This window comes from Euleptes europaea, chromosome 6 (genome assembly GCF_029931775.1).
Source record: "Euleptes europaea isolate rEulEur1 chromosome 6, rEulEur1.hap1, whole genome shotgun sequence".
Taxonomy (NCBI): domain Eukaryota; kingdom Metazoa; phylum Chordata; class Lepidosauria; order Squamata; family Sphaerodactylidae; genus Euleptes; species Euleptes europaea.
In genome coordinates, this window is record NC_079317.1 from 4,062,041 (window position 1) to 4,348,958 (window position 286,918).

At 49.4% G+C, this 286,918-nt stretch overlaps 3 protein-coding genes, 2 non-coding genes and 1 pseudogene across 10 annotated transcripts; 1 reads left to right on the plus strand and 5 right to left on the minus strand.

Moving 5' to 3' along the window:
* Nucleotides 1-4,268: 4,268 nt before the first annotated feature.
* Nucleotides 4,269-47,130, minus strand: LOC130478876 (zinc finger protein 665-like; annotated as a pseudogene).
* Nucleotides 47,131-58,860: 11,730 nt separating this feature from the next.
* On the plus strand, nucleotides 58,861-94,785 carry ABHD12B (abhydrolase domain containing 12B). Its single transcript, XM_056851119.1, has 14 exons — nucleotides 58,861-58,918; nucleotides 60,972-61,518; nucleotides 74,079-74,212; nucleotides 76,842-76,944; nucleotides 77,523-77,642; nucleotides 80,116-80,146; nucleotides 83,673-83,718; nucleotides 85,353-85,482; nucleotides 87,610-87,647; nucleotides 89,074-89,156; nucleotides 90,180-90,262; nucleotides 92,486-92,564; nucleotides 93,665-93,789; nucleotides 94,761-94,785. Exons 1-14 carry the CDS (start codon nucleotides 58,861-58,863, stop codon nucleotides 94,783-94,785), a joined length of 1,602 nt encoding a protein of 533 aa, XP_056707097.1.
* TRNAT-AGU (transfer RNA threonine (anticodon AGU)) lies at nucleotides 70,429-70,499 on the minus strand. The gene has a single exon. It is a non-coding gene; the product is annotated as a tRNA-Thr (tRNA).
* A 1,122-nt stretch (nucleotides 94,786-95,907) lies between the features above and the next one.
* Nucleotides 95,908-139,455, minus strand: PYGL (glycogen phosphorylase L). The gene is made up of 20 exons (XM_056852238.1): nucleotides 139,213-139,455; nucleotides 130,543-130,644; nucleotides 128,807-128,885; nucleotides 127,556-127,659; nucleotides 122,963-123,094; nucleotides 122,327-122,438; nucleotides 120,621-120,703; nucleotides 115,106-115,249; nucleotides 113,099-113,191; nucleotides 110,358-110,504; nucleotides 108,734-108,897; nucleotides 107,584-107,698; nucleotides 106,134-106,235; nucleotides 104,006-104,153; nucleotides 103,118-103,176; nucleotides 100,945-101,086; nucleotides 100,554-100,761; nucleotides 99,061-99,195; nucleotides 97,146-97,212; nucleotides 95,908-96,182 (listed from the first exon to the last, which is right to left on the minus strand). Exons 1-20 carry the CDS (start codon nucleotides 139,453-139,455, stop codon nucleotides 95,982-95,984), a joined length of 2,580 nt encoding a protein of 859 aa, XP_056708216.1. The 3' UTR covers nucleotides 95,908-95,981.
* Nucleotides 136,374-136,445, minus strand: TRNAT-UGU (transfer RNA threonine (anticodon UGU)). The gene has a single exon. It is a non-coding gene; the product is annotated as a tRNA-Thr (tRNA).
* Nucleotides 139,456-158,190: 18,735 nt separating the features above from the next.
* On the minus strand, nucleotides 158,191-252,568 carry TRIM9 (tripartite motif containing 9). 6 transcript variants are annotated; one of them, XM_056852225.1, is made up of 13 exons: nucleotides 251,744-252,568; nucleotides 210,325-210,420; nucleotides 208,859-208,981; nucleotides 189,562-189,672; nucleotides 183,288-183,441; nucleotides 178,782-178,927; nucleotides 176,456-176,594; nucleotides 173,179-173,367; nucleotides 169,951-169,986; nucleotides 168,066-168,089; nucleotides 163,801-164,104; nucleotides 158,780-158,942; nucleotides 158,191-158,259 (listed from the first exon to the last, which is right to left on the minus strand). In XM_056852225.1, exons 1-13 carry the CDS (start codon nucleotides 252,566-252,568, stop codon nucleotides 158,197-158,199), a joined length of 2,373 nt encoding a protein of 790 aa, XP_056708203.1. In that variant the 3' UTR covers nucleotides 158,191-158,196. The 6 variants fall into 6 exon arrangements, with proteins under 6 accessions (XP_056708203.1, XP_056708202.1, XP_056708204.1 ...); XM_056852224.1 differs by having other exon boundaries at nucleotides 178,782-178,939; XM_056852226.1 differs by lacking the exon at nucleotides 169,951-169,986 and having other exon boundaries at nucleotides 178,782-178,939.
* Between the last annotated feature and the right edge of the window lie 34,350 nt (nucleotides 252,569-286,918).

Sequence of the window (286,918 nt, forward strand, 5' to 3'; positions counted from 1 at the left end):
CTTCTCCAGAAAGGTCCGGATGGCCTTCTTCACCCCTGCGCTTACTTTTCGAAGAAGTTTGCGCACGCACAATTGAACTGGCCCATTTGGGAAAAAGAGGCACCGGCCGTTCACCATGCCCTAACTCTGTGGAGGCAATTCTTAGAGGGGTCCAATATCCCCTTCGAGGTTTGGACCGATCACAAGAATCTAGCTGCCCTCACAGGGTCCCATAAACTATCAGCGAAACAACAACGTTGGGCTGAATTCTTTGCTCAGTTTCGTTTCGTCCTAAAGCATGTTCCTGGGAAGCAAAACGTTCTCGCAGATGCCCTCTCCCGGTTGCCACAATACCCGGTAAAACTCGAGAGACCGACTGACTCTCTGTTCACCCCTACGCAAAGGGGAGCCCTTCCTGTACTGGCCGTGCAAACTCGATCTCAGCGACAGCATCCCAGCTCCAGTTCTCCAGCGCCTCCAACCCGAGCGGCTACCCAACCGCCCTCGCATCAGCAACGAACCGACGATCCCGATCCTCCATCCCCACCGGCTGCCCTACCGCCTACGACCTGCGCACCACCGCACGTAAGCTCTACCCCCATCACTACTCCTAAAACTACTATAGCCGGGGGGGGGGGTCCCGCCAAGATTCCCATCTCCGAATCCTTTTTAAATACCCTTCGGGACCACTGCCTTTCTGAACGCTCCACTCACACCCTACCCCCTGGGGTAATGGAACAAGGGGGCTCATGGTACAAAGACTCTAAATTGTACGTACCCAAGGCACTTCGCAAAGACGTTTTACACTTAGCTCATGGAGTCAAAACAGCTGGACACTTTGGATTCCTAAAAACTCTCCACTTGTTGCGCCGACAATTTTGGTGGGGGGGAATGCGTTCCGATGTTGACTCTTTTATTCGTAGCTGCCCTGTTTGCGCTACAATGAAACGCTCACAAGGCAAACCCCCGGGGCTACTGCAACCTCTAGAAACACCCAACAGACCGTGGGAAGTGATTGCTATGGACTTTATGACTGATCTCCCTCTCAGCGGGGGAAAAACTGTATTATGGGTTGTTACCGACTTGTTTTCCAAACAAATCCATTTGGTTCCATGCGCAGGAATCCCCTCTGCTCAAAAACTGGCCCGCCTCTTCGTGACACATATCTTCAAATTACATTCGTTTCCGCGCAAAATAATCTGTGACCGCGGCAGTGGCTTTGTTTCCAAGTTTTGGAAAGCATTTCTCAAGTTGGTGGGGGTAGAACAAGGATTGTCTACTGCATACCATCCCCAAACCGATGGTCAAACTGAACGTGTAAATGCTGTCCTTGAATGTTATTTACGCTGTTATGTTAACTACCACCAAGATAACTGGGTAGAAATGTTGCCTTTTGCAGAATATGCCTACAATAATGCTGTACATCAATCTACAGGTTTTAGCCCATTTTATGCAGTGTATGGGCAAGATTTCGGTCCTGTTACTCCCACAAGCACTGTGGAGGGGGAGGGAGATCCTGACATTGCTTCCTGGACACACACCCTCCGTACCACTTGGCCTTGGCTCATTAACAATCTCGACCGAGCCAAGCGCAAATACAAAGCACAAGCTGATTGTGAAGGAAAAGCACCCTGCTTTCCTTCTCTGAAACACTGGTTCAGGCTTCAGGCCTGGTATTTTCTGATATTAACCTTTGGAGCATTAAACATTGAGGGGCCTGGAATAACAAGCAGGCTTCTCACAAATCACAGTGGAATGTACTTTCGTTTTTAGAAGTACTCCTTAAAGGTCTCAAGGTTGGAGATAAACAGCTGCCCTGATTTTACAGCCATCGGGGGCAGCACCAACGATTTATCTCCTTGACAACGAATGGGCCCATTAAGCGTTATCTCTCAGTTGAGTCTTCCCAGGTGTCCCGCATAACTGCAGAATGCGGGTCAGCGGTAACACTCGTGACTGAGAGATGACCTGACAAATTAATTCAGGGCTGATTGAGATTCTCGCCATTTTATTGGCTAAGATGGCCATAGGCCGCTAAGATGGAGGGAATAAAATGAGCCCTGTTTGGACTTAGAAGCATGGAGGCTTTTGGGATGCGCGGGCGCATCCTGGAGTCTTTCATCACCTCTTGCTTTGTCCCATAGAACGAATCTATGCTTGACTGAGGAGACCAGCATGCTGACACCCAGATGCTAACTCGTGGACTGTGGTAACTCTTTTGCATCTCCAAAAGCTTTGCCAATTTGCCTGATTGCCTAAACCTAAGCCAATTGCCTTTCTGATGAAATGTGTAGTTAGATTATTGAAGCTTTCTTGTTTTATATGCTAACCTGCCTCACGTTTATCTTTCTGTAACGAGCACAAACTTTTGAATAAACTTCTAGTTTATTATATTTGCTGTGTCTAGTGGTTTCTGTGGTTTTCCCAAGCCTGAATCCTAGTGCCTAGACTGGCTTTGTCCATGCTATCTTTTGTGTGAACCTTTTGGACAGTGTGAACCACTCTGACCAAGTCTCAGCTTGGCAGAGAGACTCACCCTGTATTTGGAGCTTGGTAAGGGTTGCTCTGAGCCCTTTGCCTGGAGGCTCAACCTTTTGATTCAGAGCTGGTGGCAGCGACCCGTTCAGCTCAAGGCGGAAGCCTGGAGTTGAACGTTTTGTTTTGTAGAGTACCCCAAACCTAAACAAAGCGAGCCCAGCTGGTGGAGACTGGTTGGCGCTCTATTTTGACACTGATAAACACCGTTCCCCCGGGGGGGAACTGCGAGTAGGTAAACTAGTCTATCTTTCCACCAAAAACCTACGTTCCACCCGTCCGTGCCTTAAACTCAATGCTAAATTCATTGGCCCATTCCCGATCACACGGGTCATAAATCCTGTCACGGTGGAATTAGCTCTCCCGAAAACCCTGAGGCGTGTGCATCCCGTTTTCCACATTAGCCTCCTGAAGCCCCATACGGCCTCTCCGCGATGGCATCCCGATCCGCCCCCCGAACAGCCCATTATGGTGGGGGGGGAAGAACACTTCGAAGTCTCCAAAATTCTTGACTCCCGTGTTCACCATGGAAACCTACAGTATTTGGTCCGGTGGAAGCACTTCCCCCCTGCCTACGACGAATGGGTTCGTGCACGAGATGTCTCCGCCCCCAAACTAATCGATGCCTTTCACACTGCCTACCCGGACAGGCCATCCCCCTTACCGACTGGGAGGGGGCCTTAAGGGGAGCAGGATGTCAGGCTGCTATCTCGGTTTCAGTATTGTTTCTGTGTTAGTACTGTACTGTCTAGCCTCAAGGCCGACCACACATACCAAGGCCTGGGAACACTGCTCCTGGGAAAGTGGACTCTGTTTGTGTATGCTGATGGTGTATAATCTCCCGCCATTTACTGCCTTATATTATCGTTCGCTTAGTGAGACTCCCATAGCTGCCATAGTTCCCTGTATGCACTGTATTGCCTTTTTGACCAGTAAAAGCCATCTGATTGGATTCTGTACGACTCTGTGGTGATTTCTGGTTCGAAGGGTCAGGAGCTTACAACAACAAAGAACCAGGAGAAGGAAGGTAGGAAGGTTCCTGTCCGGGGCAGGGGGACAAAGGAGGACAAAGTTCACCTCCCCGTTCTTCCAAGCTTCCAGAGAGATATTCCCTGACATGCAGAACAGCATTCAAATATTTAGTGCTTTCCTTTTCTGGCCCTGTAACATCCCCAGGGGCAGGAGTTCCATTTCTTCCTCTGAGGCAAAGGGAGTGGTCTCCTGAAATTCAAGAGTGCCAGAGGAAGATGCCATCCCCTTACTTCTCTTTTGTGCTCATAATAAAAGGGAAAAGATTCTTACCCAGAGAGGCGACAGTCTCATCATTTTCCTCCATAACCTCCCAGAAGAGTTTTCTTTGACCTGGATCAAGCAGAGCCCATTCCTCCTCTGTGAAGAACACGGCCACCTCCTCAAAGGACACTACAGATCTCTGAAAGAGGAAAATATGGCCCAGTTCATCATCCGTTCCTAACCTTCAGCATCCAACAAAGGAAAAATGCCATCAGCCACTGAATAAATAAAAAGAATGCAATGCATCAAATCTACAGCAAGGAAAATTGCATTAGTTTTTTTTTCCAGCCTCTGACAGTTATAATGTACTGGAAGTATCCAAGAAATATAAACGCAGACAATTGCAAAGAACTGGGCTTCTCTCGGTCAAGTCAAATTAAAAGTTAAAAACAATTATACTATCTTGAATGTTTCACCCCAGAAACACATGGAAACTATGTCTCCATGAGAAGGTTTCTGCTTTAAGCCTTTTTGTCTGCAGAGGCGTTCTGTGTTACACTAAAGCCTGTGTCCAGCTCTGTAAACATAAACGGGCCCAATTAAGGTCAACATGTCTTTTGTTCCATTTTTTTCCTAACACACCCAAAGCCTATCCACCCCTGGGCATACGATCAATGGGGCCTCACAGGTGAGGGATGCAGGTCACAGAACATGCAGCACCCACCTGCCACCTCGGGGTCCTTCCCAGAGATTTGTGCCTTGTGCAATGACTGCAGTTTGTCCAGCGTGGGCTTGAATTGCAAATAAGCTACTGTATGATCTCAAAACAGATTCTGGATTTCAAACAAAAGGCAAAGAGAAACATATTGCAGAAAAATCACTACATTGGAGGGTGGGGGAATTATTCTTATGTAGAATAATAAAACAAAAGCTCGTTGTATTATTCCTGGCCCCCACAAGCTCCAGAAAATCTCTCTGATATTTTGCAGTGGAAGTGACGGTTTACTCCCGAGAAGCCAGGAAGGTGGCGGCAGCACAGATTAGTTCCTCTCCTTCTCACACACAAACATCTTCAGATCAGCTGGACTGGAGGTTTACAAAAAAAGCTTTGTACTCTTCAGCATGGTGGAGTGGTTAAGAGCAGTGGACTCTGATCTTCAGAACCGGGTTGATTTCCCCACTCCTCCACATGAAGTGTGCTGGGTGACCTTGGGCCAGTCACAGTTCTCTCAGAACTCTCTCAGCCCCACCTAATACAGAAGGGGCCACGTGCACAAAGTGAAGTGGTTTGGGGAGGGGGAGAAGGGAGGGATGAACAAGGCGCCCTGAAAGCAATGCCGTGACCCTGAGAAAATGGTCCCCTTCCACCGTGTCTTTTGGCAGCTGGAAAAAACCAGCTTCCTGAGAAAGCAGCACACCCCCCGACCGCTGCACAGACCTTTTTTTTTGTCAAGGAAGCGTTTCTCTCTCTGCTCTCTCCGGCCGCCTCTTCTACTTTTCATCCTGTTCACATGTAATTTCTCTCCCTCCCCTATTCTTGCCCAAGAGCTGTTGAGGAAACCTGAAACTCACCTTTCCTGCAGATGTGCAAGAGCCAAATTCTCCCTCCAGCTGGGGGAAACAAGAAAGAAGAGAGGCCCCGGGGAATTCCACATCCCGTCTTTTTCCTCCTCCTCCTCCAGGAAAAACCACCCCCTGGGTGGATCTCTCTGGTGCTCCCAGGGTCTTCTGGGAAATGTAGTTCCCTGCAACAGCAAAGCACAGACAGAATGAAAAACGCCCCAATAGTTTTGGGAATGCAGAAGAGAAAGTTTCATTGTGTGTTTGTTGTTATGCGACTTCATGTGTACATCAAGAAATAAATCTCTGTGGTTTTCTTAACCCCCCCGCCACTTCTCTGACCTGACAGCACTTGTGTGTGTCAGTCATTGGCATGGCAGACTAGGATCATGGAGATCTGGGTTCGAATCTCCAATCTGCTACTGAAGGTACTGAGCTAACAGAACCAGTGTGATGTAGTGGTTAGAGTGTCTGATGAGGGCCTCAGAGACTCAGCTTCAAATACCCAAGACACTTCTTGGGTGACCCTGGGCCAGGCATACCTTCTCAACCAGAACTACCTCACAGGGTTGTTGTGAGGATAAAACAGGGGAGAGGAGAACGATATAAGATGCTTTGGGTTCCCACTGGAAAGGATTACCAGTTACAAATGATCCAGTTGCCTATTTGTGGCAGGCAAAACTGATCATATAATAATATAAGAATAATTTTTAAAAATTGACTTCTTTTTTAAGGTTTGCGTATTGCTACACAGGGCAGCCCCGGCTCTTGATCTAGTAAATATTTCTTGTATCCCAGTAATGTTTTATTGCGGTATATTATTTATATTTGATGATCACTGAAGCAGACATGGTCTAATCGCATCTGGTCATGCATTTCTGATTTTTCTTATACAGAAATATTTTGTATCCATATATATTGTTTGGTTATGCATTTCTGATTTGCGTTGGAATTTTACGCATACAGATATATTTTGTATCCATTTTTGATGAAATATTTATACATATTGTTTCACTGCAACTTCTTATTCTTGATTTGGATTCTTGTTGCAGTTCTTCCTTTCTCGTTCAATTCACTGCCCACTTGGAACCAAGGTGAATGTGGCCTCCGCACCCTGCGTGAGAGGAGGCCCGGCTAAAACGCTCCGCCTGCAGAGGCTGGTGAATCCTACTAGATTCCAAAACGCTCTGGGGTTCTGTTGAGGCCGCAGTGGAAACGGGAATGTGAAGCTCCTTGAAACTATCGGCGAGGTTGCCCCTTGCTGGTAATATATCAAGAATAAGCTAAGAGCTGGATGTCAGTTATAACATAGGGACCCCAGAAGGAAGGCCTAATACTCTGCCTGGGCAATTCATGGATCCTTTTGACCCAATTTCTGCGATGGGTGTTGATCCTGGGATCTGCGAAGGCCACTACTTGTACCCAGGATCCGTGCCCATCCTGTCTGATAAAACCACGTAAGGATCACGTCAACAAACCCTTATAGCATCTGTTATAAATCAGTCACTAACTCAGTGCTCCTTCCCTCGGCCACTCAGAGGTGGCAATTCATCCCTACAAAAAAATAAATCCCTACATTATCGCCCGGTCTCTACAGAGACTGTACAACGAGACTAGACTACTGTAATGCACTGTACATTGGTCTCCCCTCAAAATCAACTCGGAAACTCCAGTTGGTGCAGAATCCTGCAGCTCGACTATTAGCGAGAGCTAGGTGGAGCATACCTATTATGCCCATTCTGCAGATGCTCCATGGGCTGCCCATCTGTTATCGGGCTCAGTGGAAGATATTAGCTATCGCCTTGGCCCCTCTTATTTGCGGGACTGCCTCTCTCCCTCTGCTCCAAGGAGGTCAGGAAGACTCATATTCTCCTGCCTTTCAGCAAACTATGCAAAACTGAACTATTCAAGAGGGCTTTTCTATACAGTCATTAAGGTTGCACTGCACAAAATGGCTTTACAGTCTTGCTTCAATAAATGATTGGGGACTGTACACTGCCATATTTTGCTTATTGTGAGTAGGGTCCCATTTAAGTAATTTCTGTCCCGCTCAATATGTCATATGAATAGCTTTGTTATGCTTCAGTTCTTTCTGGTGGTTCCAGACTTTTAAAATCCTAATGCACGGGCTACAGAGTGTTCCGTTTTTGTAACTGTACCAGCTCACTATGTGTAATCCACCTTGAGACCCTGTGAGAAAGGCGGACTATAAATAATGCAAACAAACAAACAAACAATAGATATATCCCATGACACTGGGCCCCATCTCTTTGAAAATTTTGTAATCTGGTCTAGGAGTGTATCATCCAAGTCCTCTGCCTGGCTATTAGTTCTTATTCCTTTTATTTTTACCCAGGGAATCTCAACTAAGCTTCCATACTGCCGTGATTTTGCCTGCAACCTTCCATCAAGCCCATCTGATTCCATTCCAAAGGGTGGGGACTCGGGGGGGCCTCAGGCAGGGCCCTTTCCCAGCCCTGCCAGGGAAAAAAAGTGAATGTCCCTTTCTAAACCCTTTGTCAAGTGCCACGGATTGAACCACGGACTTTCCAGACACAGAACAGGGGCTCTGCCACTCAGCAAAGGCCCCTCCTCTGGCCTAGTCAAATCAACAAGGCCATTCCTCTCCTCGTCCCATCAGCCTCAAACAACAGACTGTGGGAGAGCCACTCCACGTCAAAGTGGAAAGGCCAAAGAAGAAATCAAGGGCTGCAAGGATTTGCTAGCAGGAACCTAACAGGATATCGTCCCTCTCTCTCAATCAGAGCCCTCCTCATCGACACATTCACAGCATCAGTGTATTAGCATCAATGCCCTTTATGCTCTCTTTCTCAGGCACTGTAGGATCCCCAATTCTTTCTTCTACGGCAACCAAAAGTATGTTCTGAAATTCTAGAGGGCCAAAGGAAGAGGCCAGCCCCTCCGTTCTCCTCCATGTTCCTGGTAAATGGGAAAGATCCTTACCCACAGAGCCCACGGTCTCGTAATTTTCCTCCATAACTTCCCGGTAGAGTTTTCTCTGGCCTGGATCCAGCAGAGCCAATTCCTCCACCGTGAAGAACACGGCCACCTCCTCAAAGGACACCGGCGATCCCTGAAAGAGGAAAATATGACCCAGTTGATCTTCTATATCTGTCTCTGAGCATTCAAGAGGGGAAGAAAAACCCCATTGGCCAGTCAGTTGAGTGATATAAAGTAATACATCAAACTGATGGCAAAAAAAAATTGCATTCTTTTTTTTCCAGACTCTGATAGGTATAATATGCTTTATGTATTTATTTTTTAAAAGAAGTAAAATAACAGACGAGGGGAAAACTCAAAATCTAGCAACTAAAAAAAGTATACACAGAGGCATATAACAACAGTGGTGGCAGATCTACCATTAAGTCTCTAGAAAACATTTTCAAACACCTAAAACAGGGGTGGGGAACCTCAGGCCCGGGGGCCGTATGTGGCCCCCGAGGACATTTTTTGTGGCCCTCGGGAGCTCCGGGGCCCTGCTGCAGAGGCGGGGTGCAGGCCGGCCCTCCCAGAGGGTGTTCCTGGCGCCACGGCTTACAGCAGCACTGTGGCGCCCTTTGGACCTCCTCTTGCCGACTGTCGAGCAGCGAGAGGGAGGGGGAAAGAGGCTGGCGGCTCCCGGCGGCAGAGCATGCATGCAGGAGCCCATTGGGCTTCGGGGGGGCCCTTTTGTGGACTCTGGAAAGGAGAGGGCATGGAGACTGGGGCCCGGTCACGCGGGGCTCTGTGCGCCGCCGGGTGTGTGTGTAGGCAGGGGAGGCTGGGGCCAGCGTGCGCGGGTGTGTGTGTGTGTGTGTGGGGAAGGCTTTTCTCTCTTTTCTTCCTCTTTTTCTGTCACTTTCTCCTTTCTCTCCCTCTTTTTCTGTCTCTGTCTTTGTCTCCCTCCGTCCTTTTCTTTCTTTCTCCCTCTCTCTCCATTTATTTCTCCCTTTCTCCCTCCCTCCCTTTTCCTCTTTGTTTTCCTTCCTCCCTGGCACCTCCTTTGCTCGGGCCCACTGATGGCTACCCTTCCGCCTGGGAGGGGGGAGTGGGGGCACCCTGCAGGCCTTCTCTGTGTGGCCTCCCCTGGGGTTGCCAACCTCCAGGTGGTGGCTGGAGACCTGGCCACCCTCACCTCTTCCCCCCCCCACCGGGAGATTTACACCTGGTATGGCCTCTGAATGATGTGATAAATGTGCAAATGGCCCTTGGCAGGAAAAAGGTTCCCCACCCCTGACCTAAAAGAAGAATTGGTTTCTATATGCTGACTTTCTCCCTCACTTAAGAGAGAATCAAACCGGCTTACAATCACCTCCCCTTCCCCTCCCCACAAGAGATATCCTGTGAGGTGGGTGGCGATGAGAGAGCTGTGACCAGCCCAAGGTCACCCAGCTGGCTTTGTGTGTAGGAGTGGGGAAACAAATCCAGTTCACCAGAGTAGCCTCCACCGCTCATGTGGAGGAGTGGGGGAATCAAACCCGGTTCTCCAGATCAGAGTCCACTGCTCAAAACTACTGCTCTTAACCACTACACCACGTCTATATGCCGTGCATTCAAATACTGATAAAGTTCTAAGGTGCTCAATCCATTGATTTACCAGAGGGGGGCATTTATGTATTCCTCCAATGTTGTTATAATACAAGTCCATTAGCTGCAGTCAGGGCACAGAGTCTAATACAAACTTGATGCAAGTATCAACTTCCTTGCACAAAAAACCGATGACTGACTGGACACACCAAAAGCACACTTCTGCTACAGGGGCAGAACATGGTCAAATGCCTTGATGAGGGTTACCGCACTTTGTATTCCCAGCGATGTATTAAGAGTTTGAAAATGTTGCAAAAAACATCGCTTTAAAAGGGTTTTTGAATACCACAGCTTATAAATGGTTGGAAGACGTCTTCACAGCTAAAGGGGCCAAACAAAGTGCGAACAGTATTTTTTATAACGTTTTCAAACTCTTAATACATCGCTGGGAATACAAGTGCGGTAACCCTTTGTGGGTCAGCCTGCGGAGGGTGGGGAAAAGGACACAGCGGGTGCAGCCCGCGAAGGGGGGCTGGGGGGGGTCCAGTAAGGACAGACAAGGAAGGCAGCCCGATCAGACCAGGGGTCCGCCTAGGTCGGGGGTCCCCAACGCTGACACCTTTTCTGGCACCCACCAAATGCTTTTGGGGAAGTGGAGGGAGAGAGGTGGGTTTTTTCTTTCTCCTGCCGGGTCTTCTCCCTGATTGGCTGGGCAGATTTTTTAAAAAGGCTGCTTTGGAGGCAGCTGCCCCCCCCCTGCTGAAAAGGATCTGCCCGGTGGGGCTGAAGCTCAGCCTTGGAAGACATTTGGGGGGGTCTGGCGCCGCCTCCTGCGGCTGCCATTTCGCTGTTGCTGCTGCTGCGCCCACCCTGCAGTGTCTGAACCCCCAACGGTGTCCGCAGGCTCAAAAGGGTCGGGGGCCCCCGGGGGCTCAGCAGGGAAGAGAGGCAGGGCTGGGGGATGGGGGACACACGTGAGAGGGGGGGGCACGACCACCACCCCTGCCCAGATCTTGCCCGGGGAAGCCCACACCCATCTCTCCACGCCCGCTCCGGCCACCTCCCCCTCTTGCACCCCCCCATTGCAGGAATGTCTCCTCCCCCCTGCAACCCCCACTCACCTCCCCCGCAGCAGACCTGCAAGAGCCGGATTCCCCCTCCCGCCGGAGGGAAGGAGCAGGGAGAGGAGGAGGAGGAGGAGGAGACCCCCGCAGGGACTCCATGGCCCCCCAGACCCCTTTGTCCCCCTCCCCTCCTGCACCCAGGACACGCGGCGTTTGCAGCTCTGCTCCTCGCAGCCAGCCCGTCCTGCAGCAACCGGACTCCGGCCGCGGAAGGATGGAGGAGGAGCCCAGGGGGGCCCAATGCGGGGGGGGGGAGAGTCCAGAGATTGGGGGGTGGAGCCTGAGTGCGGAACAGGGTTTCAGGAGGGGGGGGGGTCCGCGGTGGGGTGCCAGGCCCTAGAGCCCGCCCACCCCCGCTGCAAAGCAGCCTTTTCCTCCAGGGGACCTGAGCTCTGCAGTCTGGAGACCATAAGTCCGTACGCAAGAGTCGTCTATACGCCACGCGTTCAAATACCAATACAGTTCTAAGGGGCTCAACCCATTGATTTACCAGAAGGGGGCATTTACGTATTCCTCCAGTGTTGAGCTGCAGCCAGGGCACAGAGCCGAATGCAAAACTGATGCAAGTCACAACTTCCTCGCACAAAATCCCGATGACTGACCGCACACACCCAAAGCCCCCTTCCTTCACAGGGGCAGAACATGGCCAAACGCCTCTTTGGGGGCCGGACTGCGGAGGGTGGGGAAAAGGACAGGGCGGGTGCAGCCAGCTGGGGGGGGGGGCAGTAAGGGCAGGCAATGATCGCAGCTGGATCAGACCAAGGGTCCGTCTAGGTCGGGGGTCTCCAAAGTGATGCCCGCAGACACCCTTTGTGGTGCCCACCAAATGTTTTTGGGGAGTGGAGGGAGAGAGGTGGGGGGGGGGTTCTCTTCCTGCCAGGGCTTTTCACTGATTGGCTGGGCAGATTTTTTAAAAAGGCTGCTTTGGCGGCAGCTGCCCCCCCCCCCACTGCAGAAATGGATCGCCACTGTGGGGCTGAAGCTCAGCCCTGGCCATCATCTGGGGGGTCTGGCTCCGCCTCCGGCTGGGGGCTCAGCAGGGAAGAAACGCAGGGCTGGTGGGTTGGGGCACACGTGAAAGTGGGGGGAGCACGACCACCCCAGGCTCAGATTTTGCCAGGGAAAGCCCCCCTATCCCCTCCGGCCCCCTCCCCCTCTTGCCCCCCATTGCAGGAAGGCCCACTGCAACCCCCCATTCACCTCCCCCGCAGCAGCCCTGCAAGACCCGGATTCCCCCTCCCGCCGGGGGGGAGGAGCAGGGAGAGGAGGAGGAGGAGAAGACCCCCGGAGGGACTCCATGGCCCCCCCAGACCCCTTTCTCCCCGTCCCCTCCTGCACCCAGGACACGCGGGGATTGCCCCTCGCATGGCCTTCTGGGAAATGTAGTCCCCTGCAACAACGGGACCCAGGCGGACTCATGGAGGAGGAACTGAGGGGTGCCCAATCCGGGTTGGTAGAGTTGGGGGGGGGGAGCTTGGGGGGCAGGGTTTCGGGAGGGGGGTCCGCGGTGGGATGCAATGCCTAAAGTCCCCCCCTTCCAAAGCAGCCTTTCCCCCCAGGGCAACTGAGCTCTGCAGTCTGGAGATCAGCTGCAATTCCCAGAGAGCTCCAGGCCTGCCCTGGAGGTTGGCAACCGTAAAGCCAAAGTGTTTTGGGATCCTGGAAGGGAGGTTTCTTCCTTCCTCTGGGGCTGGGTGGGGCAGCTCCCTATGAGGGCCCCCCTGCAGGAGGGACCAGCTGGAGAGATGCTGGAAAGAGGAAAGAAAACCTTTCCTGCCCGAGGAGTCGTCAGGGCTTGTGAATGGCCGGCCCTCTGTCCTGCAGCTGCGAACCACACTTTTCCAGGCATCCGCATGCAGAGAATAAGCGCGACCTGCGACTTTGTACCCGGAAGCCTATTGTTGAAAATAAGAAGCCACAAAGAACAGCGCGCACTACCAGGATGCTGATCTTGTGCTCCTACACAAGTAACTGCTCAGACACAATGTTGCGGGGGAGGAAATGCATCCTATGTAGATAAAGCAAACGCTTAAGAGTAGCAGTCACGCTTTTGCTAAACAAGGGGGAGTGAAGGGGCCACGTAGCGAGATTTTGGCCAGAGCCACGTAGCCAGTAACAAGCTTAAGATTTCTCTTTCTTTCTCTCCATTATAAGCAAAGAACAGAGCGGCTTAGTTCTGTGAAACCCAGTTGTCTTTGGATACTACCGAGCAAGAAGCTGGTGCAGCCAAAAGGTTAACAGGAAGCCTAGCTTTGTAGAGTCTAACCACAGAGCAACAGACAGGTGCAGCAGATAGCTCCTTAAGGTTACAATATTCATAAGTGTATATCATTGTAAGCTCATTATGAAGAACACCTCCACCAATGGGAGGTGAAGGAGGGACGGGGGAAGGCGCTAGGGAGAGGATAAAATAGAGGACTGCCCTCTCAACAGATTGCTTTGATGTGGCTCCCACTTGCCGCAGCAACTGTAATAAAGCTTCTTTGAACCAATTCCTCTTGCCTCGTTGGAGTCTATGTCTGTAAGGTGATTTCCCCTACAGACACATGTTAAAGGGACTGAAAGTTTTCCCAAGAGAGGGCAAGAAGGATTCCATATTTCTCTCCCCTTGGTGTAAGTGGGGAGACCTTCAGGGAAGAGGGATTTGGGTAAAAGTCGCATCTCAAAGATTTTTAATATAAATTCATTTGATCTTTATCCTCAAATAAAATAAAACCACCATCAGATTGTGGATCATGTCTTAGTCTGTGGGCAGCACCACAAAGAACACCCATCCACTGCTTCACGGTGCTGGGATGGTCTGAAAACAGTTCCAAAGCATGGATCATCGTGATTCTCACATGGGTCACCCCAAATTCAAGATTAAATCACGTATCATGCCCATAGCCACAGGCTGCACCATAAAAGTCACAGATCCACCGCTTTGTGGTGTTGCCACAGCACAAACACTTGGTTCCAAAGCACCTCATGAATCTTCAGGACTTTTTTGTTGGATCACCCCCAGACTCACCATCAAATCATATTTCATATCCATGGCCACAGATTGCACCACCGCAGTCATGCATCCACCGCTTTGCGGCATTGCCACAGCTCAACAACATGTATTCCACATGTGATCTCACCATAGATTTGTACAAGGGCAATATGATAGCAGTTTTATTCTCTATTCCTTGTCTAATTAAGGCCAGTATAAAATTTACCTTTTTCTCAGCAGGCACACACTACTACCCCAAGATCCCTTTCTTGGTCTGTTGCTGCCAGCACAGATCCCATCAGTGTATACGTGAAGTTGGGATTTTTGCCCCAATATGCATCACTTTACACTTGCTCACATTGAATCTCATTTGCCATTTTAATGCTCATTCCTCCAGAGATCTTTTTGGAGATCTTCACAGTCCATTTTTGTTTTAACCACCCTAAATAATTTGGTATTATCTGCAAACTTGGTGGAAGGTTGTCTTGGGCAGGAGAGGGAGGGGAGACCAGAGTGTGCAGCAGAGGGGCATGGACTCTTGATAGTACAATTTTATTTCTAGGACTGCAGGTCCTGTTTCGCTAATCAGGTAACCAGCAAATGGATCGACACCTGTATGAATCTTTCTATCCTTTATTGAAACAGGGAAAGGTTCTTTTTATTAAACAAGACAGTATACAATAGACAACTAAAATTATTGAACTTACACAGAGTGTACATATACAGGCAAGTACTATTAAAGTACTATTAGAGGAAGGCAAACCACCTCTGTTAGTCTCTTGCCATGAAAACCCCAAAAAGGGGTCGCCATAAGTCGGCTACGACTTGAAGGCACTTTACAACACACACACACTATTAAAGAGCCTAACATTATTCTAATGCATATCTAAAACTAGTCATCTGTTAGAACAAATCAGTATTCAGTCTCTTGTTTATTAGTTTTAAGGAATCTCAAATAAGCCAAAAGGGTCCCTATATCTTACCAAGAAGGGTCCTTCAATCTCTGACTGCTGAGCTTCAGTCCAAGAAAATCTGATTTGGTCTTCACAAGCATGCATAGTTATAGAGAAAGCTTATCTTTCTGATCAATCTCTAAAGTAACTTATCACAATCATGTGACTCCTTCTGGGTATCTGGTTGGCTATTGTGATAAGCAAAATCAGCACAAACACATCTGTTCACTTTAACAAATGATGAGCACATTTATGAAAAAGCTAAGTAAGCCACAAGCCATCTCACCAAAATACTTTCTCAGGCCTAGAAACTACAAGCAAAGGATGACATAACTAACAGGTGTCTCCTTGTACTGGGGATGAGATCATTGCTACTGCGACATAGGTTTGGACCAGTAACTCACACCCTTAAAGCTGAAAAGGCTTTATTGAACAGGAAAAAAAAAGAAAAAGGTTTAGAAATACAAGTTGCATATCTATAGCAATAAAGCAGCACAAAAACAAGAAAGCTAACTATCTAAATCAGGGGTAGGGAACGTCAGGCCCGGAGCCGTTGGTCTGGCCCTTCGTGGGTCCTGGCAGATCTCTAGCTCAGAAGGATCTAAGACTGGCGATCCGCCCCCTCCCACAGACAAGAATAGCCTCTATTCTAGGCGGATGGGAGTTTGTTTTGCTGAGAAAAGGAACCGTTTCTCCCCCTTGCAGAAGAATCATTAGCTATGGAGTTGCTAGGACCGCCCAAGAAACTGTGTTAACCCTTTCCCCCCCCAGGCCATGGAGAAACGTATTCCCTCTGTACTACAAGAGGGCTGGGGGCGGAAGTGATGACAATGGAAGGGTTACAGGAGGCAGGGACAGAATGCGCCTGGGGTGTGTGTGTCTTAGCCAGTGTGTCCTCATTTCACCCCTGCAGATGGAGGTAGCAGGAGCCGACTGCAGAGCAGGAGCAACTCCGGCACGTAGCTGGACGGCTACGCCCGGCTGGTGCAACAGACCATCCTGTACCACCAGGTGGGCAAGTGCACCACCAGTTGGATGCCTGCCTGCTTGCCATGCATAGGGGGGTGTCATCTGGGGCAGCTCCCTGCTTGGGGCTTGGTCGGCTAATTTTTAAGTTGATCATTTTGTATGGCTGGCGAATGATGTTATAAATATCCAAATGGCCCTTGGCGGAAAAAAGGTTCCCCACTCTTGATCTAAATACTTACTTAGCAGATCTTACATAGCCAAATGTTACTCAAGGCATGAGGTATTCAGAGTATCATACGATTTTTTTCTGGCAGCATCTCGGCAAGGAGGGGGATGGAGAGGATAAAGAATTGGGAATGGCTAACTTCTGAATAGGCCGTTTTTATGGAAAAGCTGACCGCACACAGCTGACTCCGAACTACCTCTCACTGGGCTGCGTCTTCCGAACCTTCTGCCTGCTGGGAGCCTTCCGACCCCCATTCCCCGCCCCAACCGACATTTCAAGGTGGACCACCTCCTCCCAGATAGAAGGTTCCAGATGAACGGAGTCAACTTGAGAATTGTCCTTGGGAAGAAGTTTATGGATAAGATACCTGTAAGAGAAAACCATTTAGGCCTCTGGTGGGTTAAGTACAGGCAAAAATGGTTTCTGGTCTTGACTGTCAGTCAAGGATAGGACTTGCAATAATGGGTTTAAATTTCAGGCGGAAAGGTACCATCTGGATATTGGGAAAACGTTTTTACAGTAAGAGTGGTTCAACAGTGGAAGCAGCTACCTAGGGAGTTGCTGAACTCCTCCTCACTGGGAAACTTTAAACAGCGGCAGAACAATCACTTGGCAGGGATGCTCTAGGCTCGTGTTGGCGAACCTATGGCACTCGTGCCAAGTACGGCACGCCGAGCCCTCTCTGTGGGCACGCGCGGGGGCGGCTGGGACTTTGAAGGGAGCTCGGAGCCTTCCCTGGACTCCCCACCGCCTGGCTTTGAAGGGCAGGCAATGCGGAGCCCTTCAAAGCCGCTGCCCCCCTTCCCTGGACTCCCCGCGCCCCCCCTTGCTGAGCTGGGAGGAAACCTCAGTATTCAGGTTAAATTGCCGTGGTGGCACTTTGCGATAAATAAGTGGGTTTGGGGTTGCAGTTTGGGCACTCGGTCGCTAAAAGGTTCGCCATCACTGCTCTAGGCTGCTCCTGCATTGAGTAAGGGGCTGGACTAGATGGTCTGTATGGCCCCTCCCTACTCTTAAGATTCTATAATTCTGTGCATTTATTTAAAAAACCCACTTGTTCTTCAGCAGCCTTTTATCAAACTTTAGCGGTTTCTGGTGAATCCTACACACAACATTTTTGCAGCTCCAATGAGATGAGTTAAGTTGGCTAGACATTTTGGGGTGTAAGGCTATGGCTGTTAATAAACCTCTTTCCACACTCAATTTTATGTGGTTTCTCCCCTGTGAACCCTCTAATGTCTAGTTAGGATGTCATTCTGAGAGAAGCACTTTCCAAAATCAAGATATTTATATGGATCCTCCCCCCTCCCCATCTGAACCCTTTTATGTGCAGTTAATTGGTCATTTGGACAGAAACACTTTCCACACCCCAGGCATTTATATGGCTACTCCCCTTGGTGAACCCTTTGATGCCTAGTTAGATGGCCATTCCAAGAGAAGCACTTTCCACACTCCAGGCATTTATATGGCTTCTCCTTTGTGTGAAGCCTTTGGTGTACAGTTAGGAAGCCATTGGAAGAGAAACACTTTCCACACTCCAGGCATTTATATGGCTTCTCCCATGTGTGAGCCCTTTGATGCAGAGTTAGGCTGCTACTGCAAGAAAAGCATTTTCAACACTCCAGACATTTATATGGCTTCTCCCTGTGTGAAGCCTTTGATGTTGAGTTAGATCACCATTTGAAGAGAAACACTTTCCACACTCCAGGCATTTATATGGCTTCTCCCCTGTGTGAAGCCTTTGATGTTGAGATAGGGCGGAGTTCCAAAAGAAGCACTTTCCACACTCCAGGCATTTATATGGCTTCTCCTCTGTGTGAGCGCTTTGATGAACAGTTAGTTGGCTATTCTGAGAGAAGCACTTTCCACACTCAAGGCAATTATATGGCATCTCCCGTGTGAACCCTTTGATGCCTAGTTAGATGGCCATTGCAAGAGAAGCACTTTCCACACTCCAGGCATTTATATGGTTTTTCCCCTGTGTGAACCCTTTGATGTTGAGTTAGGCTGCCAATGTGAGAGAAGCACTTTCCACACTCCAGGCATTTATATGGCTTCTCCCCTGTGTGGACCCTTTGATGTTGAGTTAGGCCTATCTTGCGAGAGAAACACTTTTCACACTCCAGGCATTTATATGGCTTCTCCCCTGTGTGGACCCTTTGATGTTTAGTTAGGTCGCTACTCCATAAGTAGCACTTTCCACACTCCAGGCATTTATAGGGCTTCTCCCCTGTGTGAGCCCTTTGATGTTTAGTTAGGTCACTACTCCATAAGTAGCACTTTCCACACTCCAGACATTTATAGGGCTTCACCCCTCTGTGAACACTTTGATGTTGAGTTAGGACCCAATTGTAAGAGAAACATTTTCCACATTCCAGGCATTTACATGGCTTCTCCCTTGTGTGAACCCTTTGATGTTTAGTTAGTGAGTCATTCAAAGAGAAGCACTTTCCACACTCCAGGCATTTATATGGCTTCTCCCCTGTGTGAAACCTTTGATGTACAGTTAGATGGCAATTCTTAGAGAAGCACTTTCCACACGCCAGGCATTTATATGGCTTCTCCCCTGTGTGAACCCTTTGATGTTTAGTTAGTGAGCCATTCAGAGAGAAGCACTTTCCACACTCCAGGCATTTATATGGCTTCTCCCCTGTGTGGACCCTTTGATGTTGAATTAGGCCTATATTGCGAGAGAAGCACTTTCCACACTCCAGGCATTTATAAGGCTTCTTCCCTGTGTGAGCTCTTTGATGTTGAATTAGGCCTGTATTGCAAGAGAAGCACTTTTCACACTCCAGGCATTTATATGGCTTCTCCCCTGTGTGGATCCTTTGATGATGAGTTAGGCCTGTATTGCAAGAGAAGCACTTTTCACACTCCAGGCATTTATATGGCTTCTCCCCTGTGTGGATCCTTTGATGTTGAGTTAGGCCTTCATTGCGAGAGAAGCACTTTCCACACTCCAGGCATTTATATGGCTTCTCCCCTGTGTGAGACCTTTGATGTAGAGTTAGAGTGCAATTCTTAGAGAAGCACTTTCCACACTCTAGGCATTTATATGGCTTCTCCCCTGTGTGAATCCTTTGATGTACAGTTAGATGGCAATTCTTAGAGAAGCACTTTCCACACTCCAGGCATTTATATGGTTTCTCCCCTGTGTGAACCCTTTGATGTTCAGTTAGGTTGCCATTTTGAGAGAAGCACTTTCCACTCTCCAGGCACTTATCTGGCTTCTTCCTTGTATATATCCTTTCATCTCTTGTTAGTGCACTACTGTAACGGAAGCTCTTTCCACATTCCAAGAATTCATGTGTTTTCCGGCGTGTTGGACCGTTCTGACATCCTTTAACACTACATTTGCAGCTGAACCTTGTCTCTTTCATGGCACCCTTATGCCTTGTCTTCCTCTTCTTCGTTTCTTGTCGGCCTGAGACCTCTGGTTGTTTTCTGCTCTGAAAGCCAGCCAATTTCTTCCTCTGCTTCTCTTTTGCTTTCCTTTTCCTTCTGCACTCTCGCCTTGGTATGGATTGATCCTCAGTTTTCGCCTCCTCATGCAGATCTCCGTCTTTCCCCACGTCTACCCTTGCAGATTCCTTCTCCCTCACCATCTCCCTCCCTTCTGGAACTGCAAAAGAGAGACAGAAATATAAAAAGAATAAAATGTAGAAATATCAGTTAGCAGGTACAGTTCTTTTGTCTTCATGTAGGATTGGCTGCTTGCTCTTGCTCAACTGCAAAATGCAGTGTGTGGAGTGGTCACAGTTTCAGACTAGGATCTGGGAGACCCAGGTTCAAATCCCCACTCTGCCGTGGAAGCTTAGTGGATGACTTTGGGTCAGTCACATCCAGTGCCTGGCATCAGTCCTCATAGCCTCCCCGGGCCTTCCTAACACCTCCCCCGCACTCACTGAACGGCCATGGCGGGGAGCAGGCAGTTGGACTAGGGGCTTCCAGGTGGGGAGGAATACTGGGTTACCCCAGCAAGGCCTGAGGCTCTTTTCAGACTGTGAAAAGTAGGTCCCTTGGGGCCAAGATCCGATCCTTGGGAGAGGCAGGGCTCATGTGGGGACACAGCCCTGGCAATGCAGCCAGGGGGAGCTGTAGAGCAGGCATCTTCGCCTGGATGTTCTTATGTTCTTATGGATGTTCTTATGAGTTGCCGTGAAGATGGTCAGCCTCCCAGGCGGAGGAAATGCAGGAAGAGCAAGGGAGTGTGCACGCACCATTTAGAAGGAAAGGACTAGGGGTATAAAGAGGGCAGTTGCTGGACAGACTAAGAGGAAGATGGCTGAAAGGGTCTGAGGTTTTTGTCTGGACTCTGCAGCCTGGGGGAAAACAAGAGGAGTCTTGCCCCATTCTGAGGCCTGGCAACTGCTCCTGACCACAGCAGAAGGAAATCTGAACACACTGGAAAAAACACACAGTGGGGTGCCACACGGCTCTGTTCTGGGCCTGGTACATTGCATTGTTTCTATAAATGATCTGGATGAGGGTGTGGAGGGACTACTCATTAAATCTGCAGATGACACCAAATGGGGAGGAGCAACATCCCGAAAGATAGAGATGGAATTCAGCAAGATCTGAACACACTGGGAAAGTGGGCAGATATGAACAAGATGCAATTCATCGAGGGTAAGTCAGGCGATGCAGCGGCAAAAGAGGCTAATGCAATCTTGGGGTGCTTCAACATAGGCACAACATCCAAATCGCAAGAAGTCATAGTTCTGTTGTACGTAGCATTGGCAATCGTAAACCCCTTCTGACTATCCATCACCTCGAAAACCCTATGAGATGAAACCATCCAAAATGAAAAAAGATATAGTGCTGGAAGATGGTACCCCCAGGTCTCAATCAGCTAAGGGGGGAAGAGTGGAGGACAAGTCCAAGTAGCATTATTCCTAACAACACAACTGGACTATAGCTGAAACGACATTCAGTTTTTCACATGAATGGACGCAAAAGCAAAGTACAAAGCTGTAAAAGCAGATAATAGGAACATGGAAGGTGAGAAGCCTGAATCAAGATAAGCTTGAAATCGTAAAACGAGAAATGGAACGTTTAAACATTTCAATCCTGAGAGTGAGTGAACTAAAGGGGACTGGATTAGGACATTTTCCGTCAGAAAATTACAAAGTGTTTCACTTGTGAAATGACAGAAACAGAAGAAAAGCAGAAGATGGAGAAGCTCTTTTCTCTCTGCTAGAAAAAGATCAGGAGCCAACTGTGGTACAGACCACGAACTGTTAATTTCAAAAATTAGAATAAACCTGAAGAAAAACACCAAAACATTCATAATGCCAAAATACAAGGTCGACAACATTCCTGAAGAGTTTAAAGGCCAGGTAAAGAACAGATTTGTATTACTAAGTTCAAGCGAATGAGAACCGCAAGAACTATGGGTTGCAACAAGAGATATTACCAAGGAAGAATGCACCAACACTATTCCTATCGCACAAAAAAAATGAAAAGCCTTGATGGATGACTGAGAAAGCTCTTAACATTGCTAAAGATACAAGAGAAGCAAAAGGAGACAGAAACAGAATCAAAAGTCTAAATGCAGTGTTCCTTCCTTTTTCCTTTTATCCCTTAGAAGCTCCTTGATCAATTGATCTTGAGCAGCATATAGCTAGTGTTGGAGGGATATAAGGACTGAAACAAATCTTGCCACTGACAATGTAGCCTTGGGGTCCCTGTCGCTTAGTAAAAAAGGCATTATGTCAGTCACAGAGGCATTGGATTTGTATATTAAAAGGGGGAAAATATAGTGCGATCGAAGTTCCTCGTAAAAGCGGCATTCCAAAAGGGCATGGGCTAATGTGTCAATAGAGCCAGAAGAGCAAGGGCAGATCCTGTCTGAGTATGGTATATTCAGAATTCTGCCCTGCATTATCATAGAAGGGTTAGCATTCAATCTAGCCAAGCAAAAAGCTCTACAGAGACGAGGAGTTGTCAGATAATATGTATAGGCAGGCAGACCACGTGGAGGGGGTATCCCGAAGAACTGGGATGAACAGACACGACGAGCACGAAAAGTAGTGCTGTTATAATCGAGCTCTTTAATGCGCTTTTTAATTTTGGCAAAAGCTTCAGTTTAATGCAGTGTTCCAGCGACACGCACGTAGAGACAAAGAAAACTATTACAATAACCAGTGTAAAGAAAGAGAAGAGAAAACCCTAAAAGGAAGAACAGGAGATCTGTTCCACAAAATCCAAGAAATCAAAGGGAAATCTAAAGCTGAAAGATCAACATGGAAATATATTAACTGAACAGGACAAAATAAAGAAAAAGTGGGAACAATACACTGAAGAACTATACAGAAGAAATGAAAGGATGACAGATTCTTTCCAAGAAGAATCTTCAGAAGAAGAATCTGCAGTTTTAGAAAGTGAAGTGAAAGCTGCACTGTGAGAGAGCTTGGGAGAAACAAATCACCAGGAGCAGATGGGAAATCAATAGAGCTATTCCAAGCCACAGAAATTGAGTCCATCAAAATCTTGTCAAGAATATGCCAACAAATATGGAAAACAAAAGAATAGCCTACATACTGGAAACGGTCAATTTACGTAACAGTTCCAAAAAAAAGGAAACGTCAAAGAGTGCAGCAACTCTCGGACCATCACATTAATTTTTCACGTGAGGAAAGTGATGCTCAAAATCTTACAACAAAGACTGTTACCATACATGGAATGAGAAATGCCTAATGTTCAGGCTGGATTCTAAAAAGGAAGAGGCACCAGAGATCATACTGCAAATTTTCGTTCGTTACTGGAGGATATGAGAATTTCAGAAGAAAATCAGCTTGTGTTTCATAGATTACAGCAAAGTTTTTGACTGTGTGGATGGCTGGCTTTAAAGGAAATGGGTGTGCCACAGCATCTGATTGTTTCAATGCGCAACCTGTACTCTGGACAAGAGGCTACTGTTAGGACAGAATATGGAGAAAAAGAATGGTTTCCAATTGGCTACGGTGTAAGACAAGGATGTATTTTATCTCCCTATATAATAAGGAACGCTGGATTAGGTTTAGATGAAGGTGGACTAAAAATTGGGGGGAGGGACATTAGCAACTTGACATATGCTGGCAGAAAATAGACTTGAAACAACTACTGGTGAAAGTTAAAGCAGAAAGTGCCAAAGCAGGAGTACAGACCATCAAGAACTTCCAGGGGAAGGAAGGTAGGAGGATTCCTGTCCGGGGCAGGGGGGGCAAAGGAGGCCAAAGTTCCCCTCCACGTTCTTCCAGGCTTCCAGAGAGATATTCCCTGACATGCAGAACAGCATTCAAATACTTAGTGCTTTCCTTTTCTGGTGTTGTAACATCCCCAGGGGCAGGAGTTCCATTCCTTCCTCTGTGGCAAAGAGAGTGGTCTCCTGAAATTCAAGATTGCCAGAGGAAGATGCCATCTCCTTCCTTCTCTCCCGTGCTCATAATAAAAGGGAAACAATCCTTACCCAGAGAGGCGACGGTTTCATAATTTTCCTCTGTAACTTCCCAGAAGAGTTTTCTTTGGCCTGGATCCAGCACAGCCCATTCCTCCTCCGTGAAGAGCACGGCCACCTCCTCAAAGGACACTGCCCATCTCTGCAAGAGGAAAATATGGCCCAGTGCATCATCAGTTCCTGACCTTGAGCATCCAACGAAGGAAGAAGAACCCCATCAGCCATTGAGTAAATAAAGAGAATGCAATATATCAAACCTACAGCAAGGGAAATTGCATTAGTTTTTTTTCCCCAGCCTCTGACAGTTCGAATATACTGGAAGTCTCTAAGCAATACAAACTCAGACAATTGCAAAGAACTGGGCTTCTCTCGGTCAAGTCAAGTTAAAAGTTAAAAACAATTCTAATTGTACTATCTTGACCGTTTCACCCCAGATATACATGGAAACTGTGTCTCCAAGAGAAGGTTTCTGCTTTGAGCATTTTTGTTTGCAGAGGCGTTCTGTGTTACTCTGGAGCTTATAATATTGTCGAAGGCTTTCACGGTCAGAGTTCATTGGTTCTTTAACTTTTCTACTGCGATGCAGAGACACTGGAACCATTCCATCTTTTCTCACAAGTAAAAGAATCTTTATACAATGGTTCCATATTAACATACCATACCCTCATTAGCACATTATCTTGATACTTACAGGACAATACTTTTGCAGGACAATACTCAGCTCAAACCCAACCCCTTTCTGACTATATATTACTCTTCCTACACCCTTGACACTGAGAGACACTGTCCTTCAGTGTTACTACTCTGAAGATGCCTGCCAGTTGCTGGCGAAACGTCAGGAAAGAAAATTCCAAGACCACGGTTACACAGCCCGGATAACCTACAAGAACCTCTGGAGCTTATCTTCAGCTCTATAAACATAAACGGGCCTAATGAAGGTCAACATGTCTTTTGTTCCATTTTTTCCCCTAACAGTCCCAAAGCATGTCCACCCCAGGGCAGGTGATCCTTGGGGCTTGGCAGGTGAGGGATACAGGGCACAGAACATCCAGCATCCACCTGCCGCCTGGGGGTCCTTCCCAGAGATTTGTGCCTTGTGCAATGACTGCAGTTTGTACAACATGTGCTTGAGTTGCAAGTAAGCTATTGTGTGATCTCAAAACAGATTCTGGATTCCAAACAAAAGGAGTGGTTTAAGGCAAAGAGAAATGTATTACAGAAAAATCACTAAATTGGGGGTGGGGGAATCATTCTTATGTAGAATAATAAAACAAAAGCTCATTTTATTATTCCTGGTCCCCACGAGCTCCAGAAAATCCTTCTAATATTTTGCAGTGGAAGTGATTGTTTACTCCTGAGAAGTCAGGAAGGTGGCGGCAGCACAGATTGGGAGAATAGAATAATAGAATCATAAAGTTGGAAGGGACCACCAGGATCATCTAGTCCAACCCCCTGCACAATGCAGGAAACTAACAACTACCTCCCCCCACATTCCCAGTGACCCCAACCCTTCTCCCGCCATGCAGGATCCCACAATCAAAGCACTCCCGAAAGATGGCCAGCTAGCTTCTGCTTAAAGACCTCCAAACACGGGGACTCCACCACCCTCTGAGGCAGCACATTCCACCATTGAACAGCCCTCACCATCAGAAAGTTCTTCCTAACGTTTAGGTGGAATCGCTTTTCTATTAGTTTAAATCCATTACTCCGTGTCCTAGTCTCTGGAGCAACCGAGAACAAGCTAGTTCCCTCATCAACATGACATCCTTTCAGATATTTAAACATGGCTATCATGTCTCCCCTCAACCTTCTCTTCTCCAAACTAAACAAACCCAACTCCTTAAGTCTCTCCTCATAAGGCACGGATTCCAGACCTGTGATCATTCTGGTTGCCCTTTTCTGGACACGCTCCAACTTGTCAACGTCCTTCTTAAATTGTGGAGCCCAAAACTGGACACAGTATTCCAAGTGAGGTCTGACCAATGCAGATTACAGTGGTAGTATTACTTCCCTTGATCTAGACATAATACTCCTACTGATGCAGCCCAGAATTGCATTGGCCTTCTTAGCTGCCATATCACGCTGTTGACTCATATTCAGTTTGTGGTCCACTAAGACTCCCAGATTTCTTTCACATGTACTGTTGTCAAGACAACTCTCTCCCATCTTGTACCTGTGCCTTATGTTGTTTCTGCCTAGGTGACGTGCTTTATACTTCTCCCTATTGAAATCCATTTTATTGCTTATGGCCCAGCTCTCCAGTTTATCGAGGTCATTCTGAACTCTGACCCTACCCTCCGGGGTATTAACTACCCCTCCTAACTTGGTGTCATCTGCAAATTTGATTAGCATGCTCTCTATTCAGAACATAAGAACATAAGAAAAGCCCTGCTGGATCAGACCAAGGCCCATCAAGTCCAGCAGTCTGTTCACACGGTGGCCAACCAGGTGCCTCTAGGAAGCCACTAACAGGACGAGTGCAGCAGCATCATCCTGCCTGTGTTCCACTGCACCCAAAATAATAGGCATGCTCCTCTGATACTAGAGAGAATAGGTATGCAGCATGACTAGTATCCATTCTAACTAACAGCCATGAATACCCTTTGTCATGGTCTCTGACATAAATATGGTATTTTGTGAACATGTGCAGAATTAATTCCACATGTAAAACTTGAATATAACATGCAAACTGACCACAAGCTTCATATAATAATGAAAAGCCTGTGTAATGCAAATGTCCTTAGAACAGACTGACTGAATTCTCTCAAGGTCAGCTCTATCAAGAGCTAACTAATTATGTTACCCTGGTCTTGTCCTTGAAGGGGAAGAGCAGAGCACCTTTCCTTATCTATCAGTAAGATGTAACTAAAACCACCTTTTCTGACTCAGCGGTCAGCTGAATCTCACAAGCAGAACAGTTTTATCCTTCTCAAGGTCTAACTCAGGGGTGGGGAACCATTTTCCTGCCGAGGGCCATTTTCACATTTATAACATTGTTCGGGGGCCGTACCAGTCATAGATCTCCCAGTGTGGGGGAGGGGAAGAAAGAGACTAGGGTTGCAAGATCTCCAGCCACCACCTGGAGGTTTGCAAGAAAGAGAGAAAGAGAGAGAGAAAGAGAGAGAGAGAAAGAGGGGGGGAAGGAAGGAAGGAAGGAAGGAAGGAAGGAAGGAAGGAAGGAAGGAAGGAAGGAAGGAAGGAAGGAAGGAAGGAAGGGGGAAGGGGAGGGGAGGAAGGAAAGAAAGAAAAGAAGGGAAGAGAAAGAAAGAAAGAAAGAAAGAAAGAAAGAAAGAAAGAAAGAAAGAAAGAAAGAAAGAAAGAAAGAAAGAAAGAAAGAAAGAAAGAAAGGGGGAGGGGAGGGAAGGAAGGAAAGAAAACAAGGGAAGGAAGGAAAGTAAGAAGGGAAGGGAAGGGAAGAAAAGAAGGAGGGAAGGGAAGGGAGGAAAGTAAGAAGGGAAGGAAGGAAAGAAAGAAAAAAAGAAAGGAAGGAAAGAGAGGGTGGGAGGCTTCTCCCCCCCACACACACACACAAGCACTCATCAGCAGCCCGGGGATCTCAGCACACACACACATACACGGGGAGGGCTTGGGGGGGGGACCCTCCGACGGCAGCACGGCAAGCGTGCAGGCCGGGGAAATGGAGCACAGGGAGAGCTGGGGGGGGACCCTCCCGGGGCAGCGCAGCAAGCGCGCAGGCCGGGGGAATGGAGCACAGGGAGGGCTGGGCCCTTTGGGGGCGGTAGCGCGGGAAGGAAAAGAAAGGAAGGAAGAAAGAAAGAAAGAAAGAAAGAAAGAAAGAAAGAAAGAAAGAAAGAAAGAACGAACGAACAGAGGGAGGGGAGGGAAGGAAGGAAAGAAAAGAAAAGAAGGGAAAGAAAGAAAGAAGGGAAAGAAAGAAAGAAGGGAAAGAAGGGAAAGAAAGAAAGAAAGAAAGAAAGAAAGAAAGAAAGACGGGAGGGGGGAGGGGAGGGAAGGAAGGAAGGAAGGAAGGAAGGAGGGAAGGGAAGGGAGGAAAGTAAGAAGGGAAGGAAGGAAAGAAAGAAAAAAGGAAGGAAAGAGAGGGTGGGAGGCTTCCCCCCCACACACACACACAAGCACTCACCAGCAGCCCGGGGATATCCGCACACACGCACATACACAGGTAAAGCTGGGGGGGGGGTGGGACCCTCCCGGGGCAGCGCAGCAAGCACGCAGGCCGGGGAAATGGAACACAGGGAGGGCTGGGCCCTTTGGCAGTGGCGCGGGAAGGGAAGGGAAGGGAAGGGAAGGGAAAGGAAGGGAAGAAAGAAAGAAAGAAAGAAAGAAAGAAAGAAAGAAAGAAAGAAAGAAAGAAAGAAAGAAAGAAAGAAAGAAAGAAAGAAAGAAAGAGGGGGGAGGGGAAGGAAGGAAGGAAAGAAAAGAAGGGAAGGAAGGAAAGTAAGAAGGGAAGGGAAGAAAGAAGGGAAGAAGGAAGGAAGGAAGGAGGGAAGGGAGGAAAGTAAGAAGGGAAGGGAGGAAAGAAAGAAAAAAAGGAAGGAAGGAAAGAGAGGGAGGGAGGCTTCTCCCACACACACACACACAAGCACTCACCAGCAGCCCGGGGATCTCCGCACACACGCACATACACGGGTAAAGCTGAGGGGGGTGGGACCCTCCCGGGGCAGTGCAGCAAGCACGCAGGCCGGGGAAATGGAACACAGGGAGGGCTGGGCCCTTTGATGGCGGCGCGGGAAGGGAAGGGAAGAAAGGAAGAAAGAAAGAAAGAAAGAAAGAAAGACTAGAGATGTTCCTGAAGGGAAAGGAGACTCTCTGTACTCTGTGAGACATGAACAATGCTGATACATTGTACAGCACATACACAGACTGGCACAGCCAAAGCGACTTTAAACAGCTTTAAGCTAACACATAGTATTTATATATTCAGCATTGCTGTCTAAAACTAAAAAGAATATGCATAGCATGTACATAGACAATGCCTGATCTTAATGATGATCAGAGGTCTTCATAAGTTAAGAATATTAATAGAAGTCTTTAAAGGATTCAAGACTTAGAAAATACAGATACTCTGGGATAACTTCATATGTTCTCATAGAGCTTAGATTCTTAGAGGACTACAGATGACACAGCACTGTATAGTGTGTCTTCTGTACTGAAATATTATGATGTTTTGAATGATTTAAGTTAGGATGCTTCTAACCAAATCTTTTTCCAAAGAATTAACCATATTTTAACAGGATTTCTGTAACTTTATATTCTGAAAGTGCATTGCACTAAGGATACTTAATGAGTATATTCTGACTAAGATACTCCTTTATGGAGGCATAGAGATTGTGAATGATTACTTGCTACATTTTATTACATAAACATGTTTAAGACTAATGTTGTCTAGCCTTATATGATATTTTAAGGCTCTGCAACTAAAAAGCATATATTATATAATGTAAATAAATGTGTTTTTATTATACTTCTACCCTTGTCCAGTATTATAATTTATTGGCACGTTCAAGAGATGTTCTAGGAACCATAACAAGTTTCTAGGAACCGTTGATTCCGGTCTAGTGGTGTCTCACTGAATAAGATAACATATTCCTTCTCAGGAAGGGGTCCTTTCTAAGAGTATAGGCACTTAACGGCCCGAACCGCAACACCCTCTCCTCCATGAATACTGAATAAGATAACATATTCCTTCTCAGGAAGGGGTCCTTTCTAAGAGTATAGGCACTTAACGGCCCGAACCGCAACACCCTCTCCTCCATGAATATGTCCACTCCCCTCTTAAAGCCCTCCAAGCTGGCAGCCATCATTACATCCTGGGGCAGGGAGTTCCACAATTTAACTATGCGTTGTGTGAAAAAATACTTCCTTTTATCTGGTTTGAATCTCTCACCCTCCAGCTTTAGCAGATGACCCCGTGTTCTAGTATTAAGGGAGAGGGAGAAAAACCTCTCCCTGTCCACTCTCTCCAAACAATGCATAATTTATAACCTCAGCCGCCTTCTTTCCAAGCTAAACAGCCCTAAGTGTCTTAACCGCTCCCCATAGGACAGTTTCCTAGTCCCCTAATCATTTTGGTTGCTCTTTTCTGCACCTTCTCAAGCTCTGTAATATCCTTTTTTAGGTGTGGTGACTAGAACTGTACACAGTATTCCAAGTGTGGTCTCACCATAGATTTGTACAAGCGCAGTATGATATCAGCAGTTTTATTCTCTATTCCTCGTCTAATTATGGCCAGCATGGAATTTGCCTTTTTTACAGCAGCCGCACACTGGGTTGACATCTTCATTAAGCTATCCACTACCACCCCAAGATCCCTTTCTTGGTCTGTTGCTGCCAGCACAGATCCCATCAGTGTATATGTGAAGTTGGGATTTTTTTGTCCCAATATGCATCACTTTACACTTACTCACATTGAATCCCATTTGCCATTTTAATGCCCATTCTTCCAGTATGCAGAGATCCTTCTGGAGCTCTTCACAGTCCGATTTTGTTTTAACCACTCTAAATAATTTGGTGTCATCTGCAAACTTGGCTACTTCACTGTTTAACCCCAACTCCAGGTCATTGATGAACAGGTTGAAAAGCTCCGGTCCCAACACAGATCCCTGAGGCACCCCACTGCTCACATCCCGCCATTGTGAGAACTGACCATTGATTCCTACTCTCTGCATCCTATTTTTCAGCCAGCTCTCAATCCATAAGAGGACTTGTCCTCTTATCCCGTGACTATGAAGTTTGCTTAGCAGTCTTTGGTGGGGGACATTGTCAAAAGCTTTTTGGAAATCCAAATACACAATATCCACAGGCTCATTCCTGTCCACATGCTTATTGACACTTTCAAAAAACTCTAATAGGTTAGTGAGACAGGACCTACCCTTACAGAAGCCATGTTGGGTTTTGCCCAGCAGACCTTGCCCTTCTATATGCTTGACAATTCTATCTTTAATAATGCTTTCCACTAATTTACCCGGAACAGATGTTAAGCTAACTGGCCTGTAATTTCCTGGGTCCCCCCTGGATTCCAAGACCTCCGGACTACATTTCCCCACGTCGTTTGTGCCAACATGCACCACAACCACTGGCTCCTCCCCAGCACTACCTACCAGACTACCTATATGACGGGTAATGTCCGCAACCTTCGCACCAGGCAGGCAAGTCACCATGCGGTCCATGCACCCACCAGAAACCCAGCTATCTACATTCCTAAGGATTGAATCCCCCACTACAAGAAGCCCCCCTCCCCTCTGAGGCATATCCTCGGTAAGAGAGGATATCTGTTCATCCACCAAGGAAGAGGTCCCTTCTAAGGTACCACATCCCCCTGCCTCAGTGAGATGGCCTCCTTCCCCAAGGGCTCCATCATCCATGACTGGCAGGTTGCCGTCACCTTGGGACTGGGATGTGACTATTTCATCCCTAGAGTCCTTAGTCACCTCTCTCTCTGCCTGCCTCAGCTCCTCCAGTTGAGCTACCTTGGCCTCGAGGAAGTGAACTCGCTTCCTGAGAGCCAGGAACTCCGTGCACCGAGCACACACCCACGACTTCTGCCCAGCAGACAGATAATCATATATGTGACACTCCATGCAGCACACTAGATAGCCCCCCGACCCCTGCTGGCTTTCTACCTTCATAACTGGTATTTTATTAATTAATTTATTATTATATTATTCTTTGGTGTTGTCGTTTTCCAAATATATTTTTATTATTTTTCAACAATTATAACATGTTCAATTGACATTACCTTCCATATAATGTAAGAAAAAAGGACTTTAACAAATTCTTAGGCATTTGTCTTCAACATTAAATCAAATATAATATAGTGAACTTCCCCACCGACCACCTCTCTCCCATCATTAAACTGGTATCTCCTTTGTACTAATATTTTCTAATCCTGATACTTTTTTTAATTTTAATATTATAATTCCCCCTTATATTATTCCTTTTCATAAATGATAACAACACAGTAATATTAATAAGCAGGGGGGAAAGCTGAAAAAACCATTAAAAAAATTCACATAGTATATTTAATACAGTATCTTCCAAGCCTTCATCTCTATCAGTTATAGTGGATTAGATCTTAAAAAACATTATAATCTAAAAAAACCCCTAATTTAATATTGTAATGGTTCTACTCCCCCCCTTCCCTTTATAAAAAGAACAAGTTAGTATTCTTCCGGCTTTCTAACCCTTCTTTTTAAACTTTTTCTTCTGACTGGAAGTCTTGGTGTTGTTTGCTTTTCTCAAGTTAGTGTCTTGTCTTTGGCTATCTTCACCCCTTGGTCCTTGGGCTGTCTGTTCTTCTTTTTGTAATCCTGTAGTAAGTTCCATCAGTTCATTGTTTCTTGCCAAGAAATTTTTAGCATCTTCAATTGCGTTGATAGAGTGTTTAATCTGTTTATAGGTGAAGGTGAGTCCTTGTGGCAGCAACCAGGAGTATTTTATTCCTCTTTTCCTCAGAGTCTCAGTAAAATCTTTGTAGATACTTCTCTTTTCAATCAAATGGCATGGAATGTCTTTAAGAATTATCAGCGGTATACCATCTACAGAGAACTGATTTTCCATATGGAGTTTCATGATGTTATTTTTCAACCTGAAAATAAAAGGAGATGAAGATCTCTCTGGCTTTTGCATTCGGTACTTGAGTTGACAGGGGGATTCTGTATATTTTATTTATTGCATACTCCAATTCTGATTCATTTAGTTGAAATATATTAGCAAGTGACTTGACGATAGTGTGTCTTGTACCCCCCAGTCTTTCAGGTAAATTTCGAATGCGTAGATTAGATTCTCTGTGTTGCAGGTCCAAAACTGCCAATTGGTCCTTCAGTCGCTTTTCCTGGGATTGCAAATCTTCAATTTGTTGAGCCTGAAGTCTCATATCTGTTTTAACTTCTTTCAAATCTTCAGTGATATTTTTGACTGTTAATTCCATCTTATTCATGCCATTTTTTATTGCTGTGATTTGGTCCTTTGTTTCCTTAATTTCATTTATCAAGCCATCTAGTTTTTAAGTAATAAACAAGGTCATTTGTTTGGCTGATTGCTCCTGTTGCTTTAAAATCTTTTCAAAATGCTCCTTAATTAATTGAGTCTGCATAGCAAACATTTCTTGTGTCCCTTGTCAATTAGAATCCATAGTTGTCATATTCAGATATTTTTCAGACTAATAAGTCACTTACAAGCAGGCAATACAGTGTAGAATAGTTACTGGGTAGTTGGAAGTCTCTGGTTTGGCTTTAAATCTTTTTTCAGGAAGCTTACAAGGAACTATAGTGCAATGGACTTTCTATCGCTCTGACTCTATGATCCAAGTATGTAGGATTTATTTTGAAGCTACACCAAGTAAGGTATTTCCGGTCCATCTACCCACTGCAATTTCCTGTATTCCTAGAGGGGTATCTTCCTGGTTAAAAACGCAACTGGAGGGCTATCTTAAGACAAAGGAACAGAGAAATGAAAGTGAAGGGCTCCTCCTCCTCCCCTCAACGCCACAGCCTCCAGTTGGTAACTTTTCCTGTCAATCAATTTTTTAAGATTGTTTTGTTTGCCTGCTAATTCGCTTTAAAAGTTAATTAAGTAATTTTTTCAGTCGGAAGATCAATTACAGTCCTGGGTGGAGTGGTATAGAATCCTGTCTTTCAAATTGCAATAGTTGAGAATAGATTTGTAAACAAAGAGAGTTCTTGTAACTTACACAGGTTTCGGAGGTCGGGTTCTTTGTAGTTATCTTGTTCAATATTCGGCATTAGATAGAAGAGATCAGAGCCTGGTTCCGTGAGGCATTCATGGCGATGGAGTCCTCCTCAGCCGGCGGGGCTGCAACCAGCCCTCCCCCATGCAAGCAGCTCTTGTGGGGGGAGGAGTGGGAGTCAACCGCTCTTCTTCGGCAGCAGGGCGTTGCCTGCTTCCCGATCCACTGTTTAGGATCGGTATTGGGGGTACCTGACGGGCACCCCAGGTCAAAACGCCTCTTGGTTCCCCCGAGCAAGCTCGGGGGACATCTTACTCGGATCAGCTTCTAGCAGAAGTTCCCCTATTATTCTTTGGTGTTGTAACCCTGCCCTTTACTCTCTTGCACTCTTCCTGTATCAAATAAGAACTGAGTGCCGAAGTTCCTTGCCCAGCAGCTATCTGCTACGAATTCACATAGATATTCAAGTTGCTCGGTACTCCATCAGGATGGAGATAGTTACTACAGATCCCCAGTCATGGTCCCCAGGGCAAGAGCCCTTTGGCTCGCGCCTCTGGTGAGCAGGAGCCTTGGAATTTAAATGGTCACAGCCACCACCTCTCACGCACACAAGCTCCAATCACAACAACCCCACTTAACAAGGGAACAATCAAGGCTTTCAGGCAGCAATCAATCTTAATCACCCACTGGTACAACAATCACAACCCTCTCCCAGCAAACCTCAATTAAATCCTCAGTTTAGTTAGGCTACCCAGCGTTTTAAAAAAGGCAAAGTTTAAACTCACCCCTGCCTGTAGTCCCCAGCTCAGCTGAATCAAAATGCAGCCCATATTCCATCATCCAAGTCATTTCTAAAAAATATTAAATAGTACTGGTCCCAAGACAGACCCCTGTGGTACCCCACTGGTCATTCCTCTCCAGGATGAAGTTGTGCCATTAATGAGCACCCTTTGGGTTCGGTTGGTCAACCAAGTACCAATCCACCTAACAGTAGCAGTGTCCAGCCCACATTTTACTAGCTTTGTTTCAAGAAGATCATGGGGGACTTTATAAAAGGCTTTACTGAAATCAAGGTACACAACATCTACAGCATTCCCTTCATCTACCATACCTGGTATTGATGTCAGGCTGACTGGGTGATAATTGTTTGGGATTTCTTTCCCCCCCATTTTAAAGATGGGGACCACATTTGCTCTTCTCCAGTCTGCTGAACTTCTCCTGTTCTCCATGAATTCTCAAAGATTATTGCCAATGGTTCTGAAGTCACTTCAGCCAGTTCTTTTAACACCCTTGGATGCAGTTTGTCTGGCCCCGGAGACTTGAATTCATTAAGAGTAGCCAGGTATTCCTGTACTATCTCAGTGTCTATACTATGCTGTAATTAGATCCCTTCCTTCACACACAGAAATCTTCAGATCAGCTCGACTGGAGGTTTACAAAAAAAAGCTTTGTACTCTTCAGCATAGTGGTCAAGAGCAGCGGACTCTAATCTGGGAAACTGGGTTGGTTTCCCCACCCCTCCACATGAAGCCTGCTGGGAGACCTTGGGCCAGTCACAGTTCTCTCAGAACTCTCTCATCCCCACCTACCACAGAAGGGGCCATGTACACAGAGTGGAGTGCTGTGAGCAGGGGGTGAGGGAAGGGAGGGATGAACAAGACGCCTTGAAAGCAACGCCTTGACCCAGAGAAAATGTTGCGTTTCCACCATGCCTTTTGGCAATAGGGAAAAATCAGCTACCTGAGAAAGCAGCACACACCCCAACCTCCGCACAGACCTTGCCAGGGAAGCGTCTCACTCTGTGCTCCCTCCGGCCGCCTCTTGTATTTCCACTCCCATTCACAGGTAATTTCTCCTCCCCCCCTATTCTTGCCCAAGAGCTGTTGAGGAGACCCTAAACTCACCTTTTCTGCAGATATGCAAGAGCCAAATTCTCCCACCAGCCGGGGAAAACAAGAAAGAAGAGAGGCCCCGTGGAATCCCATAGCCCATGTTTTTCCTTCTCCTTCTCCAGGAAAAATCACCCCCTGGGTTGACCTCTCTGGTGCTCGCAAGGCCTTCTGGGAAATGCAGTTCCCTGCAACAGCAAAAAAACCCGGAATGAACCCCCCCTTTCAGTGATCTCCATCCTCATCAAGTTCAATACAAAACTTACCTCTCAGCAGCGACCCACCCAAAGCCTCCCCACTTACTACCCCAGGAACATCTTGTCACTGAGGGGAAGGCTTACACCACACACAAACTGTAACCGGCAAGTATAAAAATATAGAAAGCTTGTAGAATTTTTCTATTTAAAGTCCAAAAGCATCGTCTCATTTAGAGGCTTGACTTTCATTTAAAAGTAAAACAAGCCTAGACATTCTTTGCCAAGGACTAATGTTTCAGAATTACTCTGTCAAGGACTTCAGAGTCACGAAGAAGTGCTTTTTGCACTCTTTGCCCTTTCAATGACTCCACTTGTAGAAGTGCTTTTTGCTCTGACCTTTCTTTGTCCTCTGATAGTATTTGTGCTGACTGTCAGCTAGTGATGTTATGTAGTAATACAATGTGATTTTATATTGAATCTTCAGTCTTAGAAAGGAAAGATTCATATTAAAACGTATTATTCAGGAGATGAGAATACTGGTAAAATTAGTTACATAGAAACATCACAAGACTGTTTAAGAAATAGCATACTTAGCCAAATGACCTACTGTGGAAAGGAACTCCTTATATGGTAAGTGCAGGAGAACTGCTGCCCCAGGGAACATACAGTTCATGTGCAGGTTTGCACACAATCTCTCTCAAGATCAGATAGACACTGATCTTGAAGGATATAAAAGGAGGAGCTTCCTAGCCAAGAGTTAGAGTTCCTAACAGGTTGGTACCCTCTGACCTGAATGGATCTCTCCCTCCCTTGCATGGGATGTAGGCTCTCAGACCTTGATTCTTGCATGGATTGAGGCTCTTAGACCTTCCGTATGGGTTAAGACTTTCTTGCCTAAAAAGTCTCTCTAAGTGTTTAGCCCTTGCGTGTTCTGAATACTTACAGATTTCTCCAACATTTACAAGTCTTCCTATAAGACTGGAGAACTCCCTAAACTGAGGATTCTCTCTGGATATCCAGCCCTTACGAGGACTGGGTGTCTGGACTGAATACCTACAGATTCCACAACTTTCATATGAGATGGGAGCTCTTGGAGTCCATCAACCCTTGTGTGGATTCTTGGAGCTTACCAGTCCTCATGGACTGAAGGAGCTTAGATTTCTCCAAGTCTTTGCGTAGATATGGAGGTTCTAAAAACTCCCTGTAGATCTCTCCATCCTTTGTATGGAGGCACTGAAAACTCCTTAATACTTGCATGTATTGGGAAGTGTTCACTAAGATCTCTCCAGCCTTTATAGTCATGGAAGTTCTTAAAGACTTCTCTCAGACTAAGGTCTTACACATCTTTTCATGGCTTTAAGCTTTGCAGAGCTTTCTAGTTCTGGCAAAGCTAAAGATGGCATGCACACATAGATCAGAGGCCTTTCATAGGCTGACAACACTCAGAGATTTCTCTATGGTTTCATAAATCTGGTCCTGGCATGGAATGAAAATATGCTCTAAAGACTTCAGTTCTTACACGAACTCATGGAATCAGAGATTTCTCTAACCTTTGCATACACCAAAGATATTTAAAGACTAAAATAACACATAGAGGACCTTAAAGGTCTATTTATCCTTAACATGGATTGGGAACTTTCAGATGTCTCTAGTTCTGGTGTACTGGGGAGGTTCACAAATGACATGATTGGGCAAAGTATGCCTATATATTTTATGATATTCTAGATACTTTGAATTAAGATACTTTTAACTAAATTAGATCTTATTCATTGAACTAACCATTTTTACAAGATTTCTGAAACTGCTATATTTTCTGAATGAAATATTATTACTGTTTTAAGGTTTGAAACTCATATAGAAGTAAAGAGATTGTTTAAGATTGCTTGAATACATGAATATGTTTAAGACTCATAATGTCTGAACTTTGTAACATTTTAAAGACTTTGTAACCATCTATATGCATACATAATATATTAAATATACTGTACATACATTTACATCTTTTTCATATTTTGAAGGGGATGATTCTAAGAGCATAGGCACTGAAACGCACTGACCCGCTTCAAAACCAAAAGCAAACAGTGTGGAACCGGAGACACAGTGGGAAATGAGGTGCCCCCCACAAAAGCCATGCCAAACATGGAAGGAATTGCAGCTTGGAAGGAATCATAATCCCCACTCCCCCACCCCGCTAAGCGCTTCTTGCCTTGGAAATTACGGTTGATAGTGGAAGACAGAACTCGGGTATCTCAAAACTGGCCACCCACTTCAGGAGGATGTGACTTGCAGTGACAAAAAGGAACTGAATCAGACCCTCCTGCCACAGATTAGCTCTACTCCATCCCTCCATTCTTGGAAATATAAGCAAAGGTTTACTCATGAGAAGCTAGGGAAGAGACAAGTGGGTGGAAAAGATCCACTGTATAAAAAAACCACAGGGGGTTTAACCACTTTTCTGTCCTGGCAGAGCTTGCATGTGGCAGTCGTTGGAGTGTCGGACTAGGCCCATGGAGATCTGGGTTCAAATCTCCAATCTGCCACTGAAGGTTGCTGCCTGACTTTGGACCATTGGGTCTCAGCCAGACCTGCCTCACAGGGTTGTTGCTGTTGGCAGAGTGCTAAACATGCAGAGAAGCGGCAGACTCACTGATTAAAGTTAAATGTTTATTAGGGAACTCAGATAGGAAAGCTGAGAGACAGAGGTTGCCTCAGGCTGTCTAACTGGTTAAGGAGGGAGAGAGAAGCGACTTCCAAAAAGGAGGAGGAAACAGACCGGAAATTATCAGTCTGAGGACAGTCAAGAGGTGACACAAAGGGATGGAAGGGTCTCTGACCACAAAGCCCTATTGAGCTGACCACTTGCCCACCCCCTGCTGGGTCCTCTTCTCAGTTCCTTTGCACACTAGACGTGGTTACTTCCAACAATTGTAAGGTGTTATGGAGGAGAGCAACATAAGCTGCTTTGTATCCCCATAGAGGAGAATGGCAGCACAGGCTGGGAGGGTGGAAAATATCCCCCCCCCCTCCACAAAACAAAGGGAGCTTCCCTGAGTTAACAGAGCCAGTGTGGTGTAGTGGTTAGAGTGTCTGACGAGGGCCTATGAGCCTCAGCTTCAAATACCCTTGGGCCAGGCATACCCTCTCAGCCAGAACTACCTCACAGGGTTGCTGTGAGGATAAAATGGAGGACAGGAGAATGATGTAAGCTGTTTTGGGTTCCCACTGGAGAGGAATATGGGGTACAAATGATCCAGTGGCTTAATTGTGGCAGGCAAAACTGATCATATAATAATATAAGAATAATTTTAATAGTTTTTTTGTCTTCTTTTTACATGGTTGCATACTGCTATACAGAGCAGCCCTGGCTCTTGTAGTTCTTGTATCCTAGTAATGTTTTATTGGGGTATACTGTTTATATTTGATGACCACTAAGGAAGACATGGTCAAGATGCGTCTGGTCATGCATTTCTGATTTGTCTTACACAGAAATATTTTGTATCCATACATATAGTTTGGTTATGCATTTCTGATTTGTTTTGGAATTTTATGCATACAGAGATATCTTGTATCCATTGATGATGAAAAATTTATACATATTGTTTCTTTGAAACTTCTTACTCCATGGTTTTGATTTGTGTTGCAGTTCTTCCTTTATTGTTCAATTCACTGCCCACTTAGAACCAAGGTGAATGTGGCCACCTCGCAAGAGGGCAGGACCGGGTAAAACGCTCCACCCACAGAGGCTCATGAATCCTACTGGATTCCAAAACCCTCTGGGGGATTTTAGGATTCCAAACATGTGCTCTGTTGAGGCCCCAGTGGAAACACGGAATGTGAAGTTCCTTCAAGCTACCGACAAGGTTGCCCCTCGCCGATCTCTCCTACCTGTGGGTCAAAACCCTGATTTACCTCAGGGCTGGGTGATCTGAAAAGGGCTGGGAGATGTCTAGAACGGCGCTGGCAGAGAACTCTTACTGAATCGGACAGATCTTGCTATCGAGCTCATGGCAAGAACCATGAAGCGGTGGTGACGGCAGCAAAGAAAGCTTCCTCCTCTGCTATTACAGCATCAGCTAGTTCACGTTCCTCCCAACTGCTCCAGGTAGCTCAGCAACGGCTGGTGCCTAAATCTGAGCCTCTCATGTCCCAGGAACAGACGATTAGCTGTGCCACTTTTGCCAAGGTTTTTGCTCGTCAGATCTGGATGTCTGGTATAACACAGGTACACCAGAAAAAATGGCCAAATACTCTGCCTAGGCCAGGTATTTATGGATCATTTTCACCCAATTTCTGTGAGGGGGTGTTGATCCCGGAATCTGTGAAGGCCACGACTTGTACCCGGGATCCTTGCCGAAAGGATTTGCTAGCAGGAACCTAACAGGATGTCGCCCCTCTCTCTCAATCAGAGCCCTCCTCATCGACACATTCACAACATTAATGTATTCACATCAATGCCCTTTATGCTCTCTTTCTCAGGCACTGTAAGATCTCCAGGTATGGGAGCTCTGTTCTTTCTTCTGTGGCCAACAAAAAAAAGTATGTTCTGAAATTCAAGAGGGCCAAATGAAGAAGCCACCCCCTCCATATTCATGGTAAAAGGGGAAAGATCCTTACCCACGGTCTCGTAATTTTCCTCCATAACTTCCCGGTAGAGTTTTCTTTGGCCTGGATCCAGCAGAGCCCATTCTTCCACCGTGAAGAACACAGCCACCTCCTGAAAGGACACCAGCGATCCCTGAAAGAGGAAAATATAACCCAGTTGATCTTCTATTCCTGTCTCTGAGCATTCAAGAGTGAAAGAAGAACCCCATTGGCCAGTCAGTTGAGTGAAACAACGTAATGCATCAAACTGATGACAAGAAAAATTGCATTATTTTTGTTCCAGACTCTGTCATAGTCGGGGGGGGGGGGGAGAATAATGCAATTTTTCTTTATGTATTTACCTTTCACGTTTAGAAAAATAACAGACGAGGGGAAAACTCAAAATCCAGCAACTATACACAGAGACATATAACAACAGTGGTGGCAGATCTACCATTAAGTCTCTATAAAACATTTTCAAATATCTAAAAGAAGAAGCAGCAGCATTGGTTTCTATATGCCGACTTTCTCCGCCACTTAAGGAAGAATCAAACCGACTTACAATCACCTCCCCTTCCCCTCCCAAAAACAGACACCCTGTGAAGTAGGTGGGGCTGAGAGAGTGTGACTAGCCCAAGGTCACCCAGCTGGCTTCATGTGGACGAGTGGGGAATCAAACCCAGTTCTCCAGATCAGTCCACTGCTCCAAACCATCGCTCCTAACCACTACACCACACTGGCTCCCTAAAAATAAAAATAAGTTCATACGCAATAGTCGTCTATATGCCGTGCGTTCAAATACAGATAAAGTTCTAAGGGCCTCCATCCACTGATTTACCAGTGGTGGGCATTTATTCCTCCAATGTTGTAATAATACCACTGCTTTAGCGCTGCAGTCAGGGCACAGAGTCTAATGCAAAACTGATGCAAGTCACAGCTTCCTCGCACAAAAACCCAATGACTGACCGCACGCACCCAAAGCCCCCTTCCATCACAGGGGCAGACCATGGCCAAAGGCCTCTTGGGGGGTTTATAGCCTGCGGAGGGTGGGGAAAAGGACAGGGCGGGTGCAGCCAGCTAAGGGGGGCTGGGGGGTCCAGTAAGGACAGACAAGGATCGCAGCCCGATCAGACCAGGGGTCCGCCTAGGTCGGGGGTCCCCAACGCGACACCTTTTCTGGTCCTCACCAAATGTTTTTGGGAAGTGGACGGAGAGAGGAGGGGCTTTTTTTCTCTCCTGCCGGGTCTTCTCCCTGATTGGCTGGGCAGATTTTTAAAAAATGCTGCTTTGGCGGCAGCTCCCCCCCCCCCCCCGCAGAAAATGATCTTCACAGTGGGGCTGAAGCTCAGCCCTGGCCCCCATTTGGGGGGTCTGGCTCCGCCTCCTGCCGCTGCCGTTTCGCTGCTGCCCACCCTGCAGTGCCTGAACCCCCAACGGTGTCCGCAGGCTCAAAAGGGCCGGGGACCCCCCGGGGGCTCCGCACGGGAAAGGGGCAGGGCGGGTGGGTTGGGACACCGTGAGAGTGGGGGGAGCACGACCACCACCCCCCAGGCCCAGATCTTGCCCGGGGAAGCCCCCTCCCCTCTCTGCACGCCCGCTCCGGCCACGTGCTCCTCTTGCACCCCCCATTGCAGGAAGGCCCCCTCCCCGCTGCAACCCCCCACTCACCTTCCCCGCAGCAGACCTGCAAGATCTGGATTCTCCCTCCCGCCGGGGGGAAGGAGCGGGGAGAGGAGGAGACCCCCGGAGGGACTCCATGGCCCCCCCACACCCCTTTATCCCCCTCCCCTCCTGCACCCAGGACAGGCGGCGTTTGCAGCTCCGCTCCTCGCAGCCAGGCCGTCCAGCAACAACCAGACTTCGGCGGCGAAAGGATGGAGGAGGAGCCGAGGGGTGGCCAATGGGGGTGGGGAAATCCCAGAGATTTGGGGGTGGAGCCTGGAGGGGGGGCAGGGTTTCAGGAGGGGGGGTCTGCGGTGGGGTGCCATGCCCTAGAGCCCCCCCCCCTCCAAAGCAGCCTTTCCCCCCAGAGGAACTGAGCTCTGCAGTCTGGAGACCAGCTGCAATTCCCAGAGAGCTCCAAGCCTCCCCTGGAGGTTGGCAACCCTAAACCCAAAGTATTTGGGACCGTGGGAGAAGAGAGGCTGCCTCCTTCCTTCCTCTGGGGCTGGGTGGGGCAGCTCCCTATGGGGGCCACCCCTGCAGGAGAGACCAGCTGGAGAGATGCTGGAAAGGGGAAGGAGAACCTTCTCTGCCCAGATGGCCAGGGGTTGTTCTGGCAGGCGCTTTGACCCCCAGCTGCTGCCAACCACACTTTCCCAGACATCGACACATGTTAAAGGGACTGAAAGTTTTCCCAAGAAAGACCCCATATTTCTCTCCCCTCCCTGTAAATTATGAGACTTTCAAGGAAGAGGGGGCTGGGTAAAAGTCACATCTGGAAGATTTTCAATGGATCCTCCTGAATTCATGTGACCTTCAAAGAAAATAAAGCCACCATCAGACTGTGGATCATGTCTTAGTCTATGGGCAGCACCACAAATATCATGCATCCACCACTTCACAGTGCTGCAATGGCACAAAAACCTAGTTCCAAAACATGGATCCTCACATATCCTAGGCTGCAACTCCCTTCCCTCATCATCTGTTCTGTTTATGCCATGTTGAGCACTGTTTCCCTTGCAGGAGAAGACTGAGGAAAAGTAGGGATCCAGCAGTTCTGCCTTCTCTTCAGCACCTATTTTCACTTTCCTCTCCCCACAACGGGCCTACCATGTCCTTCTTTTTTTCTTTCACTTTGGACATATCAAAAGATCTTTTTTTTGTGGTGTTTGGCATCTCTCGCTAGCCTAAGCTCATACTGAGCTTTTCTAACACTCTTCCTACAAGCACTAGTTAGTTGTTTATATTCATTCTTGGTTATAAGGCCCTCCTTCCATTTCCTAAACAAGTCTTATTTCTCAAATCTTTAGAAAGCTGTTTATGGAGCCACCCTGGCTTCTTTAGGCTCCTCCAGTTTTTCCTTCTCATTGGAATTGTTTGAGATTGTGCCTTCAGTATTTCACTTTTAAGAAATTCCCACCCCTCTTGAACTCCCTTCTCCTTAAGTATTTCTGCTCATGGGATTCTGCCCAGCATATAAGTTTGTTAAAGTTTGCTTTCTTAAAGTCCAACCTATATGTCTCACTACATACAGCTTTTCCCTTCTCCATGACTGTAATTGACCACCCACCTCCAGTAGCTTTCCTCCTTCTTTGCAAAGCCCAGAGAGATTTCAGTATAACCTGTCAATTTCCTTCAGCCACTTGTATGTTTATCACCTCTGAATCCCTTAGTGGAAAAGAGCTATTTGCCTCTTGGCAATAGAGTAGTACCCTATAAGATAGAGGGTAAAAGGTTGCTAGGACAAAGCCCTGGGTCATCTGGAGATGGGAAACCACTTCTGGTCGGAACTCCATGCTTGGGCTAAGGACCACCTTGTCCGGATGGAATCTGGTAAAGGGGGTCTCACACTGTGGGGGTGCTGAACTCCCCCACCCTCCTTGCCAATGTCCTGGCAACCAGAAATGCAGTCTTCTATGACGAGAAAGACAGACTACAGGTTGCTAATGGTTCGAATGCTTCCTACATAAGCTGTGCCCAAACTAGAGACAAACTCCATTGAGAAATAGGGGATTAGGCGCGATGACCCTAGAAAGCCAGCGTGGTGTAATGGTTAAGAGCGCTGGTTAGAGCAGTGGTGATCTGCAGAGCCGGGTTTGATTCCCCGCTCCTCCACATGAGCGGTGGGCACTAATCTGGTGAACTGGATTTGTTTCCCCATTCCTACACATGAAGCCAGCTGGGTGACCTTGGGCTAGTCACTCTCTCAGCCCCACCTACCTCACAAGGTGTCTGTTGTGGGTGGGGAAGGGAAGGTGATTGTAAGCGGGTTTGACTCTCCCTTAAGTGGTAGAGAAAGTCAGCATATAAAAACCAACTCTTCTTCTTCGTCCCTTCCAGCTCTAGGAGTCTATGGGTCCATGTAGCAAGTTTAAGGGCTTTTGGTGACTGCTGTAATTTTTAGCATATTGAGCATAAAGATGACAGGGGAAGGCACTGGCAAACCACCCCTTAGACAAAGTCTGCCTAGTAAACGTTGGGATGTGACGTCACCCCATGGGTCAGGAATGACCCAGTGCTTGCACAAGGGATCTTTACCTTTTTTTACCTTATAAAGAGGACAGAAATAACTGAACCACAAAGCTGAATAAAACAGCAAACAAGATTAATTTATAGATTATGTGGTGAATTCTCTTTCAAGCTTGTAGTAAGCAGGTCTGCTCATTCCCCATCCATCTTGTTCTTTGTGAATGGTCTCAGCATCCTACTTCAACACTTGCTAGGTTTCCTCCTACCTTCCTGCCCCTGGAAAAAAGACAGGACTTGCCCCTTAGTCATTGGAAAGCTCTGAAAAATCTACTGTGCAACCCTGCAATTTCTCCTTTTCCCCACTACTGTGTGTGTGTGTTAAGTGCCCTCCTCTCAGTAGGCAACTATGTTCTATTGGTTGTTGAATCCAAGACAGCCCTTTAAATTCTATGCACTGCCTTGACTGCCATTACGATTTTTCTGGGTTAATAACCAACCCCAAAGATTCTGAAGTCTTCCTGGTCTAGGTGGTGCACTAGGGAGTCATAAGAGTTCCCTACAAAGAGCCAATCATCAAGGGATGGGTATATAGAGCAGCCCTTTAACCTCAGGTGTGCCACCATGGCTGACAGACATTTAGCAAAGGTCCGTGGGGCTGTGGCCAACCCGAATGGTGGCACAGTGTTTTCATAAGTGTCTCCGCATTCAGATGCTAAACACCTTCTATGTGACTCATGAATATATAAATATATGCATCCTTTACACCGAAGACTGCAAACCATAGATCCTCCCCTAGTAACAGATAGCAGAGGGCAATGTATTGGAGGGGGAGGCAAGAAACAGGCTTTGATTTGAATTGTAAACAACTGACAAACTTTATTATGGACAATACCAATTGTTACACGTAAAGGAGAACCATTGCGGGGCGAAATATGCCAGCCTATTCAAGAATTGGAAACCGATGGTTGATCCCTGGGGGATTGTGCACCTTGTCTACCGCTTGGTTTGTGGTACCACCGTTTCCCCTGCTGTTGAGGGGCGTGAGGCCAGCGGAAGCTGCACTGGTGGTATTTATAGGCTCTGCCATATGCAAACTGTCGTGAAAGCCTAGGAAAATACCTTTGCTTAAAAGAGCCGGTGGCATTGGACCTTCTCCCTAGGGACTTAGCCCTTAACTTATTTTTCCTTATACTCTCCAGAACTGCATCGGTCTGGTCACTAAATAAATTCTTCCCCTCAAAAGGGAGGCCCTCCACCCTAGCTCTGGTGTCTGGTGGTAAGGACGATTCCCTCAGCCACGCGCGCCTTCTGAGAACCACCGCTGAGGCCATTGCTCTGCTGCTACAATCGGCCATGTGCAGTGAGGCATTGTACTGTTGCTCCCCAACCCTCAAGCCTTCTTCGCATAAAGCCTTGACTTCCTTGGGCAATGATTCACATAACTGGGACACGCATTCCCACAGAAACATTTGGTATCTTCCCATCATTGCGCTGTGGTTGGATATCCTCAGGCCCAGTGCCCCTGATGAATACATTTTCTTCCCCAGTGCATCCAGTTTCCGACCTTCTTTCTCCATCGGGGTGGAGCGTGTGCCCGACCTGTACCTGGAGGGTAGTACCTCTGTCACTACAGAGTTTGCCATTGGGTGCTGACAGAGGAACTCACATCCCTCTCCCCTGATTTTGTACAAATTCTCTATCTCTTCGTTGGAAGCTTCAGCCTCAGCCGGTTTGGCCCATATGTTTTCGGCTATATCTTTTATGTCCTTGATCAATGGGAGAGTGATTGGACCCGGGTCCGAGCCTTCCAAAGGCAATGGATCCAACGGGGAATAGTCCAGTTCCAAGGCTTTTGCCATACGGATCAGCATCTCCGAGTACAGCTTGAAGTCCTCAGCTGGTGAGAGGGGCGAAGGGTCTCCAACAGGGTCCTCGGGAAAAGGCACAGATGTGCATTCCAACCCCTCTTTGGAATCCTGCTGGGTGGCTTGTTCCAGCTCTGATGGATACTGACCGGCCATCATCACAGCTGTTGAGGAGGTGTGTCTGTCAGGGCCCTCTGAGGATGATGAAGGGGTGGGGGCTGAAGCCTTAAAAGGGAAGGGAAAGAGAGAGTCTGTCCATGGGAACCACCAAGCATCAGGGAAGGCCTGCACATACAGCTAGACTTCTAAGGTGGAGAATCACATGATGTGCAGACTCTTTAAACGGAAAGCGTGAATTAGGCTCCTAACCCTACCTGCCAGAGTGGGAACAACAAGACGCCCTCCGCAGCCATCTCACCCACATGCCAATAATTAAGAAGAAAAAGAGTTGGTTTTATATGCCGACTTTCTCTACCACTTGAGCCTCAAACCAGCTTACAATCACCTTCCCCTCCCCACAACAGACAGGTTAGATGGCCATATGTCAGCAATGCTGATTCTATGACCATAGGCAGATAATGAGAGGGAGGGCATCTCGGTCATCTTCTGGTCACTGGGTGTGTGTGGGTGTGTGTGGGGGGGGAGGTAGTTGTGAATTTCCTGCATTGTGCAGGGGGTTGGACTTGATGACCCTGGTGGTCCCTTCCAGCTCTATGATTCTATGAGGTAGGTGAGGCTGAGAGCGCTCTAACAGAGCTGTGACTTACCCAAGGTCACCCAGCTGGCTTCATGAGGAGGAGCGGGGAAACCAACCCAGTTCACCAGATTAGCCTCCGCCACTCATGTGGAGGAGTGGGGAATCAAACCCGGTTCTCCAGATCAGAATCCACCACTCCAAACCACCACTCTTAACCACTACACCATGCTGGCTCTCTAACAACCTCACGGCTGTCCCAGAAAAGCCAACCCTGCAGCCTTGTGCCAGGGAAGGGGGAGGAGGGTGCTTAAGGAAGAGACGCTTCTTGGCTTTTATACCAATTCAGAGGGTCACTGCAGCTTCCCAAGGATTCCAAGGAGGAGGATTTGGTAGGTTTCCCTCCCTAAAGGCTTGTGTGCAGATTAAAAAGAAAGTTTCTGTGGAAAGGGTTGCTTGTGGGAGAGACAGAAAGTCCCAGCATGCACAGCCTTTCTTTTCTGATGTCTCTGTCAGCTTTGGGTGGGGGCAGCACTGAGCATCTGCTTGCAAGGTACCACACAATAAGGTGCTCACCTGCGACATCCTGTCGGGCTGCAAGAAGAATGTCAACACCTGTTCTTTCTGTCCTTGGGAATGACCAAGTTTCTGACGAAGGGGGCTTTGGCTCTGGAAAGTGCGAAACCCTCTAAAATCTTGATCTCTGAAGTGCAACTGGACTGAAATCTGAGCAACTGGGAAGGATTTTATTACACCCTCCCCCCACTTGAGAAAGCTGGTGCAGATGACTGGCCCAGCTGGCCATGAAAGACCTAGCAGAAGCATGCATGCGGCTGCCCTCCTAGCAAGCCCCCCCCCTCCCTGTAAGCAACAGCTGAGTCCAGCCCTGCTGCAGATGAGCTTCAGGCTGCCTCTGGCTGCAGGGGAAGAGGAAGCATCTTTCTGAATATTCTCGTGTTGCCAACTCCAGACTGGAAAATTCCTGGAGGTTTAGGGTGGAGTCTGGAGAGGGGAGGGAAGTCAGTGTGGAGGCAATTCCCTAAAGCCCCCCTTCCGAAGCTGCCCTTTTCTCCAGGGGAACAAGGGCTGCCAGGTCCTCCTTGGCCACAGCAGGTGGATGGATTGGGGTTGCCAGCTCCCGGTTGGGGAACGCCTGGAGATTTGGGATGGAGCCTGGGGAGGAACAGGGACCTCAGAGGGGGAACAAATGCCACCGAGTCCACCCTCCAAAGCTGCCCTTTTCTCCAGGGGAGCCGATCTCTGTCGTCTGGAGAGCAGCTGTAATTATAGGAGGCCTCCAGGCCCCACCTGGAGAGGTGGCAACCCCAGCAATGCTCCCTTGGGGGTGTTTGGGGAAGGGCACGACCTCCCTGCAAGCAGAAATCTAGCAATCAAGCCCCCCCCTTTCCCTTGGTAGTTGAGAATACCGGGAAACGTTTGAAAAGGGCCGCCTTCTCAACCGCCCCCCCCCCCTTCATCTGCAGATGCCCACAACACGGGGAGGGGAGAAGGAAGAGGGCAACGACCCTCCCCCCGGAAGGAGGCCGAGGAGGGTCGCCCAGCCCCATGGCCGGGGGGGAGGTTTCAACGGGAACCCCCTCCCCACACACACCTGGGCAGGGAAAGAGGCCAGGGCTCTCCTCCCACTCACCTGAACGGAGCCTTTCAGACCGCCAACGTCCGCCGCCCATCGGATATCCGGTTCGCACCGCCCGTCCCCGTCAGGGCGGAAGTTCCGCCTCCTCGGAAGGCCATAGAGGGGGGCTGCGCGGAGGAGAGAAGGGCCGCCTGGCGCTGCCGGGTCCTTGAGGGCGGGGGCGGGGCTGGAGGGGCCGTGGGTCCCCCCCCTCTCGCTTTGGGGGCCGGCGGAGGTGTCTGTGGCAGCTCCATTAATGGCGCAGCCAGAGCAGACATATTATAGTACGAGGCTAAGCATTTTCTCTGCCAAAGACCGGTGTGCTCTCCTGTGACAGAGGAGCAGGCTTCTGGGATCAGGGGCTGTGGGGCACAGGCAGGGTCAATAATGCTGCTGCAGCCGCCTTGTTAGTGGGGCTTCCCAGAGGCCCCTGGTTGGCCACTGTGGGAATGGACTGCTGGACCTGGGTCTGATCCAGCAGGGCTTTTCTGCTGTGAAGACATCAAGAGGGGAATGGCCCTGTTCATGGAGAAGGCAGCTATCCACGGCCATTAGTCCAAAGAGACACTAGTCACGATGCAAACCTATTCTCTCTCCAGGACCAGAGGAGCAGGCCTATTATACTGGGTGTGTGTGTGTGTGAAGTGCCGTCAAGTCGCTTCCGACTCATGGCGACCCCATGAATGAAAGTCCTCCAAATGTCCTGTCTTTGACAGCCTTGCTCAGGTCTTGCAATTTGAAGGCCGTGGCTTCCTTTATTGAGTCCATCCATCTCCTGTTGGGTCTTCCTCTTTTCCTGCTGCCCTCAACTTTTCCTAGCATGACTGTCTTTTCCAGTGACTCTTGTCGTCTCATGACGTGACCAAAATACGACAGCCTCAGTTTAGTCATTTTAGCTTCTAGGGTCATGTTATTCTAGTGTCATATTATACGAGGTGCTGTGGAACACAGGCAGGACGATGCTGCTGCAGTTGTCTTACTTGTGGGCTTCCTAAAGGCGCCTGGTTGGCCACTGTGTGAACGGACTGCTGGACCTGATGGGCCTTGGTCTGATCCAGCAGGGCTTTTCTTATGTTTCTGATGTTAAGACATCAAGAGGGGAGTGGCCATGTTCATGGAGAAGACAGCTATCCATGGCCATTAGTCCAAAGAGACACTAGTCATGATGCATACCTATTCTCTCTCCAGTACCAGAGGAGCATGCCTATTATACTAGGTGCTGTGGAACACAGGCAGGACGACGCTGCTGTTGCAGTTGTCTTGTTTGTGGGCTTCCTAGAGGCACCTGGTTGGCCACTGTGTGGAAAGACTGCTGGGCTTAATGGGCCTCGGTCTGATCCAGCAGGGCCTTTCTTATGTTCTTAATTAAGTCTCACTTTGAGAGCCAGTGTGGTGTAGTGGTTAAGAGTGGTGGTTTGGAGCAGTTGACTTGAACCTAGAGAACTAGGTTGGATTCCCCCACTCCGCCACATGAGCAGTGGAGACTAATCTGATGAACTGGGTTGGTTTCCCCACTCCTTCACATGAAACCAGCTGGGTGACCTTGGGCCAGTTACACTTATTTTAGAGCTTTCTCAGCCCCACCTACCTCACAGGGTGTCTGTTGTGGGGAGGGGAAGGTGATTATAAGCCAGTTTGATTCTTAAGTGGTAGAGAAAGTAGGCGTATAAAAACCTACTCTTCTACTCTTCTAAATCCATTTAACTCGATGGGCTTAGAAGAAAAGTTGTTTTTTATACCTCACTTTTCTCTAAGGAGTCTCAAAATGGTTTACAGTTGCCTTCCCCTCAAAACAACAGACACCTTGTTAGGTAGGTGGAGCTGAGAGAGTTCGGACAGAACTGTGACTGGCCCAAGGTCATCCAGCAGGCTTCATGTGGAGGAGTGGGGGAATCTAACCTGGTTCTCCAGATTAGAGTCCACCGCTCCTAGCCACTACACCACACAGCTTGATGCTGGCTTCAGGGGCCCTCCAAAATTCCTGGGCCCCAGTAATTTTGTTCCCCCATCCCCCCCTTGGCGGCTCTGTTTATTACAGTACCTCAGACCCTGCACAATTTGCCACTACCCAAAATTCAGTTGCAACTCATGGTTCAATTGACACGCATAGGGCATTTCCAGAAGATGCCCATGGGCTGAGCATCCCTGCCTTGGGTTTTGACACATCTTCCTGGCTAAACCCCACCTCTCCTCTGAGTGGTGGGTTGGCCTGGATATAACTCCTTTCACCCCGGCCTCTGCCTTGCTGTTCCCATAGAATTGCACCATATTTATTTGCAATAGAGCATATCTATTTCCACACCCCCACTTTTGAGTTCAGCCCGCATATTGTGAGCATAATTACTGTTCTCTCATTGCTTAAAGGCCCCGACTTGTATTATGTTCAAATGCATCATTCACCCAAAGCACTGTCACATTTCTTGTTGCAAAATAATAATCTTATTTCTTGTTGCGAAATAATAATCTTAGCTTTCAATGCTGAAGCACTGTGCATTATTCTGTTTTGAAAGCTTTTTAAACAAAATTCAAAATTCAATCTGATGATTTTTAAAACACCCACTTGTTTGCACAGAAAACCGTAATGAGCAATGGAACGTTTTCCGGGGTTAGGAAAGCTGAATCCAGAGGCAGTCTGGCCACACAACAATTTGGGTCTTGGATGCAAAGGCCCACCATCAATGGGCCTTTGCGTCCAACAAAGGAGGGCAACAAAGATGGTGAGGGCCCCGGAAACCAAGTCCTATGAGGAAAGGTTGGAGGAGCTGGGTATGGTTAGCCTGGAGAGGAGGACTAAGAAGGGATAAGACAACCATCTTCAAGTACTTGAAGAGCTGTCACATAGAGGAGGGTGCTGAGTTGTTTTCTGTTGTCCAAGAAGATCCAACGGGTTGAAATTAAATCAAAGTTTCCATCTAGACATTAGGAAGAATTTTTTAACAGAGTGGTTCCTCAGTGGAACAGGCTTCCTCGGGAGGTGGTGAGCTCTCCTTCCCTGGAGGTTTTTAAGAAGAGGTTAGATGGCCATCTGTCAGCGATGCTGATTCTATGACCTTAAGCAGATGATGAGAGGGAGGGCATCTGAGCCATCTTCTGGGCATGGAGTAGGGGTCACTGGGGATGTGGGGGAGGGAAGTAGTTTGGAATTTCCTGCAATGTGCAGGGGGTTGATGACCCTGGTGGTCCCTTCCAACTTTGTGATCCTATGATTCTATAATCTTGCAATGCGCATGTGCCCCAATGCATATTTATATCAGCCATGCTCTCATGGGACTATGCTGGCATGGTGTAGTGGTTAGAGCGTCAGACTAGAATTTGGGAGACCCAGGTTCAAATACCCTCTTTGCTATGGAAGCTCGATGGGTGACCTTGAGCCTGTCACACACTCTCAGCCTAATCTACCTCACAGGGTTGTTGTGTGTATAAAATAGCACAGACAACAATGTAAGCCATGGATAAAGGCAATGGTATAAATGAAGTAAGTAAATAAACAAATAATTTGTAGGGGTCTCTCTTGCTGGAACGGGATGAGGAATAGAGAATAAAACTGCTGATATCATACTGCCCATGTACAAATCTATGGAGAGACCACACTTGGAATACTGTGTACAGTTCTGGTCAACACACCTAAAAAAGGATATTGCAGAGAGCTTGAGAAGGTGCAGAAAAGAGCAACCAAAATGATTAGGGGACTAGAGCAACTGTCCTATGGGGAGCGATTAAGACGCTTAGGGCTGTTTCGCTTGGAAAGAAGGCGGCTGAGGGGAGACATGATAGAGGTCTATAAAATTATGCATGGTTTGGAGAGAGTGGACAGGGAAAAGGTTTTCTCCCTCTCCCATAATACTAGAACACGGGGTCATCTGCTAAAGCTGGAGGGTGAGAGATTCAAAACAGATAAAAGGAAGTATTTCTTCACACAACGCATAGTTAAATTGTGGAACTCCCTGCCCCAGGATGTGGTGATGGCTGCCAGCTTGGAGGGCTTTAAGAAAGGAGTGGAGATATTCATGGAGGAAAGGGGTATTCATGGCTATTAGTTAGAATGGATACTAGTTGTGCTGCATACCTGTTCTCTCTAGTATCAGAGGAGCATGCCTATTATTTTGGGTGCGGTGGAACACAGGCAGGATGGTGCTGCTGCACTCGTCTTGTTTGGGGGCTTCCTAGAGGCCCCTGGTTGGCCACTGTGTGAACAGACTGCTGGACTTGATGGACTTTGGTCTGATCTAGCAGGGCCTTTATTATGTTCTTAAAATGTTTTTGACACTAACAGCCTCTGTCCTGCATGTGTGCAGGTCTCAAAAGGAGATTTCTGGAGGAGATTTCAAGACAGCTTTAGGTTAATGTCTGAGATCCAGAAGGTGAGATGAGGAAAGAAGTGGGCTGGATGTCATGATTTCCTGTTAAAAGTGTGTAACTGTACATGTTGTGTAACCAGAGTGTTGCTCTACCTGCTTTACACAGAACACACCTTATGTGTTCTGATGATATCTGGAACGTTCCCCCTGAAAACGCACTATGGGCCAGATTGCGTTGCCAGGTCCCTTTTCGCAACTGGTGGGAGGTTTGTGGGGCGGAGCCTGAGGAGGGCAGGGTTTGGGGAGGGGAGGGACTTCAGTGCCATAGTATACAATGGCCAAAGGTGGCCATTTTCTCCAGGTGAACTGACCTCTATCGACTGGAGATCAGTTGTAATAGCAGGAGATCTCCAGCTACTACCTGGAGGTTGGCAACCCTAGGGCCAGATGTTTTTGGAGAAGCAGTCGGCTGGTAATAGAAACCTTTCCCCGTTTCCATTCAAATTGTTACCCAAACCGGCATAAACGTGAAGGGCCTGTAGTGTGCAAAGACATCCCTTTTCCAGCATGGAGCAAGAGTATGCATTTGGGGGACTTCAATACTTGGGCTCTGGCCAGTGTATACCATCTATCTATTGGCTGGAGATCAGTTGTAACAGCAGGACATCTCCAGCCACCACCTGGAGCTTGGCAACAGTAGGGTGGTGCCTGGAGAAAGCAGGATATATGTAGGACCTCAGCAGGATATAATGCCGTAGACGCCACCCCTCAAAGTGATCGTTTTCCAGGCTGCCTTCAACCATTCAAATTGGAAGCTGAGAGAAAGAGAGAGAGTCCTTTTATGCAGGGACGTTTCCCCGCCGATTGCTTTGGGGCTTCTTTTTGATTATGCGTGCCTTTTCCTCCCGTCCTCTTGTCTCTGTTTCTCCAGCCACCATCTGGAGGTTAACAAAATATAAAATAGTGCCCAACTATTGGTGTGAACTTATATCCAAGACTCACAATGTATTTGTATATAAATATGAATTCAATAGTAGCCAAGGTACATATTACATTTGTAATGAAAGTCTTACAAAATGACACCTTATAATGCAGACTGAATATAAAATAATTCTTTTCCGCAGTGCTCCTTCATATATTATATGCTGCACCTGAAGGCTGGCAGCCATATCTGCGCATCTAAATGACACATTAGGGAATCCGCTCAAGACTGTTGTGTGCAGGGAGGCATGCAGAGCAGGATGACCGGTGGGAGAGAAGACACAAGGAATGCTTTTGTACAGAGCATGGCCTTATTTCTCACAGTGATGCACCTGTTAGAATGGGCGTTATTTCTACATCACCAGACTTCAAATGTTCATTGGATGCCAAATATGTTGTTGCTCCAGCAGCCTACATGGCCTTGATAGAGATTAACAACTCTAGAGGAGCATTTCCTCTTGCAAGCTGTGCGGCACTTCCCTCCGTGGTGCTTGAAGGCAAATTCAAGAAGATTCTGTAGCTTGAAAGATTGTGTTTATGGACGTTGCATGAGGCAGAAACAATAGAACATATGCTCTTGAGATGTCCTTACTATAAGAAGAGTTAGTTTTTATATGCCAACTTTCTCCACCTTTTTAAGGAGAATCAAACCGGCTTGCAATCACCTTCCCTTCCCCTCCCCACAACAGGCACCCTGTGAAGTAGGTGGGGCTGGGAGAGCTGTGACTAGCACAAGGTCACCCAGCTGGCTTCATGTGGAGGAGTGGGAAAACCAACCCAGTTCACCAGGTTAGTGTCCGCCGCTCATGTGGAGGAGTGGGGAATCAAACCCGGTTCTCCAGATTAGCCTCTGCCGCTCATGTGGAGGAGTGGGGAATCAAACCCGGTTATCCAGATCAGCATCTAGCACAATACCATATTCTGCACACACATATATAATGGCAATACCCCATGTATAAGGGGTCAAGTGTTATTCTTTGGTTCCTATTCACTCCTGTGTGATCACTGAGTTAGCATAAACTAGCAGCCATTATGAACCAAGTGCCAGTGAGATCATCCTTGCAGGCCTGGTACAGCTAGCCACCCTAATGAAGCCCAAAGCAGTGATTTAGGGGTGTCAAATAAAAATGTTAAGTTTCGTTTCTCCATTACAGATCATGTAGCCACCTAGATCCACACCTCAAAACCACACTGATAGGTTATGCTAATCCAAATGTGTCCATTATTGGGACTTTGTGTATCTACGCACTATATTACGTATGTGTAACACCCCTGACCAGAAGTTATAAACGTTGTTGCAATCCTTTGTTCTGGTATGTGAATTGTCCTGCGCGTTTGGGGCAGTTCTCACCCGGTGTGTATATTGGGCCTAATAAACTGCTTTAAACTCTCAACCTCCTACTGTGTTATTGTCATTGGGAATTAATACAATAATACAAGCATATCAAAAGAACAAAGAATAACACTGAAAAATCCTAGAACATTGTAATCATAGCTTCTGTTTGACAAGTGATTCTCCTTGCTTCCATTTGGCAATTAATTGTCTGGATATGAACTGTTTGCCTAGACGTCTGATAATGGGACTGATATCTACCATTACTTCATTTCTACTTCACTGGTTGTAACTCTACCTGACAACGACCTGATTTACGCAGACAAAGAACATGTTGAGTTTTTCTTCATCTTCGTGCCAGCAGTCCAATCGCTAATTGGGACTACTATCTACACTCTCTTTGGGTTTATGATCTGTCCACTTAAGAGCTTTTTGATCTTATATGAAGGGTAATATGCGGTACTGCGTAATTTCTATTTGCTTAAAGACATCATTATAAATTGTGTCTGAGGGTCTATTTATGTTCATAGAATCATAGTGTTAGAAGGGACCACCAGGGTCATCTAGTCCCACCCCCTGCACAATGCAGGACATTCACAATGACCTCCCCCCCACACCCCCAGTGACCCCTACTCCATGCCCAGAAGATGGCCAAGGTGCCCTCCCTCTCATCATCTGCTTAAGGTCATAGAATCAGCATTGCTGACAGATGGCCATCGAGCCTCTTCTTAAAAACCTCCAGGGAAGGAGCGCCCACCACCTCCCAAGGAAGCCTGTTCCACCGAGGAACCGCTCTAACGGTTAGAACATTCTTCCTGATGCCTAGATGGAGCCTCTTTTGATTTAATTTCAACCCGTTGGTTCTGGTCCGACCTTCTGGGGCAACAGAAAACAACTCGGCACCCTCCTCTATATGACAGCCCTTCAAGTACTTGAAGATGGTTATCATATCCCCTCTCAGTCTTCTCCTCTCCAGGCTAAACATACCCAGCTCCTTCAACCTTTCCTCATAGGACTTGGTCTCCAGTCCCCTCACCATCATTGTTGCCCTCCTCTGGACACGTTCCAGCTTGTCTACCTCTTTCTTAAATTGCTGTCTTTCTTAAATTGGGCCATTTATGCTTTTGCTGATTGCTTCCTTTTGTGCAAGTCATTGGCCATGTGGGGGTGGGGGTGGGGTTAGCTTTGCTTCTCGGCTCCTGCTAATTCTTGCCACAGTACACCACCTACTCAGGCGTAGGAACATTTCTCAAAGGGATTGCAGGTGTGACTGGATGTCACTGCTGAGCCTGGGAATCCTCCACGCTGCCACACGTGCCTTTTCTAAATTGGCAGGCCTTAGATTCCAGCTGGGGGAATTAAGGATCAGGACAACTGGGATCAGGACAGTAGATGGTACAGCAGATAAATGTGGGGTGCCGTCAGCACTGGAGGGAGACGCCAGAACACACACAGGATGAAAAGATGTGGAGGTGTCAGTGTTGCAAAAAGCAGCCTAACATCTCTCTTATTTCAACTGTTGCTAACTTCAGTTCATTCATGTGTGATGATAATCAGCATAGTAGGCCGCTGTTTTAATGAACTTGGCAGGAAAGGGAGGAAAATTAAGTATGGATGTGCCAAGGAGTTACAGACAGCGGGAGAGGAGATGAAGTCATCAGCCGCCCCATACCACGCCCCAAGCGAAAGGTTTTATTTTTTATTTATTTTATTTTATTTATTTGAAGAAGAGTTGGCTTACAATCACCTTCCCTTCCCCTCCTCACAACAGACATCCTGTGAGGTAGGTGGGGCTGAGAGAGCTCTTAAGAGAACTGTGACTAGCGCAAGATCACCCAGCTGGCTTCATGTGGAGGAGCGGGGAAACCAACCTGGTTCACCAGATTAGAGTCCACCGGTCCTAACCACCACTCTTAACCACTACACCATGCTGGCTCTCATAGAATCATGGAAGGGATCACCTGGGTCATTTAGTCCAACCCCCTGAAAATGCAAGAAATTCACAACTTCTTCCTCCCCACACCCCCAGTGACCCCTACTCCATGCCCAAAAGATGGCCACTCCCCCCCTCTCCAGGATCCCTGGCCAATCTGACCTGGAGAAAAATTGCTTCCTGACCACCAAGTGGCAATCGTCACTACCCTGGGCATGTAAAAAAGGGCCATGAGAGCCACACACTGACACAACCCTTCCTGCCCTCCCTCTCATGATCTGCCTAAGTTCACAGAATCAGCATTGCTGTCAGATGGCCATCTAGCCTCTGGTTAAAAACCTCCAAAGAAGGAGAGTCCACCACCTCCCGAGGAAGCCTGTTCCACTGAGGAACTGCTCTGACTGTCAGAAAGTTCTTCCTAATGTCTAGGCAGAAACTCTTTTGATTTCATTTCAACCCTTTGGTTCTGGTCCAACCTTCTGAGGCAACAGAAAACAACTCTGCACCATCTTCTATACTGCAGCTCTTCAAGTACTTGAAGATGGCTATCATATAACCTCTCAGCTGTCTCCCCTCCAAGCTAAACATACCCAGCTCCTTCAACCTTTCCTCATAGGACTTGGTCTCCAGACCCCTCACCATCTTTGTTGCCCTCCTCTGGACACGTTCCAGCTTGTCTATATCCTTCTTAAATTGTGGTGACCAAAACTGAACACAGTACTCTAGGTGAGGTCTAACCAGTGCAGAATAAAGCGATACCATCACTTCGCATGATCTGGACACTATACTTGTGTTGATACAGCTCAAGATTGCATTTGCCTTTTTAGCTACTGCATCACACTGCTGACTCATATTCAGTGTTTGGGCTACTAAGACCACAAGATCCTTTTTGCACTACTGCCAAGACAAGTCTCCTCCATCCTGTAATTATGCATTAGATTATTCCTACCTAAATGCAGAACTTTACATTTGTCTCTGTTGAAGTGCATTTTATTAGTTCTAGCCCACTTCTCCAGCCTGTCAAGACCATCCTGCATCTTGGCTCTGTCTTCTACCATATTTGCTACCCCTCCCAATTTAGTATCATCTGCAAATTTAATAAGCATCCCCTCTATTCCTTCATCCAAATAATTTATAAAGATGTTGAACAACACAGGGCCCAGGACAGATCCCTGAGGCATACCACTTGTCACTTCTCTCCAAGAGCATGAGGAACCCATTAACAAGAACTCTTGGGTGTGGTCTGTCAACCAGTTACAGATCCACCTAGCAGTAATAGGATCTAAACTACATGCTACCAACTTGTCAACAAGAATATGATGTGGAACCTTATCGAAAGCCTTACTGCAATCAAGATAAACTATGTCCACAACATTCTCAGCAAGGTAGAAACTTTCTCAAAAGAGGAGATAAGATTAGTCTGACATGACTTGTTCTTGAGAAACCCATGCTGGCTCTTAGTAATCAGATCCATCCTTTCTAAATGCTCAAGGACTGGCTGATGATTTGTTCTACAACTTTTCTAGGTATAGATGTGGGTCAGTAGTCACCTGGATCCTCCTTTTCCCCCTTCTTGAAGATGGGCACTGCATTTTCCAATCCCCAATCTTCTGGCACCTCACCTGTTCTCCAAGAATTCTTTAAAATAATTGTCAGAGGCTCAGAAATTACATTTACGAGTTCTTTCAATATGCTTGGATGCAATCCATCTGGCCCTGAGGACTTTGTTTCATTTAAAGAAACTAGAAGAAGAGTTGGTTTTTATATGCCGACTTTCTCTACCACTTAAGGGAGAATCAAACCAGTTTACAATCACTTTCCCTTCCCCTCCCCACAACAGACACCTTGTGAGGTAGGTGGGGCAGAGAGAGCTCTTAATAGAACTGTAACTTGTCCAAGGTCACCCAGCTGGCTTTGTGTGTAGGAGTGGGGGAACAAATCCAGTTCACCAGATGAGCATCCCTCACTCATGTGGAGGAGTGGGGAATCAAACCCAGTTCTCCAGATCAGAGTCCACCGCTCCAAACCACCGCTCTTAACCACTACACCACACTGGCTCTAGGTGTTTATGTACCACCCCAATGTCAATGCTAGGCTGCAACTCCCTTTCTTCATGATGTGTTCTGTTTTTGCCATGTTGAGCACCGTCAACAAGAGAAGACTTCTCCCTGGCAAGAGAAGACTGAGGAAACGTAGGAACTGAGCAGTTCTGCCCTCTGTTCATCACCTTTTACAATTTCACTTTCTTGTTCCCGCAATGGGCTTACCATGTCCTTATACTTTTTCTCACTTTGAACATTGCAAAAGAACCCTTTTTTGTTGTTTTTAGCATCTCTCACTAGCCTAAGCTCATACTGAGGTTTAGCTTTTCTAACGCTCTCCCTGTGTAGTAGAACATCTAGATTTGTGTCCAGTAGAAGAGCTAGACTTGTCTAGAGATCTGCACGTCCTGCTGCTGGTATGAGTTCTAAAAATCTGTTCACCCATGGGAAGAGGATTCCCCCTCTTAGATGGGTGATAGTAATATAAGGGGGGATTTTATTGCTAAGGCGCCACTTTCAGGTAATTTTAGGTGGATTAGTTTTTAATTCACCTGGTGAACTGGATTTGTTTCCCCACTCCTACACACAAAACCAGCTGGGTGACCTTTGGCTAGTCACACTCTATCATCTCCATCTACCTTGAAGGGTGTCTGTTGCGGGGAGGGGAAAGGAAGGTGATTGAAAGCTGGTTTGATTTTTCCTTAAGTGGTAGAGAAAGTTGGCAAATAAAAACCAACTCTTCTTCCTCTTCCTTCTCCTCTTCCTCCTCCTTCTCTTCTTCCTCTTCCAACTTTTACTATGGATATATGCAGATTTTATTGTTATATTATTCATAATATATGAACGTATATTATTACTGTTACTTATGTATCACCTCGTTCCCCAATGAGCAACCTGTCTGTCCTGGTAGAGGTAATTTCAGGCGTGGTGCTATAGACACCAGATTGATTGCCCTGGGTGATTTCAACATTCACGTTGCCGTCTCCTTGTCTGGGCCAGCTCCGGATTTTGTGGCCTCTTTGACTGCTATGGGCGTCTCTCGGTCATGATGTGCCCCACTTATACCACAGGACATACCTTAGGTTTAAATTATTACACTGAATCCTTGGGGGAAGTGCTGGTTTGGAGACAGGAGGTTCAGCCTCTGCCATGTGGTCCAACCACAACCTCATCGAGATGTGGGTGAATGAGGCACCAATACTCCACAGGTGTTGAAGCTCTGTTAAAATGGTCAGGCTGCGGAGATGCATGGATACGACCGCTCTCAGGAATGCCATTGGGGATTTTAAGATCCTAGTTGACAGCCCTGATGAGCAAGCGGTGGAAGCCTGGAATGGGAAACTCCTGGAAGCTGTCAACATGGTTGCTCCCCTTGGGCCTCTTCTACACCCAAGGCACAATCCAACCCCTTGGTTTATTACAGAGCTGGATGACCTGAAAAGTTTGGGCTGACGACTGAAGCCCTATTAGTGGAAAACGCATACTGAATCTGATAGAATGTGCTATTGAGCTCAGTGGAAACCTGAAAGGGTGGCGGTGACAGCAGTAAAGCGTGGTGTAGTGGTTAAGAGCGGCGGACTCTAATCTGGAGAACCAGGTTCAGTTCTCCAATCCTCCACTTGAGTGGTGGACTCTAATCTGGTGAACCGGGCTGGTTTTGCCAATCCTACACATGAAGCCTGCTGGCTAGTCACGGTTCTCTCTGAACTCTCTCAGCCCCACCTACCTCTTTTCCTCTTTTCCTGCTGCCCTCAACTTTTCCTATCATGACGGTCTTTTCCAGTGACTCTTGTCGTCTCATGACGTGACCAAAATACGACAGCCTCAGTTTAGTCATTTTAGCTTCTAGGGTCAGTTCAGGCTTGATTTGATCTATAACCCACTGATTTGATTTTTTTGGCCGTCCACGGAATCCGTAACTCTCTCCTCCAACACCCCATTTCAAAGGAATCTACTTTCTTCCTATCAGCTTTCCTCACTGTCCAGCTTTCACACCCATACATAGTAATAGGAAAAACGATGGCATGAATTAATCTAGTCTTGGTGGCCAGAGTCACATCCTTACACTTCAAAATCTTTTCTCGCTCCTTCATGGCCGCCCTTCCCAGTCTCCATCTCCTTCTAATTTCTTGGCTGCAGTCTCAGTAGCTTATATCAGTTGCCCCTTGTTTGTGACCGTCCTTCGCTCCCAACCCCCTGGAAGTTGGCCCGCCCAGCAGGAGCCACGAGGACGAGCGGGGGCCGGCGGGCCAGGTGGGCGCCGGCTCCACCTGCGCGCTGGGCGTGGCTCCCCGGGGCCGGCCCCGCCTCGGGGCGGGGCCCCCCTGCTCGGGCCGCGCCATTGGCCCCCCTGCCCGGGCGGGCGTGGCCGGCGGGTCTGGGCCGGCGCGCGCGCTCCCCGCCGCCGCTTTCGGGCAGCTGCGTTGCACCGGGCCGGAGCGGAAAGAGCATGAAGCGGCGGGGCGAGCGGGCGGCGGAGGCGGGCGGCTCCCCGGGCAGGGGCAGCGCCGCCCCCGCCGGACAGGCCGCGGCGGCGGCCGCCAGGGCCCTGCAGCCGGCGGCCGGGTAAGTCGCCCCCCCGTGCAAGCCAGCGCGCTCCCCTCGCCCCCCGTGCGCTTTGGAGACGCCTCCGCGGCCGGGCGGCGGGAGCTGTCGCTGCTGGGCAGGGGCGCGCAGTGGGTAGAGCCGGGTCTGGCAGAGGGGGGTTCGGGGCGCTCCCGCAGCGCCCGCGGGCCGGCCTACCTCGCAGGGTCCTTGGGAGGGGGAGAGCCCGGCGTTTGAGTTTCTGGGATTAAGGGTGGGGTGGAAGGTGGCGGTGCAAAGCGCCCTCGAGTTGCATCCTACTGATGGTGATCCTACTGATTGCATCCCACTGTTGGTGATCCTACTGATTGCATCCCACTGTTGGTGATCCTACTGATTGCATCCCACTGATGGTGATCCTACTGATTGCATCCCACTGATGGTGATCCTACTGATTGCATCCCACTGTTGGTGATCCTACTGATTGCATCCCACTGTTGGTGATCCTACTGATTGCATCCCACTGATGGTGATCCTACTGATTGCATCCCACTGTTGGTGATCCTACTGATTGCATCCCACTGTTGGTGATCCTACTGATTGCATCCCACTGTTGGTGATCCTACTGATTGCATCCCACTGTTGGTGATCCTACTGTTGGTGATCCGACTTCATTTCTTTCATTCTGCCGCGAGCCTTCGAAGGTCTCTTAGTGGCTGGCTGAGAAGCGTCGTGGCTGGTGGCTCCCAACTCTCAGCTGGGAATGACTCAAGGGGGACCTGGAGATATCAGCAGCGGTAGCCCCCCATACAGCAAGAAGAGCCAGTGTGGGGGGGACTAAGGCAAGGGAACCCTGGTTTTGGTTCCCCGCTCAGCCCTACCAGGTCATGGAGAGCCATCTTGAGCAAATCTCCATCTCTTGCCTTCACCAATCTCAGGGGTTGGAGGATAGCACGGCAGGGAGAGAACATTACGTACTACTGATGGTGACCAGGTGGTCAAGGCAAGAGGATCCAGCGGGTGCTGAGGAGAGTGACCAGGATGCTCGGGGGGCCTGGAGGCCAAGCCCTAGGAGGAAAGGCTGGGGGACTTGGAAATGTTCAGTATGGAGGAGAGAAGGTTGAGGGGGGGGGACAGGATCACTCTCTTTAAGTATCTGAAGGGCTGTCACTTAGAGCAGGGCAGGGAGCTGTTCCTATTGGCAGCAGACCACAGCACTGGCAAGAATGGGTTTAAATTGCGGGCGGAGAGGTACTGGCTGGTTATTAGGATTCCCCCCTCCCAGTAAGAGTTGATCAGCAGTGGAATCAGCTACCTAGGGAGGTCGTGAGCTCCTCCTCACTGGCATGCGGCCATTTATGCCTGGGAGGTTTGCCTTGGATTTGCCGCTCTCTAGATGCACATTTTCCCCATCCAAATTCTCAAAACTCTGTGTGGGGGCTTATTGTTTTGAGAATTTGGATGGGGAAAATGTGCATCTAAAGAGTGGCAAATCCAAGGCAAAACCTCCCAGGCATAAATGGCCACGGTCTGTAAGCAGAGGCTGGACAAGCACTTGTCAGGGATGCTCTAGGTTGATCCTGCATTCAGCAGGGTGTTGGACTAGATGGCCTGTAGGGACCCTTCCAACTCTATGCTTCTATGATTCTCTATGTTCTGAGGGGGTTTGCCATTGACTGCCAATGTCTAGCAAAGCTGGGCGGTCTCCCATCCAAGTACTAACCGGGGCTGACCCTGCTTAGTTTCCAAGCTCTGATGAGATTGGGCTTGCCTGGGACATACAGGTGAGGTCAAACAAACCGAGGGGATTTGCCATAGCCTGCCTCTACGGAGCAACCCTAGACTTCCTAGGTGGTCTCCCATCCAAGTACTAATCCAAGCTGACCCTGCTTATCTTCTGAGATCTGATGAGATTGGTCTAGGCCAGGCTATCCAGGCCAGTGCAGAGACAAACAGGTAGATTACCATTCCCTGTCTTCATAGCAATGCATAGCACCAAGGAGTTGCCTTCCTTGGCAGTCTCCCATCCAAGTGAATGCATGGTCAACTTACCGCAACTCTGTAGGGCTTTCAAGGCAAGAGATGTTTGGAGGTGGCTTTGCCATTTCCTGCGTCTGCTCAGCAACCCTGGACTTTCTTGGTGGTCTCCCATGCAAGGACTAACCAGGGCCAAGATCTGGCAAGGCTGAGCCATCCAGGTCAGGGATACAAGGTACCCAATGAATATTTGCTGATGGCAGTTATAGCCCACCTTTCTTGCTGTGATTCAAGGTGGATTCCAGCTAAAACCCCATGCCTGCAACCAACGAAATGAGAGAACGCTGCACTAAAAAACATCGGACAGGACAGACTGCAAAGCCGGCATTATAGGGTTAAAGAATAATGAAACGACACAACATATCGTATTCAACAAGGGCAGCCTGACTAGATTACAAAATTACCAGTGCCGTCAACATGGCATAATAGATGCGCGAAGGCTGCCTTAAATTCCGCAGGTGTTAATGACAGCCTTCTTCCCTTTATTAAAATAGTCTCCTGGCGTTCTATGGGGTGGGAGAGTCACGTGGGACCCTTTCTCACCTCCCCAGGCCAGCTGCTGCACCAGGCGGGGGCCACAACAGAGAAGGCGCGGTTACGGATGACTGTCTGCCTTACCCCTTTGTCAGGCGGCACCTTCTGAAGACATTTGTAAAAGGAGACAAGCGGCTGCTCCCGATGCGGCCGGCTCCCACTGAGAGGCTGGTGCAGCATGGACCATTTCTCTTGGACTCTGTGTCTCCTTGAGGCTGTGCCGTGACTGGTGCACAGTGGCTACCTGTGGTTACTTTGTGTACCGGAGAGCTGTTGTTCTGCAGTGTACGCTAAGCTTGTTTTGCTCGCCTTTACATTGGACCTGAGTTGCCTTTCTGAGCGCTCGAGGCAACGATCCATTAGCTGGGAACATTGTAAAAAGTAACGTATATACACACACACACACACATATACATACGTACACACACACAAAGGTTCCCAAACAGACAGGGAGCGACAGAACTGAGCTCCCGGTGTTGGGCATGGGTTGGTCTCGGTGCTTAGATGGTTTGCCAGCATGTTCTTCTGTTGGTGGAGGATGAGGAAAGAATCTTGTGTGGTGGTTTGGAGTGGTGGAGTCTGATCTGGATAACTGGGTTTGATTCCCCACTCCTCCACATGAGTGGCGGAGCCTAATGTGGTGAACTGGATTTGTTTCCCCCACTCCTACTCACGAAGCCACAGCTCTCTCAACCCCACCCACCTCACAGGGTGTCTGTTGTGGGGAGGGGAAGGGAAGGTGATTGTAAGCCGGTTTGATTCTCCCTTAAGTGACAGAGGAAGTCGACATATAAAAACCAACTCTTCTTCTTGTTCTTTTCCCTCCTCCTCCAGCACTGGTTTTTTAGTACAGTTACCCAAGCGGCTTCTTAGGGCACCACGGGGGCTCAATTTGCTGCCAGTCATCAGGGGTACAGGTGGTGCCTTGGCATTGCCTTCTGGGCCCACTCAGTGGCTGCCTGTGTCGGACCTGGGCTTGGATCCAGTTGGAGCGGGCCCAGTAGGTGACAGGTGTATCTTACTTGACATGACACAATACCTTGAACCTGGTGCGTCGCAGAGATCTGGGAAATACACATGAAGCTGCCTTGGTCCATCAAAGTCAGTGTTGTCTACTCGGACTGGCAGCGGCTCTCCAGGGTCTCGGGCAGAGGTCTTTCACATTGCCTACTGCCTGGTCCCTTTAACTGGAGATGCTGGGGATTGAACCGGGGACCTTCTGCATGCCAAGCAGATGCTCTACCACTGAGCCTCGGGTCCTCTCCAAATACACATGAAGCTGCCTTATACCTTATGTGGAAGGCTGTGAGTTTCATCTGTAAGTCAGAAGGGATACAGTCCCACATTAGGTTAGAGAGAGCCAGCGTGGTGTAGTGGTTAAGAGTGGTGGATTGTAATCTGGAAAACTGGGTTTGATTCCCTGCTCCTCCACATGAGCAGTGGACTCTAATCTGGTGAACCGGGTTGGTTTCCCCACTCCTAAACATGAAGCCTGCTGGGTGACCTTGGGCCAGTCAGAGTTCTCTCCAAACGCTCTCAGCCCCACCCACCTACCTCACAGGGTGTCGGTTGTGGGGAGGGGAAGGGAAGGTGACTGTAAGCCAGTTTGATTCTCCTTAAAAGGTAGAGAAAGTCGGCATATAAAAACCAACTCTTCTTCTTAGAGAAAACTAGGTCACAGAAACAGCTGCTTGCAATACCCAGTATGGTGTCGGTGTTGAAACCAGTTTATAAACCAGGGCATCATAAAGTAGTTGTGCCTTTCTATCCTTAATTTCCGTTGCCAGAATAATCACTGTCTTGCAAAAGGTAAGCTGGAAATTTGGAGGTGCAGGAGACGAGGCGGCTCTGACGATACCTTTTCTAGCCCAGCCCCACGGCGCTTTAGAATCCCTGAACTACCTGCATTGTGAGTGTAAAGTGTAGTCAAGTAACAATGCAGGCTGATTTATGGCAATCCCAGCAAGGGGCTTTAAGAACATAAGAAAAGACCTGCTGGATCAGACCCAGGCCCATCAAGTCCAGCAGTCTGTTCACACAGTGCCCGACCAGGTGCCTCTAGGAAGCCCACCAACAAGATGACTGCAGCAGCATTATCCTGCCTGTGTTTCACAGCTCCTAATATAATAGGCATGCTTCTCTGATCCTGGAGATAATAGGTATGCATCATGACTAGTATTCAGTTTTTTTATTAGCCATGAATAGTCCTCCTCCATGAACGTGTCCACTCCCCTCTTAAAGACTTGCAAGTTGGCAGCTTGCTTTCAAGACAAAGCAAGAGCAGAGGTGGTTTGCCATTGCCTTCCTCTGTAGAGCCTTCCTTGGAGGTCTCCCAAGTACCAACCCTGCTTAGCTTCCAAGATCTGATGAGATTGAGCTATACCGTGCCCCTTTCCCTCCAATTGCCTGCATTACATCTCCAAATAAAAGATGATGAAGAAGAAGAGTTGGTTTTTATATGCCGACTTTCTCTACCACTTAAGGGAGACTCAAACTGGCTTACAATCACCTGCTGTTCCCCTCCCCACAACAGACACCCTGTGAGGTAGTAGTCAAAAAAGGGCAAGAGTCCAGTAGCACCTTAAAGACTAACAAAAATATTTTCTGGTAGGGTATGAGCTTTCGTGAGCCACAGCTCACTTCGTGGCTCACGAAAGCTCATACCCTACCAGAAAATATATTTGTTAGTCTTTAAGGTGCTACTGGACTCTTGCCCTTTTTGACTACTGCAAACAGACTAACACGGCTACCCACTGTGAATTACCTGTGAGGTAGGTGGGGCTGAGAGAGCTGTGACTAGCCTGAGCCCACCCAGCTGGCTTCATATGTAGGAGTTCACCAAATTATCATCCGCCACTCATGTGGAGGAGTGGAGAATCAAACCTGGTTCTCCAGATCAGAGTCCACTGCTCCAAACCACTGCCCATAACCGCATCGCCACGCTGGCTTTCTTTAAAATAACTTTAAAAATGAATCTTGTCTCGCTTTTTTATTGCCACTGTTAGAATTAGAAGCATTTGATGTCCCTTTCCCTAAAGTTGTGTTTAGATGACCAAAATTGTGATTGAAAGTGTCTCTGTGTGATCTTAAGAACGAGACACCAGGAATTACCCAATTCTTGCCAAGGAGCCAGTCTGGCTGTGAAAAGCAAAGTCTGTGCCCTTTTCCTCCTCTTGGCCTGGCCTGGCTCTCCCTGTTATTCATTGGGAAAGGCCTCTTTTGCATTGTGTCTGCAGGGCTTCTTCGTCTGCATCCAGGCATCCCCTTGGCGAACGGCCCAGACAAATTTCTGCCGCTGGTTTCTTTTGTCTGCCCTGACGGGGAAGGCTCGCCTGGGGGGCATCAGAGGGTTTTAATAGGTCCTGGCAAAGTGCTGACCCTTTTAGCCTATATCGGGAAGGGTGCCCCAGATGCTGCCGGGCGGCCCTGCTGGAACGGCTCCCCCCTCCCGCATCCGTCACTGCCTCTTGTTCCTCCTCCTTTGAGCGAGGGAATTGAGGGCAGATGTGCCAATGTCCTATTTTCAGGCTTGGTGGTAGTGGTGGGGGTAGGGTTTGCCAGCTCTGGGTTGGAAAATACTTGGAGATTTTGGGGGTGAATGCTGAGGAAGGTGGGGTCTGGGGAGGGGAGAGACCTCAGGGGTTACAGTTCCATAGAGTCCACCTTCCAAAGTAGCCATTTTCTCTCTTTTTCAAAAAGTTTTTTTTCTTAAATTTGCCAAAAAAAATGTATAAACATACACATCAAATTCTTACGTTATACTAGAACTTACTCTATAGCTTCTTTATAGCCAGCGTGGTGTAGTGGTTAAGAGCGGTGGTTTGGAGTGGTGGGGTCTGATCTGGAGAACCGGGTTCGATTCCCCTCTCCTCCACATGAGCGGCGGAGGCTAATCTGGTGAACTGGGTTTTTTTTTAAAACATCTGTGCCTCTTTCTGGGTGGCCTCTGGCCCTTCTCCCTTTTAATCCTCTTTCTCAACCATGGAAAGTAGTGTTTGCTCTCATCGGCTCCTCTCTTCAGTGTCCCAATTTTCTTTTAGACCAGAAACTTGTTGGGGGGCTGGGATGTGTCGTCTTGTTCCTATGAATCCAATAGGAAGGCCTGGGTGCTGATAGCAATGAATTAAGTTGAAGTGAGTTCAACAAGGTGGTTTGGTGACCACTCCTCTTGGGTTACACAGGCCTTTGCTCCGATGGAACAGCTCGATTTGAGCCCAGGAGCGCCCTTGAGACCAAAAAAGATTTTTTTGGGGGGGATATGAGCTTTTGAGAGCCGAAGCTCCCTTCATCAGATATGTGAGAGCTTTGACTCTCGAAAGCTGATACCCTGAAAATCTTGTCGGTCACTAAGGTGCTACCAGACTCCAGTCTAGCTCTTCTACTGCAAACCACCATGGCTACTCTCTTAAATTTTGCTCCAGCTGTTACTTACCTGGTGCCCTGAGGACTAGTTGCTTTAGAGAAGGCGCTTGCTTTACTATCTGCAGGTCAAGAAGCGGGTGGCTTTCTTGGTGCCACCATAGATATTTTTTTCCTCTTTTGAGGTTTGCGCTGGTTGGTCAGAACTGTCTGATCCATATCACAAGCTGCGCACGATGAGCATGAAAGCCTATTGCCACGGGGCAAAGTGCATCTTTTGAGGATTATTGGGGGGAGGCTCTACTGTTGATAAGATGTCTCGCCAGGGTTATGGTTGAGGACAGCAATGGCTTACTCGGCTGTGAATTGAAGAAGAAGAGTTGTTTTTTTAAAGGCCAACTTTCTCTACCACTTGAAGGAGAATCAAACACCTTCCCTCCCCACAACAGAGCTCTAAGAGAGCTGTGACCAGCCCAAGGTCACCCAGCTGGCTTCATGTGGAGGAGTGAGGAAACAAATCCAGTTCACCAGATTAGCGTCCGCCGCTCCTGTGGAAGGGTGGGGAATCAAACCCGGTTCTCCAGATGAGAGTCCACCGCTCCAAACCGCCGCTCTTAACCACTACACCATGCTGGTGGATTAAAAAATAATAATGGATTGAGGGTGGGTTCAAAATCTAAATAATAATAACAACAACAACAATAATAATAATATAATAATAATACATTGGCTGGTCTCCCCTTCTCCCCCCTCCTTTCTCATTCCTTTCCCCTTCCCTTCCTTTTTTTTCTTATTCCTGCTTTCCTTTTTGGTCTCCCCTTCTTTCTTTGCTGAACCCCACCCCACCGTATGGTGTTGTGTTCCCTATTTTGTGCTGTGGGGGGTCTCCTTGTTTCCTTTTCGTTTTCCCTGGGACTGATCTTCACCGGTGTTGATGATGATTCCCCTCCTATAGATTAACCAAACTGCATATAGGAGGGAAATCATCATCATTTGGTTGTATGATTTGGGCGCCGTTTTAAAGCGGTTGGTTTTAAGATGTCAGATTTACATTGATATTTATATAATTGTGCTTTATGTTTTTCTTGTATTGATAAATTGCAAATTTTATACTGCTGCTAGCCATCCTGAGCCAATGACAACTCTTTTAAATGACAATGAATTGTGTTGACCTCTATGAATTGTTAATGAATAATTATACTTTTACATTATCTTATCCATCTATTATCTATGAATAATTACACTGTTGACAGTAGTCAAAAGTGTAAGCTGACAGGGCTCATAGAGGAGGTTCAGAGCATGGAGGATTGGACTGCTACCCTTCATGAGAACAAGGGTGGAGAGGAGGAGAAGGAGGAGAAGAGAAGAACAAAAAGAAGAGAAGAAGATGATGGGGGGGGGGTGAACCCTCCAGGATCCCTGACCAGTCTAGACCATCAGCGGCTCTCCAGGGTCTCAGGCAGAGGTCTTTCACATCACCTACTTGCCCGGTCCCTTTAACTGGAGATGATGGGGATTGAATCTGGGACTTTCTCCATACCAAGCAAATGCTCTACCGCTGAGCCACAGTTTCTGTGCGGAACTGCCATGGCCGACTGCAAAAGTATTTACCATGGCAATGAGAGCAACCAGGGAATTACCTTGTGTGAAAGCAATAAGAATTTCCACTAACGTACGGGTTCAGTAACCAGCTAGACATCAAGTAGTTGGGCTTTTGAATCCCCCCTCATCAAGTCCCTCCCCAAGAGCTCCTGACTAAACGTGAAAGTGATAGCATGAGAGAACAGGTGTGGCTACGTTTGGAGTATGGTGTTCAGTTCTGGCTCCCAAATCTCAAAAGATACAAAGGTGGAAAAGATGCAGAAAAGAGCTGCCCAAATGATCAAGGGGTTGGAGCATCTCCCCAAGGAAGGGAGGCTAAAACATACAGGGCTCTTAAACTTAGCAGGGTAGATGGCTAAGGGGGGATGGATAACTGAAGCCACCTTATTCTGAGTAATATCCTTGGTCCATCTAGGTCAGGCTGAGCAGAAGCTCTGCCACTGAGCCATAACCCCTCGCCTGACAGTCTTGAGCACATGAAGCTGCTTTACACTGGGTCAGACCATGGGTCCATCAGGGGCAGTATTGTCTACTCCGACTGGCAGCATCTCTCCAGGGTCTCAAGCTGAAGTCTTTTTCATCACCTGCTGCCTGGTCCTTTCAACTGGAGATGCCAGGGATTGAACCTGGGACCTTCTGCATACTAAGCAGATGCTCTACCACTGAGCTATGGTCCCTCCCAATGATTGGGATACTAACAGAGAGGCAGACCTTGAAGGGTGTAACTTTGCTGAGGATGGTGCTGTGAAGTTACCTAATACAAACTTGGAAGGTTTTAAGATGGGAGTGGACATGTTCATGGAGGATAGGGCTATCTGTGGCTACTAGTCATGCCTGTTACATTAGGTGTTGAGGAACACAGGTAGGATTGTGCTGTGAAGTTACCTAATACAAACTTGGAAGGTTTTAAGATGGGAGTGGACATGTTCATGGAGGATAGGGCTATCTGGCTACTAGTCATGCCTGTTATATTAGGTGTTGAGGAACACAGGTAGGATAAATGCTGCTGCAGTCGTCTTGCTTGTGGGCTTCCTAGAGGCACCTGGTTGGCCGCAGTGTGAACAGACTGCTGGACTTGATGGGCCTTGGTCTGATCCAGCAGGGCCTTTCTTACGTTATAATCGATGGGCAACTGAAATGGGGCAGGCAAGATTCGCCACTACGAATGTGTGGCAAGAGCCTCTATTTTAGATGACTTTGAAAGGGCACTAGGCAAATTCATGAAGGATCAGTCTATCAACAGCTGGTGGCTGTGATTGTGAGGTGAAGCCTCCATGTTGAGGAGCAGTGTACCTCGATATCACTAGCTAGTGGGCAATCGTTCTCTGGAGTGGCTATCTTCATGCCCTGCCTTGTTGGCTTCCTGGTGACCTCTGCTTGGCTGCTTTTGAGAAACTGGATGTTGGACTAGGTGGATCTTGCCTCCGATCCAGAAGGGTTTTTATTATGATTTATGGGGTGCTGGTGACTGTGGAGCAGCAGCAGGAACGTAATGAGCTTGCTTAGATTTTTATTTTTATTTTTTGCCACTGTACCGGAACATGTTGAAACACCGTCTCTTCAGATTAGACATTGCTTCCCAGAGCAGGCTCTCGAAAAGTCCTCGGGGGAGCCGAGCTGCTTGCTGTGCGGGGTTTGCGTAGGCAGCTTTCTCACCCGAGCCTACTCTTGCATCATAATTCAGGATCGTTGCTTGCTTTGTGCTTTGGCTCCCCCCGCCCAGCTTTTCCCTTGTGTGAACTACCGCTGGAAACTGAAGAAGAAGAAAGGCTGTTTTGTTCATTCACTCCCTTGTTGCTTTGGGCCAAGATTAGCCTTATGCGGCAGATCAACCTCCTCACATGCCCTTGCTCCCATCTCCTTTCGATCCTAGGTTTTTAGCAAACGTGGTTAACCATTCCACACACGGCCAGGGCAATGGAGGTACAATCCAGCCTACGCTAGACCTGACGTTTTCAGTTCCGTTCCCCCAAACGGGTCTGGTTGCTGTAGGTCCAATTCCAGCTCAGAAAGCTGGATAACCAGACCAAACTAATGGAAGCAGCCAGAAGGCATTCTTGGGGTGGTGCAGATGGGTAGGCTGGCTGCATTTAAAATGTCTGTCTCTCCTGCCTTCTCCCGACCCAGCTTGGTGTAGTGGTTAAGAGCGGCAGACTCTGATCTGGAGAAGCGGGTTTGATTCCCCCCTCCTCATGAGCGGCGGACTCTAATTTAGAGAACCGGGTTCGAAATCCTGCTCCTTCACATGAGTGGCAGACTCTAATCTGGTGAACCAGGTTGGTTTCCCTGCTCCTCCACATGAAGCCAGCTCTTAACCCCTACACCACGCCGGCTCTCCCTTCCCCCTGAAGTCCACACCACTTTCACATCATCTATCAACCCTAGTCTGCTGTTGGTTAATACTAAGTCACCCATTCTCATTAGGGAAGTCATCCACTCGATTGACCCTCTGATTCTCGGCTGCTTTTAATGAGCCAGCGAGATGTAGTGGATAAGAGCGGTGGTTTGGAGCGGAGGAGTCTGATCTGGAGAACCAGGTTTGAGTCCCTGCTCCTCCACATGAGCGGCGGAGGCTAATCTGGAGAACCGGGTTGGTTTCCCCAGTCCTCCACATGAAGCCAGCTGGGAGACCTTGGGCTAGTCACACTCTCTCAGCCTCACCTCTCTCACAGGGTGTCTATGGTGGGGAGGGGAAGGGAAGGTGATTGTAAGCTGGTTTGATTCTTCCTTAAGTGGTAGAGAAAGTCGGCATATAAAAACCAACGTATCCTTCTTTTCTTCTCCTTTTCTTCTCCTTTTCTTCTTCTTCTTCTTCTCCTCTTCTTCTCTTTTTGTTCTTCTCTTCTTCTCCTTCTCCTCCTCTCCACTCTTGTTCTCATGAAGGGTAGCAGTCCAATCCTCCATGCTCTGAACCTCCTCTATGAGCCCTGTCAGCTTACACTTTTGACTACTGTCAACAGTGTAATTATTCATAGATAATAGATGGATAAGATAATGTAAAAGTATAATTATTCATTAACAATTCATAGAGGTCAACACAATTCATTGTCATTTAAAAGAGTTGTCAATGATACATGTATATTATATACATTGACTATATACTTATATATAAAGACAAAATATTTATATCATATATGAGGGGCGTAATTTTGTTCTCCACCCCCTTAAAAAAACAGAGGATGGCAGGGACCTGTTCCAGTTGACAGTAGTGGATAGGATTCACAATAATGGGTTTAAATTGCGGGAGGAAAAGTTCTGGCTAGATATTAGGATTTTTTTTTTTACAGTAAGAGCCATTCGACAGTGGAATGGGCTACCTAGGGAGTTGGTGAGCTCCCCCTCACTGGCAGTCTTCAAGCAGTGGCTGGACAAGCACTTGTCAGGGATGCTCTAGGCTGATCCTGCACTAAGCAGGGTCCTGGACTGGATGGCCTCTATGGCCCCTTCCAACTCTTTGATCCTATATGTAGATCCGGCCCTGCGCAGAGGTAGGCAATGGCAATCCGCCTTTGTATGTTTTTTAGCCCTGATCTGGATGGCCCAGGCTAGCCTGATCTCATCAGATCTGTAAAGCTAAGCAGGGTTGGCCCTGGTTAGAACTCGGATAGGAAACCACCAAGGAAGTCCGGGGTCGCTACACAGAGGCAGGCGATGGAAAACCACTTCTGAACGTCTCTTGCCTTGAAAACCCTACAGGGTCATTATAAGTCGGCTGCAACTTGACGGCTCTTTTCGCCGCCGAGAAAGAATTTCACCTTTTCCAGCGCTGGTGCTTCAGGGAGAAGAAAATCTTATCAGTCGTGCGTAGGTCCTGTTTGAGAATTGTTGTGCTAGTTTGTGGAAGTAAGAAAAAAAGTTTTCTGTGTGCTTACGTCGTGTGTGTGTGTGCAGATCTTTACGAGGCCGTTGAAGACCATTTTGGGGTTAAGTTTGGTAGCAGTCCTGAACAGTAATTTTAAATTTTGATTTTCTCTTTTTAATGTGTTTTATTCTGTGTGTTTGAGGCTAGCAGTCCCCCCTCATCCAACGCAGGGGTTCCTACAACTGCTGAACTGATCAAGGATCTCCAGCATCTCAACTAATTGATCCCTAAAGAGATCCGCTGCAAATTAATTTGGCGTTCACCTTTGCTAGCAGCAAACTGGGCGTTGGTGCTCCTGTCTGCAATACAGGAACACTGGTCTTCCTTACAGGGTCGTTGTAAGAATATATGAATAACCTGGAGTGCTTAAGCTTTTGTTTTTGTTTCTTTCAGGGGACTTCTGGGCTATCTCCCAAACCTTAAAATCAAGAGGCTACTGGTGAATTTGTTTATTTTGTACGCTTCTTTCCCCTTCATGGTTCGACTCTTTCCTTCACTCCTACGGAAGTTTGTCTATCTCAATTTTTGTAAGTATTTGCTTGTCGGTATTGACTTTTTTTACAATGGAAAAGTTGACTGAGCAAAGATTTTCTCCCCTTGGGCTGCTGCGCTTCTGAAGCTAACTGCTGAGCCAGGATATGGATTGCATCCAGTGTGATGTAGTGGTTAAGAGCAGTGGTTTGGAGCGGTGGAGTCTGATCTGGAGAACCGGGTTTGATTCCACACTCCTCCACATGAGCGGCGGAGGCTAATCTGGTGAACTGGATTTGTTTCCCCACTCCTCCACACGAAGCCAGCTGGGTGACCTTGGGCAAGTCACAGCTCTCTCAGCCCCACCTACCTCGCAGGGTGTCTGTTGTGGGGAGGGGCAGGGAAGGTGATTGTAAGCCGCTTTGATTCTTCCTTAAGTGGTAGAGAAAGTTGGCCTATAAAAACCAACTCTCCTCCTCCTCCGGTGTCAAGTTGTAGCTGACTTGGCAACCTCTCATGGGCCGTTCAAGACATGAGAGGAGCAGAAGTGGTCTGCCATTGCCTGCTTCTGCATAGTGACCCTGGTATTCCTTGGTGGTCTCCCGTCCAAATACTGACCAGAGTCGACCCTGCTTAAGCTTCCAAGATCTTGCCTGGGCCCTGTAGGTTAGGGCACTGCTAACGTTTGTCAAGTCACAGACCAACTTATGGCAAGGGAAGAGACGAACACGGGTGGTTTGCCATTGTCTGCCTTTCTGTAGCAACCTGGATTTCCTTGGTGGTCTCCCATCCAAGTATTAAACCGATTCAACCTTGCTTAACTTCTGAGATTGAGCTATCCCAAACAATCCAGACTCAGTCAGGCAAATAGAGGTCGTTTGGTGCTGCCTGCCTCTGTATAGTGACCCCAGTATTCCTTGGTGGTCTCCCATCCAGGTACTAACCAAGCGCTGACCCTGCTTAGCTTCCAAGATACGACGAGATCAGGCAAGCCTGGCCATCCAAACCAGGCCAGATGAATAGAGGTTGTTTGCTGCTGCCTGCATAGTGACCCCCGTATTCCTTGGTGGTCTCCCATCCAAGTACTAACCAGGGCTGGCCCTGCTTAGCTTCCCAGGTATGACGAGATTGGGTTAGCCTGGGCAGGTCAGAGAGACAGAAGTGGCTTGCCATTGCCTGCCTCTGTGCAGTGACCCTGTACTTCCTTGGTGGTCCCCAGTGCTGACCCTGCTTAGCTCCTGAGATCTGATGAGATAAGGATAGATCAGGCTATCCAGGTCGAGGCAAATGCATTTGCACCTCCTTTATTCCAAATTAAGGTGACAACCTCTTGTGATAGGGGAGGTATGGTTGGATCATGTGTTGTGTGGTAAGTGCCGTCAAGTCGCTTCTGACTCATGGTGACCCTATGAATGAAAGTCCTCCAAAACATCCTATCTTTGACAGCCTTGCTCAGATCTTGCAATTTGAAGGCTGTGGCTTCCTTTATTGAGTCAATCCATCTCTTGTTGGGTCTTCCTCTTTTCCTGCTGCCCTTAACTTTTCCTAGCATGACTGACTTTTCCAGTGACTCTTGTTGTCTCATGACGTGACCAAAATACGATAGCCTCAGTTTAGTCATTTTAGCTTCTAGGGTCAGATCAGGCTTGATTTGATCTATAACCCACTGATTTGTTTTTTGGCAGTCCACGGAATCCGTTGGATCATACATACATACAGCTTAATAGGGAAGGAGGCTTTCTAAAAGGGCATTGGTGGTATTCTTTAAATAGTCACTGTTGGATGCTGTGTGGCAACCACACCCACCCAACCCCACCCCTTGTATCTAGACCAAGGGTGTCAAACATAAGGCCCACGGGCCAGATCTGGCCCCTTGAGAGCTCTTACCCGGCCCATGAGCCAGCCCTCGATCTGGGCTGGTGTGGCATGGCCCCGCCCGACCAAGTGACATTTATGTCATATCCGGCCTTCGTAACAATTGAGTTCGACACCCCTGATCTAGACTCTGGCCACTGAAGAAGGCAGTTGTAGCAGGATAGCCGCAGGGAGTCACGCAAAGAGTCAGTACCAAGGTTGTGGAACTAATGGGGCTTCTAAAAACCCCTCTTTGTTTGCCTGGGTGCTTACTTATCCCTTCCCCACTGAATTGGTATATTTGGAAACAAGCAAATATACTCAAAGGGATCTGCTCATCTCCAAGATTCTCTCGTCACTCGGAAATCCTGTGAAAAAGCAACTTCCTGTCGTGTTAAATGACTGTGGAAGATTATCTGATCTCTTTGTATTCGGTGCCTTATATTTGAAAAAACCACAGCAACTCATGAGGCTTTTCTCTCTTGGCTGTGACGCAATCAAGGCGGAAGTTGTATTTGTGAGAAAGAACAACAGGATTCTCTTTGGGCATGTCTACACTGCAGAGTTGTATCTGTTTTAGGCCATTTTAAACCTGACAGCTTCCCACTTAGGATCCTAGGGGGAAATACAGTTTTGCGGGTGCTGAGAATCCATAGAGATTCTGAGCCCCCTGTCCCAAGAAAACCCGGGAACTTCAGTTTTGTGAACTCTTAAGCTGGTGTCAACCAGGTGTCAGCCGTGGCCAGAGTTGCCCTGATGTGCCATTGATACCTGGCAAAAAGACGTCAGGCTTCACGTGAAGGCTGGCTTCAAAGCAGAATTCTTTTCCAGTGTCTTACCCCTTCGGAGTCGACTTCCAGAAGCCCGAACTGTACGTCAACCACACAACCAACTTCTATCTCACTTCCGAACCAGGGATCACCTTTGGCATTTGGTGAGTGACTTCATTGCAACACTGTAAAAATGAGCATTAGTATAATATATACTAAGACAGGATTGTAGCCCGCACAAGGGAGAAAATATTTGGCCTCACACTGCGCTCTTGTTCCTTCTGTTATGGAATGCAATTTTGCATGCAGATAAGGATGTATTAAGCTCTGATATTGTGCATTTCCAATTGTAAGAAAAAGATTTGTACAGTATATTGACGTACTCCATTTTATTTTAACAAGCTGATGTAATTGCACACTGAAGAAGGTCTACCATTGAAACGGTGTATTATCTCTAGATTGACCATATGTACTTTGCTTAATGGAGAATTCATCACTACTTTTCTGTGAAGGATTTTTTTTGGAGCTTATGTCATTTGGTGAAACGATCCAGATTTGGACTTTCCATTACAATTGTTTGTAATGGTTCCCCCCGGTCTGTGCTTGGGCCTGCCCTCGGAAGAGGCGGTTGTACTGGCGTCAGCTTGTTTGCTGCCTCCGAGGTCTGAGCTGGACGGGAGCAGCCTGCCTCCTTTTGTTCCCCCCAGGGAAGCCCCATGTCATCCCATGCTGTTTCTCTTAGGCACGCCCTGCCTGACACCAGGTGGAAGGAGGCAGAAGGGAAGGACCGCAGCTGGCATGAAGAGGCCCTGGCGGATGATAATCCCATCATCATCTATCTCCATGGCAACGGGGGTAACAGGTGATTTTCAGGTTTCACAGGCACAAAAGTGGCATTAGCTCTTTCTCCATAAGATCATAAGAAAAGCCCTGCTGGATCAGGCTAAGGCCCATCAAGTCCAGCTGTCTGTTCACACAGTGGCCAACCAGGTGCCTCTGGGAAGCCCCAAAAACAAGACGACTGCAGCAGCATTGTCCTGCCTGTGTTCCACAGCACCTAATATATTAGGCATGCTCCTCTTATCCTGGAGATAATAGGTATGCATCATGACTAGTATCCATTTTGACTAGTAGCCATGGATGCCCCTCTTCTCCATGAACATGTCCACTAGCCTCTTAAAGCCTTCCAAGTTGGCAGCCATCACCACATCCTGGGGCAGGGAGGTCCACAATTTAATTATGTGTTTTGTGAAGAAATACTACCTTTTATCTGTTCTGAATCTCTCACCCTCCAGCTTCAGCAGATGACCCCCTGTTCTGGTATTATGCAAGATGGAGAAAAGCTTCTCTCTGCCCACTCTCTCCATACCATGCATAATTTTATAGACCTCTATCATGTCTCCCCTCAATCGCCTTCTTTCCAAGCTAAACCGCCCTAAGCTTGGTTTATGACGTGACTGAAATAGGAAGCACCAGCCACCACCATGCATCTCTGTCTTTGACATGAAAAATGGTGTGGGAATTATCCCTCCGCTCTTGCATTGCCCTCAATTGAGATTTCAGCACAAAGAGTGTGTTACTGGCTGGACAGAAATATAGTGTCCAGATCATGTGAAGTGATGGTGTCATTTGACTTTGCTCTTGTTAGATCTCAGTTGGAGGGTTGTGTTCAGTTTTGGACACCACAGTTTAAGAAGGATGTAGCCAAGCTGGAACGTGTCCAGAGGTGGGCAATGGAGATGGTGAGGGGTCTGGAGACCAAGTCCTTTGAGGAAAGGTTGAAGGAGCTGGGTATGTTTAGCCTGGAGAGGAGAAGACTGAGAGGGGATATGGTAGCCATCTTCAAGTACGTGAAGGGCTGTCATATAGAGAGGATAGTGCCGAGTTGTTTTCTGTTGCCCAAGAAGGTTGGACCAGAACCAACGGGTTGAAATTACATCAAAAGAGTTTCCGAAAAAACCAGAGGAAGAACTTTCTGACAGTCGGAGCGGTTCCTCAGTGGAACAGGCTTCCTCTGGAGGTGGTGGACTCTCCTTCTTTGGAGATTTTTAAGCAGAGGCTAGATGGCCATCTGACAGCAAGGCTGATTCTGTGAACTTAGGCAGATCATGAGAATCGTAGTTGTGAATTTCCTGTGTTGTGGAGGGGGTTTGACTAGATGTCCCTTTGGGTCCCTTCTAGTTCTATGTTTCTGTGTTTTCAGGTTTTCCCAGGGTACAAAACTCTGTGTGTGGCTGGTTTGAACCCAGCTGCTCTGTTTAATTTCCCTTTGAAAAGACTTCAAGTATCTTTGTCACAGAGAGCTTTAATTCCCCCCCCTTTTGACCTCTTTGTGCAAGAGCTGCTCATTTAAAGACAGATGCTTTGTTTACTAATCATAGAATCATAGAGTTGGAAGGGATCACCAGGGTCATCTAGTCCACCCCTCTGCACAATGCAGGAAATTCACAACTACCTCCCCCCCACACACACACACCCAGTGAACAGAAGATGCCCAAGATGCCCTCTCTCTCATCATCTGCCTAAGGTCACAGAATCAGCATTGCTGACAGACGGCCATCTAACCTCTTCTTAAAAACCTCCATGGAAGGAGAGCTCACTACCTCCCGAGGAAGCCTGTTCCACTGAGGAACTGCTCTAACTGTTAGAAAATTCTTCCTAATGTCTAGACAGAAACTCTTTTGATTTAATTTCAACCCGTTGGTTCTGGTCCGACCTTCTTGGGCAACAGAAAACAACTTGGCACCATCCTGTATATGACAGCCCCTCAGATACTTGAACATGGTTATCATATCCCCTCTCAGTCTTCTCCTCTTCAGGCTAAACATACCCAGCTCCTTCAACATTTCCTCATAGGACTTGATCCCCAGACCCCTCACCATCTTTGTTGTCCTCCTCTGGACACGTTCCAGCTTGTCTACATCTTTCTTAAATTGTGGTGTCCAAAACTGAACACAGTACTCTAGGTGAGGTCTAACCAGAGCAGAGTAAAGTGATAAAATCACTTTGCCCGATCTGGATGCTATACTTCTGTTGATGCAGCCCAAGACCACATTTGCCTTTTTAGCTACCGCATCACACTGCTGACTCATGTTCAGTGTTTGGTCTACTAAGACCCCAAGATCCTTTTCACACACACTACTGCTCAGACAAGTTTCCCCCATCCTATAATTATGCATTTGATTTTTCCTACCTAAATGCAGAACTTTACATTTGTCTTTGTTGAAGTGCATTTTATTAGTTCTAGCCCAATTCTCCAGCCTGTCAAGATCATCCTGTAATCCAATAATGAATGGGCTTAATGCTCATCACATCTTTTTAAAACTCTTTTCCAGGGCAACAGGGCACAGAGTTCGTTTCACACAGGTAAGTGATGTCTGGTATCCTCGAGAGATTCTTTGGTTCCACCCAAGATTGATTCTCATGAAGCTCAGCCTTTTCTGCAGCCGAGTCTCGGCTTCTTGCATTCCCTAAGCGGATATTGGCTCATTGACCAAAAAACAGCCCGGGTGTGGCTGAGCACCCTGGAGAAGGTGCCTCCTAACAGTTAAAGCCCATGGGTGTAGCGATGGCCACAGGCATAAATGGCTTCCAGAGAGGATTAGGCAGATTCATGGAGGATGGGTCCATGAGCCATGGGGAGTGAAAGAAACTCCCACAGTTTAGAAGCAGTGACCTCTGAATACCAGTGCTAGGAGACAGCATCAGAGGAAGGCCTTGACCTCTGTGCCCTGTCGTTGGCCCTCCAGGGCAGTTGGTTGGACCATTGTGTGAAGCAGGATGCTGGACTAAATGGACCCTGGTCTGATCCAGCAGGGCTCTTCTTATGAAGGCCTCGGCCTCTGTGCCCTGTTGTTGGCCCTCCAGAGGAACTGGCTGGCCACTGTGTGAGATGAGATGCTGGACTAGATGGACCCTCACTGGTCTGATCCAGCAAGAGTTGCTTGGCCACTGTATGAGACAGGATGCTGGACTAGATGGAACCCCGTTCTGATCCAGCAGGGCTCTTTTTAAGAGTTTTCTGTCGTAGGTATTGAAATCTCAGCCTTGGCAGAGCATGGGGGATTCTCAAAGAAGAGCTTATCAGCTTGGCTCAGAGGTCCTTCAACTCCAGTGGCCTTTCCATATCCATATGCCTCTGAAGTGCTTGCAAGCCAGGCGTGAGGGCAACAACTGTCCCCTGTTCTTTAATCACCAGCATCTGCCTCTGAACATAGAGGTTCCATTTAGCTCTGATGACAGTTATTCGACACATCAATAGAGGATTGCCCCAATACTGTTTTAGTTTTGTTCTTTGGAATCACGGGGGACTGTAGAGATCGACTCTGGGGCGCACTGCCTCAATAGGCCACAAAGAGGGTGTGGATTGTCTGCTCTGGGTGGAAGGTGAGAAGTGCCTGAGGGACAGTGGATTGTCCAAATGACTGCCCAGCCAAGAGGGGCAACGTTGACTGACTCACCTCATTGGCAGGCTCTTTGGGCTGAACTCCTGCCAAAGCCTCCTTCTGCTGTCCCCCTCAGCCAGTCCCATTGCTTGGCGCCAAGGGTGGGCAGCCCTCTTTTGTGCCATCTCTGTGCCTTGGCACCAGCGGCATGAACATAAGAATATAAGAAAGGCCATGCTGGATCAGACCGAGGCCCATCTAGTCCAACAGTCTGTTCACACAGCGGCCAACCAGGTGCCTCTAGGAAGCCACAAACAAGACAACTGCAGCAGCATTGTCCTGCCTGTTTTCCTAATGTAACAGGCCTGCTCCTCTGATCCTGGAGAGAATAGGTATGCATCATGACTAGTATCCATTTTTACTAGTGGCCGTGGAGAGCCTTCTCCTCCATGAACATGTCCACTCCCCTCTTAAAGCCCTCCAAGTTGGCAGCCGTCACCACACCCTGGGGCAGGGAGTTCCACCATTTAACTTTGCAGTATAAAGAGTACACACAGTACTGGCACAGCTGAGTGTTGAACCCAGGCTTTCCACTCACCACCCCTGATGCCATTCAGGTTTGCCTGCCAAGCAGGAAAGGCAGGAAACTTGCTGGATAGATACCGCCCCCGAGGCCGCATGTCCTGTGTCGGGGCTTGTCGGACTCATTTGTCAGCTTTAACAGGAATGGGCACCCTGATGAGGTGAAAGGGCCCCTCATTCAGGAGGCGCTGCCCCGACTGCCTGTATGCCAGGACCTTGGAGCGGGTTTGAATGGGAGGCATCATTTAAGGGGGGGGGAGGGCGAGATTTGGGGTTTGTAATTTAATTCTGGCTTTAACAAGAAATGTTCTCATTATTGTAAGCCACCTTGAACCACAAGGAAAGGTGGGGGGATAGATGTTTAAAAATAAATAAATATAATTAAATTCTGATAACAACCGGGAGCAGGTCAGCACCACCCAAACCATGGGAAACCTCCGTGTCAAAAGACCAAATCTGTATTTAGGTGTAATTTCACTTCGATTATGGATGCTGCCCTCTGGGTGGGGTGTGTGTGTTTAAACAGCCTGGCTTGTACATAATTCCAAACACTGAAAGCTGTCAGAAGGTCAGACCAGAACCAACGGGTTGAAATTAAATCAAAAGAGTTTCCGTCTAGACCAGGGGTGGGGAACCTTTTTCCTGCCAAGGGCCATTTGCACATTTATAACATCATTCGGAGGCCATATCAGGTGTAGATCTCCCGGCGGGGGGCGGAGCTAGGGTTGCCAGGTTTCCAGCCACCACCTGGAGGTTGGCAACCCCAGGGGAGGCCACACAGAGACGGCCTGCAGGGCGCCCCCGTTCCCCCCTCCCAGGCGGGAGGGCAGCCAGCGGTGGACCCAAGCAAACGAGGCGCCAGGGGGGCGCAAGGGAGGAAGGAAATAGAGAAAGAGGAAAAGGGAGGGAGGGAGAAAGAGAGAGAAAGGGAGAAAGAAATGGAAAGAGGGGGAGAAAGAAAAGGACGGAGGGAAAGAAAGAAAAGGATGGGGGGAGACAAAGAAAGAGACAGAAAAAGAGGGAGAAAGATAGGGAGAGAAAGGAGAAAGAGTGACAGAAAAAGAGGAAGAGACAAAAGTCTCCCCCCCCCACACACATGCACACCGGCCCCAGCCTACCCTGCCCACACACACCCGGCAGCGCACGGAGCCCTGTGCAACCGGGCCCCAGTCTCCATGCCCTCCTCCCCCAGAGTCCACAAAAGGCCCCCCCTGAAGCCCGATCGGCTCCCGCACGCATGCTGTGCCGCCGGGAGCCGCCGGGCTCTTCCCCTCCCCTTGCCGCTCAACAGCTGACAAGCAGCGAGAGGGGCTTACAATGTGCTGTGGCGATCCTGCATGCCGCAGCTGTAGGGGGCAGCCTTGGGAGAATCGTCTCTCCCCCTCCCCTCTCGCCGACCAACAGCCAACAGTCGTCGAGAGGAGGTCCAAAGGGCACCACAGCTCCCCTGTAAGCCGCGGCTCTAGGAACACCCTCGGGGAGGGCCGCCCTGCGCCCTGCCTTTGCGGCAGGGCCCCGGAGCTCCTGAGGGCCACAAAATATGTCCTCGGGGGCCGCATACGCCCCCCGGACCGGAGGTTCCCCATCCCTGGTCTAGACATTAGGAAGAATTTTCTAATAGTTAGAGCGGTTCCTCAGTACAACAGGCTTCCTCGGGAGGTGGTGAGCTCTCCTTCCCTGGAGGTTTTTAAGCAGAGGCTAGATGGCCGTCTGTCAGCAATGCTAATTCTATGAGCTTAGGCAGAAGATGAGAGGGAGGGCATCTTGGCCATGTTCTGGGCGTGGAGTAGGGGTCACTGGGGGGTTGTGGGGGGGAGAGGTAGTTGTGAATTTCCTGCATTGTGCAGGGGGTTGGACTAGATGACCCTGTTGGTCCCTCCCAACTCTATGATTGTATGATTCTATTCTATGGTCTTTTTGAACAGTCAATGAGCGATGGCGGCTTCCACGTCCTGGCTGTTGACTACAGAGGTAACTTCCTGTCGAAAAATAACTCTGAATTTCTGCATTTTCTTTATTTTTAATTTTTAATGAAGTTTCATTTTTAAGCCCGAGAACATATAAACACAAACAGTCAAGTTATTACATTATGTATAAAGTTTATTTTGAAATTACATTTCAATTATTAACTTCTTGAATTACACTTCTCTATGTTCTCGGTGTATTTTCATATCTGATAATATATTCTTAAGCATGTGTTACCTAGATTTTTTTATTATATTTTTATTTCATTTTATTCTTAATTTTTAGCTATGTAATTTTTAAAAAATGCATTTCCCTCTTGCCACCGTCACCGTGTACTTTGTTATGTATTTTTGAAACGTTGCTTGGCAAGATATTTAATAACATTTTTTTAGGATCCAACGCAAACATAAGTTTCAGTATCTTTTGCATTTCATCATGTATCATTATCCAATATTTTCTTGCTTTCTTACTTGTCCACCACACATGATAAAATGTTGCATCTGAAAAACATTTTATACCAGTTCTCTTAATACGTGACATTCTGTGAACATAATTTCTTTAGTCTGTAGATTCTCCCTCTGACTCATATGCTTTCTCCAAAGCTTTGCATCCATTTTCTCTTGCTGCCTTTTACTTGGTCTGTTTATGTGCCATATTGCAGTAATTATTTATAACCATTTCCCTAATACATGTCTGCAGTTTCCAGTAATTAGTTGTTCGTAAGTCGTCTTCTCTCTTAAATATCCACCTTCTTTTGCCATTTCTTCTCTGAGTTTTGAAACCATTCAATGGTATAATAACCATGGAATCTTCTTTCCTTCCTCTTGTATGCCAAAGTTTCATTTTCCCTTGTTTATCCATCATATTCTCATAAGTGATATAGTCCGTTTTCATCTGTGCGGTGATAGAGCAAGATGGGTAGCCGTGTTAGTCTGTCTGTAGCAGTAGAAAAGACCAAGAGTCCAGTAGCACCTTAAAGACGTAACAAAATTTCTGGTATCTGAAGAAGTGAGCTGTGACTCACAAAAGCTCATACCCTGCCAGAAATTTTGTCTTTAAGGTGCTACTGGTCTCTTGCTCTTTTCTTCTGTATGGTGATGTCACAATAGGCATCCACTGGGGACATCAGTGGTAAAGTTGGGGGAGAGCCAGTGTGGTGTAGGGGTTAAGAGCAGCGGGCTATAATCTGGAGAACCAGGTTGGTTTCCCCACTCCTCCACATGAAGCCAGCTGGGTGACCTTGGGCCAGTCACAGTTCTCTCCGAACTCTCTGTCCCACCTACCTCACAAGGCGTCTGTCGTGGGGAGAGGAAGGGAGGGTGATTGTAAGCCGGTTTCATTTTCCTTAAACAAGGGACAGAAAGTCAGCATATAAAAACCAACTCTTCTTTTTCTGTTGCTGCTGCTGCTGCATTGGAACCATATTCTGAGCAAACCGTTTCTCAAAATATGTCTTCCGTCTTGAGTTTGAATTGTTCATAATGACTTCTTGCTTCACAGATAATTATGAATTCCTTCTTTAATATCAATTATCTCCAGTTTTACATTCCTCCATTTCGGGTCAATAATCCAAATGTCTGCATTTTGAACCACGAGGCTGTTGTGTTTCCCCTCCTGACCTTCGATCTGATGCTTCCCAGGCTATGCGGACTCCACCGGCCAGCCTAGCGAGACAGGCTTCACCACAGACATCCTGTATCTCTATCACTGGGTGAAGGCCCGGAGCGGAAACAGCACTGTGATCTTCTGGGGCCACTCCCTTGGCACAGGGTACGTCTCGGGGTTTAGTCCTGATGAAATGCAAACTGTTCCCTGATTATTGGTGGTCTCTTGCAAGGCGAAGAAGGAGATGCTTCTGTTTGCTCTTGTTGCTTTAGAAAATGGATTATTTATTTGCGGTGCATTAGATTTGTTTTCTATATATGTGCATATTAAGTGCAGTCAAGTCGCTTCTGACTCATGGCGACCGTATGAATCAGTGTCCTCCCAAACATCCTATCACTGACAGCCTTGCTCAGGTCTTTCAAATGGAGGGCCGCGGCTTCCTTTATAGAGTCAATGACTCTTGTTGGGTCTTCCTCTTTTCCTGCTGCCTTCAACTTTTCCTAGCATGATTGTCTTTTCCAGCGACTCCTGTCTTCTCATAATGTGACCAAAGTACGATAGCTTAGTCATTTTAGCTTCTAGGGACAGTTCAGGTTTGATATGATCTAGAAACCACTGATTTGGGTTTTTTTTTTTTTTTGGCACTCCACGATATCCGTAACACTCTCCTCCAACACCCCATTTCAAAGGAATCTACTTCCTTCCTGTAAGCTTTCTTCATAGTCCAATTTTCACATCCATACGTAGTAATGGGGAATATCATGACATGAATTATCTTGACACATCCTTAGACTTAATGTTTTCTATACGCAATGATTTTTTTAAAAAATTATCTAGAATACTTTTGTGCCTCCTCTTCAGAATCCTGCTTAAGGCTGCCTACAATTTAAGACGAAAGCAGTATAAAAACGAACCATAAAACAGAAAACAGATGATTAAAAAACCGTTAAGATAAAAAACATTTACTTAAAAGCCTGGTTTTTTAAAAAAGGTGTCTTTTAACCTTGGTGCCTAAGAGAAAGTAACGTAGGTGCCTCCGTAGACCAGGGGCCACCATGGAAAAGGCCCCTTTTCTATAATTTTATTGTAAACTGGCTAATTTTAATTATTTTAAATGGTTGTGAGCCATTCTGAGCCTGACCCAGTCAGGAAAGGGAGGCCAAAAAATCCAATAAAATAAATAGTTACTACCCGCCTCACCTCTGAAGGCACAGAGAGCAGCGCTTGAGAGGCAAACCTTTTTTCTGTCTGTAGGATCATTCAAAGAGCCCCGTGGCGCAGAGTGGTAAGCTGCAGTACTGCAGTCAAAAGCTCTGCTCACAACCTGAATTCGATCCCAATGGAAGTTGGTTTCAGGTAACCGGCTCAAGGGTGACACAGCCTTCCATCCTTCCGAGGTCGGTAAAATGAGTACCCAGCTTGCTGGGGGTAAAGGGAAGATGATGGGGAAGGCACTGGCAAACCACCCCGCAAGCAAAGTCTGCCTAGAAAACGTCGGGATGTGACGTCACCCCATGGGTCAGGAATGACCCAGTGCTTGCACAGGGGACCTTTACCTTAGGATCATTCAGCCAAGGGTGCCCCCAAAAATGAAAGAAGCAAATAATTGTCTGGTAAAGCAGGTCAAGTTCTCACTACACTGATCACCTGTGTTTGCACCATGTGTTTGTTTAAGCTGCAGGTAGGGATTCCCCTTAGCCGAATGCTGCTCCATACATATTCCCTGTACACAAAGAACTGGCAAGTTAGAGAGAAGGAATCTAGCTGGTTACTTTTTCTTGACCTGCTATTTTTCTAACGTTCTGGGAATATTTTTGTATGGAGCAGCATTCAGGCATCTGAAAGCCTGCCTATAGTCTGCATGGCTCCCAATGCAACCAAAGGTGTAGTGGTTAAGAGTGGTGGTTTGGAGCAGTGGACTCTGATCTGGCGAACCGGGTTTAGATTCCCCTCTCCTCCACATGAGCGGCAGAGGCTAATCTGGTGAGCTGGATTTGTTTCCCCACTCCTACACACGAAGCCAGCTGAATGACCTTGGGCTAGTCACAGCTCTCTTAGAGTTCTCTCAGCTTCACCTACCTCACAGGGTGTGTCTGTTGTGGGGAGGGAAAGGGAAGGCGATAGTAAGCAGGTTTGATTCTCCCTTAAGTGGTAAAGAAAGTCAGCATATAAAAACCAACTCTTCTTCTTCCTCCTCCTCCTCCTCAATCAATCAATCAATCAATCAATCAATGTTCACGAAGTCCATTTTTGCCTGGCATTCTTACTTCCTTGTTTTCTATTTCCTTCTAGAATTTCTACGAACGTTGCCAGGGCGCTGAAAGAAAAAGGTAAGTTTGGAGTAGAAAACTGACTGGGGAGGGGGGAGAAGGGTTACGTATAGAGTTGCCAGGTCCCTCTTCGCAAACAGCAGGAGGTTTTGGGGGGCAGTCTGAGGAGTGCGGGGTATGGAGAAGGGAGGTGGCAGTCTGGGGGGAAATCCAAATTGTAATTCCTGTGCAGTTGAATTTTGCTCTATCCTTGGTTTGATTTGCGGCGGTTTGCATTGGTTGGGCACCCTTCCCATTTGCCCTTAGTTAACACATTGTTTGTTCAGTGCCTCTCAACGATTTTTTTGTTTTTGCCTTAGAGGGTCTTGATGCACCAGTCAGGGTACATTCAATTTGGGAAGGGCTGTGGCTCAGTGGTAGAGCCTCTGCTTGGCATGCAGAAGGTCCTAGATTCAATCGTTGGCATCTCCAGTTAAAACAGGGTGGGGAACCTTTTTTCTGCCAAGGACTATTTGCATATTTATAACATCATTCGGGGGCCACACCTGGCATAGATATCCCGGCTGGGTGGGGGGAGAGGAAAGAAAGTAAGGAGAGGGAGAGAAAGAAAGAAAAATAGAGAAAGGGGGGGCGAGAGGGAGAGAGAGAAAGGGAGAAAGAAATGGAGGGAGGGGGAGAAAGGAAGAAAAGGACGGAGGGAGACAGAGAAAGAAAGAGACAGAAAAAGGGAGAAAGAGAGGGAGAGAAAGAAAAGCAGAGTGACAGAAAAAGAGAAAGAAAAGAGAGAAAAGGACCACGAGAGCCAAACACCCCCCACACACATGCACCCGGCCACACACACGACTGGGCTGAAGCCTTCCTGCCTTCCACACATGCATGCGGCCCGGCGCAACAGGGACGAGAAGGCAGTGCTCCAGCGGTAGCAATGGTGACAGATTCCGTGGGCCTAAGGCCCACGGGCCGGAGGTTCCCCACCCCTGAGTAAAAAGGACTAGGCAAGCAGGTGATGTGAAAGACCTCAGCCTGAGACCCTGGAGAGCCGCTGCTGGTCTGAGTAGACAATATTGACTTTGATGGACCGAGGGTATGATTCACTATAAGGCAGCTTAATGTGTTCATGTGTTCAATTTAAATCACGGTTTAAATCATTAGCCAGTAAGACTCCAAATCATGGTTTCCTACATAAAGGCTCACTCTTGCTGGTTATGACTATAATATTTACAACCCAGATGAAGGTTTCATTTCTAGAATAATAACTTTTCCGGTTAGTTTTACAGTTTCAGAAAATTGACAATTGGTTGGTTATTCACCGTTTGAAACAGATAATTACGAAATCATTGCGAGATGAACTGTTTCTAGTTTAATAGGTTAATCATTCATATTTGGAGCATTTTTCTGCTGTTTGTGTTTTCAGGGTGGGGGAGGGCAGGAGAGGTCAGGTGTGTATTTCCCCCGCCCCCAAGTGAGCCCTTTCAAATCTTTTCAGAAGGGGTCATCGTGGATGCTGTAGTCCTAGAGGCGCCTTACACCAACATGCGAGATGCAGCAGCCACGATCCCCGTGACAAAGGTAAGTTTCTTTGCGTAAGCCGGTTAGGGTTGCCTCCCTTTGTGTTCGTTGATAGCTTGTAGAGCAATGTGGGAATCTGGCAGGGTGGCTTGGCTCACTTGTTCGAGTCAGTGGGAGATCTGTAGGTGTACTTTGCCACGGAGCAGCCAGGCATGCAAAGTGAGTGCCAAGGTAGCAATGCTGATTCTGTGAACTTAGGCAGATCATGAGAGGGAGGACAGGAAGGGTTGCGTCAGTGCTTGGCTCTCGTGGTTCTTTCTTACATGCCCAGGGTAATGCCGATCACCACTTTGGGGTCAGAAAGCAATTTTCCTCCTGACCAGATTGGCCAGGGATCCTGGAGGGGTTTTTGTTGCCATCCTCTGGGCATGGAGTAGGGGTCACTGGGTGTGTGTGGGGGGAGGTAGTTGTGAATTTCCTGCATTATGCAGGGGGTTGGACTAGATGACCCTGGTGGTCCCTTCCAACTCTATGGCCATTTATGCTTGGTAATTAGCAGTACATTCCAGGCTGAATTGCCCTGCATATTTTTTTGAATTTTTCATGCTGAACCGTCATTTTGGAAGTGACTGCGAAGCCGGCGCATACCTGCTTCACATTACTTAAGAGCCCCTTTAACGTGACCTTTGATGTTTGCTCTGTCCCCGCCGCGAAGAATCCCCTGAAGGAACCATGCAAAATAGCAGCGGCGCGTTAGCTATGCACATACTAATGACTATGCAGACAGAAACGAAGGAGCAGGCGAGTGGGGGTGGAATTTCTCCTTTTGCGTCGGGACCGTGAATAGGCATTTTTAAAGTCACATTTAAAAAAAGAGCTTTGAGCGAGTATCAAAATTGACCGTGCGTGAATGGCCTATGATTCTATAATTCTAGATCTCGGGTTTTCCACAGTGGTGGTATGTCCATGTTTACGATAGGCAACTGAATCGCACGAAGCAGTTTTCAGTCCCAGGCGATGTCTGTTTTGCAGCCAGCTGTGTTTTGCAGTCTTTTTCTCAAGTCCCTCTCTTCTCTGAAATAGATCTACCGCAAGTTTCCTGGCTTCGATTATTTAATATTGGACACGATGGCACTTGCTGGCATGTACTTCCGTAATGATAAAAAGTGAGTGGAGAGTCTTCCAAAGATTGCGTAGTGCATCGGGACATTCAGCTTGGGTGCTGGACCAGAGCTCTTGTCCTGGGTTGTGTGGGGTTTTCCCCTCCTTTCAGAAGTGGTGGTTTGATGAAGGTACCGTTGCTTTGGAGCGCATGCACATCTGATAGACTTTTAATGTGTAGTTTACTGTAGTGGTTAAGAGTGGTGGATTTTGACCGGGAGAACCAGGTTCAATTCCCCACTCCTCCACATGAAGCCAGCTGGGTGACCCTGGGCCAGTCACAGTTCTCTCCGAACTCTCTCAGCCCCACCTACCTCACAGGATGTCTGTTGTGAGGAGGGGAAGGGAATTGTTAGCCAGTTCAATTCTCCTTAAAAGGTAGAGAAAGTCGGCATATAAAAAGCAACACTTCTTTCTTCTCTGTCTTCTTCTTTCCCCTCCTCCTCAGTTTTCCATGGCTTCAAAAAACCCCAGAAAACCCTGTTTTGGCTTCAGAGGGTAGCTGTGCCGGTCTGCGGTAGAACAGCTAGATTCAAGTGTCTAGTAGCACCTTAGAGACGGACAAACTTTTTCAAGAGTCAAAGCTGCCTTCTTCAGATATCTGTGTTGGCTGTCATAGAATCATAGAGTTGGAAGGGGCCATAGAGGCCATCTAGTCCAACCCTTCTTAATGCAGGATCAGCCTAGAGCATCCCTGACAGGTGCTTGTCCAGCCTCTGCTTAAAGACTGCCAGTGAGGGGGAGCTGACCACCTCCCTAGGGAGCCCATTCCACTGTCGAACAACTCTTACTGTAAAACATTTTTCCCTAATAGCCATCCGGTACCTCCCCCCCTGTAATTTAATCCCATTATTGTGAGTAATTTAATCCCATTATTGTGAGTCCTATCCTCTGCTGCCAACAGGAACAGCTTCCTGCCCTCCTTTAAGTGGCAGCCCTTCAAATACTTGAAGAGAACAACCCTGTCCCCCCTCAACCTCCTCTTCTCCAGACTTAACATTCCCAAATCCCTCCGCCGTTCCTCATAGGGCTTGGTCTCTGTTAGATCAAAGTTGATGGGGGTGAGGGGCTCATGAAAGCAATGTGCCTACCGTCCATCAGCTGCCATAAAAACAGTTCTCTCCCCCCCACCCCAAAGTGGTTTCAGAGACCTTACAGGGGCAGGAAGTTTCTGGGCTGAGCAGTTTGTTCTTGCAGGTAGGGGGTTCACATAAAAGAAGAGTTGGTTTTTATATGCCGACTTTCTCTACCACTTAAAGAAGAATCAAAGTTGCTTATAATCACCTTCCTTTCCTCTCCCCACAACAGACACCCTGTGAGGTAGATGGGACTGAGAGGGTTTGACTAGCCCAAGGTCACCCAGCTGGCTTCGTGTGTAGGAGTGGGGAAACAAATACAGTTCACCAGATTAGCCTCCGCCGCTCATGTGGAGGAGTGGGGAATCAAACCCGGTTCTTCAGATCAGACTCCACCGCTCTTAACCACTACACCATGCTGGAATGGTGGAAAATACTGTCAACTCGTAGCCATCTAACTGGCTTCCCAGTAGGGTTTTCAAGGCAAGTGACGCTCAGAGGCGATTTGCCATTGCCCACCTCTGCACAACAACCCTGGACTTCCTCGGTGGTCTCCCATCCAAGTACTAACCAGGGCCAACCCTGCTTAGCTTCTAAGACCTGACAAGATTGTTCTGCCCTGGGCTATCCCACAGGTTTTAAAATACAGCCAGGCGGTGTAATAGGATCAGGGCAACACCCCCGCCACTTGAAAGCGCTTTCTGCCAGCACCAAAGAGGTAGATTCTACCATGTTAGAGTTACAGGAAGAATTTTCTAACAGTTAGAGCGGTTCCTCAGTGGAACAGGCTTCCTCAGGAGGTGGTGAGCTCTCCTTCCCTGGAGGTTTTATAGAAGAGGCTTGATGGCCATCTGTCAGCAGTGCTGATTCTATGGCCTTAAGCAGATGATGAGAGGGAGGTCAACTTGGCCATCTTCTGGGCATGGAATAGGGGTCACTGGGTGTGTGTGGGGGAGGTAATTGTGAATTTCCTGCATTGTGCAGGGGGTGGGACTAGATGACCCTGGTGGACCCTTCCAACTCTTTGATTCTATGTGAAACCTCCCTCCTGCAATAAGAAACAACCCTCCCCAGAAACAGGCTGCCCGCCTCTGCGACTTCTGAATGAAAAGCAAGATAGGAAAATCTAACCAGCTCCACTTTCCCCTGCAGTGTCCAAGTGATGTCCAGCCCGATCTTAATTTTGCACTCGGAAGATGATTGCATGATACCCATCAGCCAGGGGGAAAAGGTAACGTAGCTTCTCATTTTGGGAGCAGGGAGTTTCTTGTGAATGGGAGTGAAAGGAAGAGAGCCCCCCCCCTTCTGCAAGCTGGCACTGTTCCATTCCGTTCCATTTGCAGTTCATTTTGGCACAACATACCAACACTGCTACGTCTCTGGGATTACCCCTACGGGAAGGCAGAGTGCCACAGGATTCTCAACGTGTAGGACAGAGGTGTCGAACTCATCTGTTACGAGGGCCAGATGTGACATGTAGTAGTTAAGAGTGGTGGTTTGGAGCAGTGGACTCTGATCTGGAGAACCAGGCTGGTTTCCCCACTCCTCCACATGAAGCCAGTTGGGTGACCTTGGGCTAGTCACACCTCTCTTAAAGCTCTCTCAGCCCCACCCACCTCACAGGGTGTCTGTTGTGGGGAGGGGAAGGGAAGGTGATCGTAAGCCGGTTTGATTCTTCCTTAAGTGGCAGAGAAAGTCAGCATATGAAAACCAACTCTTCTTCACATTCCCAGATCGGGAACAGTGGGGTGGCTGCTCACGAACCCAGATTGGGACTGGTGGCAGGGGTGGCTGGGTTTTAGGCCAGATAAGAGCTCTCAAGGGGCCGGATCCGGCCCACAGGCCGTATGTTTGACACCCCTGATGAAGTACAATGAAGGTGATGCCTAGAGGGAAGCACCTCTTGCTTGGTAGGTCGGCAGAAGTGTTGAGTGCTGAAGGATCAGGCCCTGGCCTGGAAGCTTCCAGGAAAAGGACCTCGGAGTCGGGTTGGAGAAGAGCACATTTGCCCTGGCAGAGAGCGGCTGCCCGTCAGATTAGCTCATGGTGGATTTAACGGATTACATTTCAGAGGGGTAGCCATGTTGGTCTGTAGTAGAATATCTAGATTTGAATTCAGTAGCACCTTAGAGACCAACATTATTTTTTTTTTTGGGGGGGGGTGAGTTTTGAGAGTCCAAGCTCCCTCTGACAAAGGGCGCATTCACTCTTGAAAGCTTATGCCCCCAAATCTTGTTGGTCTCTGAGGTTCTGCTGGACTCGAATCCAGCTCTGAACAAAGATTCTGATCTGGAAGAACTCAGCTGCCTTTCTCTCCTGGTCTTTCTTCAGCTCTACGAGATTGCCCACAACGCCTCCCAGAAGAAAGAAACCATCCAGTTCATTCCGTTCCCCACCAGCAAGGGCTTCGGACACGACCACATTTCCTCCAACCCCGAGCTCCCTACCATACTGAAGTGAGTGAGCCATGCTGCGGTGCGGCAGAGGATCAAGCGGTGTTCGGCCTGGTTTCTCTCTGGAACTTCAAAGGCCACCCTGTGAGGGGAACTGGGCGAGACTCCTGGAGAGGGGGTGAAAATCTGAGCCCACAGGGTCGTGCAGAGAACTGAGTTAGTTTTTCTTCTGTTGTGGCGAAGCCTTTACTGGCAAGGAGCCAAGTGAGTGGGGTTTGGTGCGTTTGAACACACAAGAGGTTGGGTGTGTGATGCATCTGCCCCAGCACCCCACAGGCCACCTGCACTCCTTGAGGAGGGGGCATGGCTCAGTGGTAGAACCTCTGCTTGGCATGCAGAGGGTCCCAAGTTCAATCCCCGGCATCTTCAGTTAAAGGGACTGGAAGGAGGTGATGCGAAAGACCTTTGCTTGAGACCCTGGAGAGCCGCTGCCAGTCTGAGTAGACAATACTGGCCTTGATGAACGGGTAGTCTGGTTCAGTGTAAAGCAGCTTCTTTTAGGGAGGGTCCATGGTTCAGAGGTAGAGCATCTGCTTGGCAGATAGAAGATCCCTGGCATCTCCAGTTAAGAGGCCCAGGAAGCAGATGATGTGAAAGACCTCAGCTTGCTCCCAGTCAAGAGTAGACAATACTGACTTTGATTGACTGATGCTCTGATTCAGTATAAGGCAGCATCATGTATACGTTCACACATATTTTGACATGTATATATGACCACTGAGGAAGGCCAAAACGCATCTGGTTTTATATTGGTCATTTGCATTTATTACAGATCATCAGCATTGTTGGATATTTAGTCATTTTAATTTGAAGCCTATATGTTTTGGGCCTAGTGTTTTTAATGTGTGTACACTCTACAATAAATTATAATGTTTTGTATAATATTTAGCTCAAGTTTGAATTCTTTGTTTAGTTTAAGGTCGAGATTTTTTCCCCTTTTCATTTATTCCCTTCTTTTTTCTCTTCCCTGACAGAAATTTCCTCCAGAGCGTCAAGTGACCAGCATTCATCTGGCCCAGCCGGAAGGCGAGTTCTTCTTTTTGACTTTTGTGCGACCCGTAATAAAAACCAAAAAATGGGAAGGGACAGTGTGGCTTTTTACTTTATTTTAGGCCTGCGGATGCATGGCGGTAGATCAGACAAAAGACCGTTCAGAGACAAACACCAAACACCAACCCCTGACCATCTTTGGGGAAGTGGACACCAAAACTCTTGCCCCCTCCCGTGTCTGAACTGGACTACCGTAAATCCTAGCTACAGAGTTCTACCCTCGCCCGTCTTCCTAATCGCATGCAAGCAATTGTGCAGCCGCTGAGCATGTTCACTGACCGGCCTGCATGGGCAGAACTAATACATAGCACCTGTTGTGTCTTTTAAAGCACCTCGGTCGCTGTACGGCACCTGTCGGGAATGGATTATAGGCTCACCTCTCGTGGGAAGACAGTTGGAAGGGGAACGGTATACAGCCCGAGAAGATCTTCCCGGCTGTCTCCGTACCCCTCTTCCCCAATGGGTGCTGTGCTATGTTAAGGAACCGGTGCGCTACTACCAAAGAGCGTAATATGGCAACCTGTCTAAAACTGGCCTTCTAAAAACTAGATTCGAGTCCAGCAGCACCTTTGAGACCATCAGGATTTTGGGGTTATAAACTATCAAGCTCCCTTCGTTGAGATACTTTGACTATCGGAAGCTCGTACCCCAAAAATCTGGTCAGTCTCTAAGGTGCTTCTGGATTTGAATCTAGCTGTTCTACCAACATGGCTACCCTCTGAAATGATTTTGAAAACTAATTGACCGTGGCTCCTGTTACAGTATTTCGTGCAAGCCAATTGCAGCGAAGGGATCAGTAACCTACGGTTCTGATCAGCTGTCAATTGATCCCCCTCCTTCCCAAGATGCCCTGGGAACGGTGGGGATTTTTTTGTTCTTAGGAGACTGCATGACCAACGCCATTACAGAACTCCAGCTCCCAGGTCTCTCCAGGAAGAAGGGAGAAGCCAGGAGACTCGGATCCGTTTCCAGTACATCTTGCTCGTTCAGACTAAATGCAAACTCCAAAGCGCTCAGAAGCCAAATTGCAAGACCCCCCCCCATAACCCTTTCTACTGCTGCTAGCTAAACATTGCTGGGGGGTTGCGTTCCCCACCCTGTACAGTACAGCCGCTAAGCAAACAAGAGCTAAGCATCTCTCGGGTTCACATGTGTAACTTTTCGGCCATGTCGTTGGCCATCTGCTCGTCGGCCACATCCCGGGGCACGTTAGGGGGCGGGATCTTGAGGTCGGAAGGCTCCATGCCCCAGATATCCCTGGCGTACTCCTTGATGGTCCTGTCACTGGAGAACTTCCCAGAGGCCGCAATGTTTCGGATGACTGTTTTGGTCCATTCCCTGGAGTTCTGGGAAGGGAGAGAAAGAGGGTGAATTTGGACGAAGGATTTTTAGACTGAACAACCACCCTGTGAAGCAGGTCGCAGTCTGTTATCTGGCTCATCTTTGCATTGAAGGCTAAGGGAACTTTACGCAGAGCTGGAAGAAGTGAGGAAGGGGGAGGCCAAGATTATTAGGGGGTTGGAGCTCCTTCCCTATGAGGAAAGGCTGAAGAGTCTTTAAGCGGAGGTTGGATGGCCATCTGTCGGGAGTGCTTTGATTGTGGGATCCTGCATGGCAGGGGGTTGGACTCAATGGCCCTTGTGGTCTCTTCCAACCTTGTGTGGTTTTGTGATTTGTGAGTCTGGGACTTCTGCGTTTAGAAAAGAGGAGGAGGTTTTTATATGCCGACTTTCTCCACCACTTAAGGAAGAATCAAGCCAGCTTACAATCACCTTCCCTTCCCCTCCCCACAACAGACACCTTGTGAGATAGGTGGGGATGAGAGAGCTCTAAGAGAGCTGTGACTAGCCTAAGGTCACCCAAGCTGGCTTCATGTGGAGGAGTGGGGAAACCTACCCAGTTCACCAGATTAGCCTCGGCCGCTCATGTGGAGGAGTGGGAAATCAAACCTGCTTCTCCAGATTAGAGACCACAGCTCCTAACCACCGCACCACTCTGGCTCTCTTGGTGGGGACATGATACAGGTTTATAAAAAGGGGAGACATGATATAGATTTATAAAATTATGCACAGGGTGGAGAGAGTTGACAAAGAAAACTTTTCCTCCCTCTCCCAAAATATTAGAACTTGGGGGCACCCAATGAAATTGCTGAGAAATAGATTCAGGACAGCCCTGGGTTCTAATCCTCACTCAGACATGGCGCTCACTGGGTGACGGGGAGTAGCCAACAGCTGTTAAGGGGTTGGGCCACGTAAGATACTCTGAGCTACTCCGAGGAAAAGCGGGACACAGGATTCATCTGGACGTACCATGTAGAGTTGGCTGACACTGTCTTGACACCGGACATAAGCTTCAAAGTCTGCGAAAACTTTAAACCTATTCAGAAGCAACAGGAGAGGTTGATGAGCATCGGTCTGTTCACATGAACACCTGAAGCCGCCTTCTACTGAACCAGACCCTCGTTCCATCAAAGTCAGTATTGCCTGCTCAGACTGGCAGCGGCTCTCCAGGGTCTCAGGCAGGGGTCTTTCACATCACCTACCTGCCTAGTCCCTTTAACTGGAGATGCTGGGGATTGAACCTGGGACCTTCTGCATGCCAAGCAGAGGCTCAACCACTGAGCCACGGCTGCTCCTCATCACTTAACGCCAAGGCTAGACTGCTGGTCGGGGCCGGTTACCGGGATCACGCAACCCCCATTACTACAGCAACCACACTGGCCCCTGATCCACCCCTGAGTTGAATTCAAGGTATTGGTTTTGCCCTATAAAGCCGTACCCGGCTTGGGACCCCGGGGTATCTGAATGCCCATCTTCATCCATGTGTTCCTGCCCAGGAATTAAGATCGCAGGAAGAGGCCCTCCTGACTGCCCCACCAATCAAAGAAGCTTGTTAGGTGGGTAGATGAGAGAGGGCCTTTTCAGTGGCAGCCCCACCATTATGGAACAACCTCCCCAAGGAGGTGTGCCTGCCCCCCTTCACTTTTGATCTTCAGGAGGCAGCTGAAGGAGGTTTTATTTAGGACCACACATGATTGATTGTAATTCTATGATTTTATGACTGCTGGTCAGAGTTGGAAGGGACCACCAGGGTCATCTAGTCCAACCACCTGAACAGTGCGGGAAATTCACAACTACCTCCCCACACCCCACCCCCAGTGACCCCTACTCCATGCCCAGAAGATGGCAAAAAAAAAAAACACCCTCCAGGATCCCTGGCCAATCTGGCCTAGAGGAAAATTCCTTCCTGACCCCAAAGGGGCAATCAGCATTACCCTGGGGCCATGAGAGCCAAGCACTGACACAACTTTTCCTGCCCTTCCTCTCACAGAAACAGCCTTGCTGACAGATGGCCATCTGTGTGTGTAAAGTGCCATCAAGTCACTTCTAACTCACGGCGACCCTAGGAATCAAAGTCCTCCAAAATGTCCTATCTTTGACAGCCTTGCTCAGATCTTGCAAATTGAGGGCTGTGGCTTTCTTTATTAAGTCAATCCATCTCTTGTTGGGTCTTCCTCTTTTTCTGCTGCCTTCAACTATTCCCAGCATGAGTGTCTTTTCCAGGGACCCTTGTCTTCTCATAATGTGACCAAAATATGATAGCCTCAGTTTAGTCATTTTAACTTCTAGGGCCAGTTCAGGCTTGACTTGATCTATAACCCACTGATTTGTTCTTTTGGAAGCCATGGTATACGTAACACTCTCCTCCAACACCACATTTCCAAAGCCATCTAGCCTCTGCTTAAAAACCTCCAAAGAAGGAGAGCCTACCACCTCCCAAGGACGCCTGTTCCACTGAGGAACCGCTCTGTTAGAAAGTTCTTCCTAATGTCTAGACGGAAACTCTTTTGATTTAATTTCAACCCGTTGTTTCTGGTCCGACCTTCTGGGGCAACAGAAAACAACTCAGCGCCATCCTCTCTATGACAGCCCTTCAAGTACTTGATGATGGAGACTGGAAGCTGCTCCTTTCTGACAAAAACCCCACCTCTTCACTCGCGTAACTCCCTCTGGGCTTACATGTGAGAGGAAGTCAGGAGGGAGAGCTAGAGGCGACCACTCACTTTGCTGAGCTTTAAACCTCGGAAGAGCGGAAAGCCCAGAAGAACCGGCTTTGCTGGACTTGACACACTGAGCTGAACACATGTACAGTGGATTCGGAAGGCCTGGGTGCTCAAGGCATGCAGATACCAAATGCAGCATTTGAGAGATGAGGCCCACTCACCTGTCATGGTAGAACAGCATGTTGACCACATCTTTGAAGAGGTCTGGCTGTTTTGGTGAGAAGAAGCCACTCCTGATCTGATCGATGGCTTGTTTGAGCTCTGGAATCCGGTCATAATAGTCTTCAGCATTGTATCTGGTGAGAAGAGGGGGAAACCACTCAGACACAAACACCCGCTACCCATATGGCAAAGGGTAGCAATGTGCCATGCATTTCCAGCTTCTCGGTCCAGCTTCCAGGAGCTTTCCTGACCACATGAACACATGAAGCTGCCTTATACTGAACCAGACCCTTGGTCCATCAAAGTCAGTATTGTCTACTGAGACCAGCAGCGACTCTCCAGGGTCTCAGGCAGAGAGGTCTTCCACATCAACCGCTTGCCCAGTCCCTTTAACTGGAGATGCCGGGGATTGAACCTGGGACCTTCTGCATGCCAAGCAGAGGTTCTACCACTGAGCCACAGCCCTTCCCCTAAGGCAGCTCAGCTAAAATCCACAACAGCCACCACCTTAGTCCCAAATACCACTGCCCGGCAGCCAGCGAGCAGCAGAGGAGTTTCTTCAGCACCATATATAAGGACCAATCACGTGGCACACCCAGATCGCAGGCTACTTTTCCAATACCTTTGTCACAGTGCCAGAGAGATCTGGAGAACCGGGTTCGATTCCCCACTCCTCCACATGAGCGGTGGAGGCTAATCTGGTGAACTGGATTTGTTTCCCCACTCCTACACACAAAGCCCGCTGGGTGACCTTGGGCTAGTCACAGCTCTCTTAGAGCTCTCTCAGCCTCACCTACCTCACAGGGTGTCTGTTGTGGGGAAGGGAAGGTGATTGTGAGCCGGCTTGAGTCTCCCTTAAGTGGTAGAGAAAGTTGGCATATAAAAACCAACTCCACAACAGGCACCTTGTGAGGTAGGTGGAGCTGAGAGAGTTCGGAGAGAACTGTGACTGGCCCAAGGTCGCCCAGCAGGCTTCATGTGGAGGAGTGAGAAAACCAACCGAATTCACCAGATTAGAATCCATTGCTCTTAACCACTATACCATGCAAGACAGCCAAAGTTGGAAGTCACCTAGCATTTAGCACCTTTGGTCCATCAAAGCCAATATTGTCTACTCAGACCGGCAGCAGCTCTCGAGAATCTCAGGTTGAGATCTTTCACATCACCTACTGCCAGATCCTTTTTTAACTGGAGATGCTGAGGATTAAACCTGGGACCTGCATGCCAAGCAGATGCTCTACCACTGAACCACAACCCATCCCCTAACAGTCTTCAACACATGAAGCTGCCTTCTACTGAATCAGACCCTTGGTCTATCAAGGTCAATACTGTCTACTCTGACTGGCAGCTGCTCTCCACGGCCTCAGGCTGAGGTCTGTCAGATCACCTACTCCCTGATCCTTTCAACTGGAGATGCCGGGGATTGAACCTGGGATCTTCTGCATGCTGAGCAGATTCTCTGCCCTTGAGCCACAGCCCCTCCAACACTCACCCTCTTCTGTCCAGCTCCTCCACATCCTCCACTCGCATGCCAAAGATAAAGAGGTTCTCTTCTCCAGCTTCCTCGGCCATCTCAACATTGGCACCGTCCATCGTCCCAATGGTCAGAGCCCCATTGAGCATGAACTTCATGTTTCCAGTGCCAGACGCTTCGGTTCCTGCTGTGGAGATCTGCTCGGATAAGTCTGTGGCCGGGATCACTGTCAAGAAGAGGCAAATTTCATCCATGCTGTAGCCCACTCAGTGCACAATGACTTGGCTAAGACCACCAAGCAAGAACCGGATGGAAGCCTTTCTGGTTCACAGCTCATGCCTCTAACCGCCAACCCCAAGCCAGCTGCCCCCACTGACAGCACGTGACGCAGGTCGAGAAGCTGCCTTGCCTTTCTCAGCCAGCGAGACGCGGTAGTTCTCCAGGAAGATGACCTTCAGCTTGTTCCCTACCACGGGGTCGTTGTTTACCACGTGGCCCACGGCGGTGATCAGCTTGATGATCATTTTCGCCATGTGATAGCCGGGAGCAGCCTGGAAGGGGGACAAGGATAACCCAAGGGCTGAACACAAACTGCAAAGGCGGAGAGGGGCTGCTCTCCCCCTGCCCCAAAGTCACCGCTGTTAATAACGTCAATTATAGCACACCCTTCCCACATGAACACATGAAGCTGCCTTATACTGAATGAGACCCTCAGTCCATCAAAGTCAGTATTGTCTACTCAGACTGGCAGCGGCTCTCCAGGGTCTCAGGCTGAGGTCTTTCACATCACCCACTTGCCCGGTCCCTTTACCTGGAGGTGCCGGGGATTGAACCTGGGACTTTCTGCATGCCAAGCAGAGGTTCTAACACTGAGCTACGGTTCTTCCCCTACCCTTCATCACCTATCCTTCCCCTATCAAGGTCAGTCTTGTCTACTCTGACCGGCAGGAGCTCTCTAGGGTCTCAGGAGGAAGTCTTTCATATCACCTACTCTCCCTTTAACTGGAGATGCTGAGGGCTGAACCTGGGACCTTCTGCATGCCAAGCAGATGCTCTACCACTGAGCCACAGTCCCACCCCTAAGAGCATCTTCTCACAGCCCCTTCTTAGTGCTTGCATGACAAACACACCTCATTACACAAGTTTAGCAGTTACCACCTACAGACCAGATCTGTCTGTCTCATTTGGCCGACAGGTCTCAAAAAGTCGCCCCAGCCTACACGCAGACCAAGTTGAAGCAAGTTCTTTTCCTGGATTAGAACCAGACTTGCCGTTTGCTTCTGCACCCCAAAAAGGTCTTAAGGATGGGAGAGAATAAGAACTACCTACCCTCAGAGGAGCCAACCCAACTCCTTGCTCTGGGTATGTCTCCTTCAACTGCTGGCTAACATTTTGTAAATTACTGGGCCAAGGCATTTACCCCACTGCAAAGGTAACCCATGAAGGCACTTTGGAGGAGGAGGAAGAAGAAGAGTTGGTTTTTATATGCCGACTTTCTCTGCCACTTAAGGGAGAATCAAACCGGCTTACAATCACCTTCCCTTCCCACAACAGACACCCTGTGAGGTAGATGGGGCTGAGAGAGCTCTAAGAGAGCTGCGACTAGCCCAAGGCCACTTAGCTGGCTTCATGTAGAGGAGTGGGGAAACAACCTGAGAAATCAGCAGTGGCTGAACATGGACTGACACAAACAGGACACAGGGTCTTATTCCAAGACACTGAAAGGCTGGACAATTCTACCAACTATTTTGTCAGATTGCACAGAGAAGCCATTGAAATTCATAAACATCAGCACAACTTTAACAGAAAAGGAGAGACCCTGTCCTTCAGTGTTACTCCTCTAAAGATGCCTGCCACAGCTGCTGGCGAAACGTCAGGAAAGAAAATACCAAGACCACGGTTACACAGCCTGGATAACCTACAAGAACCAATGAACTCTGACCGTGAAAGCCTTCGACAATATTTAGAAAAGAGGAGAGTTTAAGAATGAATAAGGCTTGGCTTCCTGTCCTGAAAACCTCCAGACTAACAAAGACTACAGTCCACAATAGCCATGCAGATTAGCTTTGGATATCACACATTAACAGATCACTTCAGGATACAATGGTTCCATATTAACATACCACACCCTCATTAGCACATTATCTTGATACTTACAGGACAATGATCAGCACATTACCTTTGATACTTTTTGCAGGACAATGATTCAGCTCAACCCAACCCCTTTCTGACTATATATTACTCTTCCTACACACTAAACACTGAGAGACACTGTCCTTCAGTGTTACTCCTCTGAAGATGCCTGTCACAGCTGCTGGTGAAACGTCAGGAAAGAAAATACCAAGACCACGGTTACACAGCCCGGATAACCTACAAGAATCAATGAACTCTGACCATGAAAGCCTTCGACAATATTTAGTGGGGAAACACATCCAGTGCCCCAGATTAGCCGACGCCGCTAATGTGGAGGAGTGGGGAATTAAACCCGATCTCCAGATCAGACTCCACTGCTCCAAACCACCGCTCTTAACCACTACACCACACTGGATCTTGGAAGCCCGCCCTTAGTATCCTGCACTTACTTTGCCTCCAATGATGACCGTTCTGGGCACAAACAACTTCATGGGGTCTCGCTTGATGCCTGCAAAAGAGAAATGGCAACAGAGATGACCTATCCAGGTGCACAAGTGCCTCTCTGCATGATCCTGAGCAACGGCCTGGCTTGGCACCTCTTTCCAGCCCTCCAGGCCGGACCCAACTGCCTCCCTCCTCCCCTTCCAAGCAGCCCTTCCCCTCCCTCATCCCCTCTGCTTCGACCAACACCTCAAGGAAGGAGATGATGGTGAATTTGTGTGGGGGGAGGAGGGTGTCAGGAGATTTAGGACCCATTTCAGGCAGCTAGTTGAAACTGTGTGTGTGTTAAGTGCCGTCAAGTTGCTTCCGACTCATGGCAACCCTATGAATCAATGCCCTCCAAAACGTCTTATCTTTGATTGCCTTGCTCAAGTCTTGCAAACTGAGGGCTGTGGCTTCCTTTATAGAGTCAGTCCATCTCTTGTTGGGTCCCTCCTGAGAGGGAGAGCAGAAAGGGATGAGTCGGTGCTCAACTCCCGTGGCTCTTTTTTACATGCACAGGTAGTGCCGATCGCCATTTTGGGGAAGCATTTTTCCTCCAAGCCACATTGGCCAGGGGTCCTGGAGGGTTTTTTTTTGTTGCCATCTTCTGGGCATGGAGTAGGGGTCACCGGGGGTGTTGGGGGGGAGTTAATTGTGAATTTCCTGCATTGTGCAGGGGGTTGGACTAGATGACCCTGGTGGTCCCTTCCAAACTCTAGGATTCTAATTGGACGTATTGCCTTATTTTTCCATAAGTCAGCCTGGACTTCAAAGAAGGCAGAGACTTCCAAAAGAAGAACCAGCCATGGCTGCCGTACTGCTGGAGGTTTTGGCAGCGCCTGGCCCTGACTTACGGTTGTACATGGTGATGATGTGGAGGCAGTTCATCAGCTGCCGCTTGTACTCGTGGATCCTCTTGACCTGCACATCGAACATGGAGGCAGGGTTGATCTTCACCTTGTATTCCCGCTCCAGGAACTGGGCAAACTTGACCTTGTTTTCCTGGAAGAGCAAGTGGGCGTTAAAAGAGGAACCCGCTGCTCCAGACGCAACATCCTTGGCCAATGTGTCCCCAGCAGTGGCCAGCCTTGGAGAACTCCCAAGGAAGGAGGCTTGGCTAGCCAGCCCAGACAAAACCAGGGGCAAGGGCAAGATGAAAGCAAAACTGTTCCTTCTCCCGAGACCGCGGGTCCCTTTAGCGTAGGCCAGCATTGTTGACCCAGACAGAGAGCAGCTCTCTCGAACCTAGGTCTTGCTACTTAAGATCATTCTTACTGGAGATGCCAGGCTGTCCCAGGATGCTGCACCCATGGGCCACCCTGGGCCTTGCTCCCCTACAGTTTACTGGCCATGAGGAGGCAGCGGCGGGAACGATGGGAGGAAGCCGCAGGAAGGACAGCAGCATATTGTGGCCCCGTCGGTATCTCTAAGTCGGAGCCGAGCCTTTCCTAGATGACCGCCGGGGAACAGAGGAAGGAGAGTGGCAGGGCTGCCGAGATCAGCAGGCCCCCTCGGGAAGAGCCAGTTGTGGGGAAGCTGAGCCAGCCTGCATCATTTCCCCTTGCCCCACCCTTCATCACCAGATAGCTGAAGGGCGGCCGGGTGAGCGGCAACACCGGGTCAGGAAGGGTGGAGACCGGGAAGGGCCCTCTGGAGACAGGCCCTTTTATGGCTTCCTGGGAGAGGAGCCAGGGAGGACTAGGGGAAGGGCCGACAGAGGTCAGGGGATAAAAGGAGGGCTGGGAGCAGAGACCCAGGAGGAAAAGTGCCTTCTGCCTGTAAGTCCAGCCTGACAGATGCCCTGGCAGCTACGGAGGGGGAAGACAGCTCAGACTCAGAAACTCTATATGGCCGCCTCAGTTGGGATCTATGGCAATCCTCTGGGGGGCCCTGCCTCACACAGGGATTGACCCTAGGACCTCGTACATTCAAGGAATATGCTCTACCCACCAAGCTATGGGAAGAGCCCCATGGCGCAGAGCAGTCAGCTGCAGTACTGCAGTCCAAGCTCTGCAGTATCGCATGACCTGAGTTCGATCCCGATGGAAGTCAGTTTCAGGTAGCCGACTCAAGGTTGACTCAGCCTTTCATCCTTCCGAGGTCGGCGAAATGAGTGCCCAGCTTGCTGGGGGTAAAATATAGACTGGGGGAAGGCAACGGCAAACAACCTCGTTATCAAAGTCTGCCTAGTAAACGTAGGGATGTGACATCACCCCATGGGTCAGGAATGACCCAGTGCTTGCACAGGGCACTACTTTTACCTTTAATAGGTGATGGGAAAGACCTCTGCCTGAGACCCCGGAGAGCTGCTGCCTGTCTGAGTAGACAATACTGACCTTGATGGACCCAGGGTCTGGTTCGGTATAAGGCAGCTTTCTTGTGAAAGGGAAAGTGAACCAGGCCTAAGAAGTTCCACCAGAGGAGGAAGGGGAAAGAAGAGGTAGAAGAAGAGTTGGTTTTTATACCCCGATTTTCTTTACCTCTAAGGAGTCTCAAGCCAGCTTACAATGGCCTCCCCTTCCCCTCCCCACAATAGGCACCTTGTGAGGTAGGTGGGGCTGGGAGAGTTCAGAACTGTGAACGGCCCAAGATCACCTAGCAGGCTGCATGTGGAGGAGTGGGAATTCAAACCAGGTTCTCCAGATTAGAGTCTGCCGCTCTTAACCACCACACCATGCTGGCCCTCCTGAGCACCCTCAGAAGACTGCAGTTCACGATCTCTCGTGGAAAGTCACAACTTAAGCATGAGGACATCAATGCTCAGATGTGCGGCAGTTTCTGAGCTGAACATCACCACCCTCCGGAGAACAGTAAAGACCAAAGTTCCTGAAGGGGAACCCCATTGTATTTGAAGAGACCCTTCACAGCACAGAGCTGCCCTCCGGGTTTATCAGAAGTGAGGGAGTCAAACGTCCTCCTGCCGGCAACACGGTGCCCCTTCAAGGAGAAACGCAGCGCTGCCCTCCAGCTCTCCCTTCTCACCTGCTTCACTTTGGAGACTTCTCGGATGAAAATCTCATCGTGCACAAACTTGTGCAGCTTCGTCAGCTGGCTGAGGTCTTTCACGTAGTCCTCGCCGATTTTCTGCAAGAGGAAGGAGACGTCACGACACATGCAGCGTGCAAGGCATGAACCCTGCCTGGGATAGCCGCTAGGAATGGCTGCGAAGTCCTCAGAGATTGGAATTTGGGAATTCTGACGCGGAACGGTGGGCACAGCGACAAAATGGCTGCTGCAGGAGGTGGAGCCAGCCACAAAATCATTGCCACAACTTAACTTCAATAACACAGCGTAGATCCTGCTGCCAAAGCAGCCTTTTAAAAAATCTGTACTGACAATCAAATCCCCAGTAGTCAATCAGAAGCCATGCTGGGCAAAAGCCCTACCTGGCCCCACCCACTCCCTAAAAACAATTGGCGGGTGCCAGAAAAGGTGTCAGCAGGTACCACGATAGAGACCCCTGTTCTATGGTGTCTGTCAACTATGGACACCAAAATCAAAATTGTGATGCTTGAATGTTCATTTCTGAAACACGGGGTTCATCAGAAAAAAGGCAGCAAAGTATATATTTTAACATCCTATTACAGAATTGTAGCACACGGGCCATCAAATCCTATTATATTATCACATTGGAGAACCCAAAAAGACCTATGCAAATAAATAAACAGATAAATAAAATAATCTCCCTTAGTCTGTACCCATATGCTGTATCCCATCATCTGCTGTGACCTAACAGGATTGTGGTTTTCTGAAATACAACAAAAATGTGCAATACTCATTTAAGCAGCCTACCACCCACCTCCAATAAATATTCGGTCAGGAAGGGAAAGAGGGGAGAAGAGAATCTCCCTGTGCATGGCCATAAGAACATAAGAAAGGCCCTGCTGGATCAGACCAAGGCCCATCAAGTCCAGCAGTCTGTTCACACAGTGGCCAACCAGGTGCCCCTAGGAAGCCCACAAACAAGATGACTGCAGCAGCATTGTCCTGACTGTGCTCCACCGCACCCATGAATCACTTGAAGGAACTCCCTGCCCCAGGATGTGGTGATGGCTGCCAACTCAGAAGGCTTGAAGAGGGGAGTGGACTTGTCCACAGAGGACAGGGCTATCCATGGGTACTAGTAAAAATTGATACTAGAGAGAATAGGTATGCATCATGACTAGCATCAGAGGAGCATACCTATTCTGTTAGGTGCTGTGGAACACAGGCAGGACAATGTAGCTGCAGTTGTCTTGTTTGTGGGCTTCCTAGAGGCTCCTGGTTGGCCACTGAGTGAACAGACTGCTGGACTTGATGGACCTTGGTCTGATCCAGCAGGGCCTTTCTTGTGTTTCTTATGATCAGCATCATAAAAGAAAGCGATCTGTCTCATAGCAAAGCCCACCGATGCACAAGACCCTTTTTGCAAGGCTGACGGATATTCGGTTACCTCCGCGATTAACTCGGCCAGTCCCGGGTTGCAAAGGAGGAGCCAGCGCCGGGGAGTGATGCCATTGGTTTTGTTCTGAAACTTCTCGGGCTCAATCTCTGCAAAGTCCTTGAACCTGCGAGGCGCAGAAAGACGAAGGGCACGGCTCAGCCGCCAGCTTTTGAGCCGTCTCCTGGCTTCATGGGGCTAACAGAAGCTGGCGGTGCAGGGATAAGGCAGAGATCACAACCCCCCCTGTTCAAAATCAGAGGCTGCCACATTTAAAATATTCAGCATCCAGGGCTGCTTCCCCCATGTTCTTCTCTGGCTCAGACTGTAATCGGAGTTGGCAAAGAACACTTCCTTCCCTCCTGGCCCAGTTATTGCCGAAGGCTGGTCTTCCTCCCTCCCACAATTCCTGGCATGTCACACAAAAGCTTCTTGGGAAAACTCAGCTCCCCTCCAGGGTATCCAACTAGTGTTTCCCACCTACAGGTGGGGCCTGGAGACCTCCTGGTATTAGAACTGGTCTTCAAATGACAGAGATCAGTTCCCCTGGAGAAAAGAGCACGAGTCCAGTAGCACCTTAAAGACTAACAAAATTTCTAGCAGGGTATGAGCTCATGACAGCTCATACACCGCTAGAAATGTTGTTAGTCTTTAAGGTGCTACTGGACTCGTGCTCTTTTCTACTGCTAGTGACAGACTAACACAGCTACCCATCATGATCTATCTGGAGAAAATGGCTGCTTTGGACAGGGTGGGCTCCATCACATCATACCTCGCTGAGTTCCCTCCTCTCCCCCAAACACCTTCCCCAAGCTACTCCCCCAAATTTCCAGGAATTTCCCCATCCTGAGTAGGCAATTCTACGTCTGACATCTATGCAGCCCATATGACTCAATGTGCGTGTATCATTTCCAACCCAGTTTAACCACAAAGAGGACCTCTTCCATAATCTCCCAGAAGTGGAAACAAAAGGGACTCTACACATGCTCAGTATGATGGGTTCAACGCGGTCCAAAGGTTACCCCCAGCTCCTAAAGCCGGCCCTGTGAAAAAGCGCCCATGATTCTCGTTTCTGATTTTCTCAGAACCGTCGGGTCAGGATACCCGAATCGCTCCTGCTCACTCATGCCTCATCCGTACACAAACAAGACACATCGCTTACACTTGAGTTCTGATGATATCTGAGTGGATCTTTGCCACCCCGTTGACGGCATGAGAGCCGACGATGCAGAGATGGGCCATGTTGATGCGCTTGACCCCTTCTTCTTCGATCAGAGACATCCGCCGGATGCGGTCAACGTCCTTCGGAAACATGAGCGAGATTCTCTGCCAGGGAGGAGAAAGAGGAAAGGCTGCGTCACCAAGTCCGTTTGGAGGACCCCAGACAGCCATGCCTGCTGTGGAAGACGTCGGCCACTGAAATTCACATGCATCCAGCCAAGGCTTGGAATGGCCAACATTTATTTATTTATTATAAGAGGGGATATGACAACCATCTTCAAGTACTTGAAGGGCTGCCATATGGAGGATGGTGCCGAGTTGTTTTCTGTTGCCCCAGAAGGTCGGACCAGAACCAACGGGTTGAAATTAAATCAAATGGTTTCCGTCTAGACATTAGGAAGAATTTTCTAACAGTTAGAGCGGTTCCTCAGTGGAACAGGCTTCATTGGGAGGTGGTAAGCTCTCCTTCCCTGGAGGTTTTAAAGAAGAAGCTAGAAGGCCATCTGAGAGCAATGCTGATTCTATGACCTTAGACAGATCATGAGAGGGAGAGCATCTGGGCCATCTTCTGGGCATGGAGTAGGGGTCACTGGGTGTGTGTGTGGGGGAAGTAGTTGTGAATTTCCTGCATTGTGCAGGGGGTAGGACTAGATGACCCTGGTGGTCCCTTCCAACTCTATGATTCTATGAAAAATTTACCTGCCGCCTTTCCAGCCAAATAGGGTCCCCAGGGAGGGGCAGAAAAAGCAACACTACCGAATGCATTCAAGTGACAAATATTCATATGGTTACAGGAAGTCTTTCTACTACACCATAATTGTGATTTTTTGGCTTGCCAAACAATATGTATGAAGCTGCCTCACAGCAAAGCAAACTATTCGTCCAGCTGGCTTGGTACGGGCTACTGCAGGGGTCCCCAACGTGGTGCCCAGGGTGCTATGGTGCCCGCCACGTATTTTCAGAAAGTGCGTGGGGCCAGACAGGGCTTTTGTCCAGCAAGGATCCTGATTGGCTTTGCAGATTTTTTAAAACAGTGGTTTGGCAGCAGCTGCTACCACAGCACAAGAATCTTCACAGTGTGACTGAAGGAGGAGGAGGAGGAGGAGGAGAAGAGTTGGTTTTTATACCCCACTTTTCCTCTACCTTAAGAGTCTCAAAGGGGCTTAGAATCACCTTCCCTTCCCCTCCCCACAACAGGCACCTTGTGAGGTAGGTGGGGCTGAGAGAGTCCGGAGAGAACTGTGACTGGCCCAAGGTCACCCAGCAGGCTTCATGTGGGAGTGGAGACTTGAACCCAGTTCTCCAGATTAGAGTCTGCTGTTCTTAACCACTACACCACACTAAACCCTAGCAGGAGCCAACAAAAACAGATATAAAAGATAAATATAATCCAACAAAATAAACCAATACATCCAGCAAATAAAAGGAAAGGGGGAAAGGAGGAAGGGAAGGGAGGCTAGCAAGACTGAAACCGTCGCTGCCTCAACCATATGCCTGGTGGAGGATAACAGCAATTCTCGGCTTCCCTATCAAAAACGGAGCCTCTCTGTGGAAGCCTTACTTACATCCAGGTGCCGCTGGTTTATTTCATAGATGATCTGCAGATGTCTCGGGAGAAGCTTCTCCACCAGGTCGACCGGCCAGCGCTCAAGAGCTTCGGGGAGGACGGTGTGGTTTGTGTATGCGAAGGTGCGTGTGGTGATGTCCCAGGCCTGGCGTTGAAGGAACAGAAAGTTAGTGGGGCAAGCGGAGAAAGCAGTGACAGGAAGGGAAGAGAGCCGAGGGGCGACAGTAGGGTAGTCCCCATGTGGTACAACTGCTCTCTCTCTCAGCCTAGCCTACTCCGCAGGGCTGTTGAGAGGATAAAATGGAAGGGCAAGCTGTGAAGGAAGGGTGGGATTAAAATGTGATAGGTTCCAGTCAAAAGGATATGGGGAGGAGCTGCCACAAATAAGGTGTCGCCACAAAGAAGGCCCTGCTCTTGATAGAAGAAGAAGAAGAGTTGGTTTTTATATGCCGATTTTCTCTACCACTTAAGGAAGAATAAAACTGGCTTACAATCACCTTACTTTCCCCTCCCCACAACAGACACTCTGTAAGGTAGGTGGGGCTTGAGAGAGCTCTAAGAGAGCTGTGACTAGCCCAAGGTCACCCAGCAGGCTTCGTGTGTAGGAGCGGAGAAAGAAATCCAGTTCACCAGATATGCCTCCACCATTCATGCGGAGGAGTGGGGAATCAAACCCAGTTCTCCAGATTAGAGTCCACCGCTCCAAACCACCACTCTTAACCACTACACCACGCTGGCTTTCACCAAAAACCGGGGACGGACACAAAGGTAAAGTTTCCAATAAGGACCTGAACAATTTGCAGGCTACTACGTTAGCAGCAATAAGGAACAAGCCTCCATGGAAAATTTGCCTTCCACTTCTAACTGGAAGTGAACTGGATTTGTTTCCCCACTCCTGCGCACGAAACCAGCTGGGTGACCGTGGGCTAGTCACAGCTCTCTCAGCCCCACCTGCCTCACAGGGTGTCTTTTGTGGGGGAGGGAAGGAGATTGTAAGCCAGTTTGATTCTCCCTCAAGTGGCACAGAAAGTCGGCATATAAAAACCAACTCTTCTTCTTCTTCACCTTCTCCACCCCATCCACAGAGGACTGAATTCTACGGAGGCACTCTTATTTGACTTGCAACTCTTTGCTGACTCGGCCAGTGGCTCACGAGCGCCCCCAGAACCCCCAACACTGCCTCGTGATGGACAAGGTGATACGCAAAAGGGTTTCCTGAAAGTAGAGAGGACGAAAGCCTCAGAGCGAGGCCGTAACAAGAGGATGGTTCTCCCCAGTTTCCTGTTCTCTTCAAGCATGCACTTTCTCCAGCCAGCAACCTGTGGCCGATTCATTCTCAGGCTCTTAAAAAGAAGACAACCTGCCCATCCACACCAAAATAATTGGATGCAGGGCATAGATTTATGGCAGGGGACCCAATATAGTACCTGTGAGTGCTATCACGCCAGCGAACACCTTTTCTGGCACCTGCCAAGTGTTTTTAGGAAGTGGTTGGGGCCAGGTAGGGCTTTTGCCTAACAAGGCTTTTAATAGACTACTAGAGATTTGATTGGCTGTGCAATTTTTTTTTTTAATTGTTCCTTTGCAGCAGCTGCCACCACAGTTCAAGGATCTACAGTGTGCTACTGAAGTTAAGCGGTGGCAATGAATTTGTGGCTGGCTCCGCCTCCTGCGGCAACCATTTTTGCGGCAGCCGTTTTGTTGCCGCGCTCACTGCAATGTGTCAGAATTCCAAATGTGCCCGCAGGCTCAAAAAGGTCTGGGACCCCTATGGAAGAGGAATGGGGAGTCATGTGCAAACTTCCACGTGGGAGTAAATTTGCATCTCAAATTACTTCCACCACCTAGCCAGCAGGTGGAGCCATTCTGCAACTCCTTGACAACGTGGGATGCTTCTCAAAGGTTCCTGCAGCTTGATCCAACCCAGGCGCGGCTTTTCCAGACCTGTCAGTGGCCTTTTATACACGGGTTGTTCCTGCTGCGGTCACCCCCCTGACTACTTCGGGGCTTTGTTTTAATTATGCATGTATTTTCCAACTTTCAGAAGTCACCTCGCTTTTCCCTCGCGCTCCCCTCCCCCCAATTTTCAGGATGCTGTTTTACCCCGAGTTTAAAGTCTGCCTCGATCCCAAATCAAAAGCCAGTCCTGTGCTTACTTCGGGTTTTTTTCCCCACACCCATTCTCCCTCCCGCATAAGCTGGATTTTTCAGAAATTTTCGGGTTAATAAACCTGAACCCTGAAAATACCAAAAAAAAACTGCTTGGATAGGAAGGCAGGGGTGTTCCTTTCTAAAGGAACACCCCTGTCTTCCTCCTCTCAGAGCCACAGGTAAGTGAGGAGGGAAGGGAGTGGAAAATGGCAGCAATATTTGGGCAATTTTTTGCTGCCTTTTTAAAAGGTATTTTTAAAAGCTATTTTTAAAAGGTAAAAATAGCAAAAACTGAAAAATACTGAAAAGGTATTTTTCAGGCTTTAAAAAAAATTGGCATTATTGATATGCACAGTTTTACCATACAGCCCACTCTCCAAAGCAGCCGTTTTGTCCAGGGGAACTGATCCCTGTCATTTGCAGATCAGTTCTACTTCCAGGGGATCCCCAGCCCGCCCCTGGAGGTTGGCAACCCTGCTTGCAACCCAGGCTTGACTCTAAAGGAAGGGCTGGCAAAAAGCAGCAGGCTGTGGGCGATTTTGTAACCCGGAGCTCTGCAAGCAAAGCCTTCCTGGAAAACACACCGACCTTCGTCCACGGAAGCCTTTCGATGTCCAAGAATACCCTCATCAGTTCTGGAATAGCCAGCGCAGGGTGGGTGTCATTCAGCTGGATCGCGACCTGTGGGAAGAGCAAGCAAAGAAAGTAACTGTGCAAAGAGGAGAAGGACCCCCAGGTGTGATCCAGAACCCTTGGGGCTGACTTCGAATCCAGGGAGGACAACAAAGAGGAATGACCCATGGGGGCTAGCAACTCTCTCTACCCCAACACAGGAGGAATTTCCCTGGCTGAAACTGGGGGAATGGAATGCAAATACCCCATTCTCCTTTTCCAGTTCTTCTCACATTTGCTTCCTGTCCCATTCCCAGGGCAATGTTGATTGCCACTTTGGGGTAAGGAAGGAATTTTCCTCCAGGCCAGACTGGCCCAGGGATCCTGGAGGTGTTTTGCCTTCCTCTGGGCATAGAGCAGGGGGAGTGGGGGGTGGAGGAGAAGGTTGTTGTGAATTTCCTGCATTGTGAAGGGGGTTTAATTAGATGGCCCTTGAGGTCCCTTTCAGCTCATTGTTTCTATGTTTCCCCCTTCCTTCCTGCTGGCAGTGAAGCAGTTATTGTGGCAAAGTCCTTTCATGCACCCCTAAGAAAGGCAAATGCAGCCAATCTCCAGCTCAGGCACCCAAGGAGGTGGAGATACTGCCCAGACGTCTGGGAAGCTGGCTTTTCTCTCTCCTCCCCACCCAATCATATAGCTATCACCACAACCTTCCCCTCTCTTTCCCTCACTTTTAACAACAATAATATTGTGCCATCAAGTCACAACCAACTTGTTGCAACCCCAGGACCAAGAGGTTTTCAAGGCAAGACGAAGAATTATAGAGTCGGAAGGGTCCACAGAGGCCATCTAGTCCAACCCCCTGCTTAATGCAGGATCAGCCTAGAGCATCCCTGACAAGTGTTTGTCTAGCCGCTGCTTGAAGACTGCCAGTGAGGGGGGAGCTCACCACCTCCCTAGGCAGCCAATTTCACTGATGAACTACTCTTAAACTAAAAACTTAAACTGTAAAAACTTTCCCCCCTAATATCCAGCTGGTACCTTTCCGCCCGCAATTTAAACCCATTCTTGCGAGTCCTGTCCTCTGCTGCCAACAGGAACAGCTCCCTGCCCTCCTCTCAGCGACAGCCCTTCAAATACTTCAAGAGAGCAATCATGACCCCCCACCCTCAACCTCCTCTTCTCCAGACTCAACATTCCCAACTCCCTCAGCCTTTCCTCCTAGGGCTTGGCATCCAGGCCCCTGATCATCCGCGTCACTCTCCGCTGCACCCGCTCCAGTCTGTCTACAATCTTTTTGAAGTGAGGCCTCCAGAACTGCACACAATATTCCAGGTGAGCAGAGCTGGTTTGCCATTGCCTGCCTCCACACAGCCACCCCCGTTTTCCTTGCTGGTCTCCCATCCTAGCGGCCAACACTGCTTTGGCTTCCAAGCTCTAATGATGTTGGCCTAGGCTGGGCCTTTAGCACACCTCAAAGCCAGACGGAGCAGTGGTGTGGGGTAGGAGTGAAGGACAGAGACTTAAGAGGGGAAAGAACAAATGGGACAGGTGAAAGCTTAGGAAAGAAGAAGAGTTGGTTTCCATATGCCGACTTTCTCTACCACTTAAGGCAGAATCAAACTGGCTTATAATCACCTTCCCTTCCCCTCCCCGCAACAGGTAGGTGGGGCTGAGAGACCTCTAAGAGAGCTGTGACTAGCCCAAGATCACCCAGCTGGCTTCATGTGGAAGAGTGGGGAAACCAACCCAGTTCACCAAATCAGAGTCCACCGCTCCAAACTACTGCTCTTAACCACTACACCACGCTGGGAGGATGGCCAGGGTGAAGGAGAGCAAAGAGAAGGGAAAGTTAAAAGGGACCAGGTAAGGGCAGAGCGGAGGAAGAATTGGGAAGAAGGCACCAGGAAGCCTATCACCAGGTGCCAGGCTGGGTATCGCAGCCCTTTCTGGACACACAACCCCAACCCCATAAGAAGTTACCTGATCAGGAAAAGAATCGAAAGCCGTCCGGACGCTTTCCGTACTCCCAAATTTGGAGGCTTTGAACCGCCGGATGATGTCCTGCAGGGTAGCAGCTACCACAAAGTACTCCTGCTTCAGACGCAGCTCTTTCCCCTCGAAAAACTACATGGTGGAGGAAGCAGAACAGTCTGTGAAGTGTGTGTGTCTGTGTGTATATACACACACACAGAGAGAGAGAGAGACATTTAAATAGAGTATATATGCAGCCTGGGACATGATCACACTGAGCAGCTCCAGAGAGTTACTCTGTGCCTCAACTCCCCTTCTGAAAATGGGAATAACTGTGAACCATTGTCATGTGACTGCTGCAGGAAACAATTAGACGGAAAAACACTTTACTTACTAAAAGAACCAGATTCAAGTCCAGTAGCACCAACAAGATTTTCAGGCTATGAGCTTTCAAGAGTCAAAGCTCCCTTCATCAGATACCAGGGAACTTTGACTGTAAAATTTTATACTTTGAAAGCCTTGTTGGTCTCTGCAGTGCCTCTGGACTCGAATCCAGCTCCTCTACTGCAGACCAACACAGCTATTCTCCTGAAACAGAATTATAGAGTTGGAAGGGTCCATAGAGGCCATCTAGTCCAACCCCTGATCAGTGTACTATCACCCTAGAGCATCCCTGACAAGTGCTTGTCCAGCCTCTACATAAAGACTGCCAGTGACGGGGAGCTCACCACCTCCCTAGGGAGCTGATTCCACTGTCAAACAACTCTTACTGTAAAAAACCTTTTCCTAATATCCAGCCAGCACCTTTCCTACCGCACTTTAAACCCATTCATGCAAGTCACACACACACACACACACACACAAACACATGAAGCTGCCTTCTACTGAATCAGACCTTTGGTCCATCAAAGTCAGTAGTGTCTACTCAGCCTGGCAGTGGCTCTCCAACGTCTCAGGCAAAGAGGTCTTTCTCATCAACTACTTGCCTAGTCCCTTTAACTGGAGATGCCGGGGATTGAACCTGGGACCTTCTGCTTGCCAAGCAAATGCTCTACCTCTGAGCCACAGCCCCTCCCCAAGAGTCCTATCCTCTGCTGCCAACAGAAACAGCTCCCTGCCCTCCTCTAAGTGACAGCCTTTCAAATACTTAAAGACAGTAATCATGTCCCTCCTCAATCTCCTCTTCTCCAGACTAAACCTTCCCAACTCCCTCAGCCTTTCCTCGTAGGGCTTGGTCTCCAGGCCCCTGATCATCCTCGTCGCTCTCCTCTGCACCCACTCCATTCTGTCCATATCCATTTTTGAAATGAGGCCTCCAGAACTGCACAAAAGACTCCAGGTGCCTCCTGACCAATGCAGTGTACAGCAGCACTATGACATCTTGCACTTTGGATGTTATGCCTCTGTTGATGCACCCCAAGATCGCATTAGCTTTTTTTGTGCCTGCATCACTATGGCTGCTCACATTTAACTTATGGTCCACCCGTACCCCTAGATCTTGTTCACACACACTGCTGCATAGAAGTGTATCCCCCATCCAGCATGCATGTCCCTCATTTCTGTTACCCAGGTGTAGAATTACATACTAAAAGTGCTATGGAAATGACCATATATAAAGGCACACAACAGAGAAGGGAGAGGTTCTGCTACCCAGAATGCACACAGCCCATATCATAAGGTCAAGGACTTCACTTTGCTGTGGTCCTTTTAACTTAGCCTCTGAGTGGGGGGAAAAACTAGAGCTGAAACGGACAGCTATTGAAATCAAACACAACCGCCACTCGAACACAGTCAAGACAATACAATTTTGTCACAATTTGAAGCTTCAAGTTTTCAAGAGTTGAAATTTGCAGCAAACGCTTTGGGTATCATAGTAGACTGGACCCCATGCGGGGTGCAAATGGCCATTTTGAAATGTGGGAGATTCGTTGGGATGTTTTTAAAGGTTTGCGTTTCAGCACTAGTTGTAACATCACACTGATCTAAATGCACAGTGAGACAATGAATCTGGAAAAACATGTTCAAACCAGGGTGCATTATGCAAGCTGTCACAGAGGAAAATATTTTTTGCTATTGCCGAAGATACCGCCAGCACTTGCACACTCTTGCGCACACTCTCTCTAGTTAGTACCCACCCCCAATAAGAGCTGACCCATTTATTTTAAAAGTGAAATTTGACTCTTCTGTTTCCCCCCTTAATTCAAAAATCTAAACAAACTTCCAAATTCATTGGCGGGTGGGGAGGGGGGGAGAGGGTTGGTTGATAGCGAAAGGGCCATTTGATTTCCTCCAGATATTATAGTAGTAAAAGCACCTAAGCAATGCCAGAGATGGGACAGTTTTCTCCGCAAAAGGAACTCTGGCCTAATTCTCATAGAGATGGAGAACTGGGGTCAGGGCTGTACCACGTCCTGCTGCAGTTGAAGACTGATGTGATGAAATGCTACCTTGAGCACACTTTTTTTGCAGGTGGGAGGTTTAAATAAATTAAAGATTAATGACCGTTTTAACAAACTAATTTAAAAACTCCCACCTGTACAAAAGGTCCCCACATATAGCCAACTAACATGTCAGAGAAGATGTAGGTTTAGAGCTTTCTCTAGTTTTCTGTGTTGTCATGATGAGAGTTTTCTATGTTGTCGTGATGGGAGAAATAGCTCAAACCTCCCCCCATCTATATACAGCCTCAGTCATAATATGGTGGCAGCGGTGGGATGTTACCATATCATGATCAGGTTGGGTATAAAAGACGGATTGGATTCTGAAGCACTGCAGCCCTGATACGAGTTCCCTGCTCCAATGAGAATCAGACCTCAGAGATGCTAAGGAAGGCAGTTACTTAACATTTTTGGGAAACACAAGAAACATTCACACATGTAAGGGCGGGCAAGGGGTAAACGCAACGAATCTGCCACACTTATCACCAAATTACAGATCTACACAAGTCTCTCCTCACCAGGTCTGCCGACTGCGAAGGGGGTTAAACAAAAGACAGTCAAATGCTTGAAGCACACAGGCCAGAAAAGATGCCCCCCCAATTAAAAGCTTGCCTTTTTAAAAAATCCCTCTGATTTCACAAGTTAAGGCAGCTTTTCCAATAGTTATTTGCTGAACACAAGTTTCCAAAGTCTGTCAGTCTCTGAGCTCAGGAAACCCTAAAGGCATTTCATCCGAAAAGAACAAGATCTGGGATGGCAAAGATACCACATTTTGCTTTTCATTTCCTGGATAACTGATTTTACAAGAGTTTTGAGATTCTCTTAGAAACAGAAAACAAGAAGGATCCTCAGTCTCTGTGGCTCAGTGGCAGAGCACCTCCTTGGCATGCAGAAGGTCCCAGGTTCAAACCCCAGCATCTCCAGTTAACAAATATGGCAGTAGGTAATGTAGAAGACCTCTGCCTGAGACCCTGGAGAGAAGCTTCCAGTCTGACCAACGCTGGTCCTGATAGACCAATGGTCTGATTCAGTATAAGGCAGCTTCGCATGTGCTTCATGTGCAAGTGGGTTATTATTATTTTTATTATGGACAAGATTTTTATCCCTGTTGTATCCTAATGTTGGGTTGTATCCTAATGTTCCACTCTGCTCAAGGTGGTGCCTTCCCCTGGCCTAAGGAACCTTCCTCCTATGCAAGAGGCAGAGAAAGGTGCCCCCATGAATACAGCATTTAGGATACAACCTCATGTCTACTATGTACGGAAGCTCAGATCTCAATCCTCTGATCTATTGGACAGGGTCAACCCTGTCGTTTCATCTCAGCCTCTATTCCGATCAGTAAAATGGGCAAAACAGACATCTTGGGCGATCATGAAGCAACCATTAAGGACTCTATGCCTGTAGGAAAAAGTGCTGTATTTATATTCTTCTACAGGCATGTTTGGAAGTACTTCGAGGCACAAATCCGCCACCCAGGTCACCACTACAGTAGCTTATTTCAGGATTTAAGTTTCCTACTCCAAGAGCTTCTGCAGCCAGCACCTTTTAAAAAAAGCTGTGCTATAAAAGGCATGCACTTGGTGGATTAGATAATAACCAGGGCCAGTTCTCCAGTCAAAGTTCCTAAGTGAGTGTTGGGGAGGAGGTTCACGGAGAAAGTGGAGCTGTGCTTCCAGGGCTTGTTTCACTCCTGGACTTGAGGCATTCTCTCAGAGACCCCCCACCAGCAGGAAGGCAGTAGGGGTCAGCCTGGACCTCGCTAGTGGTAGAGCAGGAGGAAGCGACACATGTTGCTTTGCATGGGGCCACGAAACATCCTGAGGATAACTTAAGAGGCAGCTCCCTGCCGCAGAGAGCTTCCAGTCTAGACGCAGCGATGGAAGACAGCAAGAGCGAGCAAAGGGAGAGATTCTCCCCCCAGAAGTGTGTGAAGGAAGATGACCCCAACGACAAGGGTGGGGGTTAGCAGCTCCAGCTCCATTAATCAAATGGGATCTTGCAGCGGGGAGGGATGGTCAGATCTCCAGGCATTTTTCTTTAAGGACTCAAAGAGCCTGCAAGCCAAGGGGGAGGTGCCAAGTGGTGGGAAAGGTGCCAATAGATCAGGGCCACGCTGCTGGGAGAATCGAGGGAGGGAGTCGACCCTTCCCTCATGTCTACATCTGACACCCTTGGCACAAAACTGCTCTTAGCCATGCCGGAGGGTAAAAAAGACACCAAGACAAGGGCTCTACTGCAACTGCCCCCCCACCAGGTAATAGCAGCATGGGTGGGGGGAGATTTTGATCTGGATAACACCCTTGGAAAGAAGAGGTTAACCCTCCTTCCCCCAACTATAGCCCTGAGAAAGAAGGGGTTAACCCCCCTTTCCCCCAACTATAGCCTTGATCCAATCTCCTCCTGCCCTCTGCACTTGCGCTTTTAAAAGAAAGGAAAAGCCAGGTGATGCGATCACAGCTCACCTTCACGAAGTTTAATTTGGCCTGACGTAGAAAAGCTCTACTTCTGTTGGTGATGAGCGTTAATTCAGGTGTTAGCCACAAGACTTCCTGGCAAAGGCAGGATTTGGGGAGGGACAGGAAGATGGAGAGCAAGATCGAGCGGCCCATAAGAAAAGACCTGCTGGATCAGACCCAGGTCCATCAAGTCCAGCAGTCTGTCCACATAGCGGCCAACCAGGTGCCTCTATGAAGCCCACAAACAAGGTGACTGCAGTAGCACCATCCTGACTGCGTTCCACAGCACCTAATGTAATATGCGTGTCCTCCGATCCTGGAGAGAATAGGTACGCATCATGACTAGTATGACTAGCCCAGCTAGGCCACCCGTTTTCTCCCTTGGCTACCAAGATATTAAAAGCCGTTTCAAGCAGATTTGCTGCCTTTCAGCCGGTGTGCAGCCCACTGTCCAGAGGGGAAAGCCCTTCCTTGGATATTTCACTGGCACGCTTGGGAAGCAGCCAGGAAATTCGGAAGGCTTCATTGTTCATTCCCCAAGACCGACATCAGGCAACAGACATCGCGGCAGGCTCTCCAGTCCCCATTTCAAAGGCCAAGAGAGAAGCACCTCAGTGCTCAGGCACTTACGTTATCATTGGGATAGAGGACACGAGAAATGTTCTCCGCCAAGTTTCGGTCCAGAACCGCCTGAATGTAATCTCCAACGTTAACTGCAGAGCAAAATTTGAAAGAGGCACAAGCGGGAGTCAGAGGTCAGCAGCTGCTGAGGCTCAAGCAGGGTGGGGGGACGGCAAGCCCCAGACGGCTTCCCTACTGCCCAGCAACCACTGAGTCAGCTGTGCCCCTTTCCTGGTTGGGTGGAAAGGTAGCATAAACCACGACAGGTAGCCGTGTTAGTCTGTAGTAGTAGAAAAGAGCTGGAGTCCAGTAGCACCTTAAAGACTGACAAAATTTCTGGTAGGGTATGAACTTTCATGAGTCACAGCACACTTCTTATCTGAAGAAGTGAGCTGTGACTCACGAAAACTCATACCCTACCAGAAATTTTTGGTTCAAATATTTTTATTTTAAATTATACAAAATACAAGGGGAAAAAAACATACAAACAAAATCTAACATAAAATCTAACATACATCTATCATAGAGTCTAACATAAATTCTAACATAAAATCAAGTGTGCCTCAATTTAAACCGATCTATTATCTCTTGAAGGATTACTCTAAATTTCAATCTTACCTATTTTAGTAAATATGCTTATTAATTTTTATTGAAAACTGAAATACCCTTGGCTCCTGCATTGTAATTATTTAATACTTAAACAAAAGCAAATTACATGAATATTTCTTGCTTGTATTATTATTATAATCGATGATATCACCAATCAATGCATCTTTATCTATATATAAATTAATTATAACGATTATAATAACATACTATACTATAAAGTTGCTACTAAACTTAACAGTTATTTGCTACAGTTAAAAATTACAGTTTCATACAATGCAAGTAAGTTTTCCATTTTCTTTTCCATTCTTCTGTTGGTCTTTTGTTCATCAGATGTGTCAGTTCCCCTACCAGAAATTTTGACAGTCTTTAAGGTGCTACAGGACTCTGCAGACCCCAATCTAATGGGGGGGGGGCTGTAAACCTGGATTTCCAGCCCACCGAGACTTCTAAAGTGTTAGAAATCTCTCCTTGCTGGTGCGGTTACGAGCAGCTAGCCAAGGCTAGACTGGTCGGCAGCCATTTCCACCAGAAAGTCAGAAATTTTGACAGTCTTTAAGGTGCTACAGGACTCTTGCTCTTTTAGGCAGCATAAAGATGTTTTAAATTAATAAAATAACACCCCCCCAAAAAAAACACCACTAGGCAGGACAGCCCTCCCCCCTATGGTCTTGCTTGAGACTCACTGGCAACCGTGCGGAATGCTGCTACGCTTCCCCTCTCAGTTAACAGTGGGAGCAAGACAGTCGCAGACCAAGCTTAGATATCTGTGTTCAAAAGGATGCAAAGAGGTCTTGTATGGAATACCCCAAGTACAAATATTTTTGCACACTTGGCAAGGCTGTCCAAGCTTTAGGAAGGAACTTCCTAGCCCAGGAGAGGGCCGGTGCCATCTTGGAAAGCCCGCACCCCTCTGCCCAAAGGCAAGGAACATTCCCACAGCCTGGTCCACCAAGTCAGAAGAAGTCATCTCAGGGGGTTTTGGAAGCTCTTTTTAGTTCATGATTCCCCAACAGATTTTGGGGAGGGGAAGGCCACTAGGAAAAGGTCCCCTCTTGATGCCGGCCACTTTCCTATCTGAGGGGCAGCAACTCAACACCAATACTCACAATCACGGAGGTTGAAATCATTGGGAGCTCGAGCGGACCACAGCCTCATTGTGTTGACAGTGTTGTTCATGTAGCCAGGTATGGGGGTGTCATAAGGCAGGGCCAGGACCACCTGTGGACAAAGATGTCCTCATCAACCTGGTGTGAATGGAAACGATTCCAAAGATTGCCAAGAGAAACCACCAAGTACACCGCTTCCTTCCAGATATGAGTATCCTGTGACCCTCTCCGGGGACACACAGTTCTGTTGGGCACACAGACACGACAAACGAGAGGCCAAGTTTTGCAATGGTTTGGTCATCACAGAAGGGGAGCCCAACATTCCCCACCCACTATGACCTCGTCAGTCCCCATTGAATCCTTGCCCTTCATCTATGGCAGGGGTGTCAAACATAAGGCCCGCGGGCCAGATCCGGCCCCTTAAGAGCTCTTATCCGGCCTGAGAGCCAGCTGAGGCAGCCCCCGCCCCAGTCCCGATCTGGGCTGGCGAGGCATGGCCTGGCCCGACCAAGTGACATTTATGTCACATTCGGCCCTCCTAACAAATGAGTTCGACACCCCTGGTCTAGGGAGCTCAAAAGTGTTACCCACAAAACACTGTTGCAAGACAGGGCAAAACACTTTGGTACACGTTACCTGTGTGTCGACCCATCTCACGCCGGTTTGGGTGTTCTCCACTCTTCCGTAAAAGTGGATGGGGAGCATGTATTCCGGACGGGCCTTCTCCCACGGGTTCCCGTGTCTCAGCCAGTCGTCCGCTTCCTCCAACTGCAAGGTGGAAATGGCCAGGTTGAGGTCTAGGATGAGGACCTGCCCACCTCAGGGTGATCTCAAATGGGAAGGGTCAGGAAGCAATTTTCCTCCAGGCCAGACTGGCGGGGGTCCTGGAGTGTTTTTTTCCCATCTTCTGGGCATGGAGCAGGGGTCACTGTGTGTGCGTGTGTGTGGGAAGGTAGTTGTGAATTTCCTGCATTGTGCAGGGGGTTGGACGAGATGACCCTGGTGGTCCCTTCCAAATCTGTGTTTCTATTATTTTATTATTGTCATTATTGTTTGCATTTCTAGCCCACCCTCCCCAGCCACAACCAGATTCAGGGCGGGTAACAACCATAATGATTCTAAGGAAAAGTGTTCTGCTGGGGCAGGTTGCTCTAGAAATGTTTTTGCTCCTTTGCCTGTGCCATCCCATAATTAAACTAGCAAGCTATTGCTTTGCATGCAGAAGCATCTCTAGAACAATGATAATGTTCCCAAACTTTCTTCACCCGGGTTATAAGAAATTGGGGGGACACTGCAGGTTCTTGGGGGCTTCCTCCTCTTCTGCACGGATCCTGGTCTCCACACCCTTTCTCTCTACACTAGCGTTACATCAGCTACAAGCCTAATGCTGCAAAAACCAGCTTGAAATTAGAGGTTATTTATTTATGGCTGCCTTTGATTAAAAGCAGCTCTATGTTATGATTTTGAAAATGTGGTTCTCTGTATTTTTATCAACTTTACATCGTAAGCTGGCTTGAGCTCCGCAAGGAAGAAAGGCAGAAAAATAAAGGTTTTAAATAAATAAAACCCTGCAGGTGGAGGCTTGCATGAATGAATAAATCTCTCACTCACAAACACACCCTACCTGGCTACCTCCACCCTCTTCTAAGACTGGGGAGGGGCTGTGGCTCAGTTTGTAGAGCCTCTGCTTAGCATGCAGAAGGTCCCAGGTTCAATCCCCGGCATCTCCAGTCAAAAGGACTAGGCAAGGAGGTGATGTGAAAGACCTCTGCCGGAGACCCTGGAGAGCAGCTGCCCGTCTGAGTAGACGATACTGACTTTGATGGACCAAGGGTCTGATTCAGTAGAAGGCAGCTTCGTGTGTTTAATGTGTTCAAGACTGCACTTGTAGGCCAGCTGAGGGTACACGCCCGCCTTTGTGCAGAGGAGGGCGCATTCCCTTTTCTAGGCACTCTGCACTTGCCCAGAGGAGCTCCATTCCAGGGGCCAGAAGAAACCTGCAGTCTCCGTGCTTCTCAGAGAAAAAACGTGCCAGAGAACTACACAGATAAACAGACCCTTCAGAAGCAATTTTGGCCCATGCCAACCCACCATAAACAGACATCCTCCAAGCCAACGCCTGGCTCTAGCTTTCTGCATGTAGACTGAATTGCCGGGGAAAGGTCAGGAACCAAGTCCAGAACGAGGCGGCTCCCTCTGCAAAACCCAACGGAGATAACCTGCCCTTTGTGCTGATGATCTTCAAATACAGCAAAGGAAAGGGATTATGCAACAGAGACCTCCCCGCCCACTGAGAACCGACTCTGGGAAATACTGTGAGCTAATGTGTGTCCACTAACCGCTTCTGTGGTTATCTGTTGGCTGGCCGATTCTCAGTTAATCATTGCTCTAACCCACTGGCTGGAAACCTTTTTTTTTGGGGGGGGGGGGGAAGCTGGCTATTTACCAACTGCACAAAGGCCTTCACCTTTCTGCAAAGTTATGCATTCCAATGAGACCGAAAGACGTGCAACAGAATGAGGAGGCAAAAGGGACAATCCCATCTCAGACGTCAACAAGGGAACAAATTGTTTAATACACATGTGCATTAAAATGCTTCCCACATACCAAGGAGTGGCCAAGGACAGAAGTTATCCCTGGTGAGCGACCTGGTTTTTTGTGTTGCTTTTACAGACTTTTCCCCCCCACACGGATGATTTCTCTGCCTAGAATCTTCAGTGGTACAGTCTCCTTTATCATGAAGAAGAAGAGGTGGTTTTCATATGCCGACTTTCTCTGCCACTTAAGGGAGACTCAAGCCAGCTTACAATCACCTTCCCCTCTCCTCTCCACAACAGACACCCGGTGAGGTAGGTGGGGATGAGAACTCTAAGAGAGCTGTGACTGGCCCAAGGTCTTCACACGAAGCCACCTGGGTGGAGTGGGGGAAACAAATCCAGTTCACCAGATTAGCCTCCACCTCTCATGTGGAGGAGTAGGGGAATCAAACTCGGTTCTCCAGATCAGAGTCCACCGCTCCAAACCACCGCTCTTAGCCACTACACCATGCTGGCTCTCATGCCCAGGACTCTACCACCTCATTCTGCTGCATCCCTAGGCCAAGCCCAAGTCTCACGCTCCAGGATGCATGCATCTTTTCCCTTGCTGTGTTTGACAGATCCATTCTCAAGGCCCCCTTTCGAAACATGCAAAGAATTAAATGAACTGTCTTGTGCATGTCCACACAGGCAGAGCAGGCCTTACCAATATTTAAGAGACACGCCTGGGTTAATTCCAGCTCTAGACCTATTTTTTTCTACCTGGGCATCCTTGTTAATGACATGGGCTGACACCAGAGAAAACAGTTTCCATCTGAACATATGTGACGCTGCCTTGTGCTGGATCAGACCGTGGGTCCATCAGGGCCAGTATTGTCTACTCAGGCTGGCAGCCTCTCTCCAGGGTCTTGAACACATGCAGCTGCCTTATACTGAACCAGACCCTGGGTCCATCAAAGTCAGTATTGTCTACTCAAACTGGCAGCGGCTCTCCAGGGTCTCAGGCAGTGGTCTTTCACATCACCTACTCTCCTAGTCCCTTTAACTGGAGATGCCGGGGATTGAACCTGGGACCTTCTGCGTGCCAAGCAGACGCTTTGCCACTGAGCCACGGCCCCTCCCCAATTTCACACCCACTCCCCCTTTAGTCACATCCCCATTGAGTGGAAACATGAGAAAGGCACTGAAGGGCAGGCTCGCCTTGAAATAGTATCCTTTGATTAGAAACCCCGCCCACCACTCATCTCAGATATGGGGGGGGGGGCAATGCTATGACTTCTCTCTGTTGAGGCAAACGTGGCTACCATGCTTAAGGACATTCTTACCAATACGATACATGCTGCAAAGCCCCTGTGAGAACTGAAAACAATGTCGCTTCAAGACAGGAAGAAGAAGAAGAGCTGGTTTTCATATGCCGACTTTCTCTACCACTTAAGGAAGAATCAAACTGGCTTGTGAGGTAGGTGGGACTGAGAGAGCTCTAAGAGAACTGCAACTAGCCCAAGGTCACCCAGCTGTCTTCATGTGGAGGAGTGGGGAAACCAACCTGTGTTCACCAGATCACCCTCCGCCACTCACGTGGAGGAGTGGGGAACATATGAAAATGCCTTATACTGAATCAGACCCTCGGTCATCAAAGCCAGTACTGTCGACTCAGACCGGCAGCGGCTCTCCAGGGTCTCAGGCTGAGGTCTTCCACATCACCTACTTGCCTGGTCAACTGGAGATGCCGGGGATTGAACCTGGGACCTTCTGCATGCCAAGCAGATGCTCTAAGAACATAAGAAAAGCCCTGCTGGGTCAGACCAAGGCCCATCAAGTCCAGCAGTCTGTTCACCAGGGGCCAACCAGGTACCTCTAGGAAGCCCACAAACAAGACAACTGCAGCAGCACCATCCTGCCTTTGTTTCACAGCACCTCCTATAATAGGCCTGCTCCTCTGATCCTGGACAGAATAGGTATGCATCATGACTAGCATCCATTTCAACTAGTAGCCATGAATACTTCTCTCCTCCATGAACATGTCCACTCCCCTCTTAAAGCCCTCCAAGTTAGCAGCCATCACCACATCCTGGGGCAGAGAGTTCCACCATTTAACTATGCGTTGTGTGAAGAAATACTTCCTTTTATCAGTTTTGAATCTACCACTGAGCCACGGCCCTTCTTGAACATATGAACATATATGAACATATGAACCAGGTAATCAAACCCGGTTCTCCAGATCAGAGTCCACTGCTCTTTACCCCTACACCATGCTGGCTCTCACGTGAAAAGCCATTGCCTGGTTTGATTTAAACCAGAAGACCATGTTGGCCGAAAGTCCCCAGAAGAACTGCTACAGCAGTTGGGGACAGAAGGTGGATCGAGAACTCTGCGAAGAAGCAACTGAAATTCCAAGGCTGAGCCACAATCCAGCGTCCCGCCTCATTTCACTGAAATCTCCCCCATCCTTGGTGCACACAGGCACACAATTTCCTGCTTTCTGCATTCGCTTGCGACATTTCATGCAGAAAGCATATGGGGAAGAATTGCAAAAGACCAGACAGCTTTCGCCAGAGGCAAGCCAATTTCATCACATGCATGCCAGGAAACAGATCCACATGCATGGCTTTCACAGAGCTTTGCCGTGCCATCTGCAAAGATAAACTATGTTGTGGAAGCATTAGTTCCTTTTCTGATCCATTGGTGTTACCTGCCATCCATCTCTCATCTTCTGGTTGAAGATGCCGTATTCGTACCGTATCCCGTAACCATAGGCAGCCAGCCCCAGGGTGGCCATGGAGTCTAGGAAGCAGGCTGTGGGGCAGAGAGAGCATACAGGTTGGCTCGGCTGCCTGCCAGAGGCTCAGACTGCCCAAACCCAACATAATTCGAGAACCACTGAAGTCTCTGCCATTTTTCTCAGTTTTAAATGGAGGGGTGAAAGGGTGGGAAGACATTGGGTTTGATAACGGTTTGTGTAAATTCTGACCACCACTTGGCTCACTGAACTGCCCCACCAACTAAAATAAAAAGATCCACACAGGTGGCCAATCTGGCCCCATGGATTCATGTTGTGGTCACCTCAAGGCTAGACTACCATAATGCACTCTGCATGCTTCAGCTGGTAAAGAATGCATAAAATGGAACTTTTTAGGAAGGCATCATTATGAGGGGCACACCGTTTTTTTAACGTCCATTTTAAATTTATTAATGATCCATGTGTTTATTGCAGAATTTTAATTATTGTAATCCAGCTTCAGCCTTTGCTAAAAAAGGGGACGTATAAATGAAATTACATAGATATAGTCATTTATACGTCCCCTTTCTAGTGAAGACTGAAAATGGATTAGCAGCAAAGGTCCCCTGTGCAAGCACTGGGTCATTCCTGACCCATGGGGTGACGTCACATCCCGACGTTTCCTAGGCAGACTTTGTTTGCGGGGTGGTTTGCCAGTGCCTTCCCCAGTCATCTTCCCTTTGCCCCCAGCAAGCCGGGTACTCATTTGACCGACCTCGGAAGGATGGAAGGCTGAGTCGACCAGTAGACACAAGAATTAGTAATAAACTTTCAAACAAACATTATAAACAGTACGACTAGCAGATTGCTCTGAAAGCATGTTTACATTCGAAGTCATAAAACTCGGGAAACTGTCAAGTGTCATTTCTACCCAGGGCCCGCCTCTCGATCAGGTAACAAACCTGAATTCCGACCGTTCCTCTTGCATGCTACAGTTTAGGGTGGGGGGGATGAAACGGACTAATAATAATTCAGATAGATAACCGCCCCCAACTGAGACGTGACTAAGAATTCGATCATGTGAGGCCCCACCTAAAATCTGGGATCTCTGTCTTAAGACAAGCCTCTACCAGCTAGGGGAGGACTCAGCCATCTCGTCTGCTAGAGATGTCTCAGGGGGCCCCCACCCCAGGACCACGGTGCAGACCCCCTCCCCTCGCTTACCAGCAAGCCGGCCCAGACCGCCGTTCCCCAGGCCGGCGTCTTCTTCAATCTCCTCCAGCTCTTCGATGTCCAGCCCTAACTGAACAGCCACACAGAGAGACAGAGAAGATGCCATCAGGGGCCGTAATAAAAGCGCCAAATAAGCAAGAGGGCAGGCCCATTAGATGCCCCGACCTCTCACGTTTTCAGAAAGCACACCATATACACTTCAGACCCACCGCATAGCTGCATGGCTGGATTTTGGTACTGTGTGTGTGTTTGGAAGGAAAGAGGGTGATAAAGTGAGGGAGAGGGAGAAAAAGAGTTAGTTTTTATATGCCGACTTTCTCTACCATTTAAGGAAGAATCAAACCGGCTTACAATCACCTTCCCCTCCCCCTCCCCACAACAGACACCCTGTGAGTTAGGTGGGGCTGAGAAAAGCTGTGACTAGCCCAAGGTCACCCAGCTGGCTTCATGTGGAGGAGTGGGGGAATCAAACCCGGTTCTCCAGATCAGAGTCCACCGCCCCAAACCACCACTCTTAACCAAACCACCATGCTGGCTCTCCAGAAAGAGAGTGAGAGAACATGACTGTTGCAGAAACCAGCTGCACAGCCAAACGGGAGTAGCCAAAATATTGTCGAAGGCTTTCACGGTCAGAGTTCATTGGTTCTTGTAGGTTATCCGGGCTGTGTGACCATGGCCTTGGTATTTTCTTTCCTGACGTTTCGCCAGCAGCTGTGGCAGGCATCTTCAGAGGAGTAACACTGAAGGACATTCAGTGTTACTCCTCTGAAGATGCGTGCCACAGCTGCTGGCGAAACGTCAGGAAAGAAAATACCAAGGCCATGGTCACACAGCCCGGATAACCTACAGGGAGTAGCCAAATTTTTAAGATATTCACTGGCGTGCCACTTACAGACCCCAGTGACAATCTCAGGTGCTTCAGGGGTGACTTTTTCCCAAGACAGGTCAGCATAATTCTTATGTTCACACACGGAAAAGTGTAGCGTGGAAACAAGCTCAGAGCCAGGACTGCCTCCTAACTCTCTGCTCTGCTGAGGACAGCACCTTTCTCTGGTTCAGCAAGTCTTCCTCAGCTTGCACTAAAGGAAAGCTCCTTGGGGCCAGAAGAAAGGCTCCGCCAGTTGCAGAGCGGAGAGGCAGGATACAACCCTGTTTTGTGATGCAACAAAATCGCAATTTGGACCCGACACTCCGCCAAGATCAGCGACCCAAGGAAAACTGCCGCCCAGAAGCCTGTTAAATCAATTAAGGTTTCCACCCTCCAGGTGGGGCTTGGAGACCTCCCAGAATTGCTACTGATCTCCAGACAATGGAGACTGGCTCCCCTGAAGAAAATGCCTGTTTTGACGGTGGACTGTATGGCATCAGACCCTGTTGAGGCCCCTCCCCTCCCCAATCCCCACCTCACCTAGGGTTGCCAACCTCCAGGTACGAGCAGGAGATCTCCTGTTATTACAACTGATCGCCAGCCGATGGAGATCAGTTCACCTGAAGAAAAGGGCCACTTTGGCAATTGGACTCTACGGCATTGAAGTCCCTCCCCTCCCCAAACCCCGCCCTCCTCAGGATCCGCCCCAAAAACCTCCTGCAGGTGGCAAAGAGGGACCTGGCAACCCTAACCTCACTCAAGGTCCAACCCTATAAATCATGCTTATGTAGACATTGGGAAACTCTGTTGCAGTGTTGATTGCAGGGAAACCTGAGACCCCGTTTACATGCATACGCACCTGATAAATCGCCTCATCGCAGGCATTCTGCAATCCCAGGTTTATCATGGTGTTCTGCAAAGTGCGGCCCATGTAGAACTCCAAGGACAGGTAGTAAACTCTCTGGGGGAAGAAAAGAAAGCAGAAAAATGAAAAGACAAGAGTTGGCTGAAAATGCAACTGAAAATCAGAACCCACTCACGGCTGACATTACTACAGAGTATGTTGTGGCACATCTAGTTCATACACACACCCACTGAGGGGCAATGGCTCAGTGGTAGAGCATTTGTGTAGCATGCAGAATGTCCCAGGTTCGATCCCCGGCACCTCCAGTGAAAGGGACTAGGCAAGTAGGTGATGTGAAAGACCCCTGCCTGAGACCCTGGAGTGCCACTGCCGGTCTGAGTAGACAGTACTGGCTTTGATGGACTGAGGGTCTGATTCAGTATAAGGCAGCTTCATGTGTTCATATGTACCTAAGTATTTAGATGTGTGAACCAACTCCATAGAAACGCGACACAAACACAATCCTTCAGATATAATCAGTACAGTGCCACATTTAAAGCAGTCTACTATACAAGTCCCACCAAACTGCATAGGAAATGCTACAAGACACTCATCTTAGGTTTCCTTTAGAGGGATCACTGGTTTGTGCTAAGTGCTGTCAAGTCACTTTCAACTTATGGTGGCCCAATGAAATAACGACTGACTATCTTTATCCACCTTGCTCAGATCTTGCAAACTGAGAGCTGCTGCTTCCTTGATGGAACTCATCAACCCATCTGATGTTGGGTCTTCCTCTTTTTCTGCTGCCTTCAGCTTTTCCTAGCACTACTGTTTTTTCCAGTGACTCTGGTCTTCTCATAATGTGACCAAAGTACGATAGCCTCAGTTTAGTCATTTTCGCTTCTGGGGAGAGCTCAGGCTTGATTTGATCTAGAACCCACTGATTTATCTTCTTGGCGGTCCATGATATCTCTAAAACTCTCCCCCAACACATTTCAAATGATTCCGTTTTCTTTTTGTCAGCTTTTTCCATTGTCCAACTTTCACACCCATACTTAGTAATGGAAGCACTATCGTATGGATTATCTTGATCACCAGCAACACACCTTTACCCTTAAAGAACTTTATTAGTACCACGGAAAAGGACCATTCACAGGAGTGCCTCTGGCCACTTCACATGATCCATTTCAGGGGTGTGCACAAGGCAGATCGCAGCTGACCAGGGGTTAATATCTGATGGACAACCAAGCAACTCTTGGCTGGTGGGATCTTTGCAAAAAACGGCATGCCTTGACCTGGCTCAGCAAGACACTCTGGGGTAGATCTATCCTTCCTCCTTTTGAAGGAGCCACATATATAAGAGCATAAGAAAGGTCATGTTGGACTAGACAAGGCCCTTCAAGTCCAGCCATCTGTTCACACAGTGACCAACCAGGTACCTCTAGGAAGCCCAAAAGCAAGACAGCTGAAGCAGCATTATCCTGTGGTCCACAGCACCTAATATAATAGGCGTGCTCCTCTGGTAGTGGAGAGAATAGGTATGCATCATGACTAGTATCCATTTTAACAAGTAGCCATGAGTAGCCCTCTCCTCCATGAACATGTCCACTCCCCTCTTAAAGCCTTCCAGGTTGGCAGCCATCACCACATCCTGGGCCAAGGAGTTCCACAATTTAACTATGTGTTGAGTGAAGAAACACCTGCCCCAAGTCTGGCTTGTCCAGAAATTGAGGGAAGGCTAGAAGTCAGTTTTGAATCTCTCACGCTCCAGCTTCAGCAGATGGCCCCACATTCTAGCATTAGGGGATCATATCTCCCCTTAACCACCTTCTTGGATTTTCATTCAATGGAAGACCCACTTAAGTGAAGGAAAGCTTCAAACTCTGCTCAGTGGGGTGGGAGGACAGGAGTAAGGAGCCACCACCGCTAACTCTTTAAGCAAGAATTCAGTCCAAGGATTACTGAACACCAGATAAGCTTCAGTTCTCAAGAGATCTGCTTTGCCAATGCAGCACACAGCAGCGGGTGATGCAGATTTTGACTGGTCGGTCCCCTCCTTGGCTGGCTGTTCCTTTGTGGGTTGCGACAACAAAAAGCCAAACGTAATTCACTCGTCGCCGGCCGTATGCTCCACGTTCCAGGAACTGTTTCCCCAGCCAACTTCCCTGTTTCCCCAACCACTGTGAGCAAACAGCTGAGTTGCTCCACCACAGTGCTCAAAAGGCCGGATCCGGCCTGCAGGCCTTATCTTTGACACCTTCGCTCTAGAGCAGGGATGTCAAACTCATTTGTTACGAGGGCTGGATATGACACAAATGTCACTTGATCGTGTCAGGCCATGTATACCATAACATTTAATGCCAGGTACCAGAGTTACAAACTTTATAGAAGACAAAGACAGAACTAATTAATGATATTATTTTTTTGCTTTACTTTCCCCCCTTAAAATACAAACGTGCTTAAAACAGTAACACTCTTTCTTTTATTTAACCATCTGGCTGACTTGGCCGGCACACCTGCAGTGGGCTGGCCAGCCCAGATTAGGACTGGGGGGAGTGATTGCCTCAACTGGCTCGTGGGCCGGATAAGAGCCCTCAAGGGGCCGGATCCAGCCCCCGGGCCTTATGTTTGACACCCCTGCTCTAGAGATTCCCAAATGGTCAGTTGCAATAGAAATACCACAGTTCCAACCCCCCAAAGCTCAACCCGTTGGCCAGCTGGATAATGGGAGCCTCCTAAATTCAGTGGGGGGGGGCGAGCTGCTCGTGGCCTGCAGAATGCCTAAGCAGAGAACATCGGCCTGTAATGGTCACTGCAGGAAGGATTCAGTGATTGCTGTCCTCTAAAAGAGCAATACTTTATGTATGTTTGAGTAGCACCCTTCCAGCGTTGGAAGCATTTCACAGCCCCTTTACTCTGCTCTGGTTAGACCTCACCTTGTGTTCAGTTTTGGGCACCACAATTTAAGAAAGATGTAGACAAGCTGGAACGTGTCCAGAGAAGGGCAACCAAGATGGTGAGAGGTCTGGAGACCAAGTCCTATGAAGAAAGTTTGAAGGAGTTGGATATGTTTAGCCTGGAGAGGAGAAAACTGAGAGGGGATATGACAACCGTCTTCAAGTACTTGAAGGGCTATCATATAGAGGAGGGTGCCGAGGTGTTTTCTGTTGCCCCAGAAGGTCGGACCAGAACCAATGGGTTCTGTGGCTGACAATCACCTTCCCCTCCCCACAACAGACACCTTGTGAGGTAGATGGGCCTGAGAGAGTTCAGAGAGAACTTGACAGGCCCTAGGTCACCCAGCTGGCTTCATGTGGAGGAGTGGGGAAGCCACTGCCCTTAACCATTACACCACACTGAGGACTATGGGTAGAGCAGGGATTTTGGACCATATCACTCTGTATAGTTCACACTATCTGTGGCTATAAGTAGGTTCCTACTACATAACCTCCAATTTTGTTTATGTGTCACATTTGATACTACTGTTGTGCTTCATCACTGCTTGGTTTCCAGATTTCTATGGTCCAGGCTAGCCTGATCTTGGCAGATTTTGGAGGCTAAGTAGGGTCAAGGCCGGCAATGAAACACCACCTCTGAATATCTCTTGCCTTGAAAACCTTACATGGTTGCCATAAGTAAGCTGTGACTTGACAGCATTTTCCACCACCGCCCCATGTTCAATCCTATAGAATCATAGAGTTGGAAGGGACCACTAGGGTCATCTAGTCTAACACAATGCAGGAAATTCACAACTACCTTCCCCCCCACACACACCCAGTTACCCCTATTTTATGCCAAGATGCCCTCCCTCTCATGATCTGCCTAAGGTCATCCTGTTGCTTTGTCGATTGGACGTTCTACTCCTGTTGACTGTATTGACTTATTCTGTGTAATCCACCTTGAGTTCCAGTGAGAAAGATGGGCTAAAAATAACAAAAATAAACCAATAGCTCCTAAGTGTGAGCTATGGATATTAAATCAGGAATCAATGCATGGCTCCATTTATCAAGAATGCTAGCTTTTCCTCAATTAACCAACTTTTTTTTAAGTGACAGGTGCAACTGAGTTCAGAAGAAGCCATCCCGTTCCAAGACGGTCTCAGACAGACGGGATTAGGTGTGAATCTCTCACAGAAAGCCGGGATGGGTCAGTTCACAAAAGCCTTTGGAGTGAGGTCACAAAGGGGATTTACTCCTTAATCTGCCAGTCTAACACAGCCACTGAAGGCCTGAACAATCAACAGCCAATTGCCGACTTAGTTAAGTCAATCCAATTAATGACGGACTATCAGCTATTTTACACCTCCGCCTTTCAAACTCATCCCTTCCAGGCTCCCTCCTTCAATAAGCGCAGCAATTGTAGAGGCGTGAAAGAAAACCTGTGCCATGCCTAAAAGAAAAAAGCATTGTACTTGCACAAAACTGAAAGCTAGCAAGTACTGCTGAGGAACCAACATAGCATACAGGGTGGCGGACTCAATTCTGGGAAATTCCTAGAGATTTGGGGAGGGGAAGAAGAAGAATTGGTTTTTATATGCTGACTTTCTCTACTTCTCCACTCATAACCAGCACCACAAAAGTGGCCGAGGGCAAGTATTTTTACTGTGAAATGTCATTAGTTTCCCAAGTGTGCGCGTGAGTGTGTGTTTAATTCAGAAAACGTACTTCAAGATATTAAAGGACACCCTGCAATTCTTTCTGTCCCTGAAAATCAATTATTTCTGCCCCTGAGACTTCATTGCAGGTGGGAGAGATACAAAGACATCTTTGTTTTCTCCATGTTTCAACACATACACGGCATTGACTAAAATTAAAAAATGCCTTCTCTGGTTACACAGGTTAAAGTGAGATATTGGGAAGGGTACCTTTTGTCACTATCTGCTCCATATATCTTGTACAAAATAGGTAATTTCCCCCCGCAGTACCATTGGTCTCTTATTTTCCCCAGGTAAGAAAATAAATACTCACTCTTGCTAAATTAAAACATTTATTAGCCACCTTTCTACTGTGTGGAACTCAAGGCAGCTTACAAAGTAAATAAACCAAGAATCGTAAAAAGCCCACAATTTAAAACCTCCAATTAGAACTGCCAATAAATAAAAACTTAGTCAAAGGCAGTCCTAAATAAAACAGTCTTCAGCTGCCTCCAAAAGATCAGAAATGAGGGGGGCAGGTGCCACCTCCCTGGGGAGGTTGTTCCATAATCGTGGGGCTGCCACCGAGAAGGCCACTCTCTCGCCTGGCCACCAGATGAACATCTTTGGTGGGACAGTCAGGAGCACCATATAGGTAAGTACAGAAATCCTCCGCATCTGAAATTAAGCCTCCAAAATCCCCTGCTTATTAAAGTTCTTGTGATGAACACATGAAGCCGCCTTATACTGAATCAGACCCTTGGACCATCAAAATCAGCATTGTCTACTCAAACCAGCAGCGGCTCTCCAGGGTCTCAGGCTGAGGTCTTTCACATCACCTACTTGCCTAGTCCCTTTAACTGGAGATGCCGGAGATTGAACCTGGGACCTTCTGCATGCCAAGCAGAGGCTCTACCACTGAGCCACAGCCCCTCCCCTAAATCCTGCTGCTATTTTCCCTGCAGGACAAATGGCAGTAGGCAAATGGGGGTGGGTGGGATAAGGTTTTGCAGGTTCTTCATGAATCAGGTCCACCAGCATGAACTGAGCTGGAAATTTCCAAGGGGTGTGTGTGTGTGAACAACTGAAGCTGCCTTATACCGAATCAGACTTCTGGTCCATCAAGGTCAGTACTGTCTTCTCTGACAGGCAGCAGCTCTCCAGGGTCTCAGGCAGAGGTTTTTCCGATAACCTACTGCCTGGCGGCTTTAACTGGAGATGCCGGGGATCAAACCTGGGACTTTCTGCATACAAGGCAGATGCTCTACCACTGAGCCACAGCCCCTCCGAAGTCACAGGTCTACAGAGAATGTCCCATGTGTTTGTGCCACGAAGCAGCCAGGGAAGAGAACAGTGCTTGGAAACACGGCGCCCTTGTATTGCTGGCAGAAGGTCCCAGGTTAATTCAAAGGCATCTCCAGTTCAAGAAACTTGAGGGAAACTTTCCCCTGACCAAATAAGAAACATGGCCCTCAAGCATTAAGAACATAAGAAAAGCCCTGCTGGATCAGACAGAGGCCCATTAAGTCCAGCAGTCTGTTCACACCGTGGCCAACCAGGGGCCTCTAGGAAGCCCCCAAACAAGACGACTGCAGCAGCACCATCCTGCCTGTGTTCCACAGCACCCAAGATAACAGGCCTGCTCCTCTGGTCCTGGAGAGAATAGGCGTGCATCATGACTAGTATTCATTTTGACTAGTAGCCATGGATAGCCCTATCCTCCATGAACATATCCACTCCCCTCTTAAAGCCTTCCAAGTTAGCAGCCATCACCACATCCTGGGGCAAGGAGTTCCACAATTTAACTAATTTAATTTAGCTCGAATTTAAACATCCTTCTGGAAAGCTTAACAATGAGGAAGGATAAGAACATAAGAACGTAAGAAAAGCCCTGCTGGATCAGACCGAGGCCCATCAAGTCCAGCAGTCTGTCCACACAGTGTCCAACCAGGTGCCACTAGGAAGCCCAGAAACAAGACGAGTGAAGCAGCAGCGTCCTGCCTGGGTTCCACAGCACCTAATATAACAGGCATGCTCTGATACCGGAGAGAACAGGGGTGCATCACGACTAGTATTCGTTTTGACTAGTAGCCATGGACATCCAGGGTTTCTCCGCAGAGGCAGGCAAGGGCAAAGCCACCTCTGAATGTCTCTTGCCTTGACCTGGATGCCCCAGGCTGGCCTGATCTCATCATACCTCAGAAGCTAAGCAGGGTCCACCCTGCTCTCAGGTGCCCCTGGGAAAGGGCAGTGGTGAGCGTGGGTGGAGGAAGGTCAAATAAGCAGGTGGGAGGCATACGGCTGGAGGGAAGGGTAGACAGGCACGTGTGGGGCCTGGGGGTGGGTAAATGAGGGGAAAGAGTCCTGGGAACTCACTGCCCTAAATCAGTTCAAACGCCAGCTAGCCAAACTCCAGTTCCGAACAGTGACCAGAGAGACGCTTCTAGAAAGTCCACAAGCAGGGCATGAAGGAAATTGCCCTATCTTGGTATTTGGCTCCGGGCATTTGGCATTCGCAGGTATGTGGCATCAAGCCATGGAAATTCCTGTTCACACTGATGGGTAACAGATGTTGACAGACCTGCTTCTCTTGCATGAATTCGCCTAACGTCCTTTCTAAAAAAAAGCTATCGAAGCTGGTGCGTTCCACCAGATCTTGTGGCAGGGAGAATTCCAAAAGTTAATTATGCATGCCGCTAACAGTTAAGTCTCTCTTTGGGGAGGGGCCGTGGCTCAGAGCATCTGCTTCGCATGCAGAAAGTCCCAGGTTCAATTCCCCGCATCTCCGGTTTGAAAGGACCCGGCAGCCGGCCACATGAAAGACCTTTTTCTGCCCGAATCGTGGGAAAGCTGCTGCCAGTCGGAGTAGACAAGACTGACCCTGATGGACCAGTGGTCTGATTCGGCATGGAAGCTTCATTTTGTGCAGGCCATCTTTGTGGGGGACGTTAATAGATAAGAGACTCAACATCCATGGTACCAAAAAAAAAAAAAGCATTACCTAGATGAAGGGAGTTTTGACTATTGAAAGCGCATATAGCAAAAATCTGGTTGGTCTCTAAAGTGCTACCGGATTTGAATCTAGATCCTCTACTGCAGAGTAACACCACTACACCCTGAAACCATTCCTGCTTGTATATGACGAAGGGAGCTTTGACTCGAAAGCTTATACAGCCCTTATCCGGACTGCTTGGGACCAGAAGTGGTCCGTATTTCGGATCTTTCTGTATATTGGAATATTTTTGAATTACTGTATCTACATGATGAGATATCCTGGGGATGGGACCTAAATTAATTTGTTTTATATACACTTTGTACACATAGCCCGAACGTAATTTTAAACAATATTTTTAGTAATTTTGTGTATACTGAACCATCAGAAAGCAAAGGTGTAACTGTCTCACCGGAATACCTGTATCCGCTGTTAAAAAGCAACAACAAACTAACTAACCACGGCAGGCTTTCAGTCTCCACCTACAATGCAGTGTACACTGTATTTTTATTTTTTTAGGTGAGAGGAAGCATTGAAAGAAGGCAGCATGGATCTGCCTGCATGCTGGCTTGAAGGGACCGGTTTCTGGCTCCATCTAGATATGGGATGTCCGGATAAGATACTCTACCTGTACCCCCCAATATCTTTTTTTTTAATATGCCAACTTTCTCTACCACTTAAGGAAGAGTCAAACTGGCTTACAATCACCTTCCCTTCCCCTTCCCACAACAGACACCCTGTGAGGTAGGTGGGGCTGAGAGAGCTCTAAGAGAGCTGTGACTAGCCCAAGGTCACCCAGTTGGCTTCATGTGGAGGAGTGGGGAAACCAACCCGGTTCACCAGATTAGCATCCCCTGCTCATGTGGAGGAGTGGAGAATCAAACCAGGTTCTCCAGATCAGAGTCCACCGCTCCAAACCACCGCTCTTAACCACACCACCATGCTGGCTCTCCACTATAGCTTGCTGGTCTCTAAGGAGCTACTGGACTCGGACCCAGCTCTTCCACTGCAGACCAACACGGTGACCTTCCCGAAACCGTCCCTCTCCCCCGAGTCTCACCTTGGGGTCCTTTTCGTAGTAGTACTGCTGGGTGCGGATCCATCTGCCCACCAGGTGATCACGCACGGTGTGCGCCAGGGCAAAGTAGTAGTCTCGGGGGGTGGCCACATTGCGGTCCTTGACCAGAGTGAAGTGGAGGTGCCGGTTGAAGCCCTTCTTCAGCTCGGCCACATTCTCCACCCCGACGATGCCCCGGATGCTGATCTGCTTCCGCTTCTCCTGGTCTGTCAGGGGCCGAGACATCGCTAGAGGAGCTGCAACCTGGAGAAACCAGGTGGATAGGTTGGGGCAGGATGACTCTCAAGGGGCGCGCCCCCCCCACCACAGAAGGCTCTGCATGACTGTCTGCCGTCCCGGATGCCGCCGGATCTGTGCCTCCTCCGTCCCTTGGGAAGGCTGCCCAAACACAGGGAAGGTGCCGGGTGCCAAAGAAGCTCACCTGAACCTGTACTGACCTCGAGCTCACCTTTAATTAACCCTTCATTTGTCAGACAGGGGTGGAGCCAAGCCTTGTTGAACCAGGGTGGGTCAAATCGATGGGAAGGGGTTGCTTTTAAAAGGCACGGGAGGGTCTGGAATTTGGGGGTTGGTCTGGAGAAGATGAGGTTGAGAGGGGCCATGATTGCTCTCTTTAAGTATTTGAAGGGCTGTCGCTTAGAGGAGGGAACGGAGCTGTTCCTGATGGCAGCAGAGGGTAGGACTCGCAATAATGAGTTTAAATTACAGACGGAAAGATACTGGCTGGATATTAGGCAAAACATTTACATTAAGGGTTGTTCGACAGTGGAATGGGCCGCCTAGGGAGGTGGTGAGCTCCCCCTCACTGGCAGTCTTTAAGCGGCGGCTAGACAAGCACTTGTCAGGGATGCTCTAGACCAGAGGTTCCCAAACTGTGCTCCATGGAGTACTTGGTGCTCCGCAAATCATCTCCTAGTGCTCCATGAAGAGATTGGAAAGAAAAATACTACTGACATTCGGTTTAGTATACAGATGCTAGGTGAAAATGAGTGTTCCATGACAAATTTCTTTCCTGAAAAGTGCTCCATGACTCAAAAAGCTTGGGAACCTCTGCTGTAGGCTGATCCTGCATTAAGAAAGGGGTTGGACTAGATGGCCGGTATGGCCCCTTCCAACTCTTTGATTCCAACCCTCTTCAAGAGTCTCATTCTGAGGTGGGGAGATCTGCAACTGAGCATTTCCACTATCAGGACCAAGGGACTCCCATGTTCTGCCATACAGAAAGATTCCATCCACACAGAAATCTAGATGTGAAAGGGGATAGTTCTAAGTTTGCCTTTACCCTGACAAGCTAGCTTTCTACACGCAGGGAATCTTTTTGTCTTTAGAAGAGCATTTCCTCAGACAAGCCTCCACCCACAGCAGTCTGGAATGGTATAGCCCAGACACCGTCATGTTATCTAGGCTAAAGTCTAGAGTTGCTAGCCTCTAGGTGGGAACCCAAAACTGCGCTGATGGCTAAACACAAGGAATAATATTCAAAGGACTATATAGTGAAAGATGGGACATTTTGGAGGACTTTCAAAAATAGGAGGACTATCAAAGATAGGACATTTTGGAGGACTTTCATTCATAAGGTTGCCATGAGTCAGAAGCGACTTGACGGCACTTAACACACACACATATATTGAAACATATGTGAAATATAGCAATTTGTAACAGAATATGCTTCAATAAAAATGTCAAATCAATATGTTACAGCATCATTTCACATATGTTTCAATATATAGTCCTTTGAATACTATTCCTTGTGTTTAGCCATCAGTGTAGTTTTGGGTTCTTTACTATTGTAATTTTGCACAAAGTTGTTTTGGTTAACCTCCAGGTGGGGCCTGGAGTTCTTCCAGAGTTACAACAGATCTCCAGACTACAGAGATAAGATCCCCTGGAGAAAATGGTAGCTTCAGAGGACAGATTCTGTGGTATACTATTGATTCTAGGCAAAATCCTTCCCCAAATCCCCCCCTCTACAAGCACCCCTCCCAAAAAAAAAAATCTCCAGGAATCTCTCAGGCCACAGTTGGCAACCCTTGTCAGAAGGAAGGGTAGTGGAATCTTTCTGTCTTCAAAAGCACCAGGGGTGGGATCTTTTGCTTCGCCATCCAAGGCAAAACGAGGAATCGCCACTGCCGCTTCCCTTGGGCGCACGGCACACAAGCCTCAAGTCAGGTTATGCTTTAATAAAAGAAGCAAGTCAATTCTCAGGTTTAAATCCCCACGCTTCCATGGAAGCTTCCTGAGTAACCTTGGGACAGTCACACACTCTTAGTCTAACCTACCTCACAAGGTTGTTGTGAGGATAACAAAAAAGAGGAGAGGAGACCGATGTAAGTCACGTTGGGCACCCATTGGGGAGAACAGCAGGGTATAAGTAATTAAAAATAAAATAAATTCTGCTTCTGAGGACCTCACCAGGTTCCCAAATATCATTCTGGACAAGATGCAAACAGCAGAGTCCAGAATGTGTTTTTTTTTCTGAGACACATTGGTGGTGAATGAGAGAGAGAAAGTGGCAGAGGACAGATTTTCAGATTTCTTCTAGCTATGGATGGCCCAGGCTATCCTGATCTCAGAAGCTAAGCAGGGTCAGCCCTGGTTAGTATTTGGATGGGAGACCACCGAGGAATACCAGGGTTGCTGGGCAGAGGAAGGCACTGGCAAACCACCTCTGTTAGTCTCTTGCCATGAAAACCCCCAAAGGGGTCGCCATGAGTCAGCTGCGACTTGAAGGCACTTTACACACACACGGCTGCCAACCTTCAGGTGGGGCCTAGAGATCTCCTGGAATTACAACTGATCTCCAGACAACAGAGATCACCTCCCCTGGAGGAAATGGCTGCTTTGGCGTGTGGACTTTCTGGCATTATGGTCCCTCCCCAGGCTCCACTTCCCAATCTCCCGGCGTTTTCACGACAGAAGCTGGCAACCCCAGGGTAATGCCGATCACCACTTTGGGGTCCGGAAGGAATTTCCCTCCAGGCCAGATTGGCCAGGGATCCTGGAGTTTGTTTGCCTTCCGCTGGGCGTACAGCAGGGGTCACTGGGGAAAGTGGGGGGCAGGTAGTTGTGATATTCCCGCCTTGTGCAGAAGGTTGGACCAGATGACCCTTGAGGTCCCCTTCCAGCTCTATATTTAAAACATAAGAAAATCCCTGCTGGATCAGACCAAGGCCCATCAAGTCCAGCAGTCTGTTCACACCGTGGCCAACCAGGGGCCTCTAGGAAGCCCCCAAACAAGGCGACTGCAGCAGCATTTATCCTGCCTGTGTTCCACAGCACCTAATATAATAGGCCTGCTCCTATGATACCTGAGAGAATAGGTATGCATCATGACTAGTATCCATTTTGACTAACAGCCATGGATAGCCCTCTCCTCCATGAACATGTCCACTCCCCTCTTAAAAGCCTTACAAGCTGGCAGCCATCACCACATCCTGGAGCAGGGAGTCCCACAATTTAACTCTGGGCTGTATGAAGAAAGACCTCCTTTTATCTTTTTAAATGCTAACCCTACTTTCTACCCTGGAAGTTTTTAAGAAGAGGCTCGATGGCCATCTGTCAGCAATGCTGATCCTATGACCTTAGGCAGATCATGAGAGGGAGGGCATCTCGGCCATCTTCTGGGCATGGAGTAGGGGTCACTGGGGGTGCGGGGGGGAGGTCGTTGTGAATTTCCTGCATTGTGCAGGGGGTTGGACTAGATGGCCCGGGCAGTCCCCTCCAATGCTATGATCCTAGCCCAGAATCGCCTCCGTGCCAAGGGCAGCCCAAGGGCAGGGAACAGTCCAACAGGGAGGATTGCGGAAGGTCCCTTTACGCAGAGAGGCCCAGCCAAGCAAGCTCCGCCAACGTGCAACCCCGGGAGCCCGGAAAAGCACACCCGGAGGCCAGAATCACACATGAACAGCCGCCCACCCCAGCTGCAGAAGCTCTCCAAAGAAGACAAGGGTGCCCAACCTGATCTGCACCCAGCTGGAACAGCAAGACCAGAGAATCGCCTGTTGCTGCCGAAATTACACGCCAACTGCAGCATTGAACCCCCATGCGGGGAGGGAAAACGGGGCGGGCCTGTCTCCCCACCCCGTTAAAAGGCAGCAGAGGGTGCCCAGAACCCCCCCCCCACATTCCTGAGCGGGTCGGGCGCCCCCTCGGGCGAAGAAAGCGCTGCCAAAGCGGGGTGGGGCCCCTTCTGCTCCAGGCCAATCCAGAGGCGCTCTGGTTTCCCCCAGGGCAAGTCGATGGGGGGGGAGGCAAGGCTTTGGGCACGGCTCAGGGTTGCCAACTCCGGGCCGGGACATCCTTGGCGCTTTGGGGTTCGATCCTGGGGAGGGCGAGGCTCGGGAAGGAACCTCAGCAGGGTAGAAAGGTGTGGAGTCGGGGTCGCCAGATCCAGGCTGGGAAAGCCCTGGCGAGGCGGGGAGGGGGCGTGGGGAAGGCAGGGACCTCCGTGGGGGCACCACGGCCACGCAGCCCGCCCTCCAAGGCATCCCTTTCCTCCGGGGGGGACGGAGCTCTGCAGTCTGGAGGCCAGCTGCAATGCCAGGGCATCCCCGGGTCCCACCTGGAGGCTGGCGAGCCTGTATTAGGCCCCTCCAAGCAGACGTTTCTTCCAGAGCGAGTAGAAAAGGGCCAGAGTCCCGGAGCACCTAAAGACGAACAAGAATATTTTCTAGTAGGGCGTGAGCTTTCGGGAGCCACAGCTCACTTCTTCAGATACCAATCTGAAGAAGGGAGCTGCGGCTCCCGAAAGCTCACACCCTGCCAGACAATATTCTTGTTCGTCTTTTAAGGTGCTCCTGGACGCTGGCCCTTTTCTACTACTGCAGACAGACGAACGCGGCGACCCGCCGGGAATTATCCTCCAGAGTCAGTGTTCGCTGCGGGAGATCAGCGGCCGTTCCGGGAGATCTCCAGGACGCACCTGGAGGTTGGCAACCCTGCGGCGGCTCGGGCCATCTGCGGCGGCAGGGCCCGCCCCGGGGGAGAGAAGGGCCGTCGAGGCGCTTCTGCTTGGAGGAAAGCAGCCGGGGGCTGCTTTCCTCCAAGCAGAAGCGCCTCGACGGCCCTTCTCTCCCCCGGGGCGGGCCCTTGCAGGAAGCTCCCCCCGGAGGGGCGCCTTCACCCCACCAAAACACCCCCCCCCCCAAGGAAGGGGCGGCCGAGCGGACGGACCCACCTGCACCAGATCCCGGGGCGAGGAGGTTTGGCCACCCCTTCGGGGCGCGGCGAGCTCCTTGCAAACTTTCCAGGGGGAGGGGAAAAGAGGAACGGCCCCCCCGCCCTCCTTTTATAGCCGGCCATTGGCCGGGGGGCGCGCCCGTCCGCGCGCAAGCCCCGCCCCCGGGGAGTTTTCTTTCTTTTTTCTTTTTCTTTTTAAATTTTTTATTATTTTCTAATTAGATCCCATTACCATCAATCCACAAAATCATCCAACACAAACCCTCTAACCCTTATAGTTCTCACTTATTGACTGCCCCTCGCCCTCCTCTATCTCTTTCGCATCTCTATTCTCCCCTTTGCATTCAATTCTAATTCATTATATGTCATTTTCGACGGGGGGGGGGCGTGCCAGGCCTGGTGGGCGGGGGAAGGGGAAACGGGGCCACGGGACATCCCCCCCCCAAAGCCCGTCTGCAAAAAGCCAGCAGGCAAACGACCTCTCCCCACCCCCCCACCCACCCCCCGGACTTTCTGCAAGCCCCGCAGCCTGTTTTGCGTCAGGGGAGGGAGGCAGGAGGTTGGGACAAGCTGGCAAAAACGAATCGTATTAATATCGTGCACGAGTTGTCGGTTCGATTTTTGTCATTCAATTTATTGTTGAAATAATGCACCGATAAACTTTTTAGACGCTTCTCCGGAAGTTCAACACGGTGGTGGGAGGGATTAAGGGTACACTGGTGGAGGGAGGTGGGAATAAAATTGGGTAAGATAAATGTAATAAGAATGTAATGAATGTATTTTGAGTCTTTTTCATTTTTTTATATCTATATCATTCTTATTATGTAGTTCTGTATATTGTTATATTTTTGTCTTTTTTATTTTTTGTTTTGTTGTTGTTTATATTATGTTTTATGTATTATGTATGAAAATATAATAAAAAATGTATATATATAAAAAAAGAAGTGCGTCAGGAGGGGGCCGGCAGTGCTTCTGCTGCCCTGGGCCAGCTGCACCGGTGGAACGTCTGCCCTCGCCATGCCCTGCGCCCTAGGGTTCCCAACCTCCGGTTACTAGCAGGGGATCTCCCACTATTACAACTGATCTCCAGCCAATAGAGATCCATTCCCCTGGAGGAAATGGCCGCTTTGACCATTGGACTCTATGGCATCAAAGTCCCTCCCCAAACCCCACCCTCCTCAGACTTCACCCCAAGAACCTTCTGCTGGTGGCAAAAAGGGACCTGGCAAGCCTGCCTGCATCCCTTCAAGGAGTTCAGTGGCTGGATCAGAATTTCCTCCTCTTAGCCAATCTAGGGTTGCCAGGTCCCTTTTCGCCACCGGTGGGAGGTTTTGGGAGCCTGAGGAGGGTAAGGTTTGGGGCAGGGAGGGAATTCAATGCCATAGAGTCCAATTGCCAAAGCAGCCATTATCTCCAGGGGAACTGATCTCTATCGGCTGGAGATCAGTTGTAATACCAGGAGATCTCCAGCCGCTACCTGGAAGTTGGCAACCCTGCCAGTGGCCAGACTCCTAGAGTTAGAAGGGGCACCAGGGTCATCTAGTCTAACCCCCTGCTCAATGCAAGAACTTCACACAAATACCCCAGTGACCCCTACTCCACTGCCAGATGATGGGGGGGTGACCCCTCCAGGATCCCTGACCAGTCTAGACCATCAGCGGCTCTCCAGGGTCTCAGGCAGAGGTCTTTCACATCACCTACTTGCCTAGTCCCTTTAACTGGAGATGCCGGGGATCAAACCTGGGACCTTCTCCATGCCAAACAGATACTCTACCACTGAGCCACGGCCCCTCCCTGGATTTGTTTTCCCACTCCCTTACATGAACCCAGCTGGGTGACCTTGGGCTAGTCACAGCTCTCTTAGACCTCTCTCAGCCCCACCTACCTCACAGGGTGTCTGTTGTGGGGAAGGGAAGGTGATTGTAAGCCGGTTTGATTCTGCCTTAAGAGGTAAAGAAAGTCGGCATATAAAAACCAACTGCTGCTGCTGCTATGCTGCCCTAGAACAATGACCCTGGGAGGCGGGCCAGATGAAGGCTGAGGCTGATTTGCTGATGGCCACCCAGGGAGTCTGTGTCACAGCTGGCGGCAGCCCCAGTTGCAGCACATGCTCGGTCGCCAAAGCACCCCACATCTACCGCCCTCCTGAAAAGTTCAGAGTTAGAACTATTTCACATCTTGGAGTTGGACGAAAATGCCGTCAGCTATGTTGCAGTTGACTTATGGCAATACCAGTAGGGTTTTCAAGGCAAGAGACCAAAAGAGGTGGGTTACCATCACCTGCCTCTGCTTAGCCAACCTTGGTGGTCTCCCATCCAAATACCAACCAGAACCGACCCTGCTTGGCTTCTGAGATCTGATGAGATTGGGCTAGCCTGGCCTATCCAGGTCAGGGCATAATAATTGTGTGCCATCAAGTTGCAATTGATGCATGTTAACCTCAGGACCAAGGCAAGAGATGAACAGAGGTGGTTTGCCGTTCCCCTGGACTTCCTTGGTGGTCTCCAGTCCAAGAACTAGCCAGGGCCGACCCTGTGTAGCTTCCGAGCTCTGATGAGATCGGGCTAGCATTTTGCAACTTTGCAGATCTGGCGGTTCAGATTTCACCCCTGCCACAAACTCCTAAGGAGGCCTTAGGCTAACTCCCCGGCTCTGTCTGCAATATGGAAGTAATAGAATTTATTTGCTTTTCAAGATAATGGTTATGAAGTGCTTCAAACACTCAAAAGCACTAAGCATTTTAAAAAATAATAATAGGGGCTGTTGTCCAGAGTACCTGTATTCTGCAAGTCTTTACAAACATCTTTTGGTCATGTTTGTGCTTTTATGTTTTTAGGTGTATGTTTTAAAACATCTTTGATGAACACCTAAGAAGCGTAAGATGTAATGTTGTGAATAAAGATCAAGTTAATGCAAAAACAAGAAAAAAAACAGTTCTGCTTTACCATTTTCTTCTTGTGAAAAAAGTCTCAGAATATCCACTGGGTCCCATCTGTGGATACTTAAATCTAGAGACTGGAGCTGTGAAGAAACAAGACAGATCTTTCTATAAACCTGGGGGAAATCCCAGATTTACAGAAATCTAAAAAACAATACATTGGGAAGTTAACCCCTCCCCCATGGGCTCTGATTCCAGGGGATCCCCAGGTCCCACCTGGAGCCATTGTGGCTAGGGGAGAGCTGGCAACCCGACTTAAGAACATAAGAAAAGCCCTACTGGATCAGACCGAGGCCCATCAAGTCCAGCAGTCTGTTCACACAGTGGCCAACCAGGTGCCTCTAGGAAGCCCACAAAACAGACAACTGCAGCAGCATTATCCTGCCTGGGTCCCACAGCACCTAATACAATAGGCATGGTCCTCTGGTCCTGGAAAGAATAGGTGTGCATCGTGACTAGTAGCCATTTTGACTAGTAGCCATGGATAGCCCTCTCCTCCATGAACATGTCCACTCCCCTCTTCAAGCCTTCCAAGTTGGGAGCCATCACCACATCCTGGGGCAGGGAGTTCTACAATTTAACTATGGGTTGTGTGAAGAAATGCTTCCTTTTATCTGTTTTGAATCTCTCACCCTCCAGCTTCAGCAGATGACCCCGCGTTCTAGTATTATGGGAGAGGGAGAAAAATGTCTCCCTGTCCATTCTCCCTATGCCATGCATACTTTTATAGACCTCTCTCATGTCTCCCCTTAACTCCCTTCTTTCCAAGCCAAACAGCCCTAAGAGTTTTAACCACTCCTCATAGGGCAGTTGCTGATAATTTTGGTTGCATTTTGGAGTTGTGTGTGTGTGTGTGTGTGTGTAAATCAGCTCTCTAGTCATCTTCATAGCTAAGCTTCCATCTATTGTGCCGGCTGACATTACAGAGTGTTGCCGAACTGGATAGTCCGTGTTGAGATCGTGGCGGCGGGCAACAGGGAGAAGAACAAATAGAGGCCCCTCTTCGAGGCTTCTGCACTCCAGGCGTGCCTGGGGGCACATCTGATAGTCCCACCGATCAGAAGATGGCTGATGCCACAAACAGGACCAAGATAAGTTCTGACTCAGGCGCCAGTCAGTGTTCGAGGGCCAAACCAGACGTGCAGCCGCCCACAAAGATGCCGATGTTATTTTAAAGCCATTTTAAAATGCTGCACCCCACAGCATAGCAATTGTTATTTATTAATGTTATTTATGGCCCGCCCTTTTCACTGGGACCCGAGTCACATGGCGGAGAACAGATCAGTATAATTGGCAGGATGCCTGCCTCTGCTTAGCAACCCTGGACTCAGCAAAGCCAGTGTGGTGTAGTGGTTAAGAGCGGTGGTTTGGAGCGGGTGTACTCTGATCTGGAGGACCTGGTTTGATTCCCCTCTCCTCCACAGGAGTGGCGGAGGTGAATCTGGTGAACTGGGTTGGTTTCCCACTCCTCCACATGAAGCCAGCTGGGTGACCTTGGGCTAGTCGCAGCTCTCTCAGCCCCACCTACCTCACAGGGTGTCTGTTGTGGGGAAGGGAAGGGATGGTGATTGTAAGTCGGTTTGATTCTGCCTTAAATGGTAGAGAAAGTCGGCATATAAAAACCAACTCCTCCTCCTCCTCCTCCTCCTCCTCTTCCTCCTCCTCCTCTACTGTGGAGTTACCAAATGAATACACGAATCTACCGTCAAAATCAGACTGGCAGCGGCTCTCCAGGGTCTTATGCAGAAGTCTTTCACATCAACTACAGATTAAAATATTTTGGTTTTCGTGTTTTTAATGTATTTTATTTTATGTCTTTTATCTAGGTTGTAAGCCACCTTGAGTTATGTAAGGAAGAAAGGTGGCTAATACATGTTTCAAATAAATAAAACATAAATAGAATCATAGAACGGGCCATACAGGCCGTCTCGTCCAACCCCATGCTCAGTGTAGGACCAGCCTGGAGTAGTGGTTCCCGACGTGGGGTACACATACTCCCAGGGGTACGAACCAGGACATTTAGTGGTACGTGGAAAACATTAAATAACGGCTAGAAAAGGCATTTGAAATAACAACAACTGCATTAATTAGAAACATTTTGGTAATATGAGGGGTACAATTTATGGGAAGTGGCTGCCAAGGGGTACCCAAGTGGGGGGGAAAGGTTGGCAACCACTGACCTAGGGCATCCCTGACAAGTGACGCCTGGCAACCCTAAGTCACGGCTGGTCCTCAAGAACCGTTTTTCTTTGTGGTTTTCTTTGAGGTAGGGGACAGCCCTGTTGAGTGACCACTGTCCCCTGAGACTTCTGCTCAAATTTAACTCTGACAATATTTTTCTGAAACTAGCTTCTGAGTTAGATGACGGCACGTTGCCTGGACACAGGAGACTCAAATGGTCAGAACAGATGCACCACAAATTAATTCAAGAGATGAGGAATACTGAGCCGGAGTCCCAGCAGCTAGCATCATATCCAGGCAGCGACGCCATCAAACGTTTTGAAATTATGACTAAACTTTTAAAGGAATTCTTTATTAATAACAGAACAGTTCAGAGGTGAATGAGCTCTTGGGTGTACCTTCCCCCATGAAGGTAGTGTGCGGAGAAGGGATCAGCCGGGGCTTTTGCGCACACCTGACCTGCCTCCAGGTGAGCCTGCTGCGCAGAACCGAACAAAGGAAGAGCCCGTTATAGGATTATAGTCTGAAGGGGAGCTTAGACCCCGTTTGTCGACACTAACTCGAGCCAGAAGGGGAGCTCAGCCCTCTGGAAATGGCATTTAGGTGTCAAGGAGAGGATGTCCTCCGGCAGGGGGGATGCTTTTAAACCCGACGGTAATTCTGCTTTAGAGGGTCGACTGGCGGTCGTGATATTAGCGGCGACAAGAGGAAGGAGTTTTTTCTTTTCCTTGGGCCCAGAGAGATTAAAGGCAGGGCTTGCCTGGCCTGCAAAGGGCAGGTTGTTCCCGGAAGAGCGGAGGATGGCCAAAGAATTGCTGGGTGGTACAGCAGGGGGCATGTTCTGGGCAGCGCCGCAGGTTGTGTTTGCTGGGTGTTGCGCCGGGGTTTCCTGCAACAGACCTTGGAAAGGGTGTTCACACCTGGGCCCCTCTGTACGCACACCGTGTTTGTGCCGGGGAACTCAGATCCGTGCCAGCAAGTGTGTCAAGACTCACGCTTGGCTTTGGGAGCCCTGTCTCTGGCCAGCCGGCCCTTTCAGTAGGGGCTTCTGTGCGCTGTTTGCACTGTGCGTCACGGCATGGTTTTGTTTGTCCAGGGCTTCCCGTTTGCCTTTTAATCTAATTGTAAAGCTGCAGGGAACTCTAATGTAGCAAAATAAAACAGGAAGTCCAGCAACACCTTCAAGATAGGGTTGCCAGGTCCCTCTTCGCCACTGGCAGGAGGATTTTGAAGCGGAGCCTGAGGAGGGCGGGGTTTGGGGAGGGGAGGGACTTCAATGCCATAGAGTCCAATTGGCAAAGCAGTCATTTTCTCCAGGGGAACAGATCTCTATCGGCTGGAGATCAGTTGTAATAGCAGGAGATCCCCGGCATCTCCAGTTAAAGAGTCTGGCAGTAGGTGATTTGACAGTCTTCTGCCTGAGACCCTGGAGAGCCGCTGCCAGTCTGAGTAGACAATACTGACCTTGATGGACCAAGGGTCTGACTTGGGGTAAGGCAGCCCCTTGTGTGTGTTCCCCATAAGATGCTCATCATCTCGCCCTGAACCTGGACCAAGTGAATAAGGATGCTCATAGTTAAGAACATAAGAAGAGCCCTGCTGGATCAGACCAGTGGTCCATCTAATCCAGCGTCCTACCTCACACAGGGGCCAACCAGTTCCTCTGGTGAGCCAACAAAGGGCTCAGAGACCAAGGCCTTCATAAGAAGAGCCCTGCTGGATCAGACCGGGGGTCCATCTAGTCCAGCATCCCTGTCGCACACAGTGGCCAACCAGTTCCTCTGCAGGTTCAGCAACAGGGCACAGAGCCCGAGGCTTTCATCAGAACATCAGAAGAGCCCTGCTGGATCAGACCAGTGGTTCATCTAGTCCAGCATCCCTGTCTCACACAGTGGCCAGCCAGTTCCTTTGGAGGTCCAACAACAGGGCAGAGAGGCTGAAGCCTTCATCAGAACATAGGAAGAGCCCTGCTGGATCAGATCGGGGGTCCATTTAGTCCAGCATCCCTGTCTCACACAGTGACCAGCTTGTTCCTATGGAGAGAGGGCTGATTACAGGGCACAGAGGCCGAGGCCTTCATTAGAACATAGGAAGAGCCCTGCTGGATCAGACCAGTGGTCCATCTAGTCCAGCGTCCTACCTCACACAGGGGCCAACCAGTTCCTCTGGTGAGCCAACAAAGGGCTCAGAGACCAAGGCCTTCATAAGAAGAGCCCTGCTGGATCAGACCGGGGGTCCATCTAGTCCAGCATCCCTGTCGCACACAGTGGCCAACCAGTTCCTCTGCAGGTTCAGCAACAGGGCACAGAGCCCGAGGCTTTCATCAGAACATCAGAAGAGCCCTGCTGGATCAGACCAGTGGTTCATCTAGTCCAGCATCCCTGTCTCACACAGTGGCCAGCCAGTTCCTTTGGAGGTCCAACAACAGGGCAGAGAGGCTGAAGCCTTCATCAGAACATAGGAAGAGCCCTGCTGGATCAGATCGGGGGTCCATTTAGTCCAGCATCCCTGTCTCACACAGTGACCAGCTTGTTCCTATGGAGAGAGGGCTGATTACAGGGCACAGAGGCCGAGGCCTTCATTAGAACATAGGAAGAGCCCTGCTGGATCAGACCAGTGGTCCATCTAGTCCAGCGTCCTACCTCACACAGGGGCCAACCAGTTCCTCTGGTGAGCCAACAAAGGGCTCAGAGACCAAGGCCTTCATAAGAAGAGCCCTGCTGGATCAGACCGGGGGTCCATCTAGTCCAGCATCCCTGTCGCACACAGTGGCCAACCAGTTCCTCTGCAGGTTCAGCAACAGGGCACAGAGCCCGAGGCTTTCATCAGAACATCAGAAGAGCCCTGCTGGATCAGACCAGTGGTTCATCTAGTCCAGCATCCCTGTCTCACACAGTGGCCAGCCAGTTCCTTTGGAGGTCCAACAACAGGGCAGAGAGGCTGAAGCCTTCATCAGAACATAGGAAGAGCCCTGCTGGATCAGATCGGGGGTCCATTTAGTCCAGCATCCCTGTCTCACACAGTGACCAGCTTGTTCCTATGGAGAGAGGGCTGATTACAGGGCACAGAGGCCGAGGGCTTCATTAGAACATAGGAAGAGCCCTGCTGGATCAGACCAGTGGTCCATCTAGTCCAGCATCCCTGTCTCACACAGTGGCCAGCCCGTTCCTCTGCAGGTTCAGCAACAGGGCACAGAGGCCGAGGCTTTCATTAGAACATCAGAAGAGCCCTGCTGGATCAGACCGGGGGTCCATCTAGTCCAGCATCCCATCTCACACAGTGATGTTTCCCAGGCTTGCCGGAAGATGCTCAGGGGATGTTTTCATACAGCACCCCCCCCCTTGCCCTTCTAATCTGGAACTAACCAAGAAAACAGACAGACGCACCAGGTGATCCTCTGAACTAAAAGTCTTTTATTAGAACACAGGGGACCACTTCTGGCCGGGAGGGCGGCTGTCTGCAGCCAACAATCGCGATACAGTGCCAACGCCACGTTACGAGCTACTGGGAATCTAATCTAAGCATCAGCAACATGGTCAAGAAGCGGGAACAAGGTCGATGGGACGAGGCCGCCGTGGCCCAGCCACCGGGCCTCCCGGGAATCAGGAATCGCGTCTCCCCACAATCCGGCCCCTCCGCAGCCGAGAGGAACAGAGAGCGTGACCGCGAGATTAGCACCCATTCAATAAATTAGGTCAATGTAATGCACATCATAGCAGATAGAAACTGGTTCTAAGAGGGAGGGGTACTAAATGGGAGCGAGTACTTATTTACAAAAATGTCTTGTTTCCCAGGGAGGGGGGGGGGAAGGTTGCTGTTCAGAATCATTGAATCATAGTTGGAAGGGGCCATACAGGCCATCTAGTCCAACCCCCTGCTTAATGCAGGATCACCCTAGAGCATCCCTGACAAGTGTTTGTCCAGCCTCTGCTTAAAGATTGCCAGTGAGGGGGAGCTCACCACCTCCCTAGGTAGCTGATTCCACTGTTGAAGAACTCTTACTGTAAAATTTTTTTCCTAATATCCAGCTGGTACCTTTCCACCCACAATTTAAACCCATTATTGCGAGTCCTCTCCTCTGCTGCCAAAGGGAACCGCTCCCTGCCCTCCTCTGATGTTTAAGTCATCACATGTGATCTTTGCCCTTCATCATCTCCACTCGTGCTTCAATGAACAAGGGCCACCGTTCTTCCCATTTTAATGACCCGACAGCGAAGAGAGACAATGGTCCCTTGACTGCTTAGCACCACCATCTCTCGGAGGGGGGTGGGGAGTGCCACCAAACCAAAATCAGAACACAATGCCAGATGAGCATGCGGCGTGCCGTCCACGTTGTGCACCAACCACACAAGATGGCTACTTGGGGAGGGAGGGTTTAGTTTGTACATGGCGGTTGCCACCATTAGCCTTGCAGAATCTAAGTGGGAGGTTTGTTGGTAAGGCCTACAGATAGATTCTGAAGGCTGATACCTCCTGCAATGCTAAAAAAAAAAAATAGTTATCTTCTGGAATGCGTGTCCTCACCTTGGCCATAAGCAAGCATTCCGAAGTGGGTCTCTAGTGATACATGTGTCAAATTTGGCCCAAGCACCACTTGAGGGGAAACAGCCAGCAGGCACCCATAAGGAGGAAGACATTAAGAACATAAGAAAGGCCACACTGGATCAGACCAAGGTCTATCAAGTCCAGCAGTCTGTTCACACAGTGGCCAACCAGGTGCCTCTAGGAAGCCCACAAACAAGACGAGTGCAGCAGCACCATCCTGCCTACGTTCCACAGCACCTCATATAATAGGCATGCTCCTCTGATCCTGGAGAAAGTAGCTATGCATCATGACTAGCATCCATTTTTACTAACAGCCATGAATAGACCTCTCCATGAACATGTCCACTCCCCTCTTAAAGCATTGGTTATGAGGTCCTCAAACATGCTAGAGCAGTGTGGCCTCATTGCAAGACAGCCTATTGGCCGTCTATGTACTCTTGCTCCTCTATAAACCCAGAAGACAAACCTAGAAGTTACTACATGTCATAAAACTCCCTTTAAGTTCCTGCTCTCTCAATCGATGGGTGCCCCTTCAGCAGTCTTCAGGTCTTCCTGGAATATGAGGGAGCAGCTGAGCTCCGCATGGCGTGGAACAACATCTTTGCTGCCTCGGAGCTATCCCAGGTGCTGATCCCATTAGCCATCTGCTTCCCTGCTACCTTCTGCCTTGCTACATCACCTCCTGTTCGACATCCATCTTGTTCCATGACAGTCCCCTTCAGGGGTTGCCCAACGTGTCCTTCTCCTGATCAACATTACAATAAATAAATTCACTGACAAACACGCATGTCGACGATTGCCCACGGCTAGAATCATGGCTGTGCTGCCTTTTCGCTGCGCTGAATGCACATGCAATCCGTGGAACCCCCAGCGCAACGCGCATCCATGCGGGCAATACACGGAGCAGCATTAATGTGCAATCATCGAGTAGGGGGACAGCCCAGTGCGATTTTTGTCCTCACCAATTCGGCAGGAACGTGGCAGCACGAACGAGGCAAAGGGCTGGTTAACAATGGCTGAAATGTAAAGAAGATGATCCAGAATTGAGCAATAATTGTAGGATGGTGACAGAGGAGGAGAAAATTAGAACACGAAGGAGCGCATGAGGATGGGAAAGCTCTGGTTATCTGAATTTCAAGTCCACAATGTGGGGGCCGTAAAAAGTAGCTATGGCAACAAACATATTGAGTTTCCTGAGAATGTGAAAGTGGCGGGAAAGGGGGGGTGTTTTCCCCTCCAGTTCTTTCTTTCTCCTAGACTTTCCCCCATATCCTTCATTGGCTGCAAAAAAAGTACTAACTCTGGTGATCTTTTTGTAAGGCAAAGCGATCACTGTAATTATTTAAAATGGTGATCTTTCAAATACACTCTCTCCCCATGGCAATGGAAGGAGGGATACATGCTAAGCACCAGTATGAATTGTGCCATGTAAGGCCTGTTTACAGAATCAAAAAATGCCAAGCATTCCCCCCCACAAGGTTGTCAGAGATGCTATCCAAAATCAATGCTCCTGGGATTGTTAAAAGCTCATGTTTAGAATCAGCTTAACTGAGTGGCTACGGTAAAAAAAAATTAAAAGGGGCTTATACACGTTATACGCTAAAGCCATAAATATCTTTGCTCTCAGAGAGAAATTACTGGTCGTCTTGTGTCAATAAAGTCACTATAGATATTACAAGGTGCTTTAAAAAGCCACAGAAACTGCTCCTAAAGTATACTGCTTTTTAACACAAAAAAATCTAGCCTCAAAAACAACAACTGAGAATGGAACATAAGAAAAGCCCTGCTGGATCAGACCGAGGCCCATCAAGTCCAGCAGTCTGTTCACACAGTGGCCAGCCAGGTGCCTCTGGGAAGCCCACAAGCAAGACAACTTCAGCAGCACCATCCTGCCTGTGTTCCACAGCACCTAATATAATAGGCCTGCTCCTCTGGTCCTGGAGAGAGTAGGTATGCATCATGACTAGTATCCATTTGGACTAGTAGCCATGGATAGTCCTCTCCTCCATGAACATGTCCACTCCCCTCTTCAAGCCTTCCAAGTTGGCAGCCATCACCACATCCTGGGGCAGGGAGTTCCACAATTGTACTATGCGTTGTGTGAAAAAATACTTCCTTTTATCTGTTTTGAATCTCTCACCCTCCAGCTTCAGCAGATGACCCCATGTCCTAGTATCATGAGAGAGGGAAAAAAGCTTCTCCCTGTCCACTCCCTCCATACCATGCATAATTTTATGGACCTCTGTCATGTCTCCCCTTAACTACCTTCTTTCCAAGCTAAACATCCCTAAGGGTTTTATGCGCTCCTCACAGGGCAGTAGCTCTAGCCCCCTGATCATTTTGGTTGCTCTTTTCTGCACCTTCTCAAGCTCCACAAGTTCTGCTCCCTTCACAAACCCACACCTTTTCTGTAAAGCGTAAACTGCTTTCCGCTTGAGATATGAACAGGGCAGTCACGCGAAGAACAAACATGGCAGCGTCCATCACACCTGCTTTGGCCCCAAGGAGTTGACCTAGAGTTGCCAAGTCCCTCTTCACCCACTGGCAGGAGGTGTTTGGGGTGGAGCCTGAGGAGGGCGGGGTTTGGGAAGGGGGAGGGTCTTCAATGCCAAAGAGTCCATTTTCTCCAGGTGAACTGATCTCTATCGGTTGGAGATCAGTTGTAATGGCAGGAGATCTCCAGCTACTACCTGAAGGTTGGTAACCCTAAGTTGACCTCATTCCAAAGGATCGGGGAGGGGTCACTCCCTGAGATCTCTTCTCAGGCAAGTTAGTTGTGTTGGTCTGCGGTAGAGGAGCCAGATTTGAGTCCAACAGCATCTTAGAGACTAACAAGATTTGGGGGGTGGGGGTATGAGCTTTTGAGAGCCAAAGCTCCCTTCGTCAGTTTATACCCCGGGAATCTTGTTGGTCTTTAAAGTGCTCCTGGATTCAAATTCAGCTCTTACCCAGATATTGGCATTCATGAATAACACGGTTATTATATGGTGAGGATTAGACGGTGTTTTGCTCCTGCGGTTTCCTGTTAACTACCTCAGGCATCCTTTCAGTCAAAAACCTGGTTTCTAATTTTTTATAATAAAGAACTAAGAACTATCACAAGGGTACGGCTGTCTGCCCTTCTTTGCACCATAACAAGAGCTTTCCCCATGTTGGTGACATGGTCTCCCCCGTTTCTCAATTTTGACTAAGAAGAGAAAAAGAGAAGCCTTTCCCAAAACTTGATTGCTTCCACCTGGCTTTGTATCTAAACTAACTTGTAATCCAAGGACAACATCTTTGAGGATAATAAGCGGACAGCAACGGAGGAGCAGCCATGGATCAGACTCAGCAATAGGGTTGCCAGGTCCCCACTGACCATCGATGGAGGGTGGGGAGGGGGAGGGTTGCCAGATCCAGGCTGGGAAACTCCTAGAGATTCGGAGATGGAGCCTGGGGAGGGCAGGGACCTCAGTGGGGTACAACGCCACAAAGTTCACCCTACAAAGCATCCAGTCTCTCCAGGGGAGCTGTTCTCTGTAGTCTGGAGATGAGCTGTAATTCCAGGGGATCGCCAGGTCCCACCTGAAGGCTGGTATCCCTACTATGGAAATGCTTGGCGCATTAATGGACGCTTGTCAGTCCTCCCCGTTTCTCTCCTCCACCCCCCATACACATGAAGCATTTGTTTCATCATGTGTAACTCAATCCAAAGAAATTATAGGAAAGGTTCCCCCGAGGCAGCAGCAGTAGCATCTAAGCAGTTCGGCTGCATCAGCAGCAGCCGATTCACATTTGGGAGAAAAGGAAAATCCACGCTGGAGCGAAAACAAAATCCCAAAAGGTAAGAGGGGATGTCCAACCTCGGGTTCTCCGAGAATGTGGTTCTTGACCGAAAGAGCACAAAAAGAGCAAAGCCAACGCACAAGGAGCACATGGGGCCGGAGAGACCACGGCCGAGCAGTCGAGTTTGTCCTTTCTCTTTTCTCGATGTTTTTTCTTGTTCGTCACATTTGGTTTATCGCTGGCCTGGAGGCTCTAGCCGACCAGATATTCTCCCGCTTCAGTTCCCGAAGAAAATCCACACAGCTCTCTGGATGTGTCCTGAGAAAAAAGCCAGAGGGTGCCCGCTGCTCGCGCCGTCCTTACTGCATGGCACCCCGGGAATGGTAGAAGTCCGGGACTGGCAAGCCGGTGTGGAGCGTCACCTGCAACCAAAGGTCGTGCAGCATTTTAAAGTCAGTTTGCAAAAACAACAACAGCAAAAACAACAACAACTATAATAATAATGATAATGATAATAGTTCTATTCTCTGTTGTCAACAGGAACAGCTCCCTGCCCTCCTCTAAGCATGTGTGTGTGTGTTAAGTGTCGTCAAGTTGCTTCTGACTCATGGCGACCCTATGAATGAAAGTCCTCCAAAATGTCCTATCTTTGACAGCCTTGCTCAAATCTTGCAAATTGAGGGCTGTGGCTTCCTTTATGGACTCAATCCATCTCTTGTTGGGTCTTCCTCTTTTCCTGCTGCCCTCAACTTTTCCTACCATGACTGTCTTTTCCAGTGACTCTTGTCTTCTCATAATGTGACCAAAATATGACAGCCTCGGTTTAGTCATTTTAACTTCTAGGGTCAGTTCAGGCTTGATTTGATCTAGAACCCACTGATTTGAATGGCATCACAACCGCCTCCCCGTTCTCTCTGCCCAGCCACCCCCAAGTGCCTCTACCTGCACGTTCCTGTTCAGACTGACTGCGGGGAAGAAGATGCCCTCCAAGTTCTCAAAGGCCACGGGCCCCTGCTGGTCTTCGTTGATGGAGAAAGTCAGGGTCCTCCGGGTCAGGTCCAGCAAGATGCCCACAGTGGCCCCTTTGGTTATGCCTCCCTCGGTCCTGCCAAGGAGGAAAAGCATGTCAGCTCCCAAGAAACACATTCAAGCAAATCTGTTAGAAGACAGTTCCTGTTGCAGAGCCCCCAACATTTTCTGGCAACAAAGAAAGGGGCTGGTGTTAACGGAAATCCACAGTTCAGTTATGCTTGTCATATGCACTGATGCTCAGCAGGAGGGTGTGCTTTTTTCACCACTGTGTGGGGAGGGGCCGCGGCTCAGTGGTAGAGCATCTGCTTGGCATGCAGAAGGTCCCAGGTTGAATCCCCGGCATCTCCAGTTTAAGGGACTAGGCAAGCAGGTGATGTGAAAGACCCTTTTCTGCCTGAGACCCTGGAGAGCTGCTGCCGGTCTGAGTAGACAACACTGACTTTGATGGACCAAGGCTTTGATTCGGTGTAAGGGCAACTTCATGTGTTCACATACAGAACTGATAGCTCCGTAAGAGATGAACAAGATTTCCAGGTAGTTTAAGAGGGTAGAACAGCTAGATTTGAGTCCAGGAGCACTTTAGACACCAACAGGATTTTTTTTTGGGGGGGGGATACGACCTTTCAAGAGTCAAAGCTCCCTTCATCAGATACAAATATGGAGCTTTGCCTCTCGAAAACTCATTCTACAAAAATTTTATTGGTCCTGCGGGTGCTCCTGGACTCGAGCTTAGCTCCTCTACTGCGGGCCAACATGGCTACTTTCCGGAAACTAAAGAAAGAAAAGGTGACTATGGCCTTTTATGCATGGCTGTTTCCCTTGTGGTCACCCCTCCGACGAGTTCGGGTCTTTGTTTTAGTTACGCATGCCGATGCCGATTCCGTCAGAGGTCGCCTGGCTCTCCCCCTGCTTTCCCCCTGCATTTCGCCCATGTTTTGAAATTCGAGATAAAACAGGTCCCTGAAACTGCGGGCAAAACGCGAAGAAACGAGCGGGGAGAGCGAGGTGACCTCTGACGGCCAGGAAAGGCATGCAAATCAAAACGAAGCACCGGAGGAGTTGGCAAGGGTGACCGCGAGGGAAACAGCCCTGCATAAGGCTCAAGGTGCTTGTTATGACCTTTAAAGCCTTACACAGTCTGGGACTGTCGTATCTACGGGACCTGCCTCTGCTGGCAAGTTCCCCAGAGAAACCTGCGTTCATGTAAGACCAACTTGCTGGTGATCCCCGGCCCAAGGAGTATCTGGCTGGCCCTGGCCCCTGTCTGGTGGCACAGCCTCCCTAGCAAGATCAGGGCCCTGCGGGACCTTTGGGAATTCTGCAGGGCCTGCAAGACGGAGCTATTCCGTCAGGATTATGGTTGAGGCCAGCGACGGTTCTCATTATAATTACTGGCCTCCCTAGTCCTTCTCCCCCCCTTCCCCACTGCTGAGCACCACCCCTGCTATACTATTTGCGGGGGGGGGGTTAGATTCATCTGCCGCCTGCAGATTGCTATTCTGGGGGTTTTAGCGCCATTGAGGGGCATTATTGGGCTATTTTAAATTGTATTTTAAATTATATTTTTAAATGTGTTTTTTTCTTCATTATGTTTTAGATTGTGTAAGCCACTCTGTGCCCGACCTTTAGGTTGGGGAGAGTGGGGTAGAAATGTGGATGGATGGATGGATGGATGGATGGATGGATGGATGGATGGATGGATGGATGGATGGATGGATAGATAGATAGATAGATAGATAGATAGATAGATAGATAGATAGATAGATAGATAGATAGATAGATAGATAGATAGATAGCAGAGGGAGATCTGAGAAAGGCGAATGAAATTATACATGTGATGGAGGAAACAGATTGAGAACTTTTTTCTCCCTTTCACAGAATAGTTAGAAGGGCATCTGATGGAGTCGATGGTCAGTGGATTCAAGGCAAGACTTGCAAAGGAGAATCCGTGGCTCAGTGGCAGAGCATCTGCTTGGCATGCAGACGGTCCCAAGTTCAATCCCTGGCATTGCCAGTTAAAAGGATCAGGTGGTCCATGATAGGAAAGAGGTCTGCAGGAGACACAGGAGAGCCCCTGCCAGTCAGAATGGACAATAAGGACCTTGCCAGACTATGGTCTGAGTCAGTATAGGGCAGCCTCGTGCGCTCACTTACTTCTTCACTCAACGAGTAATTAATCGATGTGTGAGACAAGATGCTGGGCTAGATGGACCCTGGTCTGATCCAGCAGGGCTCTTCTCATGTTCTAATGAAGGCCTCGGCCCCTGTGCCTTGTTGTTGGCCCTCCGGTGGAACTGGTTGGCCCATACGTGAGAGAGGATGCTGGACTAGATGGACCCTCACTGGTCTGATCCAGCAGGGCTCTTCTGATGTTCTTAAGGTGGTTGGATCAAACATGAAAAACGGTTTGGCTCCCCTTTCGTCTGAGATGGAGTCCAGGCAGGGGAAGAATCCTCTGCCTCCCATCTGGCTACTGGCCACAAAGAGGAAAGTTTTAGCCCTGGGCCCCCCAACCTTTTTGAGCCTGTGGGTGCCTTGGGAATGCTGACACAGAGGTGGAACAACACAGAGACAGGAAGAGGAAGCTCATGAGCAGCGGACAAGAGGGGTAATTAAAAAAAAATACGCAGGGGAAAAGGGGTGTGTGGGACTAAAACCAACGCTGGAGTGGCGGCTGTCACTGAAATGTTATTTTAATCTGCCCAGCCAATCAGATCTCCAGTGGCCAATCAGAAGCTCTGTTGAGCAAGTGCCTGACCTGGACCCACCCACTTTCTAAAAACACTTAGGTGCCTGAAAAGGTGTTGGCGGGTGCCATGGCACTAGGGTTGCCAACCTCCAGGGACGAGCTGGAGATCGCCTGCTGTTACAACTGATCTCCAGCCAATAGACATCACTTCACCTGAAGAAAATGGCCGCTTTGGCAATTGGACTCTATGGCACTGAAGTCCCTCCCCAAACCCTGCCCTCCTTAGGCACCGCCCCCAAAACCTCCCTCCAGTGGTGAAGAGGGACCTGGCAACCCAACACAGCATCCATGGGCACCACACCGGGGACCCCTGCTTTATCAAATTGTCCTTTAGGCCGGCTTCAGCAGGTTTTGTGATCTTATGACTTAAAATGAGGAGGTAGAGAAGCACACAGACTCCCCCTGCAGGGTGTCTTGAACGGGGGTTTCTAGCGGCAGAACCAGCAGATTGCCCGTGTGGTGTAGTGATAGGATTTGGGAGAACCAGGTTCAAGTCCCCACTCTGGCCATGGAAACTCAATGGGAGACCCTGAGTCAGTCATACGCCCTTGGCTCGACCTACCTCACAGGGTTGTTGTGAGGATAAAACGGAGGACAGGAAAATGATGTAAGCCAATAAATAATGGGGGAAAAATTCCCCTCCTTTCACCACCTAGGAGGAAGAAGAAGCTGAACTTTTTTTTGCTCGGCAGTGCCACCAGCTGTTCAGAGGGTGAAAGTACCAATACCAACCGGCAAAGATCAGGGGATACCAGGGAGCCATAGAGTTGCCAACTCCAGACTGGTATATTCCTGGAGATTTGGGGGGGGGGATGAAACTTGAGGAAGACAGGGTTTTGGGAGGAGAAGGACCTCAATGGAGTATAATGCCATAGGCTCCACCCTCCAAAGCAGCCATTTTCTCCAGGGGGATTGATCTCTGTGGTTTGGAGATCAGTTGTAATTCCCCGAGATCTCCAGGCCCCACCTGGAGGCTGGCAACCCTAGGGAGCTCTGAGGATGCCACCCTCTGCTAGAACGTTGCGCAGTTGTGGCCTTTCTCATTACTCTGAACAACTTGTCAAGCCAACACAGACTAGGTCAGGGGTCCCCGACCTTTTTGAGCCTTTTTGGGCACATTTGGAAATCTGATACGGCAAGGTGGGCGCAGGAAGAAAATGGCAGCCATAAAATGGCTGCCGCAGGAGGCGGAGCCAGCCACAACGTGGTCGCCACAGCTTAACTTCGGTCACACAGTGCAGCTCTTTGTGCTGTGGTGGCAACTGGAGAAGAAGAAGAAGAAGAAGAAGGAGGAGGAGGAGGAGGAGAAGAAGAAGAAGAAGGAGGAGGAGGAGGAGGAGGAGGAGGAGGAGGAGGAGGAGGAGAAAGAAGAAGTGGTTTTTATACTCCTCTTTTCTCTACCTTTAAGGAGTCTCAAAGCGGCTTTCAATCGCCTTCCCTTCTCCCCGCCACAACAGGCACCTTGTGAGGTAGGTGGGGCTGAGAGGGTTCGGAGAGAACTGTGACTAGCCTAAGGTCACCCAGCAGTCCGCTGCTGAAATGGAGGAGCGAGGAATCAAACCCAGTCCTCCAGATTAGAGTCTGCCGCTCATGTGGTAGAGAGGGGAATAAAACCAGTTCTCTAGATCAGAGTCCGCCACTCTTAACCACCACACCACGCTGGCTCTCTTTTAAAAATCAACACAGCCAATCAAATCTCCAGTAGTCAATCAGATGCCCTGCTGGGCAGAAGTCCTACCTGGCCCCACCCACTTCCTAAAAATAATTGGCGGGCACAAAAAAAGGTGTGGTCAAGCTCCATGACGCCCAAAGTTACCATGTTGGGGACCCCTGGAGTAGGTGGTTCTTGGATGGCCCATTTCGGCCTACCTGCTCGGCGACTAGGGTTGCCAGGTCCCTCTTTGCCACCGGAAGGTTTTTGGGGTGGAGCCTGAGTAGGGTGGGGTTTGGGGAGAGGAGGGACTTCAATGCCATAGAGTCCGATGGCCAAAGCGGCTGTTTTCTCCAGGGGAACTGACCTCTATCAGCTGGAGATCAGTTGTAACAGCATGAGATCTCCAGCCACCACCTGGCAGTTGGCAACCCTATTGGCAACAGAGCCCCAGCTCTGCGTGTTAAAACTCCCAGGCTCAATTTGATGCCAGGGGGTCTCAGACAGACGGGAGGCACTGGGACCACGTACCTGTTGGTGTGGGAGTTGTTGTGCATGAACCAGCTCCGGTTGTTGTCCACGTACATGGCCCAGGCCTTGTCATCCTTCCCCAGCATGACATCCTTGAGCACGTCGACCCGGGCCACCCCAAAGGCCGGGTCCGGGTGGTTGTCGTAGCGGTCAATCGAGAGCTCCCAGTAGTGGAGCCCTTTGGAGAAGCCGGTCTTGCCCAGCACGACCCGGTCGTCGTAGCTGTTGCAAGTGACAGTCAGGTTGTCGTTGGAGAAGATGATGTCGGAGTGGGCGGTGCTGGGGTCGAAGGAGAACCAGGCGACTGGAAATGGACACGAGGGGCAGGGGAGTCAGTAGTGGGAAGGAGGTCGGGGAACCGGGGGTGCGCGGGAGGGAGAGGGAGCAGACAGGGACACGGCGCCATGCGGGGGTAAGGTGGGGACGCTGGGACTTGGGCCAGGCAGTTTGTTCTTTCCATGTGCTTCCCAGAAAAGGGTAACTGGCCAGTGTCAGCACATGGTGAGGTAAGAAGAAGGAGGAGGAGGAGTAGGAGGAGGAGGAGTTGGTTTTTATATGCTGACTTTTCTCTACCACTTAAGGCAGAATCAAACCAGCTTACAGTCGCCTTCCCTTCCCCTCCCCACAGACACCCTGTGAGGTAGGTGGGGCTGAGACTGCTCTAATAGAGTGGTGACTGGCCCAAGGCCACCCAGCTGGCTTTGTGTGGAGGAGTGGTGAAACAAATCCAGTTCACCAGATTAGCCTCTGCCGCTCATGTGAAGGAGTGGGGAATCAAACCCGGTTCTCCAGATCTTAACCACTACACCACGCTGACTCACCAGTGTGGGGCAGATGCCAGAGGTCAGGGCATTTCGTGGGGCCCGCTACCGCCGACTCCCCCCATCCACACACCTTACCTACTGCCCACCCTTCCCCCGCCAGCTCATCTGTGCTCCCAGCTAAACCCAGCATTGTGGGGGAAGAGCATGTGAGGGTGGCGCGGCGGCAATGGCGGCACCACCTCCAAGGATGCGGGCCACCTTGTGCTTTCAGGCGAAGGGCACGCAGGCGGCATGGGCGGCTTGGAGGGCAGGTGGCGGGAAGGCTCGCGAGCAGGGGAAGGAGACACAGGCAGGTGGGGGGACACAGGTCGGGGGAAAGGGAGGCGCGACTGGTGGGGTCTGGTGGTCGGGAGAGGGGAGGCCCGTGGAAACTCTCTGCCCAGGCCCCTCAAACCCTGGAACCGATCCTGCTAACTGGCAGACTCCCAAAAGGGGAACCACAGAGAAGCAGACTGGGAGGACAACAAGAAGAAAGGGGTCTGGATTCAGGTTTCTGATTAACAGCCTCAAACCCAGCTGAGGGGAAGGATGGACGGGGGGGTGGCTACGCAGGTGGTGCCAAATGCACCCTCCGTGACCATCCCATGACTATCTGCACACGGATTTCCTTCTTCGGCAGGCACAGCACGAACTTCGGGGCATGCATGTTATCAGATCTGGGCCCTGAGTTGAGACTCAGTTGCTATCCAAGGGTTGCGGAATTTGGGTCGCCAAAGATGGATGCTGACTCACTGGAACGGGGCTTCGTCTTGCTTTTTCGCCTTTCAGCTCGGCAATTTTCATTTTGCAAATAAAGGGACGAAATTTCAAATTTCAGGCGGCACTGAGAAGGATCGCCCATGAAAACATTGGACATTTATGCATGGCTGTTTCCTCGCGGTCACCCCGCCAACTGCTTCAGGGCTTTGCTTTGATGATGCTTGCATTTTCCAAACATCAGAGGCTCTCCCCACTCATTTCTGCGCGTGCCCACCCCCACCCCATTTCCTGGATTTGTGTTTAGCCAGCATCCAGGAAATGCCGGGGAAATGCGGGGGGAGAGCGAGGTGACCTCTGATGCAAGCACAATCAAAGCAAAGCCCTGAAGTAGTCAGCGGGGTGACCGTGAGGAAACAGCCATGCATAAATGGCCTTTCAGTCCAAAAGGAAACCCTCTTGTCTTTAAACATGTGTGTTGCTGAGCCCTGCAAACAAATTTACATCGCTTCATGAGACTTCCTCACTCCCAGCTGTACATAGATCCCATGCATTTCACAAATGGCTTTCAAATCCAGAATTGGTGATGGGGTGCAAAATCTGTCCTGTTGGGAGTCTTGCAGCCAGGTCCTGGAGCTGGAACGGGTGTGGAGTGATGCTGAAAACCCACCTCCATCCACCGCTTTTATCTAGCAATTGTCCTTCTTCCCTTCCCCCATTCTTTGCTGCTGCCGCAATAGCGGGGCTCTCAATCCGGTGCTTGCTGCTGAACCCCTAATTCATCTGTAGATTCAAGTCCAGTAGCAATTTAAAAAACAACAACAAGTTTTACAGGGGATGAGATTTCAAGAGTCAAAGCTCTCTTTATCAGACTCTCAAAGGGTCATACCCCGAAAATCTCGCCAGTCTCTAAGCTGCTCCTGGACTCAAGCCCAGCTGTTCCACTGCAGACCAACACGGATACCCTCGCAAACAAATTCATCTCTAAATTATCTTTCCCAAGCCAATTTCTAGCCCCTTAAAGCTATAGAAGAAAGCAGAGGTTTTACGTGGACAGCAGCAGAAGAGTTGGGTTTTCTATCCCGACTTTCTCTACCTTTTCTTAAAAGGAAGAATCAAACCGGCTTACAATCTCCTTCCCTTCTTCTCCCCACAACAGGCACCCTGTGAGGCAGGTGGGGCTGAGAGAGTGTGGAGAGAACTGTGACTGGCCCAAGGTCGCCCCAGCAGGTTTCATGTGGAGGAGAGGGGAATCGAACCCGGTTCACCAGATTAGAGTCCCCCGCTCTTATTCATCACACCACCCTGGCCCTCAACCCACACTGGCTCGACACCGCACTGGCAGCTTGCCATCATCACAAAAACCAGAGGAGGACAGAGCCAGAACATCCAAGGCTTTGGGAGGAAGGTTTTATTACGCCGCCCAGTTCCTCGCCTCTGCTGCGGTTGCTATGCAGAGGAAGGCACTGGCAAACCACCCCTTTTAGCCTCTTGCCGGGAAAACCCCATAAGGGTCGGGATAAGTCAGCTGCGACTTGACGGCACTTTACACACACACACCTGAGCACGCTGGTCTGTGTGCACGTAGGGGCTGCCACATTCTGTGCTCTGCGCCATGGTATGCATGCTTTTGCCGTGGGGATTCTTCGTTGCATAGAGTTTTCCCCTAATGCGAGAGAGAATGATGCATTCTATGGGCATGCCAGACTATCGTGGACCCCTAGTCGGGAGATGTAGGAGCTCCCACGTTCTACTCTGTCTCATACATCTATCAAATAAGGATTCCTATTAGGTGTAGTGGTTAAGAGTGGTGGTTTGGAGCGGTGGACTCTGATCTGGAGAGCCGGGTTTGATTCCCCACTCCTCCGCATGAGCGGCGGAGGCTAATCTGGTGAACGGGATTTGTTTCCCCACTCCTGCACACGAAGCCAGCTGGGTGACCTGGGGCTAGTCGCAGCTCTCTCAGCCCCACCTCCCTCACAGGGTGGGGAGGGGAAGGGAAGGTGATTGTAAGCCGGTTTGATTCTCCCTCAAGTGGTAGAGAAAGTCGGCATATAAAAACCAACTCTTCTTGACTTTTAAGTTAAATCCTAAACCCAGTGAATCCACTGAGCAATTTGAGGAGAAGTGGGCGTCTTTTTATACTTACATGAAATGCAGCTAATTTAAACATAATATGCTTAAACGTTATAATAAACTCTGAATTATATTTTTATCTCAATTAACTGCCAAGTAGAACATGAACTTTTAAAATATTATAAATCAGCCTGATGCAAGTATAACAAACTAAAGATATTTTGCAATTATGTTTTATTTAAAAATCATTTTATAATACTGTATTGTTTTTATAATGATAACGTTTTCCCCTTCCCCTTTTCTCTTCCTGTACCCTCCAATTATATAAATAAAATAATAAAAAGTTTAAAAAAAAAAACCAACTCTTCTTCTTCTAATGCGGAAGAGGACAAAGGAACCTTTGCATACGTGAAGCTTCCTATGCATGCTGGGAGGCCGTGGAGCTTCCGGAGAGTGACCTCCACAAGCGCAAATTCCAACTCCACCCTTTGGGTTGGGTAACAAGAATTCCTACAGACAAGACACCACCTTCTTAGCATACACACAAGAGAAGCACACTTCCTTGGCCATGCCACACATATTATTTTTTTTTTTAATCTCCAACCAGCACATGGGATTTACTGGGCACCCCACCTCCACAACCGCCCCATGCATTCAAGAATTTCCTACCTGCTACCAGTTTTTTAATATCAACTGTAGTCATTCCCAAGAGAGATGCATGAAGGGAAAACAAACAGGAAGCAAAGTCGGCAGTTACATACAGAGACTGACACGTCCCGTGGCGGGTTATATAGCTTTCGTCCATCGGCTTGCCCTTTGCCCCACAAAAAAAATCCATACATTATTTCAGTGTTCGCAGAAAACCCTGCATAGGTATACACAGAACACACCCAGGACCATGTCACATGCAGAGATGGGAGAAAGAAGGCGATCAAAGCCAGCCGGGCTCGTTCCAAAAAACGGGCCCCTCGTTTTTCAAAAATTTAAACCAGGTCTAGATTTCCAGGGCTGAATCCAAGCTGGCTTCGAGGGGGTCCTTCTTTAAATGTCTGGCCCCGATCCAGCGTACCCTTCTGAGTGCCGCAGCCTCATCACACCACCATGACCGTAGCAGTTGGGATGCTAGCCTTGTCTTGGGGAGTGCTGGGTTCGAATGTCTGCTCAGCGATGGGTAGCTGTGGGCCGGTGAAAGCCACTTTGTATGAAGGGAACTCAAATTTGTCCTGAGCTAGAAAGCTATACAGCAGGGGTCCCCAATGCGGTGCCCGTGTGCACAATGGCACCCGTTGCCACCTTTCCTGACGCCCATCAAGTGTTTTAGAAAGTGGGAGGGGCCAAGGGGGGGGCTTTCCCAGCAAGGCTTCTCATTGGCCACTGGAGATTTGATGGGCTGTGCAGATTTCTTTTAAAACCGTCGCTTTGGCAGCAGCTGCCACCACAGTTCAAGGATCTACAGCGTGCTCTTGAAGTTAAGCGGTGGCAATGCATTTGCGGCTGGCCCCTCCTCCTGCGGCAACCATTTTTGCGGCAGCTGTTTCGTTGCTGCCCTCCCTGTGACCAAAGGTAAGCTGCAGCCGCCGTTTTGTGGCTGGCTCCCCCTCCTGGGGCAGCCGTTTTGGGGCCGTGCCCGCCATGCTGGATCAGGATTCCCAAGGGCCCACCGGCTCAAAAAGCTTGGGGGACAACAAATAATATATGCTAATAATATTTTATGATATAAATTGTTTTATATCATAAAAATTAATACAAATTTATATTAAAAAAGCTTGGGCGACCACTGCTGTAGACCTTATCGGGCCCAAGAGCTGTGTGGCTCTTTGCTTTGATACACCTCTCCCCACGGTTTAGGTCAGGGCCTTTCCGGATAGGGATACATTGGGACATTCGGCGCATGCTCAGGCTATCCTGCCAGCATCTCAGGGCGTGATGAGCTCCTGGCCATCAGGGGCCTTCCAGGTGTTTTCCTTGTAAGGGAAAGGCCCTGGCTTCCCTTTCTACTTCTCTGTGTGCAGCTCCTAAGTTCAGCTCTTTGTTGGCTCTTCTTACCAGGGGTTCCTTCACTTCCTGACTCCACATGTACCTCCAATAGGGTTGCCAGGTCCAGGCTTTTGAGGCGGGGTCTGAGGAGGGAGGGCTTTGGGGAGGGGAGGGGCTTCAATGCCATAGAGTCCAATTGCCAAAGCGGCCCTTTTCTCCAGGGGAAGGGATCTCTCTTGGCTGGAGATGAATTGTAATAGCAGGAGATTTTTTGCCTTCCTCTGGGCACAGGGCAGGGGTCATCGGGAGAGTGGGAGTAGTTGTGAACTTCCTGCGTTGCATAAGGGGTTGAACTAGATGACCCTTGGGGTCCCTTCCAGCTCTGTGTTTCTAGATATCTGCTTTCTCCATTAAGCTTGAAATAAAAAATGGCACACATTCATTTTTGAAACCACTACAAACAAATATTGACAGACATTTTCTCGGATTAAATGTTCACCAGATTTAAAAAAGAAAACCAGAGCAACAAATGACCAAAACGAGGGCGAGGGCGCCGAAGGGGAATAAATATACTTGCCTAATTGAGAGAAAGGTCCTGCCTGAGCATCAAAACCTACAAAGAGATACTACATTTCACACTTCGACACTCGGGAATGCAACCCTGATCGCGCAACCGAAATCCCTCCAAAGCATTTGCAAAACTCAGCTGCCGGAGCCAATGGCCAGATTCATGTCAAAAAGCGGAAGTCCTGGATATCAAATAGGGTTGCCAGCTCCAGGTTGCGAAATACCTGGAGATTTTGGGGGTGGAGCCTGAGGAGGGTGGGGTTTGGAGAGGGGAGGGACTTCAATGCCATAGAGTCCACCTAGTACTTGGAGGTTGGCAACCCCAGGTTTGGGGAGGGGTGGGACCTCAGTAGGGCATAGTGCCGTAGAGTCCACCCTCCAAGGCAGCCATTTTTTTCCAGGGGAAACTGATCTCTGTAGCCTGGAGATCAGCTGTAATTCCAGGAGATCTCCAGGGCCCGCCTGGAGGCTGGCAACCTCATGCTCCACAAACAGAGAAGAATTTGGTCCAGAATGCATCCAACTCTACTTATAGGAGTTTGAGGGGCAGCTTTTCAAATGAATCTGGCCTCGAACTGGTTTGGGAAATCACCTTTGTCATGATTTGGCGCTCTCCCAGTACACAGGTTCCGTTTAAATAATAGTAAGAGCAGCAAAGACGCATCAAACCACATTCTGTAAGAGTTCGGTTGCTCCTCTGGCCCTCCGTTTCTCCACCCCCGCCCCTCTATGCCCAGCTTAAGACCAGGTTGCTCCAAAGATACAAACTTCACATACAGGTAAGCAGGCAAAACCGTCAACTCTTCGTACACTGGACACCAGGTAGTTAACGTTCAGGAATGGGAAATGCCAACAGCCAGTTGCACGAAAGCAAGGGAGATGCAAAACCCATAGAAAAAGCACAATGGGGGGGGGGAACTGAACCAAAAAGGGAAGGCCGAGCCGCAGCCCCACCGTGTAGCCGATCAACTAAAAGTCTGCATCATTCTTCATTCCAAATCATAGGGTCGAAAGAAAACAAAATGGCTGGGCTATTCTCCGTCAGCTTACGTCGGCTTCCGGCAGCCGGTGTAAGCTTGTGGCGATTAGAGAATCCCCCAAAAAGGAAATGTGAAAATTTTGAGTCTTCTGTAGGTGGGAGAAGAGAATCCAGGCCCTTTTGAAAGTGAGTGAATAGAGGTCTCAATCCTGCCTGAACCCTTGTGCTGGGGGGGGAGAAGGTTGCCAACTCCAGGTTGGGCAATTCCTGGAGATTTGGGGGGGGTGGATCCTGGAGAAGTGGGGTTTGGGGAGGGGTGGGAACTCAGAGTAGTATAATGCCACAGAGTCCACCTTCCAAAGCAGCCATTCTCTCCAGGGGAACTGCTCTCTGACATCCGGAGATGAATTCTATTTCCAGGAGGTACCACCCTAGATGAAGGCAGCCCTAGATGAAGAGTCTGGTGACCCATTCACGCTGCTGGCACCAGCAGCAAACAGGGCTGCACGTCTGGCAAAAAATGCAGGACCCTGAAGAATTTCCATCCTTTCTGGTCGACTGCTGAAGAAATAAAAGCCAGCCTGGCTCAATTCAGGCCCTGCCGCAGGATCCACAACCTTTAGTAAAAATCTTCTCTACTGTGCTTTCGGTGGGCTTGCAAAGAAACCAGATTTTCAGGGGGGGGAAGCACTTCAAACTGTATAAACCCGTGGCATAGCGTTCCCTTGCAAAGCCTCCCGGCCCATTGTAAACAGGCACAAGAAAGGTTGCTAGCCCAGCCCTCATCCTTGATGGGCTAGGTTTCTGTGAGCGGGGAGGTTTTGTTTCACAGGAAGGGGATGCAGTCAGGTGTTTCCTCACCTGCATTCTGAAAGGGTGCTATCAATGCTATCACTTCAGCGGGAGCCAGTTGCAGAAGATAGCTGTGTAGGTCTGAGCTGAGCCGCTAGATTCGAGTCCGTTAGCACCGTAGAGACCCACAAGATTTTCAGGGTGCGAATTTTCGAGAGTCAAAGCTCTAGAAAATCCAATGAAGGGAGCTTTGATTCACAAAAACACATACCTGAAAAATCATGTTCCACAGGGAGTGGGGAATGGTTGTGGGAATCTGCCCTTGACTATGGCTAACAAAATGCCTTCAGGATAAGAGAACACCTAGCGCCAGAAGCCCAATCTATATACATTGGGGGAAGGGCTGGTTTTTTGTTGGTAGCATGTGCTTGATCGATCTAGATTCGAATCCAGCGCCACCCTAGAGCAGGGGTCCCCAATCTTTTTCAGCTTGTGGGCCCTTTTGGAATTCGGAAACAGGGTGGTGGGCACAACCCCAAAATGACTGCTGCAGGAGGCGGAGCCAGGCACAAGATGGCTGACACAGGAGGCGGAGCCAACCACAGAAAGTCAGGGAGTTAAGCAAGTCATAATGATAATAGTAACTCTTCAACATTTCAGGCAGGATCGATGCTTGACTGGAGGCCTTTTTAAATGAACCAGTTGTTGAAAAGTATTTCCTTGCTGACACACAGCTTACCTTCTGCCAAATCCATTTTTTTTCACTTGGTGCGCAAAAGCCCCACCAAGCTCCTTCCACTTTTAAAAAATACTTGGCAGGTACCAGGAAAGGTGTCAGTGAGCATCCTAGTGCCCGAGGACACCACATTGGGGGTCCCTGCCTTAGGGACCAACAAGATTTTCAGGATATAAACGTCCAAGAGTATCTTACACACCAAAAATCTTGTTGGCCTCTAAGGTGCTACTTGACTCGAATCTAGCTCCTCTACTGCAGACCAACATGGCTACCCTCTGAAAACTTGATTTCTCTAGTATTGTTATTTTTAAAAAAAGCTGTCACAGAGACATGCTTTGTACATTTGCGACCATTAGACTCTCTTTTCTGTATCCCAGGTACCTCCACTCCAAAACCCTGAAAGCAGAGCCTGCGGGACTGGGACTGCCTGTCTATCCATCACGGTTGTGACGCAGAAACAAACACAACAGAGTCCACATCTTCAGAGTTTCCTCCACACAGGAAAGCAGGCCACTGACAACATAGAACAACTGACCCTGTCTCACATGGATGTCATGGGTGGGTAGGTGTGGGGGGGACTAAAAAAATCCAAAAAGAAAAGAAGCAAAACAGCAACAAAACAAGAACCGGACCCCCAAACAAGCGGGGGGGACGTCCGGAAGCACAGCGTCACAGGCGACGTCCGGAAGCACAGTGCCACAGGCAACGCCCGGCGTGCTCGGTTCACCCACCAGCGGAATTGAGAGACTGCAAAGAAGAGTGCAAGCTCATTTGGTGGGCTGAGGATCGGAGCTCAAAGTAGGATCTCCCCGGGAAGCTGTTTTGCAGGTTTAGGGTGGAAGAGAAGGGGCTGGCTCTGCGCAGCTGCAACCTTTCCAAAGGCACGGGGAAGGTCAGGGCTTGCTCCTCAGGCTCGGAGTCTAAACGCAAGAGCAAGGCAAACTCGAGGTCAGAACTCCGTTATTAGGCCATTACCTGAGACGCGATTCCAGCACGGAGCACGGACCCTTACCTGTGTGGGCGCAATGGGGTTAGAGGAGCTGCCTGTTCAGAACGGCACACAAGGCTGCGATTCTGCCGCACCTAACGTGGTTTCTAGTGTAAAACACGGGCTCTTCCAGCTCCTGGTTGTCGTTTTACTAACAGGGCAAGGGGCTAGTCCTCATTGTGCGAGAATAACCATGAAGGCTAAAAAGGTGCAACACGAGCAGAAAGGGATGCTAATCTGGTCTCGGCGCCCTCACTCATCCAGCCGTGACCCCTCCCCGCGAGTCTCCGCGGCTCTTCTCCAAATCCACATTTAATCACAGATTGTGCAATTTAACAGAGAATTTAACCTGTAACCGTTTTGCAGCAGAACGACCGCAGCTTGAATACCAGCCTGGCCTGTTGTCTTACAATTGGTGTGTGGAATTTTCCAGCACTCCTTTCCGATCCTGCAGGCCCGACCAGCCCCCTAGCAAATGGATTTGGGAACAGCTGGCTAGCTAGCCTGGCTAGCAACAGCAGAACGACATCTCAAGTTCGAATCAGCCCACCAAGATCTCTGCTGGAAAAGATGGACGGCCCGATGCACGGCCATTCAGCGCTCTGCCCTTTGCTGCTTCTTGCTACTGGGTGTTGGGTGGCAGCCATCAGTTCCCACATGAAGATGGAAAGAGCTCTGGACTCCACTGGATCCAGTCCTGCTGTCCTTCGGTATCCTTAGTCTGACCAGCAGTGTGCTAACTGATCCCTCTCACTACGTCAGGTTAGAGAAAGGTCTTTCTCCAGCACCTATGCTATTCTATCTGGAGGTGGCAGGGATTGAACTTGGGACCTTCTGCGTGTGAAGCCTGCGCTCTACCGCTGACCCACACCCCCACCTGCACCAAGGGAAATGCAATTCAAGGAGCAATAACCGATGCGTTGGTCCAGAGTCCATCATGCCAAAGCAAGCAAGATCTTGGCGTCCTGGTTGCTACAACAGGCTTCAGCCTAGTCTAGGAGAACAAGACGTTACCCTTAGCTAGGGCTGCCAATGCTGGCTTGGGAAATTCCTGGGAATCTTGGGGGGGGGGTGCTTGGGGAGTGGAATTTGGGGAATGGGAGGGAGTTCAGTGGGGATGAGGTCTCATGTCTTGCTCTGTAACATCCTGGGCCATCATGTCCAGGTCAAAAGGCAGCTATGGCCATTTATGCAGGGCTGTTTCCCTCACGGTCACCTCCGCCGACTGCTCTGGCACTTCGTTTGGATTATGCATGCCTTTCCCGGCCGTCAAAGGTCGCCCCGCTCTCCCCGGGCCTTTCTGTGTGTTTCGCCTGTGTTTTCCGGATGCGAGAATCCAGAAAATGTGAGCAAAACGCTCGGAAACACACGGGGAGAGCGAGGCGACCTCTGACGATCGGGAAAGGCATGCATAATCAAAGCGAAGAAGTACAATTGGTTTTTATATGCCAACTTTTTCTACCACTTAAGGAAGAATTAAACCGGCTTCCAATCACCTTCCCTTCCCCTCCCCACAACAGACAGCCTGTGAGGTAGGTGGGGCTGAGAGAGCTCTAAGAGAGCTGTGACTAGCCCCAGGTCACCCAGCTGGCTTTGTGTGCAGGAGTGGGGAAACAAATCCAGTTCACCAGATTAGCCTCCGCCGCTCATGTGGAGGAGCGGGGAATCAAACCCGGTTCTCCAGATTAGAGTCCACTGCCCCAAACCGCCGCTCCTAACCACTACACCAGGTTGGCTCTCACGAAGCACTGGAGCAGTTGGGGAAACAGCCCTGCGTAAATGGCCAATGAGAAAACTGCACTATTTCTGTTCTGTAAAAATTGGGTTATATTTGTGCATGTAGACATTTAAAAAAACAAATTCCATACCTAGGCAGAAATACATACACGTGCCCTCAGCAAACATGCCTGGGCAAGCCAACCTGAGTCTTTCTTAGCTGCGTAGCAACACTCAGTCAAAAACGCATGTTCAGAATATTGCCACGGAGTATCCTTCCGGTATTTGGGGGAGGCTCAGAACTTAAAAATCAAGATGTTGGGAAGGAAGGAGAAAGTAGCGGACGGGGTGTGGGAAGGACGAGAGGCCGGATTGCCAGACCCCCACCAGAGGCAGAGGATCCCCTGCTTTGGGCGCTCTCCCCCTGGTGCCGTTCAGCCAGCCGGTGAGGCTCTTACCAGGAGGCCTCGGCCTCAACGCCGATGGCGTGTTGGCATTACTTCTGGAAGTGACATCATCATGTCACCGACAACGTGGGAGATGCTCTGGTATTTAGGCAAAACCCTGGTAAAAACAGCTTCTACCATAGGCCGTTTATGCAGGGTCGATTTCGATGCTCGCTCAAAGCTGCTTTTTAAAATCTGCCCTTTAAAATGACTATTCATGGTCCCGATGCAAGAGGAGAAAGTCAAACAAATTCCACGCCCCCCCCACTCGCCTGCTCCTTCGTTCCTTCATTTGCATAGCCATTAGCAATAGTCGTTTGCATAGCTAAGCCGCGGCTGTGATTTTTCACGGTTCCTTCAGTGAATGCTTCAATGCGGGGGTGGGGGTGGCAGAGCAAATGCAAAAGGTCGCGTTAAAGGGGCTCTTAAGAAATACGAAGCAGGTATTAGCAGCGAAGGCTGGAATGACATCGTGAAGAACTAAAAAAAAAAATACGGGGCACTTCAGCCTGGAACGCGCTGCTAATTACCAAGCATAAACGGCCATAGAGCTTTGTGCCCGAATACCAGAGCATCTTCCATGTGGTCAGCGACATGATAATGTCATTTCCAGAAGTGATGTCAATATCAGGGCACCCAACAGCATTGAGGCCTAGGACTTAATTTGCAACTATTAAACGCCCCCCCTGCCAGTTGCCAGGAGGTACCTGGCAATCGTAGCAAGAGGCAGGTGACAAAGAGGGGGCAAACTGAAGCACCAAACAATGCACACGTCCCCAAGGGAGTGGGCCCTTGGCATGTGCGCGCACGACAACGCTGCGCCACCCATGGAATAAGGCTCTCATGACCGTGGCTTACCCTCAGAGGTCTGCAGGACGAGCGTCTTGCTGTAGGGGCTGACCCCTGTCTTGTTGAAGGCCTTGACCCGGGCACTGTAGGTGCTGTTGAAGTGAAGCCCGTCCACGGTACACATCATCTCCTTCCCCACGTACACCTCCTAGATGCCAAGCAGAGGAAAGGGCTTTCTACCAACCCAGCAAAGCAAAACCGCCCTCTAGAAACATCCCTATAACGAACATATCAACTAAAGAAAACCCACATTGGCTCTCACTGTGGCTAGAGAAAGATTCGAGTCCAGTAGCACCTTAAAGATGAACGAGATTTCCAGGGTGTAAGCTTTGGAGCCACGTGGCGCAGAGTGGGAAGCTGAAGCACTGCAGTCAAAAGCTCTGCTCACAACCTGTGTTCGATCCCAATGGAAGTCAGTTTCAGGTAGCCGGCTCAAGGTCGACTCAGCCTTCCAGTCTTCTGAGGTCGTTAAAATGAGTACCCGGCTTGTAGATGACTGGGGAATGGCAAACCACCCCTAATCTATCCATCTCATGTTGGGTCTTCCTCTTTTCCTGCTGCCTTCAACTTTAACTAGCCGAATCAACCCTGGCGATCAATGGGGTGACAGATGTCGCAGCCAGATCGCCCTCACATCTGACTTTTCCTAGCATGATTTTCTTTCCCAGTGACTCTTGTCTTCTCATAATGTGACCAGAATACGATAGTCTCTGTTGAGTCATTTTAGCTTCTAGGGTCAGTTTGAGGGCCATGTAGGAAACACTAGGAAATATATGCATATTATAGAGGGCTTCATTAAAGCATAAGAGGGGATTCATTAATGCTGTGTCAATATGGCGTTTCCAGTTAAAGGGACTTGGCAGGTGGGTGATGGGAAAGACCCCTGCCTGAGACCCTGGAGAGCCGCTACCGGTCTGAGTAGACAATGCTGACTTTGATGGACCAAGGGGTCTGATTCAGTGTAAGGCGGCTTCATGTGTTCAATATATAAAAGCACAGCAAGCAAGAGTTAATTCAATCAGTTAGGAACACCTTCAGGCAGAGTAAGGGACAGTTAGTGGTTTTGTTAAGAAAACACCTATGGAATCTACTAGTGGTTTTTCTCACTGCAAAGGTTTACAACACTATATCCTGGCTGCCAGCAAATTAGTGTTTCCTAAACCAGATAGTTAATCAGCTATCTTTGTAACAAAGGGCGAAAACGCAAGGTCGCTTTAGCCTCCTTTATTCCCTGTTTCAGCCAGGATTCAGCCAGGATCGGATGCACGTCCGGCGAAACACATGTGTTCGATCCTGGCTGAATCCTGGCTGAAACAGGGAATAAAGGAGGCTAAAGCGCCCAGGCGTTTCCCCCAAAGATAGGACAAGTATAAAGGAACATTGGGCAAACCACACGCAGGTAGCAAGGATGAGTCAATAAGGGGCCCAACTAAGCTCAAGAGAAATGCTTGCTTAAAGAGAGCAAGGAAACCAGTAAATTGAGAAACAATTAAGGTGGAAGATAGGCGTCATGCTATTATACGGAACTAAAGATGTGTATAAAAGGATGTCTGGAACAACTGATTGTTGGAGAACTGCTCTGAGCGCGGATGCTCCTTTGTCTCCCGCCAGCTTATGGAATAAAAACTTCTTTGCTCTCTCAATCTCTGAGTCGTCTCCTCCTTGAGTTGAGATCTGTGCAAGGAGGAGCGACCCCTTGTGGCCAACAAGTTCAGGCTTGATTTGATCTATAACCCACTGATTTATTTGTTTGTTGGTGGTCCACTGCATCCGTAACACTCTCCTCCAACACCACATCTCAAAGGAATGTACTTTGAGATATGATAACCATCTTCAAGTACCTGAGGGGCTGTCATACAGAGGATGGTGCCGAGTTGTTTTCTGTTGCCCTAGAAGGTCGGACCAGAACCAACGGGTTGAAATTAAATCAAAAGAGTTTCCGTCTAGACGTTAGGAAGAATTTTCTAACAGTTAGAGAGGCTCCTCAGTGGAACAGGCTTCCTTGGGAGGTGGTGGGCTCTCCTTCCCTGGAGGTTTTTAAGCTGAGGCTAGATGGCCATCTGTCAGGATTGCTGATCCTATGACCTTAGGCAGTTCATAGGAGGAAGGGCATCTTGGGCATCTTCTGGGCACTGGATGTGTGTGTGTGGGGATGTGGTAGTGAATTTCCTGCATTGTGCAGGGGATTGGACTAGATGACCCTGGTGGTCCCTTCCAACTCTATGATTCTATTATTCTACTTTCTTCCTATCAGCTTTCTTCATTGTCCTGCTTTCACACCCGTACATAGTAACAGGGAATACGACGGCGTGACTTAACTGTCTGCAATACTCACCCTGAACTGGCCACCGTTCCCGTCGTCCAGTTCCAGGATGTACCCCTCGACCTGCACGGTGGAGAGCGGCGGCTGCTTCCACGACAAGGTGGCGCTGTTGTTATGGGTGCAGCACTCTTCCAGCTGCAGGATCGGCGGGGCCGGCACTGGGGAGGAAGCTAAACAGACATTAGTGTAACCCTGACTTCTCCCGCCAACCACAATGGAAACCTTTAGCCTCTGGGCTCTGCAAGGATTCGCTCGGTCCAGATCCACAGGCGATTTAAGAACATGGCCGTGAACGATAGCAAGGCTAGAAAGCAAACCTCAGTTCAGGAGCCGAGGTCGAAAGTGAGGCCTTTTCCAAGCGCCGAAGCAACACGATGCAACGCAATGGCAAGCTGGAGTAGCCAAAGAGTGAGGAAGATACGCTGGAGGCAGGGTTGCCAGGTCCCTCTTCGCCACTGGCAGGAGGTTTTGGGGGCGGAGCCTGAGGAGGGAGGGGTTTGGGGGAGGGGAGGGACTTCAATGCCATAGAGTCCAATTGCCATTTTCTCCAGGCAGACTGATCTCTATCAGCTGGAGATCAGTTGTAATAGCAGGAGATCTCCAGTTAGTTCCTGGAGGTTGGCAACCCTATCTGGAGGTAGAGTTGCCAACTATGGTTGCCAGGTACCCCCTGGCAACTGGCGGGGGAGAAGTAGGGTTGCCAACCTCCAGGTACTTATCAAATTCTTATCAGTTTCTATATTCAAGTGCAAAACGACAACATTACAAGTTCTTACAAATATTATATACAAATATATACAGCAATTGTCAGTAATATGACAAACAACAATGTAACAAGCACAATGGCTGTCTCCAAGAAGACGAAAGCAAGAGAATCCAAATAAATGGTAAAGGTTCTTTTAACTCAGTGTCTAGAATATAAGATTCGGTGCTCCAAAAGTGCTTGTTTGGCAAAAGGCGAGGAGAAAAAGGAGGGAACGCTATTCTGGATACTCGTAGCGCTTTCACCATAAATATAGCTTCATCAGCCTCAAAACTAGAGGATAAAGCCCATGGTCTCACATAATTTCTGTCTGGGAGGTCCATATTCTTTTGTCCATAATCATATTTTTAAGTTATAAGTTTTGGAGTATTATGATACTTGTAAATGTATACTTGTAAATTTTTTAATAGTATTTTTTTTATATAGCTCCCGCAAAGAATGGGCTGCTCCTCAGGCTCCGCCCCAAAAACCTCCCACCAGTGGGGAGGGACCTGGCAACCCTAGGGAGAAGTGTGTGGTCTTACCAGGCTTAAAATGAGGCTTAGCCCTTGACGTCGCTGACACAATGATGTCACTTCTGGAAGTAATGTCATCACATCAGCAACATCAAGGGAGATGCTGTGGTATTTGGGGCAAAAACTCTATGGTTGAATCTGTTAGTATCATAGTGTTTTTCCCAAATACCGGAGTCTCCCTTGATGTTGCCAGTGTGAAGATGTCATTTCTGGAAGTAGGGTCGCCAGGTCCCTCTTCGCCACCCATCTACACCTTCTATTATGAAGATCCAATGATTATTCATACATGTACCTGATGGACTTTTTTAATGAGAATTCCTACAAATATATTAAGAAAACTATATTGCATTGAGACTGCATCGAACATTGATTGCATATTTTGTATAAATTTGATATAAGTGCTACTTGTGTGTATTCCCACTTGCTTGTTTTTGAATGTTTAAACACAATACAGTTGTTGTCATTTTGTGCTATACTGTTCCGGTGCTGTTTTCCAAACCTTGCGGCATTGGCACGGAAGTGCTTTGATTTTGGGTTAGTACTTGGAGGCTGGCAACCCTATCTGGAAGTGATGTCATCATACCGGCGACCTCGAGGCCTAAGCCTCATTTTGAGCTCAGCTTCCCCCTCTCCCTCCCTCCAACTCTGGGCAAGAAGGAAAAGGGCAGGGAGGAAGCGAGTGTTTGCATACTCAGGAACCAACATAGCTTGCACGGGCGCCACTAAAATACATTACAGCACAAAAGCAGTTGCAAAGAAAATGCAGAATGGGTTTTCCATTGAGGTCACTTGGCCCAGATAGACTACTCTGGCACTGGATTGACAGCCCCCAGAATGGAATAACGGTCCCAGGGAACAGAATCTGTGCACTGGGATTAAAACGACAGCCCCCCCAGAGTGGAATGGCACCCTCTGGGAGTAACAGAGGTGTTCTGGGACTGGAATGACAGTCCCAGAGTGGACTGACAGTGCAAGAAGGAAGGGGGGACAGGAAGTCCCCACCACGCAGCTGGCAGCTCTCCCAGGAACATCTCTGCAAACAGTTTCTTGGCGGTCTTGGCTGCCAACCGTCTCTCTGCTCTGCTGCTGCCCCAAATGTTTTTTTTTTTTTTTAATAATGTGCAAAGAATGAGAGGAAGAGCCAAGGAGACAAGAATGCACGCAGAGGCAGCCAGCCAGGCGTGAACCAGGGGAAACCCTGTACCCCTGGCAGGAATGAATGGCAAGGGCAGAATACGAGATTCAAAAGCTCAAATTCTTCATGAGAATCAACCCCCTTCTCCATTTCCCCAGCAAGGAAACCTGCACTATGCAAGTCCAGGAAAAGAGATCCGGATGCAGAATTGAGGGTCCTGAGAAGTTCGGCTTCTGAAACAACATTTTGAGGATCCGTCTCACAGTCCAGATAGATGTACTAAGAGGGTGGAGCAGGGACAAGTGGGGGAGGATGGATCTGAACAGAATTTCCTCCATCTTCTAAAAGAGGCTCTGAGACCACTGCTAGGTGGCAGATTCACCTTCGGGATGCCTTCAGGCACATGTGCAGGGAGCCTCTCTGTCCTTTCCTGGGAGGCCTCTCTGTGGCCCTTTGGGGCACATAGTTCAGGGGCACATGATTCCAAGAGATGGACGGATCAAGGCATGTAAATCCCCCTGAGCGGCACACAGGCATAAGAAAGGCCCTGCTGGATCAGACCCAGGCCCATCAAGTCCAGCAGTCTGTTCACACAGTGGCCAACCAGGTGCCTCTGGGAAGCCCCACAAACAAGACGACTGCAGCAGCACCATCCTGCCTGTGTTCCACAGCACCTAATATATTCGGCATGTTCCTCTGCCGAATATATTAGGTGCTGTTAAAGAGGTTCCTCAGTGGAACAGGTTTCCTCGGGAGGTGGTAAGTGCTCCTTCCCTGGAGGTTTTTAAGCAGAGGCTAGATGGCCATCTGTCAGCAATGCTGATCCTATGACCTTAGGCAGTTCATGGGAGGAAGGGCATCTTGGGCATCTTCTGGGCACTGTGTGTGTGTGTGTGTGTGAGGTGGTAGTGAATTTCCTGCATTGTGCAGGGGGTTGGACTAGACGACCCTGGTGGTCCCTTCCAACTCTATGATTCTATGATCCTGGAGAGATCAGGATCCAAGCCCTTCTGGCAAGAAGAAGAAGATGATGATGAAGGAGAAGGAGAAGAAGAAGAATTGGAGGTATGTGGAGTCAAACCCAGTTCACCAGATTAAAGTCCGCCACTCATGTGGCAGAGCGGGGAATCAACCGGGTTCTCCACTGTGAAACGGATCCTCCAAATGTTGTTTCAGAAGCTGAACTTCTCAGTATCCTCAATTCTGCATCTGGAAGGCTGCCATTAGGACTGGGAGCACAAGGTGAATCGGGCTGGCCGCTCTACCATTCTGTCTCTGTGGCTTTCTGTCTGATTTCCCCGGGGTTGGTTACCCCACGGATGGCCGTCTTCAGTTTGTGACCAGGCTATAGTGATGGTAGACAAGCGGGAAGGCATTGCTCCACTTCAACGCAAGCGTGAAACGTTTGCACAGCAGACTGCAGAAACCACTCTGTTCAATTTGATCTGTGCGAATACAGCTTCTCTGGTCTTTCTGGGATAATGGGCAGAGCCCAGCTTTTAAAATGGGCTTCTATCTAACCCACACAAAGCTGCCTTCTACTAAATCAGACCCTTGGTCCATCAAGGTCAGTATTGTCTGCTCTGACTGGCAGCAGCTCTCCAGGCAGAGGTCTTTCACATCACCTTCTGCCTGATCCTTTCAACTGGAGTTGCTGGGAATCGAACAGGGGACCTAAAGCATGCCAAGCAGATGCTCTGCCACTGAGCCACGGCCCCTCCCCAAATAATACTCAGTGCATGGTGAACGCACACATGAGGCAGCCTTATTCAGAATCAGACCCTGGGTCCATCAAAGTCTGTATTGTCTACGCTGCCTAGCAGTGGCTCTCCGAGGTCTCAAGCAGAGCTCTTTCCCATCACCTACTGCCTGGTCCTTTTTAACTGGAGGTGCCAGGGATTGAACCTGGGACCTCCTGCATGCAAAGCCAAGATTCTTCCAACGAGCCACAAACAAAGCAAAAAGTGCTTTTCCAATAACATTTTTGATCTTGCTGCTAGGTTATGCCTTTGAACGGTTTTAATTTGATTTGTTGCCCCCACCAGTGTTGTGAGCTGAACTGCCCCGTGGCTCAGAAGCAAAGAGGTCTTCTTAAGTGCCTGTACCTTTCATCTGCACGAAGTCGAGCTGGTGGATGGACTGCAGCAGAGGCGCGCTGTCCAAGTTCAAATCGAAGTCCGTCGTCATCCTCGGGGAGAGCGTCCCCTTCCCCCACTGATCCTCGGTCACGTGGACCCTCCGGATAAGCGCGTCGGAGATCTGACGGCAAAGGAGATCAGGATAAGCATGGACTGCAAATAACAATCCATAGGTACTGGGAAGCAATGTGTACTGCATGGTTCCCCTAACATGGTGCCTATGGGTGCCCTCCAACGCCATTCCTAGTGCCCCCCTTTTTTTTAGAAAGTGCAGATTTTTTAAAATGTTGCTTTGGCAGCAGCCCCCCCCCCCCCCGGTACTGGTTTTATTCTGTCTATCGCTCTTTCCCAGTGTATTTTTTAAAATCATTTTATTAAATTTATTGTTAACAAAATTACAATAAATAAAGAAAAAAAGAGGGGAAAACAGAGACAAAAAGATACTTCCGTTTTTTGTTTGTATCGAATATAAATCTAATTAAGAAATTACAACCTGTTCTCTAACTACATATACAAAAATATTTTTAAATTATTCTTACCACTAAAAAAAATCAAACTTTTCTCTGTCGTACCTACATTCTTATTCTTCTGCTCTTCAAACCCACAAATCATCAATTCGTTCTTTTCCGTATTTCCCAAAAAGTCCATAAAAGGTTTCCAATTTTCCACAAACTTAGATAAGCTATTTTCTCTGATCAAAGCAGTTAGTTTGGCCATTTCTGCTAATTCTAACATCTTGACAAGCCATCCTTCTATTGTAGGTATATATGGATGTTTATTGAACATCAAGAAAACAAAAGTAATAACTACAGGAGAATTACACAACTTTAAGGTTGACGATGAGGAAATTGAAATTGTTGAAGACTTTCTATTCCTTGGCTCCACCATCAACCAAAAGGGAGACTTCAGCCAAGAAATCAGAAGGAGATTGAGACTGGGAAGGGCAGCCATGAAGGAGCTAGAAAAGATTTTGAAGTGTAAGGATGTGTCACTGGCCATCAAGACTAGATTAATTCATGCCAGCGTATTCCCTATTACTATGTATGGGTGTGAAAGCTGGACAGTGAAGAAAGCTGATAGGAAGAAAATAGATGTTTCCATTTTTGTGCATATAATATTCTCCAGTCCCCTGTACTTGGGCTTCCTTGGGATATACATGTGTGTGTGTGTCTATTTAGGGTGGCCTGTGATGGGGCTCACCACCCTGTGTCCATGTTCAGAAGATGCCCACAGGCTCAAAAAGGCTGGGGACCCAACATACTAAGACATTTACTGAATACATGCAAGGAGGAAGCTCCCGGGAGCGACAAACCTTGATACCCAAAAGTTAAAATCCCTTTACAAAGACAATACAGCCCTAACAACCAGGTGCTGGCAAGCCAGAATTCCCATCATTCCCAACTTAGAAATCTGCTTGGGGGGAGGGCAAGCTGGGAGACCAGTCGGGCCTTTGAGGAAGAAGCTGGAGAAGAGTGAATGTGATGAAACCAGGGTTTGTAGAGGCAAACCTGGATTTGAATCATCGCCTGCAAGCCAAATTCTGGTTTCGCAAACTAACCGTAGTTAAAAGAAACTGTTTCGTGCTATGCCTGAACCGAGTCTTTGAGTTTAAAGACAAACAGCAAGTGATCTTGCAAGACCCTGCAGGGAACATGTGGAAGTCAGTGTGGAGGTGTTTCTATGCTAATGCTAGAAGCCTCCAAGCAAAAATGGGGGAATTAGAGTGCATGGTTTTAAGAGAAAACGTAGATATAGTGAGCATTACAGAAACCTGGTGGAGGGGAGAGAACCAGTGGGATACAGTCATCCCTGGTTACAAACTGTATAGAAATGACAGGGAAGGGTGTATTGGAGGGGGTGTTGCTATGTATATCAAGGAAGGCATAGTGTCTAATAAGCTAGAGACCATAAAAAGGGCAGACTCGTCCACAGAATCCTTATGGGTGACGATTCCGGGCCCCAAAGGAGATTTAGTACTGGGGACATGTAGTGGAAACTGCGGAAGACCATTATATTACGAGGAGGTAGATGGTGATCTATGCAGCCCTTCCCCATGTGAGAGCAATCTCAGGTCATTAGGGAGTTAACTTTCACACAGCACTGTAAATGATGAGCACCTGGTGAAGGGTAAAAAGGTTAGTTTTCACTCTCTGTTAAAAGAAGGGGAGGGCTTCAGATAAGGAGCCAGCCAGGAGGAGGGCGTCTGGAGCACCAGGACGGCTGCCAGAGAAGAAGCGGCTTGCTTGCCTCCCAGGAGACAACTTCTCATCCTTATTTCAGACTCAGCCTGGATAAAAGGTTATTTTTGTTGAAAGATTATTTAGCTTGGGTGAAAGGGTGTATTTTTTGTTTAATAAAACTGCATACTTTGTTTTCCACAACACTTGCCTATTGGAATCATTTCTTTACCGAACCATGGGTAATACAGGACGTTCTATCAGCCCCCTGACCAAATGGCTCAGGGTGATCTTGAGATGGAGAATGAAATTAGGGAAGCATTTAAAGGTAATGAAGTAGTAATAATGGGAGACTTCAACTTCCCTCATATTGATTGGATAAATGTATGCTCCAGTCAAGCCAAAGAGATAAAATTTTTAGACATCCTAAATGACTGTGCTTGAACAGTTGGTCATAGACCCAACCAGAGGGGAGGCGATCCTGGATTTAATACTCTGTGGTGCTGCCAATGATTTAGTGTGGGATGTCGATGTAGTTGAGCCAGTTGGCAATAGTGATCACAATGGCATCAAATTATGTAAGTAGGAAAGTGACTGGGAAATCTCACACAATTACCTTTGACTTTAAAAGAGGGAACTTCTCTAAAATGAGAAAACTGGTAAAGAGGAAGTTAAAAGGAACAGTTAGGAGGGTTAAATCTCTTGAAAAGGCTTGGGGGTTACTCAAGTCCACATTACTAGAGGCTCAGCTAGCTTGTATACAGCAGGTCAAGAAAGGTAGTAATAAGTCCAAGAGGTCACCACCATGGCTAAGAGGTAAGGTGAAGGAAGCAATTAGAGAAAAAAATTCTTCCTTCAGAGACTGGAAGGTTTGCCCAAACGAGGCGAACAGAAGCAAACACAAACTTGCACAAAGGAAATGCAAGCAGATAATTAGAGATGCAAAAAAAGATTTTGAGAGGCATATTGCTAAACACATCAAAACAAACAATAAGAAATTCTTTAAGTATATTAGGAGTAGGAAACCAGCTAGGGAAGCGGTTGGACCATTGGATGACAACTCTAAGGGAGGATAAAGGAACTCTAAGGGAGGATAAAGCGATTGCTGAAAAACTAAATGAATTCTTCTCATCTGTCTTCACTGTTGAAGATAAAGGCAGATTCCTTCTCCTGAACAGAGATTTTGGAGAGGGGAGAATGAGGAACTGAGGCAAATAGTGGTAACAAGGCAGGAAGTCCTAGAATGACTAGACAAACTGCAAACTAACAAGTCACAGGGACCAGATGGTATTCATCCTAGAGTTCTTCAAGAACTCAAATGGGAAATTGCTGAACTTCTAACAAAGATATGTAATATGTCCCTTCGATCAGCCTCTGTACCAGAGGACTGGAGAATGGCCAATGGAACACCCATTTATAAAAAAGGTTCCAGGGGGGACCCAGGAAATTACAGGCCAGTTAGCTTAACGTCTGTTCCGGGTAAATTAGTGGAAAGCATTATTACAGATAGAATTGTCAAGCATATAGAAGGTCAAGGTCTGCTGGGCAAAACCCAACATGGCTTCTGTAAGGGTAGGTCCGTCTCACTAACCTATTAGAGTTTTTTGAAAGCTTCAATAAGCGTGTGGACAGGAATGAGCCTGTGGATATTGTGTATTTGGATTTCCAAAAAGCTTTTGACAAAGTCCCCCACCAAAGACTGCTAAGCAAACTTCATAGTCACGGGATAAGAGGACAAGTCCTCTTATGGATTGAGAGCTGGCTGAAAAATAGGAAGCAGAGAGTAGGAATCAATGGTCAGTTCTCACAATGGCGGGATGTGAGCAGTGGGGTGCCTCAGGGATCTGTGTTGGGACCGGTGCTTTTCAACCTGTTCATCAATGACCTGGAGTTGGGGTTAAACAGTGAAGTAGCCAAGTTTGCAGATGACACCAAATTATTTAGGGTGGTTAAAACAAAATCGGACTGTGAAGAGCTCCAGAAGGATCTCTGCATACTGGAAGAATAGGCATTAAAATGGCAAATGAGATTCAATGTGAGTAAGTGTAAAGTGATGCATATTGGGACAAAAAATCCCAACTTCACATATACCCTGATGGGATCTGTCCTGGCAGCAACAGACCAAGAAAGGGATCTTGGGGTGGTAGTGGATAGCTCAATGAAGATATAAACCCAGTGTGTGGCTGCTGTAAAAAAGGCAAATTCCATGATGGCTATAATTAGACGAGGAATAGAGAATAAAACTGCTGATATCATACTGCCCTTGTACAAATCTATGGAGAGACCACACTTGGAATACTGTGTACAGTTCTGGTCACACCACCTAAAAAAGGATATTACAGAGCTTGAGAAGGTACAGAAAAGAGCAACCAAAATGATTAGGGGACTAGAGCAACTGTCCTATGGGGAGTGGCTAAGACACTTAGGGCTGTTTAGCTTGGAAAGAAGGCGGCTGAGGGGAGGTCTATAATAGAGGTCTATAAAATTATGCATGGTTTGGAGAGAGTGGACAGGGAGAGGTTTTTCTCCCTCTCCCATAATACTAGAACACGGGGTCATCTGCTAAAGCTGGAGGGTGAGAGATTCAAAACAGATAAAAGGAAGTATTTTTTCACACAACGCATAGTTAAATTGTGGAACTCCCTGCCCCAGGATGTGGTGATGGCTGCCAGCTTGGAGGGCTTTAAGAGGGGAGTGGACATATTCATGGAGGAGAATTCATGGCTGTTAGTTAGAATGGATATTAGTCATGCTGCATACCTATTCTCTTTAGTATCAGAGGAGAATGCCTATAATTTTGGGTGCGGTGCAACACAGCCGGATGGTGCTGCTGCACTCATCTTGTTAGGGGCTTCCTAGGGGCACCTGGTTGGCCACTGTGTGAACAGACTGCTGGACTTGATGGGCCTGGGTCTGATCCAGCAGGGCCTTTCTTATGTTCTTATGTTCTTAAGGTCCCTACTCCAATTTCGAGCTCCCGATAAGCCCCAAATGGCTATCAAAACAATGTACAGTGTAAAACCCGGCATGGATTAGCCTCCAGTTGCTACAGGTATTGCAGAATACTGTTGGTTCATGGAACGGGGTCCCTCATCGACCCAAGATGTTATTCAATCAGGAGAGCCAGGACACATACCACGACGAGGATGTCTTTTTAAATCCTTGACTCATTCAATAAACTAAATTAAGTCACTGTGTGACTGAAGGTAAGCTGTGGAAACCGTTTTGTGTCTGGATTGGCCTCCTCTGGGCATGGAGTAGGGGTCACTGGGGGAGTGGGGGGGAGGTAGCTGTGAATTTCCTGCATTGTGCAGGGGTTGGACTAGATGACCCTTGAGATGCCTTCCAGCTCTGTGTTTTGAAACAACCACTGGTTTGGCACTCAGCCACTACTGGTATTCCCCCCCCTCATGTGTGTGTGAGTGTTAAGTGACATCAAATTGCATCGGACTTATGGCAACCCTTTAAATTAATGACTTCCATATAGGCTTACCAGGACCCTCTTCTTCTTCGGCAGGAGTTTTTTGCATTGCAAAGGGCCAGTTTCCACTCAAACTCCCAGTTTGAGTGGTAAAGGCTTGTTGCGATGCGTCACTTCCGGGTGTAAAACACACCACAAGGGGCCGTTTTCCACTCAAATGGCCCCTTGTGATGTGTTTTACACCCGGAAGCGCCGCATCGCAACAGGCCTTTACCATTCAAACCGGCCCTTTGCACTGCAGCACTTCTGGGTGTGAACCGGAAATGACTTGTCCCTGCCTGCACAGATTGCCCGCCGACCCTCAGCTGGTCAGTGGGCGGCCAGGTGGATTGGCGGGGGGTTGCCCGCCACCACCTGGCACTTGGCAACTCCACCTCCAAAACATCCTATTGTTAACAGGCTTGTTCAAGTCTTGCAAACTTAGGGCCGCGGCTTCCTTTATAGAACTAATCCATCTCCTGTTGGGTCTTCCTCTTTTCCCGCTGCCTTCAACTTTTCCTAGCATGGTTGTCTTTTCCACTGAGTCTTCTCCCTGCCCTCCCCCCACGAAGGAACGTGAAAAGGGAACAGAATCGGCTTCCACCTGCAGGAATCCGCTGGGGTCGTTCTCCTTGATGACTTCCAGACAGTACTCCATCAGACCCGTCGTCTGGCGTAGCTTCACCGTGCAGTGGGAGATCTGGTCTCGCACCACCTGCAACGAGAGTCAAAGACAGCGACGTTTCCAAGGGGCCCAGAGAGCTCAGAGCGGTGCAGTCCCGTCCCAGTGCAGACAACAGAGGAAGCCACAGAGCTGGAAGAACCAGGATCCAAACTGACCAGCTGTCCGAGGAGATTTATTTATGTATTTATTTATTTAAAAAAACATTTGTTTGCCCGCTTTTCTCCCTTGCCAAGCTAAAGGCGGTTTCCCGCATAAATAAAACATAAGTAAAAACAACAATGATCAAACCCCTAAAAGTCACAGTTTAAAAACCCCAGTTGGAACGCCAATAATAAATGCTAAATCAATCAAAGAGCGGTCCTAAAATAAAGCAGCCTTCAACTGCCTCCTGCAAGAAACCTGCTACAAGAAACCCAGTGGATTCCCTGATGGCCATGGGACACTCTTGTCTGGGTCCTGAGACCTGGGAGGCTCTGGGAAACATTGTGTGGGCCCCGTGATAGGGAAGATACTTCTCGTTCATACGTTGTATGTCTACTCGCCAGAGACAGTGGGGCAAAGTCAGGCTTAATGTCACACAGGGCAAAGGAGAGGCTCTTAATTTTCACTTGGGGAAAGAAGAAAAAGGTTTTTATACCCCGATTTTCTCTACCTTTTTAAGGAGGCTCAAACCGGCTTACAATCTCCTTCCCTTCCCACAACAGACACCTTGTGAGGTAGTTGAGGCTGAGAGTGTTTGGAGAGAACTGTGACTGGCCCAAGGTTGCCCCAGCAGGCTGCATGTGGAGGAGAGGGGAATCGAACCCAGTTCTCCAGATCAGAGTCTGCCGCTCATGTGGAGGAGTGGGGAATTAAACCCGGTTCTCCAGATTAGAGTCCACTGCTCTTAACCTCTAGGCCCCCTCCAAATGTTCTGGGCTTCTACCCATTTGGCTAAGTTCCTCACACCCAAGTTAACAGCCCCGCTCAATTCCATGCAGCTGGTATACGGGAAGAGGTTCCATCACCCCATCTCTTGTCTAATCTTTTCAAATTGGGGTTGCCATCCTCCAGGTACTAGCTGGCGATCTCCCGCTACTGCAACTGCTCTCCAGCCGATAGAGATCAGTTTGCCTGGAGAAAATGGCCGCTTTGGCAATTGGACTCTATGGCATTGAAGTAGGGTTGCCAGGTCCCTCTTCTCCTCGGGAGGGAGGCTTTTGCATGTAAGCGCGTGTGCCGATGCATGCGCATCACTTCCGGTTTAGAGCCAGAAGTGCCGCCTCGTGAGGGGCCTTATCCCTCTCTGTATAAGCGGCCCTTTACCACTCAAACTAAGAGGTATAAGGCTCCTCGCGAGGTGGCACGTCTGGTTCTAAACGGGAAGTGATGTGCGTGCAGTATGCAAGCATGTGCACGTTTGCCTGCCGACCCTCAGGTGGTCGGTGGCCAGAGGGGTCAATTGCTGGGGGTTTGCCCGCCACCAGTGGGCACCTGGCAAACCAACATTGAAGTCCCTCCCCTCCCCAAACCCCGCCCTCAGGCTCCGCCCCAAAAGCCTCCCGCCGGTGACAAAGAGGGACCTGGCAACCTTACTTCAGATGCCTTTCCTGAGCTGGGGAAGAGTCTCAGCTGGGGCCTTTGGCCTCAGCTATCCAAGAAGGAGCTGAAGTCACAGGCAGAAGTTTCTGACACTGGTTCTTCACCCCTTCTGAACCACTTCTGCTGGCCGATGCTCTTAGATAGGGTTGCCAACTCCTGGATGGGAAATTCCTGGAAATTGGGGGGGGTGGAGCCTAGGGAGGGTCGGGGGTGTTGAGAGGGCCAGGACCTCAGTGAGGGATAACTAGAGTTGCCAGGTCCCTCTCTGCTACCGGCGGCGGGAGGATTTTGGGGCGGAGCCTGAGGAGGACGGGGGTTAAGGGAGGGGAGGGGCTTCAACGCCATAAAGTCCAATTGCCAAAACAGCCATTTCCTCCAGGTGAACAGATCTCTATCAGCTGGAGATCAGTTGTAACCGCAGGAGATCTCCAGCTAGTACCTGGAGGTTAAATCTAAATAATTTGCTACATATGCTGAAACAAACACTAGTTAAAGGGAAATACAGCACCAGCTCAAAAATCTCTCAAGAAACACACTCAATTTGTGATCAAAACAAAATCAGTATTGGTATACTCTCTATACACATGCAATTCAATCCAGAATTCTAAATTCAAATCAAAGTACAGAGACCCTTTGAAATTTATGAATTAATCAACTGAAGAAGCTCTCTCTCGGCGAAACGTGCACAAAATCCGGAGGTGTCGTTTTGGATTTGTTTGGATTTGTTGGATTTTTTCACCAGAACCTGCTGGTCTTTGATCAAAGACTGTCGCATTTGGACTTGGTATTGGACTTTGATTTGAATTTGGAATTCCGGATTGAGGACTACTGTTTCCCCCCCCCCCTTTTTTTTTTCAATTTAAAAGACTCTAATTTCTACTGGTGGGGTACCTATGATTGTAACACTTATGTATTTTGCATGTGTATAGAGAGTATACCAATACTGATTTTGTTTTGATCACAAATTGAGTGTGTTTCTTGAGAGATTTTTGAGCTGGTGCTGTATTTCCCTTTAACTAGTACCTGGAGGTTGGCAACCCAAGGAGGAGGAGAGCCCAGTCCTGCCCTTCCCTGATTTGTAAACCAGGATGTTTCCCTCCTGACTGCTCTCTCTCTCTCTCTCTCTCTCTCTCTCTCTCTCTCTCTGCATGCATGACTGATGTCAGCTCATCTTCTGTGCACAGAATGTGTAATTGTAGGGATAGGAGATCTAGAGCAGAGATTAGAAAAGCTATTTTCTGCCCATGACAAGAGCGCATAATTCACTGAATGGAGGGGGAAGTGGTGTGTTCAAACAGGGCTTCGAGCCTGCTCCAGTCGTCATCCCCTGACCCCCACTTAGGGTTGCCAACCTCCAGGTAATGGCTGGAGCTCTCCTGCTATTATAATTGCTCTCCAGCCGATAGAGTTCAGTTCCCCTGGAGAAAATGGCCACTTTGGCAATTGGACTCTATGGCATTGAAGTCCCTCCCCTCACCAAACCCTGCCCCCCTCAGGCTCCGACCCAAAAACCTCCCACCGGTGGCGAAGAGGGACCTGGCAACCCTGTGTGTGTGTGTGTGTGTGTGTGTGTAAAGTGCCGTCAAGTCGCAGCCGACTTATGGCGACCCCTTATGGGGTTTTCATGGCAAGAGACTAACAGAGAGGTGGTTTTGCCAGTGCCTTCCTCTGCACAGCGACCCTGGACTTCCTTGGGGGTCTCCCATCTAAGTACTAACCAGGGCTGACCCTGCTTAGCTTCCGAGACCTGACAAGATCGGGCTGTACCATGCTGCCTTCCCTCCCCCTGGCAACCCTACCCCCACATTTTCGCTCTTGCAATAGGCAGCTGCTAAACCTCCTTCCCCACATGTTTCACAGACGCCCACCCCACTGGGCAGTTTCATGCATGCCTATGGAGCCCACCCAATCTGCTGGAGTCAATTTCTCCCCCCAGCACAGGGCCCACAAAACGTCACTGTTCTTTCCAGGATTGCCACTTATATGCCATAAAAGGAGAAGGCTGATGGAATTAAGGATTTTTGGGGGAAACAACCAGACATGGCTGAAGTGGCAGGCACCGGGTCAATGGTAGGGTTGCCAAGTCTGGGTTGGGAAATACCTGGACATTTGGGGTGGGGGACAGGGTTCCCAACTGCCCAGTTATAGCGGGCAGTTGCCTGCCAATCAACTGGGTTGCCCGCCAACCAGCAGATGGTTGGCGGGCAGAAGCAAGAAGGGGAGAGTGATCCCCGCTCATGTGCTCCCGTCACGATACCCCCACTTCTGGATTTACACCAGAAGTGCCGGCATCATGTGGGATGCTCTAGCCATTTCCTGTGAAAACTCTATGGAAACCATAGAGTTTCCAGAAGAAATGGCTAGAGCATCCCGCGCAATGGGGCAGATTCAGAAGTGGCGGTATCGCGACGGGGGCGCACGCACACCCCCAAACCCTGCTGGTAGGAAGAGGGAAAGAAACTCCCGCCAGTAGTTAGAAGGGAAATGGCAACCCTGAGAAGTTCTGAATTCACAGCCAGAGAGAATGCTAAGTAGGGTTGCTATCTTTGGGTTGGGGAATTCACAGAGATTTGTGGGTTGAAGCCAGGGGAGGGTGGGATTCGTGGGGAGGAGGGACCTCAGGGGGGTATAATGCCATAGAGCCCACCCTTCAAAGCAGCCGTTTTCTCCAGAGGAACTGATCTCTGTCATCTGGAGGTCTACTTGGAATTGTGGGAGGCCTCCGGGCCCCACCTGGAGGTTGGCAACCCTACTGCTGAGCCATGAAGCGGTTGCTGGGAATTCCGCTGTCCACAGATGTTATCACGAAAGCCGCCTGTCCCCTCCCTTGCCAAGATGCATCAGAGAGCAGCCCTGGAGTGGGAGATCAAAGATAAAGGGGGGAAACCATCCTTTATCTCCTTATCTTCTTTACAGCTTACGCTGAGGTTCCTGCTCTCCACAGATAATGAAATTGCTGGCCGCTCTTCTCAGAGTTGACACTCGCAGAATATTATCGAAGGATCCACCATCTGCTGGGCTGGGGGCCCCTTCGTATAAATCACGTCCGGGGACTTCTCCGTCTCAGGCATGTGAAGGAAACAGCCTCGTCAAGGACACAGAAAGGTTGTGATCGCGGCCGAGACAGCGAGGACTCAACCCCAGAACAGTTTCAGGTTTTTTGCTGCGCCTGATGCAGGCCAGGAAGTGCCCGTTGTTCTCAGAGGGGCATCGAGGGTTGCAAACCTCTGCGGGTTAATTTTAACTTGGCATAAGCTGAGCCATCTTTATTGTCTGCTAGGTTTCTCTGGTTGAAAATGGGCGTTTGTACCCTGACAAGTTTTTACGCTGGCTTTGCTATTCTAAAAGGACTATTGTCAAAGAAAACAAGGCCTCCGCCCCTGGGCGCTGATAAGGTGGTACAGAGTACAATTTTGAGTTAGCCTCCCTGAAGCTACAAGAAGCTGCATTTCGGAGCTGCATGAATGCGTCAATACTTGCTTATGTCTAATTGGATGGTATAATTCTTCTGTTGCAGTTCTCCCTTAGTAATGCTGTGATGTCATTAAAACTATAAAAGTTGTATGCATAATGAGCTCATTAGAACTTCCTTGTCTTTAAGTGACTTAGACTAGGTGAACTTCTCAGCTCGAGCTTTTAATAAAGGATTACTTTAACGCAGGGGTGGGGTACCTTTTCCCAGCCAAGGGCCATTTTGGCTATTTATAACATCATTTGCGGGCTGTACAAAATTATCAACTTAAAAGTTAACTGACCAAGCCCCAAGCAGGCAGCTGCCCCCACCCCGCATGCAGGCAAGCAGGCAGGCATCCAACCAGTGGCGCACTCGCCCATCTGGTGGCACAAGATGGTCTGTTGCCCCAACCAGGCATAGCCGTCCAGCCGCATGCCGGAGTTGCTCCTGCTCTGCATGGTCGGGGACGGATTCTACAGCGGGCTCCTGCTACCTCCGCCTGCAGGGATGAAATGACTGGCTAAGAACTTGCCCCCCCCTGCATTCTGGCCCTGCCCCCTTGAACCCCTCCATTGTCTCCTGCTAATTCAACTGATCTCCAGCCGATAGAGATCAGATCACCTGGACAAAAATGGCTGCTTTGGCAATTGAACTCTATGGCATTGAAGTCCCTCCCCTCCCCAAACCCTGCCCTCTTCATGCTCCGCCCCCAAAATTTCCTGCTGGTTGCGAAGAGGGACCTGGCAACCCTAAGTACAGAGGGAATACATTTCTCCACAGCCCAGGTGGGAAAGGGTTAACATGGTTACTTGGGCAGTCCTAGCAGTTCCATAGCTAACGATTCTTCTGCAAGGAGGAAAAAAGGTTCATTTTCTCGGCAGAACAAATTCACATCTGCCTTGAATAGAGGCTATTCCTGTCCGCGGGAGGGGACGGATCACCAGTCTTAGATCCTTCTGAGCTAGAGATCAGTAAAGATCCACAAAGGGCCAGACCAAATGATTTTGTGGGCCTTAAACGGCCCCTGGGCCTGGCATTCCCCACCATTGCTTTATCTGCTCTGTTTTGTTTGGAGTGCATCACTGGGCTACCCTCCTTGGAACCTTCAATAAATTCCTCGTCACCTCCAGGTAGGGGCTGGAGATCCCCAGGAATTACAACTGATCACCAGACTGCAGATATAGAGTTTCCAGGTCCCTCCTGGCCACCGGCAGGGTATGGGGGGGTGGCAGGATTGCCAGATCCAGGTTGGGAAACTCCTGAGGATTTGGGGTTGGAGCCTCCACCCTCCAAAGCACATTTTCTCCAGGGGAACTGATCTCTGTAGTCCGGAGAGGAGCCGTACTTCCAGGGGATCCCCAGGGCCCACCTGGAGGTTGGAATCTCTAGACAGAGATCAGGTCCGCTGGAGAAAACGGCTGCTTTGGAAGGTGCAATCTGTGGTATTATAGCTCACTGATAGGTAGGGTTGCCAGGTCCCTCTTCACCACTGGTGGGAGGTTTTTGGGGTGGAGCCTGAAGAGGGCGGGGTTTGGGGAGGGGAGGGGCTTCAATACCGTAGAGTCAAATTGCCAAAGCGGCCATTTTCTCCAGGGGAACTGATCTCTATCGGCTGGAGATCAGTTGTAATAGCAGGAGATCTCCAGCTGGTGCCTGGAGGTTGGCAACCCTACTGATAGGGTTGCCAGCTCCAGGTTGGGAAATGCCTGGAGATTTTGCGGGTGGAGCCTGTGGAGGGTGGGTTTTGGGGAGGGGAGGGATATCTGTGGGGTTATAATGCCATGGAGTCCTGCTTCCAAACTGGCAAATTTTCTCCAGGTGAACTGATCTCTGTCACCTGGAGATCAATTGCTATAGTGGGAGATTTCCAGCTATCACCTAGAGGTTGGCAACCCTAATCGCTGAGGTCCCTCTCATGTCCAAACTTTGCCCTCCCCAGGCAACACCCCAAATCTCCAGGAATTTTCCAAGCTGGAGTTGGCAACCTTAGGGAAATCTAGTGAGGAAGGGCCTTTGTTTGCTCCAGGAATTGGCTCCGGGTCTGACCCGTGTTCTTCATGCCACCGTCCTGAGCTATCCAAAGAAGTCCCAGTCCCTGACACAACTTTACAAACCCCTTTTCGATCCATCTAAGCCAGTGTCCACCACTACATCTTGGGGCAGTGAGTTCCACAAGTCAGCTAAGTATAGGGTTGCCAGCCTCCAGGTACTAGCTGGAGATCTCCTGCTATTACAACTGATCTCCAGCCAATAGAGATCAGTTCACCTGGAAAAAATTGCTGGTTTGGCCATTGGACTCTATGGCATTGAAGTCCCTCCCCAAATGCCACCCTCACATGAACACATGAAGCTGCCTTCTACTGAATCATACCCTTGGTCCATCAAAGTCAGCATTGTCTACTCAGACCGGAAGCTCTTCAAGGACTCAGGCAGGGGTCTTTCACATCACCTACCTGCCTAGTCCCTTTAACTGGAGATGCCGGAGATTGAACCTGGGACCTTCGGCATGCCAAGCAGAGGCTCTACCACTGAGCCACAGCCCCTCCCCTCCTCAGGCTCCGCCCAAAAACCTCCAACCGGTGGCGAAGAGGGACCTGGTACTGCCTTAGGTCTGACTCTTGATGGGGGAAACTGATCTTTGGAGCCTGCAGATAAGGTGAAATTCTGGGAGATCTGCAGGCACCACCTGGAGGATGGCAACCCAAGAAATGCCTGGGACGGAGCTGAAGGCAGGGATTCCAACCAGGAGATTATACAGAGCCGGGCAGAGGGTGGAAAGCCTGCAAAGCATTCACACCCTGTGAATTTCCCCACCTTCCTTTGCCTCGTTGGGCCCCCACGGGGACTCCCCAAACCGACTCTTTGCTGCTAATTAGCACCCGTCACAAAGCATTTGGCTCATCGGCTCTGGCTCCTCGCGAGCCTGAAACAGATGCGGTTCGCATTTTAAAACCGGCCTGAAATCCCAAGAACAGCTGCGGGCCTGGCTCGGCACCCCCCGCCCCCCTATTATTTTTAGAGCATGATGTCATAGGAAGACCCAAACGTTCCACGCAAGGGGAATGCCCCTCCAGCACACCGAAGACGTCCCCAGGGACTAGTACCTTGTGCAGAACTGGCTACAGGGTTCAGGACTGGATCGGCCGAGAACAGGGGTGGAGGCACATTATTGCTCCCTCGGGCAGAAAAACAGCTTGCGGGATTTAACAGCTTTGGCTGATAAGCCAGCCCCAGATGTTCCTCAAAAAGCCTGATCCAGGGCCCTGATCTCATCCCTGTTGGATTACTATAACATGTTTTACGTGTGACAGAGAGCCAGTGTGGTGCATTGGACAGAATGACAGACAAGGCCCCTGGGTGGTGGTGGTGGTGAGGAGGAGGAGGAGAAGAGTTGGTTTTTAAATGCTGACTTTCTCTCCCACTTAAGGAAGAATCAAACCGGCTTGCAATCACCTTCCCTTCCCCTCCCCACAACAGACACCCTGTGAGGTAGGTGGGGCTGAGAGAGCTCTAAAGGAGCTGTGACTAGCCCAAGGTCACCCAGCTGGCTTCGTGTGGAGGAGTGGGGAAACCAACCCGGTTCACCAGATTAGAATCCACTGCTCCAAACCACCGCTCTTAACTACTACACAATGCTGGAGGGCAGGTGTAAGGAGGGGAGGGACTTCAGTGGGGTCTAATGCCATAGAGTCCACCTTCCAAAGCGGCCACTTTCCCCAGGTGAACTGATCTCTGTCATCTGGAGATCAGTTGTAATAGCAGGAGATCTCCAGCCACCACCTGGAGGTTGCGAAAAAAATCACAGCAGTAACAGAGCCAGAAAATTTCTTATCCTAAACTTATTCTACAACCGGCCAACGCAAGAGCGTGTTACTTAATAGCTAGCGTTGGTTCCTAAGTGGTCAAGGTCGAAACAGGGCGATAACCGGACCCCTGTCCTGCACCCCAAGAAAACGAAAGGGGAACCGCCAGAACCACAAGGCTACAAACGTGGGAAAACTTGCAACAAGTCTCGCTGAAATTGACTAACACCTCTATTGTGGAGGACTTTGTAGGACTACCCAAGAAAATGTATATAGACTTGTAATAACGGGTCCAACTGATTTATGTAGCCTTTGTTTATGTTCTGTTTGTTATTGTTATAGATGTTATGTATTACAACATCATAGCAATTTAAATGCTGTAGCAAAATTGAAAACACCTATTTTAAATAGAATAAGTTTATGATAAGAAATTTTCTGGCTCTTGTAGGTTATCCGGGCTGTGTGACCGTGGTCTTGGTATTTTCTTTCCTGACGTTTCGCCAGCAGCTGTGGCCGGCATCTTCAGAGGAGTAACACTGAAGGACAGTGTCTCTCAGTGTCAAGTGTGTAGGAAGAGTAATATATAGTCAGAAAGGGGTTGGGTTTGAGATGAATCATTGTCCTGCAAAAAGTATCACAGGTAATGTGCTAATCATTGTCCTGTAAGTATCAAGATAATGTGCTAATGAGGGTGTGGTATGTTAATATGGAACCATTGTATCCTGAAGTGACACTTGATACTGAGAGACACTGTCCTTCAGTGTTACTTCTCTGAAGATGCCTGCCACAGCTGCTGGCGAAAAGTCAGGAAAGAAAATACCAAGACCATGGTCACACAGCCCGGATAACCTACAAGAACCAATGAACTCTGACCGTGAAAGCCTTCGACAATATTTCTGGCTCTGTTACTGCTATGATTTTTTCACAATACTTGTACAGCAGGCTAACTTTTGTTTACCACCTGGAGGTTGGCAACCCTACCTTCTGACCAGATGAAATACACAAATCCTCCCCAACATTCGAGCTAATGAAACATCACAGCAAGCCAAGGGGATGGTAAGAGGCCAGAATATTACTTGGCAGGGGGCCAGGGACGTCGTGTAAATAAATGCTAAAGGAAAGTCAATTTACATCCAACTCCTTTAAGAGACCCCCAAGCTCATTATCAGCTTTGCAAAGTCGTCTGTTCTTTCCTGAGCTTCCACTCCCCGTGGGATTGGTCCTGTCTTCTCTTTTAATCCAGACAAGTCAAACGTTCCCAAGGCCAGGCACGTTGTGCAATTCTGCAGCCCAAGTCCAGCAATGGACAGAGGGGGCAGAAGTCATAATCTGGAGACTGTCTGTTTTCATTTGGTCAAAGGCATGCTTCTAGCCCACGGCTCCCCAACCTTTTGGAGCCGGTGGGCACCTTTAGAATTCAGACACAGGGTGGGGGGCTAGGGTTGTCAACCTCCAGGTGGTGGGTGGAGATCTCCCGCTATTACAGCTGATCTCCAGGCGACAGAGATCCGTTCCCCTGAAGAAAATGGCTGCTTTGGAGGGTAGAGTTTATGCATTATGCATTTATCCACCTGCTCCAGGCTCCACCCCCCAAATCTCCAGGAATTTTCCAACCTGCGGTTGGCAACTACTTAGGACCAGAGCTGCCTTCACCCACATGAGCCGGCCCTTGCTTTGAGATGAGCATCTGGTAGGGTTGCCAGGTCCCTCTTCGCCACCGGCGGGAGGTTTTTGGGGTGGAGCCTGAGGAGGGCGGGGTTTGGGAGGGGAGGGACTTCAATACCACAGAGTCCAGTGGCCAAAGCTGCCATTTTCTCCAGGTGAACTGATCTCTATCAGCTGGAGATCAGTTGTAATAGTGGGAGATCTCCAGCTTGTACCTGGAGGTTGGCAACCCTAGTATCTGGTGACCTCCTCTGCTTATTTTTTAAATTTATATGCCACTTTTCTCCCTGCCGCTTTTAAATTTATATGCCACTTTTCTCCCCTGATCAGAGACTGAAAGCGGGTTTTCGCATCATTCCCCTCCCCACAATCCTCACAACAACGATCTTGGGAGGATAGGCTATTGTGAGACTGTGAGGGGCCAAGGTCACCTGGCAGGCTTCCATGGCCCAGCGGGGGATTCGAACCTGATTATCCCAGACCCTGGTTGGGCGCTTTAACCACTACACCACACTAGCCCTCTGCAGGGCTGTGTTAGCAAGGGGGTGGTGGCAGCATGGGGCTTTCTAAGCTGTTGCCCCGTCCTAATTAAGGAATTCCCAGTGCTAACAGGTGTGTCAACCACCCCTATGGTTGCCAACACCAGGTTGGGAAATTCCTGGAGATTTGGGGGTGGAGATTGGGAAGGGTGCCCTAGGCTCCACCCTCCAAAGCGGCCCTCTTCTCCAGGGGAACTGATCTCTGTCATCTGGAGATCAGTTGTAATTCCAGGAGAACTCGAGGTCCTCCCTGGAGGTTGACAACCCCAGCCTCTTCTGAAATCCTGTTAAAACATGAACGCTTTGATTGTCCCTTTTCCTTCCACTGTGTTGATTTAATGGTGTGTGTTTTTTAATGCCAATCGTTGATTTTATTGTTCTGCATTTTGAATTATTAATAACTGTTTAATTTTAGCGCTCTGGCTGCATTGATTTGCTTTTACTCCTGGGCAAATGCCACCTGATTTGTGTTTTCGATTGGAGCCGGCTGCACCCTCTTTTGCTCTCTGTTTTATTGGCACATCGTTTTAGGCTGCAGTTTAGATCATTGATTTTCAACTGCTGTTTGAGACCAGGATGCAGATTGGTTTTCCAGGATGGGTGTTTGTAGTAGATCTTTGTTTACAAGAAATGTTTTATGCTACCTTGGGCCTTACTTATAACAGAAAGGCAGGAGAAAATCTCGCTGGATACGTAAGTATAGAAGGAGATGGTGCCAAGTTGGTTGCTTGGGACGGGCAGGGTATACAACAGAAGTCACAATGGGCAGCACTCAAAAAGTGGTGGGCATCCCTGGTCTGAAGGTTGCCAACCTCCAGGCGGTGGCTGGAGATCTCCCGCTATTACAACTGGTCTCCAGGCGACAGTGATCAGTTCGCCTGGAGAAAATGGCCGCTTTGGCAGTTGTACTCTATGGCACTGGAGTCCCTCCCCTCCACAAGCCCCTCCCTCCTCAGACCCCACCCCCAAAATCTCCAGGTATTTCCTAACCCGGAGCTGGCAACCCTACCTGGTCGAGATCACAACAGTCTCCATCTCCAACAATAGCCATGCAGATTAGCTTTGGATTGCACACATTAACAGATCACTTCAGGATACAATGGTTCCATATTAACATACCACACCCTTATTAGCACATTATCTGGATACTTACAGGACAATGGTTAGCACATTACCTTTGTTACTTTTTGCAGGACAATGATTCAGCTCAAACCCAACCCCTTTCTGACTATATATTACTCTTCCTACGCACTTGACACTGAGAGACACTGTCCTTCAGTGTTACTCCTCTGAAGATGCCGGCCACAACTGCTGGCGAAACGTCAGGAAAGAAAAGACCAAGACCACGGTCACACAGCCCGGATAACCTACAAGAACCAAAGTCTCCATCTTGTCTAAACATGGTACATTTTGTTCCAGCACTTCAACGCAGAACTCATTCCAAACGGCTTGTCTGTTTCCCTCTCTGCACTTTTCAGCAGTTTTTCTTCTCACGCAGTCTAAGCAGGACTTCTGCATCAACTGCTCAAGGGCCCAGAGGAGGGTTGCCATCCTCCAGGTGGGGGCCTGGAGCTCTCCTGGAATTTCAACTGATCTCACATGAAGCTGCCTTATACTGGATCAGCCCCTTGGTCCATCAAAGTCAGTATTGTCTACTCAGACCGGCAGCGGCTCTCCAGGGTCTCTGGCAGGGGTCTTTCACATCACCTACTTGCCTAGTCCCTTGAACTGGAGATGCCGGGGATTGAACCTGGGACCTTCTGCATGCCAAGCAGAGGCTCTACCACTAGGGTTACCAGGTCCCTTTTTCCAATAGCAGGAGGTTTTTGGGCACAGCCTGAGGAGGGCGGGGATTGGAGAGGGAAGGGACTTCAATGCCATAGAGTCCAATTGCCAAAGCAGCCATTTTCTCCAGGTGAACTGATCTCTATCACCTGGAGATCAGTTGTAATAGCAGGAGATCTCCAGGTAGTACCTGGAGGTTGGCAGCCCTATCTACCACTGAGCCACAGCCACTCCAGACATTTCCAAGCCCGCCCCCCTCCAAATCTCCAGGTATTTCCCAACCCAGATATGGCAATCCTACAGGCTCGGGTCTCCTATGTGCTGATTCTCCCATCACATTAATTTTGCTGAGCCACCGTCTTGTAAACGAACATTTGGAGATGTAGCACCCATGTTTTTGCAACTTGATTTGCAAAGGAAAGGAAATAAAATTACTGTGTGTCACTTTGCTTTACTTTCTCCAATTGCTAGAGGAAGGGGGAGAAATTAAGCTGTTTTTTAGGCTATAGTATTGGATTAATGCTCTTTTCTGCCCATGGAAATGTGTGTCAGATAAAGTAGGTCAGAGCTGCAGTACCCAGTTGCTGTGAAGTCCAGGGCCACTGGTGCCAACTAGGATTGCCAATATTTTTTTTCTCTTTCTAGGGTCTCTGTGGCCCTAACAAGTTCAAGAAAGGCAGAGCTTCTTTTATATTCTTCCATATCTTTTCCATGTAGGAAAATATTCCATGTTGAATATAAAAAAAAAACTTGGGTAAAGGCCGCCACATATTGGGATAAACTGGCAAATATGGATTTTACTACTTTACTTAGTGAGTTATAGATACTAGTTTTAATATTTTTATATTTTATTGTTAATAGACATTTTTAAAACTGTTAAGACACTTCTTCAGAAGTTGGGTGATGGGTCACTTTTTTAAGGTGGGTGGAGGGTCGAAGGGGTATCTTTTTGATTTTCATAATTTTCTAATCATAAATGTATGAATAAGTATATATAGATACTCTTTTGTATTTTTGTTATTTCTTTTTATTGTATTTGTTTGTTTTTGTTTTTTGTGTTATGTTATAAAAATTAATAAGAAAAGAAAAAAGAAAGGCAGAGCTTCCACAGGTGTAAGGGAAAAGGGACCACAGCTCACTCAGCAGCAGAGCAGACAGAATGAATTCATACATTAAACCATCTTCAAGTACTTGAAGGGCGGTCATGTAGAGGAGGGCGCCGAGTAGTTTTCTGTTGTCCCAGAAGGTCAGACCAGAACCAATGGGTGGAAATTAAATCAAAAGAGTTTCCGTCCAGACATTAGGAAGAATTTTCTAACAGTGAGAGCGGTTCCTCAGTGGATCAGGCTTCCTCGGGAAGTGGTGAGCTCTCCTTCCCTGGAGGTTTTTAAGCAGAGGCTAGATGGCCATCTGTCAGCAATGCTGATTCTATTACCTTAGGCAGATGATGAGAGGGAGGGCATCTTGGCCATCTTCTGGGCATGGAGTAGGGGACCCTGGGCGGTGTGGGGGAGGTAGTTGTGAATTTCCTGCATTGTGCAGGGGGGTGGACTAATGACCCTTCCAACTCTATGATTCTACATTAGGTCCCTGGTATCTCAAACTGAAAGGGGTCTCTAAAAGACTAGCCTACCTTACATGGCTGTTGTCGATATTGTTGAAGTCGCAAGAAGCACTTTTTATGAGTGATATACACAGTATGTTTGCAAAACAAAATCATTATTCTTTAAGGAACAGGAGACTTCAATGCCATAGAGTCCAATTGCCAAAGTGGCCATTTTCTCCAGGTGAACTGATCTCTATCGGCTGGAGATAGAGGGAGGGGCCGTGGCTCAGTGGTAGAGCATCTGTTTGGCATGCAGAAGGTCCCAGGTTCAATCCCGGGCATCTCCAGTTAAAGGGACTAGGCAAGTAGGTGATGTGAAAGACCTCTCTGCCTGAGACCTTGGAGAGCCGCTGCCGATCTAAGTAGTCAATACTGACTTTGATGGACCGAGGGTCTGATTCAGGATAAGGCAGCTGCATGTGTTCCATGAGATCAGTTGTAATAGAAGGAGATATCCAGTTAGTACAATAGAATCATAGAGTTGGGACCACCAGGGTCATCTAGTCCAACCCCTGCACAATGCAGGAAATTCACAGCTACCTCCCCCCAACACCCCCAGTGACCCCCCGTGGAGGGTTGGCAACCTTGCTTCTGCACCCTTCTGCACCAGCTGCTATACTGCAAGGTGTTCTCGGAGGCCCTCTCCGCATCCCTGCCTCGGTCTCCTTGGGGCAGCAAAATCCTTGGGCTGGCCTAAGGCGCTCTTTTGCCCAGTTAGGATGAAGGTTGAGTCCCTCGGTTTGGAAAATGCCGGCAGCGCTCGGACGGATCGAGGCCTAATGGAAGGGCGAGGACGCTTTTGGAAATCCGAAAGCGCTGGGCCCGATGCTCTCAGGCGTGCAGAGAAAGGAGGCAGGCGCAGAAACCTTTGGGAAAAAGCTAACTTCTGCTGAGTGGACACAAATGTGTTCAGCTTCACTGGACTTGAAAACATGTCCTGGCTCTCTGCCTTTTCCCGTCCGAGGGAAAGGCCCCTGGCTCCAAACCTTCCCACTGCCTGCCTTGCAGAGGTGCAGTTAAATCTCCTCCTCCCTGTGAACTGGTTTCTTTTCAGTGAATTCTCCTTCATAGCCATGACCATCCATGAAAAGGGCTTTGGGACTAGGGGTGCCAAGCCTCCAGGTGGGACCTGGGTACCCCCTGGAATTACACCTTATCTCCAGAGTACAGAGATCAGTTCACCTAGAAAATGGATGCTTTGTAAGGTGGACTCTATGTAGGGTTGCCTGGTCCCTCTTTGCCACAGGCAGGAGGTTTTTGGGGCGGAGCCTGAGGAGGGCGGGGTTTGGGGAGGGGAGGGACTTCAATGCCATAGAGCCCAATTGCCTAAGCAACCATTTTCTCCAGGTGAACTGATCTCTATCGGCTGGAGATCAGTTGAATAGCAGGAGATCTCCAGCTACTACCTGGAGGTTGAGCAACCAAAAATAAACACCTCTGCGCTATTCCCAAGGGTTAGAAACTTAGCCCAGGAAAGACTAAAAATAGCATGGCTTAACAGTGAGTTGTATTAAACACAGAGTATACAACAATACATGTAACAAACTATCCAAAAGGTAAGTATGTACAAAATAGGTTAAAAGTCATTACAACTAGTGTTACAGTAACAATCGATCCAAGGTCGACGTCTTCAACGAAGAGTGAGTGAAAAGGGATACGATTGTTTCAAGTCTTCCTCAGTCCCGTTCAATTTCAACGTTGATATGCCAACAGTCTAAATAATCGCTTTAACAGCTTTCAATACATTTCTCCCATCGGGATGAAGCACACAACCATATGCAAAGTCTTCATTTCATAAATTCCTGAATCAGGATATTAATTTTCAATATATATGGTTGCACAATCTCAGCAAGTTACTAAATTCCCCAAAGGGATACAAACTAATGCCAACCCTAACTCTATGGCATTATACACTACTGAGGTCCTTGTCCTCCCCAGGCTCCGTCCCCAAATCTCCAGGAGTTTCCCAACCTGGATCTGGCCACCTTACCCCCATGCCTAGGGTTGCCAACCTCCAGGTGGTAGCTGGCTATCTCCCGCTATTACAACTGATCTCCAGCCGACAGAGACCAGTTCGCCTGGAGAAAAGGGCCACTTTGGCAATTGGATTCTATGGCATTGAAGCCCCTCCCCTCTCCAAGCCCCACCCTCCTCAGGCTCCACCCCTAAAATCGCCAGGTATTTCCCATCCCGGAGCTGGCAACCTAAGGTTGCCAGGTCCCTCTTCGACACCGGCAGGAGGTTTTTGGGGTGGAGACTGAGGAGGGCGGGATTTGGGGAGGGGAGGGACTTCAATGCCATAGAGTCCAATTGCCAAAGTGGCCATTTTCTCCAGGTGAACTGGTCTCTGTCGGCTGGAGATCAGTTGTAATAGCGAGAGATAGCCAGCTACCACCTGGAGGTTGGCAACCCTAGGCATGGGGGGTAAGGTGGCCAGATCCAGGTTGGGAAACTCCTGGAGATTTGGGGACGGAGCCTGGGGAGGACAAGGACCTCAGTAGTGTATAATGCCATAGAGTTAGGGTTGGCATTAGATTGTATCCCTTTGGGGAATTTAGTAACTTGCTGGAGATCGGTTGTAATAGCGGGAGATCTCCAGCTAGTACCTGAAGGTCACAGTCAGCTTTATTTTTGGACTTCTAGTTGCCTGTTTGTTTCATATTGTATATATCCTTGGACCCTTTTCATGTTTATTTGGGTTATATTGTATACTCACTTTGTATTTCGTGCTTGCAATTGTTACACTTGGTGTTTTTTGTGGATAGATATATAAGACTGTCGTTTAAACTTGTAGTTCCAATAGTCGTTTGATTTTGAGCTTGTTGCTGGTGGTTCTCCTGTCATTTCCTTATTCAGCATAAGGTGTTCTTAGTTGTGCTAGTACCTGAAGGCTGGCAACCCTATGGCAACCCTACCCCCGCCAGTGGGCAGGGGGGAGCTGGCAGCCCTAATCCGACGGGGTCCGGCCTTTCTCTGGCAACTAAGGTTGCCAGCTCTGGGTTGAAAATTCCTGGAGGGTTGGGAGGTGGAGCCTGAGGAGGATTTGGTTTGGGGGAAGGGGGGGACCTCAGCAGGTATAATGCCATAGAGTCCACCTTCCAAAGAAGCCGCTTTCTCCTGGGGGGAGCTAATCTCTGTCGGCTGGAGAGCAACTGTAACAGCAGGGGGGGTCTCCATCTGCCGCCTGGAGGTTGGCAACGCTAATGAGAAGGCAGTGCAAGCGTTGCCAGCTCCAATGTGGGAAATATTTGGAGATTGGGGGGGGTGCAGCCAGAGGAGGGCAAGCTTTAGAGAGGGACCTCATGGAGATGCAATGCAAAAGAGTACACCCCCTCAAAGCAGCCATTTTCTCCAGGGGAACTCTTCTCTGTCATCTGGAAATCAGCCATAATTCAGGGAGATCCTGCCTGGACGTTGGCAACCCTACTGGCAGTCTCTCCCCCACCCCATCTCTCCTTTTGGCCGATTGGTTACCGATCCTGTGCAAACAAAATTGCCACTCCTCCATCCATCCTTGGTTGTTACTATGGCAACAGTCACCATGGCAATAGTCAGGGCCCCCCCTTCTTCCTTTGCGGGGGCTGCTGTAGCCTCTTCTAATCCGTCTCAGCGCTCAAATCATTCTTGCATTTCCTGGTGGGGGTCCCTTCCCCCTCCCCCCCCCAGGGAGGTTAGGAGCCTTTCGGTGCGGGAGGAGGTGGGCCTCCCAGCAAGGCCCTCCCTGGACCGAGCGTTTGGCCACCTCCAGATCAGAGGGGGAAACTGGGGGTTCTGGTCCAGAAGCGCAACCCGGGAAGGCCATGGATTCCCCCCAGGACAGGGGCAGCTTGTCCACTAGGGACACGTCTATTCTAACCTCAAGGATCGTGGCTTGTAAACACTCCCCCCCCCAAAAAAAAAACCCCACTGCTGAATATTCTTTGCCAGAGGCGGAATGAGGTATTGATTTACCCTGCAAGAGACCCGGGGCCACTTGTGCATGGTAGGTTTTGCCTGGGATTTGCCGCTCTCTAGATGCACATTTTCCCCATCCGAATTCTCCGAACTCTGCATGGGGGCTTGCGGTTGAGTGTCGAGAATCTGGAGGGGAAAAGCGTGCATCGAAAGAGTGCCAGTCCGAGGCAAAACCTACCATGCATAAATGGCACTGAAGTGCCTATAAACTTCATTTATAGGAAAACATATATTCTTTCATATGTATAAACATTCGTAGGTTCAGGAGGTGCTATGCTCAAGAATAGAGCATAGCATCAGGCAGATATATTCTACCCACACTTGGAAACTTTGGGAACGTTGGCATCCATAACTATAAGAGGCCAACAGAACACGTTGCCTGGTACGGGCTTTCCCCTGTAGAGAAAAACAGTGTCTTACCTTCACTGTTAGGAATGGGAATCACAAGACCAAGTGCTTGCTTAGAGACAGCTTCTACCAATCTCTATATACTATGTTAATTAAAGAAAGGCAGACAACCAATGTTTAGTAAGTCGACGAAATTGGAACATCCCTAACCAGAAGTTATAACTGGGGTAGCAATCCTTTGTTCGGTATGAAGACTGTCCTGCGCATTAGGGCACTTTCATCCGGTATGTATATTGAGCTCAATAAAACTACTGCTTTGAACTATCAACCTCCCACTGTGTTATATTAATTCGAAATTAATATTATAACACAGACATTACAGCACCTGTCTTGCTAGGAATGGAGAGCAAAGAGGGCCCCCTCCCAGCCCCGCCCATCAGCCCCTCCCACTCCCTCGATTTCCCCAAGGGACAAGACTCACCTTAAGCTTGTGCTCATGTTCCTTGTTGACCCGGGACAACAGCTGGGCTTTCCTCCGGTTGAGGGCGTCGATCAGGGCGTCGCACTGGGCAACCAGGCAGGCTTCGAACTCCACGCTGTTCTCCTGCAGGGGCAAAACCGCCGGTCAGCCAAGCGAGGGGGTGCTTCCAGGCACACAGTCTCATTTGGGAAGACAAGCCACAGACTGCGGGCCTCACCCATCCCCGCATCAGCTTCGTGCTCTTATTCCCCAGATCATAGAATCATAGAGTTGGGAGGGACCAACAGGGTCATCTAGTCCAACCCCCTGCACAATGCAGGACATTCACAACTATCTCCCCCACCACCACACCCCCAGTGACCCAGAAGATGGCCAAATGCCCTCCCTCTCATCATCTGCCTAAGGACATGGAATCAGCATTGCTGACAGATGGCCATCTAGCCTCTGCTTAAAAACCTCCCGGGAAGGAGAGATCACCACCTCCTGAGGAAGCCTGTTCCACTGAAAAACCGCTCCAACTGTTGCTTCCTTGGAGAGGTATTCAATGTATTCTCTCAGTAGGATGCAATAAAGGGGCCTGTTCTGGAAGTGTCCAGACCCAGAGTCTCCTGTGTGCTGGCTACTGATCAGGATTGGTAACAACATAAGAAAAGCCCTGCTGGATCAGACCAAGGCCCATCGAGTCCAGCAGTCTGTTCACACAGTGGCCAACCAGGAGCCTCTAGGAAGCCCACCAACAAGACAACTGCAGCAGCACCATCCTGCCTGTGTCCCACAGCACCTAAGATAACAGGCCTGCTCCTCTGATCCTGGAGAGAACAGGTATGCATCATGACTAGTATCCATTTTGACTAGTAGCCATGAATACCACTCTCCTCCATGAACACGTCCACTCCCCTCTTAAAGCCTTAAGAACATAAAAACTTAAGAAAGGCCATGTGGGATTAGACCAAGGCCCATTAGGTTCAGCAGTCTGTTCACACCGTGGCCAACCAGTTGCTTTTAGGAAGCCCCCAAACAAGTCGACTGCAGCAGCATTAGCCCGCCTATGTTCCAAAGCACCTAATACAACAGTATCCTCTGATACTGGAGAGAATAAGTGTGCATCATGAGTAGTAACCATGGCTAGCCCTATTGGCCATGAACATGTCCACTCCCCTCTTAAAGCCTTCCAGGTTGGCGGCCATCACCACATCCTGGGGCAGGGAGTTCCACAATTGAATTATGCATTGTGTGAAGAAATACTTCCTTTTATCAGTTTTGAATCTCTCACCGTCCAGCTTCAACAGATGACCCCGTGTTCTGGTATTATGAGAGAGGGAGAAAAGCTTCTCCCTGTCCACTCTCTCCATACCATGCATAATTTTATGGAACTCTACCTTAACTTCCTTATCAACCTTATCCACCACGCCTCAGAGAATACTATAGAGAGCAAAGTGGACGCTGCACATGGTGGCACACACTACCTGGATTTGCTGCACCATGTTTCGGAGCTGAACCAGGAACTCCTTGGCTTCCTTTGCTCTGTCCGACAATCCGTTCAGGGCCTGGGACAGCTGGCTCTGTGGGCAGGAAGAAAAGAAGAGAGTCAGCCGCCTTAGCTGGATGCAAATGAACTCTGCACATTCTCAGTGAACTCTTTATCTTTTTTTGCCCTGCTCCAAAATTTAACCGAGGCACCCCAGAGAGATCACAGAGTGAAGCCCGTCGGTCGGATTCAGAACTGCAGATTACCAAGAGGTTGGTTTTAAGGAGTCAGATTTGGAATGTGATCCAACGCAACCTGGGTTGCCAACTCTGGGTTGGGAAATTTTTGGAGGTTTGAGGAAGCAGCCTGGAGAAGGTAGAGCTTAGAGAGGGGAGGGACTTCAGAGGTGTATTAATGCCATACGGGCCACCCTCCAAAGTGGAGTAGACAATACACCACTACGGGGCTTTTAAAAACGTATTTACCTTTTTCCAGCTTGCTGCATTGGCAGCCAGTTGCTCTGGAGGCAGGACAGCTCCACCACCTCAGGAGAGGGGCCGTGGCTCAGTGGTAGAGCATCTGCTTGGCATGCAGAAGGTCCCAGGTTCAACCCCCGGCATCTCCAGTTAAAGGGACTAGACCGGTAGGTGATGTGAAAGACCTCAGCCTGAGACCCTGGAGAGCCGCTGTCGGTCTGAGTAGACAACGCTGACTTTGATGGTCCAAGGGTTTGGTTCTGTATAAGGCAGCTTCATGTGTTCATGTGTTCACTGCAAAAGCACCCCCACACACACACGCACTCAGCATTGCCCAGTACATGTTTGTTTGGGTATAGAAATAAGACTTTAATTTTTAAAAAAGAGGCTACCAATTGCCTCACTCCTGCGACTGCCTCCTTACATTCAATGGCTTTCGACCAGTTATGCAGAGTTGGCGCCATGGAGATGATTCACCGCATCCATATCCTTCCTAAGGCACATCAGTGCTGATGGAGCAGCTTCGGGGGTGGCGAGGGAGGAAGATTGATGCCAGAGGATCGGAAGCAGACAGACAGCAGCTCGAGTCAATCAATCGGGCTGTTTCAGGCTGCCCTGGCAGGGCAGGCCCCAGCCAGGTCCTCTCCCTCGCATCCTTCATGCAGTCCAGTCTCCATGGAGACAGAGCCCCTCCAGAGGAATTCTTCGATCACAGAAAAAAGCTCCATGTCTGAACTCAATTGGCCAGCAGAATGAATGCGCAGCCCGGAGGAATGCTTGTCCTCTCTCACATAGAATCATAGAGTTGGAAGGGACCACTAGGGCCATCAAGTCTAACCCCCTGCACAATGCAGGAAATTCACAACTACCTCCCCCCTCCACACCCCTATTGACCAGAAGATGGCCAAGATGCCCTCCCTCTCATCATCTGCCTAAGGTAACAGAATCAGCATTGCTGACAGATGGCCATCGAGCCTCTTCTTAAAAACCTCCAGGGAAGGAGAGCTCACCACCTCCCGAGGAAGCCTGTTCCACTGAGGAACCGCTCTCACTGTTAGAAAATTCTTCCTAATGTCTAGACGGAAACTCTTTTGATTTAATTTCAACCCGTTGGTTCTGGTCCGACCTTCTTGGGCAACAGAAAACAACTCGGCACCCTCCTCTATATGACAGCCCTTTAAGTACTTGAACATGGTTATCATATCCCCTCTCAGTCTTCTCCTCTTCAGGCTAAACATACCCAGCTCCTTCAACCTTTCCTCATAGGACTTAGTCTCCAGACCCCTCACCATCTTTGTTGCCCTCCTCTGGACACGTTCCAGCTTGTCTACATCCTTCTTGAATTGTGGTGCCCAAAACTGAACACAGTACTCTAGTTGAGGTCTAACCAGAGCAGAGTAAAGCGATACCATCACTTCGCGTGATCTGGACACTATACTTCGGTTGATGCAGCCCAAGACTGCATTTGCCTTTTAGTTACAACATCACACTGCTGACTCATGTTCTGTGTTTGGTCTACTAAGACCCCAAGATCCTTTTCACACACACTACTGCTCAAACAAGTCTCCCCCATCCTATAATTATGCACTTGATTTTTCCTACCTAAATGCAGAACTTTACATTTGTCTTTGTTGAAGTGCATTTGAAGTGCACTCATGATCGTGCCCAGTTGAGCACATGAACATGCATGAAGCTGTCTTATACTGAATCAGACCTTTTGGTCCATCAAGGTCAGTATTATCTACTCAGACTGGCAGCAGCTCTCCAGGGCCTCGGGCGGAGGTCTTTCGCATCACCTACTTGCCTAGTCCCTTTAACTGGAGATGCCGGGGATTGAACCTGGGACTCATTTGCAAAGGTGATAAATAAACGGAACCTCCACAAACAAAGGCACTCTACCTCTGAATACCAAAAACTAGGACCAAGCAGGAGGGAAAGACCATCGATGCTTGTGAGCTTGCAAGGGCGTCTCTGGCTGACCACCACTGGAAACGAAACAAGATGCTCAGCTGGATGGATCTTTGAATGAGCCATGCAATTCTGATCCCAACCTTTGCGTAATGATGACAATTCTGTAGCGCGCCCCCTGCAAAATCTACTCCAGTGTGCCACTACCTATTTGCAAAAGTTCTCCTAGCCTTTGTAGGTTCCGTCAATACAATCCCATGCACCCATCCTCTGCAAATTTCTTTTACTTCTTGGAGTGTAAGAAACAGAGACAGACAGTATTTGGAGACGTAATGGAGATTGTCAGTGTGCAGTGACTGGAAATACAGGGAGGTTAAACCTCTTTTCTTCTCCATCTCTCTCTCTGTCTCCAAACGGAGCCAGTGTCCGAGAGAGGGAGCGGCCCAGCTTAATGGGCTGGAAAATAACCTCACCGTTGCCTCCGCAGAAAGATTTAATGCAATCCTTTGCAATTTCTTTTCTTGGGTAATTTATAGCAACAATCGTTATCAGAGCACGCTGCTAATCAACGGAGGGCTCCCTGCTGGAAATAACATCACTTAGATTCAGCTCCCCCCCGCCCACCCCTCCACCCCACAAGTGACATGGAAAACAAAGGGGTTATCAGGAAACGATGGGGCTAAGATCCACCATGAACAATGAGGCCTGAACGGGTTCCTTTCAAGTCAGAAACGATTTGGAGGTAGCAGTACCGTCTCACGTGCCAATAGGGTAGGCAAACGAGATTAGAGAACTGGGGAGTGCCAGCAAAATTTAAAGACCCACTCTTATTGATATTCAGGATGGAACGGAACAAAATTTGTTGCAAACGCCATTTGTATCTCATGGTAACTATTATAACACTGTCTGTCTCAGTCCAAGGCCCCTTCCCCCTACCAGTGTGGTGTAGTGGTTAAGAGTGTTGGTTTGGAGCAGTGGACTCTGATCTGGAGAGCCAGGTTTGATTCCCCACTCCTCCACACAAGCGGCAGAGACTAATCTGGTGAACCAGGTTGGTTTCCCCTCTCCTCCACATGAAGCCAGCTGGGTGACCTTGGTAAGGTTGCCAGGTCCCTCTTCACCACCGGCGGGAGGTTTTTGGGGCGGAGCCCGAGGAAGGCAGGGTTTGGGGAGGGGAGGGACTTCAATGCCTTAGAGTCCAATTGCCAAAGCAGCCATTTTATCCAGGTGAACTGATTTCTATCGGCTGGAGATCTGTTGAAATAGCAGGAGACCTCCTGCTACTACCTGGCAATTAATCGAAAGAGACTACAAGTGCTTAAGCAGTGAGGTTGAATTCAAAGAACACAGCACAAGAACAAAAGGACAGCATATGGCACATAAATTGCAACGCTAGATTATGCTATTAGAAAATATATTTTGTAAGTCAAACAAGTGGACAACCGCAGTTGATAAAAAAACATGTGCATGACCAGCAGCTCAATAACCACAAAATGCATAAACAATTCAAAAAGCAATGGAGCAATAAAGATGCAACGGGCTTCTGGTAAATTCCCATTTCACAACGATTTTTTCAAGCTTCCAAGTCTTCCGTATGCACTTAGGCATGGTTACCGTAGAACTGCTAAATAAAGCGCCCTAAGGACATTACAAAAAACTAGATAAATCTATAAAGGAATTACCAGTAAGTCCATTGGGAGATAAAGTTTGAAATAAAAAAATGAAGCGTGATTCTTGCTGTGACATAATACGATCTATATTTTGATTTTGAAAAGATTTTCCCAGATACTGCCACACTACAAAAAATTGCATTTCAAAATTCTGATGCTTCATTTCTTTATAGTGCGCCCTAAGTGGCGCCTCGATATTAGCATTCTGTATACGGGACCTATGTTCCCCGATCCTTAATTTAACTGCTCTTTTTGTTTTGCCGACATAAAGAAGTCCACAGGGACATCTGATGACGTAAATTACATATTTACTATTGCAATTACTGAAAAAATTTAAGTTTGAAAGTAAAACCCGTCCTAGTGTCCCTGAATTCTTTGACAGGTAGCATCTGCGCACAACCGGTACAGTCGCCACAGCGAAAATGGCCGGCGGGTTGAGAGATACTTTGCTGTATCATACAGTCTGATCTAATTAACCTGTCCTTCAATGAGCCGGTTTGATTCTTCCTTAAGTGGTAGAGAAAGTCGGCATATAAAAATGAGAGCCCCTGCACAGCAGGGCTAGGAAACCGGAAGTGGAACTGTGAATGTGCTGGAATCCCTCCACCCAGCCCTGCCCATAAGAACCTCCTGCCCAAGGTAAGTGGAGACCTGGCAACCCTAATTATACCCCTCTAAGGTCCCTCTCCTCCCCAAACCCTGCCCTCCCCAGGCTCCACCCCTAAATCTCCAGGAATTTCCCAAGCCAGAGTTGGCAACCCTACCAAGCCGCTTTGGTTCAGGACTGCAGTGGGATTAGAGGCATTTTCAGACAGCTGCTGTGGAGGCTGGGTGGGTGGGCTTTGGTCATGGTTTTGGAGGCAGACAAAAACGGCTTGCTGTAATGCTATTTTTTCCCCCAAATGGCAAAGAAATCCTCATAAGCCCTTCTCCCCCTCCCCTTTTGGGCTTCTGCCAACCCATTAAGGGATTCCGGCACTTCGGGGCCTCCTCGAAAGCAGCCATGCTCTCAAATGACCTTGGAGAAGGGAGGGCTCGGGCGGGACTGCCTCTCGGTGCTGGAGGAGGCCTGCGCCAATTGTAATTAGCCGGCAATCTTTTGTGCCCGGGTGCCCAGTGCTGCTTCGGGGAGAAATGAGATTAGTGGAGCAGAGCAAAACCACCACTGAGGAGGGGGAGAATGAAGGAGGGAGGAGGAAGCGAGGGAAGGGGGAAGCTGGCGGGGGATTATTCGGAAGCAACAACCGCTTCAGCTGCTAAAGGGAAGGGAAGGTGAAGAATCCGGGCGCTCTGGTGGCATTCCTCTGGCTCCGTTTGGCAGAGGAAGGTTGCCAGCGCAGAGGTTTCCATTGTGGGTAATCCTGTCTCGGAGCCCTTTGCCTCCAGTGGCAACCGCATAGGTGGGGTTGCCAGTCTCCATGTGGCACCTGGAGATCTCCCACTATTACAATTGATCCCCAGAGGATCAAGAGCATTTTCCCTGGAGAAAATGGCTGCTTTGGAAGGTGGACTCCATGACATTATACCCTGTTAAGGTCCCTCCCCAGGCTCCATCCCCCAAATCTACATTAGCCAGCATGGTATAGTGGTTAAAAGCAGTGGTTTGGAGCGGTGGACTCTAATCTGGAGAACCGGGTTGGTTTCCCCACTCCTTCACATGAAGCCATCTGGGTGACCTTGGGTTAGTCACGGCTCTGTTAGAATCATATCACAGAGTTGGAAGGGACCACCTGGGTCATCTAGTCCAACCCCCTGCACAATGCAGGAAATTCACAACTACCTCCCCGTCATACCCCCAGGGACCCTACTCCATGCCCAGAAGATGCCCAAGATGCCCTCCCTATCATCATCTGCCTAAGGTCATAGAATCAGCATTGCTGACAGATGGCCATCTAGCCTCTGCTTAAAAACCTCCAGGGAAGGAGAGCTTACCACCTCCCGAGGAAGCCTGTTCCACTGAGGAACCGCTCTGACTGTTAGAAAATTCTTCCTAATGTCTAGACGGAAACTCTTTTGATTTAATTTCAACTCGTTGGTTCTGGTCCGACCTTCTGGGGCAACAGAAAACAACTCGGCACCCTCCTCTATATGACAGCCTTTCAAGTATTGCTCATATGCTACTCACACACTTACCGTTCACTTACCACTCTCAAACACACACACACACACCATTCATACACACAGCCTCAGCATTAATCAATACTTTAAGTGTGCCGCCTGCCACAACTGCTCTCTTGGTCCCCTGCCTCCTTGCGCCAAGTTTTGCTGAGCCCCAGGGCAGATCTGGCTGTCTGAAACCTTTCCCCTTCCTAACCCCCCTTCTCCTGGGGTTGTTACTCTGGTAGTTAGCTGCCATGAACAAGAGAAGCCAACCCCCCCTTCCCCTTTTATGCTTTTATTCTGGCTCCCTTGTCCGCCAGATGTTTCGGGGTGGGTATTTGTAAGGGGCAGCCGGAGGCTTTTGGGAGCTTCCTGTTTCCCTCTCTCTGCGTCGGCTTCCCGATTCGACGCTGATGGGGTCGGACAGCGTAAACAAAGCAACATGGCAAGGATTCCACCCCGTCAGTTCACACTTCAGAAATCACGAGTACATAAATCTTTAATAACTCATCATTAAATCCTAGAAAGCCCAGAGGATTGAGAGCAATCAGTAGACAAACCAGTTCGGCAGAATACTAGAAAGAAAACGTGAAAAGGCATCTTGCCAGCAAATCCCGTGGTTACAAAAGAATCTCAGTGTTCCTCAATCTAGAAATGGGTCCAAGATCCTGGCATGTGATCGGATGTGTGTGTGTGTCTCCCTTTGAGATCAGCATCTTGACAGCCAGCGTGGTGTAGTGGTTAAAAGCGGTGGTTTGGAGCGGTGGACTCTAATCTGGAGAACCGGGTTGGTTTCCCCACTTCTCCGCATGAGCGGCGGAGGCTAATCTGGTGAACTGGATTTGTTTCCCCGCTCCTCCACATGAAGCCAGCTGGGTGACCTTGGGCAAGTTACAGCTCTCTTGGAGTTCTCTCACCCCCACCTACCTCACTGGGTGTCTGTTGTGGGGAAGGTGAAGATGATTGTAAGCCAGTTTGATTCTTCCTTAAGTGGTAGAGAAAGCCAGCATATAAAAAACAACTCTTCTTCTTCTTCAAACTTCAATCCACGCTCACAATTTTATAGGTTTTCCAGCCTGGGAGTTTCTTTTTTAAGCCAACCAGAATAATGGGTTGCAGGCTCAAAATGTCAGGATCAGGCATCTGTCCCTAGCATCCCATAAGCAAACTCATCCAGGCACATAGCTCTGAAGCAGTAATACTTTATTAGGAGCAAAAAGGCAGATGAAAGGCCTGACTGCCTACAGGCAGGTGAGGCTAGTAATGGTGAATACAGGCAGGTTACATGCTTAAGACACTACGGACTGAAAAAGTAAACATTGCTAGGCAACCCCGAGATAAGCTATTCCCAGGAAGACAGACTACACATTACCACAGCTGCAGAAAACGGGACGAACGAAACTGTACACAGACGTTCATCGGCATGAGAACCAAGGACTTGACGTGGGGCCAGAACCTGGCCTAACTCATGTCAAGAGCCTTTGCTCTAGCTAAAAGGCAAAGGCCTGACACAAAGTTTCCCTCTAAGCCTGCTCTTGGCCACCCAATTCCAAAGTCTGTATGTTGGAGGTTAAGGTACCTCAAAGGGATATTTGGGAAGGGGCCATGGGGCCATGGCTCAGTGGTAGAGCCTCTGCTTTGCACACATAGTTGACAATGTAAAAGACCTCAGCTGGAGATCCTGGAGAGCTGCTGCCAGTCCGAGCAGGCAATACTGACCTTGACAGACCAAGGGTCTGATTCAGCAGAAGGCAGCTTCATGTGTTCATGTGATACTAGAAATGATCCATCACATTTCCTTTGACAGCTTGGCCAAATGCTCAGATGAGCACAGGATTCAATCTCATTCTTAGTCCCAGAAATTACCATATACATGTACCCTACCCCCTTCCTGGGATGTAGCTTTAGGATCTAATTGCTTCCCATCCCACAGTTTTATTATTTTATTTATTTACTTCATTTATGCCCTACCTTTCTCCCCAGTAGGGAATCAAAGCAGCTTACACCTTTCTTTTCGCTTCCATTTTATCCTCACAACAACCCTGAAAGGTAGGTTAAAAAGGTAAAGGTCCCCTGTGCATTCCTGACCCATGGGGTGATATCACATCCCAACGTTTCCTAGGCAGACTTTGTTTATGGGGTGGTTTGCCAGTGCCTTCCCAGTCGTCTCCCCTTTACCCCCAGCAAGCTGGGTACTCATTTTACCAACCTCAGAAGGATGGAAGGCTGAGTCAACCTTGAGCTGGCTACCTGAAACCAACTCCTGTCGGGATCGAGTTCAGTCTGTGAGCAGAGCTTGGACTGCAGTACTGCAGCTTACCACTCTGTGCCACAGGGCTCAGAGGTAGGTTAGTTGGTTAGGCTGATAGTATTTGGCTGGCCCAGAGTCATCCAGTAAGCTTCCATGGCACAGTAAAGCATTCGAACCTGGGTCTTCCAGTCTCTAGTCCGGCACTCTGATCACTACACCACACTGGATGTGTTAAGATTTTATCTACTTTTATTGCTGGGCTTTATTGCTGGGCCTACTTTTATTGCTGGGCTTCTTCTCACAAGAGTATGCACAATCTCATGTGGCTGCACATGTTGTATGCTGATGGTATTTTCAACCTGAGCTATTTGAATGTTCATAACTATTCCATAATGTCTCATTAGCGGAGCTGATGACTTGGGAGGGCCCCGTTTCAATGCACAGAAACCAACCGACAGCAAATGAGGTTTCAAAAACTGCAGCTTGTGTTGCTCTTCAGGGGATAAAGTTTATGGAAGGGGGATGAACCAGTAAAACAACTATTTTGCTGGAAATCTATAGGTTCAGTCTCCATAGTAAGTGTCATAAAATACTGTCCAAGATTCTCTTAGCTTTGCAAACGGATGGATGGTAGGTCCTTCAGGCATCTGCCTGCTTCCAAATAACTAATTGTAGCATTCCAAGATCACAAGGAATCGTTTCTCTTTCCTGCTACCTGAGATCTTTTAACCAGTGACCACAGACGTACAAAATGTGGCAGAGTAGGGATTCAAATCTGGGTAGACCGACAAGATGGGAAAGTCATATCAGGAAGGAGGGAAGGGAAGGGAAGGGAAGGGAAGGGAAGGGAAGGGAAGGGAAGGGAAGGGAAGGGAAGGGAAGCTTTGGAAGGATGACTAAAAATGCAGAAATTGCAAAGGGTGCACTTAGCCCTTTTCTTGTTTACCATTTTCCTGCTCCAAATAACCCTTTAGGGTTTCCAAAATTGTGCATGGCGTTCTGCAGGGAAATTACCATAGGAGGTGTGTGTGTGGGGGGAGATAATATCGGAAGCAAAGAAATAATGCACTCATAAAGAACCCCCCCATCAAAGAACTCCCCTTACGATGCTGCTTTTCATTTTAAAAAACAGCATCAGAGTTCACTTACGCACATATGTGTTATTTGTAATGAGCCCCATACTAATGAGATGGGGAAGGTAAACCCCACTGTCAGAAGAAGTATCTGAGAGGGGTACTGTGAGGGTCTCTGCTTTCCATCACCTGCTTTGTTATCTGTGAACTCATAAAAGCAGTTCACACTTTCTGGTCTCAGGCGCCTGACCTGATTGCCCCAAGTCTCTCCCCCCGCTGTTCTTCCTGTCAGTACTCCCTCAGGCCAGTACGGCCTTGGAAGTGTGATAGCTCCAGCAGACTTCCTGGGACTCGTTTGATGTTTTGTATTATGCCATGCTTGTAACTTCCCATAACAATAAGTGTGAACCCCAGTGCCCCAGTGCCCTGGAGTCAATATATTCTGTAACCCCGATAAGCGCCTCACTTGCAACTTTCTACCTGTGCCTGTCTCATCTCCTGATGTCTTCAATAAATCCTTTGTTTCTGTATCAACGTCTGAACATTTGATTTGGAGAAGCAAACTCAGAGAGAGGGGATCTCTCACATTAAGTTGCAAGTCCTTGCCTCTCGGACTGCAGCTGTACCTTTCGGGACAGAATGTCAGCCGACGAGGACACCACCCCTAACCCCGATATACCTGAGAAACCTGTGGTGCCGGAGAAACCGGACCCCAAGGAGGAGGGCGCCAAGCCGAAGGCACCTAGGGCTCCTGTCCCCGACCAAGGCCGGGACGGACGTCCCCGGGACTTCCTCAACAATTGGCTGGACTCTCCCAAGGGTTGGTCTCTCTCCCGGACTGCGGCAAAGGGACGCCGGTTGGCCTTCCCCAGTACAGGACTCGAGGGGGACCCTGCACGCAGGGAAGTCGTGATGGACGAAGAACGGAGGCAGTGGCAGGAGGACCGCCAAGCTATGCAGGATCAGATTGAGACCATGCAACGCGTGATGGGTGAGATGGCCGCGGCCCTAGATGCGCTTAAAGTGCAACCACCCACCGGTAATCCCCCGGAAGGGGTACCGGCAACTCCTCCCGCACCCCCTAGCCTCCCGGCCCGTCGGGACCTGAAAGTCACGTATGACGGTTCAGGAGACCAATTAACCTTTTTCTTGGTCCAAGTGGACATTTTTATGCGGGAACAAGGCCGGACCTTTACCTCCGAGGAGTCCCGGGTGCAGTACGTGGCTTCTTTACTGCAAGGGGAGGCGGCCGCTTGGATGGTGTTGCAGTACGAGCTCCGCTCGCCTGTGCTGCGGACTCTAGACGAGTTTATGGTTGCGCTCCGAAACCGCTTCGAGGACCCGACTCTGGGTGAGCGGGCTAAGGCCTCCCTGATGCAACTGCGCCAAGGGACCAAGTCGGTGGCGCAGTATGCAAGCGAGTTCCAGTCCCTGGCCAGCCGAATCCTGGACTGGAGTGAGGCCACTCTGGTACAGTGCTTCAGGGAGGGTCTCAACCCGGACCTCCAACATTGGGCCTTCATGCAAGGGAACCCCCCAGACGTGGAAGGCTGGGTCCGCCACGCTGCGGACATTGAGAACCGTAAGCAGCTCCTAACATTGTCCAAGCAGCGCATCGGACGGGACCCGAGACCCCGGAGTGACCGTAGCCGGGACTTCCGACCGGGAGGGAGCGGGGGCCCCTCGGCCGCTGAACGCCGCAAACGCTTCGAGACCGGTGTCTGCCTGACCTGCGGGGGAAAAGGACACTTTGCGTCGCAATGCCCCTCTCGCTCGGGCCGTCCAACCCCTCCTCGCCAGGTTCAGACCGAACCGGAGAAGGCTTCCGCCGAAGACCAGTCCCGCCGCAGGAGCGGACCACCGGGCCGACGCTCCGGCACACCCTCCGCTCTCCAGGCGCGCCCCCAGGATGGAGCTTCCACCTCCATGGGCCCAACGGGGTCCCGGATTATAAGCACCACTTTTGATTCTGATGAGTCTCCAATCGCCACCACCCCGTCCCCCTCTTCCAGCGAGGAGGAGGAGTGGGAACAACCGGCAAAAAACGCCGTCGGTCTGCTGTAGAGGGGGCTCCGCAGCAGACCGCCCCTGTCGTTGTGCAAGGAGCTCCACCGATGGTAAGCGACCAAGAGGACAATGTGTATGTAAGGGTTCACCTATCCCTACCCAAAGGGGGTCCCCGTTTAGAATTCCCCGCTTTAGTTGACTCGGGATGTGCCCGCACCATGATTAGTGAGGAGGCAGCCAAGAAGCTGGGCGTCCGGCGCAAGCGGCTCCCGGGACCCCTCCGTTTTTCCCAAATGGACGGCAGTGATTTTAAACGGGGTCCGGTGACCCACAGAACTGCGGCTGTGATTATGTCTGTGGGGGAGCATTGGGAACGCCTGTACTTTACCATTGCCCCTATTGTAACCCCGGTGGTGTTAGGGATGAACTGGCTACGGGGGCACAACCCCTCCATCGACTGGGTTAAGCGGCTGCTCACGTTTCCCGAAAACCCCTGTAGGTTACATGATGAGGAACGGGTGCTCAGTGCTCCGGCCGCCGCACTGGTAGGGTCCCCCGCCCCAGCCTCAACTTCTCCCCAATTGCCTCGCAGTTTGCGGTTGTGTTTGATGTTAGGGAATGTGACGAACTGCCCCCCCACAGAGAGACGGACTGTGCTATCGAAATTGTGGGGGAAGGCAAATTATCTAAAGGGAAGGTCTATCCCATGAGCCCCAGTGAAAAGGCGGTATTACGGGACTATCTGGATGTCAACTTGGCTAGGGGTTTCATCCGCCCCTCCAAGGCCCCTTATTCGGCCCCAGCCTTTTTTGTGAAGAAAAAGACGGGAGATCTAAGACTGTGTATTGACTTTCGCAGGCTGAACGCGGTCACCCAGTCTAATGCTTACCCCCTCCCTCTTATTCCCGACCTTCTAGCACAATTAAAGGAGGGCCGAATCTTCACCAAACTGGACTTGGTAGAAGCCTACCACCGCATTCGCATTAAAGATGGAGACGAACCCAAAACGGCCTTTTCCAGCTGTTTTGGAATGTTTGAATACCTAGTCATGCCGTTCGGACTTTCGGGGGCTCCGAGTGTTTTTATGCAATTAATTAATGAGGTTTTACATGATTTGCTGTTCCGGGGTGTGGTGGTATTTCTCGATGACATCCTTATTTACTCGGAAACTATGGAAGAACATGTGCGTTTGGTTCGAGACGTGCTCCAGCGGCTGCGGGAGCACAAATTATATGCTAAAGTATCTAAGTGTGAATTCCACAAACCTTCTATTACGTTCCTGGGATACGTGATCTCCCATCAGGGTTTGGAAATGGACCCCGATAAGGTCCAGGCGGTGCGGGATTGGGAAACCCCCACTACCCGCCGCCAACTTCAGCAGTTTTTAGGGTTTGCCAACTTTTACCGCAACTTCATTCCTAACTTTGCCCAGGTAGCGCTTCCCCTCACTACCCTGTTACGTACCAAGGACAAGGGGGCTAGCGCCGCTCTTCCCTCGGCCCGCTTGCAGTGGTCCCCCCACTGCCAACGGGCTTTTGAACGTTTAAAGCTACTTTTTTCGTCCGAACCAGTTTTAGCTCACCCGGATTGCACTAAGCCTTTTGTGGTGCAAGTGGATGCCTCCGACGTGGCAATGGGGGGGGCTCTATTGCAGAGGGATGAAGGGGGGCGGTTGCGGCCATGCGCCTACTTCTCCAAAAGGTTTTCCCAGTCCGAAATCAACTGGGCCATCTGGGAGAAGGAGGCGGCAGCAGTCAAACACGCACTCACCATTTGGAGACACTTCTTAGAAGGGGCTGAACTGCCATTTGAGGTGTGTACCGATCACAAAAATCTTGAGGCTCTCAAGGGAGCTAGAAAGCTCAATGCCAAACAAATTCGGTGGGCCCAATTTTTCGCCAAATTCCGGTTCACTCTCAAACATGTCCCTGGCAAAGAAAATGCCCTAGCCGATGCTCTGTCACGACTTCCCCAGTATCGCAACGATTTCGACCGTCCGGTCGACTCCCTCTTCACTCCCGAGCAGCGAGGGGAGGTCCCGGGCTTAGCCGTCACAACCCGATCCCAGGCCCAACGACCGGGGACCCCCCCTACGCTCAAGGGTATTCCGGAAGTCTTCCAGCAGCGGCTCCGAAACGCCTCCTTGCAGGAGGAGGAGCACCATCTCCTCCCCTCTGGCATGGAACGAACTAACACCTGGTGGGTACAAGGGGGAAAACTGTATGTCCCATCTTCCCTTCGCAAGGAGGTTTTGGGTCTTGTACATGGTGCCAAGTTGGCGGGTCATTTTGGCTTCGTAAAGACTCTTCACCTGGTAAGGAGGCAGTTCTGGTGGCCCGGTATGAGGTCCGATGTGGAGCTGTATGTGCGCAGCTGCCCCACCTGCGCCACAGCCAAGAAACGGATGGGAAAACCCCCCGGGCTTCTCAAACCACTAGAGAACCCCTCCCGTCCCTGGGAAGTCATAGCCATGGATTTTATCACCGACCTACCTCCTAGTCGGGGAAAGACGGTTCTCTGGGTAATCACGGACCTTTTTTCCAAACAGGTTCATTTCGTTCCATGTGCGGGTCTTCCTTCGGCTCAGGGCTTGGCCAAATTGTTTGTTGCACACGTCCTCAGGCTACATTCGATCCCGAGGAAGGTCCTCTCCGACCGGGGGGTCCAGTTTGTAGCCAAATTCTGGCGAGCTTTCCTAAAATTGATGGGGGTGGAGGAACAGGGCCTTTCTTCCGCCTATCACCCCCAAACTGATGGTCAAACGGAACGTGTAAACGCGGTGGTAGAATGTTATTTGCGTTGCTACGTGAATTTCCACCAAGACGACTGGGTCGACCTGCTGCCATTTGCCGAATATGCGTACAACAATGCGCCCCATTCCTCTACCGGCTTTAGTCCCTTCCAAGTAGTATACGGGACGGAATTTGGTCCTTTCGGTTCCGCCCCCGTCACGCCAGATCTCCAGTCCACTCCCGAACTTCAGGAGTGGATACAGGTGGTTCAGTCTACCTGGCCGTGGCTGCTCAAAAACCTTGAGAGGGCTAAACGCAAGTACAAGGAACAGGCAGACAAACACCGGTCTCCGGGATGGGAGCTTAAGGTGGGGGAGCAAGTTTATCTGTCCACCAAAAACCTCCGCTCTCTTCGTCCCTGCAAAAAACTTAGTGACCGTTATGTGGGACCTTTCTTCATTACCAGGGTGATCAACGAGGTTACCGTGGAACTAGAACTCCCAAAGACCCTCAAGGGAGTCCATCCGGTCTTTCATATAAGCCTCCTCAAACCCTATGTGGCGGCTCCCCAATTCCACCCCCCTCCCGAACCAGAGATTCCTACCGTGGTGGGAGGGGATACCCATTTGGAAGTATCCAAGGTTTTGGATTCCAAATGGAAGAAAGGGAAGCTGTATTACTTTGTTCGTTGGAAAAACCTTGGTTCCGCACACGACGAGTGGGTGGCCGCGCCCCACATGGCGGCCCCTCGCTTAGTTCGAGAGTTCCACCTCGCTTATCCCGATAAGCCTCGTCCTCTCGAGAACGCGGGAGGGGGGCCTTAAGGGGGGCAGAATGTGAGGGTCTCTGCTTTCCATCACCTGCTTTGTTATCTGTGAACTCATAAAAGCAGTTCACACTTTCTGGTCTCAGGCGCCTGACCTGATTGCCCCAAGTCTCTCCCCCCGCTGTTCTTCCTGTCAGTACTCCCTCAGGCCAGTACGGCCTTGGAAGTGTGATAGCTCCAGCAGACTTCCTGGGACTCGTTTGATGTTTTGTATTATGCCATGCTTGTAACTTCCCATAACAATAAGTGTGAACCCCAGTGCCCCAGTGCCCTGGAGTCAATATATTCTGTAACCCCGATAAGCGCCTCACTTGCAACTTTCTACCTGTGCCTGTCTCATCTCCTGATGTCTTCAATAAATCCTTTGTTTCTGTATCAACGTCTGAACATTTGATTTGGAGAAGCAAACTCAGAGAGAGGGGATCTCTCACAGGTACCCTTGTCAGCGGAGAGGTCACATGGGCACATGAAGCTGCCTTCTACTGAATCAGACCCTTGGTCCATCAATCCCGCAGCGGCTCTCCAGGGTTTCAGGTGGAGGTCTTTCACATCCCCTACTTGCCTGGTCCCTTTAACTGGAGATGCCGGGGACTGAACCTGGGACCTTCTGTATGCCTAGCAGATGCTCTGCCACTGAGCCACAGCCCCACCCCTAAAGGTATCAGAAGACTCTCGGTTGGTCTCCCAGGACTTCATTTGTTCTGTTTCTTAGCATGCAACATCCTTTCCAACTCTAGCATGAGGCTAGGTTGCCAGCTCCGGGTCAGGAAATTCCTGGAGATTTGGAGGTGGAGTCTGGGGAGGGGAGGGTTTGGGGAAGGGAGGGAACTCAGCAAAGTGGACATTTTCTCCAAGGGAATGGATCTCTGTTGTCTGGAGTTCAGTCGTAATTCTGGGAGATCTCCAGGCTCCCCCCCCCCGGAGATTAGCAACCCTCTCCCCCCCCCTGCATGGGGGGGGGAATCAGCAAATGCTCCAGTGACCTGACCGTGGGCGTACCTTTCCAGGCCGGGGGAAGTAGGTTTGCCAGCTCCGGGTTAGGAAATACCTGGAGATTTTTGGGGGTGGAGTCTGAGCGGGGCTGGCTTGAGGAGGGGAGGGACTTCAATGGGGTATAATGCCATAGAGTCCAATTGCCAAAGAGACCATTTTCTCCAGGGGAACTGATCTCTGTCGGCTGGAGATCAGTTGTAATAGCAGGAGATCTCCAGCTAGTAACTGGAGGTTGGTAACTGTAACCTGGAGGCTGGCCACCCTTGTGGGAGGTCAGCCCAAGGGGCTGCCAGAAGAGGCCCTGGGACTGGCCGTTCAGTGTGACCAAGAGACAGCATTTCGTGTCCTTGAGGAAAGCCCAGCTGGCTGCCTCGTGGGCCGGTGTTCCTGCAAAAAGCATTTGCTCAGTTCTTAATGAACGAGTTTAGCATTCATACCAATCCTCCCCCAAGGATTCCACAGGTGTTGCTACCATGGTAATTTAGCTTTAATTAAACTTTGCTTGATTGGCAAAAGGTGATGAGTGGGCGCCGTCTCCCAGCAGATGAGTAAATGCCAGGCTGTGGATTTTAAAGAGAGCAAATTAGAGAGGAAGGCAGTAAACTAGAGAAGAAGAGAGAAGGAGAAGGAGAAGAGGAGTAGGAGTTGGTCTTTCTCTACCACTTAAGGGAGAATAGTAGCTATTCATGCTTCTAGTAAAAATGGATACTAGTCACAATGCATACCTGTTCTCTCCAGGATCAGAGAAGCAGACCTAATCTATTAGGTGCTGTGGAACACAGGCAGGATGGGGCTGCTGCTGTTGTCTCGTTGAGGGCTTCCTAGAGGCACCTGGTTGGCCACTGTGTGACTTGATGGACCTTGGTCTGATCCAGCATGGCCTTTCTTGTGTTCTTATGTCCTCCCTGGGCATTCTCACCAGCCGAGCTGTCAAAATATTTACCCACAATGGGAAACAGCCTGCCTTCCCCAGGAAGGTGTCTTTTGCCTGCAGGAGCATCTTAATGCCATGATGCCAGTTCCTTTGCCTGCGAGGGCACGGCCCTTTGCCGGCAGGAGCATCGCCGCCTGACCGTTTCAGCCCGCTGTCCTAGTAAGCTGTCAGCACAGAAGCCAGCCGTGCTTTTCCCTTGGATTGTCTCTCAGGTACAGGGGTGTGGTGTGCCTCGTTCTGGAACGCCTCCCCAAACCCTGGAATCCTCTCACCGAGAGCGAAGTCTCTCCGTTCACTAGCTACCTCGTTTCCTTCATTTTCTTGTTTCCAGATGATTTATTCAGGCTACCTTTTTTTAATCTGCAAAATCCCTGGAGAGTTGGAACGTGGGGCATGATACTCGGAGGGGTAATTTGCAGTAATTAGCACTCACACTCATGAAACTGTCTTTGTACAAGCATCTGAGGGGGTCAACATCTGTCAAGCAGCACTAGGTTCCCAGCTCAGCTGCCAGCACAACTGAAGAACATGAGAACATCAGAAGAGCCCAGCTGGATCAGACCAGCGAGGGTCCATCTAGTCCACCATCCTGTCTCACACAGTGGCCGACCAGTTCCCCTGGGGGTCCCACAACAGGGCATAGAGGCTGAGGCCTTCATAAGAACATCAGAGGAGCCCTGTTGGATCAGACCAGTGATCCATCTAGATCACATCCCATCTCACACAGTGGCCAACCAGTTCCTCTGGAAGTCCAACAAGACGGAAGAGAAGCTGAGGCCTTCATAAGAACATCAAAAGAGCCCTGCTGGATCAGACCAGTGGTCCACCTAGTCCAATATCCGGTCTCATACCTTCAAAGGGACACCCCTTCATCCACTCAGTTTTGAGCCCCTAACTCAAATTGCAATAGTATTGATGGCTCTAATGCAAATCTTCCGGTCCAGTTAATCCATTTTGAAGTATCTGGATAGCAAAGTCAAACATCTAATGAGCCCCTGCTTCAGTTGCCCCCCACAGGGTTGCCAGGTCCCTCTATGCCACCGGCAGGAGGTTTTTGGGGCAGGGCCTGAGAAGGGTGGGGTTTGGAGAGGGGAGGGACTTCAATTGCCAAAGCAGCCATTTTCTCCAGGTGAACTGATCTCTATTGGCTGGAGATCAGTTGTAACAGCAGGAGAGCTCCAGCTACTACCTGGAGGTTGGCAACCCCCACCATCTGAAGCTAGACGGGTGGCACAGTGGGAGAGGGCCTTCTTGGTTATAGCATCAAAACTTTGGAACTCCCTCCCCAAGGAGATTTTTCTGTCTCTCTTTCTCTATCAGTGTCATTCGCAGGCAGAAGACTTTTTTTGTTTTGCATGGCATACCCCCAATAGCAGTTACTGGCCTTCCTTCTAATATTGTTTGTTGGTTTGTTTTAATTATGTTATACTTTTAACTGTATTTTTAATTGCTTAAATGTTTTAATGATTCTGTGTTCGCTGCCTTGTGGACCCTGATCAGTTGGAAAGATGGCATCAAAATGTTATAAGTCAGGGGTGGGGAACCTTTTTTCGCCAAGGGCCATTTGGATATTTATAACGTCATTTGCGGGCCATACAAAATTATCAACTTAAAAATTAGCCAACCAAGCCCCAAGCAGGCAGCTGCCCCAGATGACCCCCCCAGCGTGGGCAAGCAGGCAGGCATCCAACCGGTGGCACACTCGCCCACCTGGTGGCACGGGATGGTCTGTTGCACCAGCCAGGTGTAGCCGTCCAGCTGCATACTGGAGTTGCTCCTGCTCCGCATGGTCAGGGACGGATTCTACAGCTGGCTCCTGCTACCTCCGCCTGCAGGGATGAAATGAGGACATACTGGCTAAGAACCAGCCCCCCTCCCCCCACGCATTCTGGCCCTGCCCCCTTTAACCCCTTCACTATCGCCACTTCTGCCCCCAGCCCTCTTGTAGTACGGAGGGAATACATTTCTCCACAGCCTGGGTGGGAAAGAGTTAATACAGTTTCTTGGGTGGTCCTAGCAACTCCATAGATAACGACTCTTCTGAAAGGGGGGGAAAGGTTCCTTTTCTCCGCAAAACAAACTCACATCCGCCTTGAATAGAGGCTATTCCTGTCCGCGGGAGGGGGCAGATCACCAGTCTTAGATCCTTCTGAGCTAGAGATCTGCGAGGACCCACGAAGGGCCAGACCAAATTATTTCGCGGGCCTTAAACGGCCCCTGGGCCTGACGTTCCCCACCCCTGTTATAAGTAAACAAATAACGAGTTTGGGGAAGACGCAAATTCAATGTCCAAGCTCCGACTACACTGTTGGGACGTACAAATGATTCTCAGAAGGGAAAATCCACCCTTGAAGCCACACAGCGGCACAGCGGTACAGCAAAGTGAGTTCCGGCAGCCCCTGCCGTGCCCAAGAGAAAGTGGAAACTCGCAAAACTCGCAGCTGCCAAAAAAGCACAGCTTGGAAGTCCTCACAGCGCAAATTCAAAGTGCTCTCCAGCATCTGTGAAAACAATGGGGAAACTGGGCTGAAAAGAGGGTACAGAACTCCGACGGTGGCAATTTCTCTTTCCCTTTCTTGGCTTCTTCCGTCACCGGCGCCACGTCTGGGTGGCTTTTGTATTCTCCGTGAATTCTTTTCTTGGTGGATTGTATGGAAATTCAAACTCTTTCAGTCTCCGAGTCCTGAGGGCCGTCCTGTGATTCTAGCCCACTGATAACAGTGTCGGAGGCTTCGCTTGTTTGTATGAACACAGAGTTTAGACCAGGGGTGTGGAACTGATTCGTTACAAGGGCTGGATATGATATAAATGTCATTTGGTCAGGCTCGCTCATGCCTTGCCAGCCCTGATCGGGACTGGGGGGAGGGTGGCTGCCTCATGGGCCGGATAAGATCTCTCAAGGGGACGGATCTGGCCTGCGGGCCATATGTTTGACCCCCCCCCCGGCCTAAGCTGTGAAAGTTGTGCAGAAAAGAAATAATATTAGCAAGAGGAAATTCTGAAATGCAGGAAGGAAAGGGGTCCCCGGCAGCTCTCTCTGAGCTATGATGACTATGGTTAAAGGAAAGAACTAGGAAAACGTATTTAAAATACTTTCATTGATCCACGTTGTGTTTCTAATGCATGCTGAAAAGCACATGTGTAAAATCTTAGATTTGAGCGGCCAACCGCCTCCTCGCATCTGATGTAGGGTTGCCAGGTGCCCGGTGGTGGTAGGCAACCCCCCGGCAATTCGCCCCTCTGCCCGCTGACCACCTGAGGATTGGCGGGCAAATGTGCATGTGCGAAAAACGCCGTGCGCACGTCACTTCCGGTTTACAACCGGAAGTGCTGCCTCGCGAGGGGTCTTATATCACTCAGACTCTTAGTTGGAGTGGTAAAGGGCCGCTTTACCACTCAAACTAAGAGGTATAAGGAACCCTCGTGAGGCGGCACTTCTGGTTGTAAACCGGAAGTGACGCACACGCACATCGGCATGAGCACTGGCAATCCCGACCTCAGCCCCATAGCCTCCCGCCAGAGGAGAGGGGGGACCTGGCAGCCCTATTCTGATGCCTGCCATACCACCCGGCTGATGATCTTCCACTCTTGTGGATCAGGTTCTGTGGGGCTTATTTGAATCATGCGGCGTAAGAACTACATGCTCAGGGTAATAGTAATGCAGATCGCCACTTTGGGGTCCGGAAGGAATTTTCTTCCAGGCCAGATTGGCCAGGGATCCTGGAGGGTTCCCCCTCCAACCTTCTAGGCATGGAGTCACTGGGGGTGTGTGGGGGAGGTAGTTGTGAATTTCCTGCATTGTGCAGGGGGTTGGAACTAGATGGCCTTGGTGGTCCCTTCCAACTCTGTGATTCTATTATTCTAACCACCGGAAATGAATGTTTGCTCTTATCTAGAGAGCCAAGCTCTTGGGAAAGCCTTAAACATCAGCATTGCTGTATCAACAGAGGTATAGTGTCCAGATCACATGACGTGATAGTATTTCTTTACTCTGCTCTGGTTAGATCTCACCTAGAGTATTGTGTTCAGTTTTGGGGACCACAATTTAAGAAGGAGGTAGACAAGCTGGACTATGTCCAGAGGAGGGCAGCAAAGATGGTGAGGGGTCTGGAGACCAAGTCCTATGAGGAAAGGTATGTTTAGCCTGAAGAGGAGAAGACTGAGAGGGGATATGATAACCATCTTCAAGTACTTGAAGGGCTCTCATATAGAGGAGGGTGCCAAGTTGTTTTCTGTTGCCCCAGAAGGTCAGACCAGAACCAACGGGTTGAAAATAAAAGAGTTTCTGCCTAGACATTAGGAAGAATTTTCTATCAGTTAGAGAGGTTCCTCAGTGGAACAGGCTTCGTCGGGAAGTGGTGAGCTCTCCTTCCCTGGAGGTTTTTAAGCAGAGGCTAGATGGCCATCTGTCAGCAATGCTGATTCTATGACCTTAAGCAGATGATGAGAGGGAGGGCATCTTGGCAATCTTCTGAGCATGGAGTAGGGGTCACTGGGTGGGTGTGTTGGGGAGATAGTTGTGAGTTTCCTGCATTCTGCATGGGGTTGGACTAGATGACCCTGATGGTCCCTTTCAACTCTATGATTCTATGATTCTTTGATTCTATGATCATTATTGTGGTTTAAGGGAACCTTAAGGGAATGTAACACTGACTGGGAAAAAAAGGCAAAGTACCAGTAAGAGAAACAGAGAGACTTAAAACTGGAAGCCCAAACCAGCAGCTACAAGATCATGCCCTACCTCAATCAATGCACCACAAAGCCAGTATCTTCTACAACCTGATAGCCTGACGGAAGGCTGCGTAGGAAGAAATCGATACTGAATCTCTCCAGCAAATCTCAGCCGCAAATCTATTGACTGGTTAGTCACCCATGATAAGAAGACTCCAGGAGTGTACATCAGCCCCACGCTCGCACATCTGATGCTGCCACTTGTGGTTGCGTCCCTGAGGACCGGTCTCTTATGAATGAGGAGAGAGTACCGAGAAGAGAAGTGGGGGTGGAGAAGAGATCGGTGGGAGACTAGGGTACAAACTCCTGGCTGTGCCTCGAAGCAAAGTGCGCGGCCTTGAGGTGGGGCCGCCATCCCGGTCCCAGGCTAAGCCAGGCAGGCTCTCCTGGCACCTTCGTGGAAAGGTAGGGTTGCCAAATTCCAGGTACTAGCTGGAGATCTCCAGCTACTACAACTGAACTCCAGCTTGTAGAGATCAGTTCACCTGGAGAAAATGGCCGCTTTGGCAATTGGGCTCTATGGCTAAGGTTGCCGGGTCCCTCTTTGCCACCGGCAGGAGGTTTTTGGGTCAGGGCTCTCTCTCTCTCAGAGCTCTCTCAGCCCTATGTCAGCCTCACCTACATCACAAGATGTCTGTTGTGGGGAGAGGAAGGGAAGGCAATTGTAAGCCGCTTTGATTCTCCTTTCAGGAGAGAAAACTGGGGTATAAAAACAACTCTTTTTCTGCATGCCAAGCAGTTGCTCTACCATTGAGCCACAGCCACTCCATGGATATTGGATAAGAAGAGTTGGTTTTATATATGCCTACTTTCTCTACCACTTAAGGAAGAATCAAACCGGCTTACAATCGCCTTCCCTTCCCCTCCCTACAACAGACACCTGTGAGGTAGGTGGGGCTGAGAGAGCTCTAAGGGAACTGTGACTAGCCCAAGGTTACCCAGCTGGCTTAGAATCATAGGGTTGGAAGGGACCCCCAGGGCTTCATGTGGAGGAGAAGGGAATCAAACCCAGCTCCAGATCAGAGTCCAAACCACCGTTCGTAACCACTATACCACTCTGGCTCTCTTTAAACCTGCCAACCCCCCCCCCTCCAGTTTATCTGTGCAGGTTTCCAGTGTGGCATTTGGAACCCGAATGCAAAAGCTCCCCTCCAGATTGTAAATGTGGGTGCTTTAGGCATCTACTAGCTTCTTTATTTTGGGAGATGTCACATAGGAAGTTTCATTTTCTGGCAACCGTCAGATGTGAGCTTGGATCGTACACCTCCTTTCCGTTGGCGCTTCTCCTCATCCGTTGCGGAGGCGGTCTGGGATGGTGGAGCACATTCCTCTTGCGCCAGGCGCTTTTGAGCCCCTGGAAAGACAATGGTCTTGCGCATGCAGAAGTGCCTAGCAAAGGCCAGAGGAGGCGCGTGCTTCCCCACAGAAGGGACTGCCTCTGGAATTATCAAAATGGAGCACAAGCAGAAAGGAAGTCTAGGATCCAAAGCACTAAATGCTATCGAATGCTGCCAAATACTAACCATCAAATTGCTGAAATCAAACATAACTGGCTGCCTAAAACAGATATCAAGTGATCAGCAATTACCCATCAAATTTTGATTCGTATTTGATTACTCAGAGAATGCTGGTGGAAAGTGTGGTCAAGTCTCAGCTGACTTCATAGAATCATAAAGTTGGAAGGGACCACCAGGGTCATCTAGTCCAACCCCCTGCACAATGCACTAATTTCACAACTACCTCCCCCACACACACCCAGTGACCCCTTCTCCATGCCCAGAAGATGGCCAAGATGCCCTCCCTCTCATCATCTGCTTAAGGTCATAGAATCAGCATTGCTGACAGATGGCCAACTAGCCTCTGCTTAAAAACCTCCAGGGAAGAAGAGCTCACCACCACCTCCCGAGGAAGCCTGTTCTGCTGAGGAACCGCTCTAACGGTTAGAACATTCTTCCTAATGTCTGGACGGAAACTCTTTTGATTTAATTTCAACCCGTTGGTTCTGGTCTGACCTTCTGGGGCAACAGAAAACAACTTGGCGCCCTCCTCTATATGACAGCCCTTCAAGTACTTGAAGATGGTTATCATATCCCCTCTCAGTCTTCTTGTGACAACCTGTCATAGGGTTTTCAAAGTTTGCTGTTGCCTGCCTGGACTTCCTCGGTGGTCTCCCATACAAGTACCAACTGTGTCCGACCCCTGCTTAGCTTCCGAGATCTGACAAGATTGGGCTAGGCTGGGTCATCCATCTCAGGGCAAGAGAAAGACAGAGGTGGTTTGCCATTGCCCGCCTCTGTGTAGCAACCCTGGGCTTCCTTGGTGGTCTCCCATCCAAGTACTAACCAAGGCCAACTCTGCTTAGCTTCTGAGTTCTGATGAGAGCAGGTTAATCTGGGCCATGCAGGTCAAAGCAGACAAACAGACATGGTCTGCCATTGCCTGCCTCTGATTAGCGACCATGGACTTTCTTGGTGGTCTCCCATCCAAGTACTAACCAGGGGTGAGTCTGGTTAGCTTCCAAGATCTGATGAGATCGGGCTAGCCTGGGCCATCCAGGTCAGGGCACTCAGAGAGATACCTGGTGGGAAATTCCAGGGCTAATTTTGTGGCAATTGGTTGGGATCCTCAAAGCCAGCCAGAACTAGGACTTACTGGGACAATACATGCAGAGGTCTCAAAGTCCACTTTAGACCCACAAGGGGATCAGTTTATGCAACAGTTGCCACTGGGATTGGCAGACAGCATGAAACCTCTTCATATGTCAGGGCCAACATCAATTAAGAGCATAAGAAAGACCATGCTGGATCAGACCAAGGCCCATCAAATCCAGCAGTCTGTTCACACAGTGGCCAACCAGGTGCCTCCAGGAAGCCCACAAGCAAGACAACTGCAGCAGCACCGTCCTGCCTGTGTTCCACAAGCACCTAAGATAATAGGCATGCTCCTCTGAGACTGGAGAGAATAGGTATGCATCATGACTAGCACCAAGCCCTTTCCTCCATGAACATGTCCACTCCCCTCTTAAAGCCTTCCAAGTTGGCAGCCATCACCACATCCTGGGGCAGGGAGTTCCACAATTTAACAATGCGTTGTGAGAAGAAATGCTTCCTTTTATCTGTCTTGAATCTCTCACCCTCCAGCTTCAGCAGATGACCCCGTGTTCTAGTATTATGGGAGAGGGAGAAAAGCTTCTCCCTGTCCACTCTCTCCATACCGCGCATAATTTTATAGACCTCTATCATGTCTCCCCTTAACCGCCTTCTTTCCAAGCTAAACAGCCCTAAGTGTTTGAACAGTGGGGTGCAATGCCACAGAGTCCACCCAAGCTGAGTTTGTGCAAAGGTAGCTGTCCGAGCTGTACAACTGGCTGCTTCCTTCTCCTGCAGCGTTCCAGGATTTGTGATTCTGTCCCTTACGCAGTTTGTTCATTTACAGGCCAGAATCTGAATGGATTCTAGGTTTGAAATGGCCTGTCAGTGGGGGGCGCTTGCTTCGGATGGTGCGGGGCGGGGGCACGCTTGAGGAGCACGGCCTAATTAAAAGGAAGTAGCTGTGCCGAAGGAGGGCTGGCCCTCCGCAGAGGTTTCCCGGATGACTCACAATGGGGCAGGTGCACCCAGAAATTAGCAGGCTTCTGAAGGGCAGCTGCCTAGAAAGAGCAGCGGGTGGCGGGAGGGGGGGCAGGGGAGAAAGGAACACGGCGTCCCTCAGTAAGAAAAGGGTGGGACGTGGGCTTGAATGTCAAGAAATGTGCCATGTGCACAGGGCTGAGAAGACGTGGAAGGGGGAGGCATGGGAAATAATGAGAGAACAGATGAAGAAATCATAGAATCATAGAGTTGGAAGGGACCACCAGGGTCATCTAGTCCAACCCCCTGCACAATGCTGGAAATTCACACTACCTCCCCCCCACACTCCCAGTGACCCCTACTCCATGCCCAAAAGGTGGTCAAGATGCCCTCCCTCTCACAATCTGCCAAAGTCCGCAGAATCAGCATTGCTGACAGATAGCCATCTGCTTAAAAAAACCTCCAGGGAAGGAGCGCTCACCACCTCCCGAGGAAGCCTGTTCCACTGAGGAACCGCTCTGACTGTTAGAAAATTCTTCCTAATCAGCTCACCTGGACAAAATGGCCGCTTTTGCAATTGGACTCTATGGCATCGAAGTCCCTCCCCTCCCCAAACCCCGCCCTGCCCAGGCTCTGCCCCCAAAATCTCCCACCAGTGGTGAAGAGAGACCTGGCAACCCTACGCACAGTGGCCATGCTCCAGGTAGACAGCTAGCTTGCCACTTTATCTTTTGCATCTTTGTACGCACCCAGGAGCCCTAACCTGGACGGCCCAGGCTAGCCTGATCTCGTCAGATCTCAGAAGCTAAGCCGGGTGGGCCCTGGTTAGTATTTGGATGGGGGACCACCAAGGAAGACCAGGGCTGCTGTGCAGAGGAAGGCACTGGCAAACCACCTCGGTTAGTCTCTTGCCATGAAAACCCCCAAAAGGGGTCTCCATAAGTCGGCTGCGACTTGACAGCACTTTACACACAAGCACCCAGGAAGGCAGCAACCAAATGGCCTGCAAACACCGCCAACCCCTCAATACACCAAAATTCTCAGCAGTCGGAGCGATCAGCAAACGGCAGGTTTGAAGAGGCATAAAACCCTTTAACGGTACTGGAGATCAGGGCTGGCTTTGGCTGGATGCCCGCGTGGAAACAGAACCGGGCCAGCGCCAGACCTGTGGCTGAGCGTGAACAAAACAGAGACTGTCGAGCCGCTGGAGGCAGAAGCCTTTGCTTCTCCTCCCTGGCTCTCCTCTTGACACGGAGGAAAATCAAGCGGATGGGGCGGTGGCCTTGACCTCTCAGCCTTTCACCCCTCCCCACACACACACATGCAACACACAGCCAATGAGACAACGCAGGGGGTGACAAAGGAACACTGAATACAATGGCGGCACATTGCATGTTTTGCAGATCATTATTCATCTGACTTTGCTTTACAGAGTACCATCGCCATGCTTTGCAGGGCAGAACAGAAGGAGGAGGAGAGTTGGTTTTTATATGCCGACTTTCTCCACCACTTAAGGGAGAATCAAACTGGCTTACCACCCCTTCCCTCCCCCTCTCCACAACAGACACCCTGTGAGGTAGGTGGGGCTGAGAGAGCTGTGACTAGCCCAAGGTCACCCAGCTGGCTTCGTGTGTAGGAGTGGGGAATATCAAACCCAGTTCTCCAGATCAGACTCCACCACTCCAAACCACCGCTCTTAACCACTACACCATGCTGGCTACTTGCCGTATTGGTGGGGAGCAGCCACAGGGGCGAGGCCCAATTCAAGGTACTTTCAGTTCAATCCTTTGCAGGGTTATTCCAGTCTAAGCCCACTGAAATGAATGGGCTCAGACTGGAGCAACTCTTCTTAGGATCACACCGCCTGTCGCCCCAAGCAAGGTATGCTAGGGTCGCCAACCTCCAGTTGGGGCCTGGAGATCTCTCAGATTGGCAAGTGATCTCCAGACTACAGAGACTGAGTTCGTTGGAGGAAATGGTATCTCGGGAGGGAGGAGACGGTGTCACTGTACATCGCTGAGGTCCCTTGCCTCTCCAGTCCTCGGCATCTCCAGTTAAAGGGACTAGGCAAGTAGGTGATGTGAAGGACCCCTGCCTGAGACCCTGGAGAGCTGTTGCCGGTCTGAGTCGACAATACTGACTTTGATGGAACGAGGGTCTGATTCAGTATAAGGCAGCTTCATGTGCTCAAACCCTGCCCTCCCCAGGTCTTATCCCTAAATATCCATGAATCTCATGACCCATGGGGGGGGTGGGAACCCTGACACCCAGAATCTCACAGGGCTGTGCTTTGCCACAGGGGTTGGGCACAGCACCACCCATCAGCTGTGGGGGCCCAGACGGCAATACCAGTCACCTTCAGGGCCACTGGCTACTGGGAGCCAGCCATGCCCCTATGGTGGATTGGCGCCCTGGTCACTGTGCCACCTCCAGCGGTCGTGTGGGTGGCATGGCCAGGGGAACAAGGACTGTGTTTCCAGCAGCCGCAGTTGGAAGGGATCCCTAGGGTCATCTAGTCCAACCCCCTCCACAATGCAGGACATTCACAATTACCTCCGCCCCCCCCCATACAACCAAGAGACCCCCTACTCCATGCCCAGAAGATGGCAAACAAACAAACAAACAAAAAACCTCCAGGATCCATGCCCCACCTGGCCTGGAGGGAAATTGCTTCCTGACCCCCAAAGTGGTGATACCCTGGGCAGGCATGCAAGAAAGGGCCACGAGAGCCAAACACTGACGCAACCCTTCCTGCCCTCCCTCTCATGATTAGCCTAAGTTCACTGAATCAGCCTTGCTGACAGATGGCCATCTGGCCTCTGCTTAAAAACCTCCAAGGAAGGAGTGCCCGCCACCTCCCGAGGAAGCCTGTTCCACTGAGGAACCGCAAAACAATTAGCAATTAGTAAAAAGATTCCCTGGCTACAGTTCATCAGCGTAGGGTTTTGTATGTGCGTGTGTGTGTGTTTAGTCACCTTGCAAGGTGTGACGCTTAAATACGAACAGCTCCGGTAGCAAATTCACAACTGCTACTCGATCCTTTGGACAACGTTTGGTTTTTGTTCTGCCTGACTTTTGCACTGAAAGCTGCCGAACAAACCGGTCTTCAGTGACAAACTGTTCTCCCCTCCCCACAACTTCCATAAGAACATAGGAAGAGCCCTGCTGGATCAGACCACTGGTCCATCTAGTCCAGCATCCTGTCTCACACAGTGGCCGGCCAGTTCCTCTGGAGCAACAGGGCAGAGAGGCTGAGGCCTTCCCCTGATATTGCCTCCTGTCACTGGGATTCAGAGGTTGACTGCCTCTGGCTATGGAGGTTCCCTTTAGAGTAAAAAAAAGGGGGGGGGAACTATAAAAACAGAGGGAGTCTCAAAGGTTGAGCTGGAAACTATAACTTCTTATAAAATACTTATATTTATTAGGAGTACACAATAGATATGATAAAAACACAAGGCCTAGAACACAGGCTACATATAAAGCCACCAGTATAAACTGTTACAGGAATATTCAGCACAGTTGATGATAACATGTAATATAAATGACCAATAGACCATATGCCTTTCGGCCTCTGAAACCTTTCTCATTGATCATATATCTAAAACATGATTATTAAAAACACATCTGGAAATTGGAAAACCTTCTGTCTTGTGTGGCCAGATATAAAGTAATAACCCCAATCATGGGTCTTTTAATGCGGTAACTAGCTCACACAAGCATCTGTTGTCAAATTATCAATATTTCCAGATGTGCATAACGGGGAGGGGCTGTGGCTCAGTGGTAGAGCATCTGCTTGGCATGCAGAAGGTTCCAGGTTCAATCCCCAGCATCTCAAAGGGACCACGGCAAGTTGGTGATGTGAAAGACCACTGCCTGAGACCCTGGAGAGGCGCTGCCAGTCAGAGTAGACAATACTGACTTTGATGGACCAAGAGTCTGATTCAGTATAAGGCAGCTTCGTGTGTTTTAGGGGAGGGGCCATGGTTCAGTGGTAGAGCATCTGCTTGGCATGCAGAAGGTCCCAGGTTCAATCCCCAGCATCTCCGGTTAAAGGGACTAAGCAAGCAGGTGACGCGAAAGACCTCAGCCTGAGACCCTGGAGAGCCGCTGCCGGTCTGATTAGACAATACTGACGTTGATGGACCAAGGGCCTGATTCAGTATAAGGCAGCTTCATGTGTTTCTGAGTTCAAGACCACCAGTGACAAAATCTATTAGGAGCAATTTTTGAAATACGCTGTGTAGATGCCAAATGGCATTATTGTTCGAGTTCAAATTCCTAGATGATATCCCATAATTTTAAAAAAAGGAAAAAAAGAGTCAAAGGGAGCTGAGGGAATCACAGGAAGGCATCAGATGCGAGAGATACACGGGAAGGGGGAGTCAAATGCCACTCCGCGGGAAAGGACTTTCTCTTTTTGGCAGATGTAAGTGGCTTTGATTCCTGCTGCCTCGTCTTTGCGGCAAACATCCTTCTCTGCCAAGGCAAACAGACCTTTGTTTCTCAGCCGGCTCTGTGGAGTTTTCCCATGGGGGAAGCAGGCTAATGGGACCCTGTTAAAGCTGACGAATGATGCTGACAAAACCCCAAGAAGCCTCAATGCAGGATAGGCGGCCTCCGAGGCGGTATCTATCCAGCACTTTCCCTGTTTGACGGGCAAATCTGAATGGCATCAGGGGTGGTGAGTAGAAAGCCTGGGATTCAACAGCACTCAGCTGTGCCAGTACTAGAGATTCAAAACAGATTCAAAACAGATAAAAGGAAGACCACGGTTACACAGCCCGGATAACCTACGAGAACCAATGAACTCTGACCGTGAAAGCCTTCGACAATATTTAGATAAAAGGAAGTATTTTTTCACACAACACATAGTTAAATGGTGGAACTCCCTGCCCCAGGATGTGGTGATGGCTGCCAGCTTGGAGGGCTTTAAGAGGGGAGTGGACATATTCATGGAGGAGAGGGGTATTCATGGCTATTAGTTAGAATGGATACTAGTCGTGCTGCATACCTGTTCTCTCTAGTATCAGAGGAGCATGCCTATTATTTTGGGTGCGGTGGAACACAGGCAGGATGGTGCTGCTGCAGTCGTCTTGTTAGTGGCTTCCTAGAGGCACCTGGTTGTGTGAACAGACTGTGTGAACAGACTGCTGGATTTGATGGGCTTTGGTCTGATCCAGCAGGGCCTTTCTTATGTGCTTATGAGAGAGGCTCTGTATACTGCACAGTTAAGTTGTGGGACTCCCTGCCCCAGGATGTGGTGATGGCTGCCAACTTGGAAGGCTTGAAGAGGGGAGTGGACATGTTCATGGAGGAGAGGGCTATCCACTGCTACTAGTCAAAATGGATGCTGGTCATGATGCACACCTAATTCTCTCCAGGATCAGAGGAGCAGGCCTGTTATCTAAGGTGCTGTGGAACACAGGCAGGATGGTGCTGCTGCACTCGTCTTGCTTGTGGGCTTCCTAGAGATACCAGTTTAGCCACTGTGTGAACAGACTGCTGGACTTGATGGGCCTTGGTCTGATCCAGCAGGGCTTTTCTTATGGTCTTATGCTCTGTCATGTCCCTCTGACCCCAGAGACAGTGTGCAGGGGGAGAAGGGCAGACGAGCGCAAGGTCAGAGTGGGAATGCCCCAAAGATGCAGCCCTGGTGAATCCCTCTGCCGATTCACTCACTTACCCCCTGGGCCCAACCCCCACTATGGGGACACCTGCACTAATCACTGGACAAAACATTTACTTCATTCCTTTTATACTTCGCCTTTCTCCCCAATGGGGACCCAAAGTACCTCGCATCGTTCTCCTCTCCTCCATTTTGTCCTCACAACAACCCTGTGAGGTATGGTAGGCGGAGAGCGGGTGACTGGCCGGAGGTCCCCCAGCGAGCTTCCGTGGCAGAGTGGGGATTCGAACCCGGCTCTCCCAGATTCTAGTCCAGCACCCCAACCACTACATCACGCTGGCTCCCAAAAAAACAGGTTGCAGCCAGTCATTCTGCTAAGGAGCATGGCTTCCTCTGCCCCGGGGGCGGGAGGAGGCAATGTGTGAAACACCCTCTTGCGCTGGAGGAAGTCTCCTTAGGCCAGGGGTGTCAAACATCAGGCTCGAGGGCCAGATCCGGCCCCTTAAGAACTGGAGACCAAGCCCTACGAGGACTTCCTTGGTGGTCTCCCATCCAAATACTGACCAGGGCTGACCCTGTTTAGCTTCTGAGACTTGAGGAGATCAGCCTAGCCTGGGCCGTCCTGGTCTGGACAGAGATGAAGAGAGGTGGAGAGCGACGAGGAGGATCAGGGGCCTGGAGACCGAACCCTGTGAGGAAAGGCTGAGGGACCTGGGAATGTTGCGTCTGGAGAAGAGGAGGTTGAAGAGGAACATGATTGTCCTCTTGAAGTATTTGAAGGGCTGTCGCTTAGAGGAGGGCAGGGAGCCGTTCCTGTTGGCAGCACAGGACAGGACTAATGGGTTCAAACTGTGGGCAGAAAGTAGGGTTGCCAACCTCCAGGTAGTAGCTGGAGATCTTCTGCTATTACAACTGATCTCCAGCCGATAGAGGTCAGCTCATCTGGAGAAAATGGCCGTTTGGCCAATTGAACTCTATGGCCTTGAAGTCCTCCCCCCCCCAACTCCACCCTCCTCAGGCTCCGCCCAAAAAAAACTCCCACCGGTGGCAAAGAGGGACCTGGCAACCCCAGTGGAAAGGTACCAGCTGAATATTAGGGGGAGAATTTTACAGTAAGAGTTGCTCAACAGTGGAATCGGCGCCCTAGGGAGGTGGTGAGCTCCCCCTCACTGGCCGTCTTTAAGCAGAGGCTGGACAAGCACTTGTCAGGGATGCTTTAGGCTGATCCTGCATTGAGCAGGGGGTTGGACTAGATGGCCTCCAAGGTCCCTTCCAGCTCTATGATTCTTATCCAGCCCGCGAGCCAGCCAAGGCGGCTACCCCCACCCACCACTCTCGATCTGGGCTGGCGAGGCATGGCCCGGCTCGACCAAGGGACATTTATGTCATATCCAGCCCTTGTAACAATTGAGTTCGACACCCTTGCCTTAGGCTAAAGGAAGTTGCAGCTATAAGCTGAACGCTAGTCTACAAACCAGGACAACCATGTATCGGTTGCTTGGTTACAAGCCCAGCTCCCCCCACCCCATAACACCAGCCATGGATCACATACAATGAGCTGTCGAAGAGAGTGTGGGTCGACCTCTCGCCTACATAATGTGCTGTTTTCTTAGTAGCAACTACCTGGCCGTTGAGGCATCGATTTCTGCATATCTATGAATGATGCTTGTCAGAGCGAGGGAGTTTGGGGCATCTCCGGAGGTCATTGCCGTTTATTAGAGAGGCGTATTAAAACGTATTTCAAAAGGTTGGCGTTCACTGCCTCCATGTTAATGTGGTTTAGCTGGGGAAACTCTTCCTGGCGTGGGGAGGGGCAGAGGAAGCCTCACCGGCTACATCTCTGCTCAGCAGCTGTAGCCTACACACGAGGAGAACCACAAAAAGATGGCCAGCATACCTACGGGGAATGTTTGCTTATCTATGCCCCAATCTGAGCTCTTTCACTGGGAGAAATTTTGACAGAGCCACAGTGGTTAGAATGTGGTTAGAACACAGAGAGGCAGCGTGGTGTAGTGGTTAGAGTATCTGACTAGGGTCTGGGAGATCAGAGTTTGAATCCCCACTCTGCCATGGACATTCGCTGGGTGACTTTGGGCCAGTCACAGATGCCTAGCCTACCTCGTACGGTTGTTGTAAGGATACAAGGGAGGAGAGGGGACGATGTCAGCCGCTTTGGATCCCCATTGGGGAGAAAGACAGGGTAAAAATGAAGTAAGTAAGTAAGTAAAATTGGGCTGGGAACTGAGAGAATCCATGAAGCTTTGTGGGTTCTCTTGGGTCATTCTCTCTCTCGGCATAACCTACCTTTTAGGGTTGTGGTGAGGAAATGGAGGAGGTAAAGAGAATTATGGGCCTTGCTCTGAGATCCTCGGAAGAACAGCAATACAAAAATTGTATGAGCAGCCATGTTACTCCAGGGAGCCAGCATGGTGTAGTGGTTAACAGCAGTGGTTTGGAGTGGTGGACTCTGATCTGGAGAACCGGGTTTGATTCCCCACTCCTCCACATGAGCGGCGGAGGCTAGTCTGGTGAACTGGATTTGTTTCCCCACTCCTACACATGAAGCCAGCTGGGTGACCTTGGGCTATGCACAGGTCTCTCAGCCCCACCTACCTCACAGTGTGTCTGTTGTGGGGAGGGGGAGGGGAAGGTGATTGTAAGCCGGTTTGATTCTCCCTTAAGTGACAGAGGAAGTCGACATATAAAAACCAACTCTTCTTCCACTGTAGTAAAACCAAGAAAGATTTCTGCAGTGCCTCAAAACCACAGGCTGCATCGTTCCCCAGAGAGAAACCCCATCAGGTGCAGCGGAGATTACTAGGGAGTAAACATGTGCAGGATTGGGGAGGAGCACAATGGGGTAGAAGGTTAAGAGGGTGAGAGCTTGTGCCACAATAAATCAAATTTGACCTGTCATTGATCTGTCCCGCTGGAGGTGATCTGGACGCATCTCGTGAGATGGAAGGAGGATCTTTCTACCTGCCATTGGGGATCCAAGTCCAATTAGATTCATAGAATCATACAGTTGGAAGGGACCACCAGGGTCATCTAGTCCAACCCCCTGCACAATGCAGGAAATTCACAACTACCTCCCTCCCCCCACACCCCCAGTGACGCCTACTCCATGCCCAGAAGATAACCCAAAAAATCCCTTCAGGATCCCTGGCCAATCTGGCCTGGAGGAAAATTGCTTCCTGACCCCAAAGTGGCGATCGGCATTTGCATGTAAAAAGGCCACAAGAGACAAGCACTGATGCAACCCTTCCTGCTCTCCTTCTCCTTCACAGAATCAGCATTGCTGACAGATGGCCATCTAGCCTCTTCTTAAAAACCTCCAGGGAAGGAGAGCATACCACCTCCCGAGGAAGCCTGTTCCACCGAGGAACCGCTCTGACTGTCAGAAAGTTCTTCCTAATGTCTAGATGGAAACTCTTTTGATTTAATTTCAACCTGTTGGTTCTGGTCCGACCTTCTGGGGCAACAGAAAACAACTCGGCACCCTCCTCCATAGGACAGCCCTTCAAGTACTTAAAGATGGTTACCGTATCCCCTCTCAGTCTCCTCCTCTTCAGGCTAAACATCCCCAGCTCCTTCAACCTTTCCTCACAGGGCTTGGTCTCCAGACCCCTCACCATCTTTGTTGCCCTCCTGTGGACACGTTCCAGCTTGTCTACCTCTTTCTTAAATTGCGGTGCCCAAAACTGAACACATTACTCTCGGTGAGGTCTAACCAGAGCAGAGCAAAGTTATGAGTTCCATCTGGTATGATGGGTTCCATCTCTATCCCCCGCACAGCGTGGGCCTCCCGGGGAATATTCAGTTCCGTTTCAACTGGAACCCTGAAGCTACTAATGATATTTGGTGTCGCATTTACGCTGTCTCAGTAATCCTTACAACGGTCCCATAAAGTAGGACGGGAATCTTACCCCATGTTATGACCTGCCTTGCCCATGAGGTGAGGCATGACTTCGTGGAGCACAACACCGAACCAGTGACAGGCAGTGCGGTACAGCACAGACAAGGACCCAGGAGACTCAGGTTCAAATCCTCCCTCACCCGCAAAGCAACCTGGCTGACCGTGGGTCAATCACTATCTTTCAGTCTAACCTACCTCGAAGGGTTGTTGTGAGGACAAAAAGAAGAAGAGTTGGTTTTTATACCCCAATTTTCTCTACCTTTAAGGAGAATCAAACTGGCTTAAAATCTCCTTCCCTTCCTCTCCTCACAACACACTCCTTGTGAGGTAGGTGGGGCTGAGAGAGTTCAGAGAGAACTGTAACTAGCCCAAGGCCACCTAGCAGGCTTCATGTATAGGAGGAGGAAGAAGAAGAAGAGTTGGTTTTTATATGACGACTTTCTCTACCACTTAAGGAAGAATCAAACCGGCTTCCAATCACCTTCCCTTTCCCACAACAGACACCCTGTGAGGTAGGTGGGGCTGCGAGGTAGGTGGGGCTGACTAGCCCAAGGTCACCCAGCTGGCTTCGTGTATAGGAGTGGGGAAACCAACCCGTTTCACCAGATTAGCCTCCGCCGCTCATGGCTCTCAAAATAGAGGGGGAGATCCAGGTACGCTGCCCCGGGCTCTTTGGAGCAAAGGTGAGCAGAGAAACAGACAAGACAGACTGGAGTTCCAGCCGCAGCTTCAACAACTATGGGGCAGAAGAGGACCAGCTGTTCAAATCCGCCTTTGCACACCGAAATCTTCTCAATCCAGATTTCCCAGCTTTGAAAATCCCCCATATGTTGAGTTTCTGCGAACCTTCGCCTCTTCCCCGGAGACAAAATGTCACAGGGTGGCTGCGGACTCCCACGCTCCCATCCTGGGCTGCCCAGGGAGGGGGCTGCGGGGAGGAGAACTCAATTATCTCCATGCGCCCGCCGCCTCCGTGAGAGATGATGCTCGGCTTATGCATTCTGTCAGGGCAGGGGGGGGAAGAAGCTGTCCACCCACGTTGCCGTCACTTCCCTGCCCTAGTTACCTCAGAGAGGGGGTCGCCTCCGCACAGCTGGCTCGTGGACAGGAGGGGCGCGCGAAAGGAGGGGTGAGGGGTGGAGTGGGCATCGGCAGGAGGATGCCGAAAACCCAGCCCTGCCTCTTGCACTCGATCCTCCGCTCGAGACCTCCTCTTCACTTCACTCCTTCTTCAGCTAAGGAAAGCTTGACGGAGAGAGGCTGAGCGGCTGGTTGGTATTCAGAAGATGCAACCGTGGCAGGATTGCTCACCATGTTGAAAAAATTTCAATTTTGGGAACAGTCATAAGAACATAAGAAAGGCCCTGCTGGATCAGACCAAGGCCCGTCAAGTCCAGCAGTCTGTTCACACAGTGGCCAACCAGGTGCCTCTAGGAAGCCCACAAGCAAGACCACTTCAGCAGCACCATCCTGCCCGTGTTTCACAGCACCTAAGATAATAGGCCTGCTCCTCTGATACTGGAGAGAGTAGGTATGCATTGTGACTAGTATTGAGCTTGACTAGTAGCCGTGGATAGCCCTCTCCTCCAAGAACATGTTCCACGCCCCTCTTAAAGCCTTCCAAGTTGGCAGCCATCACCACATCCTGGGGCAGGGAGTTCCACAATTTAACTCTGTGTTGTGAGAAAAAATACTTCCTTTTATCTGTTTTGAATCTCTCGCCTTTGTTTCAGCAGATCACCCCGCCTTCTGGGATTTTGAGAGAGGGAGAAAAGCTTCTCCCTGTCCACTCTCTCCACACCATGCATAATTTTATAGACCTCTGTCATGTCTCCCTTCAGCCGCCTTCTTTCCAAGCTAAACAGCCCTAAACGCTTTAACTGCTCCTCATAGGGCAGCTGCTCTAGTCCCCAGATCATTTCGGTCGCTCTTTTCTGCACCTTCTCAAGCTCTGCAACATCCTTTTATTTAGGTGAGGAGATCATGTCCACTCCCCTCTTCAAGCCTTCCAAGTTGGCAGCCATCACCATATCCTGGGGCAGAGAGTTCCACAATTTAACTATTTAGTTTCCAAGGCCTGCTCCACCAACACTGTCCAGGTCTCTCTTGGGCATCACCACCTGCCCTCTCTTTAGAGACAAACACCACAGCCCTTCATGGTCTGTCAGCCAGCTCCACACACTCAGCACTTCACTGGAGCCAGGCAGAGCCCCAGAATGTATTCGCAGAGAGGGGGTTCACTCCCAGTATTTGTGAAGGAGCAGCGCCAAAAGGGTAGCTCAGTTAGTAGAGTCAGATTTTTAATCTGAAGCTCCAGGGTTCAAGTCCCCTCTAGGGTCTTAGCCATTTTGCCCTGACCTGGATGGCTCAGGCTAGCCCAATCTCCTCAGAGCTCAGAAGCTAAGCAGGGTCAGCCCTGGTTGGTGCTTGGATGGGAGACCACCAAGGGAGTCCAGGGTTGCTACACAGAGGCAAGCGACGGCAAACCACTTCTGAACGTCTCTTGCCTTGAAAACCCTTTGGGGTCACCATAAGTCAGCTGCCACTTGATGGCACTTTACACACAACACTACAAATAATACTATTGCCCTGACCTGGACAGACCACGCTTGCCCAGTCTTATAATCATAGATTCATAGAGTTGGAAGGGACCACCAGGGAAATCTAGTCCAACCCCCTGCACAATGCAGGAAATTTAAAACTGCCTCCCCTCCCCACACTCAGTGACCCCTACTCCATGCCCAGAAGATGGCCAAGATGCCCTCCTTCCCATCATCTGCCCAAGGTCATAGAATCATAATTGCTGACAGATGGCCATCTACCCTCCGCTTAAAACATCCAGGGAAGGAGAGCCCACCACCTCCCGAGGAAGCCTGTTCCACTGAGGAACCGCTATGACTGTTAGAAAATTCTTCCTGATGTCTAGACGGAAACTCTTTTGATTTAATTTCAATCCGTTAGTTCTGGTCCGACCTTCTGGGGCAACAGAAAAGAACTCAGCACCCTCCTCTCTATGACAGCCCTTCAAGTACTTGAAGATGGTTATCATTTCCCCTCTCAGTCTTCTCCTCTCCAGACTAAACATACCCAGCTCCTTCAACCTTTCCTCATAGTACTTGGTCTCCAGACCCCTCACCATCTTTGTTGCCCTCCTCTGGACACGTTCCAGCTTGTCTACATCCTTCTTAAATTGCGGTGCCCAAAACTGAACACAATACTCTAGGTGATGTTTAACCAGAACAGAGTAAAGTGATACCGTCAGATCTCAGAAACTTAGCAAGATTATTATTTGGATTATTATTATTATTTGAAGACAACCAAGGAAGTCCAGGGTTACAAAGAAGCAGGCAATGGCAAACCACCTCTGTATGTCTTTTGCCATGACCTGGATGGCCCCACTAGCCCGATCTCATCAGATCTTAGAAGCTAAGCAGGGTCAGCCCTGGTTGGTACTTGGATGGAAGACCACCAAGGGAGTCCAGGGTTGCTATGCAGAGACAGCCAATGGCTAACCAACCACCTGTGAACGTCTACTCCCTCGAAAACCCCAAGGAGTCGCCATAAGTCGGCTGTGACTCGACGGCACTTTCTACCACCCCTAGAACCAAAAGGCCTCTTTTGAGCTTATGGTAAGTGTTTCTCTCGCCCCACAAACCTCTGCCGATTTTTTTAATGGAACATGAGTTGGGGGGCCCGCACCTCACATTTCACATCCAGCGCTTCTTTTCCACCCTCCCGCCCTGCCTGTTTGGGAAGCGAGGCGCGCATCAACAGCACGCTTCTCTGTGAGCCGACATCCAGCTCTTGGGCCATACGAGGTTGGTCGAGACACACGGCGACCCGGTTTATCCCCCATTTATTTCCCAACGTCAAGCTCACGCCAGCATCGTGTGGCTTGCTACTGCGGGAAGCTTGGTGCAAACACCTGAACCTCGGCCAAGAAAGGAGAGGGGAGGACAGCCCAGGGGAAAGAGGGAAATGCCCAGGCAGGGGATTCTGGGGTTCAATACTACGGTGAGAAGAAAGGTCAGGAAATGTCAGACAGACAGCTGGCCCCCTCCCAAAGGAGGCCTGGGGAGGACGTTGAGGAGCAGGAATTAGGAAGGCTGTCTCTGTGCGGAGAGGCAGGATCCAGGGAGAAGGAGAGGAGGAAGATGAACACATTGGTGAGCGAGGCGAGAAGGCAGAGAGGTGGCTGATGGGTGAGGAGGGCAGGGCTGGCTTGGTGGATGGGGAGAACAGACTGGTGGGGGGGATGACTCGACAGACAGCTGACAGATGAAGAGGTGCATAGGGGGTGGGGAAATGGGCAGGGCTTCCCTTCCAGCCCTTCAGCCACTTAACAGTTTCTCTGAAGATGCGGCCCCACAGACTGCAGAGTTGGCTAGGGGGTCAAAGCGCCCGACAAACAACGAGTGGTATAATGGTGGGAGTGTCAAGCCCGGATCGGGGAGACCCCAGTTCGAATCCCCACTCTATTGGACCTTAGTGCTTAAGGACTCAAATCGCAAACGTTCGCCTCGCTTCTTCCAGATACCCTTTAAGAGAACTTGTTCCTTGCAAGACTATTTCAGCTGGCTAGAAATCCATAAATTTAGACGGGCTTTCTTATGGGCACAGTGCAATGCCTTAGACTCAGCCGAGACGCAAGGGAGATACAATAACATTACTGCAGAAGAACACAAATGCCCATTTTTGTTCGGATCAAGTCGATTCCCTAGCCCGCGTTGTTTTATCATGTTCACAAAACAATACTGCACAAAATAAACATATTACTCCCTGGATAGACCAGCTAATGACACTTTCTGAGCAGTGGATACTGCATTATCTGCTGTCAAGTAGATCAGTGAGTTGCATGAGAAACGTGGCAACATCTCTCTCTATAGTGTCAAGAAAAAATTAATTTTCATCTCCCCCATTTTTAAAAAAAGCGTGAAATGGTAGATGAATAGTTAGCTGTTAAATCCAGCGAAAGGCATCTCCACTCTGCCACAGAAGCTCGCTGGGTGACCCTGGGCCAGTCACACACTCTCTGTTTAACTTACCCCACAGGGTTGTTGTGAAGATAAAATGGAGAATGGTCCCCTGCTTCAGGTCCCCACCAGGAAGAAAAGTGGGGCAGATAAGCAAATAAAACAGTGATGTGTAGTGGTTAGAGGGTCAGACTAAAATCTGGGAGACCTGGGTTCAAATCCACCGGCTGCCTCCCAGCTCATTGAGTGACCTTGGGTCAGTCCTCCTCTGTCAGCCTAATCTACCTTGAAGGTAGGGATGCCAGCCTCCAGGTGGGACCTGGGGATGCCCCGGAATTACAGCTCATCTCCGGACTACTGAGATCAGTTCCCCTGGAGAAAATGGCTGCTTTGGAGGGTGGACTCTATGGCGGTATACCCCACTGAGGTTTCTGTCCTTCCCAGGCACTACCCCCAAATCTCCAGGAGTTCCCTAACCTGGATCTGGCAACCCAAACCCCCAAACCCCACCAGCAGCCAGGCGGGACCTGACAACCTTACTTGCAGGGCTGTTGTGAGAATAAAACTGAGGAAAGGAAACTCACATACTTGAGTTCCTTAGGGGGGAGGGGATAAAAAAAGTAAACAGCTGGAGGGGCAAAGCCATGAAGAGTTGGCAGAGGGCCACATGGGAGGGGTCCCAGCCTGTTTTAGAAGGCTCCTAATTGGACACCGTTTCCAGCACTGGCAGCCTTCAAAAACAGGCAGCAGCCCAGTTGCCCTCTGGCTGAAAAATGTGCCCTCCCCCAAAGAAGCGTAATGAAGAAAGAGGGGGGGGGGTGAATATATGAATCTGCCTTATACTGGGTCAGAACTTTGGTCCATAAAAGTCATTATTGTTTACTTAGACTGGTAACAGATCTCCAGAGTCTCGGGCAGAGGTTTTTCACATCACCTCCTACCTGATCCTTTAAACTGGAGACACCGGGGATTGAACCTGGGACCTTCTGCATGCTTAGTAGATGCTCTGCCCCTGAACCATGGCCTCTCCCACCACAAAATAGACTGGAAATCCTGCTCACTCTGGAGATCAGACATCATCAAAGAACCTTATACTGAATTAGACCCTTGGTCCATCAAGGTCTACTCAGACTGGCAGCGGCTCTCCAGGGTCTCAGGTGGAGGTATTTCACATCACTTGGTCCTTCTAAGTGGAGATGCGGGGGATAGAACCTGGGACCTTCTGTATGACAAACGGATGCTCTGCCATTGAGCCATGGCCCCTCCCCAAACATACATTAAGCTGCCTTAGACTGAATCAGACCCTTGGCCCATCAACGTCAGTATTACCTACTTTGACCAGCAGCAGCTCTCCAGGGTTTTTTCCATCATCAGCTACCTGGTCCTGCTAACTGGAGGTGCCGGGGATTGAACCTGGGACCTTCTGCATGCCAAAGAGACACTCTGTCACTGAGCCACAGCCCCTCCCCACGCGTTGCAGAAACCAGGGGACGGACACACAGAGAAACCAGGGGACGGACACACAGAGAAACCAGGGCTGGCCGAGGCTTTCGAGCCATGAGAGGGCCGTCTCCACAACCCGAGCCCCGCCGCCAAGCCCAGGACGCGCCGCCCTGGGAGAGCGGGCCTCACCTTGTGGAGCTTCCACATGGCCCCCAGGGCCTTGACCTCGTGGCTGGAGTGCTTGCCCTCCTCCAGGCACTGGTAGCAGACGGGGATCTTGCACTGGACGCAGTACATGCTGTGGTTCTCCAGCTCATGGTCGGTGCAGGTGGAGATCTTGCGGGGGCTGAGCCGGCGGCTGACCCGGCCTTGGGCCGGGGGCAGCAGGCGGTGCTTGGCCAGGGGCCCGCGGGGCGGGTGGCAGCGCAGGCGGCAGGGGTCGCAGTAGAAGACGTCGCACTGCTCGCACATGACGGTGGCCTCCTTGGGGGCCTTCTCGCACAGCTGGCAGCGCAGGGCGGCCGCCTTGCTCTGCTGGTAGCGGTCGATCACCCCCTCCAGCACCCGGTTCTTGGGGAAGCCGCGCAGCCCCCGCTCGTCCAGGATCAGGCTGCGGTGGCAGAGCGGGCAGGTCAGGCAGGCGTTGCGGGGCACGGGGGCCAGGGAGGCGGCCGAGGCGGGGGGCAGGTGGGGCGGGGGCGGCACGGCGGGGGGGAAGACCCGCACCCCGTTGGGCGACTTCTGGCAGGGGGTGGTGGGGGCGCTGGCGAAGCCCCCGTAGGAGCCGTAGCCGCTGTCGGCCTCGCTGTACAGGCTCATCTTGTCCAGGTCCAGGTAGTCGTAGTCGGCGGAGCCCGAGGCCCGGCGGCTCTGGGGGGACTCGGCCTCGGGGGTCTGCACCAGGATGTTGCGGGCACACGCCTGGCACAGGTTGTGCGAGCAGGGCAGGATGAGCGGCTCCCGGAAGAAGGAGCCGCACACCGGGCACTTGAGCTCCTCTTCCATCTCGTCCATGGGGCGCCGCCGCCGGGCTGCCTGCTGCTGGCGCCTGCGGGGGGACCCGAGCAGCGCCTTCAGCACCGCGGACAGCGACTCGCCCGCGTCGTCGCAGCCGCCGACCGCCCTCCGCGCCGCTCCGGCCAGCACTGGCAGCCTCCCCTCCGCAGCCTCCCCTCCGCGCCTCGCGCCCCGCCCCCGGCGCCTCCCATTGGCCGCGCGCCGCCGGGGCCGGGCTGCCATTGGGCCGGAGCGGGGCCCCCCACCCCGCCCGCCGCCTCCCCTGCAGGGACGGCCCGGGCCGGACGGGGATTGGCTGGCTGGCTTCTCTCTGCCACGCCCCCCCCCCGCTCGGGGACTGACGGCTGCCGCTGCTGCGGGTAAATCCAGAGCGCCTCTGCACAGGAGCTGGGGTTGCCAACTCCCGGGGGAGACATTCCTGGAGATTAGGGGGTGGAGCCTGGGGAGGGAGAGAGTGGAAGGGAAGACGCTTTTCTCGCGCTCTCCTAACGCGGGTCATCTGCTGAAGCTGCTGGAGGGTGAGAGGTTCAAAACATAGAATCATAAAGTCGGAAGGGACCCCCAGGGTCATCTAGTCCAACCCCCTGCACAATGCAGGAAATTCAGAACTACTTCCCCCCTCCACACCCCCAGTGGCCCCTACTCCATGCCCAGAAGATGGCCAAGATGCCCTCCCTCTCATGATCTGCCTAAGGTCATAGAATCAGCATTGCTGACAGATGGCCATCTAGCCTCTGCTTAAAAACCTCCAGGGAAGGAGAGCTCACCACCTCCCGAGGAAGCCTGTTCCACTGAGGAACCGCTCTAACTGTTAAAAAATTCTTCCTAATGTCTAGACAGAAACTCTTTTGATTTATTTTCAACCCGTTGGTTCCGGTCCGACCTTCTGGGGCAACAGAAAACAACTCGGCACCCTCCTCTATATGTCAGCCCTTCAAGTACCTGAAGCTGGTTATCACATCCCCTCTCAGCTTCTCCTCTTCTTCAGGCTAAACGTCCCCAGCTCCTTCAACCTTTCCTCCTAGGATTTGGTCTCCAGACCTCTCTCAGTATAAGAATTCTGGCTTCCCCACCCCTCTTTCTTTTAACTGCACATATGCTTACAAAGCCCATTCAACTGGGGAGGGAGTGTTATTGCCAAAACCGGCCGCAGGTTCCTCCTGGGTGTATTTCTGAGGTCTCCTGATAGCGGCCTGCAGGCCCTCATTTGTTTTTCCGATTGACTGCCTGAGTGGCCTCCCCCCCCCCCCACACACACACACACCGCCCAGCTCCCTTTGGCTAAGCACAAACCACCCTCTCTCATTTTTCTATCTCTGTGGGACCATCTTGGGTCATTTTTCACTGTGGCAGGGTGAGCGATGTGGGGGGCTTAAGTGCTCTGTTGGGCATGCAAATAAGGAGAGACGTGCAGAGGATTGGGAAGCAGGGAGAGCGCTGGAAGCCCTTTCCCCAGCCCTCCCTCCTCCATCGTGTTCCAGTCCGTCCTGCCATTTTCCCCACCTGATGCAGCCCCTCTCAGCCTGAGAAAGCCGTGGGTCGTGGGAGATGCTCCCCCTCCTCGCTCGGGTTTGACGTCACCCCAAGGAGCGCTGCTGTTCTCAGAGCCAAAATAGCTGTGATAATTGCTTTCCTGGTTGCTGAAGGCTTTGGAGAGCCGCAGTGGTGGTTAGCAATGAGTGGAACCCCTTTAGGAAACATGAGAGATTGCCTGGCTCTTCAGCTCTGGTTTGGTGCAGGCCCAGCTATTAATACGCAACATCATGTATTTTACAATTTGGTTCTATCACCGTGAACATTCAAAATTGGGTGCAGAAGTATTTAGCATTCTGTGAATCTCACGTCTTTCTTTCTTTCTTTCTTTCTTTCTTTCTTTCCTTCCTTCCTTCCTTCCTTCCTTCCTTCCTTCCTTCCTTCCTTCCTTCCTTCCTTCCTTCCTTCCTTCCTTCCAAAACATATTTACTTGTGTGTGTGTTAAGGGCTGTCAGGTCGCCGCCAAGTCATGGCGACCCTATGAATCAGTGTCCTCCAAAACGTCCTATCCTTAACAGCCTTGCTCAGATCTGGCAAACTGAGGGTTGTGGCTTCCTTTATAGAGTCAATCCATCTCTTGTTGGGTCTTCCTCTTTTCCTGCTACCTTCCACTTTTCCTAGCATGATTGTCTTTTCCAGTGTCTTTTGTCTTCTCATAATGTGACCAAAGTACAGCAGCCTCAATTTAGTCATCTTAGCTTCTAGGGTCAGTTCATTTACTTACGTGTGTGTGTGTAAAGTGCCGTCAAGTCGAAGCCAACTTATGGTAGCCACATATGGGGTTTGCAAGGCAAGAGACAACAGATGTGGTTTGCCCTTGCCTTCCTCTGCATAGCGACCCTAGACTTTTCTTGGTGGTCTCCCATCCAAGTACTAACCAGGGCCAATCCTGCTTAGCTTCTGAGATCTGATGAGATTGGGCTATAGTACTATGCTGCCCCCCCTCCCATTTACTTACAAAATTTGTATCCCACCTTTCTGCTCCTACCCGGGCCACCAAGGTGGCTAAAGGTTTAAAACATACATGATAAAATAACATTTGAAAACCATTAAAATCAACCCCCCTCCCAAACACACATTGATAAAACAATTTTAAAAAGAAGAGTTAAAAATATAGTTAAAATACATATAACAGTTAAAAAATATATAATTTTTTTAAAAAAAATGGTTAGGAGGGGGGGTACTTGTTGAGCGAATGCCAAATGAAACAAACAAACAAAAAAGCTTCACCCTGTGGAAGACGGCAACAGAAGGGGACAGGCGACCCTCCCTGGAGAGAGAGTTCCAGAGTTTTGGTGCCACAGCTAAGATGACTGTAGTGGTCAGGTGGGTTCATAAGGGAGTAAGCGTGGTGTAGTGGTTAAGAACTGTGGTTTGGAGCGGCGGACTCTGATCTGGAGAACCGGGTTTGATTCCAGGTTTGATTTGGGGTGTGGGGAATCAAACCCGGTTCTCCAGAACAGAGTCCACTCTTCCAAACCACCGCTCTTAACCACTACACCACATTGGCTCTCCAGAGCTGAAGTCAAAGAACTGGAGTCCAGTAGCACCTTGGGGACCCACAAGATCTCCAGGGTATAAGCTTCTGAGAGTATTTGAAGAAGGGAGTTTTGACTCTCAAAAGCTTTTAACCAGGAAATCACATTGGTCTCTAAGGTGCTACTGAGGCTTGAATCTAGCTCCCCCACCCCATAAACATGAAGTTTGTGTCTTGCAAAACTGGAAGGAGGGAACAGAATTCTGTGTGTGTGTGCATTTCCATACATGCATGCATTTTGTGAGTGTCCTGTCATAAGAACATAAGAAAGACCATGCTGGATCAGACCAAGGTCCACCAAGTCCAGCAGTCTGTTCACACAGTGGCCAACCAGGTGCCTCCAGGAAGCCCCCAAACAAGACGACTGCAGCAGCACCATCCTGCCTGTGTTCCAAAGCACCTAATATAATAGGCATGCTCCTCTGATTCTGGAACAAATAGGTGTGCAACATGACTAGTATCCTTTTTTACTAGTAGCCATGGGTAGCCCTCTCCTCCATGAACATGCCCACTTCCCTCTTAAAGCCTTCCAGGTCAGCAACCAGCACCACATCCTGTGGCAGGGAGTTCCACAATTTAAATATGTCTTGCGTGAAGAAATACTTCCTTTTATCTGTTTTGAATCTCTAACCCTCCAACTTCAGCAGATGACCCCGCGTTCTAGTATTATGAGAGTGGGAGAAAAGCTCCTCCCTGTCTACAGGCAGGATGCTGCTGCTGCAGTCATCTTGTCTGGGGGCTTCCTAGAGGCACCTGGTTGCCCACTGTGTGAACAGACTGCTGGACTTGATGGACCTTGGTCTGATCCAGCAGGGCCTTTCTTATGTTCTTACATTCTTATGAATTGTAGTGTTGACAGCAGGTCGCCTGGTTCTTGCAAACTGCAACTGCTTAGCAACCGCAAGCTATCCTGATTTCTCCGACAGCCTGGGGAGGGGGGCTAAGACGCGGCAGCCCACGAGCCCCCAGGGGCTGGCAATGCGCCTGCTCACCCTTCCCTAGCAACCGGAACACATGTCCATTTCCTCAGCATGTGGGTTGGCCCTGAAATGTGTGTTGGCTCTGGGATAGAACAGAGCATCTGCAGAAAACACAGCCAGCTTCGGATGAAGTGCCCTCTCCGATTTCAGCTCTTGCCCGGCTTTCTTGCCAGGATCCATGACTCAGCTCCTTGAAAGCTTTCGAAAGAGGCATGACTCAGAACGGCGGCCTCCTGCCAAGTCATTCTGTGGCTAAATCCTCCCCCCAAGGGCCAGATCCAATTCACCATAAATTCATAGAAGTTACCTTGGGGAACCGCATCAAAGCTTGGTCAAATCCAAGGTTCTGTGTTCAGTGAAGGCCAGCCAAATGACACCTGGTGGAGAGTTCAAAAGCAGGCCAGAGGTGTTGTGAGGGTCTCTGTGTATGTGTCTCTGCTTCCCATCACCTGCTATCAGTGAACTCGTAAAAGCAGTTCACACCTTCTGGTCTCAGGCGCCAGGCCTGATTGCCCCATGTATCTTCCCCCCCGCTGTTCTTCCTGTCAGTACTCCCTCAGGCCGATGCGGCCTTGGAAGTGTGATAGCTTCACCAGACTTCCTGGGACTCGTCTGATGTTTTGTATTATGCCAAGCTTGTAACTTCCCATAACAATAAGTGTGAACCCCAGTGCCCCAGTGCCCTGGAGTCAATATATTCTGTAAACCCGATTAGCCCCTCACTTGCAACTTGCTATCTGTGCCTGTCTCAGCTCCTGATGTCTTCAATAAATCCTTTGTTTCTTTATCAACGTCTGAACATTTGATTTTGAGAAGTAAACTCAGAGAGAGGGGATCTCTCACATTAAGTTGCAAGTCTTTGCCTCTCGAACTGCTGCTGTACCTTTTGGGACAGAATGTCAGGCGATGAGGAAAACACCCCTACTACCCCTGACGCACCGGATGGACCGGTGGTACCGGAGAAGCCGGATCCCAAGGAGGAGGGTGCCAAGCCAAAGAAGCCTAGGGGTCCCATCCCCGACCAAGGCCGAGGACTTTTTAACAATTGGCTGGACTCCCCCAAGGGTTGGTCTCTCTCCCGAACCGCGGCGAAGGATCGCCGTTTAGCCTTCCCCAGCACGGGACTTGAAGGGGACCCGGCGCGCAAGGAAGCCCTGATGGAAGAGGAACGCAGGCAGTGGCTGGAGGATCGCCAAGCCATGCAGGAACAGATGGAGTCCATGCGGCGGGTGATGGGTGAGATGGCCGCGGCCCTGGATGCCTTGAAAGTGCAACCGCCTGCCGGCAACCTCCCGGACGGAACACCGGCAGCCCCCCCCGCGCCTCCTAGCCTCCCGTCCCGTCGGGACCTGAAAGTCACCTATGACGGTTCAGGAGACCAGTTGACCTTTTTCATGGTCCAAGTAGACATTTTTATGCGAGAACAGGGCCGAACCTTCACTTCCGAGGAGTCCCGGGTGCAGTACGTGGCTTCCCTGCTGCAAGGGGAGGCGGCCGCCTGGATGGTGTTGCAGTATGAACTCCGCTCGCCGGTGCTACGAACCCTGGATGAGTTTATGGTAGCACTCCGAAACCGCTTCGAGGACCCGACTCTGGGTGAGCGGGCTAAAGCCTCCCTGATGCAACTGCGCCAAGGGACTAAGTCGGTGGCGCAGTATGCAAGTGAGTTTCAATCACTGGCCAGCCGAATCCTGGACTGGAGTGAGGCCACTTTGGTACAGTGCTTCAGGGAGGGCCTCAACCCGGACCTCCAGCATTGGGCTTTTATGCAAGGGAACCCCCCGGATGTGGAAGGTTGGGTTCGCCACGCGGCCGACATCGAGAATCGCAAACAGCTCCTGACCTTGTCCAAACAACGCGTTGGACGAGACCCGAGACCCCGGAGTGACCGGGGCCGAGACTTCCGACCGGGGGGGAGCGGGGGTCCCTCAGCCGCTGAACGCCGTAAACGTTTTGAGACCGGAGTCTGCCTGACCTGTGGAGGAAAGGGGCACTTTGCGTCACAATGCCCCTCTCGTGCGGGTCGTCCAAACCCCCCTCGCCATGCCCCGACCGAACCGCAGAAGGCGGCCGCTGAGGATCAGCCCCGCCGCAGGAGCGGGCCACCGGGCCGGCGTTCCGGCGCACCCTCCGCTCTCCATGCGCGCCCCCAGGATGTGATCTCCACCTCTACAGGCCCAACGGGGTCCCGGATTACAAATACCACTTTTGATTCGGACGCATCCCCGCATGCCACCACTCCATCCCCCTCTTCCAGCGAGGAGGAAGAGTGGGAACAGCCGGCAAAAAACGCCGTCGGTCTGCTGTAGAGGGGGCTCCGCAGCAGACCGCCCCTGTCGTTGTGCAAGGAGCTCCACCGATGGTAAGCGCCCAAGAGGACAATGTGTATGTACGTGTTCACCTGTCCCTACCCAAAGGGGGTCCCAGTTTAGAATTCCCCGCTTTGGTTGACTCGGGGTGTGCCCGCACTATGATTAGTGAGGAAGCCGCCAAGAAACTGGGAGTCCGGCGCAAGCGGCTTCCGGGACCCCTCCGCTTTTCCCAAATGGACGGGAGCGATTTTAAACGGGGCCCAGTGACCCACCGAACTGCTGCCGTGATTATGTCGGTGGGAGAACATTGGGAACGCTTGTATTTTACCATCGCCCCTATTGTAACCCCAGTGGTGTTAGGGATGAACTGGCTACGGGGACATAACCCCTCCATCGACTGGGTTAAGCGAGTGCTCTCGTTTCCCGACAGCCCCTGTGGGTTGCATGACAAGGAACGGGTACTCAGGACTCCGGCCGCCGCATTGGTAGGGTCCCCCAACCCGATCTCCATTCCTCCTCAACTTCCCACAGAATACTCGCAGTTTGCGGATGTCTTTGATGTTAAAGAATGTGACGAACTACCTCCCCACAGAGAGACGGACTGTGCCATTGAAATCGTGGGGGAAGGCAAACTGTCAAAAGGGAAGGTCTACCCCATGAGCCCTAGTGAGAAGGCGGTGTTGCGGGACTACTTGGACGCTAACTTGGCGAGGGGTTTCATACGCCCTTCCAAAGCTCCTTATTCGGCCCCGGCCTTCTTTGTGAAGAAAAAGACGGGAGATCTAAGACTGTGTATTGACTTTCGTAGGCTAAACGCGGTCACCCAGTCTAACGCTTACCCTCTCCCTCTTATTCCCGACCTTTTAGCACAATTAAAGGAGGGCCGAATCTTCACCAAACTGGACTTAGTGGAAGCATACCACCGCATCCGCATTAAAGAAGGAGACGAACCCAAAACGGCCTTTTCCAGCTGTTTTGGAATGTTTGAATACCTAGTCATGCCGTTCGGACTTTCGGGGGCCCCCAGTGTGTTTATGCAATTGATTAATGAGGTTTTACATGATTTGCTGTTTCGGGGGGTGGTAGTATTTCTCGATGACATACTTATTTACTCGGAAACCATGGAAGAACATGTGCGCCTAGTGCGAGAAGTGCTCCAGCGGCTGCGGGAGCACAAACTGTATGCCAAGGTATCCAAATGTGAATTCCACCAACCTTCCATTACATTTCTTGGGTACGTGATTTCCCACCAAGGTTTAGAAATGGACCCCGCCAAGGTCCAGGCGGTGCGAGATTGGGAACCCCCCACTACCCGCCGCCAGCTTCAGCAATTTTTGGGATTCGCTAACTTTTACCGAAACTTCATTCCCAACTTTGCCCAAGTTGCGCTTCCTCTCACCAATCTGTTGCGTACCAAAGACAAGGGGGCTAGTGCCGCGCTTCCCTCAGCCCGTTTGCAGTGGTCCCCCCAGTGCCAGCAGGCTTTTGAGTGTTTAAAACTACTCTTTTCATCCGAACCCGTTTTGGCTCACCCAGATTGCACCAAGCCTTTCGTGGTGCAGGTGGATGCTTCGGATGTGGCCATGGGTGGGGCCCTATTGCAGAGGGATGAGGGGGGGCGGTTGAGACCATGCGCCTACTTCTCCAAAAAGTTTTCCCAGTCCGAAATCAACTGGGCTATTTGGGAGAAGGAGGCGGCAGCGGTCAAACATGCCCTCACCATATGGAGGCACTTTTTAGAAGGTGCCGAACAGCCATTTGAAGTGTGTACCGATCACAAGAATCTCGAGGCTCTCAAAGGAGCTAGAAAGCTCAACGCCAAACAAATTCGGTGGGCCCAATTCTTTGCCAAATTCCGGTTCACTCTCAAACATGTCCCGGGGAAGGACAATGCCCTAGCCGACGCTCTGTCTCGACTCCCCCAGTATCGCAACGATTTCGATCGCCCGGTCGACTCCCTGTTCACGCCCGAGCAGCGTGGGGAGGTCCCCGGCTTAGCCGTCACCACCCGCTCCCAAGCCCATCGACCAGAGACCCCCCCTACGCTCAAGGGTATCCCGGAAGCCTTCCAACAGCGGCTCCGGGACGCTTCCTTACAGGAAGAGGAGCACCACCTCCTCCCTACTGGCCTGGAACGAACCAACACTTGGTGGATGCAAGGGGGGAAACTGTATGTCCCGTCCTCCCTTCGCAAGGAGGTATTGGGACTTGTACATGGTGCCAGATTGGCGGGTCATTTTGGTTTCATTAAAACACTTCACCTGGTACGGAGGCAGTTCTGGTGGCCCGGTATGAGAGCCGATGTAGAGCTGTATGTGCGCAGCTGCCCCACTTGCGCCACAGCTAAGAAACGGATGGGAAAACCCCCCGGGCTTCTCAAACCGCTGGAGAACCCTTCCCGCCCATGGGAAGTCATAGCCATGGATTTTATCACCGACCTACCTCCTAGTCGGGGAAAAACGGTTCTCTGGGTAATCACGGACCTTTTTTCCAAACAGGTCCATTTTGTTCCATGTGCGGGTCTTCCTTCAGCCCAGGGTTTGGCTAAACTATTTGTTACACATGTCCTCAGGCTACACTCGGTACCGAGGAAGGTCCTCTCCGACCGGGGGGTCCAGTTTGTTGCCAAATTCTGGAGAGCATTCCTAAAACTCATGGGGGTGGAGGAACAGGGGTTGTCTTCCGCCTATCACCCCCAAACGGATGGTCAAACGGAACGAGTAAACGCGGTGGTAGAATGTTATTTGCGTTGCTATGTCAATTTCCACCAGGATGACTGGGTCGACCTGCTGCCATTCGCCGAATATGCGTACAACAATGCACCTCATTCCTCTACCGGCTTTAGTCCCTTCCAAGTAATATACGGGACGGAATTCGGTCCTTTCGGTTCCGCCCCCGTCACGCCAGAGCTCCAAACCACCCCTGACCTTCAGGAGTGGGTCCAGGCAGTTAAATCTACCTGGCCGTGGCTGCTCAAAAATCTTGAGAAGGCAAAAAGCAAGTACAAGGAACAAGCAGACAAACACCGGTCTCCGGGATGGGAGCTGAAGGTGGGGGAGCAAGTGTATCTGTCCACCAAAAACCTCCGCTCCCTTCGACCCTGCAAAAAACTGAGCGACCGTTATGTGGGACCTTTCCCCATTACCAGAGTGATCAATGAGGTTACTGTGGAACTGGAGCTCCCAAAGACTCTCAAGGGAGTCCATCCGGTTTTTCATATTAGTCTTCTCAAACCGTATGTAGCAGCCCCCCAGTTCCACCCCCCTCCCGACCGTGAGATTCCTACTGTGGTAGGAGGGGATACCCATCTGGAAATATCCAAGGTCTTAGATTCCAAATGGAAGAAGGGGAAACTGTTTTACTTTGTTCGTTGGAAAAACCTTGGGTCCGCTCACGACGAGTGGGTGGCCGCACCCCACATGGCGGCCCCTCGCTTGGTCCGAGAATTCCACCTCGCTTATCCCGATAAACCTCGCCCTCTCGAGGATCCCGGAGGGGGGCCTTAAGGGGGGCAGAATGTGAGGGTCTCTGTGTATGTGTCTCTGCTTCCCATCACCTGCTATCAGTGAACTCGTAAAAGCAGTTCACACCTTCTGGTCTCAGGCGCCAGGCCTGATTGCCCCATGTATCTTCCCCCCCGCTGTTCTTCCTGTCAGTACTCCCTCAGGCCGATGCGGCCTTGGAAGTGTGATAGCTTCACCAGACTTCCTGGGACTCGTCTGATGTTTTGTATTATGCCAAGCTTGTAACTTCCCATAACAATAAGTGTGAACCCCAGTGCCCCAGTGCCCTGGAGTCAATATATTCTGTAAACCCGATTAGCCCCTCACTTGCAACTTGCTATCTGTGCCTGTCTCAGCTCCTGATGTCTTCAATAAATCCTTTGTTTCTTTATCAACGTCTGAACATTTGATTTTGAGAAGTAAACTCAGAGAGAGGGGATCTCTCACAGGTGTTCCCTAATGAGAGATAGACTGCCCCTGAATATGGAAGCCTTTGCTACTGATAGACCTATCATCTTCAATGAATTGGAGTTGGAGCTGGGTATATTTAGCCAAAAGAGAACACTGAGAGGGGATATGATAACCATCTTCAAGTACTTGAAGGGCTGTCATATAGAGGATGGTGCTGAGTTGTTTTCTGTTGCCCAAGAAGGCCGGAGCAGAACCAACGGGTTGAAATGAAATCAAAAGAGTTTCCGTCTAGACATTGGGAAGAATTTTCTAATAGTTAGAGCAGTTCCTCAGTGGAACAGGCTTCCTCGGGAGGTGGTGAGCTCTCCTTCCCTGGAGGGTTGTAAGAAGAGGTTAGATTAGATGGCCATCTGTCAGTGAGGCTGATTCTATGACCTTAAGCAGATGATGAGAGGGAGGGCCTCTTGGCCATCTTCTGGGCCTGGAGTGGGGGTCACTGGGGGTGTGTGGTGGGGAGGTAGTTGTGAATTTCCTGCATTGTGCAGGGGGAGCCATGGCTCACAATGGAGAGGAAGTTTAAGCCTCCCCCTAAGCTGTTTTCCTCACTGAAAGGGGTGGGGGGATTCAACTGGGAAGGGAGTGTTTTTGCTAAAAATGACTGCAGGTTCCTCCTGGGTGTGTTTCTTTTGACTGCAGCCTCACCATCTTGGTTGCCTTCCTCTGGACACATTCCAGCTTGTCTACAACGTTTCTAGTGGGAAAATTCACAGCACATGCCTGAAAGAAAGTCTTCATAGTACCATTACAGGCACAACACGAACCCCGTGTGATGTGTAGTTAGGCCCAACGAATGTCAGCATCCTGAAAGGAATCCCCTCTGCTCACTTTCTCTGCACCTTTCACTGTCTGATAAACTTCTCACACCCCCTCCAATTATCTTTCTCCTCCCCCCAAAACACGAACAGAGTCGAGAGTCAAACCTGGGAACTTTCCAGTCCACATGGCGTTGAGACACATGGAAAAAGGGCTCCAGGATCGCTAATTAATTTTGGAAGTGCTGCCGCTTTCTTGGAAATGCTCCAGCACCTTTTTTAAATGACTCCTAATTTGAATCGAGTGGTAATTAAAATGGGGCCTCCTGGATAATGAATTCAGGCTGCTAGATTGAGCTGAGAATTCATCGCGTTTCTCTTCCCCTTGCAGCGGCCGGGTACCTGGCTGCCCCTGCCTGGCTGATTGTGCCAAAACGCTGGCGTTGAGCTGTGTCTTTCCTCTCCTTTCCGCTTTTCTCCTTCCCGCTTTTCAAATGAGCTTGAGAAGGATTTCAGAAAGTGCATCACCGAAGTAGAAGACAATGCAGTAAAAGCAAGGCGAGGCATACAAGAAAACACACAGCATCAGTCACCGGGCTCAGTTCAAGGAACGGACAAAGCCTTTTGTGGCCTTGGACCTCCCGATCTGTGAGACCGCCTCCCCCCCCCTGCTCCGCCATGACAGCTTCATTCAGCTGAGCAGGTCCTTCTGCAAATGGGCAGAATCAACATCTGCCTGAATGCACACCTTGTGGCCCCCACATTGTGAAACGGCCTGCCTGAGGAAGAAGAAGAGTTGGTTTTTATACTTTGCTTTTTCTCTACCTTTAAGGAGTCTCAAACGGGCGTACAATCACCTCCCCTTCCCCTCCCCGCAACAGACACCTTGTGAGGTAGGTGGGGCGGAGAGAGTTCGGAGAGAACTGTGACTGGCCTAGGGTCACCCAGCAGGCTTCATGTGGAGGAGTGGGGAAACCAACCCGGTTCTCCAGACAGGGTTGCCAGCTCCGGGTTGAGAAATTCCTGGTGATTTTTGGGGCGGAGCCTGAGGAGGGTGGGGTTTGGGGAGGGGAGGGACTTCAGTGCCATGGAGTCCAATGGACAAAGCGGCCATTTTCTCCAGGGGAACTGATCTCTATCGGCTGGAGATCAGTTATAATAGCAGGAGATCTCCAGCTAGTCCCTAGAGGTTCGCAACCCTATGTCCAGAGTTCGCTGCTCTTAACCACTATGCTGTGCTGGCTTTCTGCAAACTGGCTTTCTACTATCTCCTGGCTTTCTGTAAACTGCAAAATTGGATCATTCAGGAGGGCTTTTTTACACAGGTCACAGGACTGGACTGTAACAAAATGGTTCAGAAAGATGCTTGGGTAAAGGGATACAAACTGTGGACTATACAGCTGTCTATAGCACATGCTGTCTGTTGGTGTAAGTACGTTCCTCCTCCGTAATTCCTGCATCGTTTAACATGTTGTGTTTAAATGCTATTGCTTAGTTTCAGCTCTGTTTTGGGCTTCCGCTTGTTTTTCAGATTTCTACAACCTAATTGAATTGTTTCTTGGATTTCCCATCCTGTCGATCATATGGACTTACAGTGTATAATCCGCCTTGAGTCTCAGTGAGAAAGGTGGACGCTGAACAACATAAATAAAAAGAAAGAAGTATTGCAACAGACCGGCTGAGAGGGGCCATGGCTCAGTGGTAGAGCCTCTGCTTGGCATGCAATAGGTCCCCGGTTCAATCCCCGGCATCTCCAGTTAAAGGGACTAGGCAGGTAGGTGATGTGAAAGACCTCCGCCTGAGACCCTGGAGAGCCGCTGCCTGTCTGAGTAGACAATACTGACCTGGATGAACCAAGGGTCTGATTCAGTACAAGCATACCTCCCCCCAAAAAACTGCCTGCTGGTGGCAAAGAGGGACCTGGCAACCCTAACACTCAGTGTTGGCAAATCTACCTGACCAGGAAGTCTATACTCTAGCCATCATGGAAAAGCAAAAGTCTGCCTGGTTCTCTGGAACTAGAGCTTTCCATGTTCAATCATCTTGTACCCACTCCAGAGATATATAAATGAAGGATAGGGTTGCCAGGTCCCTCTTCACCACCGGCAGGAGGTTTTTGGGGTGGAGCCTGAGGAGGGCGGGGTTTGGGGAGGGGTGGGCCTCCAATGCCATAGAATCCAATGGCCAAAGACGCCATTTTCTCCAGGGGAACTGATCTCTATCGGCTGGAGATCGTTTGTAATAGCAGGAGATCTCCAGCTAGTACCTGAAGGTTGGCAACCCTAATGAAGGAGTCATGTGAATAAGGTGAATGGAACTCCCCCCCATGCCAGTTCTAATTGCCCCCCTGCCTGCAACTCAAATATTCTTCTTTAGCAGCAGCAGCCAGTTCAATACCTCTCCCAAGCCGGGCACAGAACCCTCCCTTATTTTTGAAATCCCTTTTGTAAAATCTGCTCAAAGAACAGTGGGGAGGACCAGAAGCGACCGCTTTCAGAGCTGGAATGCCTATCCACAGAGAAACGATCTTCACAGAGGAAAGGAATCTAGAGAAGTCGATAAAAGGGAAGAAGAAGAAGAAGAAGAAGAAGAAGAAGAAGAAGAAGAAGAAGAAGAAGAAGAAGAAGAAGAAGAAGAAGAAGAAGAAGAAGAAGTTGGTTTTTATACGCCAACTTTCTCTACCACTTTCCCCTCCCCACAACAGACACCCTGTGAGGCAGGTGGGGCTAAGAGAGCTGTAAGAGAGAATTTCAGCAGTCACCCCTGGTGTTATTCAGGGGAAAGGAAAGGAGTCGGGACGCTCCCCTGAGTGATGGCCACACTAGGTTTTTGGAACGGAACTTCAAAGTCTCCCACCTCCACCACCAGAGCAGATAAGAACTTCAATCTGAGCTTCTGTCTGGGTCCGGAACGCCAGCAAAAGAGGGCTCAGCGGAACGGAGAAAAGAAAAGTGGGTCAGAGTGTTTGTCTGTAGGTGGGGAAGTACAGGCTGTCTTAAGTCTAATTCTTATGTGCAGTCTGTTTCGCAGTGAGGTTTTTAGGATACGTTGAGTAGGAGGCAAAAGAGAGAGAGTTACTTTTATCTTGTTTCCTAGCGCTGAAATTTTGCCGCTGCCATGACAACCAAATTAAGCTAAAAATAAAAGGCGCGACCTTAAATGGTGAATCTTGGCACGCTTTCTCTGACGTCGGAAGGGCCTGACTTGATGTCTCTAACCGTGGCTCCCTGACAGCATTTGATGGTGCCATATTTACTTAGCAGAGGAGTTAATCTCTGGGCAAGAGGTTCTTAACCAGGCTCTCAGCCATGCTCATCGACAGGGACGTACTTTAACTTTTTCATAGTCTTCTTAAATCTTTGATTTGAGCTAGCATGGTGTAGTGGTTAAGAGCGGCGGACTCTAATCTGGAGAACCAGATTTGAATCCCCACTCCGCCGCATGAAGCCAGCTGGGTGACCTTGGGCAAGTCACAGCTCTGTTAGAGCTCTCTGAGCCCCACCTACCTCGCAGGGTGTCTGTTGTGGGGAGGGGAAGGGAAGGTGATTGTAAGCCAGTTTGAGTCTCCCTTAAGTGGTAGAGAAAGTTGGCATATAAAAAACAACTCTTCTTCTTCTTCTTCTTTCCCCCCCCCCGCCCCCAATGTGGTGCCTGTGGGTGCCGTGGTGCCTGCTTACACATTTCCTGGTTTTAGAAAGTAGATGGGGACGGGTGGGCCTGTTGTCCAGCTGGCTTCTGATTGGCCACTGAAAGAATGAAATTGCACATGGCAAACACTGGAGCAAAAGCACTTTTGATGTGTGTGCTTGTAAAGTGCCGTCAAGGTGCAGCCGACTGATGGCAACCCAGCACGGTTTTCAAGGCAAGAGACAAACTGGGGCACTTTTCCATTGCCTTCCTCTGCATAGCAATGCTGAACTTCCTTGGAACTTCAGGGGAGGGGCCGTGGCTCAGTGGTAGCGCCTCTGCTTGGTATGCAGAAGGTCCCAGGTTCCATCCTCAGCATCTCCAATTAGAGGGACTAGGCAAGCAGGTGGTGTGAATCACCCCTGCCTGAGACCCTGGAGAGCCACTGCCAGTCTGAGTAGACAATGCTGACTGCGATGGACCGAGGGTCTGATTCAGTAGAAGGCAGATTCATGTGTCCATATGTTGGTGGTCTTCCATCCAGGTACTAACCAAGGCCAATCTTGCTTAGCTTCCAAGATCTGACAAGCTTGCACCTGGGTTATTCAGGCTGCTAGCAAATATTACACTGGTTTTTAAAAAGGGGTCCTGGGGGGAGGAACCAGGAAATTACAAACAAGCTAGCCTACGAGAAGAGTTGGTTTTCTCTACCTTTAAGGAGTCTCAGAGTGGCTTACAATCACCATCCCTTCCCCTCCTCACAACGGACACCTTATGAGGTAGGTGGGACTGAGAGAGTTCAGAGAGAACTGTGACCAGCCCAAGGTCACCAAGCAGGCTTCATGTTGAGGAGCAGGGAAATGAACCTGGTTCTCCAGATTAGAGTCCGCCGCTCTTAACCCCTACATCACGCTGGCTCTAACGTCTGTCCCAGGCAAAGATAGAATTATGAGGCACACAGAGGAGCAAAAGCTGCTGAGGGGAAATCAGCATGGCTTCAGCAAAGGGAAGTCCTGCCTCACCCCCCTTTTGAAGTTCTTTGAGTGAACACTCATGTAGGCAACAGTGACCCGGTAGACATTATATACTTGGGCCGTTTATGCTTGGTAATTAGCAGCGCGTTCCAAACTGAAGAGCCCCGCATATTTTTTTGAGTTCTTCACACTGAACCGTCATTCCAGAAGTCACTGCGAAGCTGCCGCATACCTGCTTCGCATTTCTTAAGAGCCCCTTTAACACATTTTTTTTAATTTTCTCCATCCCCGCATCCACTCAAGGAAGCATGAAGAAGCACAGCCACAGGTTAGCTATGCAAACGATGATTGTTAATGGATATGCAAACGAAGGAACAAAGGAGCAGGCAAGTGGGGTGTGTGGAGTTTGTTTGACTTTCTCTTCTTGCATCGGAACCGTCAATAGGCATTTTAAAGGTTGGATTTTAAAAAGGAGCTTTGAGTGATCATCAAAATCGACCCTGCATAAATGGCCTTGGAGTTTTGAATGGCTTTTGACAAGGTACCTGACCAGAGACTCCTGAATAAAGCTGAAGACACAGGCTAAGAGGACGAGTTCTGTTATGTATTAAAAATGGGTTAAACGCCAGGAAGCAAAGAGTAGGAATAAATGGACAGTTCTCACAATGGCAGGAAGTAAGCAGTACAAAGATTGTATTGGGGGTGTGCTAAGCGCAGTCATGTCGCTTCCGACTCATGGCGACCCTAGGAATCAATGTCCTCCAAAACGTCCTATCTTTAACAGCCTTGCTCACGTCTTGCAAATTGAGGACCATGGCTTACTTTATAGAGTCCATCCATCTCTTGTTTGGTTTTCCTCTTTTCCTGCTGCCTTCAACTTTTCCTACCATGATTGTATTTTCCAGTGACTCTTGTCGTCTCATGACATCACCAAAGTATGATAGTTATTTTAGCTTCTAGAGTCAGTTCAGGCTTGCTTTGATCTAGAACCCACTTATATATGTTCTTTTAGCAGTCCACAGTATCCGTAACAATCTCCTCCAACACCACATCTCAAAGGAATCTACTTTCTTCCTATCAGCTTTCTTCATTGTCCATCTTTCACACCCACACATAGAAATAGGGAATATGATGGCATGAATTAACCTGATCTTGGTTGCCAGTGACACATCCTTACACTTATTGTATTGGGATTGTATTGAGGCAGTAATAGGAGAGTCCAGTGGCCAAAGCAGCCATTTTCTCTAGGGGAACCAGGGGAATGCCATAGAGTTAGGGTTGCCAGCCTCCAGGTGAGGCCTGGAGAGCTCCTGGAATTAAAACTGATCTGCAGGCGAAAGAGATCAGCTCATATGGAGAAAATGGCTGCTTTGGAGGGTGGACTCCACAGCATTTTACCCCACTGAGGTCCTGCCCCTCCCTAAATCCCTTCCTTCCCAGGTTCTCCCCCCGCCCACAAATCTCCAGGTATTTCCCAACCTAGAGTCGGCAACCCTACACAGAGTCCACCTTCCAAAGCGGCCATTTTCTCCAGGTGAACTAATCTGTTGCCAGGAGATCAGTTGTAATCCCAGGAGATCTCCAGGCACCACCTGGAGGCTGGCAACACCAGCTTGCAGAAGGCAAACCAGTGTGCCCTTCCTTGGGGTGGGGGTAGGCTTGCCAGGTCCCTCTTCTCAACCGGCGGGAGATTTTGGGGGCGGAGCCTGAAGAGGGTGGGGTTTGTGGAGGGGAGGGGCTTCAATGCCGTAGAGTTCAATTGCCAAAGTGGCCATTTTTCTCCAGGTGATCTGATCTCTATCGGCTGGAGATCAGTTGAATTAGCAAATCTCCTGCTACTACCTGGCAGTTGGCAACCCTAGGCGGGGGCGCTGGTAAGACCCCTTCCCCCAATGCTTCCCCCAATGCTGCCCTGGGAACCCTACCGGTGGTCAGGGAGGGACCGGGCAACCCTACACCACCAATGCCGTTCTGTTTTATTTGGGAAATTCTCTGCTTTAATCTGCATGCTGGAAGGGGCCGCCCCTGCCTCCATAGCATGACGGATGCAGTTGACCGTGATTGGTGGTGCCAGCGATGGATTTGGTGGCACAAGAGCGCTGCTGGGTGATTTTGATGCTTCTGAACAGAGCGATTGCTATGAGACATGACCAGAGTGGCCGGCATGCGAAGGAGTTGGCGTTCCATTGCAGCCGGCCTGAGGAGGGTTGCGCATTTAGTCTTAAAATCTGCTTTCGACAAACAAACATTGCGCCGAACAAACAGGCCCAGCTCAGCAGAACTGCAGGGGGCTTCGAAATACATCAGGAAGCCAGCACGGATTCTCTCACAACATAAGTAGCATCCTTAGCTCCATCTTTGGGTGCAACTGAGATGGCCATTACCTCTCCGCTAAGAGCAAGGGATCTCCTCATTATCCATAGCATAATGAAGGGGGGGGGGAGATTGAAAAGCCCACTCAAGTGGCAACTGCAGGAAAATCCAGCAACAACTGTCCAGAATAAACTGCTTTGTACATGTGTTGAATGCAAGAAGCAGGCACGGGCAATCCCAAAATACCTCAGGTCCCTCTGGGGAGGAAGATTTTTCAGCCTGTCTCACTTGAAGCGGGACCATTTAAGCCAGGGCCCCCCAACATGGTGCCCTTGGGCACCATGGCACCTGCTGACTATTAGGTTATGAAAAAATTGAATTAATTATACTGACAAACCAGGAAGGTTACCTGGATTTTATAATCGTGCAAATTTGTATGACAAAGTAATCAGCCTTTTTTATATATACTTTTTATACACTGGTATCTGTATTGCTAAACTTTTTTCCCCATTCCTTTCTTTTATTTTTGTACCTTTTTCCTTTCCCAGTTTTCTTTAGCTTCTGTGATGTGCTGCATGTGGGTGGGAAATTATTTCTTCAAATTCGGCAGCAAAGGTAGGTGGGTTAGTGCTTATGAAGTCATTCGCAGTGGAAGGGGGAGTGTCACAGAAGCTCAGCATTTTACTTTTTCTGTCACCAGCTGTACGAGATTGTCAGTGGAACCTCTAAAAGGAACCTGGCCATTTTAAGAAGAACCTGGGCTTAAAAGCTGTTTCTAACAAACAAACAAAAAAATCTGGCATGGAGCCTTCAAAAACGCCAAAGGGGTCTTTGCATTCCATCAAGTCGATCTTCTACCCAAAGGCCTGTAATGTATTTAGTTGGTGCCAGGTCGATGCGAACTATTGGACTATCGAACTATCGAACTGCTGAACTGGCAAACTCAGCTGGGCTGAGCTGTGTTGAGCTTCAGGCTAGGTGCCCGGTGGTGGCGGGTAAAACCCCGCCAATCCACCAGGTTGCTCGTTGGCCAGTTGAGGGCCAGCGGGCACAGTGGGCCCACGCACGCTTCGTGCACGTCACTTCCACTTCCGTGGACACTATGGCAACCTCAGCTGAAACTTTATGGAAACCATAGAGTTTCGGCCGGGATTGCTAGAGCTTCCACGTCGCTTCCGGGTAGACCCAGAAGTGACGCAGGTGCATTGCGCGGGGTGCGTGCGCGTGCCACGCCAGGCGCGCGCACTGCGCGCATCCACTGCAGCCCCACAAAGCTCCCGCAGGTGGAGCTGCAGGGCCTGGGAAGCCTACTTGAGGCCCTGGTCCCAGTGAACTCATCTGGGCTGAGCTGTGTTGAGCGCGAGGCCCTGCTCCAGGCTCCGGCGTCTGTTTTTCCTATCGGACTGTGGACTTTTGGCCAACCAACCACGGACCTGCGGGTGTGGGCTCTGGGTGGTTGGGAATTGTACATAAGTTGGGTTGTTTTGCAGCTAGCCAGTTTTTCCCCCTCTCCCCTGTTAGTTGAATAAAGCGGTTCATGTTGGAACGCTGCCTCCGGCCGTTGTGTATAACCTACACATACATAACAAGGCCCACAAGCATTGCTTGATTAAGAGACAGAAGAGAGTTGGAACACAGGAATGATGCAGGTTAAAACTGAGGAAGAATTTGTTAGCTCTGCTGGCTCAAAAGAAAACTCCAAAAACCCAGAACCCAACCTATATCCTCCCCTTTACTAGGACCAACCAAATGGCACATAAACAATAAGGTTGCCAGCTCTGGGTTGGGAAATACCACGATATTTTGAGGGTGGAGCCTGATGAGGGCAGGGTTTGGGGAGGGGAGGGACATAAGTTCGGTATAACGCAACAGAGCCCGACTTCCACGGCTGACATTTTCTCCAGATCCCACAATGAGCAGAGCATCCTTTATCTAGATGTTGAGATTTTCATCACTCCAACACGCACCTTTGGCAGTAAAACCATACCGTAAACTAATGCATATAGAATCTGGCTTACATTTCCAATCCTTTCATCCTCAGCACTTAAAAAAGAACTTGCCCTACAGCAATTTATTGAGACTACGACGCAATTCTACCTACATTGATGATTACACAGTAGCTGCGCATCAGTTGCAAACAACTTTGGCACATAAAGACTATCCTTCCAACATAGTCACAGCAGCTAAAATTCGTGCAGATTCATGCGAGCAAGCAGTTACTCAGGAGCAAGCCTAAACCATCAGCACAAACCTCTGGCAATAAAATCTTTTGCTCTTTAGAATATAATGCTTATACACATACCATTCAAAAAATAACAATTAGACATTGGCATGTCATTCAATCTCTTCCAGGATGTGAAGTTACATCCACATTCGGTCTATGGAAGACCAGATCCTTTAAAGATATTCTGGCCCACTCTGATCTAAAAGCAACCCCTATGACATCATCAGCAGTCACAAGTTCCTCCACATCTGCCATTGGCCACCATCGCTGTGGCTCATGTTCAATGTGCAACCTATGTCTCCCAGTGAAAGATATGAGTTCTGTGAGTACTGGGTTCAAATTCCAATTGAAACAATTTTCCAACTCCAGCACTAGCAAGTTCGTTTATTCCATTTTGTGTCCCTGTGGAAAATTGTACATAGGGAGCACAGTGAGGTCCATTAGGATAACAATTGGGGAATATTGTTCACGAATTAAAGCCAAGATCATGGCAGTTCCATTGGTTTCTCATTTCACATCTATGGGCCACAAGGCAGAAGATCTGAGATTTTTTGTTATTTGGGTACATAAAAATCATCTTTGCAATGCAAGTAATGTTCAACAGATTCTTCACAGACAAGAAATGCGCTTTATATATTTATTCAAAACTTTAGATCCCTCTGGACTCAACACAGAGTTTGATCTTTCTTGTTTTCTATAAATTTATTCATGCATATAGTTCCACACAGTCACATTGAGTTCCTATATGTTTGAATGGTTATACTGGATTCTACCAGCGTTGTCAAAAAGGTTAAAAAAGAATTAAAAGTTAAAAATGTTCAAATGTCAAATAGGTTAAAAATGTTTAAAATGTCATTAATATTTAAATATATATGTAGAATTATTGGTTTTATATAGCTAAGAAGTGAGCATTTTTAAATGCATGTACACAAATCATTTGAATTAATTGAAGTCATATATATATGGAATAAGTTTTGGGTCAATTGCCCTTTAAATAGTCTCAAGGATGATATGCTTGATACCAATTTGTAGTTCACCTGAAACCTATAGTAGAGGTAAGAAAAGAATTAGCAGAATGCCATGTCAGAACTTACGTGAAGGAAGATTGGATCCTCTTAGTAATTTGGACTTGTATTGGTATTTATGTTCACACATTTAATTGAGATTTAATTAACTTAAAAAAAGGGGAGCTTTAGAAAAATAGTGTTTTATATCTTTCATACAGGCTGATGAAGCTAAATTATTAGTGAAAACGCAAGAATATTCCGGAAAAAGCGTTTCCAATTGACCTCCTCCCGGGACCCCTCCCGGGTTTACCAGCATTACAACTGGGATTTCCGGGCTCCCAGCTTCACTGCCGGGAAGTCTAACTTCCAACAGCAAGCCGCCGCTTCTTCATTCCGCTCCTCCCCCCCCCCCCGGTTTCCCCCGGTTTGTTAAGCTGTCGCCTTATTTTCAACATTGCAGGGCTATTACAATCTCCCTGACTCCTGGCTCTTCTGCCGGGAAGTCCAATTCCAGCAGCAGATAGCCGCCTCTTTACCAACGCCCATTGCTTTTCGCCGCTTTTTTCTCGAGCGCTTGGGAATTGAACGTGCAGCTTTGCTACAGTCGCCGATGCTGCCCGCCCCGTTTCACTTCAACCAAGCGATTTCTTTGAGCTCCCTTCCACAGCGGGAACACCGTCATCATTCACAGGAGCTCACAGCCGCTTTTGGCTAACGGCCGCTATTGACACAGCTTATAACTTACCAGACTATCGGTAGCACGCATTTATTGCATTCTATTGGAAGTACATGCTTTTGTTTTGCACTGTATTGAATTGCAGTTACTCTTTCCATGAAGGATTGCTTATAGGAATATTTATTGTATGGAGAAATTATAAAATTGTCATATTGAATGATCTGTTATTACAACTGAGTGATTGTTGTCACACAGAAATAAGTATTGAGTATTTTGTCATAATATATGAGTCTCGTGCTGTATCTTCTCTTGTTCAATCACCTAGAGGTTGGCAACCCTATCTAGCAGTGTGCAAACATTTGAGTTCTCCAGAATTATTCTTCAGGCTGGATGTTTTTTTTTTTACAACCACAAAATAGGAAAAGAAAGTTGTTAGGAAGAAATTCAGACTGGATTTTTGTAAGAATCTGTAATCCAGATTGGGAAACTCCTAGAGATTTGGGGGTGGCACCTGCGGAGGACAGGGACCTCAGTGGGGTACAATGCCGTAAAGTCCACCCTCCAAAGCAGGGGTGGGGAACATCAGGCCCAGGGGCCGTTTAAGGCCCACAAAATCATTTGGTCTGGCCCTTAAGGGGTCCTGGCAGTCCTCTAGCTCAGAAAGATCTAAGACTGGTGATCCGCCCCCTCCCGTGGACAGGAATAGCCTCTATTCAAGGCAGATGTGGGTTTGTTTTGCTGAGAAAATGAACCTTTTTCCCCCCTTGCAGAAGAGTCGTTAGCTATGGAGCTGCTAGGACCGCCCAAGAAACCGTGTTAACCCTTTCCCACCTGGGCTGTGGAGAAACGTATTCCCTCTGTACTACAAGAGGGCTGGGGGCAGAAGTGGCAACAATGGAGGGATTAAAGGCGGCAGGGCCAGAATGCTCGGGGGGGGGGGGAGTTCTTAGCCAGTGTGTCCTCATTTCATCTCTGCAGGCGGAGGTAGCAGGAGCCGGCTGTAGAATCCGTCCCTGACCATGCGGAGCAGGAGCAACTCCAGTATGCAGCTGGACGGCTACACCTGGCTGGTGCAACAGACCACCCCTTGCCACCAGGTGGGCGAGTGCGCCATCGGTTGGATGCCTGCCTGCTTGCCCGTGCTGGGGAGGTCATCTGGGGCAGCTGCCTGCTTGGGGCTTGGTCGGCTAATTTTTAAGTTGATCATTTTGTATGGCCCGCGAATGATGTTATAAATATCCAAATGGCCCTCGGCGGAAAAAAGGTTCCCCACCCCTGCTCCAAAACACCTGTTTCCTCCAGGGGAACTGATCCCTGTAAACCGGCAGTGAGCCGTAACTTCAGGGGATCCCCAGGTCCCACCTGGAGGCTGGCATCACTCGGTGGGACAGAGAAAACAGTGGACACCTTCCCTTTCATATACTGGCTCGGTTCAGTTTTGCCCAGAGACGCAGCTCCCCTTTAGAGGGGGGCCCATCCTTCAGCCTTCTTCCTGCTTTTCTAAACGCAAGTAAACAGACAATTAATTCGCAAAGCAGAAGTCAGCAGCAGCACAGTCAGCCACTAAACAAACGGTAGACAGATGGCCGTGGGCCCAGAGACATCTTGTTTGAACAGATCAAATGCAAGATCAGAGAGAGAGAGAGAGAGAGAGAGAGAACACCCCAGCTCTGATCCTTTTGAGGGTCAAAAGTGTCCCACCAAATCATTTCAAATGGCCATCGAGTCCAGCATCTGATTTGCCACTCACATGCCCCAAAAGACCCACAAGCTGGGATACAGAGACCAAAGCCTGTCCCAGTTGTTGCCAACCAGCAACTGGAATCCAGAAGTACACTGCCTCTGAACATGGAGGCTCTCTAGTTATCACGTCTAATAGCCATGGTTAGGGTTGCCAGGTCCCTCTTTGCCACCGGCGGGGGATTTTTGGGGTGGAGCCTGAGGAGGGCGGGGATTAGGGAGGGGAGGGACTTCAATGCCATAGAGTCCAATTGCCAAAGCAGCCATTTTCTCCAGGGGGACTGATCTCTATCAGCTGGAGATCAGTTGTAATAGCAGGAGATCTCCAGCTAGTACTTGGAGGTTGGCAACCGTATCCTCAACCTACTTCTCAACACATTGGATCCAGAGCAGGAACCAGTCTCCAGAGCTAGGGATGCCACCTCTGGTTGGATAATACCTTTTGAGGGTGGAGCCTGGAGATTTTGAGGGTGGAGCCTGGAGAGGGTGGGGTTTGGGGAGGGGAGGGACCTCAGCAGGGTCTAATGCCATAGAGTCCACCCTCCAAAGCAGCCATTTCCTCCAGGGGAGCTGATCTCTGTCGCCTGGAGATCAATTGTCATCGCAGGAGATCTCCAGCCACCACCTGGAGGTTGGCGACCCTATTCAGAGCACAGTTGGTGAGTGGGCTCCTACAGGGGCAAGGGGTCTTTGACGTATGTCGGTCCCAGGCTGTGAACACCTTTAAGGCAAAGTACGGGGGCTGCACAGATTATTCCTCCTTTTCACTTTCCAAGCAGGAATTAGCTAACTGGGTGGGCAGAAACAGAAATAGTTCCTGGGAAATGTTTCATTTGTAAGAACATTCGCCTTTTTTCCCTACCCGGTTTGGAGCCACTGATCCTTCCCCCGGCTGCTTCTTCTCTGACGCTGCTTGCTCTCTGGTGAGCAATTCTCGCTTTCCTGCATTACTTGCGGGGCTGATGTGCCAGCCAACCAGGGATCATGTCAGGGATCCTGGCCGGCTTGACGACGGTGAAGCAAATCGAGGCAGCGGCCTCGGTGGTGGATTTGTGCCTCCGCAGCCGCTGCCGCCTCATCGCTGCCACCCTGGAGAGCCAGCACGGTGTAGTGGTTAAGAGCGGTGGTTTGGAGCGGTGGACGCTAATCTGGTGACCTGGGTTGGTTTCCCCACTCCTCCACTTGAAGCCAGCTGGGTGACATTGGGCTTGTCACAGTTCTCTTAGAGCTCTCTCAGCCACACCTACCTCACAGGGTGTCTGTTGTTAGGAGGGGAAGGGAAGGTGATTGTAAACAAGTTTGATTCTTCCTTAAGTGGTAGAGAAAGTCGGCATATAAAAACCAACTCTTCTTCTTTTTCCCCGGGAGCTGCAGCGCCTAAAACTCCTTCCATCCTCATTCCCAGGCATATTGAACCAACAGGCTGCCCTCTGGGGCACGTATTTGAAAGTCTGTCGCTTAGAGGAGGGCAGGGAGCTGTTCCTGTTGGCAGCAGAGGATCATAGGACTCGCAAGAATGGGTTTAAATTGCAGCCTAACAAATTACAACGAGCATTCGTATCCTCCAGTTTTCTGTCTGGCAACACAATACTCTGCCGGATTGATTTTATTACTGTACGCTCATATTCCTTTGTTGCGCTGAAGTTCCATTTTGTAACCTCACACGTGGTGGTTGACTGGCGAGCCCAGCGGTCCATTTTGAGGTGCTAATGTGCCATTGGGAACACAACCACGGGTAATTGGGGTGTCCGACGTTCGACGCCACCAACCCTACCCCGTTTATATTCAGGGTTGTGTGGCAACGCTGCCATTGGGTTTAAATTGTGGGTGTAAAGGTTCCGGCTGGATATTAGGGGGAAATTTTGTTATAGTAGAATTGGCTACTTAGAGAGGTGGTGAGCTCCCCCTCACTGGCTGTCTTCAAGCAGTGGTTGGATGAAATCTTCTCAGGGATGCTCTAGGATGATCCTGCATTGAGCAGGGGGTTGGACTAGATGGCCTGTATGGCCCCTTCCAATGCTGAGAGCCAGCGTGGAGTAGTGGTTAAGAGCGGCAGACTCTAATCTGGAGAACTGGGTTCGATTCCCCACTCCTCCACAAGAGCTGTGGATTCTAATCTGGAGAACTGTGTTGGTTTCCCCACTCCTCCACATGAAGCCAGCTGGGTGACCTTGGGCTAGTCACAGTTTTCTTGGAACTCTCTCAGCCCCACCTACTTCACAGAGTGTCTGTTGTGGGGATAGGAAGGGAAGAAGATTGTAAGCCGGTTTGAGGCTCCTTATGGTAGAGAGAAGCAGGGTATAAAAACCAACTCTTCTTCTTCCATGAGTCCACGTGCCGCTCACTGTGCTGTGTTTAAAGATACCAGGGGAATGACAAGGGAGTCATTTGCCCTGACCTGCGGCGGTGCCTTGCCGTGTGGGGGTGAGTGAAGGGAAGGGGCATCTGGGGTTGACGTCCTAAGGCACCCCCTCTTTTTGAGTTGCCAGTTGTGACGGACAAATGAATTCCATTCCAAGGAGCTAAATAAGCAAAGCTTTTGGAGGAGGGGATTGCTTGGAAAATAGTCAAGGGAGGCAGAGGAGGATTTTTTTCAGTGCCGCCGGAAAAAATGTTCATAAAAACAGAACGTACCCAGCGTCTTGAGCCAACCGGTAGCCGGTGGAAGTGCCATGAACATGTTCTCACCTCCCCGCGTCTGCTGGAAGGCGAGCAGCGACATTCTGTACTCGCGGCAGCTTCCAAATTACAGCACGCCGGAGCAGAGGTCTCTGCCTGGTGGAGAATCTTCTCTTCTGTCAGGGAGGAAGAGGTACCAGAACGGGTGCCGGAGAAGCCCACGGAGTTGGCCTTGCACTCAAATGGGGCTGCATGCCACGATGGTCTAAAATCAAATGGTGTGGAAAACTCTAATCTGGGGGTCCACCGCTCTTAACCACTACACCGCTCTGGCCCTCCCTACAACTGGTGTTCCCTACAAGTCCTTGGTTCTCTTGGAAAGCAGCTGCCTCATGTTACCCAGCATGCTCTCTGGGCTGTGAAAAAGAGGAGGGATGGCAGGCAGGAGGGGGAGGGTCCAGTGGGATGCAACCGATAGAGTGGGGGTCCCCAACCCTTTGCAGCCTGGGGGCCCCTTTGGAATTCTGTTACAGTGTGGTGGTGCAGCTGCAAATGGCTGCCATGCCGGGTTGTGGTGGCAGCTGCTGCCAAAGCAAAAAATCTGCACAGTCCATCAAATCTCCAGAGTGAGGATTCGAACCTGGGTTTCCCAGATTCTACTCCAGCCCTCTAACCACTACACCACACTGGCTCTCTGGGTAATTTTTATCAATTGCCTTAAACGTTATGCGATTCTCTCTGAGAGCCATGCATGAAGCGGGTTAAGATTCAAAGAAGTAAACGATAGGGGAGGCAAAGACAAAACGCCCTTGGTCTTATACAGTTATGTAAGAGTTTCAGAATGCACACGCAAGCGACGAAATCTTCTGCTCTTTCTGAACTGCAGAGATAAAAATACCCATCTTGCATTGTGAGTAAGACGTTGCTAAAAGAGGAGGTATGGAGCACAATCCCCTCCGAGTGACCTTCTTCATCCCTTTATGGTCACCTACGAAGGTTCCCTTCTGGGGATACTCTCGAGGGTCACCAACCAGAAGATCGCCTGCTATTACAAATGATCTCCAGCTGACAGAGATCAGTTCCCCTGGAGAAAACAGCCGCTTTGGCATTTGGACTCTATGGCATTGAAGTCCCTCCCCTTCCCAAACTCCACCCTCCTCAGGCTCCACCCCCAAAACCTCCCGCCAATGGCGAAGAGGGACCTGGCAACCCTTAATACTCTCCTATGTCCTATTTCCCAGCTCATTCTTGCAAACTGGATTCTTGAGCTGTGGATAGAGAGTTGCCAGGTTCCCCCCCACCCCGGGCCACCAGCGAGGGATGGGGGGGGTAGGGTCACTAGATCCAGGTTGGGAAACTCCTGGAGTTTTGGAAATGGAGCCTGGGGAGGGCAGGGACCTCAGTGAGGTACAATGCCATAGAGTCCCCCCTCCAAAGCATTAGTTTTCTCCAAGGGAACTGATTTCTGGAGTCTAGAGATGAACTGTAGTTGCAGGGGATCCCCTAGGCGTAGGCTCTGCCCCAAAAACCTCCCGCCGGTGGCGAAGAGGGACCTGGAAATCCTAACCAGTAGACAAAGAATCATAGAGTTGGAAGGGACCACCAGGGTCATCTAGTCCAACCCCCTGCGCAATGCAGGAAATTCAATCTACCTCCACCACCTCCACACCCCCAGTGACCCCTACTCCATGCCCAGAACATGGCCAAGATGCCCTCCCTCTCATCATCTGCCTAAGGTCATAGAATCAGCATTGCTGACAGATGGCCATCTAGCCCCCCGCTTAAAAACCTCCAGGGAAGGAGAGCTCACCACCTCCAGAGGAAACCTGTTCCTTATTGGGACTTCCTCGGGATCTGCTTTTTCCGCTCCCTTTTATTGCCAGCGGGTTTTGTTCTGGGAGGGGAAGGGCCTGGTTCAGCTTTATCCAATGCCCACCCCTATTTGCTTTATACCTCAGCAGAACTATTCCAGCATGTGTCAAAAAATACTTCCTTTTCTGTGCCAAGCGATACGTAGGTGGGGGCCACCGGAGGGCTCCTTTCCCCAAGCCGAGTCCCAGGAAGCCCGTTGAAATGCCGCCCCTTTGGAACAGATTCAGCTCTCCACACAGACTGTTCGCTCTGCCTAAGGGTGGAGAAGAGGCTGTGTTTAAAGGGGCAAATTATACAGCCAGCAGCGCAGTGGAAGAAGGCTTCCTACGGGTCCCCCGGTGGGTGAAATTACAAGTTGGCTCAAAACATTTGCCTCCAGCCTCACTTCTGCCCTGCGCATAAGCCTGCTGGAGGACATCATGCAGAGATCTGGGGAGAGGCTATTGACTGCATCCTGCCTAGGGCCAGCACGGGGGTTGTGCCACAGCTCTGCCCTTACACTGTAGGCGTCGGTGAGTCAGGGAACCTCATGCTCCGTCCACTTCTTGCAGGGTTGACAGGTGACTCACAGAGGCCTCGGTTTTACATGACACGTTAACAGTGCCGGGGGAAATGGTGCAGATGCTGCCTTGCCCATAGGAACATATGGATCAGACCACAGCCCATCAAGTCCAGCAGTCTGTCCACACAGCGGCCAACCAGGTCTCTCCAGGAAGCCCACAAACAAGACGACTGCAGCAGCATTATCCTATAATAGGCTTGCTCCTCTGATCCTGGAGAGAATAGGTATGCATTGTTCAGTCCGCGTGGGGAGGACACACAAGGTCGAGACAGAGTTCCAACAACAACGCTTTATTGTAGTGAAGAACAGAACTGGAGAACTGTAAACCGGCCCCGCTTATATGCCCCCCTGGCCGCCTGCGGCCACTCCCCCCCTGATCCATGATGGGGGGGGAACAACCCCCGGGTCACCAATGGCGCATCCCGGCTTAGGGACAATGGAGCGCGTCGGCTAGGGCCAATAGCGCGTGCAGGGCTTAGGAGCCTTCGTCGGGGACTCAAGCTCCTAGGTTTTCCCCCTGCTTACTTGCCTACTACTTACATACACAACATGCATCATGACTAATATCCCTCTTGACTAATAGCCCTGAATAGCCCTCTCCTCCATGAACATGTCCATTCCTCTCTTAAAGCCTCCCAAGTTGGCAGCCATCACCACATCCTGGGGCAGGGGGTTCCTGAAGGGAAAACACACACAACTGTATCTTGATTGGTGAGAGACCAGCTCTGCCATCTGAGTGGAGCTCTCAGGTTTTTATTAAGAAAGACACATAATGAATAGCAAGGTTGATCAATACTTTAGACAATGGAATTTTAGCAAGTCATAGCACGATTAATGATTAACGAGATCAAGGCATAGCAAAGACAATGCACATTCCTCTTGTAGCCAGAACCCTTTGTGCAAACATACATAGAATGATGAGATTAAAAGAAGCTAATCCCTTTAAGGCTGCTCCACTGAGGTCATTAGGCAGCTAGTGAACTTTGGCCAGGAGTATTTCTTAGACCTAGAATTTGTTATGACCAATATTTCAATATGGCAAGAATCAGGGTTCTGTGGAACCAATATTAAAATGGCTAGGGTGTGCCCAGCGGCCAATTAACATGATTTCATAAATCGCTACAGGTTCCACAATCTAACAGTTAGGAACGAGTGTAAGAAAACCCAAACATACGCAAAGGCAGGCAGGAAATCTGGCAATACTGTGCCATAAATAAAATATACCAATCCTAGATAAGAACGGTGGTTTGGAGCGGTGGACTCTGATCTGGAGAACCGGGGTTGATTCCCCACTCCTTCACATGAAGCCAGCTGGGTGACCTTGGGCAAGTCACCGCTCTGTTAGAGCTCTCTCTGCCCCACCTACCTCACATGGTGTCTGTTGTGGGGAGGGGAAGGGAAGCTGATTAAAAGCCTGTTTGAGACTCCCTTAAGTGGAAGAGAAAGTCGGCATATAAAAACCAACTCTTCTTCTTCTTCTTCATCATCATGTCATCCCTGAGAGCCAAACTAGAAACAAATAGATGTCCTACAGACTTTAAAAATATAAATAGATGAATTGCTGCATGGGGGGAGGATTAACACTTTCCTTCAATGTTCTGATCTCAGTCATCCTCCTGGAGTTGTATTTATGTGGAGGGGGGAGAGACAGAAGTACCCATATGGTGCATGTGTGTTTCCCCATGGAACAAGCTCAGGGGGCCTTTACACTCAGGAAAATGGATGAAATGAGTTACACCCCACCTAAGGTTTTCAACCTCCACACGATGGCTGGAGATCTCCTGGAATTACAATTTATCTCCAGCCAACAGAGATAGGTGAACACGGGCTGCTTTGGAAGGGGACTCCATTGCATTATACCTTGCTGAAGTCCCTCGCCTCCCCAAACCCGGACACCACCCCCAAAATCTCAAGGAATTTCCCCACCCAGAGCTGGCAACCCTAACCCCATCAACCCAAAGCTGCTACTTACGTGGCAAAATAATCCATGCAGAGTTTTTTCACCATGGGCAAGCGGTTTGAAATGTCTGATTCCAAATCCTGGCCACATGAGAATAATCTTTGGGGTAGCCTCAGTCAAGCTACCAGCTTTGGCTGGGATAGAAGAAGGGATATCAAGCTAACAAATAAATAAAATTAACCCACCTTGCAGGGTTTTTGCAAGGAAACCATTTAGGATTTGTGAAGCGCTTTTGTATGCTCAAGAAAGATTCACGTTTGTAAGGTGGATGTTCCTCCAAACGGAGGCTTAATAATAAGATAATAACAACCAGAATCTTTTGGAATAATTTACTCATGGTTGCTAAGCAACCAAAAGGCCTACTTGTTTAATTATAAAATAATGCAAAGGAGCTCACCCGCGGCATAGCCGATAACGTTCTTGAACCGAGGACGGCCTCGGCTGAGTCTCTTGGAAGGCGAGTTGCTCTTGGTATTTGCAGTTTGTGATTGTTTCTGGGTTACAGATTAGATTTTTATATATATATATAAAAATTTTTATTGCATTTTTATAATAAATCAAAACAAAAATAAAAGAAAAAAGAAAAAGTATTAGATTTTTCACAGGACTGCAAGGGTTGCCAGCTCTGGGTTGGGAAATGTCTGGAGATTTGGTGGGCAGCCCAGGGAAGGCGGGGTTTGGGGAGGAACCTCTGTGGCGTATAATGCTATAGAGCGCCTCCCTCCAAAGTAGCATCTTCTCCGGGGGAACTGATCTCTGTAGACTGGAGATCTGTTGTGATCTCAGGAAATCTCCAGCTACCACCTGGAGGTTGGCAACCCTAATCAAATCACAGCTCATGGTAACCCCGTAGGGTTTTCAAGGCAAGAGACGTTCCGAGGTGGTTTGACATTGCCTCCTTCCGCATAACTCCCAGGCATAAATGACCTTTCTCTAACTTTTAAGGAGGATCAAACTGGCTTACAGTCACCTTCCCTTCCCCTCCCCACAACAGACATCTTGTGAGGTAGGCGGGGCTGAGAGTGTTCGGAGAGAACTGTGACTAGCCCAAGGTCACCCAGCTGGCTTCATGTGGAGGAGTGGGGAAGCCAACCCGGTTCACCATATTAGAGTCTGCTGCTCCTAACCACTACACCACTGAAGCATAAGTACCACAGCCAGGCTCAGACCGCCGTCCCAGGGATTTGAGAAGCGTGACCGGAAAGCCAGAGCATAAGAAAAGCCCTGCTGGATCAGACCGAGGCCCATCAAGTCCAGCAGTCTGTTCACACAGTGGCCCAACCAGGGGCCTCCAGGAAGCCCCCAAACAAAACAGCGGCTGCAGCACCGTCCTGCCTGTGTTCCACAGCACCCAATATAACAGGCCTGCTCCTCTGATCCTGGAGAGAATAGGCATGCATCACAACTAGTATTCATGTTGACTAGCCCTCTCCTCCATGAACATGTCCACTCCCCTCTTCAAGCCTTCCAAGTTGGCAGCCATCACCACATCCTGGAGCAGGGAGTTCCGCAATGTAACTGTGAGATCCACAATTTAACGACCGAACCACCGCTGCCGATCTGAAAGGAAGAAGGGCATTGTGGGCTTTTTGTGGCAGCCTGCATGTGGGTGGCATGGAACGGGCCAAGTGACATCATCGCCAGGTTTTTTTCTTCTCCTGCTGTCACCGCGTGTTGAATCATGCTTTCCATCGCACGGCTACCGTGGAGATGTTCGTGGGCGTCATCGTGATTTGGGGAGGGGTGTTTGTGTGTCAGAGACCCTGGGAGCCCGGACGACTTCGTTGCGATGTTCATTCTTGTGCCTGTTTCTATTTTTGGACTTTGGGCTTTGCTGGCCAGGGGGACGCCAAAGGTTCCCACGCAAGCCGTGCCGGCATTTAGCCCTGGCGTAACTGTGGCCGCTGCGGCTTGATCACAAGATTGCTCAGCTTGGAAATAATGAGAAGGTAGTTGTTCTTGGCACTGCTGCACCACCCCCTCTGCGCCCACCCCCCTGCATGCCGTGACTCACGTTCTGAGGGCAGCAAAGGAGTGACTGTGCTGCTCGATTTGGAGGGCATCCAGCAGAGAGGTGGGCAGCCAGCGTGCGTGGCTTCCCGTGGTGAGGCGCACCGGAGTGGCAAAGCCAAGCGGCAGAAGAAGCTGAGGACCAGGACACAGACACTGGACAGTTGGAGGAGCAAAGCACAGTTGGCCTGGGTCCCTTGTATCTGCAAGGGTGCCTCATCTCGGTTGCCAACCTCCAGGTGGGGCCTGGAGAGCTCCTGGAATTACAACCGATCTCCAGACGACAGTGCTCAGTTTCCCTGGAGAAAATGGCTGCTTTGCAGGGTGGACTTCAATGGGGCATTACGTCACAGAGTCCACCTTTCAAAGCGGCCATTTTCCCTAGGGGCTGCTGGAGTTCAGTTGTAATCCCAGGAGATCTGAAGCTACCATCTGGGATAGGGTTGCCAGCCTCCAGGTGGTGGCCAGAGATCTCCCGCTACTACAACTGATCTCCAGGTGACAGAGATCAGTTCCCCTGGAGAAAATGGCTGCTTTGGCAATTGGGTTCTATGGCACTGAAGTCCCTCCCCTCTCCAAGCCCGGCCTTTCTCAGGCTCAACCCTCAAAATCTCCAGGTATTTCCCAACCCAGAGCTGGTAACCCTAATCTAGGAGGATGGCAACCCTATTTATGGAACAGCCTCCGGCTGTGCTAAATATAAAAACAACCTGCAAAAGAGCTTTTCTCGCTTTGCCCTAGGGTTGCCAGAGGTTTTGGGGGCGGAGCCTGAGGAGGGCGGGGTTTGGGGAGGAAAGGGACTTCAATGCCAAAGAGTCCAATTGCCAAAGCAGCCATTTTCTCCAGGGGAACTGATCTCTATCGGCTGGAGATCAGTTGTAATAGCAGATGTCCAGCCATTACCTGGAGGTTGGCAACACTGCTTTGCCCCATCACAGGAATAAGATTGCAGACTCATTCCTGAGCATAAAAGAACTGGAGGCCAAGAAGGAGCCCTCCCTGAACCCCGGGAAGCCGTTCTTCCTCGGGGCAGGCGATAGCAAGCCATTCGAGCCCACAGCTTGGAGCCGGCATAGGGAGGATGCTTTCTCTCCGCCCCTAAGGAGCCGGCTCAGGCGGATTCCATGGTGATACGCTCTCCCCCGATCCTTAAAAACAGCTGTGGGTGAAGGAACATTTTGCGCCTGCCCACACACTGAGCCTGGTGCTTCTAGGTAAAATGGCATGTGGGTGAGTCTCGCACAAAACAGTTCCCAGCATCATGCCCAAGAAGCAAGCCAGAAAACACTCCCTCCTCCCCCAAATTCATCTAGGGGAGGAAGAAGAAGAAGAAGAAGAAGAAGAAGAAGAAGAAGAAGAAGAAGAAGAAGAAGAAAGAAAGAAGAAGAAGAAAGAAGAAGAAAGAAGAAGAAAGAAGATGAAGAGTTGGTTTTTATATGCTAGCTCTCTCTACCACTTAAGGAAGAATCAAACCGACTCACAATCTCCTTCCCCTCCCCAGAACAGACACCCTGTGAGGAGCTCTAAGAGAACTCTGACTAGCCCAAGGTCACTCAGCTGGCTTCATGTGTAGGAGCGGGGAAGCCAGCCCGGTTCACCAGATTAGCCTCCGCCGCTCATGTGCAGGAGGAATCAAACCCAGCTCCACCACTCCAAACCACCACTCTTAACCACT

Coding starts and splice junctions, on each gene's coding strand:
- ABHD12B (XM_056851119.1), top strand. CDS start 58,861: ATGTTGAGCACCGTCAACAAGAGAAGACTTCTCCCTGGCAAGAGAAGA. Junction 58,919..60,971: donor CAAGAGAAGACTGAGGAAAC/GTAGGAACTGAG, acceptor ACCCCCTGGAAG/TTGGCCCGCCCAGCAGGAGC. Junction 85,483..87,609: donor GGCCACTCCCTTGGCACAGG/GTACGTCTCGGG, acceptor ATTTCCTTCTAG/AATTTCTACGAACGTTGCCA.
- TRIM9 (XM_056852224.1), bottom strand. CDS start 252,568: ATGGACGAGATGGAAGAGGAGCTCAAGTGCCCGGTGTGCGGCTCCTTC. Junction 208,982..210,324: donor ACATGGTGCAGCAAATCCAG/GTAGTGTGTGCC, acceptor TTGCCCCTGCAG/GAGAACAGCGTGGAGTTCGA. Junction 158,943..163,800: donor AACAACTCCCACACCAACAG/GTACGTGGTCCC, acceptor CCTCCTTGGCAG/GACCGAGGGAGGCATAACCA.
- PYGL (XM_056852238.1), bottom strand. CDS start 139,455: ATGTCTCGGCCCCTGACAGACCAGGAGAAGCGGAAGCAGATCAGCATC. Junction 110,505..113,098: donor AAAGGCTTCCGTGGACGAAG/GTCGGTGTGTTT, acceptor CTTCAACGCCAG/GCCTGGGACATCACCACACG. Junction 101,087..103,117: donor CGGTCATCATTGGAGGCAAA/GTAAGTGCAGGA, acceptor TCCCCCTTCCAG/GCTGCTCCCGGCTATCACAT.